This window comes from Vidua chalybeata, chromosome 2 (assembly GCF_026979565.1).
Source record: "Vidua chalybeata isolate OUT-0048 chromosome 2, bVidCha1 merged haplotype, whole genome shotgun sequence".
Taxonomy (NCBI): Eukaryota; Metazoa; Chordata; class Aves; order Passeriformes; family Viduidae; genus Vidua; species Vidua chalybeata.
This window is the reverse complement of record NC_071531.1, coordinates 51947141-52235498: the sequence shown is the minus strand read 5'-3', so window position 1 is coordinate 52235498 and position 288358 is coordinate 51947141. Positions and strand designations below refer to the sequence as shown.

The following is a 288358-nucleotide window of genomic DNA, read 5'->3' as shown; positions in this document are numbered from 1 at the left end:
AGAGACAGAAGGAAATTAAAAATGGTATAAAACATAAATGGACTCATTGAAGATATATCACATTAGAGTTTTTCAACAGCCCCAAATAGAATAATTTCCAATATAAAGTTAATTGAAAATACTTGCTATCTAAACAGAATGATACTATCATAAAAAAAGTTAAAGTTAGAAATCTTCCATCAGTTAATAAAAAATTTATAAAATGGATAAAGAGACAATTTTGGTGATTATTAAATGCAGGTTACTGAAAGGAAAGGGAGTTTGCAGTGTTTCTTGGGTTCAGTCTTGATATAAATATTTATTAGTCTCCTAATTGACTGTGTTTTCAAGTATAGGTCCTGAAGTCCATTCAAAACACAAAAGTTGGAAATTTTGACCAGCCCTCTGAAAGAAAAAAATTGCATTGAATATTGATATCACAGAAATTGTGTTGTTTTTGAAGTACATAAGATCTCTCTAAACTAGGGGTTGATTTTTTAGAGGCCATGGCAGATGAAGAGAAACTGTGATAACAATAATCTGCTAATTTCTCAATACAGTTTTAGAACTTCAAGAAAAATAAATAAATAAACGTCTGAAAATCTTGGTAATATTTTTAGAGAAGGCAATGTAGTCTACCTGTAGTTGCACTCATTTCTGGTCACGTGTGGTCAGGAAGTATAAGTTTGAACTTGAAGAAATGAAGATGAATGGAAAATATATTTTACAATATGAGAGTAAAAACCTATGGCTAGCTTAGTGTAGTAGGATAAGTGTTGAAAAACACAATTCATCTGTATGGAAAATACATTGGGAGGAGATCTAAGTATAGGATCTATGGACAAAACATTGCTCATAAACAAATTATAAGCAATTATTACAAAAGTACTGCTCACTGTAAAACTACTCAGTGACCTGTCAGCCATGATAGTTAGATGCAAGACACTCATTGCTTTACATGTCCTTAGATTCACTTCCTGTAAATGCTCTTGTTATTATTACTGCTCTTAATAGCCATTTTTGGGATTTCTTCTGGTTGCTGAGCAGGATTAAGACGTTCTACTCCTTACCTCTTGTAGCATAACTTTTCTTCTCTTTCATTGCACTTACATCGCCCGCTTCTACATTAACAAGAGGGAATGACCAATGCCTAGTTTCACATCACAGATTTTTGCCCTTGGACCATATATTCATGTGATAGTTTGCAAGTAGTCTGTGTCAGCTGTATGGTTCCCAGGAATGACAGATACATTCTAAAAAGCCAAGGTCTGGAGGACCTTTCATCTGCAGTACTGATGGTGTGCTGTAGGTGTGTCCCAGAAATTACTTTGATTATGATTCCACCAGGAAGGAAATCACTTGGGTGCACCACTGCTGTGCTCAAACACCTGCAGGAAGACTACAGAGAACAGGTGCAAGGCATATTCACACCTGAAAACAACCTGCCACAGATGCAGCTGTTGAGGATGGAAATGTCAGAGCCTGGCCATAGCTAAAAATTAATGAAGACAGAATGCATGGATGTTATTTAGAATTACTACAAGCATGTTTACACACATTTTGTAGGTAGGCAAGAGCTTGCTTGACTGGCACTCAGTGTTCTGAAAACAGCTTCTGCTGTAGCTGAAAAAGTACCTTGAAAGCAGGCACAAGAAAAGTAACTGGAAAAATAAACCAGACCTTCTATAACTGAATGTCTTCAGCATAAATTTTAGTAGTTACCATGGTTTAACCTGACTAGCTTGAAAGAATTTTAAGGCTCAATATTGGATCTATAAAATGCTTAGGCACATGTCAAGAAGCTTTAAGTAGATATTGCATTTCTGAAAAAGAAAGTTTATTTCCTTAATTAAAACCCAAATAATTTTTTTTTATATTGAGCATAAGGAAATATTAAAGTATTACAACATTTTCTGGGAAGAGAAAGGAACATAGATTTATATATGTAATATATATAAATATAATATATGTATAATGTAATATATATCTATGGAACATAGATTACATATATAACAAGGTATGTTCTATAAATACTTTTGATTAAATGTGTTTAATCAGAAGTATTTATGATATGTTGTGAGTTTGCGGGCCCCATGCTGGGCAACTCCCCGAGGGTTCTCCTGACAGGGGGAGACCCTCCTGAAGCAGTTCTTTGTCAGGAAAAGCAGATGCACAGGACTTTTTCGGTCTTCAGGTTCTTGTTTTATTGTTATCCTATCATGACTTCAGCACACTGTCTGCACCCAGACCTTGCATGCTGGAAAACAGCACAAAAATGGCTAACAACCTCATGTTACAAGGTCTTTTAAGTCTAATCAAAAACTAAACTACCCAGTTAAGAAGTGACACCTAGATTATTTCTCTTTCTAACCCAAAACCTGACCCCTAAAGACCCGCAATACAGATTTTTCTGCCCAATTACAAGATACCCCCCAAACCCAAGAAGAAGAAGGAAGAAGAAGAAAGAAGAAAGGAACTCGAGACAACACCCTGTATCCTCCATCTTGTACCCATCTACAACATGCTAAAAATCCTAAAACCTAAATTTCTCACCCATGTGACATACTAAACTACTCTCTACAATCTCTACAATCTATTTCACACTTTCGTGGTCTCTAGTTTACTTTGAAGTTTTGGAGGCCTTCTCCATGAATGAGGGTCAAAGTCAGTGTTTTTCTGGTAGTCAGAGCACCCCAGGGCAGACAGGGGGATATTCCCCCTGCCCTGGGTTCCAACAATATGTCTGTAGTTTATTCATGTCCGTAGTTACTGGGTATCATAAGACATGCAGTCTTGCCTTGTCTGATGATTCCATCTGCTACTCAGTATTAGTTATGGATTGAAGGGTTTTATTTCCAGGCTTAGAGTTTAGTGATCTGTACTTAGTGTGAAGTCTCTATTAGGAAAAATGAAGCGTCGTGATGTTTTATTTAAAAGGAAAAAAAAAATCTATTTTCTTTCCATTCAAATAATAAAGCCCAGAAAGCCAATGTATTGAACACAAGTGTAACTTTAAATACATTCACAATTACTGTGAAATTACATAATTAAGGAAAAACATCTGTTTAAGTACTTGGATGAACTGTGGCCACCTTGGTCCTAAAGGGAATGTTGACAATATCTGATCTGCAGATTAAAGGTGCAAAAGTCTTTTCTGTATTACATCAAATGACAAAAATTCTCCATCATTTCCATACAAAAGGGCAAACCTACAGATTCATTCCTGTCTAGACAGAAGAAATAATAGGTTTTTATTTAAATTGTCCTGGGCCACTGCTGGGATGTTCAAGGAAAAGCTCTACTACTAATGAATAAAAATACCATTTTTTTACAATTAATGAGTCATAGATATTTTAAGCGCTGCAATTTGAGGACAGAAAGCTATTAGAGTTAGAGAAAGAATGGATGAAAATAATGAGATCAGAGAGGTAAGCTATTTTGGTACCTGAGAAAGGTTTTTATTCTAATTTAATATTTATCATGCAGTAGCAACTTTAAAATGAAGAATCTAAAGTAAAGATGCTTGAATCTTGGATACCATCTGAAAAATTCAGCTGAAGAAAATCAGGCATAAGGAAAGTAATAACATTAGTAAGTGAAAATATGTCTGTAAAACACATTTTTTTAATTCAAAACAGGGTGGGGGGGGGAAAGCAGATGGTAGAATTTGGAAGGGAAGATTAGAAATTAACATATTAATGGCCAGATCCTGCAGTGACTGGAATAAACAGAGCTTTGCCATTGATTTTAATGAGAGTAGAATAAAGTGTGTCATCAGAAGTGGTGAGAAAAGGTTGTAAACATAAAAGACCATATTCTCCAGTTGAGGGAGTTTTCTGCTTTGTAAACACAAATCGAACTTCAAGGGGCTAAATATAACCACAGGCCAAGCCCTCTAGTCAGAGGAACATAGGAAACAATTAACAAAGGTAGCTTCACTCCTTTGGATTTAAATTATTTTTATGAAGGAAAGACGTGACACAAGCAGATACCCATTTGTAGATAAACTAGGGCAACCCCGTACTTAGATCTTCAACAAATCTGCGTAGCTGAAATCAAGAAGGAAGAACTAGCTTCCCGGTAATCCCGTGTTCTCTCTACAAAAGTCAGTTTGAACAAGATAAGGTATCTGTCACCAAGATATAATTACTGCTATATTGCAGAACTCCACTGGTTTACAACTATGTGTACCACACTCTATTCTGCATTTACAAACCACCCTCTTCTAGAACATGGAGAGATACGTCCTCCTAAAGTCCCCAAAGGCATAAGTTTGTATTTAAGCACCTAAAAAGGTGTAATTTAACCCACAAAGGGCATGAGGAAGATTTTCTCAGATGTAAACCTTATTCTGTAAAGCAAACACATTACTGTGAATGGAGCAGCATTTTCGTATTGAACTGATCTGTTTTACCTCTAAGGGTCATTGCACTGTGTAAGCAAAGAGCAAGGGATCAAATGTTAAAGAAAATATGATTGCATAACATAGTTTGTTATTTCAAAAAAAAAAAAAATGTAGCTATATACATTATTTGCTAGTTCTTGGCTTTAATTAAAAACAAATAAAAAGGTGAATATAAATGGAATTGGGAATACTGTGCTAATTGACATCATTGTTTAATTTCCTGAAATACAATAATTAAAGTAAACACTGATTACTAAAACTATTTTTCATTTTTAAAGTGCAAAATGTACTTATTTCTCAAGTAGCCTTATGTTTTTACAAGAGCTCTCTCTTGTGGCTATAACTGTTTCTGCAGTGTAACAAGTTTGGGTATTTTGAGGACTATTTTAAAAAGAATTTTTTATTACAATTTGAGGTAGTAGGAAAAACAATACCAGAACTCTGTCTGGCAGAGGGATAATACCAGAACTCTGTCTGGCAGCAGATAGGGATAATACAACTATAAATCTGGATAAATAATTCTTAGTAATGCAGAAAAAGTACTGTGATTGCTATCAAGGATTAGACACTTCATGTTTAATGCAGAATTTGGACATTTGACTAATGAAAGCTAAATCTCTGTTAAAGGGAGAAAATAGAAGTCTGGAGTTTAGTACTAATGCGAGTTACACTCACCAGTGTTTTGCAAGTAGATTAATTACTCTTTTCTAACCTGCTCTCATCAAATGGGGATGAAATGCATTTAGGTATGCTATGGGACTTTTGTTTGACATGTCTTTTCTGTTTCTCAGAGGTATGTACTGATATGTAGTTGCAATAATAATAAATGATAAACCCAGCTTGCAATTTTCCCTAGCTCACTGCTATGCTACAAGGTTTTACTGACTCACTTATTAATATTTAGAAATACTTTGAGATCCTCAGATGGAAGATGCCATATCAAAAAAAGTTATTGTCTCATGAAAGGTATCTGAAGAAATAAAGTTTAGAATATCTGCAAGCCCTTGCATGATTTTTGTATGCTTATAACTCTCCATACAGCTAATATATGTTTTCCTTAAAAAAGGAAAAAACTTACCCTTGAAATCAAAAAAGCTGTTCTTGCAAATTAGTCAAACTCTTTTTAAAGTACACCAACCTCTAGTTTGAACATGATGGATGAAAATCTTCAATCTCAAGAGCTAAAGCTATGCCAATAGCTATGTCAGATTAAACAGAAGTCAGAAACCTTTCTGGGCATGGGGTTAAATTGAATGACCCAAATCTATTAATAAATGCTTTTAGCAACAAAAAGAGAGTGGCTACACATAAAATGCCAGCTGGTATTAAGACACAGTATCTGGAATATTCAACTTTCTAAACCATATCTATGAATTAGTTAAGAGTTTGCTATTTAGCTCAGGTCAGAATTGTTCCTGAGAATGGTCTAAGAGCTTAAAAAGACAGACAATTGCATTGCCTGCCTGGTTCTGTTTAAGTTATCAACATAGATGCAGTCTAGAAAGTGATTGCGCATGACATAGATGTAAAAGGTGAGATGACTTAAGAGTGGAAGAAATTTATTGTGGGATTTAAATATTAAAGCTTTATCAGACTAACTTGAAAAAAACATGTCATTACATTCCTGGATTAAAGTAATTCCTTTATCAAAGTTGGATAAAGGATTTAAATATAATTTTAATAAATATAATTAATGGATTTAAATATAATTTTTGTTGAGTTTCCCAATATTAAAAAAAATGGCATGCAAAATAAATAAAATTAATGTCACAATCCTCAAAATACACTCTGATTCAACAATAAATAACAACAAAATGTCAATAGTTTTATTTGAATGAGTAGTTTAACTGACTTCAGAGGCTAAATTCTTAGGGATTTAACATGTTAAAAAAGTATGACTGACAAGTCTTCGTCCCAAGGCTATGTGAACTCAGCATAAAGCCATGGACTGGTGCTACCAGTGGCATGACTGTATTTACTGCACTACAGGACGATGCTCTCAGACTCTGCCCTCTGGCCCTGATCTATCATTCTACTGTACCTCCATGTGGCACCTCCTTGGTGTGGGGAGATCATTCAGGGGATGTCCTGATCTCTACAGGAGGGCAATGAATAGATCCAAGCCCCTCTCCTGGCACACACAGTTTTTCACTGATATTCTTTATTTCCAAAAGTGTTTCTGATTCAGTTTAGAACTGGACCATAAACCAGGGAATAAGAACTGGGAAAGAGCAGTTCTTGTGAAGAAATTACATACATTTTGAAGCTTGTTTTGATTGTTGCTAGTAGTGCTTACACTAAGCCAAGGACTTCCAGTTTCCCATACTCCATCAGTGACCACATGCACAATAAGCTGGGAGGGAGCACATCTGGAACAGCTGATCTGAACTGGACAACATGATAATCCATATACTAGGACATCATTCCCCATATGTAAACTGGAGAGAGTTAGCCAGAAGGGGCTATTCATTGCTGGGGAATGGCAGGGGAGTCAGAAGCTGATAAGCAATTGTATTGTTCATCTCCAGTGTTTCCTGGGTTTTATTCTTCTCTCACTTTTTTATTTTTCTTCTTTTTCTTGTTATTATTATTATTATTATTTTAATTATTAAATTGTTCCTATTTCAAGCCATGGGTTTTAGCTGTTTGCTGGTGTCTCCCACATCCCAGTGGGGGAGGTGGCAGAAGTGTGCCAGGAGCTGTGTGGTATTTAATTGCTGGCTGGAGTTAAACCACAAAAAGTCCCTTTTGAAACACAGAGTGGGGCATGAAGGGTTGATATAACAACAGATCTGTCAAGACCATGTTAAAACAATCTTTTAATAGGTATATATAATTTGAATAGTTGCTGGTTATAGTATTTATTTGCTCCCAGAGTTGTGCTTGTTCTCAGAGCTGCATTAAACTTTACTTGCAGTGTGTGTTCCTTATCACTCTATTGTGCTATTATCACCTCTGAGTGCTGGACTAAGGTTATCATGTTGCTGAACTTTGTAACACTGCCTTATGATATGATGGAATTACTGGTCCTGAAAATAATCTGGTGTTTGTACTCATCTTTGCCGTCAGCTCTGTACTTCGGGAGCCATCTATCGGAAATTATTAACAATTACTCCTTTTATGTGCTTGGAGAGACAGTCTGTAGAGGAGATAGCCTCCCACATCTTCTCCTTTTCCTGCAGGACAATTGCAATAGTGTTTAAGAATTTTGAAAATTTTGAATATCCTTGGGATGTTGAAGCCAAGATGGTCCTATTGCTAGGAACCATGAATGTGGTTCAGATCTTGTTTATGGTTAAGCAACATTTTGTGACTACTCCAACCTCTGTGACAAGCACTGCAACTACACAAAGCTTGGTGATGAGCACTGTGGTTATTCAAACCCTGCTCAGAGTGGGGCATTGCAGTTACTCAGACTCTGGTGATGAGTGGTGCAACTGAACCAGAGAATCAATCCATGCCAGCATCAGTCACCTCTCTCTATAAGCAGAAATGGACATGAAAGTTGGCTTGCTACTTACTAAAGGAGAGAAAAACTGGGTCAGTACAAGAACAGGGGAAGACGTAGAACAAGAGTTAAAAACAAAAATGTCTGTCTCTGAGTGTGTTATGGGATCTGTGAAAAAACTTTAGCATGTTATCACCTGGCTTGTCTGATACTGTGATAACAGGGCTGACAGCCTTCCATTAGAGGACAGAGAGGTCAAACAGATGTCATCACTTGCTCGGGAAAGAGGCTTTGATAAGGCAGTTGGAAAAGGGACACAAGTCCTGAGTCTCTGGAGGCAACTCCTATCAAGTGTGAAGGAAAGGAATCTCTTTCAAGGAAAATATTGTATGTCACACAGATAAATAGGCCACAATGGAGAGAGGTATCTAGCACCTGAGGGAATTAGCTGTGATAGAGATGATCTAACATGATTTAAACAACATGCAGTCACCTGCAGATCAAGAAGTCCAATGCAGATGAACCATGTGGTGGAAAATGGAACAGAGCACACAATTGTCATGTGCCAACCCAATGGCAGTAATGACCTGGAGAGACAAAGAGTTGCCATCAATACATGAATTGTCTCACCAGCTCTGGAAATACAAATAAACCCTTTATTTTCCCTGTAGGCTGGCACCTTGGCTATGGAAAAACTGTCCAAAAAGTGGGGAAAACTATCCCAGGGGATCCAGCAAATCAAAAGAGGATATGTCCCACTTGCCACCTGTATGCACTTGCATCTGGGCTTTGAAGAGTAAGTATTTTTTGCTCCACAGTGAGGCTATAGAAGGTACATGTCATACAGTCTCCTGCGTGGCCATAGAGACAACATGAGGAGGTGGGATTGAAAAACTACCTCTACCCTAGAAGCATAGGTGTGGGAATCACAGGGAAAAACAATCACAATTGGGAGTCCTTCCAGGGAAGTTGCTGCTCCAGTCTCCAGTGGGCAGCAACCCAGAGAGTGTAGAACTGCTGATATTACTCCTGATTCTATGGGAAAGAATTCTAAACAGTTTTTACGAGAGGTAAGTGGAGATTTCTATGATCAGTACTAGAGAGGCCTGGCCTCTAGCCAGGTGGAAGAGAGGGACAACCAGATTTGCTGGTATGTGTGAATTTGATGGCCTGGCACATCAGTCTCAGAGATAAAAGGTAAGATACTGGTGCACAGTATACCCTTATGCCTCAAAGCTATACAGGAATGGGACCCATTTGGATTTCCAGAGTGACAGGAGGATCTCAACAGGTAAATATATTGGAAGCTGAAATGAGCCAAACTAGGAATGAGTGGCAAAAGCATTACATTGTGTTGGCCCAGAGGTTTCATGCATCTTCGGCATAGACTAATTATCTCAGCAAAGGGTATTTCAAAGGCCCAAAAGTATACCATTGGGTTTTCAGTATAGTTGCCTTGAAGATGGAAGAAAATAAGTAGCTGTTCTACCTTGTCTGATCTCTCCCTTTTGTTTTGAGGTTGCTGAAAGCAAAAGGATGACAGATGCCTGTCACTGCCAGCACAGTGCACCAGTGACACTTTTGCACCAACTGAGACTTAACTGGAGAGCCAAGGAATGATCAGCAGGACCCACTCATACTATAAGAGTCCCACATGGATGGTGAAAAAGTCTTAACAGCATATGGAGTCTAATTTGTCAGTTCAGCTTCTGAAGCATTAATCACCTCCCTTCAAGCTTGACTTGAGCTTGATAGTTCATCCAGCTTTCCATTCATATTATGGTACATCTCTCCAGTCCTATTCTGCCAGTTTTCCCCAAAAGACTATATGGGATGTTGTCAAATAAGCAATTATTCACTCAATTTTAATTTTTAAAATTTTGTTCATCCTAGAAGTTATTCTGTTGTTTGCTTTTTCATTCTTTATTTCAGATGGATACTTGGGGACTGGACAAGTGTCCAGTCCCATGAGAACTGAGTCATAGAAGACTAGACACAGGATACCTCAGCCTTTTCTGTGTCATTTTGAACTATCTTGCCAGCCCTGTTCAGCAGAGGATCTACATCTTCCAAGTACTTCCACTGAATTTCTGACCATGAAAAATAGTAAATAAAAATGTAGAAATAAATGAAACTTACAGATTTTTGGCACTTCAGGTTTAAGAATTTGTGTGTGGGTTTTTTCCATCCATGGGCAAAATAAAGTTTTCTCATTGTTTATCTTCAAATCACCAGATGTTTATAATTTCATACTTTAAATATTACACATTTGGTTTTATTTTCAGCAGTAGTCATGTAATGAGATCATAGAACAATAAATAAAGACATGGCAAATCAAAAGGTTGTATTGTTAGACCAGAGTTTTTTTCTGCAATGTAATTATATATATTATTTCACTGAAATCTTCTGGTTTAGAAGACATATAACTACATTGAACTCCTTTTCATATCATGAAAAATCAAATAAAACAGAATAACAACAAAAAGAAACTCAAACAATAACCCCCTCTTAAATTATTCAGAATATTTGGATCAGAATTTAAAAGTAATATGCCTAAATCAAGATAATCAAAAGAAATAACATCTTTTGTAGTCAAAGATATATTTTCCTTGTAATTCTTATGCCACAAATGTCAGCTCTCTAAACTAACAGTATAATGGTATGCAAGGAACTGTAAAAAACAATCTCCCCTTACTGTGGAAATGGGACTTAGAATTTGCCAAAAAGGAAAGGCTTGTGAGTTGAAATTCTGTGGATGAAAATTCAGAATTTTTATAATTATATAAGCTACCTCTTAGTCTGAGCAGTATATGTCTTCAAGGATAAATAGTTTATTAGGTCCTAATAATTTTGCAGTCTTTGTAAGATAAAATTGTCTTTTAAATGTTGATTCTTATTGCTAAAAAAGTGAAAAAAAATCATAACAAGTTAAGCAGTTAAAAGTGATGGGATATTTTTTCCATGTTATGTAGATGAAAACAGGCTTTTTAATGTTGCATTAATATCTTGAAAGATAAAACATCATCAGAAGTTGAATGAAGGGCACACTGCAATAAAAATGTTAAATTAGCAACTCCTTTACTTCTTACATTTTCTTGTTTGTTTCCTAGCAAATATTCAGTAGATTTAAAAAGTTCTTAATAATTGTTTTTTGATTCTACATAATTTTTTAACATCCAGCCAGCTTATATAGTTTGTCTGTTCAAAGAGCAGTTTGTGATGACATATATCATCTGTCATCCTCTAATATGGAAACATTAATGACCTTTAAAATACATAGGCAGCAAGTAAGGTTTCTATGCTTCATCAGTGGTGGATGTTGCACTGTTTTTATCAGTGTGAAACAGAGCATAAGAGCAAAAAACATTGAAAATTAAGTCAGAACTTTGAAGGAACGGAGGTAGAAAATGAGAAACTCAGCAGTGATAAATGGAAGACCAAAAAGAAAAATTACTTTTGAGTAAGAAATGACACAACCTCTCCACATACAGACCAGACATTCAAGAACAGGTAAAATTATAGTTGCAAGAGTTTACTTTGTGGATTATCTGTTTGATCTGTTTCAAACTGAGTGGAAGAAAAAAGAGAAGAGGAGGGGAAGGGGAAGGGGAAGAGGAAGGGGAAGGGGAAGGGGAAGGGGAAGGGGAAGGGGAAGGGGAAGGGGAAGGGGAAGGGATGTACAGCAATCCTATAGTCCAGCCGCCTGACCTGTTCAGGGCTGACTAAAATTTGAAGTATGTTCTTAATAGAATTATCCAAACGCAATTGTTCGGGCATCAACCACTTCTCTAGGAAGCGTGTTACAGGGTTTGGCCACCCTCTTAGCAAATAAATATTTCCTAATATTCAGTCTGTTCCTCCCCTGGGACAGCTTTGAACCATTCTCATGCATTCTTGTGCTGGATACTAGGAAAAGGAGATCAGCACCTCCCTCTCCACTTTACCTCCTGAGGAAGCTGTAGAGAGCTGTAGGAGCTATGAGGTCAGCCCTCAGCCTCCTCTTCTAGAAAACCGCATAGGACATTCCTCAGCCACTCCTCACAGGACATTCCTTCCAGGTCTTTCCCTAGCTTTCTTGCCATCCCCTGGGCACATTCAAGTACCTTCACATCCATCTTAAATTGTGGGGTTCAGAACTGCACACAGCATTCCAGGTGAGGAGGCTGCACTGATGTTGAATCCAGCAGGATAATCACCTCTTTGGGCCAACTGATTATGATGTTTTTGATGCATCCCAGGATGTGGTTTTCCCTCCTGGCTTCCAAGTCACACTGCTGGTTCCTATTAAGCTGCTGTTGACCAGCATACTCATTTATTGTCAAACAATATCTGTTCCATAATCAGGTAGGTACTCATTCAGCACAGCTTCATGGACTAGCAGCCAGCAAGTGCCTTAATGTGGGGGTTTCTGAAGCAGACATGGGTTAAATCTGTCACATACTGCCAGATGGACATATGTGAATACAGTCATATGTGTCTAAATGTTTTGATCTGCTGTTGTATATATTTTAAAAGGTGCCTTTGTTTACAAATAAAAACAGAAAATAACTAGACTTTCTTTGGAAATATTTTCTTCCAGGTAGCATGGTAAAACCAGAAATCTTGATGTTGAATTCTTTTCTGGGGTTTTATTTTCTCCCACAGGTGCTGTTGGAAAGAGGACTCAGAACTAATGCAGGTACTCAGAAATCCACTCTAAGTACTTTCTTTGAATGAGCATTATGGAGTCACAGTGGTTTATTGAAGTGTTTGGTCAAACGTCCACCAGATGTCAGTACATACTTGCACAATCACATAGGTTGTGGAACAGAGATGTTTGACACAAATCTGGTCCAGATACATTGTCCAGAAGTGCAGTGTTGCATACCACTGATGCTGCTGCTGCAAAAAAGTGCAGATTAGACATCCTTATACTTTCCAAATGACAGATTAAAAAATAGAATTGTGATTCTGAATTTTTCTATATCAAGCACTGTGGCTGCTAGCTAGTTACAACTGCTCTGAGTTTTCATTTGTGAAAACAGAAACTATGTGGCAGAGAACTGCCCTGCAGATATTGTAGCCATTAATATTCTTAAATATGAGAGATTAGGAAAGAAAGAGCTAGATTTCTTCAATCATAACAAATGAAGACGTAAGGAATAATTTTATGGTTGCCTTCAAATATCTATACTGTCTTATAGTGTGGAAGAAGCCAGACTGTTCTTGGACAAGTTCAGCTATAAGGTATAGGACAATAGATACCAGTTGCAATAAGGAATATCGTGATTTGTCAGGAAAAAAAAAACACAACGCACATTGTGTGGGTAACACAATGCTTGTTGAATCTGTCTTCAGACATTCAAAGAAGATAATAAGCAACTTCATCAAACTTTGAAGTTAGATCCAGCTTCAAAGTTGGTGTGACAGGGTTTGGATCAGGTGAGCTCCAGAGGTCCTCTCCAATCTAAATTATTTTCTGGTTTTATTTCAGTGGTATTTCAAAAGCAGGAAACTTAAAGGTGCAAAAAAAATTCATTAGGCTCCACTATGTTGTCAGATTTTTTGTTTTTTTAATATAGTTTATGGAAATCAGGAAATCAGCCTCCTGACTACAACAGCTGTCTTTCCTATCAGACAGTTGGCAGCTGCACTGAGATGTCTCAGTGATTTTCTGCATTTTTTGCATGAAGCATCTCTACGAACAAAATTCATTATCATGAAAACTCTCCTCAATGAGAGTTTAGTTTTTGAATGTCATAATTTGATTTCATATCATTATTTTCTGACATAGTATTAAATACTCCACTTAAGTCCAGTGATTTTTGGTGACAACTTCAGTTAGGAAGTGTTTCAGGACATAGTTTGCATTGTTGGAAGAGTTTAATAGAATGCATCGCAACATCACCAAAATAGAAACAAAGGGGGCCTAAAGTTAACATCTAACTTTAAGAAACAGGCATTTTCTGAGTTCAATAAGAACAATTAAAAATAATCTTAATGAGAGTTACTATCATTAATCAAATATACTCTCAGTAATCAAATATATTTCCTTGTGAAAATCTATTAACCAATTACAGAATAATTGCATTCCCTTTCACTTTTTCTGCAAAGCTAGTCTTAAAAATTCTTCAGATAAAAATTGAAATTTTCGATCCATAATTATTTTCTCAGAATTTTCCAAATTTTTTGAATGATTGATCCCTGTCATCCTCAATAATCTTACAATATCTAACATACAAACTAAGACAAATTACTTATCATGGCTTTAAAAACCGTGGTGCATGTCCCAAGAAGTTTGATAACAACATTTACCTTGGTTACAGCATGGTACTACAAGTGCCAAGGTTGGGTGTTTGATCCCTGTCTGGACCATTCAATTAAGAGCTGGACTTGATCTTCCTGGGTCCCTTCCAACTCAGAATATTCTCTGATTGTAATGTTCTTATTGCTTTCAGTTTGCCTTTTGTTTATTTTTGTGAATGAATGTTTCATGCTGTACTTAAGATAATACTGCTATTTTACTCACAAGATTAATCAAAACCTTATACAACCTAAGACCTGATACACAACCCTTAACTGAAATGTAGAAGAAACCTAAAGTATTTTCTTCCAGAAGGAAATGGAAATTATGTTTCATATATTATTTCTGAAATAATAATGTAATTTGCTTGATTCCCTGTTTTCTGATAATGATCCCTAGAGCACAAAGCAATGTCCAGAGGTGTAAGGCTGCTCAGCACAACAGTTAAAATGTTTAATACTGGCTGACAACAGTGTTGTACTCCAGGGATGTATTGATATAGCATCTAAAGGCTTTTGTTGGCAAACCTTAGGCAAAAACTCAAGGTGTGAGGATAGCGTCCTGACAAAACCAGAATCTATTTCCCCACAGGGGTGGGTCTCCACTGGTGCTGTACAAGATGAGAACCATTTTATCTCATTTATCACGTTATTCTCTTTCTCAGGGTTCCAGCTCGTGCCTGTCTGCTGAATAGTCAGCAGTCAAAAGAAGCATGCTTGAGTATTCATATTTTATGGTTTGGAAATACAAAGTGTTTGGGAGTTTTTTTGTTTGATTTTCTGAATTTTTGGGGGGTTGTTTTATCTTTTGGTTGGTTTTGTTGTTTTGGTTTTTAACTACTCCACAGTTTTAATTGTTTTCAGCATCAGGATAATTGAAATCCCACATGATTACAGTTTGGGGCACTTCACCATTTCTGCTTATCTGCATAAACAATTCAGAGTTTACTTTCTTGTTTCACCCTGCAGATATAGCAGTTTATGTTTGAAATGCTTTTGTATTTTACTTCACCTTTTATGTCAGACTAGTTTGCTTTTACAGTTTCCAAGAGCATTCTGCCACATAATAATACTCTTATTTTATTATTTTATAAATACCATCACATCTACAATATATTTATTTTCTGCCATAAGCAAATTTCTCTGAAGAATTTTACAGTAATTACAAATACAAATGTCTAAAGAGTTAAGTACAGTTTAGGACACAGGAATATTACTTGTTTTTCAGGGATATCTTATACCACACAGGTATATTTTATGGGTCTTTACCAGTAATTAAAAAAAAAATGTACATTTCTTAGCATTCAAGTGAGCTGAATTAGACTCAATAAAATAGACAATCTGATAAAAATATTAAAATTTGGTAACTTCATTACGAGAGGTAGCATAAATAAGTCAAAGATAAATGAGCCTACACAGTTATTCTAGTAGATTGTAATATGAAGACTTCCAGAGCCACATTATGGTAACTCCCAGTTTTCTATCCTATAATGTAAGAATGGGAAAATGTGTCTGCATGCTGAAGTAAGAAAGAGGCATTTTTTATTTGCATTACATTTAATGTCATTTGGTGTAAAAATGAAACATATCACTGCTTTCTGACTGCTGAAACTGGTGACTATGTAATGGGAGAGATTGACAGCTCAAGTGAGAAAATATGCATACGCTTTGGACAGTATGGGGGAAAAATATATTGTTTCACAAACATTTTGTGCATTAGGATTCCAGCTGTATCACAGCCTATTAACAGGACTATTTGCTTGCAAATCAAAATATCATATTTCAGGTCCTCCGGGCAGAGAGACTATAACAGCAACCAAAGTTAAGGCCTTCCCAAACACCAGTGTGTCCTCCAAAGCATCCTTGTGTGGTTTAATTTGTTTATTCTGGTTTCCTTCAGACTACATAATATCAAGAATTAATCAAAACCTGGTAATCATTAAGCATAATGAGAGGTCACTTACTGATGCTAGTAACAACCCGTCAAAAGGACATTTTAACATTCACAGGTTTCATTTCCATTTCTAGATCAAGGGGAGCAGCTACAAGACAGTGCTCGTTTACTGTTTCTCCTTTAAATGATTTTATAGCCATTGTTGTATTTCACGTTTTGTGTTGAAAAAATTGCAGAGTGGAGAGGATTAAATAACAGAATTTGAACAATTATCATTCTGTATGAAAAAAGGAGAAAGAAAATCATGTCCAATTGCTGGAAATAAAAATATGATTTAATCCAGATTGGATATAACCATAAAAGGTTTAAAAAAATTAAGCAAAGAATGGAGAAAAAAAAAAGGCTAATATAAAACATATAAGATAAAAGAATATATTTCATTACAGATAAAATGCAACACAAATTCTAGTTTCAAAAGGACGTATGTACACAGAGACATCTGAGTCATCATGCGGAATTCTTAATTCAATTGGCACATTACACAAATGCAGGAGTACTTTTCACAGGAATCTGGGACCCCTTTAACCTGGGGGAAAAAAATCAGAAATATTATTGCAAAAGAATAATCAAAAGCTACAATCATTGAAAGGTTTTCATAGAATGCAAAAACTACCTGTGCTCCATAGTCCTTTACCACCATTCCTAAAACTCTGTAATCCTTCTTGATGAGGCTCATACTGCTCCTGACTGCATCTCTAGTGCCTACATGAAACTTTAGCAGTGAATAATAGTCAGAGGACTGTATGAAGCTTGGTATTCTCTCAATGAAATCCCTGAAACATGCCCTTGGTAAGCAGCACACCTCTCACACATCAGCTTGGCAAGTAGGTGTAGGCACACAGTTTGTGGTATTTGGGAGTGGGGCTGTGGCCAAGCCTCATCTCTAATGGGCCACAGCTGTGCAGGGCAGGTGAGCAGCATTGAAGGTAATGAGACATGGAGTGCCGAGGTGCACTGACCAATCACCAAAGGGAACAGAAGGCACACAGGTGTAAAGCATGTAAGATAAAGGATATAAAAGGTTAGGCCTAAGAACAAGGAGGGGTGCTGTTTGAAACCTTCTGGAGTGGTATGGTTGAAGCCTTTTGAATTTATATGGTGATACTCTGTGTATTGTGGCCATCTCAATTGTGACACATGCTGTGGCATATGCTCTGCACCTCTCAGAAGACAGTTCACTCTAATTATAAAACTAAAATAGAGGCATTTATATGTTTATACAACTCCACTGATTAGTGGTTTTATTGGTTATGAAACTCAGTGACAGTTCCCACACCACCAGTCCTCACACACTTATGTACTGAATATCTTGCCTACTAACACTTTTCATTTTTTTCTCTGCATGGAAACATCAGAAATTATTTTCACTTACCAAATTTTCATCTAACAAATCCTCTGCTTTCTTGGACTGTAAAAATATTTGATGTTGCGGAATAAGCAAAAGCTAATGAGAAATGAAACCCTAAAAGAAATAGCAATCACTTTGCAATGAATAATTACAAAAAGTTCTGAACGTAGTTTTTCACAGGTATCATTCTTCCTCTGAACAACTGTGTTGAGACAGATCTAAAGATAGTGATAATTGCATGAAGTTGGAGAGTTCACATACAGGGGCATTATTTCAAAATAATATATGTGTTAAAAGTAATATGCATTAAAAATGAAACAGTATTTTTGAATATCGGGTGAGAAGAGAGTAAAACTTAGGGTTATAACAACAATAGCATCAACACCAATAATAATAGTAATAATAACTCACAGTTATTTATAGAAACAGTGAGTATTAAACTGAACTTGAAAAAAATTCCTTGAAATGGGCTTTCACAGCCAATAGTCTCTTGTGGGAAATGAAGTGTGTTATTTCTCTTGAACATTTAAAACTAAATCAGGCAAAACTCTATTGAAAACTTGACAAGGGGTAATTATGAATCACCAGACTGATGAACCATTTGACATAATACATCTCGTCCTCTAGTTAAATTATATTATTCTGTTACTTAAATTATGTTCCTTTTCATTTCTAAGCAGAATTTTTTCTTGTAATGAGTGTTTTATTCACAATGAAGATGCCAATCATTTTTGTTTGAAACGGCAGCTTTTCTTATGAAGTCACATTTTTTAATTTATGTATTTGGACTTGACTGAAAATAGCTTTTATCAATCTATTCATTCTGTAAGGCTCGGCAGACATGAATTTACAGTACCTGTATCATGCCTGTATTTAATAGAAGTCACTGTTAAGTATACTATTTGACAGTCATACCTGCATTGGAAGCAAAGTATTAGGTATTTGTCAGTTTAAGGGAGAATTACAAAATAAATCTTTCTTTTTGTTTGTCCTTTTATACATTTTACTAAATCATGAAACAGGCATTAACTATTTGTATAATTTGGGGATAATACTAAGTCATAAAATCAAAATAACTGTAATCTGGTTTTGTTCTCACAAAATCTTTATAATATACTACTAATATTATTTTTAAGAAAGATTCAGATTTCAGTAGAGCAGCAAAAGTTCCTTAGAATTTTCAATATATTGAAAAAAAATAAATGACTGTTGGCTCACTGCAGCCAAAGACTGAGTTCAAATTTTTGATTTTTCATTGCATAGATAACTTCCATAACATGAAGTCAACTGAATTAATTAGGTCTTTCTGGATGGGCATTCATCTTCCTAGAGTTAAAATATTTTCAGTACATATTCTACATTTAAATCAGTGGCTCTTTGCCATTTTAGATTTGTCTAATCTACTTTAGGATGAGAGGACTGTTATTTAGTTTGTTTGACTATAAAAATCAAGTAAGGTAATAAGTTCAGGAATGTATATTGGAAGCAGCTGAAATTTAGTGAGAAAGCAGAAAACAAATGGTCATATAAAAATGTTCTCCCCATGTGTTTTCATAAATCTGGAACATGTATCAGGAGATTAGCCTTAGGATAACAGGCAAAAAGGGACTTAATGAGGTTTCTGATCTAATCTCTTGGTAACTACAGGTCAACTGTGTGGTTACATCAGGTTTCTCAGGCCTCTATTTAGTCAGACCTAGGAATCCTTCAAGACTGTGCATACTGCACAATATTTCTGGGCAATTTATTCCATTGGGAATGAGGAAAAAGATGCTTTTTATATCCAATGTAAACCTGTCTCATTCAGATTTATGCCCTTTATCCCAGATATTCTTCTCATACACCGCTGTGAAGAGCCTGGCTCCATCCTCTCAGTAACCTCCCTGTAGGCAATGTCAAGAATTCTGTGGGGTCCTGTCACAGAGTCTCTTCTCTGAGTTGAACCAGCTTCTCTCTCCCAGAATCTTCTCACAGGCAGGTGTTCCCACCCTGACCAACCTGCTCTCCATCTGATAAACTTGATTCACTGTGCCAATGTCTTCCCCAGAATGGGGCGGGGGGGGTGGGGGGGCGTCCAAAATTAGTTGTAATTTTCTAAATATGATCTGAGCGCTAAACACAGGAAATAAGCCCCTCTTCTTATCTGCTACCTAGGTTCCTGCTAATATGATCCTGGAGATTGTGGGCTACCTCTGCATCCAGGCCACATTGCTGGCTAACATTCAGTCACTGCCCGCCAAGGATTCCCAAAAGCCTTTTCCACAAGGTGGGCCACTAGCCTTTCCCCAGCCTGTATTGATGTCAGAGGATCTTTTTTCCCAGGGATGGGACTTTCTGTGCTTGTTGAATTTCATTAATTTCTCCCTCCTGTCTGTCCTGAAAGATAGCCATGCCCTGAAGCATATACATCCTCCAAGAGTCATGTCACATGCAGACTTGCTGATAGCACACTGTCATCCCCCCCAGGTCACTGGTAGAGATGCTGAACAGGACAGGCCCTAGTACAGGCTTCTGCAGCATCCTCTGATTATTGCATCCTAGGAGAGTGCAAACTGTTAATGATTATCTGCTCAGCCTAATCATCTAATCAGGTCTTTCTGAGGTTTTCCATCCATGCTATAACATCCTAAACATTGTGGGAGACTGTGTTGAAAGGCTTGATTTTCAAATTACACCTTCTCAACTCCCTTCACCCACAAATTCAGTCATTTTGTCATAAGACGCAATCAGGTCATTCAGACTTATCTTTGACAAATCCATACAAATTTCTCCCAGTCATTTCCTTCTTCGTTGCCACAAGGTATATTTGAAGAGGTTTCACTCCGAGATTCTTCCAGGAAACAAAGTGAAGCCACAGAGAGCTATGTAAGACTAAGCAAAAGAATGGTTTTACAGCTCTCTCTCTAAGATGTCCTATATGTACATCTGATCTAGTAACCTTTACAGCAAAGGCCTAGAAACAGAAACTCCAGGTGATTGTTTACTTTGCAATGCCTTAAAAGGAGACAAACTGCTCTCCAGAACTTTCTATTACTCTCCGTTGAATAGAAAAGGACATTATGTTGTCTGTGTAAGGCAGCTGGTGTGGGATGCAGTTCATAGACTGTCAAAAGTAAGACTGCATTTGTCTCCCTGATTATTCTAAATGAAAATTTAAGAAATCAGTATAGTTCTTCTCATGTAGGGGTATTGTGACATATAAGATGCTCTAGGGTGCATGGTTATTTGTCACCATGTATAAGGCAGGACTTTTTTTTGTATTTGTATCCCTCTCATGTGGCAGTTGATGGCCAAGATACCCCAAGGCATCTCAAATAATAATAAACAACAAAGAAATGTTCATTTTCATCTAGAAAATGAAAGGAGTCACTAATCAAGAATTAAAGAAAGGATCCAGAGAGCCATTAGTTTAATCTAAAATGGAGAATTCTGTATGCAGACATTGACATTTAAATTTTAAAATCTGAAGATGCTTTTCCACTCTAATTTGCTCATGTCAAAGTCAAAGCAGATGTATCTCAACTCTAGAAATCCTAAGGGCCATTAATGTCCTACATCAACCTTCAACACTTCTGACCATGAATTCTCACTGAAAATAATATACCATAAAATGTTCATCTTGAGATAAAAATCTTCCCCTTATTTCCGCCTCATGTGAAGGACCATACTGACAATTACCTGGATCCACTAGATGGGGAAAACCATAATTTTCTGAAATTCAAAAAAGGAAGATGTCACATAAAATCACAGTCATAGGATACCCTAAGTTGGAAGGGACTAAGAAGGATCATTTCTAACTCCTGGCCCTGGACAGCACCATCCCCATGTGCCCAAGAGTATTGCCCAGACATTTGAACACTGTCAGCCTTGGAGCTGTGACCACTTCCCTGGGGAGCCTGTTCCAACCACCCTCTGGGTAAAGAGCTTTCTCCTGCTATACAGCCTAAACCTACCGACACAACTTCAGGACATTACGAGTTCTGTCGCTGGTAAACAGAGAGAAGAGATCAGTGCCCGACCCTCCTCTTTGTCTCACGAGAAAGTTGCAGACTGCAATAAGGTCTCCCATCAATCTCCTTTTCTCCAGGTTGAACAGACCAAGTGATTTCAGCCGCTCCTCATATGGCTTCCCCTCAAGGCCCTTCACCATCTCTGTTCTATCTTGGATGCTCTCTAATAGCTTAATGTCTTATTCTGGAAGCCAAAACTGCCCCCAGCACTCGAGGTGAGCCCACTCCAATGCAGAGCAGAGTGGGACAATCCCCTCCCGTGCCTGGCTGGTGATGCTGTGCCTGATGCCCCCCAGGACACAGCTGCCCCTCCAGGCTTCGTAGCAGTTTATATTTGGTTACTAGAGAACTGGACAGGGGCTTAAGTATCACAGACAGGTAGAGCAACCTTCAGATCATTAACCAAGTAATGCTGCTCTTAAACTAAAAAATAATTTTCTTTTTCATTTTGATGGTTTACTGTAGGGCCTTTTTTGTTGTTGCTTTTGATTTTTTTTTCAAATAATGCTTTTGTGTAGTCTTAATTGTGGTGTCATTAAGAATTATTTGTAACAAGCAAAAAGTATTTCAGAAGATAGTGTGATTTAAAAAAATGTCATAAAATGTAGACATGAGTAGGTATGTTCCTGAGATGTTATTGCTCTCTTAGAGAAGGTGGATATGAGCATTTATTTTTTCTTTTTTTTTTTTTTTTTTCTTATATTTTTAAGATTTGGAAAAATTATTTAACAACATATTTTCCAGCTTATTGTAGACAGCAAAAATCAATTAATCATAAGACATTCTGAACAGAGGAGATTTATGGATCAGCATTTCTTGGGCTATAGTGGCCTAAAAAATCAGCTGATATGACTGATGTGGAAGAAAACTTGTTATCAGAACAGTATCAATCTTTATGAATTTAGCTCTACATCATGCAATATATCAGTTTATTCTGAATCTTACCTTGAGCAAGCCTAAGTCACACTTCATATCTATGACAGAAAGTATGGAAGGCTGCTCCTCTATATTCCAGATTTCCCTGAAGTAGTTAGTATGCATGCTGGATAGAGCCCATACCACAAGTCTTGAAGAGATCAAGGTATGATGGGGTGAAATAGAAAATTTTTCTATAATGACTAGTGAAAAGACTGTAGACAAAATTGTAGGTGTAGATAGGAAGCTTCATATGGAAAGAAATTCATCAATGGAATCCCATGAGGATGTCTGGGTGCTGAGTATGGGCATATCTAGCAAAATATGCAAAGTAATGATCTGGAAAAGGACTACTCAAGACAAAATTTATGTATTTTGTCAAAGGGTAAAGAGTTACTGAAGGATTTTATACTATGGATTTATCAGAAAATAAAATGGAGACAAAACATTGTGAATATAATTCACAAGAAATTTACATTAAAAAATATAATCCAGCTTTCTTGAAGTTACATTGAGCAGCTCTAAACAGGGTTTTGCAACTGAAAAAAAAATACTGTATCAAGGCAAAAAAAAAAGAAAATAAAATATATTAATATGTCTATGTTGGTACATAATAAAGTGTATGCAGTTTTGACCCCCTACCTTGATTAGAATCCAGAAGATATGAAAAAATATGAAAAAGTATAAAGACTAGCAAAGATGAAAATAGACTTGGAAATACTTCTGTGGAAACAACAACTAGAGTAGAACTCTTAATCCAGAACAGCGACAACAATTGTGGAATCCATAAAAGCCTAAACAAAATATTGCCATCCATTTTCATGTTGAAATAATAAAGATTAGTTTCTGCTGAGCAGAACAAAAATCCCTTGCTATAAATACTGTATGTCCTAATATTAATTTGGGATTTATTTTAGTACTATGGTAGAGCACAGTCACACCAAACATTTGTTATTTTCATAAAGTTGGTTTCTTAGGGAAAAAATAATTGCCTTCTATACTGCTGCACTGTCTAGTATGGAGATGTACTTACATACTACATAAAACTGATAAGAATTAAGTTGATAAGTGACAAAGGCTGAGGGAAAGGATGAGGGAGGTTCTTTATGCCTTCTTTGCCTCAGTCTTTACTAGCAAGACAGTTTTCTCTGGGCACCCAGCCCTCTGAGGTAGAAGATTGGGATGGGGGCAGAATGAAGCTCCTAACACAAATTTGGGTGGAGATGTTAATCTGGAGGGCAGAAGGACCTGGACAGATTGGATCTATGTGCTGAAGCAATGGTATGAGGCTGAACATGACAAAGCACAGGATCCTGCACTGGAATCCAAATAACTCAGTGTTATGGACCTAGGAATGTGTGGCTGGAGGTGGTTGAGTCACCATCCCTGGAGGTATTTAAAAGACTTGTAGATGTGGCACTTAGGGACATGCCTTAGTAGTAGTTTTGCATAATCGTTTCACTTGATCTTAAAGGTCTTTCCAACCTAAACAATTCTTTGATTCTATGTGGCAAAGTTAGCTGCAGATCTAAGAAAATCACAATAACACAGAAGGAACAAATTAATTACAGAATACTTCAAAATTATCTTCTATACAATTTTAGGCATGTATCTTATACACACTTCATTTCATATTTCTATCAGGTGTGATACACTACTGACATAGATATATTACATTGCACACAAGAGATTTATGAGGGGCACAAGAGAGCTGCTTTCTGACCCAAAAATAAGGGGAACATAAGTCTCTCCTATTAAAATGTCCTCCAAAGCTATTCTCATGCTGAAAACATAAAACAAAATTTGATATATTTTTTGTCACTGAAAGTACTTTTAGAAGCTATGAGTCACTATCCTTCACTTGGAAAAAAAATTGTCTTGAGTTCACATAGCTTTTATTTCATATGTTTCTTACAGAAAACTCATTATACAAATGAAATAATAATTTCAAAAAGTAGCACAAATTAATTTTCCTTTTTAAAAATCTCTTCAAAATTGGAAAAGGGAATTGGACTCAAACATTTTTAAAAACAGTATGTGTTTCTTTTTTTATAACCAATTGACTATTTTAATATAGATGTTTTTCTTTTAAATTCTTTACAAGACCTTTAACAGAAATATTACTACAAAGCAGACCTCACAAGTTATCTAAATAATGATAGCAAGACCAAATTCTGATAGAATTAATTCATGTATTACTTGTTTGACTGAGAAAAAAATATGTAGGAGCTGATTTCTCAGGGAGAACAATTATTAAATATTCTACTAATTTGTGATAGGTCTATATCTCTGTGTTCTTGCTGTAATTATTTTTGAAAACTTAATATATTTTTAATTTCCTTTAGAAAGTACATTCTTAAAAAGCTTACTGAAGAAAGAACCTCTAGTAGACCATACTATGACAACAAGAAATATTACTGTGACATTTGCTAATGACAGAAATGCAAATTAAGACATCTAAAAACTTGAAATTTTCTGGATGTCTCTATTAAATAAAACAAGACGCATGATCTTCTGGTAACTTCATATTTAAAAACATACTTGCATATTGTTTAATAATTTCACATTATTGTATTTTCCTATCTCTGATCTTGAAATTTACTTAATATTCTTTCAAAACCACACAAAAGCATACTGCAAGATGATGAATTCCACTTCAGCTAGGTAATCCTGCAATTTACATCAGCCAAGTTCTATCTGTTTATCGCTTTTGTTTGGTGGTGGTTTGGGGTTTTGTTTGTTTTTTCCCCCACTTTCTTGTTATTTGTCGTGGTTTGACATAGAAGTGAATTTTTTCTAGGAAGTTGGGTCAAACTAATCAGTGGTCAGGTTTAGATATTGGCACCTGGAGTGACTACTGAAAGTATAGACACGCCTCTGAGAACACAGGGGGTTAAAAGCAAGAACTCTCAAGAGAACTGTCTCTTTTAGTTCTGGTTGTCAGAGAGTGTAGACTCTCCCTTTGCCTAGCTTTAGGCTAGGTGGGGGAGGGGAAGCCACGCGGCCTTGTTCAGGTAGGCCGAGGGGGCTGAGAGTCTGGAACCCAGCCAGCTCCTGTGGACGGAAGGGTGGAAAGAAGCAGAGATGCCTTTGCCCCCCTCTATGTGGGAAAAAGAGACGGAGAGCCTGGCGGCACCTGGAAATCTGCCGGCAAAAGAGAAGGAGAAGGGGGGGGAAATGCCCAGCGTGGGAGGCGGAATGCCGGACTGAGATATCGGCTGTCTAGGGAGTCTGAACTTTTAACTTTTTCGAGGGAATGAGGGCTTTTTAAAAGTATTACTCTTCTTTAATTTGTAGTAGAAGAGAGATAGTCCGGGACTTAAGATGTTAGAAGAAGAAATATTTAGGTGGGAGGAGATGATAAAGTAGCTTTTTAGCTAGACTTTTCTTGTTAGCTATGGACTGAACTAAAATCTCTTGCAATAGAGACTGCATTTTAGAAGGATGCAGTGGTGACCCAGGGAGACCTGCTTCAGCTTCGACAGCACAAGAATAGCGAGAAACGAAGAGAGCTGAAGAGAGAATGGTGATACTCTCTGTCTTCGGGAAGAAGATGAGTCCTGTTTTTGGACCCCTCGGCCCCAGGGGAAAATAAGGGGGACTGTAGTCCCAGAATGAAAAACTAAACTGTTATATCTTTGGGTCCGTGGCAAAGCATCCTTAAAGGAGCCCTATGAGCAGTCTGTCCATGCACGGTGGTGAGAGCACTGTGACATAGAAAGGAGAGTGTCACACTGGCAGATTTTTCTTCTAGGCAGTTGCCATGTGTGACAGGGAAACACAGGGGGGCAGCTGTGTTTCCTGGGGGGCCTGTGGTACAAGAGAGACTTCTCTCTCCCTTGATAGTTTAAACATAGATTACCTGAAAGGTAGTAATTTGATCAAGAATCCCGAGTGATGTTTCATGTGTTTCCTAATTCTAAACACATAAATGTGTTTAGAATTAGGAAGAAGAGAGGTGGTTTTAAAAGGTCTTCATCCTAGATTTAGTTTATGTGTTTTCTATATTAGTAGTAGTTTAATAAAGTTTTTTTCCTCTGTTATTAAGCTTGTGCCTGCTCTGCTCTGTCCCTGATAACATCTCACAGCATTTATTTAAAGAAAGTGCATTTTCATAAGAGTGCTGGCATTGCGCCAGTGTCAAACCATGACATTTTTTGGTTCCCTGACCGGGAATCGAATTCTAGTCAAGATGAAATAAAGATAAGATAAGAGCTGTGAAATAAGATCAAAAAGAATAAGAGCAAAGCATGTATTAGGTTATAGTGCCAATATAAAGGTAGAGAGTTAGTGTAGGTTATTGTTTTATGTATAAGTGTGTTGAATGTAATTTTGATAATAATTTTAGAAATGTGTGTTCTCAGAAGCGAAGGGTGGAGTGTCGTGGTTTGACATAGAAGTGAATTTTTTCCAGGAAGTTGGGTCAAACCAATCAGTGGTCAGGTTTAGATATTGGCACCTGGAGTGACTACTGAAAGTATAGACACGCCTCTGAGAACACAGGGGGTTAAAAGCAAGAACTCCCAAGAGAACTGTCTCTTTTAGTTCCGGTCGTCAGAGAGTGCAGACTCCCCCCTGCCCAGCCTTAGGCTAGGTGGGGGAGGGGAAGCCACGCGGCCTTGTCCAGGTAGGCCGAGGGGGCTGAGAGTCTGGAACCCAGCCAGCTCCTGTGGACGGAAGGGTGGAAAGAAGCAGAGATGCCTTTGCCCCCCCCCATGTGGGAAAAAGAGACGGAGAGCCTGGCGGCACCTGGAAATCTGCCGGCAAAAGAGAAGGAGAAGGGGGGAGAAATGCCCAGCGTGGGAGGCGGAATGCCGGACTGAGATATCGGCCGTCCAGGGAGTCTGAACTTTTAACCCTTTCGAGGGAATGAGGGCTTTTTAAAAGTATTACTCCTCCTTAATTTGTAGTAGAAGAGAGATAGTCCGGGACCTAAGATGTTAGAAGAAGAAATATTTAGGTGGGAGGAGATGATAAAGTAGCTTTTTAGCTAGACTTTTCTTGTTAGCCATGGACTGAACCAAAATCTCCTGCAATAGAGACTGCATTTTAGAAGGATGCAGTGGTGACCCAGGGAGACCTGCTTCAGCTTCGACAGCACAAGAATAGCGAGAAACGAAGAGAGCTGAAGAGAGAATGGTGATACCCTCTGTCTTCGGGAAGAAGATGAGTCCTGTTTTTGGACCCCTCGGCCCCAGGGGAAAATAAGGGGGACTGTAGTCCCAGAATGAAAAACTAAACTGTTATATCTTTGGGTCCGTGGCAAAGCATCCTTAAAGGAGCCCTATGAGCAGTCTGTCCATGCACGGTGGTGAGAGCACTGTGACATAGAAAGGAGAGTGTCACACTGGCAGATTTTTCTTCCAGGCAGTTGCCATGTGTGACAGGGAAACACAGGGGGGCAGCTGTGTTTCCTGGGGGGCCTGTGGTACAAGAGAGACTTCTCTCTCCCTTGATAGTTTAAACATAGATTACCTGAAAGGTAGTAATTTGATCAAGAATCCCGAGTGATGTTTCATGGCTAGGTGTGTTTAGAATTAGGAAGAAGAGAGGTGGTTTTAAAAGGTCTTCATCCTAGATTTAGTTTATGTGTTTTCTATATTAGTAGTAGTTTAATAAAGTTTTTTTCCTCTGTTATTAAGCTTGTGCCTGCTCTGCTCTGTCCCTGATAACATCTCACAGCATTTATTTAAAGAAAGTGCATTTTCATAAGAGTGCTGGCATTGCGCCAGTGTCAAACCATGACATTATTTAAGACTACTGGGTTTTTTGGAATTAAAATTGGCTGTGCTGATACAGTGGGGAAAAAAAAAAGCTTATCCTTTCTCAAGAAATAACATAAATTGTTCAAGTAGTTATTAGTATTTCTATATTTCTGAGAAATCCAAGACACCCAAGGCTGTGAAAGCAATTAAATCATTTAATAGTAACATTTAATGTACTACTTTGTCTTTCTTTAAAATTAATCTATTTTCCACACAATCGCAAATTCTGATGGCTCTACAGATTGTTCAACAGTATCTGTAAAGAAAAAGCTGAATCTAAAGTAGCAGCTGCTATTTTGTAGCCCTTTGGATAATTACTAGGAAATGTACGAACTTTTCTCAAATATGGTAGTAGAGTTCACAAGATAATCTATGTCTTTGTAACTAAAGGCATGCTGGATAAATCCCTAGTCCTCCAGCTAGAAAGTAATAGAATTTCTTGTGTCTGCAGTTAAGGTCTGTCAGGGTGGATTGCCCATATTCAACTACAAAGAACTTTCCCAGAGAATCTCTGTACCCTCAGGAGCAATCATCACTTCTTTAGTACTTTTTCAGTTAAGTTCTATATCAAAACTCACTAGGACCACATACCAAAAAATGTACATTACATATCCTGAAATGACATTTGAGAGTATGTAGTGGTTTTAAGGGCACATAATTTGCTAATCTGCATGGTAAAGGGGATAATTTGGGGCTATTTTTTCCATTTTGTTTACATGGAGGGTGCCTGGGGAATGAACTTTTCTGAGATCTGCAGTTGTGTTGTGTCTTAAAGATAATGTGATTCTTCATTAAAAATGACAGCTTAAGAGTAAATAAGCATACACTGCAACTGACTGGGAAATGAGAGCCCAAGAGCAGACTCCAGGTACACATTATCTGATGGTATGGAAATCCTCAGAATATTTTAAATTTCTTTTTTGAAATATTCAAGTACTAAGAAATAAAAATGTTATTTTCTCTAAACACTATGAAATTATGTATAATTTCAATTAAATTATTTAGACTATTTTTATTATGTTGTAATTTCCTGTACTTTTCCAATCTTTAAGTTTCACCATACAGAAGTAGGATATCAATCATCCTGAGACTAACTGATAGATTTCATAATTTATGTTTGAAAATATTTGCATTTCTGGGATTAATATTCATGATTACAGAAAGCAAGATTAAATTTCTGAATTGTATTGAGAAAACTCAGCAAGAAAATCCCACAATGATATATTATGAAAGTATATTTTATTTTCTAAATATGATGTGTGAAATTTAGCAAACTTCTACATTACAAGATTAGACATTATTTAGTGTTTTAATTATGTCACCATTTCCTCTGGCAATACCATATTAAAATTTTAAATAACCAAAGGTTTTTTTTTCCGTTCTGTTTGCTTAAATAAATAGCCATCGGGAATTTTTGCAAGATTCATCATTATGACTTTAATTTTGCAAAGTAAAATTATTATTCAGCACAGCAGGAGATATAGAGCAGAAAAACTTCTGAAGGCTTCTCTTCAAAGAATGAAAAACATTCAACATGCCTTGCAATCACTTAATCAACTACAATGCTAGCTACATTGCCAAATGTATTTTGAAAATAGAGAAATAGGCACCTTAGACAGACGTGGCAGAAAAATTAGTGCTTAAACATGATCAGATTTTCTCTCCAACTGAAAAACCATACCTCAAACCGATAAATGTGAAAATTATAATGCTTATAGTTTTAGATCAGCCTGACTATTATAGATAAAACCTGCAAAACAAGCACAGCACATAAAAAACACCCAAGACAGCCCTCAGAATGACTGGAAAGTATACATGTATATTTACTTATCTGGAACTTTTGTGTATATTTTTTGATGAAAAGAACTCTAGATAAGGACTAGAAGTTATTGTGTATGCTAAATAATATGAAAGTATTAGGCTGTAGCAGTAAGATTATACAAATGAAATCAAAAAAGACAGTGTCAAATTCATGACAAATCTGAGTTATTCAAACTTCCTGGTGCAACCATGAGATCTTTCTGGATTTTCTTATTTTATGCTTAGATTATACATAGATTCAAGGATATTTTACATGCAGTGTGTCACATGTGTGTGTTTTTTTCCTAAGCACCATAGTGAAATGGACAGCATGAATTGACTTGCACTCAGGGAAGGAAAAAAAACCAAGCTGAAGTTCAAAATGCTCTGCAGCTCTTGACCATGTTGCTTGACACCTGCAGCTGCTTGGGATTCGCAGATCTGCAGGGAGCCTCTCAAAGATATAAGGATCTTCTTTAGTGCTTTTCATTTTATCATGACAAAAGAATCAGGCTGAACAAATATGGCCTGTGTATATTTAATAGACTCGACAGAAGCGCAGCTTACTTTAAATGTGGTGACAGAACATTGTCTCACCCAGCTGGGGTATGTGCATCCGAAGGGCAGATAACTTATTCCTCTCAAAGACTCTCATTTCTGTCTTCACTACTTTTATGGATAAAAGGTAGCAATCTATACATCTCTAAGGTAAACCTTTCTTTATTTCTTGAAATAATCTCTTCAAATGGTTTGGGATATTAATTAGTATCCCTATGCAATATTCACTATAGCTACATCTATTCTGATAAATAAAGTGAACCCAAGGGGCACACACTCCCCTCACAGTCTGGTAGATCAGAGTGGTTTTCAGACATATTTCTTAGGTAATCTCTAAAGTGAGATGATCAAACTACTGGACATTTGGCCCTGAGTCCTCTCAGCCTCATGGCATTCCTGGAACCCTAAGGCATAACTTCTTCAGTTTAAAATGTCTGAAATAATGTAACACATTTTCTCCCTTCCTTGCTGACTTCCTGCTTTGTCTCTGTCTGCTCATCTGCCTGTCTTTCTGTCCACCTGTCTTTCCTTCCATCTTTCTTGCTCTCCATCTGTTTTTCTTTCAATCTTTCTTTCTTGTCATTTTTTCCTTCTGTCTTCATCTGACTGTCTGTTACCGTTTCTTCTTCATTTTCTCTGGCCACTTGCTTTTCCTTGCCTTCTTTCTGCACAGCACTCTTACTTGAGAGGTAAATCATATATTTAGTATCCTGGGGCAGTTTCTTAATATAAGTCTATTTGTTTCTTTTCTCAATGACTTTTCTTAATTTATTTCTAGGAAATCATGGGTAATATTGTAGAGACAAAAGCACCTACACCAGGTTGAACTTCTTTTTACTGATTTTAGAGAATAATTTTTGGTGTGAACTGTGTCCTCAAAGTAATCTTTTTGTGATTTGCTTTGTCTTGAAGAAAACTACAAAGCATACAACATGGTTAGTGGATTGACATCATCAAGAAAGACAATTACAATGAAGAAATTTGACAGCGAGTATATGTCTAAGTTATCCCACTTTAGTTTCCTGTAAGCAGAGTGTGATGTTGTCAGCTGGGCCATGTTATTACACTGCAATTCTAGTTTTCTTTTTGTAGAATCTGGAACAGGGGAAAGAGAAATGGATAATGAAGATGTGAAGTCAGGACATTACCAGCCAGCGGTAACACGTAATCCCAAACACCTGGAATTCCTGTGTTGGTTTGGTATTTTTTTGTACTTCAAACTGAATTTAATGCACAAAACAGATTTACAAAAACTACACTTTCTTTTTTTCTTCCTCCCTACCAATAAAATCTTTGCTAGTAAATATCAAGCTGCTGCCTGAAGTAAGTATCTGAAATTTCTTCAAATATTAGAGGACCCAGAAGCAAGGGTAAACATTGTTCCAACATTTCTGGCTAAGCTGTGAGTTTTTCTGAATTATTTGATTTGTCTCCCAACATATCCCACAGGTAAAGTAGGGCTCAGGCAGCTCAGCAGGAAAGGTAGTGTAATATATTCACCCTGGATCATTAAAACTTTGAAACAGTGTATTCTTTTACCCACTCTTGGACAGGGATTAGAAAATGTATTATCACTTCTGCAGATTCCAAGCACTGTAGCTACTGTTCTATTCATACCTTGAAGCTTTCTGTCCCTGAGGATACCTTCTTTACGGAAACTATTGATTTTTTCCCTTCTGATGTACAGTCACTCACAAAGTATTCCAGTCTTCTGTTTGCCTGCATGACTTTTATGGAAGGAATCATTGATTTTATTTTTTTTTTTGTAACAGGTTTTTAAAATAGTTCTTTTAAAAGTTGCCTTTTTTTCCTCTTCTGTGTCCGTAAAAAGAAGAAAAGTAAAGAATATAGAAAGGAACTGTGTTGTCATTGAATTTATGATGCATGTGGGATCCATATATACAGACTTTATAAAGGTGTTACACAAATTGGCTGCAGTTCTCTGGAAAACAGCCTATTTTGTGAGGAAAATATTCTCTGTAAATAAAACTGAAGTTAATAATTTGCAGGCATTCTTTTAATTTTTTTATCTTGTAGGTTTTGTAATGATATAAATAAAAAATACTTTTGTGTAGTTAGGACTTTCTCACTATGAATTTCTGTAAGTGAAGTTTTACATCAAGATTCTTGTTAGATGCAAATCAGAACTGTAAGCTTGTGTTCAATTTTAAGTCAGTCAAACCAGAATAATTTTTTTATTGTGAGATTTTTCCCAATTCTAATGCCTCTTTAGAACCAGTGATAGTACATTTGTTGTATTGATTTTATTCTCTCTTGACACAGATTAGCGTCTTCTGAAAAGAGCTCACGTGTACACATAATTTTGTGTACCAAAATAAATATAAGCTTCTATGTAATGATTTATTAGTTTCTTTTTTACTTACATGTGTGTGTGTTTACATGGATGACTTATTGTATACTAATTACTTTTGTTGATATATACAGACCTGGTTGTTTAGTAATATTTTTGGTTATGAGTGAAGAGGAAGGATAAAAATTCAGCTGTGTCATGTTTCAGAATCAAACCCCAATGACTAATTAATTAGGCAGATCAAGCTCCTTTTATACTTATCTCTAGGAGTTTTTAAAAACAAAAAATAGAGGGTTTATATATACACATTTACAGTATTAAAAAATTGTTAGTTACACATTGTAAATCTTTGCCTAACCACTCCAAAATGCTATAATAAACTTTAAAATAAGTAAAAATATCACCACGAAGTAATATATTTTTAGAAGAATGCAATTTTAGTCAGATTATTTAGATTAATTATTGTGATGCAGCAGATTAATTTACATTACAAGGCACTGACACCTAATACAACATTGTAGCACTAGCTAATTCACATAAAGTTGCCATGAACAGTACTCTTATTTGGAATTGAATTCCTTATTCTTCTAATGACAATGGGAATTTTCATATAATTTGCAGAGATATAAGAGTTTTATTTGGCAGTTTGACCCACTGCTTGTTTATCCATTGGCTATGAATGTGATCTGAAAATTGTGTTGGAGAGATGCATATGACTCAGATAGTTTTCAAGTTTGTTTACAGAAACTGATAAATGTTAATATCTTCTGTCCATGTCATATTTTCAACTTTAACTGCAAAAAGGGAACTTACCTAGTCACACAGAATCGAGGAATTTCTTCATACTTACCTGACACTTTTATATGAGAATAGAAATACAGAAATAAATTAAGAAATCCTTTAAAGTTCCTCAAAAATAGAGTGAAATATTAATGAATGGGTAATTTAAGTACAGATCTTTAGTCTGTTAAAAAAGTGCTTAACTTGCAAATGTAGTCAAAGGAAAGAGGCAGGTGTCTTTGATGGCATTTAATGGAAAAACCTACCTTCCTGTTTGATTCTTACTTTTTTTTTTTTTTTTTTGTATCCTGGGTTAGACACTAAGGGTCAAGTGAAATGGATTTTTATAATGGAAATTGAGTTAATTACAAATTTTTAACCACATCAAGCACTATTTCAAGCCTTAAATGTTCTAACTGAAACATTTTTGAGATGCCATAGTAGAAGCAGTACAGTAAATGCTAGTTTTCTCTTGGGAGAAACAATTGGGTTGTTATGGGTATGCAGTATTTTCTTTTTATTCTTTTTTTTTTTTTTTTGTACTATTAATTCATCAAGGTTAAAATATACATTATTTGTCCTGTTTGTTTCAATGAAATTGTACACAGGCGTGAATCTACTGGAGACATTTCCGTATTTTTGGCAGTTTGTCATTGCTTTTCAAAAGATTTCAAAATAGGTTCATAATATCCTACAATGATATGAGTGAAAGAAGTGACTGAATTTGTTTTAAGAGCCATGAACTGTGGAAATTCATCTGGAAAAGACAGCTACCTGCACATTTTATAGAAGGAGGCTAAAGTAATTTACAAAAAGGCAATCAGAAACTCTTCAGTGAAATAAGCCCTACAGAGAATTCTTCAAGCCATTAAGACAACAGTAATTTAACACAATCCAGAGTAGAAAGGCCCTGCTGTTCAAGTTATTGTCTATCTAAAGTTATTTTAAATTGTAGCCTGTGTGGACTGTAGCCTTCTTAAAGATCCAGAGCCCTAACACACTGGGAGTTATTGGGAAAATGCACATTGCAAGACATGGAGAAATAGCTATGTTTAACAAAGTTGACAAATTAGAAAAGTTTATCATAAAAAAATGAAAGGAAAGAGAAAAAAAAAATCAGACCTCTGCTTCTACTTTATTTTATGCCTCAAAAGTCTCCAACTTCACCTTTTGTTAGGTATCTTTTGTAAGTGCTCTATCTGTGCTATAGGATTATTAATCTCTATTTTCACTAATGAGAATTGTTGAAGTCATTTGGCACAAAATCTTCACTGAACTGTAGAAAGGCTTTCTTTTCACAGAATATGTTGAATGTCCATGAAAATAAACAGGTGATGAACAATTTACTTGATGATTCAGGTTAGGTTAAAGACCTGTATGCCATTCACCTCCCATATAAATAGATGAAAAATAGGTAGATGGTTAGAACAGTAGGTCTTCTTACTTATAGTGAACATTGCGTGAAAGCAGAGTTCCATCCTGGAGTTTAGGACATGCTCATACAAATTGCTGTATGATTAGGGAATAATCACGCAAAACACTTAAATATTTGCTCAGCTTCCAGTGTGAAAATATTTACTACTGACTGGAAAAAGAAGGAGATATGTTAAATGATGAAAAGACCATAGTAAAACACACCTAAAAACTGAGCTTTAAAAATATTTTTTTTATCCTTGAAATTAAATTGTATTTAATCATAAAAATAGTATACACCCTTCACTATGAGAAAGACACATAATTTTTTTTTCTGTTAACTAGATAGGTGCACTAAGTGTTTTCCACTTAAAAAGAAAGGGACATGTCTCACAACAGTTTAACAGTTTTTGTCTCATTGAATAACACTAAAAAAAAAAGCATTAAATAGATTAGGTTTTTTTGTAGTTTGTTCCTTGTGTATTAATTTTATTTAGCATGGCTTATACCATGTCTTTGATTCTTCATGCCTTCTTTGGCTTCTTCTGCCTTGTGAGTTCAAACATATTTTTTCACACTATGCTCTGCATACTTAATATTTTATTTTAATTTCTCAATATTTTGCAGAAAAATTCCACTTTGTACAATTTCCTCTTTGATTCCTACTTTTCTGACTGCAAAATATGTGTGCACATGGAAGAGCTTCTTCCAGCAGACTTTGCAAAGATGGAACTAGGGCATCCTGAATGGAAATACAAGGGAATTTTTCTAGCATGATTTGTCTCTGCCAAGGAAAAAAACTGAAAATTACTCTGTTCTCATCTTAATGTAATCTTTTCCTAATGTTACATTCTTCAAATCAAATATATTGGAATTTTTAGTGTGGATATGGCCTTGCAAGATCTGGTAGATTTATCATTATATTTTTATAGAAGGAAGAAAAAGCTATTTACAAAAGGTAATCAGAAATTCTCCAATTAAATAAGCACTATGGAGAATTCTTCAAATCAATAAGACAAAGGTAATTTAACACAGCTCATGACAGAAAGACCCTAGTGAAGAAACTATTGTCTGTCAAAAGCAATTTTAAACTGTAGCCTGTATGTACTATAACCTTGTGAAAGATCTGGAGGCATAATACATTGGAAGTTCAGAGCATTTTCTAGTTTTTCCATGACTGAGGATTCACTGATGCTCCTTCGTGGCATGGTATGTTATTTGAGGCCTTATTGTGCCCAAGGGACATAAAAATCTGTTATTAAAACTCCCAGAGAAATGTTCACTTGAGGCAGTTTGAGGAGGCAGAAGGGTTGGTGCTATGACTTCAGCACAAACTACATAACCTATACAACCTCCTCCATATCCTAACCTTCAGTTGTTTTCTTCTCTAGAAAAATTTAATTTTCTGTTTTTTCACTGTGTTTCCATTTCTTCTGCAGTGCCATGGTAGAACCTGTGTTTTTCCTCCCAAAGTTAGAGAAATGGTAACAGTAACAGATTCACAGAAAGGAAACAACATGTAACACAACACACAGACATTAAATTAGTGCCCCATGCCTTATCTGAGAGTTGGATATAGGTCAGATGACATTTCTCTAGACTGCTGATAGATGAGAATTCTGTCCTTTTTCTAGACATATGGATGAAGATATGAAAAGTGATGCTTTTAAATAACGGAGTTGTATGGAAACTGGTTTGTACATGAGCGCTCCAAGTCCTTTTCCTTAGTGGCTATATCACTGGTGTTCTCATCAGTGGGGGTTGGACAAGAGGACTGAAGGGTCCTGAGGAGGTCACACTGGCCACCACAATCTTTCAAAGAAAGTTTGCCATGTAGTTTCGCTACAGTAAATTTTCTGTTTAGTCCTCGTGACAGCAACAAAGCAGTCTCGCACACACACACATACCCTGGCCCTTCCTGCCATCTCTAATGGGAAATGTGGTTCATCCTAAAATGAGAACACCCTGTGGGGATTGCACGAAAAACTCTCTGGCCATGGTCTTGCAGGTTACTAGCTGCTTGTCTTTAAAGAAGTACTGCTATGTCACCAAAACTTTAGACGTTTCTTGCATGTTCTCAAAAGGGATTTGTTTAGACACTTTTTAAAGGTTAGTGATCTATTTCAAATCTGCAAATACAAGGACTCTTTAATCAGGAACAGGAATCTTTAGCAGTTCTTTTTTTTTCCTTTTGAGAAAACTTTTTTTCCCTTTTCATTTAAATGAGTGAAATCCCATCTTTATCTAAGTAATTTTTCCTCTTGACTGCTGAAAAAATTCAAAGCTAATATACTCTAAGTGTTCTCCAGGTATAATTGAATTTTCTATTATCTTCCAAAGGTGAAGAATCAAGTGTCCATGAAGTATAATATATTTGATATAGCATTATTTCTATTTGATTTGATACTTAACATTATGAAGACCTTTCCCTTGTGTAGTAAAAAGCAGTGTTTGATTATAATTGCCATCCTACAGTGAATAATCCCTTCATTCATTCATAAATGCAATTAGAATATTCATATTTTATTAGATATTTGATAAGTAGCACTGGCTTAATTTCATATTCCTTAGGACAAAATCTGATAAATCACACAAAAAGAGTAAATTAAGCAAGTTGTATGCAAAATAGTCTAGTACAAATGTCAAAGTTCAAACATTAGATAGTATAGTCATAACCCACAATCTAGATACTATTTTTCATCAATTTTTACTGTGTCCATATCAAAAAAATGCCCCAAAGAAGGGGCAAATCTTTTTTTGAGAAATGAATATACATATAAATAAACCAAAAGACTAAATATTTAATATCTTTTTGTTATCTTTGTGTAATCTCTTATTTTGGGAAAAAATATGGAGGCAATATATAGACATATATAGACATATACATAGACATAAATATAGACGTATATATAGACATATATAGCCATAAATAGCCATATTGACAAATAGCAGTTCAAATACAACAATACTGTAGATTTCTCCAAAATGTGGTTAATTTCTGTAAATTTTAACATTTTATTACTTAAGTGAAGGACTTAAGTGAAGAAATCCCTTATTTCAAGGGATTTTTTTGTTTTTTTTAGGGAAAGAAAATAATGTGGTTTTCTGCATTTGGGGCTTTTTTTTGGTTGGATTGTTTCTTAAAGCCTGATTAAATCACTAATATTTTTCACAATCATATCAGCTGCAGTTAAGCTTTTTACTAAACTATGTTATTGTTGCTGATTAAAACCAGTTCTATAGAGAAACAGAAAGAACCAGTAGTACACAGTAACCAGTGCCATTCTGATATGGTAAACCCACCTTTAGATCCTGACACAGAGCTGTGACTTGAACATGAGTCTAAATGCCTAAATACAAGTCTATTGTTTCTGATACTTCAAAATACGTTGAGACTACCTAATTTTTCACTAAAAATAACTTTTTTTTTTTTCAAATTGCCAAAGTTCTCTGTTCATGGAAAACCAAGTTTTCTGTTCAAGTTTATTTATAATTGATTGATCTAAAAGCCATCACACTTCTGAGCTATCAAACTTAGAAAACAGCTGACATCCACCTCTTCTGACAGTGTTGTTTATGGAAGACCTACTAAGCTTCACTGCTGCTCTGGGCAAATCATCTTATTTTTTTGAAGATGGAGTCCACCATCTTTAAACAACTTCCAGTTTTCTGTTTAAGGATGTCAGCTGAGATAATACTTCACATTACATTTCTTATGCACAGCATTTCTCATAAGAATGTTGCACCTCTAAGAAAAAAGCAGTCTCTCAACTTGCTCCTGCAAAATTACTTTTGTTCAGGGAAAGATGTATTACATGGAATTCTGTAAGAGCTAAAATTTAACTTCAGAAGCTTGCTATCACTCTTCATTTCCCTTTTTGGTCATAATTGTTCCAGTCCAGAACAGCTGAGAACATTTTGTCTTCATCTTTTTCTTTAGATAAGGATAAAGAAATAATTATCCAAAGGATTAAAAGGATATATGTTTTGTGGTTTAATCCCACCTGGCAACTAAGTACCGATCAGCCACTTGCTGACTTCCCACCCCTTCCCAGCTAGGGGAGGAGGATCAGGAAAAAAATAAAACTCTTGGGCTGAGATAAGAACTGCTTAATAATTGAAAAAAAAACAACAGACAATAACAGTAATGATGATAATAACAACAGTAATAATAATAATAATAATAATAATTATAATAATAATAATAAAAAGGAATGAGAGAGGAATAAAACCCAAGAAGAACAAATAATGCACAAAGGAGTTGTTCACCTGCTGACCAATGCCTGTCCCCAGGCAGCTATTGGCAAACTTATGGAATATACCTTTGAGTTCTTCATCCAAGATATTTCTGAAAATGTTGAAAGACCATTGGACCTAAAATTACTTATATATAAAAACTCTATTCACTAAAATGAAAAAAAAATACAGAAAATTACTGCCTGACAAAATTTATGTGATCTAGTCTAGATCCTACATAGTGCTTTATATATCTGAAAATTAGAAAAAATATACAAATCTTTATTTTTAAGCATTTCTGTTAAGCTAGTTCTCTATTAATATCCCTTTAACTTTACTAATATTAAAGAGTTTAGTGTATAACTAGACTTTAGTAAAACATTTGATACTTCTTCCAATAGCATACTTCTGAAGGAACTGGTTTACCATGGTGTAGACAGATGTACTCTTCAATGGGTAAAAAATTGGATGGATGGCTAGGCTCAGAGTGGTGGTGACTGTATATACATCCAGTTGATGTCCAGTCACCAGTGGTGTAGCCCCAGGGCTCAGTCCAGCTTAGGCCAATCCTGTTTAACTTCTTTATTGACAACCTGAAGAGGGGATCAAGAGCACTCTCAGTCAATTTGCAGACAACACCAAGCTGGGTGGGACTGTTACTCTGCTGGAGGGTAGGAAGGCTCTGCAGAGGGATCTGGACAGGCTGGATTGATGGGTCAAGGCTGGTTGGTAGAATGACTATCCTGGGAAGCGTCCAAAAGTGTGGATGTGGAACTTGGTGAAATGACTTAGTGGTGAACATGGTAGCGCTAGGTTAAAGGTTTATCTCAATGATCTTAGAGGTTTCTTTCCAACCCTAAAGATTCAGAGTGCTATTTTCTTAGAATTCTTCATTCTGGAATTCCTGAGTGAGGCATGGCATTATACTCCCTGTGAGGCTTTAGGACTGCAACTTTAGGCTTCAATTATTTCTGCAATTATAGGTTACCAATTTCTGATGAATAAGTTTATTTTATAGATAAAAGCTAGTCCTGAACTAAATATTTCAGTTTTAAGTGACATATACTAACCTTCTTACTATTTCTGGCTTCTTCATTTTTGACCATCTTCCTAAATTTTCTGTCCCTTTTCTATAGACAATCTTTCTGCTTTTTACTATAAAACTCTCTACTTGGTTTTGTGATATTTATAGAATCATAGAATACCATATTCTTCATCTGTGTTCCACATATACATTTATAATGATGTTATGAGAGAGATATATTCTGTTGAAAGCCTCCAAAGGGTGATTTAATCCATCTAAATTAGCACTTCATCTGTTGGTAAGTTAAACATGCCCAGAATTTTTTTCTGGCACTCGAGCCAACAGCCCATATCTGTTCTATTAATCTATCTTCACCTTAGAAAAAAAATTGGCAACACCCAAACTGAATATGAAAGATGATCCTGGCTCATATCAGCTCCTGAGCTGTGCCCAGAAATTGTCAGGCAGAGTGTTACTTGTTTCAATTCAAAACTATGCTAGGGATTGTTCCACTTTCACCTAAAATATACATGAATAAATTACATTTCCCTAAAATGTTCCCCTCTTCTGTCAATGTACTAAAAGAGCAGATATAAACTGGAAAGAACAGTGTTTGTTTGCTTGCCTGGGAGGTGGTAATGATCAGAGTCCAGTTACTTCGATGGATAGCATATTTAGCAACTTGTAAAGGCTTGTTCACTGGCACCTAGATGGAGGGAAAAAGAGGAGAAAGATATTTCTCTTCAAATACAAGGATTGTCATCTATTTGGGATTAGTCCTTTAAAGGCAGAATCCGTAACTAATTTCTGTTTGTTATCTGATTATATTATATATCTATATATTATTTAGATACATATTATATATATTATATATTATATATTATATATTATATATTATATATTATATATTATTACATATCCATTATCTATATACGATACCAGAATTATATCACATTGTGGTGGGTTCACCTGGGATGAATGCCAGGGTTCCACCAGTCAGTATCTCCCACTCCCCTCCTCAGCTGCATAGGGGGAGAAAAAATGTAACAAAAGGCTCAAGGTTCAGGATAACAACAAGGAGAGATCACTCACCATTTAGTATCATGGGCAAAATTAAGCTGACTTGGGGAAATTAGTTTAATTTCTTACCAATTAAATCAGGGTAGGATAATGAGGAATAAAACAAAATATTAAAAATACTTTCCCCTCATCGCTCCTTTCTCCCAGGCTTAACTTCACTCCTTATTTTCTCTACCCCTTCCCCTCCAGTAGTGCAGGGGGATGAGAAATGGTGTTTGTGGTCCATTCATAACACATCTCTACTGCTCCTTCCTCTACAGGTAGAGGTCTCCTCTTTTGTTTTTTTTTCCTCACTTTTCCTCACTTTTCCTCACTTCTCCTCACGTTTCCTCACTCCTTTACCAATGTGTAGTCCCTCACACAGAAGAGTGTCATCCATTAACTGCTCCAATGTGAGTCCTTCCTGTCAGCTACACTTCTTTAAAAACTGTTCCATGGGGTGCGGCCCTACAGGAACAGAGTGCTTGAACAAGAGTCCCCCCACAGGGTCACAAGTCCTGCCAGAAAACCTGATCCAGAGAGGGTTCCTCTCTACATGGGACTACAGATTCTGTCAGGAGCCTGTTCCAATGCAGGCTTCCCACAGGGTCACAACCTCCATCAGGCAGTCTCTCCAGCCTATCGTCTACCATGGGTTGCAAATGGATCTCTGTTCCAACATGGACCTCCATGGGCTGCAGGGGGACAACCTCCCTCACCATGATCTTCACCATGGGCTGCAGGGGCATCTCTACTGCTGTGTTAGAGCACCTCCTCCCTCTACTTCACTGACCTTGGTGCCTGCAAGGCTATTTCTCTCATATATTTTCACTTCTCTCTCTGCTGCAATTGCATAGTTTTTTCCATGCTCTTAAATACTTCTTCCTAGAGGTGCTACCACCAATGCTGATGGGCTTGTCTTGCCCAGTGGCAGGTCCATCTTGGAGCCAGCTCTGTTAGATATCTCACAGAAGCCACTTCTATAGTCCCTCTCTACCTAAGCCACAGAAAACCAATACAACCATACAGTATTACCCTATAGGATCCCAGATTTTAAGTTTGTTCTGAAATCACTAGCTAAATAAAAGTTTTGTAATTCCTCCCTGTCTCTGAAAGCAGTGTTGTTCTTAATGCACAGAAGAGAGTGGTAAATGTCAACTTAGGATAGCTCATGTTTTGAGTGGCAGCAGAAACAGATAAGGCATTATTCACACTATCTGTTTTGGGTACTGAAAACATGTAACTGAGATGTGATTGAGACTTGGAAATTAGTTCTTAATTCCCTATGTCGTTAATAGAGTGAAAGAGAATTAGCAGCAAAGGTGTCAGTATAGTACAACTGGATAATTAAAATTAGATGGAATGAGCCTTATAATTTCTAATAAAAGTCAGTAGAAGTCACAACCTTCTAAACTCAGTGTGAAAGAAAAAAGATTTTCTACCAACTTTTAAACACATGAGTTATAGTCTATTAGTCATACTTCACTAAAAAGATGCTTACATTGTGTAAAACAGTTTTGCAACAGTTGCCACTTATGCAAAAAGTTTGAGTAAAAGAGACCTGAATGAGAAGAGGTATTAATTTGGACTGAAAGTACAGATGTCTGTTGCATGGGTATATTCCATGGAGAGACAGAAAATATTTTGGAGTAAGGGTAATGCAGGTGATTTTTTAGTGATGTTGGTTAAAGCTCTACAGTTTTTGTAAATTAGCTTTTTGCTGAGGAAAGAGGAAACTGTTTCCTCAGTAGGAAACACCATCTGAGAAAAATATAGTATTAAACTATAATTAAATGTATTTTATTGAATTGAAATAGACAGGATTTCTAGGTGCTTTTCCTTTCCTGGAACAGAACTGTGGGATAAGAAATGGCAACACTTTCATTATAGGTTTGTCAGTCAAGTTTTAGGAAAATATTAACTTTATCCTGGCAAAGACTAGAGTAAAGTATGATTGCGTCCCTTCCCAGCACTGGGAGGCAACCAACACATCTTTTCAATTTTTCAGCGGTTTAAATACATGTTTCAGAATTAGTCCTGAAACTCAGAAATAATTTGATGCATGTTCTCAGAGTTACCCAAAAGATTAAGCTATCCTTCGTATAATACCATAAAAACTCATGATCAGTGGAGAAGATTTCTAGGAGGGATTAGCTGATGAATCATCTGGGATTTATGAAGAAGTGAAACAAGAAACTTTTTAAATTTACTTTTTCAGTTATCAGAATTGTCTGTATGAAGTACAACTTCTCCAAATGTCATTTTCTTTAGTAAAGATGGTTTTTATATTTGTCTGTGCATATTCAAATTTCAGTGAAAATGAGAGAATTGAAACCTTTGCTCATATTCTAGGTTTAAATTTCTCAAATTTACTTCTTACAAGCATTACTGAAATATTGCTACTAAAAGTATTACTTCATATGAATCCTACCCATATTGTAGTGATCTTGTGGAAAAGACTTTCCAAAATATTAAATGACCTTTTAACAAGTCTGAGTAATATTTTTTTTATAAAATCTTATTTATATTACTTCAGTATAGGACAGAATTTCTAGGGAAGCTGACACAGCCCATGATTGGCAAAGCTGTTAAGGTAGAAATGATGGTAAAAAAAGGGGGATGACACAACCAAAACTCTCATGAGGGTGTCTGCCAAAGACAGGCTTCTACATGAGGGTGTCTGCTGAAGACAGGCTTTTACACATGAAAAAGAAAGATGACCAGTCCACTGCTTTAAACAGTAAGCAGTGAACTACCAAGTGACTTGTCAAACAAAGGATGAAACTTGAAGAAAAATCAGAGTTCAGAGACTTTGTAAGGGAAACAGCAGCAGTCAAACCCTTGGCAATGCTGGAAATCACCCTGCAGTGCCCCAGCCCTCCCCATGCAGGACAAAGCAGACATGGGGCAGTTTGAGCAGCTGCTCTCTGGCAAGTGTGGTTGCACTGGAGGGTACATCACTGAGGGCGATACTGCAGGAATCATACTTCAAGGGTGCAAGTGTGGGTGATTTCTCAGCAATATATCCATCATCGAGGTGATGATGCCAGCAGAGGTGCATTTAAAAAGAGATCATCCCTTATCTCCCACAGGAAGGGTGTGCACAGAGATAAGTTCATTTTAGCTAGCTTCATTCTTTCAACTGTATTCTTTTGTCTGAGTAAATTTGACACAAGATGATAAAGTAGCTGAAGCCTTAGGCAGGAAGCTCCCAGCCCCCTCCTACTTACCTTGAGCTGTTGTATAAATGGAGGTCCTGAAGGTAACGTAAATGGGGAGGTAAGAAAGCCATGATTGTGATCAGAAGCATAACCTGTCCAGAAAAGAAATGGATAATGATCTCATGATCACTAAGGCATAAAGATCACAGGCCAAAACTCACCACTGATCAAGAATCGCATGTAAGGCGCATGAAGAGTCTGTGAGGATCTGTAAGATTATAAAGGTCCAGGAATTTCTTTGTTCTCAGTCCCTCTCTAGAGGCACCCAGTTCAAGCTGTTCCTATTTCTGTAACACTAATTTTTTTTTTTTTTTTTTTTTTTTTTTTTTTTTTTTTTTTTTTTTTTTTTTTTTTCTGGAATCAGATATCTGAGAGTCTGCTTCGGGAAGCCCGGGGCAAAGAAATTTCTTTAACAAAAGGTAGTCCATGTTCTTCTAGTGATTTAAAAATGTGGTGCCAAAAAAAAAGAGCAAAACAAAAGTGCCTCCATTTCTAAATATCTATTGACACATTTTTAATGGATTTTTTTCCCCAATGACTGAAGACAAAAAATCATTAATTTTTCTAATTTTAGGGTTTATTATTATTATTATTATTATTATACATAGAATAATAAGATAATTTGTGTTGGAAAGGATCATAGAGATCATCTAATTCCAGTCTCCCTGCCATAGGCAGGTATGCCTTCAACTAGGTCAGGTTGCCCAAAACCAGTCTGGTACTGGACACTTCACAGAAGTCCAGATAGAAAATATTTGTAGTTCTTCCTTGTCCACAGATACAGTCACTCCATCATAGAAGGCCATTAGATGATTCAGACAAATTGCCCTTTGTGAAGCCATGTCACCTATCCCTAACCATCTCCTTGTCTTCCATATGTTTTGACATATCTTCCAGCAAGATCTGTACTGTGATCTTGCTGGATACAGAGGGGAGCTTGTCTTGTCAGTAGTTTCCAGGGGCCTTCTTTTTACCATTTTTGACATTGGGTGTACTGTTCCCTTTTTTCCCAGTTACTGGTGACTTTGTCTTACTGCCACAACTTTTCAAATATGATGGACAATGAATTAACAACTGCATGAGCCAATTTCCTCGGGACCCTGGGATGCATCTCATCAGTTCCCATGGACTTGTGCATGTTTAGATTCCTCAGGTGGTCTTGAACAGGATCTTCACTTATGGTGGGAGAGGCTTCCTTCCCACTATCCTTGCCTTGAGGTTCAGGGACTTTAGAGGTATGGGGAAATAAACTAACATTGAAAATTGATGGAAAAAAATGCCCCAGCCTTCTCCATGTTGGTTGCCACTTGTTGTCTTGTTGTATTTATGAGGGGGAGTATATTTTCTTTAATTTTCTATTTCTGACCAATGTATCTTTAGAAACCCTTATTATTCTTTGCATCCCTAATCAAGTTACACTTTAGCTTTCCTAATGCCATCCCTACCTATCTGGGAACTGTCCCTATATTCTTCCCAGAACAAATGTCCCTGTGTATTTCATTCTAATACTTTAGTTTGACTGAGATTTTCTTATTCAGCCATGTTAGTTTCCTGCTGTCCTTGTCCAGTTTCTTACATGTGGGAATTTAGAGCTTTTTCACTCCAAGAATAATGTTCTTAAAGACCTGCCAGCTCTCTTGAGCTCATATTTTGATGAACAGATGAAATAAGATATACTGTTAAAATAACACAAGCATAAGATGACAGGATTGTTCTATTTTCTTTCAAGGTTAAAATTTGCTATGTACAAATCCTGTTCTTTGTTCAGAAATCTATAAGTGTGTGGGGTTTTTTTGTGTTTTTTTTTTTTTTTTTTTTTTTTTTTTTAACAGAGGAGTACATAGGGATTAAACCTTTGACTTGCTTTCAAATCCAGTAGTAATACCAATAAATCCTCTTGAATTGCTTTGGAAATTTAGCACCTAACCTTATGATATTAAAAACTGAGCTGTGAAATAGCTAGCATCTGTATTCAAATACTCATACTTTACAGGTTTATGGTATTACAAGATATATGTCTCAGATCCTCAAATTACTCTAAGCTTGTCATTTCCCCTCTCAAAGTACAAAGGAGTGAATTTGAAGGAAACTGAAGTGCAAGATTTGGTGAGCAAGCCTGATCTTGTGACATCTGTTACTCCAAAACATGAAGTACGCTATTAAAGTGTGTTCTTAGAAGCAAGCAAGCAAACTAGAAAGCAAAATAAATTTTAGATAAAAGACTCTTGATATAAACTAGCTAATGCTAGTGATGAAAAAGTGTACTTAGCAGAGTTTTGGTAGGCATTGCCTAGTAGCTAAGGAATGTTTGATGCAGGTGCTAAGATTTTGAGCATCTGATTATGAGAAAAAAAATTATTTTATTTTATTTTTCTGACAATTTATTTAATAGCAATACTTATTAATGTTCTGTGCTTAAAACTATAACTTTTTCATTGCATTCTTTTATTTGAAAATAAGAAACATCTTTTACAATAAGTAAGATAAAAATTTGCACTTGTACCTTTGAAATTGGACCATTTATATACTTCACGTGGATTTGCCATTTTACCTCATAACCCACACGCCAGCATCAGCAACAGCTCTTTCATAATTTAGGAGTAATATCATAATGCTAAAATATACTACTCCCAAATACATTTTATCACAGGTGGATTTGGTCTGTTAAAATATTCTGCTATCATAATTTAAGAGACTTCTTGAAATATAAAGGATACTGAATTAAAATTATCTGAGTGCATTCTGCATGTGACACATATACAGATGCAGAAATAACTAATTATTTGTGTGAGTGAATTAATCAAGCTTGACAGAAACAACCAATAGCAATAAATTTTGTTTCCAAATTAATCTATTAAAGGAGGCTAATAATACCTGCCTTAGTAACAAAGCAAAGTATTTCATATGTTTGGCTTATGGTTAATCACTAGTAAGCCTACTCTAAAATAACTTCTACACTTGAAAACATGAAAAATAATTGTAGAAAATCTTGACTCATGATCCTACTAAAGCATTGAAAATATGAAAACTATGATGGCAATTAATTACACTATTTTCACAGAAAAATTTGATTTTTCATATTATATTTCTACATATTGCACTTCCATATTTTATCACTGTAAATGAAAAATTACCATGGCAACATTTATATTTACTACATTGTGTATCAAATTAAAGTGTTATTGTCACAAGATTTCATTTGCACTGCTACAGTTCGGGATTTAAGTGTGTTCACCTGTTAAAGGAAACACATTACTAACTCAAAACCCCCATTTTTATCTTTAATTTATGATTCTTTCACTCTACTTAAATGTTTTTTCTCACAGTATCTAAATTCCCTGCTTGTCTCTCTGGATTGCAGTAGTTGTAGATTGCTAACTAGCTTGGCATCACTTCTGACTCACAGGCCTAATCATAGAGATGCAGAGAACAATATTTGTGTAAATTCTTAACGTCAGACTGAATCTGATAGACTGCAGGACCCGTATGTGTGCTAGCACACATCTCAGCCCATGAATTGATAAATTGCAGTGCCTTTACTGGTAGCACATCACACTTGAACATCACTGACATAAGGGTGAGCAAAGGAAATGGTCTGATCTTGCTCTTATTTGCTGCCTGGTCAGATCTCACCACCCCCTGAGGCACATACACAATCATGGGTCCCATCAAGTCTAGCTGCGACCTCTGGTCTGTCCCTCCAGTACTCAGCCCTCAGACTCCTGCTCTCTGTGCAGCTCTGGCTTCTCAGATAACTCATTTTCAGGACAATTAGTCCTCTCTTGTACATTTATGCCAGCTAACAGGTGGCATCAGTTCATGCTTATGCTGTAATAAGGAGACAGTTGCTCATTTATCGATGTTAGAGAGAAATCAAATTCAAATACAGGAAGAATAATTTGTTCTCAGAAAAATTCCTCAAAAGGCTCCCAATTCTACTTGTTCTTTAAGTAGCCAGGGCCATAAATATAGCCAGGCCTATCAGCTGCTAGATGAATCTCACTGCAGACACAAGTATCTCAGTAGAAATCCTCTTGGCCACACTACTTACTACTCTTCAATATTGGTTATGACATACTCTTCCATCAGCATTACTTCAGATGGTGAAATTTGAGCATATTCTCTGAGCGGGTCAGCTACGGCCTGGCTTGTATGCAAAGTTGCAACAGGATCTTGGGCTGTAGAGTCCTTGTTTGTGGCAATATGCAATTTTATCCCATTTCAATCTTTCAAAATCTCACTTACAGAGCATGTTTTCATTTAACAGCTATGCATCATGCTGCCTCTGGCAATGTTATCTTCACCTGTCACATCCTTTTCCCTCCCCTTTCTGTTTCCCTTGCTACCTGCTATAATGATATGTCTCACTGGCAGAATGGGTAGCAGAAGAGGTTAAGTGCACATAGTACACTTGAGCTCCTTCTCTGCCTGCTCTGCAAACGTGATGGGGAAAATTGCAGTAAGGTTGACTACACAAATAATCCATGTCTATTTATTACAAACTTGAAATAATGCAACTTTTCCTATTTTGTACCTTGATTTTGAGTGGGCTTGTAAAAAAAAAAAAGGTTTTTAGTACAGGTGGTTTTCCTTCCTCTAACTGCTCTGTACTTCAGTCAATGTAACAGATCTCTGCTTGGGAGTGAGATATTTCTATCTCCTCTCAAGACTCAGGAAGATCACTTCTAAATACACATTGTTAATAAAAGCATGCTTTGCCTCCCCTCCTCCAGTAGCAGCTGAAGCATATTAAAGCCAGCTACCTAAATAAAATGATAGTTAAATCTTGGCTGTGTCATAGAGGATTGGCATTTCCAATGGAGATGTGTCTTCAAAAGTACTGTATATGAAAATTTCTCTTCAGGGGGTTTGAAACACACCAGATGCTTTCCAGAGATGACTCTTCCCATCACAAATAGTAGAGATCATACTACTTTAGATACAGCAAGGTTCCATAGGAATAAAGTATGATCAAAGACTTTTTTCCCCTAGCTTTTATAGTCCTTTTCTGTGGCAAATAAGGAGTAAAAGTGAACTGAACATTTGGATTGCCTAAGGCAAGCTTATGAACATATCTCGACTCTTTTGCAGCTTATATTTTCTTCTGTTTGGATTTGATAACTCTTCAACTAAGCCTTCCCTTCTCTAGTGCAACTGTGATCCTCCCTGAACTGATTCTTTTCAACAAAATAATGTAGCACAATTGCATAAAACTGGATGTTCTTGGAAGAAGAAACAAAAATAGTCAATTCAAACATAGAAAAAAATGTATTTTGCATTCAGTCTGTTAAATTTTAGCATCTAATAATCCCTACATTGCAGGAAAAAATCTTAATCTCCCATATTAATTATCATATGATTATGCAGTCTAAAATATTTCTATTTGGTACAGACTAGAATAAAAGATTGTCAGTTTCGTTTCGTATAGTAAATCCTCAGCCTTCTATGCAATACAAAATAAGGTGCAACCTGGCTATACTTTCAAGTTGAATTTAAATGCAAGTTGAGCTAAGAATGAAGTTTTAATTAACTGAAGTTGCTGAAGGAATGGACATTCGTCACAAGGGTTAGCTTTTTTGTTTAGTTTTGGGGTAATAACTTGCAAGGTGAAAAGTTGTCCAAGAGTGTTCACTTTAATAAAAGAAAATACAAAGGGGGAAATAGCTGAAAAAATATTAGTGAAGGAACATCCAATGTAAATTTCCTTTGCATTATTAAAATGCTGTATTTATACATATACTTATAGAGATATAGATGTACGTACAGTGCAATTTCTGTTCTTATATAACTGTTTCAGTCCAGAAGTGTTTACTTTAGGATATAAACAGAAATTTTTAGAATAAAAAATAATTCATAATATTAGAAACTGAAGAGAACTTTTTGTCACATACATTTCTATCTCAAAAGTTACATGAATCCACTTGCAAGTATTTGGCAGTTTGTTCTTTCCTAATACTACATCAAGTAAAGGTCTCATCCCAGAGAAATCTTTCATATTTTGCATTTTTTCAAAAGAATGTTTCACTATAGTTATTCTATGCTATGCCAAACATTTAATGTTCTCATTTCTTTGTGAATTAATTTTTATTTTCAGTTCATTTGCTTCCCAACATTTTGAATTTCTGCAGCATTACTTATGTTTAAATAGTGAAAAATACTAATTATGTTTTATGACAGCATTATATGGAGAAATCCAAAGTCCTCCACCTGTGGATGAACAACTAGTATATGTTGGGGGCCACCCATCAGGAAAGCAGCTCAGTAGAAAAAGACCTAGAGATCCTAGAGGCTACCAAGTCATACATAAATTAGGAAACCGATTTTGCTGCAAAGAAGGTTAATGATCTTCTGGGTCAAATTAGATGAAATATTGCCAGCAGGAGAAGGGAGGTTTTCCTTGTCCTCTATTCTGCCTTGGTGAGGTTTCACCTGAACTGCTGTGTCCATGTCTGAACTCTCCAGTGCAAGAGAGACATGGACATATTGTGAAGAATGCAACAAAGGGTGACAAAAATGATGAAGGCACTGGAGTGTTTCTCCTATCAGAAACGGATGAGATAAATGAACTGCTTGGCCTGGAGAAGAGAAGGCTCAAGGTAACCTCATCAATGTATATAAAAACCTGAAGGGAGAGTGGAAAGAGGGTGGAGCCAAGCTCTTTTCAGTGGTGTCCAGTGACAGGAGAAGTATTGTATGTTGGGTTGATTTAGTCAGGGATTTTATTAATGTTAGTTAGTTAATGTTAGTAATGTTAATGTATCCCCCTATTTTTCCCTCACGGTGGTTTGCTCCAAGTTGTTTACCTGGAAAGTTCCTGCCACTCAGACCTGTCAACCTTCTCACTTCTCCCGGTTTTCTCCTTACATGGTCCTGTCAATCAAGGTTTGTTCACTCCTTGTCGGGGTGTCAATCTTATAACCTCTCCCAGCTACTTCATGAAAGTTCTGCATCAATCACCCCACCTTAGCCCTTCTATTTGTCCCAGAACGCTGTACCCACCTCTGTTACGTTACCATTGGTTGTTATAATTTATGTCACTCCTCTATTGTTTGTCCCTATTGGGTGAGACAGGTTTCCACCCCTGTCCATCCACCCCCTATTTAATCTGTTGTTGTTCTTTGTCCATCAGCATTTGCATTGCATTGCGCTGAGAGCAATTTGTTCCGACCACGCATGGGGGAATAAAAGTTCTTAGGGCTCGCAAGCAAAAAGTTCTTAGGGCTCACCAGCAAAGTGTCCTTCTCTCATCCCTTCATCTCCTCTCAGCGTGTGAAGCAGCTAAAGCTGCATTACCCAGGCCACAGCACTCAGCATAACCAGGGAGGCAGACGCCATACCCCTGGAGTGCCTGCACACACGTGGCGGCCACTCGGCCTCTCATAGGCAGTGCTAGCTGGCGCTTCTCGACTGCTTGAGGTCGTAGCAGGTAGCCGCCGCAGAGAAGAATCAATGGATACCAAACCGAAACACGGAAGGTACTGTCTAAACCTCAGGAAACACTTTTTTCCTCTAAGCGTGACCAAGCATGGGTTTCCTGGGGATATTGTGTGGTCTCCCTCTTCCCAAGTTATTCAAAAGCCATCTGGACACAATCCTGGGCAACTGGGTCTAGGTGGCCCTGCTTGAAGGCAGATGGACCACATGACCAGAGCTCCGTTCCAACCTCAGCTGTTCTGTGATTTTGTGGTTCTGTGACATCTTTCCTCTACTGCACACTTTCTTTTTTGATTTGATTGTATTTTATTGATGTGTAAGTTAACACTGGGGGATAATCAGTGCAGCACTTCTGAGACTGTAGTTTACATGTTAAGTATGTGCCAAACAGAAGTTGTGAGTTACAAGAGTTCATGTTTTTAAGGATAAACTCAAAAGACTGCTAGGGCATTTATTTTAAATTATATGGCTTTCCATTAAGGTACACCAGGAAACAGCAGAGTTTATCCCTATTAGATATTTACACATGTGATTGAAAATAGAATCTATTCCTATATACTGCAAAAGTCCTTTATGTCACTGGGTCTCTATTTTAGCAACTGTTTAGTTAGTTTTGACATTGCAACTGTTTCAGATAATCTTCTATCACTGAAGATAGGTCTTCAGTTATGGCAACAGTTTTTGACAGTCAGTATAATGGGCCATAACTGATAAAACTATGAAGGAGATTCTTAAATTGATTTGATTTAAAAGATTAGTATTTCAAGGACTACTAAAGATGCACATTAATAGTAGTTTCTCATTTAAAATCTGATCCCTAAGTTGGTCTACAAAGTTACAAAGTACTAGATTTCAAAACTGTGATATTTATTAATTAAATAAATATTTTTTAACCTAAGGTAGCACTTTGCTGTGATGAATGCTTTCTCATTGGAGAGAATATTTTTCAGTATGAAAGCTAGAACAATAAACCACTCAAACAGTATTTAGAGTTGAGGAAGAATCAAACACAATATTCCTGAGGTAAGAAAAAGATTGTGACTAATGATAGCACTTGCTTATTCACTTCATCGGTGAATAAGGTGAATATAAGGCTTACAACCTAATAGCTTTCATTGTTGCACTCAAAACAAGCTGGTATGCCAAGAAACGTGACAGTAATAATTTTGGGTGCAAGACAATGGTTAACATTGCTATTGTCCTAAGACCATGAGGAAAGGATATTCTTGTTTAACCTGACTCTGCAGAGCAGTGTTCTCACTCTTAGGTGTTAGGGGATGCTGCACTTTTTGACTGCCTAAACTGTGCCTGGTTACCATTCTTTGTCTCTTGCTGTTTGTATCACAACCTTGTTTAACATGAAAAATCTTCATATGACAGGCTCTTTGACTTGGTATCTTCACCATTCTTTTTGTAGCCACTATTTCAGATATTTACTGCAGAATCCAATAATGATTTTATCAGCAGCTTTTGCCTTACTGGTGTGTGTGGTTTATCAGCTTTACTACAGGTCACTTGCAACATGTAAACTGAACTACATATATGCCAAAACAATAGGATTCAACTGGTGAATTAAAAATAATATTACAGCATATACAGGATGGGATGTTATATTCTGTTTTTGTTTACAGTGCTAGGAAGAAAGGATAATAGCTTGGAAAGGTATTACCTTATGAAATATATTTTAAACAAAATATTGTAAAACAATGCTGGGAAATGTACAATTTAATGGTAATATTTTACAGATTTTTTTTGCCTAGATATAGTAAGCTTAAATGATATAGGAAATAAAACACTAGCCATCTGAGACTCAGATTGCAATATATCTTGTTAAGATTGTTCAATCACTACTTTTACATGTAAATTTTTAGGAGGAGATGAAGAAGAAAACTTTCACTTATGACAGTGAAACCTGCTGAGCTTTATGGACTTCATTGTCTTAGAGATTATAAATTATAAGAGTCCAGAGAGATCATACATATTAGAAATATGCCAGATTCTTTACTTCAAGGTAATCTTATTTTACAAATCCATTAAAAAAAAACAGCACCAACTCAGGCCTTGCAGAATTTAAGCCTGCCTCTGGTGGACCAGCCTTTCTCAGTAATGTTCACTGGCCCTTTAGAAGTCATCGATAGCTCCCTGACAGGACACAACCCCAAGGTGAAAATGACTGCCACAAGTATGAAATGCAATAGCACATCCTTCCACACCAGGATTTAATATGGATAGTACAGTAAGTTTCCTCTATCGTCAGCCTTCCTTGCTGCATGTGGCACTGGATTTCTCTGAAAAACTGATGACTTCCACACAACAAATGAAAAAAGTACTGGAGCTTTACATTTTGGTAATCATTTCTAAAGCTGTGCTAGATATTTTTTTTTTCTTCTTTTTTTTTTGGGGGGGGGTGGGGGCAGGGGAGATACCTGCATCTCTATACATATATCAATAAGATTTATTGACAATTTCTATGGCTACTCTTTGTAATTCATGAACAATAATAATAACATCTATTATTACTGCTTTTTTGAAAAAGTAAGAATTTCATTTTGAAATGAAGATAAAATCCTGAGCACAATTTTATAGCCATGGAAATGAATTCTAACAATGGTAAAAAGAGATTTTGGTAAAATCGTTAAAAGAGCACATTTAAACACTAGATTGCCAAAATCATTCAATATTTAGTTCCAAAGTCATTAAATATTTACTTATTTAAAGAATTACTATTTAGTTTTTCCAGTTATTTTATTAAATTTGAAATATTCAAGAAAAGAAAACCTAATTTTTAGTTATATCCTGCTTATGTGCATTTCCAGCTTACTGCAGATGCAAAAATGTGTAGATTAGCCAAGAAGTATCCAGAGACAAACATAATGTATATTTTAGGGAAACAAAAAAGTAAACAAACAAAAAGAAATTACCTATCCAAAAAACCCAAAACAAAGCAAAAACCCAACTCTAAGGAAACAAGAGATTAAAAAGAAAAAAAATCCAGATAATAAATCCAGAAACAGAAACCCTCTCCTGTTCTGAAATCTTTAGAAAACACCCAAAGTAACATAGGAAAATAAGTTTGTTGATTATTGTATAAATATTTTAGAAACATCTTAAACAAACATTAAATTACTTAATACGGTCAAGAGCTTGATAGACTTGAAATACCAAAATTAATGTAACATGTGAAAGCTTGTGAAATTTTAATTCACTGTTTTAGTGAATTAAAACACTGCTTTTGCATTAAATACAGTCTTTCTTACTTAAATACAGTCTTACAGTCTTCTACTTTCTTCAGACAGATCTTAAGACAATCAGAGGACATGAAAGGACATGAAAGGTTATCATGGACACGAAAACACGAAAATGAACTGGTTTTTTTTTTTTTTTTCTTTTGGTAAAAAAAAATTTGTTAATGTTTAACATAATCTCAAATTATTTTTCCAGTCCAAATTGTCCATAGAAATTATTCTAAAAATAAATGGCAAATTTTATTCTGAATTTTTCTATCTGTCATCACTATGTAACCAGAATCTATTAATGTATATGAACTACAGTCATTTATTGTCTTGTAATAGCATTATTCCCATTTTTACAGAATTGCAAATGAGCTGTAGAAATATTTAATTAGTGTGTTTCCACTCAATTTGGGTGAGATTTGATAGAAGATGAACATTATTTTTTCAGCACATTTGTGATTAAGTGAATGAATCAATGCTGTGGCTTTCAGCAGTTTTACCTGGGATTGGTAAGAATTCAGACCTGAAAGACTCTACCAGAAAAGATCATTATGCTAGGGAAAATCTATTAAGAAGTGTCTGGAGGGGCTTGCTGCATATCTGGATAAAGGAAGAGAGAATACAAATCAGTTAGGCAGCAAAATATTGCCCATGAAAATCTGGGGACACACACAACTTCTCTGGGCTACCTGTTCCAATATTTGACCATCCTTTATTTGATTTTTTTTTTTTTAATGTTTGAGTGATATTTTTTATATTTCAATGTACGCCCCTTGTTTCTTGTCCTGTTGCAGAGCACCACTGAGCTTTTCTCTGCCTTCTTTAAACTCCCCTTTTAAACTCTCCCACTAACTATTTATGGATATTGATAAAACCTCCTGAGCCTTCTCTTCCCCAGGAGAAACAGTTTCAGCTTGCTCAGCCTCTTCTCAGGTGACAAATGCTCCAGTCCTTTAATAATCTTGGTGTCCCTTCACGGGATCTGCTCAAGTATGTCCATGTATCCCTTGCACTAGGGAGCCCAGACCTGGACCCAGTGCACCAGATGTGTCCCACTAATGCAGAAGGATCACCTCATTCATCCTTGCTGATAATGCTTCTCCTTATGCAGCCCAGGATTCTGTTGACCTTGTGTGTTTTTGGGGCATTGCTGATGACTTATGTCCCGGTATCATCTTAAAAAAATATCTGATTTCTTTTCAATTCAGTTGCTCCCTTTGAAGCATGGATAAAATGTGGGTGTATGGTTCTCAACCTCCTTCATCTTTGCTTCAAAAAATAGGTCTGGCATCTTACTGGATTCCCTATTTCCTCCAATCCCCACAGATGTTAAAATATGAATGATTAATAACATACTGAATGCTGCAGCAATTTTTTAATGTTGTAAGTGGATTTTGAACTTGTTAGAAATTGTCCTGAATTTTAATAATATAACATTGCTAGATAACAATGTGTATCATTCATGTACATAATCACATACTAATATAATTAGCTACTAAGATGTCATTGTGATGTGAGTGGTGGAGAGTGCTTACACAAATACATTTATCATTAATCAAATTTTCCAATTAAAAACCAGCAACAACAACAAACAAACAAAAAATCCCACCTGACATGAATACTCCTTTGATGTAAATAAATAATTTATTTTTAATATAGTGTCAGTCTATACATGGGGTCACTACCATCATATTGCTGCAAGTAAAGTAAAACTTTAACATTTTTCCTTACCTCTGTTAAAGTGGAGATGAAATTTCCCTGCCAAAAGGCATTTTCTGTCTTTTGGGACTTTAGTATTTGTGAAGATGTGATTGATATTAGAGAAACTTTGAAGTTGCAGAGCTGAAACGATCTTTTTCTTTAGTGTATGACTCTCAAAGTATCTCCTTCAAACAGACCTGAAGCATGGGTGTTGCATCCCAGGTTTGGGTTCAGATTAGGGGTTCGTATCTGTGTTAGCTAGCTGAGTGCTGTGTACCCCTGTGCACCCCCCGTGTTTCTCCCCCCACCCCATGGTGGTTCGCCCCGGGTCTCTTACTATTGGAGCTTCAGCCTGCCACTCCGGTAACCACTCCCCTGTCCACTCCTCAGAATTCTGTGTCAGTCACCCCATTCCCGTGACCCCATTTGCCCCAGAGCCCCGTGTCTGCCCCTGCCACATTACCATTGGTCGCCATGGTTCATGTCACCGCCACGGCACCTGTCCCCATTGGGCGGGAGGGCTCCTGCCCTCCCTGTCCCACCCCCTATATCATCCCGCGCCTCCCCGGTCTCGAGGCCATTTTCATCCACACGGAGTTGGGAGCGGTCCGCAGCTTCTCCACCGCAGCTTCCACGGCCATTAAAACCTTTCAGCCTCCCTCGTGGGCAAATTGGACAATTCCTTCCCTCTTTGCCTTTGTCCCTCGCACGCGGTGGTAGAAACTGCGGCCAGCCCCGCCCCAGTGCGCGGCAGCAGAAGCGCCCGAGAATCGCAATAAGCACTGGCCCCGCCGAGAAGCAGAGGCACCCAAGCCGGGCACTCGGGAGCTGACCGGGGCCGAGAAAAATAAACCCATTGTCACATGTGAGTGGGGGCGTATTCCTCTGTGATAAGAGGTTTCTTTTCCAGTTGCTATGTTTGAAAGCTTTGATGCACTGTCCATTGAGAAATCCTGAGACTAACCAAACTGCATTCTAGGATGATGATCTTTTGGTGACTGTAATTGATTAACAGGAGTTTGAATAACTTAGACAATGACAGAAAAGTTGATTTCCAGAAATATAATTAAGAAATTCTTACTCAGATAATCATTAAAATTTTCAAGATTCTTTAAAAAGGTTTTTAAATTCATATAATGCTATGAAGAAGACGAAAACCACTAATGTCTGAAAATCCATCAAAATATCTTTTTCTTAATAAGCGTCAGCCGCAAAACTATAGGAACATAAAATGAGAAAATTGTATGAAAATATTTATTTGTAATTCTGCTTGTAAATCAGCATGAATAGTTTGTTTCCAGCATGAGTCAGAGACAAACAATCATGGAATCATAGAATCATAGAATGGCTTGGTTTGAAAGGGACCTTAAAAATAATCTAGTCTTGACCCCTCTGCCATGGTCAGGGACATCTTTCACTTAATCAAGTTGCTCAAAGCCTCATCCAACCTGATCTTAAATCTTGCCAGGGATGGGACATTCATGCCTTCTCTGAGTGAACTCTTCCAGTGACTCACCACCATTATAATAGATTCTTACTTATATTATAATAGATTCTTACTTATGTCCAGTATAAATCTCCTTTAATTTAAAAACATTGCCCCTTGTCCTGTCACTAGAGGCCCTGGTAAAAAGTAAAACTAGAATTTTGTAGACAACTACTTTGTTTACTCTGCACATTTTTTTGAGAGACCAACATGCTTGCAGTTGGTCGTGCTTGCAGGTAATATCTTTATTTACTCTCCTTATGTTGTGTTCCTTGAAGGAAAGAATGAGAAGGTCAGGTGGAACTCCCCTGGCTGCTCAGGGAAACTCGATGAACTTCTTTATCTCTTTTAGCATGCTTTGGGAAAAGGTGTTTCCTGGGGCAGTGAAAGGAGAAATGGTGATCGTTTAGCATAGAAGAGTTTGCCCCTCATGCACAGACTAAGACATTGGTTAGGAGGAAGAGAGCAGACAGCGGTGCTTTGGACTAGAGCTCACAACAAACAGAAGGTGGTTTCAAAGGAACCAAGTGGAGCTGTCTAGAGTCAGTTTTCACTGAGGGAACCACTGAGAGACTAACCGTAACCCTAAAGCTGGAAAGCTAGTCTGAAAACAGTGATTTGCCTTTCTATAATATAATGAAATGAGAATCTGTCTTAGACTTTCTTCTCTGAATTTGTTTGGTTTTCTTTAATTTATGTTGGGTTTTTTTTTTTTAGTGAGGGGGAGGGGTGTTGAGGGGGAGGGACGTTGTTTGATTTTTTTTTTTGGTTGGTATTTTTGTTTGGATTTCTTTTTTTATTTTGTGGGGCTTTTTACTAGTTTTTTTTTCTTTGTTTGCTTCCTTTAGTTGGTTTTTTGTGGGTTTTTTTTTTTTTTTTTTTGTTGTTGGTTGGTTTGGGTTTTGGGTAAGGAGTAGGTTGGAGTGTTTTTAATTTTTATTTTGTTTTCCTTTGAGATTTGTTAATTTTGTTTTAAAGTATTTCTGGTAATCTTCGTACTCTGGTAATCTTCTCTAAGAAAGAACCTAGGCAGTTCTGTTTCAAATGTTTGTGTAAATAAGAATCCCATTGAAATCACTCAAGACAGACCACTGAAGGCAGTGTTATTATTCTGGAAGATATGAGTCTGGCCATCTGCAAAGGTTCAGAAGAAAAATTATAATTATGACCAGAAAAAGCTCTGCTTATATGTAGTTTGGCCAATCATCTACATGGAGTCTATAATGGATTTCAGACTTATATAGCAGGAAAAAAATGCCAACCTAAATTTCAGTTATCTGAGAATAATAGGCAGAAGAAGAGGTCACTCAGGATAAAAAGTAAAAATCTCTGACTTGTTGTAAGGTCAGATGAGATGACCAAATTCTGCTAGCAGTGGAGAGATCTGGATGACCTTTCATAAATTTACAGTGTATTTTGCTTGGAATAAAGATAAAGGTTTCTTCAGAGCACTTCATGCATCATTTTACTGCAAAAGAAAAAAAGCACCCAGAAAAAAAATTCATGAGGCAGACATAGTAGTAAAATCCTCTGCAGGAGTATTAATCCATCCCAGAAGTCATATGTTCTTGTCAAAGTACAATTATAATGTTTAATCCTTCTTTTGTCTCCTCAGTGAATGTCACTCCTGTGAAAATATATGTCCAGCAATGTCAAAGTCATCACAGTAGTCTATGTAGGGAACATTTATCTTTTCGGATGTTCACTGAACTGCAGCAGTATTAAATCCACATTTATATGTAGGGCTATGCCCAGGACAATCAGGAACTCATGGGGACTGTATTCAATTTTTACTCCTTATTAACAGAGAATGTGCTCCTCTACAGAGATAAAGGTTCTGAAGGACAAAGTAAAAATGTAAATTTTAGTAAATTTATTCAGCAGGAAATGAAGGGAGATGAGGACAGAGCTGCAAGCAGTCCTTTGGATGAGGTTGCACTCATTTCATTATTTTTTATTTTAAAAATATGATCTATTTGTGAACTATTCTCCTATGGAATTCCTTCTGAGCACTTACTAAGAATAATACATATAGAAGTGACAGAAAAATTCACAAATTAACAAAATCATAACTGAAGGTCAGGTATTAATGTTGAGAAGTATATTACTCTGGCAGTTGTCTTATTTCAATACAACTTTTGAAAGACTTGTACACACACTTCAGCGTAAGTATCACAATTTACTTTTCTCTGAGTCACAGAGAATTATAATATCCCTATCTGACATTAGCAAATTTTTCTTTTTTGTGTGTGTGCATTTCCTGAGTTCATTAATCTTCAGACCATGCCTGATATAGATTAAACTCTTACCTCAGCATGGTAGACAGGAAAAAGACAACAACCTCCCATCCCCCCACCCCTTCCTCAATTATTAAAAATTTTATTTATCTTATTAATTAGAAGTTCAGAAATTCTGAAACTTTCAAACTTTCACTGCTGTTGTCAAGTTAATCAAACTATTGTACGTTATGTGTATGTGAACCCAAAAGATTGAATGTGTGTCATTATGAAAATATGGCCAGGTATTAAGTGCCTGCTGAACAAGGTATTATTATTACCTGATGTATTTGACTTAAAGTAATTCCAAGATAATTCAAATCAATATAGCACTGTAAATATGTAGTCTTTTGCATAGTATATACTAATCCATCAGTTTATTTACCAAATCAAACACCAAGAAGAAAATGTCAATCTTCAGATGAAGCCTTGGAACATAGAATGAAATTAAATTATTTTTCCAGAAAAGCAAGATGTGGTGCTTATGGATGGTCATAGAATATATTCCAGCAAATTATGTTCATTTGTTTCTGAGATGAAAGACTATGAAAATGAAGATTTTCCTTAAAAAGTTCTTAGGACATTCTTAGGACATTCTGAATGTTGCATCCCGGGTTTGGGTTTAGATTAGGGGTTCTAATCTATGTTAGTTAGCCAAGTCCTGTGTACTCCCGTACAGTTCACCCCCCGTGTTCTCCCCCCCCTCCCCCCCACGGTTGTTAGCCCCAGGCTGCCCGCCATTGGAGTGTTCCCCCGTCACTCCTGTGACCACTCCCCCGTCCAGTCCTGGGAGTACAGTGTCTGTAGTGTCTGTCACCCTGATCCCGCAACCCTCTTCGCCCCAGGGCTCTGTGTCCGCCCCTGCCGTGTTCCCGTTGGTCACTGTAGTTCACGTCATTCCATGGCGCATGCCCATTGGCCAGGGGGTGTTCCTGCTCCCCTCGCCCCGCCCCTGATAAAACCCCGTGTCTCCCCAGCCCACATGGCGTGGGAAGCATGGGTCACAACTGCCCACTGCAGCTTTCCACGACAATAAAGCCTTCCCGCTTTCCTTCGTGTGTGATCTGGACAATTCCTTCCCTCTTTGCCTCGGACCCTCGCGTGGGAGACAGAACCCGGCAAGCCCCGACTGGCGCGCAGCACGTGGGAGAGAAGTGTCGAGCCCGAGTTCTGGAGGAATGCAGGGCCGAAAGGCGCCAGAGCTGCCCGGAGCCGGGAGAAACAGTGTAACGCCGCTCATAATGAAATTTATGTAAGAAATTTTTGTAAGAAAAGACACAGTCCATCCTTTTTAAAATACTTATGACATTCTGCTGCTAGATCTTTGTGGTAGATAGGGACAGGCGAATGGAAAATCTCGGGATGTGACGGAAAGCAAGACCCTTCCCCCCTCATCCTGCTATAGGTAATCAATCACCCCTGTAGCATGCAGCCCCTCCTAACTCCAGTAGTTTTCCACTCCTTACTAACCCTAGCCGGACCCACCGTCCCCCTTTGACGTAGTAAGACCCCCTTGACTATTTAACCTCACGAGATGAGATAATAAATGCCATTTGACCATCCACCACATTGGTGTCTGTGCATGTCTGTGGCCCGAGTGACCCGGGCGAGGCCGGGTCGCCGTGCTGTGTCTTGAAACCAGGTCGCCTGCCTTCTCCGCGGAAGGCAACAAAGTGGTGCCGAAACCCGGGAATGAAAAATTCTCTCGGGTAGCGGGTATCGCCTGGACAAGAGCAGCAGCCGGAGCGGCGGGACCGACTCTCGGCGGGGGAGATGTCCCTGGACCAGCGGTTGCCATGGAAGCCATTGCGAAGGTCGTGAGTTCAGTTCATAAGCAGTGGGGAATTAAGTGCAGGCTCAAGGATTTTTATCTCGCTATTGCGAGACTCTTAGAGCTTGGGGCGATTGAACGTCCCATGGAAATATTACACCCGGAGGTGTGGGAGAAATGCACAGCCGCGCTGGCCGAGGATACTAAATCCTCAGGCAGCGGCAAAAGCCTCAAGGCGTGGGGAAAAGTCAAACAAGCCCTACGCAGGGCGCTAGAGGAACAGGAAACATGAAGCGCCGCGCGCACATGTTTATTAGCTACACCCAAGCTGGGGGTAGGAGCGGCAACGCAAACCGCCCCTGAAAGCGGTTTGCCTGGGAGCGGGGATCTGGGGGGGCCGGGCGCGTTCCCCCCCTCCCCGAGCCAGAGCCCAAACCCCCCCGCGGAACCTCCCGAAAAATCCGCGGGTTCCCCATCCGTCCCTTCACCGCCGACCAGCGGTTCAGTGCTGGGAGCGCAGCAGCGCGCACAGTCCTTTTGGGAGGAACTGGTGAGGGAAGCCAGGAACGCAGAGAATGCGGCTCGGGAGGAGGCGCAGGCGGCGGCGCCGCCATACCCAATCGAACAGGGCGCCGGCGACCGAGGGGATGGGCGGAGCGTGGAGGCTCTCGGCAGGAAGAGCCTGGAGTCACGGGTTCTTGCTAATGCGCATCCGCGGGAAAAAGAGAAGGAGGAGAGCGGCAGAGAGCGCACGCCCAATCGGGAGCCGCGCTCAACGCTGCTACCATTTAAGGGAGAGACCTCCCCCTGCGGGCGACAGGGCAAGCCCAGGGGGCGGGAGCGGCACCACCCCCGAAGGGAGGGACGGGGCCGGAACCGCACAAAAAGGCACCGAAGCCCGGAAGTGCGCTGGCATTCGACTTCCAGCTCTGAGTCCGGCGACACCAGTTCCACCAGCTCGGGAGAGCTGACGGAAGCCGACTGGGACTCAGAAATGGAAAGAGCAGAGCTAACGCGGTTTAAAACAAAAACGAATAAAGCCTTAAGCCACATCGAAAGGCAATCACAACGCGAACCAGCCCAGTTCACAGACTGGGGAAAAATAAAAATAGCCTGTGCTGAATGGGCCCCCTCGGCTGCAGTTCAAGCCTTCCCGGTGAGAACCACCGGACCAGAGGGGAACCAACAAAGGATATATAATCTGGTAAACCCCAAAGACATACAGGCAATTGTCAAAGCGATCTCAGAAAAAGGGACCGGAACAGACGGTGGCAATCTACCCCTACATTCTACAAAGCTCTCCACCCTTGATAGGAAGGGATATCCTTGCTATGTTAGGAGTCAGGATCACAAATTTATCCTGAGGGCCACTGCCGTACACCCACCGCTGCCAATCAGACTGACTTGGAAATCATCAGACCCCATATGGGTCGAGCAGTGGCCCCTGTCAAAGCCTCGAATGGCAGCCTTGCTGGAACTGGTCAGCCGCGAGCTGCAGAAGGGTCACATAGAACCCTCCACCAGCCCGTGGAACACCCCTGTATTTGTAATCCCCAAAAAGTCTGGAGAGGGTTATCGCCTCATCCATGACCTGAGGGAAGTGAACAGGACAATCCAACCCATGGGTCCAGTTCAGACACTGCTGCCCACTAACTCAGCCATCCCCAAAGGGCAGCTATGCACAGTGCTGGACATCAAGGACTGCTTCTTTTCAATACCCCTGCACGGTGAGGACAAGGAACGGTTCGCCTTTTCCGTCGTGTTCCCAAATGGCGAGCAACCTAACCTCCACTTCCAATGGAAGGTGCTGCCGCAAGGTCTCGTGGACAGCCCGACCATATGCCAGATCACCGTGGACAGAGCACTGATGCCAGTCCGACAATCCTACCTCGCTGCGACCATCATTCAATACATGGACGACATCCTCATCGCCGCACCATCAGCGAGCCGAGTGGATCACTTGGTGACCACGATCACAGAAACTCTCCAGGCCAATGGCTTTGAGATCGCGAACACGAAGATCAAGAGAGGACCCTGCGTGACCTTCCTGGGAGTGGGGATCACAAACTCTTACATGACACCCCCCAAGGTGAAGGTCCGCCAAGACATCAAGACACTCCATGACATGCAGTGCCTTGTGGGATCTCTGCAGTGGCTCCGCAACCTCATCCTGATTCCCCCCGAGGTCATGGACCCCTTATATGACCTCCTGAAAGGAAAGCACCCCTGGGACCCCAAGGAGCTGACGCCGCAAGCAGCGAGCTCCCTTGACTTCATCGAGCATCAGATGTCTACCGGCACGCTTGCCAGGTGGAACCCAGATGCGCCACTCGACCTATACGTCCAGTTCACGCAGAAGGGAGGAGTGGGAGCACTGGCTCAAGGACCTTCCGAAAAGTCCCAGCCGATCAAATGGGTGGTCCTCGGAAGACCAACTCGTGCGTTTTCCCCGGGAGTTGAATGTGTCGCCAACCTCATCATGAAAGGCAGGAGACTCGCCCTGAGACACCTGGGAACCAAGCTGACAAGAATCCACCTCCCCTTTCGCAAGCGGCCGACCACGGAGTCAACCGCGATATTGGAGCACCTGGCCCCTGCTCTCACCGGCTTCGGAGGAGAAATCTCCTACGCCACCAGGCCACCTTGGACTCAGCTGCTGACCATTGTCGATATAGACATGCCGCCAAAGGTCATGGACCGACCGCAGCCGGGACCGACGGTCTTCACAGACGCTTCCTCCACGACCTCTACTGTGGCGGCAGTGTGGCAGGCAGGAGAGCAATGGCATTGCGTCAAAACATGTGACCCCACACTGTCAGTGCAACAACTGGAAGCAGCAGCAGTGGTCTTGGCGTGCGGACTCTTCCAAGACGAACACCTCAACATCGTAACCAACTCTATATTCGTGGCAAGGCTTTGCCTGGCCATGTCAGGACCAGGCGTGTCAACGTCAGCAGCGGCCTCAATGCTGGAAGAGGCGCTCTCCTCGCGATGAGGCACCGTGTCTGTCATTCACATCAACAGCCACAACCCAGTCAAAGGCTTCTTCCAGACTGGCAATGACAAAGCGGACGCCGCAGCAAAGGGAGTGTGGACACTGCAGGAAGCTCGGCAACTGCACGAGTCGCTCCACATCGGAGCCAAAGCACTGGTGAAGTGATGCGGGATCTCGACAGTGGACGCAAAACATGTAGTGGCCACTTGCCCTCACTGCCAAAAGTCACCCCTATGGACCAGTGGGGTCAACCCAAGAGGTCTCAAGGCCTCGGAAATCTGGCAGTCAGACTTCACCTTATGTCAACTGCTAAAGCCTCGAGCATGGCTTGCAGTGATGCTGGACACTTACAGCGGAGCGATCGTAGCCACACAGCACCCCAAAGCTTACTCTAAGGCCACAATTCAGCACTGGCTGACAGCTATGGCATGGCTTGGTATCCCCAAGCAAATTAAAACTGACAACGGTTCCAATTTCATCTCCAAACCAGTGCAAGAATTCACCTCGAAATGGGGCATCACCTTAGTACAAGGTATCCCGTATAACAGCACCAGGCAGGCCATTGTTGAGCAAGCAAACCAGACCCTGAAAACTAAGCTAGAAGTATTGGCAAAGGCAGAGGGTTTTGCCAATTCCATTCCCCCAGGAGACCAAGCGCGTATGCTGGCAACAGCTTTGCTAGCACTGAATCAATTCCCTAGGGAAGATGAGGCAGACAGTCCTGTTCAAAAGCACTGGGTCACCCGAACACTAGAGGAGGGCCCGCAGGTCGTAATCAAAAACGAGCTGGGTGAATGGGAATGGGGCTGGAGACTGGTGCTCATGGGACGAGGGTATGCAGCGGTTAAAAAAGAGGTCAAGATCAGGTGGTGCCCACTTAAGTCAATCAAGCCAGACCTTCAGAATGAGACTAACGAGAATTGCGAGTTTCTGTTTACAGGACATCCTCGTGGGCCGTCCCCGTAACGCGTACACCCCAGTTCCAGAGGAAAACGACGAACCACCAAAACGCCGGACAGCACCCAAGAGTCCTGCACCGGTGAGACCCAGACAGCAACGGTGGCTTTGTGTGATCTTGCTATTAGGGCTCATCGCCGGAGGGCGAGCCAACCCAGACTATTACCCCCATCAGCCATTCAGGTGGGTCATGCAACGTCTTTCAAGTGACAAGGTATTCAAAGAAATCACCACGGCAGGCACCCCATCCTTCGTGTTCCACATCGCCGACCTGTTTCCAGGACGACCAAAAATACGACCCCAGCACCCACACATCATGTACATGTACCTATCCTACTGGTGTCCAGCTTCCAACCCAGGGAAGAAGTACTGTAACTACCCGGGGTGGGGATATTGCGGACACTGGGGCTGTGAAACCATTGTCACAGATGCCAGACCATCAGGAGAAGGGTGGGAACTGCAGGAGCCCAATAGATTTTTACAGTTCACCTGGGCACCTACCGGCTGTAAAAAGCCCGCCATCGCGAAAGGGTTCTATAGCAACCATTATACACAGCCCAAATATCGGAAGTGCACAGACTATAACATGACGGTTCTGTAGCCGGAACACCCTAGTTGGGCCACAGGCAGAACGTGGACTGTAGTCCTCAAAGGGCCAAAAGAGTGGGTGAATGTGCGAATTATCAGGCTCCAACCACCGGCACCCCGACCAGTAGGAGCCAATAAGGTTATTAAGGACGTGCTGAAAGAGAGAAACATAACCCATCCCAAAACCTTACCCACAAAGGCCACTGATATCCCGACCGGCCATGCAGATGCCTTCCAAATAGGCCGCTTAGCCGAGTCAGACTCAGACCCAATCTTCCGCATGCTAGAGGCTACCTTTCTATCCTTGAACGAATCCAACCCAAACCTAACCAATTCCTGCTGGCTTTGCTACGATGTTAAACCTCCTTTCTACGAAGGAGTTGCTCTAAACACCCCCTTCAGTTACTCCACAGCCGATGCCCCCCACCAGTGCAGATGGGACACTCCCCGTAGAGGAATCACCCTGAGTCAAGTCACAGGCCAGGGCAAATGCTTTGGCAATGCAGCCTTGGCAAAGCAGAAAGGCAACTTCTGCACCGAAGTCGTCAAGCCCAACAGAAAGATCAACAAGTGGGCGGTCCCATCCGCATCTGGGATGTGGGTTTGTCTGCGATCTGGGGTGAGTCCTTGCGTGTTCCTTGCCAAATTCAATGACTCTATCGACTTCTGTGTCCAAGTTCTGATTGTTCCTAGGGTCCTGTACCACTCAGACGAAGAGGTATACCACCTTTTTGAGGAACCCAGCCGACTTCACAAAAGAGAAATAATAAGAGGAGTGACTATTGCAATGCTGCTCGGCCTGGGAGCAGCTGGCACAGCCACAGGTGTCTCAGCCCTCGCGACCCGACACCAAGGGCTTGCTCAGCTGCAAATGACCACCGATGAGGACCTGCAGAGGATCGAGAAATCCATCTCCTTTCTAGAGAAATCAGTCTCCTCGCTTTCGGAAGTGGTCTTGCAGAACAGGCGAGGACTGGACCTCTTGTTCATGCAACAAGGAGGTCTGTGTGCCGCCTTGAAGGAGGAATGCTGCTTCTATGCGGACCACACAGGAGTCGTTAAAGACTCCATGGCAGAACTCCGAGGTAGACTGGCTCAAAGAAAGAAAGACAAGGAAACCCAACAGAGCTGGTTCGAATCCTGGCTCAATCAATCGCCATGGCTCACCACTCTAATTTCCACCCTAATAGGTCCGCTAGCGATACTGCTTTTAGCCCTTACATTCGGACCATGCCTGCTAAACAAGCTGGTCTCATTTATTCAGGTTCGCCTAGAACGGGCCAACATTCTGTTTATAGGCCAGCAACAAATGCTGTGAACCAAAAACTGAGGACACTGCCAGTCGCAAAGGTTTTCTAAACTTCCCTTGCGAAGATTACTCAGGTTTACCAAAACCCCTTTTCCCTTATCAAATTATAACTTTGTACCGCACCTTACTGCCTATGTTTATAACTACCTCATTCATTAGTAAAAAAGGGGGGGGGACACGTGGTAGATAGGGACAGGCGAATGGAAAATCTCGGGATGTGACGGAAAGCAAGACCCTTCCCCCCTCATCCTGCTATAGGTAATCAATCACCCCTGTAGCATGCAGCCCCTCCTAACTCCAGTAGTTTTCCACTCCTTACTAACCCTAGCCGGACCCACCGTCCCCCTTTGACGTAGTAAGACCCCCTTGACTATTTAACCTCACGAGATGAGATAATAAATGCCATTTGACCATCCACCACATTGGTGTCTGTGCATGTCTGTGGCCCGAGTGACCCAGGTGAGGCCGGGTCGCCGTGCTGTGTCTTGAAACCAGGTCACCTGCCTTCTCCGCGGAAGGCAACAGATCTTATAGGCTTAGGTGTCGTGGCAAATTAGTCAGGACAGTTTTATTTTCAGACTTATCACATGGTGTATATTAGTGCATGGTCATCTCCAAAAGTGAGGTAAGTAGTCACGTGAGACTACCCTGGAAGTACAGATACATCTGTTCCAATTTCAGCCAGCAACTTGGAACTAGTATCATTCATGTTTGTATTTATATATGTGTATAAAGAGTAGTTCTATACAATACAAACAAACAAACATAAATATTTTCTAAATCTATAAAATAAAAGTGAGTCTCATCTCACCAAGATATAGCTATGGAAAAATGTTTATGAAATCTGAAATACTTGGCATTGATTGAAGGTGTATATATATGCTTTTTTCTTACCAACCCCTACATTACTCTTAGAAAATTATTTCTATGACCTGTGTTTGAATTCTGGAAACAAATTGCTTATTTACTTATTTTAACATTTTGCTCCTACAGGTTGTTTCAGGAATGTTAGCAAACCAAAAATAATCCCAAATAATATTTGTTCATATTTGTTCTGACCTTTCAGGATTTTCAGAGGGTGGCTACCTGCCACAACCTCAAGCAGTCGAGATGCGCCGGCTTGCACAACCTGTGTAAGGCCGGGTGGCTGCTACGTGTCTGTGGTTACTCGGGGGGTATGGCATCTTCCTCTGTGGTAATGCTGAGCGCTGCGGTGTGGGTAAAGCAGCTTTGGTAGCTTCACACGCTGAGAGGAGGCAAAGGGATGAGAGAAGGACACTTTGTTTGTGAGCCCTAAGAACTTTTACTCCCCCATATGTGGTTGGAACAAAATGCAGTGCAAAATGCCAGACAACAAAGAACGTCAACAGATTAAATAGGGGGTGGGGGAAAGGGGTGGAAACCTGGCTTGCCCAATGGGGACAAACGATACAGGGATGACATAGATTATAACAACCAATAGTAACATAACAGAGATGGGTACAGAGTCCTGGGACGAATAGAAAGACTAAGGTGGGGTGATTGATGCAGAACTTTCATGAAGAAGCTGGGAGTGGTTACAAGGTTGACACTCAACAGGGAGTGACAACCCCTGACTGACAGAACCAAACAAGGAGAAAACAGGGAGAGGTGAGGAGATTGACAGATAACTGTGGATCTGAGTGGCAGGAACTTTTAGGGTAAACAACTTGGAGCAAACCACTGTGAAGGGAAAAATAAGAAAGTGCAAGGAACAAACCTAACTAACATTAATAAAACTCCTGACTAAATCAAACCAACCTACAACAGTCATCTGACCAGTATTTCAAGCTCCTACTGAAGAAACATCCAGGAGAGGCTCCTGTATTATGTTGCACAAAATTTTCAGGGCTCTAGTCTTATGTGACTCCATGATATTACAGCAACAGGAAGAATGCCTGAGACTATTACAGTACCATTATAGAAGTTTTGTCTCTGCTTTTCAGACAGCTTCACATAAAGACATTCTCATCTCTCTTTTAAGGAGGAGTAGCCTTGCTTTAAATCCTCCCCCGCTGGTTGTCATCTTAATTCTCAATGTGAAAACTCAAACTGTGGTAACTATAGTCTAAACAAAAATTTCAAAGAGGACCAAAGCTATCAAACTGAAAACTTTCAGTTTCCAATAAGTGTCTTCTTCCTTGAGTGAAACAGAGTGTCATGATTCTTCAGAACCTATGTGGATCTCATGCATCTGCAACTTTTATGTTTACACTTGAAAATCCTAAACATAATAATTTCCTTCCTCTTTCTTCCCAGTGGGATTCAGTTGTGTTCTTTGCATGGACGTCTCTATGAATTCAGATTTTCCATGTTGTGGAGTCTGACTTTTAATGTCTGTCTTGCAACAAGAAAAAAGAAACTTTTTCCTCCCTTCTCTAACAAAGAGATACAGGACAATGTTCCTATTTTGGAAGGTAATAATATTATATTCTAGTTTTATTTTTAAGGTATAGGTGTACTATTTTAAATACTCCATTGTCATATATTTTGTTGTTATGGAAAAATTTTCATCAGGAACATTTGTTGTCCAAGTGCAGAAAATGAGCCATTCATTACTTGGAAGAGGAAGCAATATCAAGGCATATTGGGTATAAATCATGGAGAAATGAGTTTACAAATCACCGCATGGAAATTTCCAGTAGTTGTTATCTTACTGTATGAACATTTCTAGAGACTAATCGTATGACTGTCAATTTTCATGACCATAAATGACTGAAATCAAAAGCTGCTCTGAGTCAAGAGATCTGCTGTCAAATGTCACAAATTTAATGATTAAAGATCGCTACTACATTGTTTTTGAATCTGAACCTTAGGATAAAAGTTGACATTTATGCAGTATCAAGTTTAGTTGTATGCATCAAACCTCTGTTTCTGAGCTATTTAATTAGACTCCCCTTATGAACAGTAAAGAGAATGAGAAAATTCTAGTATCATTTCTCTTTCCCTAACTATCTAAACAAGTTTACCTTATGCAAAAATTCAGACAACCTTGAGGCATGGCTAGATCCTATGAAATATTCTTATTACTTCCTTTTCAGCCTAAAAAAGCCATTTGCTTTGAAGAATAGTTTCCCTCCATGCCTTAACATCAATAAATTAAAATATGGCCGAAGAGAGTTAAAGTGAAACACTACAGAATGGAATAGGAAGAGAAGGGAGGATTATTGTGGAACATGAAGTTTCAGAGGAGAATATAAGTAACAAGGAATTTGAATACAGTAACTTTTCCTTCAGTGTTAAGGAGGGACTGTAGAAATGGAAGACTAAAGAAATAGGAGACGAAAGGAGAAATCATGAAAACAAGACTGAGAAGGACTGTGAAAAGGAGTGATTTGCTCAGGAATGTTTAAGGAGTAGAGAGAAAAACAGTCATTGAATAAAATAATTTAATTTAATTTTTTACTATACTAATTTTTCTTTTTCAATAAGACTCTCACCATAGAATTTTATAAGCGGCAAGCACACATACTAATGCAAATTTAATTTACATTTAAAGTACTTTATTATATTTATTTTTTAAACGTTCTTTTTTCTGGTCTATAAAAAAAACAGTGTCCCATGGCTGACATATCTAAAAGGTCTTAAAAAGGATTTTATTACATATTTCAAATAATCACATTTCCTGATAGCCCAATGTCACTTTTACACTTCTTTAATGATTTCTTTACTCTCTGTACTTAACACAAAGTTGCAAGGAGGACTCAGATAGTCTTAAGGAAGCACCATGCAAAAAAAATTCTGGTTTTCCTAGATCTACTATGCTTTCCACAACAAGATATAGTAACTGTTCTAATGCTAAGACTTCTCTTTTATCCCACTCTCTGAACAAAATGTGAGACATTTAATTTTTCTTTGTTGTAGTAGCACCAGATATATCCCTGTCTGATATCTTATTATTCATTTTAAGAAACTGGTCTTGAAGTTTTAAAAATACAAGCTCATCTTTATGGCTTATGAGTTTTTATGTAAGCATACTTATTGAAAAGATTATGATCAACCTTAACCACATCCAGCTCATTTTCATTCACAGAATAAGTAGTGAGCTTGTCTTACTCAATTTACATTTTTCATTTCTTAGTTCAAGTCAACTGACTAAAATGAGATGAAAATTTCATATATTGTGTATTTCGTGTATCAGAAGCCTGTTCAATATTCATTATTAACTTTGATAGCAAAGGTTGTCATGCCACAATATTTATCTTGTATTAGGCCTTAAAAGCCTTCAGCCATGTATCTTACATTGTTGGCATATTTTTAATAATTTCTGGTTAAATTAAACAAAATTCTTCCAGCTTTTTGATACAGTGGTTTATGAAACCATTTTGGCCATTACAATGTTCTATCATTTGAAAGCAACATATCTGCTACTGAAAATTTTCCTATGAAATTGTAATTCTTATCGCAAGGATTAATGTCATTAGATAGACACGTAAGTTTTACATTATACAGTTTTACATTCCTGAAAGTAAAGCTTAAAAGTGAAAGATTAAATACTTGAAGCTATACAATATTTTCAAATGTTTATTATACCAACTTGAAGCAAGCAGTATCTTCCTAGTGCTACTGGAGAATTTCACACAATTGAAAAAGAAAAGAGTAACATGGACATAAAGACTCTATTATATGACTTATATATAATTTACATCCTACTGAGCATTGGCACCTCAATGAAAATATTTTGCACTTACCAAAACCAACTCCAAAAATTTAAATTGTTGGGAATAAAAAGGAGATATGTGTGTAAAGTAAAAGAAATCTTCAATTGGTAAAAAATATCATGAAACAAAGAAAACAAAAGAAACACATATAAATCCTTAATGAAAATGGCCAAAAGAAAATTTGAGAAAATACTTCCTCTAATTTATTAACAGAAACAAATTTAAACTTCTCAGATTCGGAAGAACGACAAAAGAATTTACCATGTGCACAGATGATCGTGATATAAAAGAACATGCAAGAATTGTGAAGAAACTCGAACATTTGTAGAAAATGGAACTATTTTAATAGTTTACATTTCTTATGGAGGAGTTCTGGAAATTTGCCATTTTGAATTTTTCCTTTACTGAGACAGAACTTTCATTAAAGACAGGTGTCACCAGAATAGACCCAATGCTAATCAATAAAGTAAAATACTCAGATTTCCAGTAACAAATAGTATTCACCCCAGAGTGTTAAAGGAAGCCAGATACAAAATTGTTAAATAATAAGACTGGCTTTAACTTACCTTTGGGAATGACATATGAAAAGTAATACATGAGTTAATATGAAGATTTGGGGGCATATGAATATCTACATACAATTAGTTCTGAGTTTTACATAACTGTGAATGTTAGAAATTGTGGTAAAGAATAAAATTATTAGTTTAAAAAATATCAGGAAAAGTCAGTATCTTTTATTTTAAAGGAAGTCACACTGGAAAAATAGATTAGAAATCTTTGAAAGACTTTTTTCAATAAAGTGCACCTTGATTTCCAAAACCTTTTAAGATGATGTTGTAAATCTTTTTAAATAAACTAAGCCATCATGGGATGAAACCAAGATCACAACAAGGATAAAAAAGAAAATGGGTGGAAGATTATTACATTTGCAACTGATAAAAAATTATGCTTGACTATAAGACCAAATCCTGAATTGAGTGTTCTAATAACTTAGCAAAAAGATAAAATTAAAGGTCAATATATATAATCCCGTGTGGAAAATGGTCTTCATTAAAACAAATGATAAACATTTATAAATTATCTATTCTTAGGGATCTTACAAATAAATTTAATGATCGTAATAAAAAAAGATTATATAATCTTTAAAAATAAATCTACAGTATCATCATCATAATGTGCAGCCATGTGAAAGGTAAATATCTCACAACTTTCTAGTAAAATAAAAGAAAAAACAGGAAACATATTGATGCCACTGAACCTCCAGGACATACTTAAATTTTACATATAGGATCTGGTTCAGGAACCATGATATCTAGCATGATATAATAAAATTTCCTTTAAAAAAGCAGCAACAAGTTGACAAGGATAACTAAAGCTACATAGTAAGTACTGTAAAATGAAAAGAAAATGAGTCTCTTTAGGTAGAAAAAAAGATGCCATGTATGAAAGATAGTGAATTATATAAAATAATGAGTAAAGTAAAATGGAAAGAGATTGTGAAAACAAGGAAAGAGAAGTCATTCTTTCTTTGTTACAACACAGGAATTCTTTCTTTTTGAGAACACAAAAATTTTTGTTGCCTACACCAGTTTTCAGGCAGTGAGAGAAGTTAGGCAGGAGTAGGTGACAAAATAACCCCATAATTTTTTTTTTCCGAAGCTCCTGGTGGTGGTCACTACTCAAATATAAAATTAGAAGGTCAATGGATCTTTCACCAGAAATAATGCAGCCATTTCTATGTTCTTATGGGCAGGTTTTCTTGTTCTTTTTCAAACATTCAAAATAACTGAAAGTCTGTCACTAATTTCCATCAGGTAACCTATGTTTTTCTTTCTGATACAACAGAAAGCCCTTCATTTGATTCTTCCTTATACACTGAAGACACCGTAAAGGAATTTTTGTTATTACTTTTTTACCAATATCAGCCACAGAAGCCCCTTGATGTGTAGGGGCTGTTTGTTCAACACAGGCCTCAGTGACCTAATGACATTCTAGATATTTCTCTACTGTCATACTAGGGCAATCCTGAGATATTTTAATGATCACTATTGTGTTTATCTTATTCAACCGTGGGATTTATCAAACTCTTCAAAGGCAGTTTCAGGCAGGCTGAGCTTTGTATTTGTTTTTGTTATTTATCCCCCAAATGTATCTTGGTGTAATGGTACCAGGCATCAGAGGAAGGCATCTGTCAAACGCTGAAGAACTCTGCCTGTGGTCAGACAGCCTCTCTTTTATGTCTGCCTGTTTGATGAATATCTTTGACTTGCAATATCATACCATCAAAAAGAAAAAAAAAAAGAGAGAAGGAAAAAAACACCAATTTTGTGTTCTTTAATGTTCTGAATTAAGCTAATTTTCTATATTTTAAAACCAACACCAATAAAACCTGCATGAGTGAGGTAGGTAACATAGGTAGTTAGACTATATAAAACACAGTAAAAATGAAAAATAAGCCCTACAGCTGCTTGATTCTTTGACTCACTACAGGTCACAGGCTGCCATTATAGACAAGTGCCATCATAGATTTTGATAAAAATAAATTAATAATCTCCATTTTGATTTTTTTTAAACCTACTAACCAGGTTTTATAATTGAAACAATTTTTCTTTGTTTTAGAGATTTACCAGTTTCCTGATATTAGTAGTGTAGGTTAGATGATGCAAGAAAGCATACTCACTACAATACATTCTTATCTTCTAGCTTGGATAAAGTCAAGGAAATTTATTTCCATTGCTTCAAAGATAGCATATTTGTCTTCAGAGATTTACCCACAGTTTTATTTCTTTGGACCTTTAAAATTCTGGGAATTCCTTTAGATTCATAGTAGGACTTCTTGTTGTTAAGCTGCCATTTTTTTTGCTGTGCTTCCAAATACTATATGAACTTTAAACTTCACATCTATAGTGAAAATGTAGGGGAAGAGGGAGGGGCTTTGTCATTTTTTAAGAATAAATTTATAAAATATGTGTTGGTTATAAGTGAACTTCGTCTGATGAAATGCAGGTCTGTGGGACTGTATTAAAATGACTTAGAACTTATATTAGTAAATCTCCTGGAAGTTAAATATCTGGGTTTATCTTCATGAACTTGCCGTAAGTAATTTAAAGAGGTAAAGTAGGAATATAACTGTACAGAGAGTGTAAATATAAGCTCATATAGCCAAAACTGTCCAGGATCAGGAATCTAACCTAATCTAAGAAGGGTACATAGCCAATCAGCATATAAGTGATTAGATGAGAGGAAATTCTGAAAATGAGAAGATCCAAGACTACATTTCATTGATGATTATTTTGCCTAATATCTTTTTAATGTTAAAGGATCATAAACTACAAGATGTAATATATGAAACATTTTATGCAGAGCTAAACCCCAGAAATTTTGTATGATGAATGCCCAGATTAATAGATTAGAACGTCATATTCCTTCTCACACTGGTGCTCATGCTCTCTCTCCGGCTCAATGAACCTTTCATCCTTTGCTGCTTAATGACACATTCGCAACAATGTGGAGATTGTGTTCTGTGAAATCCCCTCATCATAGCTGGGGCACCAGCTGCAAGGCTGATGAGTATAGCAAATGTAAAAGTTAAACATGAGGCTACAGAGAGAGTGTAGCATTGTGAATTCACAGAGTAGCAATTTTTACAGTCCTTGGGCCAAACAAACTTGCGGATCAAGATACCAGCATGATTTATTTCTGCACTTTTTTCCCAGTAGAAATAACATGTTGTTGCAGAAAGAGGATAAGAGAACTTTGTGGATGGTATTAAAAAAGCTGCTATAATATTGAGAATCTTCATTTACATTTACAATTTACAAGGAATGGCATCAGCTTTAGGTACCTCCTATTTCCAGACTTCCAAAATTTAATTTTTGAGGTTGCAGAGTCCTTTCAGGACAATTGGGGACCTGACCAAAATGTGATAAAATGATGTGATATAGGAATAATGTAGGATTTATGTCCTTTGGAGTTTATTAATCAATTTTCCAGTTAACTTCTAAGCACTTTTATTAAAAGGTAGTTCTATAAATTTAGTCTTCTCCTACTTAAACACATTTTTTATTTTCTGTCTACATTTTTTTCTTAACTCCTCTAAATGTATTTTTTCCCTGACCAGAATGGCCCTGTAAATAATTATTTTCTCTTTGTTGTTTACCAATTTTTCTTGACTTTGCTTTGCAGCTAGTGGTTGCAGTTCTTAATTTCACTGTGCTAACAAGAACCTCTTGTAGAGTTCAAATCCCCCTGTTCAACACCTCCCAGTTTTATGGAACACAATTATCAGAGGATAATGAAGAGAAATAGCTTGTTTTTACACATATGAAATCTTTCTGACAGGGAAATTATGCAATGTGTTGTGCAGCATGAGTATATGAAGTTATAGGATGGTACGAAGAAAAACAAAGCTTTTATGACTGTATAATTAGCAATTATTTTCATTTTTGTAGGTCAATATTGCTAATAATTCATCCGCATAAAAATAATTTCCCAATGCTTATAATAGGACAAAAGGAAAGAATTTTAAAGGATGGATGGCTGTAATATATAAATTTTCAAGACAATGCAAGGAGGACTTCTTGATTATGTATATGTACATCCATACAAAAATAGAGAAATTTGAAGGAAAAGTACTGAGAAGAGAACAAATCTATGAGGTCGAACTAAAAGTGACATAGGAGATATTGCAACCCATGATAATAAGAATCAGTAAGAAAAATTAACTTCCCAGAGATTAGGTAGAATGCTACAATAAGAAGAAAATTGAGAAAAGAAGGGAAACACAAAACAGTAGCATTTATTAAAAGGAAGAAAATTATCATATGAATGGAACAGAAAGCTGGAATTTAGAGTAGGATGAAACATGGGTAAAAAAAAAGGAGAAAAGTATGCATAAAAGAGTAAGTAGTAAGAAAGCATAGATATAATTTCTTCACAGGCCTGACATTTTCATATGAGGATTCAAAACTGAATATTGCACCATAAAGTATTAAATAATTCAATGTCTCTGTTTAATAAATAAAGCCTCTCCTCTTATTAGAGAATGTTTTTTGATCTTTAGAACCTTTTTATATTACCTAGTTTATGATCTGAAATACAGTGATCAGGGCTCTAGCGCTCTCTGTATTTCTTTTGGAAAGTTATGTTAACAGGTCAGACGGGTTTGGCCATGTTCTGTCTTGGTAGATCAAAAGTTCCACAAATAAATATGATGTAGAATGTATGGCTGCTTTTGACAACCTCCTTTTCATTAATTTGAATCATAAAAAATTACCCATTGTTTGACTGTATATTACTCTAGAGAAATGTTGAGACCACGAGAAAAGTAAATTATATGTCAAAAGTTCATTGTATCCAAAGTTAAACTATGCTGAACACAAGAAGAATTTCTTGCTTAAATATTTTCTGGCATCTCTTATAAAAAAGAATTTTGACACTTCAGCCTTCATCCAAATTAGGTTAAGATAAATGTTAAAGAGAAATACATTCTCAGCAAAGTTTCTGCATTTAAACTGTCCACCACAGAAAGCCTGGTATCAGTTATTCAAAATTCATGCTTATTGGTGCACTCATGTCTAGAGTATTTGTCTCTCCAAGGAGTTTGAAATTACTTAATGAAAATGCTAGCACATGCATTCTTTATGCTTCAGGAATCTCTATTCAAACTTGACTTTGGCAGAATTTTCAGCCTATCTGTCATGCATCCCTCTCATATCTTCTTCAACATATTTTAGTGTATCTTCTCATAAATCCTGTGTATTTCAAAGATATGATGATCCATCTTTCACAGAGTCAGGGAATGGATTTAAAAAACAGAGAATACATGATTCTCCAAAATTACACATGAAAACTGGGAAAACAAATTGATTGAATCTCAGTCAATCTGAAATGTCTACCCAGACAGTAGAGTGCAGCTGGACCTCACTCTAAGAGAAATTCAAAAGAAATCTAGAGTCTGAAGGTAGATTGAAGAAATATGAATTATGCCAAGGTCCTATAACAGATTTATTTTATACCCCAGGTTAACATTTTGGACACTAAACCATTCCAGATATGTCTGATTCAAGAAAACTCAAACACTGGGCGTTCAAACACATGTGACTCAAGACAGCTGTTTTGCCTGAACAGGTATATTTCTTTCCACTGAAAATTTATTTTCTTATTGATCATATTGAACAGCATATAAGACTCACTTGCAGTTAATGATCTTACTCTACTTAAATCACATAGCTCTGCATGTGCACTTCTTTTTTTTTTTTTTTTTTTTTTTTTTTTTTTTTTTTTTTAGGGAAAGAAGTTCATTCATTGTTTCCAATAAAAGATGGTAAAAAAACTTGAAAGTCTGAATTTTTAGTGATGTTATTTGCCATGCCATTATATTCTTGATAGTCTGACTTCAGACAAGGATAAACAACAAATAATAATATTTATCAGAGTCTTAAGATTCTTGCCCTTTGGTTCTAAACTGTGTATGGGCAAGTTTAAAATATGCAAGCTGAACCCCTAATTGTGTTATCATATTCACTTAAAAGAATCACCTCTGCAACACATAAAAACAGACATGTTTATTTTTGCACAGTGACATTTTCAATATTAAATTTGTTAGAAACAGTTTGTGTCAAACAAAATCAGGTTAAGAGTTTAACATTGTGCTCTATTGTCTTCACTTGCATTCTATACATACATGTATGTCCAAGATATAACAGAACCATGGTAAAAGCATAATATTCAGTAAACTGCTCTGCAAATATTGCAAAACTTAGGACAGCTTAATTGAATGTATTTACAACAATATTTATACATTTTCTTAATGTATTTTTTTTTTTGTCTTACATTCCAAAACATTGTACACTTATTTTGCTTTGTTCTGTCTTTCCTCTTCCATACTAAGTAAACTCATATGTCAACATCCCAAGATATTTCTTCAATACTGGTTTTGATTTTGACTAAAGCTTCAAAACTTCTGACTGGATCATTTTGATGTAAAAATCCTATAATACATCTGCAAAATGTTGCATGGTCATATGACAGCACTGGAAAGTTTATATTTGTGACATGATGTTAACCATATAATTACTGCTTTAACAGTGTTCCTCTTGCATTAAAGACACAGGCCTCATTTTCCAGTCTCTTCCTCAAAGCAAGAAGCCATAATCTGATACAAGCTCTTTTGGTATGCAAGGTGAAGGCAGAAGCATTTTAGTTAAAGAATGAGTCATCCATTAGCATAAGTCTGCTGACTTTGTGTTTACTAGACCATTCTAGAAAAATGAGGTTTTATTTCCCCAATTAATGATGACCTTTAATCTGTGTATAACAGTTACTTCTATGTCAGCTTGGTAGCAGCTCTTCCTCTAATTCTAATTTTAAAAATAATCACAATGTATGACAATATAAATTATTGAACGTACACTGAAATTAAAAAGGACTTACAACTTATCCGGGGTTTTTTTTTGGTTGTTTATTTTTGTTGTTGCTTTTTAGGAGGGAAGAGGGGAATGATAGCAGTCAAGCAAGTAAAGTTTATTCTTTAAATTCTTTAAACCAAAATCTTGGTTTCATTTTCTTAATATATTTTTTTAAGAACTCTGAGTCAGTTCCCTAAAGTCAACTAAACAGAACCAAAGATACGCTAAGTACGTGACATAGAAAATACATTTGTAAAGCTTATGTGTTTTGTAATCTCATTCCAGCAGAATCCTGGCATATTTCAGACACATAAACATATGTTTCATAAAAGTGTCTTATGTAAAATATAGCCACAATTTTGAAAAATGGGATAAAAATAAGCATCTGATTTTAAAGAGCAAAGAATATGGTCTGTGATTTTAGAAGGTGGTAAACATTCGCAGTTTATAATGAAATGAACAATAAATCCAGTGCTTTTGCACTCTGTGCAGAACTGCACAAAACTGTGAACTTTCATAAAAACAAGAAACTCACCTACATTAGCTGAACAATGGGTGTTATTCCAAAAGTTGAATTTGATCACATAAAATATATCTCTTTAATTGTCTATATACATAGAGATGTCAAAGAATATGTCATATGACATAAACTACTTGTGAGATAAATGATAATGTAGATAAATTTATAAACAAGTCAAGCAGATTTACAGTTTCAGACAGATCATACTATTGGCATTTTTCTACACTTCATTTTTTGCATTTCTACTAATTGAGGTGCCTAAATCTGTTTATTCTCATTGGTACCTTTATAAATTAAAGAGGAAAACAGGTGATTTTTCTGTATGCCTACATTTGGCTGAGATGACCCATCTGGTGGGATGTGTCTGTATTTCTCTAGTTTTTTTCTTCCCACACAAGGGCCTGGGATAATGATGCCCACTGATTATAGCAATCCTGTTTTTAAATAATCCTATTTCATGTTTTGAAAATTTGTGAACTTTAATTATATAGATATGTTTTGCAGGTTACTGTATAAAATTTTCCCTTATCCCTCAAATATAAGATATCTAAAAATGTAGGTAACCAGGAGCTGCAGTTGCAATTTTCTGAACACTTTTTCTCCTTCTAGGTAAACAAAGAGATAACTTCTGCTTCTTTTGCATGTCATTTGAAAGCTCCAAATTATCCACTCTCTGAATATCATAAGAGTGTTTGATTTCAGAACAGGGAAATTGTTTTTGTTCAATGCTTATTTGAGTCTTGGAGTTATATTCCAAATTAAATTCCTGTCATATTTATTGGAAATAAACCTTTATGGGGACAGTTCCTTCTAGGCATTTATCAAAGGATAGAGATGCATCTTATCCAACTTAAGTAATTCTGTCTGAACTAGTCATTTTAGGCACTTTTGCTGTCAATTGAGAGAAACACATTTTCAAAGTGTGATTTATCTCACCTATTAATGAGATGAATCATGTCCTGGAAGTAGTGATTTTTCTACTCTGACTATAAGAAAATCCTTTGGATGTATAATTCTGATATGGACATTTACACAGTAGAACCCTCTTTATTACAAGATGGATATTTATTCATTCAGCCTGCTATAGCAAGTCTTCTTTCTCTTTTACCTTTCAAGTGGAACAAATTACCATTTAAAATTACCTGATATAATGGAAAATATATAGATGTACAAACAAGAAAAATAAAGCACCCAAAAACCTAAGCCAAATAGTCTGTTTTCACAGTATGTCTATATGTGAGATTTTCCACTATATGACTGAAATGTGCCACCCAAACCTTTACAGAATTGCACTCAGAAACATTTTACTGTTAAAAACAACCCCAAAAAGTCTACATTAGGTAATACCAACTAATGTAGGTGATTTTTTTCAATAACTGCTGAGTAAGGGTGATTTACTCCTGACTGGCTTACAGAGCACATTTTTGACTGAAGTGATTCAAAAAAAGATCATTTTCCTTATAAAGAGGATCTCTACAAGTTAGCATTTCCCATACTCCCCAACATTAATGAGTATTAATGGATATCACATCTATGTTTACTATTGTATCATTCATTGGACAATCGAGGTTAATATTTTGAAGTTTAAGCTACCTGAGGTAAAATATTTTTAAATTCAGGCTGTCCCATCACACAGGTGGGTTGTTAGATAATAACTTCAAATAGTGGCACTGGGTGCATATGCATGCATACATACATATATATGTATATATATATGGGATCATGGATTCTATTCGCCTACAAAACAGTATCTAATATCATCTCGGATACTTTACAGCCCATTCAAACTTCTGCCACCACTCCATAACTTCATCTGTGTCATATGTGCCAGCCCAGTGTGGATGACTTAGATAGTTTTTGGCATCTCACATGGTATCAGACACTTATGTGGGGGTGACTAAACTGAATGTTCATCTATTTAATGGAAACATTTCACCTTTGGAATATTATTTCTTCCTGGAGGCCATCAAAGGCAGCCCTGTTCTGATACATTTGTTGGGGACATTAGAAAGAGTTCACCAGACTTAACACACAACCTGGGCCACCTAAGTGAAGAACACTGAACATGAACCTGGTTCACAGACCTAATTCTGAGCAATACTAGACTTCTGCAAGGGAGGATTTATTATAATCATTATTTTAATTTTTGTGCATTTTTTTAATCATCATGGGAAATCTGGGAAAGTATGGGGTGATAGAAGTGAAAGTTGATTATACCTCAGCTTTGACTACTTTTGCAGTGCTTAGTGGGTGATGAATTTGGCAGCTGCATAGATTCCCCAAGGTGAAGCTGTGAAGAGCCAATGACGCGAAGCTGTATTGTTCCCTGTCACTACAATTCTTACCTGTGCTAGTAATTTTCTTTATGGTTTAATGTCTGACAGCTGTAGTCCTGCACGTAGAAATCAAACTTATGCTGATTTAATGATTTTCAGTGGTTTCCCTTCCTGAAGTGTACCCAGTCCCCATGAACTATGAAGCAGAACTATAATGAGGGAATTTGCAATGAATTGCAAGGTTTTGCCAATTTGAGGAGCTTTACACTGGATTTAGAATAATGCTGAAGAATAATTATTCTGCCGAATATTTTATGCATTCTCATTTAAGTTAGAACAGATATACTGAATGGATAATCTGTTTTTGAAGAAATGTATCTGAAGTTACTTTAACATATTGAGATTCTGAGCTGGCACTGAGCCTGCATTACCCAGTGTATGCACATTTTCTTGGTACAGTAAATGCAAAAAATCCAATAATTTGATATTTTAGGAATTTACATGATGCAATCTATTACTGCTATTTGATAAAAGTTACAAGAAATTTTATGAAGCCTTTGTGGAAATGCCTTCTCTGTTTATTCCTGATGAAATAACTAATGCAAATTCATAGATAACATTGGTCATAGGTCACACTTTTTTTCCCCAGCTTATTGTGGGCAAAATAAAAAGGAAAGTTTTCCAGAATGTAAATTCTGTTGCAGAAAAAGTGTATTTCATTCATAATTGCAATGATCAGTGTTTCTGATGTTTGCTCATGGACATCAAGGTTTGAGCCATTAAAACTTGCATAACCTGAAATTTATTTTGTGAGTTACTTTTATTGAAATAATAGAAAATATTTAAGACTTAAACATTTAAGGGAATTTATATGGGCCTTCTAAACATATTGAGTCTCTGAATAAAATATAGAGATAAGATTATAGATATAATAAATATCTATTTCTAGACATATTTTAACTTAAGTATTTTTAAAATAATGTTCATCTGACCTGACAGCAGGTTTCTGTAGAAGAGAATGGTATCCAAAGAAATGATCCTTGCTAAATGCTAAAATGCTTCCCTTACATCAATTAATGTTAGCTTAACAGAAGCTAATTTTTAATGAGGCAGGCAACTCCCTGAAAGCATCCTAATATTGTCTTAATAATTGGACAAGTTTCATATGAATAAAAAGTCTGTTTTATATGTAGAAGGATTTTTTTAAATTACCTCTGATTTTTAAACAATATCAGTATTTTGACTGCAAGAACATATATTAAAATAGTTATTGAACAATTGCAACTAAAGCCAATGCAACAATATTCGTAGCTTATTTGTGACTTTGATAATAATGAAAACTTTTCTATAAAATTGGATCATATAATGTCAATACTAAAGAGCTCCACTAAGAATAGCTATTAATTGACATTTTTATATGCAGATATACAAGGGTTCCAACATATTAGGAAATATCTACACTACAAGGAATTTAGTCATTGATTTCAGTAAAATTAATGTTTGTTGCAGCTCTGATTTCACTGTGATTTTTATACTTTGAAATCAAAGAGATTATGTGAAAGAAAAGAAATCATGGTAGATTAACAAGGTCACCTGTTTTTTTGAAAAGACAGCAGCTTTCTAAATAAGTAAACTTAATATTGTTTAGCACAATTTAGTGCGTCAGAAGTGATTTTAACTATTATATATAAAAAATGTGTCTTAATGAGCTACAGAAATTAAGACTACAATTACATAGTATTTGGATTTAAATATATTCCCTTTGAGAAAAAGGTAAAACTATAATTATTTTTAGTAAAAGTAAACGTAATGGTAAAGAAAAAAAATTTGAATTTTTCATAAATTCTTTTTAGAAGAAACTTGTAGCACTTGTAGAAATATGAAAGGCAATTTTGGTTCTTATGGTGGCTAGATTTTACATAATCAAAATAAAACAAATACTAATTTTATTGTTTTAGAATAAGAGAAGTGGAATAGACTGAAAAATTAACATGAGAATAAATTTGGTAAAATAAAAGCAAATTGAAAAAGTAGAAAAGGAAATTGAGAATCAAAAGTGAAATGAGGATAAATGGAAGAAAATAATGATCAAGGCACTTAAAACAAATTTGGCACAGAACGAAATCAATAGGAATAATCCAACTTTGAAGATCTGTGTAGAGGGAGAGCAATAATATTTCTATTATGTATTAATATAATGAAATCAGAAGAAAGTTCTGGGAATAGAATTAAAATTCAATTTCTAAGTCCTTTAGCTATCTCTGTAGGAGTTCCAAATGCCAATATCTATATTTAATTACAGTTATAATTCTAGAATCGTCTTCATTTGGTCTCCAAAACTTGTGTTTATGTGAAGCAAATTCTTTAGAGAGGTAACATTTTTTATTCAACAACTTGTTGTAGTTGGAAAAAAAATCACGTGCTTGTGTGTGAAAGACTAATTGCAATTCAAAAGGCAACTGGCTGTGGAAAATTAATATTGAATTTTTTTCAACGGATTCCAAATTAGGTTGGAGAAATATTTAAAAGATTTAAATCCATATACTTAGGCTTCAGAATTGCAGTTCATCTTACATCACTAAACAAAGACCTCCATGCATACTGATGTAGTTTGAAGGAAAGACACATCTTCAAATCAAATGTCCCAAGATGAAAGCTCTATGTATTTTTCAATCTCCAATGATTGCAGAGGTTTCCACTAAGAAAACTCATTTATGTGCAACCAGAATTCCTTCTCAAAATTGCTAGTGACAGAGGATTGTGAAGTTTCTGCTTTTGGCCCATGAAATGTTTCCTATAGGATCAGCAAGGCTTTAGAGAAGTATATTTAGTGCCCTGTTCCCAGAAGCTGTACATCCCTGAATAGCAGAATTTCATATTCCAGTAGTGGCCTTAGCTTCTAACTTATTCAGCTGAGCAGATAGAAAGCATTAGCATCAAATCTACTGCCAAATCAAAGGCTCAAACTATCATTACTGGCAGAAATTATCAACCCTAAAGGGAAGCATAGGTGACACTATTTACCATATGAAAATTATTAGATTAAATGGTCTTATTTTCCTTATTCCACTTGCATTTATTCTGATTTCCTGACTTGCAGTTATTCTCAGTCATAAGTGGAAAGTCATAAATTTGCAGCTCTGAGTAGGCAAAATTGTGTATGTACAAGCACCAGAAAAAATAAAATGTAGGATTTTTCTCCCTCTTGAAATGTTAGAAGAGTCTCTATAGAGTGTTCTTGTCACGGTACATCCATTAACATGATGCAGTGAAATAAGGGGTTCAATTTTCCAGCTTGTCATGAGCTTCCAACATGCAGTAGATGCATTAAACAATGAGGTTAGAGCCCACATGCTTAAATTGAGTATAAGATTAAGAAAGAATTAGGTAACTGTTTCTTTGACTCCCATATTTGCAACAAAGCCCCAGTGCAGCCACAGGACTGCTTTATATTACTTGATTAAACACACAGGCTTCCCCCTCAGTAGACTCATTTATAAGATGCATTAACACGGGTGAGGAGGCACAATCTGAAGTTACAAAAAAAGTCTACTTTTAGTTTTGTGTTTCTTCCTGCTCTAGAGTCACAGCTCAGTCGCTATGAATATCCAGACCATTTGACCTCTTCCTTTCAGTAAAGTCAAACTGCTCATTTAAATGAGTAGACCATAACCCATTTGAAGACAAGACTTGAACAGCAAAAAAAAATTATATTACTATCCACTTTTCTCTTTTAAAAAACACAGTTTAAAATTGATTAAATATACTTTCATGTTTCTGCAGTTCTCTTGCAGCCATGAAAACTGTTCTCATACTCCTTTCCACTCTTTGTTTAGATTTTCCATGATTATCCAGTTCTCCAGGACACATTCATGAGAACAATACCTGAACTTACTACTCTACATTCACATATTTACGCCTACAATACTCCAGGGGCTTTTTCAGTGTTCACTGACTGAACGGTTTTATGATTTTATAGGGCATAAACACTTAATCTTTGTCACTTCCAAACTTCTTCAAGTGTAGATCCTTGTTCTTGTGAAGTTATCATTCTCTTTGTTTCATAGAAAAATAATCATTTCACAGTCAGTAAAATCCTAAGCAGTGCTGACAACGTCATGGTTGTTTGATGACTACAACACAGGCACCAGCCCTTCCAATATTTAAGGAAGCCATCTGCAGAAAAACAGACACAAATTAACTGAATAGGAAAAACCATGCAAAAGATTGCCAAACAGGAACAAGCCATGCAAAGATTGTCAAAGTGCTGTGTCAAAATTATTTTAAAATGGTCAAAACTAATGGGAGTATAAATTGCTAAAAATAAACAAAATCCACATTATGCTACTATTGTAATTTAAAATTGCTTACTCACACCTGACATCTTTCATTTGAAAGTGTGAGAACAGAAAGCAGGAATTAATTTTAGAGTTGTCATCAATTTTGTGAACCATTGATACGCAAGGGGTTTCTCTATTCTGCAGACTGTGGCTGATGCTTTAACTTTAGTCCTTGAGGCAAGGTGAAAACTACCAATACAGAAATGTATGGTTCCATTATTCCTAAACAGGTTCAAGAGTCCTTTAGAATAAGTTTGGAAATTTTAAACAGTATTCAAGACAACACAAGGATTAAAACCTTTAGGGAACTAAATCTTGCTGAAACTATCACAGTAGAGTCAGTTTATATGTATGGAACAACAGACTGTAATTGGTGCAACTGTATAAATCACAATGTTTCAATTGTATAAATCACAACATTGTTTACATGTCTCCAAACTACCTGTCCAAGCATGTTTATTAATGGTTTTTAATGTGAACTGGTGGTTTTGCAAAAAGATAATCTTCCCAAATTAATTTAATATCTCCTACAGAACATCATAAAAATGCTCATCTCAGTAATTAACAGTAGATTAAAAAAGATGGCCTTCTGCACTAACTTTAAAGTATTTGTGTCTACATTTAAGCTTGTCAACAGAAGTTCCCCCTTGCAATCATAAAAAGAAATAGGGACTCTTGAGTATAATACATCTCACCTATTTTAAATGCTTATTTTAATGTAAGATCATGATTCAGAAGTATGCACCTTTCTTGTCCTAGGTTTAAAGAAAGCTAAGAATGACTAATTCATACACATATGTGTGTAAATCTGTGTGGTTCACATGTGTATATATAAAATAAACTTTATAATTTTTTATAATTACCTGTGTCCACTCATTAGTTTGTGGGTCATATGCTTCCATAGTGTTCAGGTATGATTGACCATCATAGCCACCTACTACATATAATTTGTCACCAAGGAGACAAACACCAACAGCATCTCGAGGCATACTCAGTGGAGCCACCATTGTCCATGTATCAGTTTTTGGGTCATACCTGAGCAAAGAAAAATGAAACTGGGTATGTGGAGAGAAGACAAGCATCAATTCATGTTGATTTTCATCTGAATACAGGTTTTTTTTTTTTTTTTTTCCTGAGGGGGAAAAACTAAATCTTTAGTAGCCTATCCAAAAAAATTCTTTCTAACATCAAAAAGAAAAGATACAGATTTATTGTGTTCCAAATTCAACCCTCTAGATGTTGATTAGAAACTTTTGCTCAGCTGAACTTCTAGAATAAACTAAGATATTTGTAGGATAGTGTATCATCAAGAGGTCTGAGAAAGATATATGAGCAATATCTGAATGGATGGGTGTAAAATTTGTTTATATGTTATGTATACATTTAAAGTGGGGTATTTCCTGCAGCACATCAAAAATATTAGAAATATTATTTCTAAAATTAATTTTCACTATATTTTAATTTCTGAATTTATACTAAACAGTAAAAACCTTCCTATGTATTCTAATGCTTAACTGCATTAGAGTTAGTATCTCCTCCTGATATTTGCTCAAGTAGATAAAGTAATACTGGTTTTAAAACATAATCACCACTGAATTTTTAAAACTGAGTGTAAAAATCCTTCTGTATAGTGATGGTTATTTAAAATTTAAATATTAAACCTTTAAATATTTAACATAGGTTTTCATTGAGATATTCTTTAAAAAGGTAAAATTGTTTAATTTCAGAGTCATTCCATTGTAACTCTTTCGGACATGCATAAACCAGAAATTAATTATCTTTTGATAGTTTGTTACCAAGGATGACTGGAGTATTAGGTTACACTAGATACCTCATTTTTAGATGGCAAATATTACTAAAACAGAATAGTGTATCACAGTATAATAAAATTAATTTCATCTGTCCTTAAGCAAGTCTACTTTGTAATAGAATTAGGTGATCAGTGGAGAAAATAAGCAGTTCCAGTCTCCAAATCCTTTAAACAGTCTGACTTTATTAATTTGCTTAAATGTGTAATTATTTTAGTAAGTCATATTATCAATAAGCAACTTGGAGGGATTCTGTTAGAAGTCCTACATATTTGAACAATATTTGAACAACGAAATTATATATATATATATATAGTATACTGCATACTGTATACAAAAGCAATACTGTAGCATTGCTGTTTCAGTGCTTATATTAGTATGTATATATATATATATACACTAATATATATATATATATATACTAACATACATAATAATAATATATACTAATACAAGCACTGAAACAGCAATGCTACAGGGTTTTGCTTGTAACAGCCTTTTGGTTCATAAATAGAACTTTTAAATTGGACAATAAAAGAAGTGTCGGTAACCTTGTTCATATTGTTCTTGAGAGGTAAATACATTTTAAGAAAACAATCTACTTGTGTGCTAGCTGCTAATCCTGGCATTTGGGGGACTTCTCAGAAAATAAAATGTCAAATATCTAGATATATGGTATATTCCTAACTTTAGAGGAGAATAATGCAAAATATTGCTTGAGTATGTGGAAGGAAAATGAACATGTAACAAGCCAAAAAAAAAAAAAAAAAAAAGGATTTTTTTCAAAGACTGTGTGAGTTTTTCAATGATAGCATCATGTGTCTCTAGCTGAAACAGTTTCCCATCCAGTGAAATGCACCAGTGTGCATTGTATCTTTGCCTACCTAAAGCTAATCTATGTTTAATAGACTCCTCCATACACTGCTCTTAAACTGCAAGGGTCAAGGTGAGGAGGTGCAAAAGTTAAAGCTGGAAAATAATGCAACTGACATCATCATTTGACCATTTTTTTCTTCTTCTTCTTCCAATAAACAGGTATGTAAGGCTAAAATGAATCCTTATAACTCAATTCTGTCAGCAAAATAGAACTGCAAGAGAACTTGTTGGCTTTGTAACTGCCAGGAAAATATCTGAGATTTCTTACATCCTTTTTGCTGCTAAAAAGCAACTGTATATGCCATCTTTATAATAACTAGTATGCCCTAGGCTGAGCAGGGTTATGATAAAAGCTTCTGAATGTGCAAAGAAATCAATTTTGAAATCAAGGTGAAATGAAGGGGAAAAAAACCATAGGTCAAATGACTATATTTTTAGCATCTGTCAAATTTTGAGTAACATTTGAAAAACTGCTTTTATGAAATCTGACAAAATACCTTGAAAATTTTATAATTCTTATGAAGAAAGTAGTTGTTTTGCCTTTTAAAAGGAATAGAAGATGGCACTTTATCAACTTGTGAAGATGAGTGAGATGTAACTATTATTTTATTTCAGAATGCTTGAATCCAGAGGAAATCCTTTAAAATTTTATCACCCTTAGAAGAAAGTAAACTGGAATGCCTAACTACTATTGAGCAGTAGCATTAAGAAAACACGTATCTGCTGCCTCCACTATATTTTCATAATCTCAAAAGTAAATTTTAAAATATTATGTCTGGTTTGACAGTCTTCCAGGAACAAACTGGTACTGGAATAAGCACATCCTACCAGGTTGCATCAGAATGACAATTGAAGCAGACTCATTCCTGAAGAAGAAGAGACTTAGTTAAAAAGCAGGCCTTCAATAGTTACGGAAAGAAAAACTTTCAGAGAGATATAAAATTACTCAGACTAATAGACCTCCTCATCACTTACTATTCTTTTTTTTTTCCTAAGATATTGAGGGGCTTTTAGTTTTTGAAAATGATGCATTATTTTGCAATAAAAAACCAGACACACTAAAAAACATTCCAGTCGTCTTATAAATTAATCAATCACTGGGAGGGCCATGAGAGTTTTTTCACATTTCAGTGGAATCCACCAGCTAATTCACATCCTCTCAATGTAAGTTAATACTCCTACAAGTTTTTGTTTGTTAGGCCCAACTTTTAGTCTCAAAGCTAACTATTGATGAAGTATGTCATCCACACCTTTTGATACCATGGAAAAAATATCTAGATGAGGGATACTATATATTGTCACTCTAATACTAGTACATAAAACAGCATAAGGATAGGTTTAGCTCACTTTTGCAGTCTCTCCTGAGAAGGACAAATGCGATAGAGTATGGTTCGTCATCAACACCAGAAGGGTTTTCTTCTCAGAAAATGAAAAATGAAATAAAAGATCCCTTCTGAGTACCAATAAGCAGAAGCAGTTGAAAATATCTCATTAAGTCTGTCACTAGTACTCTTAATATAAATTTATTTAATTGAAAATTCTTGTTATTGTTCCTTATAAATAGAGATCCACAAGCAAAGGCCCTGTAAGTACAGGCATCGTGGGATTTCCCTGATTAACTGTCCCTCTGTTGGAGATGAGAAGAATTTGGCAATGATCTTTGCTAACATACAGTAGAGATGGCAATGAGTCTAAGATTGAGCAAAATCATATGGATAACATAAGAAATTTTAACTTAAAAGTTTTCAATTAAATATTGAATACTAAGCTGGATTTAGAAGAAGAAATAACTGACATTTAATTAAGCCCTTCTGAAAAGAAATGACGAGATAAATCTTTCCCAGCTTATATGTTAAGATTAACCAATTACTTAAAAATACCTACTTTAACTTTTGCAATCTCTACACATTTGGAGTGAATATTTTCTTTATTCTATTTTATTGCATTCAGAAACAGAAACAAAAAGTCAAACATTCATGGAAAAATTTGAAGAATGCCTTTAAATTGAGTGCTTTAATCACTTCATCTGTGCTGTACTGCCCTACTAGATATTCTTGGATTTGTAGAAAATCTAGTTGCAGAATTTGGGGTACTGTAATACAGTGTATCAGGCTTACAGCACCACATTAGAAAGTGGCATTTTATTAAAGGAAGGAATCCATTGTCCTGTGAATATTCATCCCTTAAACAGTTCTTTATTTCTTCTTTGCTTAACTATGTTTTTGGAGTTAGAAAACATTCTAAACACAATTCAATTTTGTGTTATAAAATTATTTCAAGGAAAAATTTTTATCTCTATAATTTTTAGTTTGTGACACTGCAATGCATAATATAGTTTCCTAAAATTACTTAAATGGGATGTGAAAAGAGTGGATTTTTGTGTTTGTGGTAATATATAATAGTACTGTGAATAAAAAGGGATTACAATAAGTTTCAAAGAGATTGTCTTTCACACACCTTTATAGAATTTTTCAAGTAAGTACTAATTAGACATTTCTTGGGTTAAGAACACCTGCTTAAATTTACCATTACTAAGCTAATAAAATAATGTTATCAGATATTATTTTGTATTTAAAAAAATGCATGTATAATATGATACCTTTCCACATAGTCCAGCAGTCGCGAACAGTGATTAGAAGCAGGAGCATCATGACCTCCAACTGCATAAAGAAAGCCATCACAGGTAGCCACTCCTACACCTCCTCTTCTCTTACACATAGGAGCACACATATTCCATTTATTTGTGTGAGGATCATAATATTCCATTGAACTCAAACATGAACTTCCATCCCGACCTCCAACCGAATATAACCTAAGAAAGTCCATGAAAATAAAAATGTTGATAAAACAAGAGCAGAAATAAAAACAAGTATCTGTTTTTTTATCTGACATCAGAAAATAGAAAAAAAGAATACATAATATTTGAAATCATGTGAATTTCATATTGTGAAAAAACACAGACGTTTTTAATATTATTGCCAAACTCACGTGTTATTTAGTGCTTTGTCTAGCTGAAGAGAAAGGAAGATATTTCTTTCTGCTAGTGAATATTTTCATTCTTTCATTACTGTATATTCAGTCAAGAGCACCACAAATGCCATACAGGTTTGTCTCTATAGGTTTAAAAATCATGTAAGCAGGGTTGCTGCCTAAGCTCACCATCTATGAGATGGAAGTGGAAGTGCAAACATATAACTGGTAATCCAGACAAGGAAGAAATATTCAATCCATTTATTATAGTTCCTCTTTGTTTTCACTGTGCATCAAAGTATTAAGAAGTACAAACAATATGGAAAACAAGATCTGATATTCAACAAATTCCACAAAAAGATCTATCAATGGGAACACATTTTCAGCATGAATGTTACACTTAGAATATAGTAGAGTTAAAATATGAAATGTGTTGCAGATAGGACTATCACGTTCTGTTTTAAACATGGATTTTTAAAAATTAATACCTTAGTTTCAAGGCTCTTGCTTTCGCTGAAGAAAATTTTTACCCAAACTAACAGCAACATATCTACTTTGCCAGAAAATTATAACCCCCAAGCATGGTTTGTTGTTTTTCTTCATCAGAATGTTTTATGAGGATAGAGTTATGTTGGAAAGTCATGGACAACTTCTGAAGAGTATTTTAAACTTGAAATTATAAAAATGTGGTTTAACACAAAAGATGTTGTGTTTGCAAGTATCTGCAGGCGCAAGAAACTTGTTTCATTCTACTGTTTATAATGGGTCCCAGAAGGAAATAGTTCTGATTGTTCTTTCCCCCTAATACCATGCTGCATTCATTCCATATGAATCTTTTCGCAGTCTGTTGCCTTTTATATTGTGCCTGGAGATTAACTAATAGAAACACAGGCTATTTTAAAGTCCATCCACTAGGCAATTTTGAATGTGAAAGCTGTCTCTGTAAAGCAATTACTCGTTTGGAAGCTTTTACTGTCCTAAGCACTCCATGAATTCAGAGCCATTTAAATGTGCATTTGCCATTACATTTCATTGGTATGGATGCTGACGAATAAGGAAGTGCTGTACAACCACTAAATATGTCACTGAAGCCTGAGAACATTTTGGTAGTGCCTGACAGATATACCTGTGCTCTGATTAAAGCACCCTGGAGAATCCAGACTCCTCTGTGAGAGATATTAAAGCAAATACACTTTTTTACAACTATTTCTTTGGATCCAGACCTAACACATTTAACCTTATTTATGATTATCAGATATCTACAGATAAAATCAATATTAAAGCATCCAATTCTGTTAATCTGTGGATATCTACAGTGTCCAACTTGCTTTTACACTCAGAGAAGTCATCTGAGCCTAAAGAACAGCACTAAAATATTTAAACATGTGGCCAAAAACATTTACAGTAATATAAATGTAAATATAAACATTTACATATAGGTGTCTGCAAGGATCTTATCTTCATTTTCAAAGATGCAACTTGCTTCAGCTACCCATAGACAGTGATAAAACATTTTTTGTGACATTTCAGGTATGTTGACATTTTTTCCAGGCTGAGAGATATGGAAAATAGTACAGTACAAAAAACAGTAGAAAAAAAACATGACTGCTGGCACCCTGAAGCCATTTAAATGTCAGTAGACAACTACATGTCAGTAAGTGAATTGATCCCCAAAAATACAAACCATTATTAAGATTTCTGAGATTATCAAATGTATTTCTAAGTAGATATTTGGACATGTAAACACTGAACACCATTTTAAAAATGCAAAGAAGCAGCACTTCTGCAGACTTCAATGCAAATAATCTTGTGTACCCCTAGACAAAATCCCCACCACTTTGATATTTCTTCTGGCATGAAAAGTTCTTATTTATTCCATTGTCTTTCAACTGAAATAAATCAATAAGATGATATTTGCAAACGGAAAGTAAAACATACATTCTCATTCCTCTATTCCAACTAAGACAGCTAATAAAATATAGCTGAAGGTACTCTTGAGTTGCTGATAAAAAGATAGCAAATGCTGTTCATAAGTAGCCGATAACGTGGGACCACCTAATCTGTTGCTAAAATGCTCTCAGCTATTCAGAACAAAATTCATTTTCAAAACCATATTTTGGAAATAACATTTTAGAGTTTGATTGTGTTTCTATCTTTTTTCTCTAACAAATCATTAATAATTTTTTTTTAATTTCACAAGGGTAAAATAAAAATAGTTCAGACAAGAAAAAGTTGGAAATGAAGTAATTGCTTTAAAGGTCTGGTTGTAGCTGAGCTTGAACAATTCAGTCCGAAATTGCTTTCAGTCTTCAGTCAAATTTTCAAATCCATGTTCACAAAGGCCATAAATGAATGGGGAGCAGCTCTGCAACAAGCACTGAATATTCAGGATACTGTACAGCTATCTGAAACTTTTGAAATACTTAAAATTAAAGCTATTTAGTAGTCTTTCTTCCTTTTTAGAGCTTAGGGTGTTATTTTATTAGATGACTTTAAAGTAAACATTTTTTCAGCTTTGTCTAGCTTGTCAAAAATTTGTAATAAAATTTCTATAGTGAAAAATATAATGTATTTCTCTGAATTAGCTGAATTACTCTCCATGGTGTATCCCATAAAAATTGGAATTATTATAAAAACAATAATCATATATCCCTGCTTAGAGAGTGAGACCAGCAAGGAAAAGAAAACATCCAGTACTGAGCACTTTTATCACAGTGAAAGTTCTGCCTGTGGAGATATAGATTTCTTTTCCTAAATAGTCTACATTTCAGCTGATTCAGACACAGATATGAAATTAGGCCAAGCTCAGCCTCTTCTGTTTTTTCAGGGTTTTGTCACTTCTTTTACTAAGATGGAGAGAGATTCCTGAACATTTCTATATATATAACTATATGTATAATTGGCTAGAAAAATGAAGTAGAGGTTTCAAAGTAGGAAACATTAGGAGAAATCATGACCAGATGGATCAAAAGCATTTATCTCAGTTCTGTCATTACAACCTTTGATAACTACTCAGAAAAGCCAGTTTTAAATTCAGTTTGACAAGCCAACCTCAAAAGACCAGACTGCCTTTGATGTGAGGTGGGTATGGCTTGTGAAACCAGTTGAATCATGCCCTTGATGCATTTCTTAATGAGGTTTTCCCTTTCAAAATTCTTTCACTATGAATATCAAAGACCTTATCCAGTCTTTTGCTTAGGCCCTTTTGTACCCTTTCTGGCCTTTCAGTGTGTCTGAAAGAGCAGCAAAGAATTACTCTGACACAAAAGATATCTGCTTGGTAGAACTGAGGGACAGTAGTAATTTTCATTGGTGCTGGGCTACTGTATTGCTGAATCAGTCCATACCTGGCCTAGGAATCAAGACTATATAGAGAGATATTTAACCATGCTGCCTTGATTATGCCAATGTAGTTCACTAGAAAAAGTTGAAAATACAAAAATTTTGTGAATGGAAAGCATTAATGAAGTCTTATTTCTGTGTGTTCATTTGGAAGGGCATTTCATATATTTGTAATGCAGTAGGGAAATAAATTAAAAGTAGAATTTGACTCCCCAAAAATGGAAAAAAAATATAGTCATAGAGTCAGTTCCTGGAATTAAATCAGTAGTAACTACTGTTAAGTTAGATGGGGGTCCTGAGAACTTCATCTAATGGCTGGTGTTTCTGCCCATGAAAGGGGAGTTGGAACTAGATGATCTTTGAGATGCCTTCCAACCCAAGCCATTTGATGATTCTGTGGCATAAAATACTGATAGAAAAACACCTTTTGCATGGATAATATTGTTATAAAAAAGTTTGACTTCTACACCGGAAATTTTAGTTTTCTAATAGAAAAAACTTGTTTCAAGCAATTTTAATTGTAATCAGAATTATATGGGTTACGTTCTCTATACAAGACCCTTGACTCAATGCAGATTCCACCAGTTAAAAAACATTCTTGACTTTATCAGGCTATAAAGTAGCTAAGGCAAAATTGTCTTTGTAAATTAATCATTTACTACAGCATGTACATGAGGCCCTTTATTTGCTCCATTATTAAGACACATAGTGAATCTGCCATTAAATAAAATTTTTAGTGAATCCATAGAATTACTTTGTGCTAGACTGAGATAATGTTTATGATACTAATTTTCTTTGTGAGTTTAATAATTTTAGACCATACAGTTGTTCCATTTTTTTGCCTCAGTATCCATTTATTTATTGATTTTGACTAAAATATTTAAAAATATCTACACCTTTTTGTAGTTTCCACAGTTGAGGAAGAATAATTTCAATATGTGTTTCATTTTCCCTATAGTGGGATACAGAATAATTGTTTTTCTGAAAAAAAAGTTTGATTTAAACCAGAAGTTATTAAACATTATATTTATAAAAGAGCAGCAGCATAAAAAATGTCGTAAAAGGGGGAATTAAAATTAAGTTATAAAACTATTTATAGGTCAACATCCATTTAGAATAAAACATAGTAAGAACAGAGACAAAATTTTCAACAAAAAAAATCTAAGGCTGGTAACTGGTGAGCTAGCCTTTGAAGTATGTTTGTTATTCTTCCCATTGCAAAACAGTTTCACAAAAATTGTTAATAATAGCTAATGCCTTCCTAAGACAAATTTGAGATACTGTCTGGTTAGGTAGATGATGTAGATGGAAGCAGACAAGTGACAGCATGAATTTTTTTGACAAGAAAAAGCACTGCTTTTAGCAGTAGGTATTTTAGCAGCATGCAAAATACCTACATCATACTTAATATACTGATTTGCTTGAGTTAGTGAGAACAATGTGGGCAGAAAGCATGCTGTTTGAAACATTTCCTTTTCTCCTTACATGACAGTAACTATGCATGCCAATCAAGGCATTTTTCTTAGTTTGAATGGATTAGTAAAAGAACAAGTGAATCACCAATAAGGCATAAGAGCAAAGAAAACCTCAAGCAACAAAAGCTATGAGAAAAAAAATGGCACTGATGGGAAATATAGTAGTTTTGGTCATACTTTCTTGTCTTATTAGTTTGGCATGAAATTTTAAAGTGTTACAGCAGCCTTAAAAAACACAATTCAAGCATATTAATACTTCCTTTATTTAATACTTTTGAGCAGTTCCCTAGTCTTTGCTGAAGTATGAAAATTATCCATGCATTGCAATTATATGGCTGACTTGCAAAAAAGACTTAGTTCATTTAGCTTGTGATCTTCACAATGAACAAACCCTTCTCTTTTCAACAAACTCAACCAATAATGTGAGATTTATCAGAAGCTGGTCTACTGAGTCAAAAGAAATTTCATCTTACCCGAATATTAGCTATTAAGAAGTTAATCACGTTTCAAATTGGAAAAATAGGAAGTTAAGAGTGGAGATGGCTTGGCATTCTATTCTGCTGAATATAGTAGATATTTGGGAGCTGTTGTAAGGGCTGTTGCCCATAAAGATATTTAGTTGAGTATTAAATTAATATTTAGTTTTCTTTAATTTCAGTCAGATGTGCATATTTAAATATCATTCCAGATTACACATATATGGAAATAAGAAAGTATGTGAGTACACATGATAACACACAGGAATGCACATGTGTACACATGCTGTGTGTAGTCTAAGTTGAAGTCTACATTTGGTGTGGGGAGGATCTCCAGACTGCTCCAACTGCACTACACAAGGGCTTCCTTCCTGTCCCAGCATATAGGCACCAAGAACCATGTGAGACTGATTCGGATTCTCATAATTCATCACCCACTAAAGATAATAATGAAAAGCCAGACTTTAGTAATAATGAGAAATATGGGATATTAATGCCTTTTGCAGTCTTGACCACAAGAGAGAAAACAGTGATTGCTGACTATTTTTTTTAAAAAATCTCTGCTTAACTGTGGAAGCTGCGCATTTGAAAAATAGGCAGTGAAATTTCCTAAGCATTATCCACACTGCTTCCTGCTGTCTAAACTGGTGTATATGTTACATTTAAAAGCTTTACTTAGATGCAGTGACACTACTGCATTTTTCTGCTACATATTAGGACTAAGTTAACGCACTATGTCTGTTTGGCCTGAAGTACCCATACATGTCCAAATGAATTCATACCATACTAGATCATATGCATATCTATGCAGAATTTATCATTCATTACAAAACTTACAGAATAAAAAATAATTATTTCTTATTACTTATTACTTATTTCTTATTGTTTCTTATTAAAAAACCTGAATGGCAGAACTTATCACAAATTACAGTCATTCCAGCTGTACAACAGTCAACAGCCAGCTAGTCTGAAGATTTTGCTGTGTGGGTGATGGATGAAGAAAAGGGAATAGTAGGGGCATACACACTAAAAATCGTAGATGTGCAGTAAACATTCAAAATAGAAATGTGGTCCAAGCATCTAGGACTGGGTCCACAGTATAGCCAGACAAAATAGGCTCATCAAGTTCCCACCCTGAAGATAAGCAAAGTTTTTAGCATCTGTTGTGTCTCCTACCAATCACTTAGTTTCTAAAGAGGAAGGCTTTCTAACTGCATATGCATCTGCTTTGGACCATAGGAAAAAGAGTGGCTTTACATTAAAGATTCATGATTTCACTTTTCTCTTATAAGAGTGACATATATTTATCTAGTTTGTATCTTTTTAAGGCTAGCCTAGCCCCACAGATAGAAAAGTAGACCTGTGCAGAGTCTCTCTCTTTACAGGCTGGATGTAAAATAACAAGTTAAATCTTGCTTGAGAAAGGGAGAATATAAGGCATTTTGAATTAAATGGTACATTCAGTGAGCTGCATGAGACCCCCATGTAGGAAATATGGATTTATGTGCAAAAGCACAAAAGATCAGACCAGGGCACTGAATTAGTAATAAGCCTTAATGATTCTGCTAAGAGAAAATGCCACAGATAGTTTATTATATGATGCATGAAAGCCAAAGGAGCAGAACTCCTGGAGGAGGCTGTAATCAGCCATACAATCAAGTTCTGTAGGTAGTTATATGAATGTAATACATTCCTAATTCTCTCATGCCAAACACTGAACTACTATTAAGGACTTTGTGGAATTATTAACCTTTTTCTCTCCAAGGTCAGTTCAAAGCAATTATATTCCTAGTGAGTGACTAACTATAAGATGATTTTAAGAACCTTTCTTCTGCTCACACTAATTTGGTTTGAATTTTGCTATTTTTCTTAAAAATTAAGGTTCAACAGGCTAAACTTTCTGATAGTTACTTTATAATAGTACATTATAATCGTAAGGGGAATATTAAATTAAAGTAACTGCTATTTACAGCAGACATAATATTGATCTAAATAACACAGGTTTCTTTCCAGTTTTTCTCATTAAATGACCTGAAAACAAAACATTCCACTGTACATATGCCAACATCTCTATTGGGTAGCTTTCTGTGTTTCCCATTTAAAATGAAACAGAGAATAGCTGGGAAAGCACTGCCAAAACAATAACCCAATTTATGAAAATCCATTACTAAACAAATCCAATTATTGCAAAAGTGGTGGAACTGAATGAATACAACTGAATATAAATAGATAAATAATGATTAAAAAAATCCCAAAGCTACATAGTTATGAGTCTCTCTACCTAACTAGTAAAATTGAAAATGTAACAAATTAATTTGCATGGATGTGAAGGGAAAAATAATACATATGAATATACAAATGCATTTTTTTAAAATAACAATTAGTATATTCTATCGGTACTTAAGCAGAATTAATAGAATGTGAAATCTGATCTAAATTCTATCTGCTGCAGTTAAGAGACAAAATTACCAATTGATAATAAATAATTACTTAAAGGACACAACCAGAAAAGCAGTGGTTTTCTTATGTTGGACTGTCCTTCAACAAAAACATGAAAAAAATATCAGTGTTTAAGGCAAACAGGAAAAAGGACAGAAACATAATTAATGGAGAGAGATGGGGCCTACCAAACAACTTCAATTTTAAATATGTTGGATTTGATTAAGAGGATATATTCTTAGGGGTTTGTTCCTGTAAAGGAAAATATCTCTGGGTCAGCTTATGCATCTTGCCTGTAGTATTGGCATTGCATTTTCCTGGTTAAGATAATCACCAGTGACAGGCACAGCAGCCTATGGAGGACACCACACTTCAGTAGGAGGTTATCTCTCAAAGGACTGTAGCCCGTGGAGAGCACATGATGGAGCAAGGGAAATGTGTGAGGAAGGAGTGACAGAGAGAAACAATTATGATCTGACCACAACTCCCATTTCCCATCCCCCTGTACCAGCCAGGAGTGGGGCTGTAACGTTATACAAGACATAAACTGAGCCTGGGAAAGGGGGGAAGAAAGGTGGCATTTTAAAATTTGGGGTTGTTTCTTACTAGGCAGAATCTATTTTTATTACTAATAAATTGCATTAATTTTCCCCTAGTCAAGCCTATTTTGCCTGTGACAGCAAATGGTAAGTGGTCAGATGGATATGATTCGGGAATAATATTTTCTTGCAGCTTTTCCCCTTGCTCTTTTACTTTCCTTCAGAGACAACAAACACTCACAAAACTTTTTCTTAAATAGAAGTAAAATATCATTTAAAAGAATACTTACCCCGTTGCATTTCTAAAAGTTAAGATTAAACAATTCCTCGCTTTTTGTCATCTATCATATACCAACAGTGTTGTGTGGTATTTAATAAAAACAACAGCAGCAGGGGGAAATATCAAGTTCACTATAGCACATATTTGAGGATGTGGCAATCAATAAAGTGCAGGACTCCTTTTCCTTGACTCCACAAGATGTTAGCATGAGATTGAACTGCTTGCCAGTGTGTGTCAAAGTCATGATTTTCGACACTTTAGGCACTGCTGTGATGTTCTACCATTCAAAGTCAGCCCGTGGGTCCTATCAACAGCTGAGTATTTTATCCTTTTGTAATACAGATTTACTGATATTCGCTAAAGGGATCAAGACTAAAGGGTCAGACTTTCTGCCATGAAAACTACAGTTGCTTCAAAAAATATTGATAATTTTGAACATACCCATAGAAACTAAGGAATATTTTTTGTAATGGAGTCTTCGTGGACATATAATAGAGCAATATAGAAAAACATCAGTTAGGGTAGTGACACAAAAATGTTTAGAATAACATAAATCTCTGTGATACAGAGAATGTCTTTGAGGAGTATGTATTCCTGATGAAAGTGCATAAAGTAAATTTCATTTTCACTTAGAGCTACACCATTAGCATAAAATATGTTCTGAAATTAAATTTAATTAGTGGAATGAGCAGTTCATGTATTAGAGTTTTTTAATAGAAGGATAATAAATAGTTATGGTATTAGCTATAAATTTGGAGGCATTTACATTTTAAGTTAATGAAAGTATTAGTATTTATTGGATTGAAGGTGTCAACCAGATTTTTTTGTTCTTCTTGAGTTTAAAATTAAGAAATTGAGAAAAGCTTGAAATACTTGAGTGGCAATTTTTAAAAGTTTCTGGAAAATATAGACTTTTTCACACTTCTGGTTCCTTGGTGCTTCAAACTCATACTGTAGAAAAGTTCTATTGCTTCAGCGCTATCTGCTGAAACTCTAGAAGGTTGGTCTTATATAGTATAATTTGCACACTAGTTACACACCACTTATGTGAGCCCCAAAGAAGATTCAAATAAGTCATCCCAACTTCTGATTCACTATCTGCATATAAAATGACCATCCTCTACCAGTTATTTCAAATTGTAGATCGTCATCCCACATTTACCCATATCTATTGCTGATCTGAGGAAGTTCATGCACTCTTTCTTTTCCAGTCTCTGCAAAGGGGTTGTTAACAGTAACAAGGCAGAAAGGATGATGCTGTTACCATATCAGAATTATTGACCATATTTCATCCCAACAAATTCTTCAGTCATGGCAAGTCTTAGAACACCTACCAAAATATGTTGAAAATTGATAAATACATCAAGTTAAACATAAATAATTTTTTATATAGTAAGGATAACACACTCCACTCTTGTGTTACTGTTTGACTATGAGAAACACATGAAGATGAAGGAGATGGACTCTCCACAGCCTCAGCATACATTGTTAGTGGTACCTAGAACCTATTGTTTACTTGGGAAAACAAAAATATTACTGAAAAGGAAAATTCTCAGATTCCAGCTTTTGGTGTTACATAAAAACACATAACATTGCCCTTTATATGAACCAATAAACAGGCATTTAGAATGTGATGAAAAGTTTGTGGACAAGATCTTATTGTCTCCGTATTACTTTTATTTCATCTCTACTTTCCCAGCTGAATTGCAGCTATTTTGTGCATTTGTTTCTTTGACAACTGTATCAGTTTTGTTTCTTTTCTTTGGTATGACATGCATTCTTGATAGTCATGGTACACATTATATGGCCTTTGCAATTTCACTTGAACTTCCTTCGATATGGATGACAAGGATTCCACACAATAATACAAAATAAATATTTCCAATATTAATAAAACTTTATGTATTCTTCAGTAGCACTTCCTTTTTTCCCCTCAGATTTCTTCTTCTGTTCTTTCTTCTGTGCTGACAACATACAAAGCTTTTTTCACCTCTTCTTTTACTTCTTAGCATTAATTTTGTTCAAACACAAGGCTTGTTAATTCACATATAAACTACTAAATATTCTATTTGTGTTGCTTCTTAAGGTCATCCAAATACTTCTGTATTCATGTGCCCAACATGAACCATATGATATTATTCCTTTTGGTGCCACTTTGAATGGTCTGGTAATTTAACTACCTTGCTCTTGTTATAATCTTTTAACTCAGGACAGATCTGTAAAGAATTCCAGGGGTAATTGTGACGTCCTAGTTATTGCATAGAGTCCTTTTCTTCTTCAAATCCCTGTACTATTCACCTGTTTTTCATCTTAAGTATTTATTTCATATGTAGCACCACATAATTTCTGTTGAAATTCTAGTAAAATTAATTTGTCAGGTGTCTTTCTTTTATCTCAAAAAACACCTTTATCTTTTATTAGTTGTTCTAGCTTACAACTAAGAAGACATTTAAGAAAATGAATATTGCCTGTGTTCTTCATTGAAGCATAGTAACTATTGTATCCTATTACTCTGGGAAATCTGGAGGTAACAACCAGGTGACCTTTCTGTGGGGAGGGGAAGATACTGCATTAAGCCCTCCTGGGTGAAACAGTACTGCAACTTTGAAATGTCATAAGGCAATATGATTATAGAAAAGAACCCTGGCAAATGGACTAAGTCTAAAATTAAAAAAAAAAAAAAAACCAAACAAAAACAAACAAAAAAAAACCAACAAAACTTCAGGTATTTTTCTGAATTTCCAAGAAAATCAGTAGGATCTTATTGCTTTAATAATTAAATATTTTTCAAATTAGATTATGATGTACATATTGACATAATCTTTTTCATGTTTTAGGAAATATGTTGATATAAGAATTTCAGTTTAAATTTTAAAATGTATTTCAGTGAAATAACATTCATTTCTGTGCACCCTGTTGTGCCAAATTCAGATAGTATTGTTTTCAATTTGTTTGAGCAGCAAAATAATTGATAATTTACTTGCATGGTCTACACAAGTGAGCTTCTGAAACACTTTAATACATCAGGAACTAATAAGAGGTTACTTACAAATCAATCTCTTCACTCAGAGCGTGATGAGATCAGAATATGAAAGCTTTAAGTTTTTTATTTATTTCCATCTTAAGCTGATAGAAAAATACAATTTTCATTTTTCTGCTTAAAATTAATTTAAATGGAAAACAAATTCAGCCAACCATAGGGCAATGGAAGATCATAAATGGAATAGTTTCTCACTTTAAAACACAAAAGAAGTGGCTATACTTTTTCAAGTCTTTTAAGAAGCTCATATTATAAATATTTTTATGTAGAGTGCCCAAAGCAATGTGAGAGATACACACACAGAATAGTTTGTAACTCTCTTACTTCAACAAGCACTTCACTTGTTTATTTATATAATTCACTGCAGAAGAAAGAAATAATAATGAATAACCAAGAAAAAACTCCTCAGAACTTCCATACTGAAATAATTTTTCCTTTGCTGAATGTTAAATCCAACATTTTATTTCTCAATGAGATATCCATTTCCAATATCCTGAGGAATGCAGCACGTGTCAGTTGTGTGGAACAGCAATGTAGCAAGAATAGCACCGGAAAGTTGAAAGGTTCTTACATATGGTTTCAAGTTGCAGTTCTTGGCATATTGGATATTTTTTAAAGATGGGTACTCAGATAAAAAAAATAAAAATCAATGGCATACTTTTACTTTTTGCAGTGAGACCACTGCTTTTTTGTTTTCAATGGCGTCCTTCCTACCTTTCTGGGACACAGATAACATCCCTTTTAATTAAAAAGTGTTTGATATAAGTAATGCAAAATTCAGTTGAGTATCTACTAACTGGGAAGGATTGAATATATGGTCAGCTGTGCAAAAGAAACAAAGATGGAATATAGATGCATAATCATATGCTGCTCTTCATGACTTTAGACCAGTATTTCCAGGGTTATTTGTCTAGATGTTGCTTCTGCTAGTCTGCAGCATGGCTTGTCCACCATTGAAACCAGTTTCTTGTAGAGTAACAGGCCTATTAAAGCAGCTTTGACCATTTGATCTACTCCAGAACATTTCAATGCCACTGCAACTTAATAAGGGAAAGCAATGACAATTAAGCTTCATTGGTTTTCCAAAGAAGTGTTTCAACTGTGTAAGCACACCCTACTCACTTGCCATTTAATGCTGCTACTCCAACAGTGCTTCTGGCAATTGACATACTTGCCACAAATGTCCACTGCTGACTTTGAGGGTCCCACCTCTCAACTGTGTTCAAATAACTCCAACCATCATGTCCTCCCACTGCATAAATAGGCCCTTCAAGCACTGTAACTCCTAAAATGGAGAAGAAAGTGAGAAAAGATAAAAGTATCTATCTACTACTCTATCAGTAGTAAAAAATAAAAAAGTTTTCCAAAACACAACCAACAAATGAACTTATATATTCAAAATGAAAATGGAAGTACCAATTTGAGATTTGATTAATTAAGAATCAACAAACAGGCATAAAATTAATGCCATTCCACATGGCTGTATGAAAAACAGGTCTTGTCAAACCAACTTAATTTCATTTCTTGAGAAGTGTGTTTGCTTCAGAGAATAACCTGTCAATGATGTGATCCTCTTAGATTTCTGTATTCCCTTTAGTTTCTCATAATCTGATAATGAATTAACTCTTTAGAACAGCAGTAAAGCACATAGCAAAGTAGGGACTGGATACCTGATAGGTCTCTGATTATTGTCAGCCTAAGGGGGATTTCATTGAATGGAATTGCTTCTAAAGGGGTCAAAGTCTGTTTGCACCATTTTTGTCAATTATGTAGAAGAAAATAAACAATTCTTCACTAGCAGGAAGATTGATGGACTGGTACGGAATCAAAAAACACACTTGAAGGCTTAAGCAAGTAATTAGACTGAGAAATTTAAGCTGCTTCCTCAGTTCCACTCTATCAAAAAAGAAAAAAACAAACAAACACACACCTTTACAGAAAAATAATGTTGGATATATGAGCACTCTTATCTACTGAAAAAAAAAATGTAACATGTGAAAACTGAAGTTGAACATATTTCAATAAGAAACAATTTTTTGACTGTGAACGGTTTGAATCATCCAGTCAAAGGAATTGATGAATTCTCTATCTCACAGTCTCTTCAGTTAAGCTTAAAAGGCTCTGGAAGATAAGTTATAAGCTAAGCACCAGTTGTTACAAGACAGTGAGCTCAGTAATTCCATTCTATGATCCCAAATGACCATCTCTTTGAAAAATCTCAGGCTAAATCCAGTCCTGTTTCTAAGTCAATGTCTTTTTTTTTTCCTCACTCCATTTCACACGATTTGAACTCATCAAAAAGTCAGAAAACAATAGATCATTAAAATTTCATAGGATGACTTGTTTTTTTTTTTTGCAGAAAAGTCTAGCTTTAATTTTAAACAGTGTGACATTTCCACTTTCTGTGTAATAATGTTTTGTTCCATTTCAGAAAAGTAATTCATTAAAAGCTTATTTTACTTTAAAACTATATTTATCAATGAGTTTGAATATGTTTCATCTAAGAATTCATAGAAAATATTTCTGCACTTTGAGTGTTTATTTTCATTTGTCAATATTTTTTAACTTAAAAAAGAAAATAATTCAAAAACCCTACTAACCCTTAGAAAAATTTTCCTCCAAATGAAGGTTGAATCTTTTATTTTTCTATAGAACTCCTTCTCCAATTGTTTTAAATGCCTTGCCTAGAAATTCTTTCTATTCAATCACATGTTCCAGTTATAATTTCTCCAGAATATTAAAGTGGATATTAAACTGAAGTCATGATCCATATAGCTCAATATCTTATCTCATATAATAGCAATATGTGGGAAGATGTGTCAGTGGTCACATAAAAATTGTGGGATCATATGGTAATAGATGTAGTTTGGAGGTGATGTTTTGTTTATTCTAATGTTTAATATTTTAAAATATTCTTAAATCCTGAACAAAGTTGTTTACATTATTAAAAAAATTATGGTTCTCCTTAGCTTTTTCATCTATATACTCTTCATTAAATGGAAAGTTAAATAGAAAATCAAGTTCTTTTCTGGATAAAAACTGAATCATATTCAAAGGAAGCTCAGAGAGGTAAACGTTTTTATACACATACATGTACACATAATTGCTGTTGAGACAAACATGCAAATCCTCTCTAACCTTCACACATAAACAGTGTTGTATTGTTATAAAGTGAATTTCACAAGGAATCTATGATGCGTATAAAAAACACATCAGTTTTGCAATTTCCAGGTTTTGCTTCCTCAGATAACTTATTTGCACTTTCACTAGGATATAGAGGCTTTTCCTCAATTACTCTTTTTATCTTATTCAGTATTTACATTTTTTTCAAGTCCTTCATAGTTGTGCTTTATTCTCATCTATTTCCTGCTGGAAATTAAGCCAGTACAATTATTTAATTCACTTTTTGTAGGAAATTTGATTTCCCCTTAATCAAAATACCATTCTTCCTGCATTTTCATGGATTTTTACTTTTTCTAAATGACAATGAAAATGGATAAGCTCATTGCAGTAATATAATGTTACTTTCTCTCTGCATTTCTTGTTACAAAGAGAGAAAAGTAACATTAAGTAACTCAGCTTTATACAGAAAATAGTCTTCAATGGCTTCTCTGTTCTTCTCATCAGAACTTTTCTGAGTTTATACAATGCAGATAGAAACCTGTGAGATGCACAGTTCCCTCTGATTTTTTTCCCCATTGCAGAAACGAATATACTGCCCTCAGTAGTTTCTGGTGCCCTTTTGTGGAAGTTGCTGCACAAACTGTTGCATCTACTGGGTTGCATCTCTGTTACCTGTGTTTAGACCCATTCTATCTATGAAACCCCACATTTGACTCTTATGTTTTCTACGAAGCCAGGTTGGCAATGTTCTAAGCTACACAGAAGTATTTTCTTTCCACATTAGGCAGTGCTTGAATCATATGTTTCAAAATATTCTAATGAGTAGTAATGATAATGTAATCACCTTATATACTTATTTATATCAGTAAGTATATAAATGCACATTTTATATTAGAGAGACTGTGTCCTATATGAAGAATTCAATATTGAAGCATTGAATTCAAGCTTTTGAATTCATTCTAAGCTTAGATGCCAGAATGTCTGTGTGATTTTTATATCACACAAATGGACTAAAGGGTACTCCCAAAGGTATTGCTTGTAGCCTCCTTATCACACAAGATGGATTGCAGTACAACTCTTCTCTGACTGAAATTACTGAACAGTCCATGATAACAGCAAATGGCAACACCATAATCAAAATCTTAAGGGACACATTCCCCAAGATCACAAAGCAAAATATTTTCCAGTAAAATTGATGAAGCAAGACTATTCACTTTTCTGAATGTTCCAGGTCATTTGTTTTAACAGAAGAAAATAATTAAATTCATTGTAAGTACTCTGTGTTGAAATGTCAGAGTTCTAATACTATTAGCACACTGTAGAAGTCCTCCTCCTTAAAGAGCAAAGGTACTGAACTCTATATACCTTTTATTTTTTAAATGGTGCAGCCAATTTCTGCTTGGTCTCTTGAGATAAGATTTTTTATATTTTTGTAGTTAATATACTGAACAGTGTGTTAAAAGATCAGAGTTCATTTCAACTTCATGAGACAGGTTTTCGTGTTCATTGTGTATCCTAGAGTATACTGATGTCAGAGTACATAATTTTGTTCCCTGTCATCTCTGTCCACAAGATAACAAAGATCCACCTAGATTTACACTCAGAACGTAGATATTGAAAAAGCCCATGAATGGGCTTTTCCTGTTTCTAAATGAGAAAATAACTATTTCCAGCTGACACTTGAACTCTTATTTGTCATTAAGCAAATTGCACAGGCGAATAACACTGTTTGCTCCTTCATGAGAATTTGCTAAGAGAAGGGAAAGGACAGAAGGCCCTCATATATTTTCTTCCTGTACATCATCTTCAACAATTTGGCAAAACCAGTTTAAGGCACAAGAAAAGAAAAAAATCCTCTTGAATTTAATTTTTCACATGATACTAGTGCTTTGTTGTTTTCTGACAAAAGTAATAATACATTCAGAAAGGGAGTATTTTACTATAAGAGAATTACATTGAATAACAAAAATTATTTATCTGAACAAAGAAACTGAAAATTGGTGGAATCAGATCTTACTTTTTTAATTTGTAGAAAATAATGATTCTGGCACTGAGGGAGTAATTTGTTCTACCATCTTTTGATGGATTACTTTCATTTACCTGATACTGTGAATAGTTTGGCTTTCCTAGTTCTCATATAGTTGCAGAGCTGAACCAGCTATGAGCATCCCTTTTAAGAAAGGAAGCAACTTGTTTTCTTAAGAGGAGATATATTTTCAGCAATTTCTTGAGTAGTTAAGTGCAGTAAGTACAGTGCAGAGACAACTTAATGTTTTCCTGAAAAAAAAAAGTACTTCGAAAATAACTCTTCTAAGCATTTTTACGTAGGAATTTATAAAAGCAAACAGTATTCTTTCTAAACTAAACGAGATCTAAAAAATTAATTGTCTAGTTTGCAATGGCAGGCATTTTCCTTTTGATTGTCTTCACAAAGCTATGCAGCAAAAACCCTATTATGCCTAATTAGGTGCTCAATCGGTACAGTTCCAATTATTTATACTTGAAGACTGGAATGGGATTTTAAATTGCTTTTCTGTAATGTTACAAAATAAAGGAGCACTGCCTATAATATTTTTAATTCTACAGTTCCTTATCTGCCTGATGGACCTAATTTTTCAGAGTAAAATTTTTAAAAGTACAATTTTTTATAAAAAAAAATTGTAAATATAGTTTTATACTGACATTTGGATACAAAATGTCAATGAAAAAATATCTGTGGTGCTAGATTTATTGTAGTCTCTTCATTTTGATATTTGTAGTGATGTGAAATTTTAACTGGCAAGGAAATACTTGTATCCAACAACTTTAAATAAGGACATTACCTTTCAAGAAGATAACAGACATACACTATATCATGACATTGAAGGTGAGAAGACAAATCAGTGTTTTGCTATCCAAGTATGAAATTTGATCAAATAACATCCAGACTTTATTCTACATTTATTTAATGTCCAGGTAGAAGCACATTTTTAACAATCTCCTTTCTCACCCATACCCACAGAAGCATATTTATACAATTTTGTATTAATTGTAACTAATATTGCTGCTTTTCCTTACTCTGTTATTTCCGTCTTTAAGTCTTAAACTACTTTTCTTCCATAGTAGTGGTATCAAAGAAAGTAAAGTCCAATTTGATTTAAATTATGCATCATTAATTAAATGATGAATTAAATCTTATATTTAGTTCTTAAAGCCATACTATTAACTGAGTGGGAAATATAAATACTGTTCTTTGGATGCTGCATATACTACTGCCATAGGCCAATCTTGGAATTTAGAGTGTCCTTAATTGGAGAATTGGACCTGACCTACCTTCCTTAGAGAATATTCAGTGACTTAATGTTAAAATATCTATTCCTATGTAAATTCACAAGTATCAAGGCTCATTTAAAGAATTATAGCAATATCACTGTCCTCTTGGGCCAGAAGATATAACACTAACTTGCTAATATAATGCAAATTTATAGAAGCAAAGATCTGCCTGTAGACCCTTTATTTACATTCTGTTTTGTAGATAAGACACTAGGTTCTCAACTCTGCCACACTATTGTCCTGAGAACATGACTCAGAAATTATTATAATTGTTGCCGTTATGATTTGTAACTCTTTAGTGAATTGGGTCACGATCTACTTAGTAAATGTGCAAAGTACAAAAGGTACTTAATAATTCAGAAAAAAAGATCCCTCTAATGTTCCCCATGATAAGGAGGAAAATCCAAAGCAGAAATCTAATATACGTGCAAATCAATATTCCAGAGAAAATACTGTAAAACGTTAAGCCCTTATTGTAACCCACAGTGAAAGCAGTCATTTTTCCTGAGATTTCACATGGAAAAAATAACAATAATTTAACTACATAGAGGCACATAGTACTGGTCAATATTGCCTAAAAGAAAGATTCTAAAACTAATCTCTTAACTGCTTGCTTCTGGGGTAAAAAATACAAGTATATCAGAAGATTGCTGTGATTTGGTAAGCCAGTCTGTTGTGGAACTCTTCCACTCAATGTTTATGTGGAGATAGGTTTTGGCTTTTTTGTTTGTTGGGTTTTTTGGGTTTTAGGGTTTTCTGTGCATAGGAATCACCACATAAAGATGGAGAACACACATCTTAACTATAGCATTGCTTTTACGACGTGTTGATGTACCCAGAAAGATTTACCATTGCAGAAAAACTCAAGTTCAACTTTCATGGGACATGAATCCTTCTCAGCTGACCACAGCTGATCAAAATGATATTCCATAGTGTATGGCATCATACTCTGGAAATCTGGAGTATCACTGCCCAGCTCATTAGAATTTGGTCAGTATCATATATGTGACAGCATGAAGTGCTAGAATATTTTCAGTTGTCTGCATGCTCTAAGAAACTAGTATCTGGAAAATTTCCTTTACCCAGCTGTTTGGCACTGTAACAAGCATTATGCAAAATATTATTATATCATTCAAAATTATTTTATTTATAAATAATTGCTCCATAATATTGGGAAATTAATTAGTCACAAATAATTACAGTTTTATCATCTTAATAGGGTATGACCTAATCTGTTGGTTTTGATGCTAATTCAGTTCTCTTCATTTTACTGACATTTCTTTTTTCCTGCCTTTTGTCTCCGGTCTCCAGGCTCATATATGCCCTGACATCCAGAATGGAATCTCAGATTCTCATGCATGTGTCTCTGCAGCTCTGTGCTTTTTAATCTCCATAGAGTGGTTTCTTTTGCATATAGACAACATACAAAAAATCTGGATTCATTACACTGTAAAATTAAAAAAAAAAAAAAAAACAGACCTAGAACAAATTCCTACTTATTTTTTGTGTTATGTTAATGGAATATGTAAATTTGCCATTTTTGGTTCCTTAGTAGCCCAAGAATGGTGATACATAAAAAGGAGAAGCTATCATGCAAGATAGCAGAGAAAGAAGAACAAAGATCCCTTTTATCTTCTATATTTTTATAGTTTATTTTACAGTTACCATGGATGGGAGTGTTAAGACTATATCAAGCTTTTATTTATATTCCTAGTTTATTTTAATGGTTTCTACTCTTCTGGAATGCTTTCTGACAGATTGTAACTCCACAGACAAACATGTATTTATTAGGGCTTAAGCACTTTCTAAAATAATACCATTGCTTAACTGCCACAGCAAAAGTTTTTTAAATGGTAGATTAAAGTTCAGCTCTCACTGACTTCTAAATTATCTTTCAAACTAGGTCTAAAGAGGGGTATCATTCATCATTATATTTTTGGTATTGAGTAAGCAATAATCTATGCTATATTATGCTTCATGAAAAAGGTAAAACTGAGATGGTCTGTACAGTTAATAGGTTTGGTACTTCGCTGTGTATCTGTTCTACTCTGCTCATTAATCCTTTCTTCTACATAGACAATTAAGTTCAGAACAGAAATCAAAAAAGTGTATACAGAGTTGCTTCATAAAACTGCTGAATTTATAAACCAGAATCTGTTTTACATTTTTCACATTTTTGCTCTTTCAGTCTCTTTCTTCATTTCCTATATGGATTTTGATTTGGTCTTCCTGTTTGTCAGGTTTCACCTTTCCCATATTTAATTTTTCCCTTTCACCACCTTTCTGGTGTCTTATTGCTCTGTCATATTCCATTCTGTTTTATGGACTACTCAACAGGGATATTAGAATCACTACTACTTTAAATAATAGCTTTGGATCCCACAGTCTGCCCGTTCATTTTTGTATTTTAGCACCACTTATTTCAAACACTGCCATTAAAAGAGCTTTCACTCATCTTCAATTGGCAGCTTTGAAATTGCCTGACATATGACTTCCTATACTATGGATTTTCACTACAAGGCCTGTCAATTTTATTTCCTCACTTCTACATGTATCAACTTCTATACATATGCTTCTATTGAAGATTATATGAATACAGGATAAAGTGAATTGTATTAGCTGGTTGTGGCCTTAGTTACAATGGGGTACATCTGATAATTTTTTTGCTGTGTCAACAAAAAGACATTATGTAAAGGATGGGTGCTTATTTCTATCCTGTATACAAAACCCAATTCAAACTGCTCTAGAATTATTACTACATGGATATAACATAACATAGTTTAGAAAACAAATAATAAAAAAAGTTGTATTACTTCAGATTACCTTTCATTACAAAAGACATTTGCTAAAATAACTTCATGGGGTATTAGAAAAAAATTAAAATTAAAAAAGCAATTAAATTCTATTAACTAAGATTCTCAGGTATTAATGTGATTGGTACATAATTACAGATAAAGAACACCTTTCTAATGCCTTTAATTATCCCAATTTAGACTTCTTTTCTCATTTTACTTGTTGTTCACAAAAAGCCTGAATTACTTCAATACAAAAATTTAAAAATTATTTTATAGTAAGAAAAGACCCCCTCAAATGGTCAAATGCCTAGTTTGTTTCTTTCTTCCTAGTATAGAAAGCATACCAGTTTTTCTCTAGTCAACATTCCTCAATTTAAACTATAATGGTATTTTTTAAATCTGTTGACCAAAATAATCTGTAAAATTATAGTCCAGAATTATTTTTTAACTGATTACCAAAGGTTTTCAATTAGAGATTCATCTCTTTTGTCACTGAGACAAATACTTTTTCTATTCAGCATACTCTAATGTTGTATTACTACTTTCCTGTAGTTATAGCTGAAGTCATTGCATTTTTACCACCCTGGGGAACAGCACTGATTCTGTAAAATTCTCAAACACTGGTAGATGAGACATGATGTATTTTTGCATGTAATTCATGTATTTTCTCATGTAATTTCTAATTTACAATTAAATTTAAACTTAGGAAACAATTTTAAATCAGTGATATATTCAGTGCCATAATGCCATCTGATATAGATTCCCATTGCTATTTTCTATTGTAAGACTTGTTTAACAGCAACAGTACATATGCATATTGCTAGTGCCCAATGACATGAGTGAAGGGTAGGAAAGCATGGTCATTTTGTGAGGTATTGATGCAATAGCACAGCAAAGGACTTGCTGATTGCGGCTCAGAGGAATGGACAGGATAACATTGTGTGTTGCATGAGTCAACCCAGGCAGGTAGTGGGAGTAACCACAAAACCACTGCTGAAATGCAAAGAGTAGATTTATTTCCTATTTATTACCTTCCTAACCAGAGGATGCCAAAGCAACACCCAGGCAGAAACACACAAGCAGGAACACAATCCCAGCAGGTGGCTGGGCTGCTCTTTGCAACCATTTGTCAAGCACCCACTCATGCATAGTTTACCTATGTACTGGGATCTCCTCTGGGCTTTTTATGACCTCTCTCAAAACAGGGAGCTCAAACATGTCCATAAGCCTCTCCAAACACCTATGTTACACAGAAATTTTACTTCTCAAAACAGACATAAACAGCAGTAGGCATTTTTAATTTATATACATATATATATATGGGGTTCCCACACTGTTATTCTCCAGGCCTTGGCATCTTGGCATTCCAGGCTGCAAAGTCACTTGAGCAAATCTGCCATCCTCCTCGCCATTCTCCACACACGTCTGTAAGAGTCTGAGATGTTAATGGTTAATTGCCCATTCATAGAGGTGCTAGGGTGCTTTGCTAGACCAGGGTTTGCACCCTACAAGGTACACCCTCCCAAGGGAGAAGAGGTGAATTTTTGGGTGGATGATGGTGAAGCCTCTGGTCCACATAAATCAGAGGGGGTGACCACTCACCACTGGAGGCCAATAAGAAGCAGACCTCGTGGAATCAGGATAGCTCTTTTTATCATGTTGCAAAGCCCAGTTATGGTTACTGGTCAGAATGCTGCCAGAGCTTAAAAGTACTGAGTTTTCCATTAAAAGTTACAAAACAAAAGAAATGTGGCATATTTAAAAAAAACCTTTTTCTTACCTAAGCCATGTCTATGTGTTGACATAGGTGGTAACACAGTCCAAGCCTTGGTCTTTGGATTGTAACATTCAACAGTGTTTAATGTCTTTAAACCATCCCGGCCTCCAATGACAAACAGCTTGTCATCGATGACAGCAACACCAAACTGAAGCCTCCTGCCATTCATTACTCCAGCCTGAATCCATATGTTTGTTCTGAGATCATACTTTTCAATAGTTGTAGCTCCTGATGAGACATAAAAGCAGAATTACAAATATCAAAATTATAGATGCATTTAAATGAATGCTTAAGAGAATAACCTAATAATTCATCCGAAATATAACCAGCACTTTATTTTAACATACACATAACAGTGCTTCACTTTCAAAGTTTAAATATCCTACAGAAAAAAATCAACATAATTATGAAGCTTGACTGTTTGGAACTAACCCTTTGGATTATAATAAAATGTTATAATTCCATGGAAAATAAATCCGTTAGGATTCATTAATTATGTGGAACCAATAAGCAATGAACAAAGTTCAAACAAACATGAAAGCAATAGTTTTGTTAATTGGACTAAAAAAGGCATAATTAAAATTCAATTTGTATATAAGTGTAGCAGAGGAGCAATAACTTACCTACAACTGGAGGTATTAAATTCCCTTCCAGTTTTATTAAGCCACAAGATATATGAACCAAATTTTGCACTCAATTTAGCGACATCTTTTTGATCCTAGTTGAAAGTAAACAGCTGTAAAATCATTAATACTTAGGTTTGAAAGAACAAAATATACAGTTTATTTGATACTGTTTCTTGGAGGTGCTGCAAGGAATATCATAATGATGCATATTCATAAAGTTGTAATGTTTTATATGTTGGATCTATTTGTGTTAAAAGCTAGAACTGTAGCACATGAATTCTGTAAAGCTGTTTACTTCAATGGTGAAATGTACAGTTAAAAATTTTCTCATTCTGATTTCAAAAAAATTGTACTTGCATAACAGTCTGAATCATGCTCAGCTACATATGTTCTACTATGGGCTAAGTCTGAGTTGCTACAATATTTTATTATATTACATACTGAGAACCTAATCCAGGAGGTCCTGGACTGCTTAAATTCTGTTTCTCCAATAAGGTGCCTCGCTAATTTCTAATGACGAGGATGATAGAATTATATAATACTAACAATAAAAAATGGGAATGAGAATAATAACAAAAATCTACAATACAAAGTGAAATAGGTGTCGTTCTATAAAGTCATTGTTATCAGGAACATGAATATAATACATTCTAGACTGCAATTCAGACAAGAAAAGAAGACCTCTTAAATAACAGTAATTATTTTGATTGCAATGACTCTGCAATAGCAACATTTAAAATAGAAAAATCTTTAAACGAAAAGGTGGTGAAATGACTGAAAGGTATCATCAGCAGAGACTTTAGGATACCTTTAATTGCAGATCACTGAGAATTTATTTTTCTAATATTTAGACTTTTCTTCATTCCCATACATATGGTCAAATATTCACACAGCTTAGACACTAAAAGAGAATAAATTTCTACCTTTCCTAGGAAGAAAACTGGGTATTTCTGACAAAGGAATAGGTTTCTTTCCTTTAGCTCAAATGTTTTGGTCTTGAAAGTAAAAAGATATTCTGCACCTAGGAGAGGAGGCAAAATCTTGATACCAATAGGATTTTACTAGACAAATTAGTTTAGCTATTGGAGAGTAAGGTGCCTGGTGTATATAAAATCAATATCATATTGGAATATTGATTTTTCATCTATCATATATTTTATGGCTTGATTATATTTGCATATAATACTCTTAGAAGAAAAGTATTCTTACAATGCCAAATGTTGACATCACAAATTTCTTCTGAAACAGAATAAAAGCAGAAGATCTAAAGTATCCAGGGATGCATCAAACACAGCACAAACAACAATGCTATTGCTTTATCTTGATGACAACACCTTTGAGCTACTTTTGCTAAAATCTCCTGTCACTAAGTGGACTACAAAACATCTGTTTTCACATTTTTTAGGAGTCTTAATTAATATGACAGAAATGTCATTTTTAGATTCTCTCACAGTATTTTCTGCTAATTCTATATTGACCTTAAAGATTTGACTTATGGTAAGGCTACTGGAGCTAAGAAATTCATAAACATTAAGGTTTTGGGGAAGTTTCTTGGAAATCTGCTTTAGCATTTAAGCAACTGATTATATATTATGACTTTGTGTGGTAGTTCTGACTTTGCTAGAAGTCTAAGTGAATCATAGAATTGTAGAATTGCAGAATCATTTCAGTTGGAAAAGACCTTTAAAATCATTCATCCTTTAACCCAGCACTGTCAAATCCTGTACTAAACCCCAAGTGCCACATTTACATAACTTTTAAATACCTCCAGGGATGAGGAATCCATCACTTCCCTGGACAATTCCAATAATACTTGATAACACTTCCAGTGAAGCAATTTTTCCTCATATCCAATCTAAACCTCCTCTGGTGCAATTTGAGGCCATTTCCTATTGTCCTATCACTTGTTACTTGGGATAAGAGACTGATGCCCACCTTGCTACAACCTCCTTTCAGGATGTTGTAAAGAGTGATAAGCTCTTCCTTGAGCCTTCTATTTTTCCATGCTAAAGCATCTCAGCTCTGTCAGCCACTCCTTGCAAGACTTATAGTCCATACCCTTACCCTCCACTGCCCTTCTCTGGACACACTCTGGGAGCTCAATCCTTCTTGCAGTGAGGGGCCCAGAACTGGACACAGGATTTGAGGTGCAGGCTCACCAGTGCTGAGCAAGTGAATTGATAATCAATAATTACATTCCAGGATGATGAGTCAGTCTTTGCTGCCAGTTCTGGAAGGAACATAGAGTACCCCATATGGAATGACCAGATCCTATCCCCACTCACTTTCATCACTTCTAAGGTGACATCAGTATCTAGGTTTTCAAACCAGCATGCTGTGGCGCAGTGGAGGAACAGTCACTCACCCAGATGCTGGCTCCAGCGACTAGCAAAAATTGGTAGCATTACATGACAGCTGAGATAAGAAAGTCATCTCCTCTCTGCCATAACTAGTGGATGGCAGTCAGCAGAGCCAACTCCTAACTGAAGCAACTTTCAAACTGTGCAAACTCAACAAAATGAGCTGTGTTGGTTAATACTGCCTGCCCTAGTCTGTACAGGCTGTGAAAGGATGTCTTAACAATGTCAGAAATCTGTAGACAAGGACTTCTGTCTAATTCCCATGAGCAAACCATAGTAATTCTGATTACATGTTTCAGAAAACCAGAAAATCCAATTTCCCAAGAACATGATGATGGAAGGAAGCATTTGGGAAGTGACTGGTATATATATTTATGGAATTTGTAGATACAGGCTTAATGTGAAGATATGAATAAAATAAATAAAGGAAAAAATCATTATTCATTTTGAGCTGAAGCATATCTGCTGATTATGCAGAGATAGACACATTTTCCAACAAAACAAAACAGATGGAATACTACAGAATAAATAACACACACAGAGATCCAAATAAAAATACTGACTGTATTAGAAAGTGCATGGAATTATATTTTAAAATTTATTCTACTATTGTTTCCTTCACTGACGTATTGCTAGTGATTTTTGAGTGGTCTAATTGAGTGGTCTAATGGTAAAGAGGAAATAAATTACTTACTAGACTGTCTTTAAGATAGTGGTTATGAAACTGTAAAGATGAAAGAAAAACAAATACACAGAATATTGAAGATCTTAAAATAAAAGTACTACACACCCAGACAATTCCTCTATACACACATGCATGCACAAACTCCTATTTTTCAGATGGACACAGCTCTAGAATTGACTAATTTCAGGATGTAGCACTGAAGAGAGACTATATGAAAAAGACATAGTGAGGTGAAGCAGAATTAATTAGGTGCTATTTGCATGATAAAAAAAAAAGTGTGTAGTAAATTAAAAAGCTATTCCATGACTGTGGGAGCACAAATAATTTCTGGGAAGAACATATCAATGTTTCTTGATGTTCTGGGTACATGTCAACTTTTTTTTTTTTATCCTAACTTAAATTCTACTTAGGATCCAGCTGGGCATTGGATGAAATTAGTTCTGTGTATTGTGCATATGGGCATTATAAACCCTTATTAATCAAGGTCTATGAAGTAATGAGAGACCTACAGAGAAAGAAAACTTCAGAAATGAAATGCCGTAGATGATCAGGGGAATTCTGCATTAATGTCCAACTGCTGCTGACAATTCCTCTGTGTATGAAGCAGGGATGAAAATGATCCTACCTCCCCATGTTTCTGATGAAACATTAAGGTACTAGCTCTCACAATTTCACCTTTATCTACAGAGCAGTACACCATTGCACTAAATACCAATTTCTATTTCTTTGTTTTTGTTGCCATTTTTAAGCACATGAGTTTGTGAAATTGTTTTGGTGAAACCCTTGAAATGATTCTATAAATATCTTCTCTTAAACTTTGTCTATTTCTAAAATTAAGCATATTTCAGTTCCTTGCTAATGACTTATAAATCAAGATTTTTGTAGAAACCTGATTGACATTCTCACTTTTTTTGCATTGTTGGTGACTGAAGACTAATAATACAGCAAGGTCATTGAATGAAAAAGAATATTTGGATATCAATATTATTTGCAACCCAATATTTTAACTCAAACTAGAAACCTGTCCTGCAAATTTTTGAACAAGCTGACACTGGCTACATGAAGTAATGAAGATTGTCTGAGACTATGAATGCAACATATTTATCTTAGCTAGGTATAATGTCGTACTTTTCATAGAAACAAAATGAAAATTGCTTCAGAAGCAGATGAAAATCCCAAACATATCCCCCTTGCCCAACTATCTTTGTATTCGGTGTAAACATTTCCACATAAAATACCATTTTTTTCCCCTTATTGTAGAATGATTCAGTATTTAAACCCATGGAGAAGGCTACGAGTTCTACATTTATCATCAGAAAATTTCTACATTTTTTCCCCTGTAAGACTTTCTGCTGATTTTGCTATTACTAAAGCTGTTGCTGACATGTACTCTGATCATTTTGTTCAAGATTTAGAGATGCTGCTGTGAGTAGGTGCAAAATGATGACCTTGATCTAGTGATCTGCAACATTACATTTTGAACAGAAAAGATGGTGACTCAAGTGGAACGAATGTGACCTAAGGAGGTTACTGATGCAGATACCAAGGAGATTATTTTGGTAAAGAAACATCTATACAGAAAATGGTAGCATAGGGTAGCAGTTCATTACTCTATAATAAGACTGCTATAAATTCCTTTAAGCACTCCAAAAATGTATAACACATACACAAAAAAAATCTTACTTTTTTTTTTTTTTTTTAGTGAAAACATGTATTAAAATGTCAGAAGGTTTTTCCATATAGTGATATAAAATAAAAATCAGAGAACCTCTGGGAATTTTTAATTATTCCATATGAGCAGAATTCTCTAAAACCAATACAAGTTCTTCCCACAAATCCTTCTATTTCTGAGTGTATCAGAACTGATAGCTTTTCAACAGTGATTTTAGTAAATGTCTTTGATGTTGTGCACTTTGTTTTACAATATAGTGTTATGTTATTACATAAAACATTCATGGTTTATTTATATTTTTATGTAGTCTAAAACTTACAAAAGTTCCTTGTATTAATGATTTATGTCATGCAGTATTGATAGTCTACCTTTGCTCAGCAATAAACTCATGCCTCTTCTTTTAAAACAGTTCTGTTCCCACTGAAAATTGTGCAAATAATGTATTAACAATAAAAATAAAAGTTCCACATGTGGACAAATGCAAATTCTAGGGGAACTACATATTCTGTACCCACTGGAGCTCCCACCAGTGGGAAGTAGGTGATGGTGACCTACACAAGCTGTGTATCTGTGTTTGTTTATGTGTATGTGTGTCTGCAACTAGAACCTTGAGGGATTTGGTCAAGAAGAACATTAAGAAATTTAAAGATGTAAATTCATATTTTGCAAGTGTCTACTACTTCAGTTTATGTACTGCATGATTGATATTGATTCTAAGCACATGGTTCATCTGAGTGGGAGTTCATTATGCACCATAATAAATCAATAGGCTTCTTTGATCATTATTTGGTTAAATAATGTGAACTGAGTAGTTTGGTGCTGCAACAGTAACAGTTTCCCAGAACTCCTAGCCTTCTTCATTATTTTTCATTACAGATGTAGAGATGCTCATCTATACTGCTTAGCCCTTAGCTCACTTCCTGGGAGATTCTGTTTTGCTGCAATTACTTCCCTCTAAGATAAACCTGCTGCATAGTGTGCTATTCCTAACCTTTACAGATGTGACCCAGATAATGCTGATTGGATTCTATATGGTGCCATCTGTAGTTTAAAAAGATAATTGTGTTTATTTTGTTCTCCAGTTCAGAGTATTAAAAATAAGGTGAAAGCTCTACTGAAGATTACTTGGATTTTCTTGTGCTTGACAATAGAGACTTTCGGAGCATTTCCTAGAATTCGGCAAGGCGACTTGTGAGGTGGCTGAAGGTGTAAGATAGAGCTGGAGAAGTGAACTAGGTGATGCCACCATTTTTCAAGCCTTATCCACACTGGCCATTGAGAGTGGTCCTAGATCTGAACTATTTACAGAACAAGATTCAGAATTTGTGCTGATTTACTCTAAAGCCAACACCAGTAGTGACAACCATTAATGAAACTTCAGTGATCAGGGTACAGAAATTGGCTAGTGTATAGAAAAAGATAAGGTTGCTGGTAGTATAGAAATTCTTTAAGTTATCCATTTGCCAGGCATGTGTCTTCTCTAGCTTACACACAAGGATGTTTTTTTTTGTGGGGGTTTTTGGAGGGTTTTTTTGGTTGGTTGGTTGAGGATTTTTGGTTTTTCTGTTTGTTGGGGTTTTTGGGTTGTTTTTTTTTTTTTTTTTTTTTTTTTTTTGTATTTTAATAAGTGATAAGATATCTGCACTGTAAACATCAGACAATAGAGTAAGTTGCAGGGAAGTAATTAGAGACAGAGGGTTGTTCTTGGGATAATAATCCCCCTTACAAACCCATGACACACGACCCTCTTGCACTGTCTGCATAACCCCATAGTTTGTACCAACTGGTGTGAATTCCAGGGCAACAGATTGACAAGGTAAGAAGTTTGTGGGATTATAAAATTTATCTTGTGTGTGATAACTTTGGCTCTTCTGTCACACTTGAAGCCATGGAGGCTTCAGAATAGGTCACCTCAGGATCTTCTTTTCGTTTCCAACTATAACTGAATCAGCAGTTTCAGAAGATAATTACACTGAAAAAAAGCCAGAAATTTAGTGATATAAAATTAGTACTGAAAAAATACCAGATGGTGTTAAAATATGGTGTTTTTTGGTTTTTTTTTTTGTTTTTGTTTTTGGTTTTTTTTTTTTTTTTCCTATTCTGAAATGCACTGCTAAATCAAAGTACTTAAACTGCTAATTAGCCTTTGAAACTGAACATACTGGAAATCATAGGAGTGAAAAGAAGGAAATAATCATGTTCATACTTATAAGAATTGGACGAGAAGAGAATTTTAGTGTGATTTATACCTTTAATTATCTCATTAGTGATTAGACAGTGTATTTCATATTCCTCTGGTGAAGTAATTAGCCAGGCTTTACTTTTACTCTACAATTACATTAACATGTTGCAGAGTCACAGAACAGTTGAGGCTGGAAGGGACCTCTGGAGGTCATCTCTTCTCTAGGCTGAGCAGTCCCAAATCTCTCAGCCTTTCTTCACAGAAGAGAGGCTCCAGTCCTTTCATCACCTGTCTGAGATGCTCTTAAAGGACTGACCAATATTTCCAGTGAGATCTGACCAGAGTGAGGAAAATATAAGCAATTTGATGACTGAAAAGAGAAGGGATAGAGGGGTATTTAAACCTCAAATAGTGGTATTTTGCCTATCTTTTTTTCTGATAACTACCTAGGAAAAGGCTGTTTCCTTATTCTTCATGAGCCCCAGTTCTCAAAGAGATGCACTGCATTGTCTTAGTAGTGAGGTATGTAAAATGACCTCTCATGGTACTACCTGCCAGGGAGGAAATCCACTGGAACATCTCTCACCTCTACAGTGAGTATTGAGGCCAATCTTTCTTGGTGCCTTAAAGAGAAACCAAAAGCAAATGAAAACGGGAAAATACTCCCCTCATATCTTCCCCTATGGTAGCAGCACATGCTTTAAAATACTCATGCAAGTCTGCCAGGGAGTCGATAGTGGATGGAGAGGGTGGCTGCGCTGTACAGCTTCCTCTGCTCCCTAGATCTGTAGCAAAAGATTATATCTGCATGTGCAATTTTGTTGTTTCCAAATACCTGAACAATTGTTAGGCAGATGTTTCGGGCAAAATTATCCCAGGCACTTTTCTGCCAAGCTGCATCTAGGTGGCCCTCATTCCTATGAGGAAAAGGAACAGGGACAGGACTTTGTGCTTCCCAATGTTGAACTTCATGATTGATTCATGAACTTACTTCCTGTTGTTTCATTAATTATGGTTTCTCTCTCCAGAATATTTTATTGCTAGCTAAATATAAGATATATATATTTTTTAGAACAGTTCATTTTGTTTTCTGGTTTTTATTGTGTGAATCAAACTAAAAATCAGACTCTCTTTATATCAATATATGCTTGATTTATTCAACATATATTCAATATTCAACATATTGAATATATGTTGAATATATCAAACATATATTAAATAATGAACTCTCAGGCTATATTAAAAAGTATGAATTTCTGCAAAAGATAAATTAATTCTCCCAAAAGACATTGTCTGGTTTTCTGTTTAAAAAAGTAGTGGATTTTTTTTTTCACAGCTAAATTATATATTTTCTGTTTAAGGAATCTGTAAGGAAAAGTAAATTTCAATGCATATTTTCAATACAGACACTGAAAATGTTACTTATTCATTCTGCATAGCCTGCCTGCCACTTATTCTGGTATTCTAATTTTCTCAAGAAAACCCACCATGATGACATTACTATGCTATCTTGATTACTCCAACAAGAGTATATTCTCTGTGGTGTTGTTTCTGTTTATATATTCCATTATTTTTCTGTTGAGTCTTCTAGAAAGCATGAAAAAGGAAAACAGAATTGGTCATTGGTACAATGTTGACCTAAAGCTAATGGAATGTTACTTGTTTATTAGTGCACTTTAGATTAAGGTAAATTGTTTTCCCTTTCCAATGTCTTCCATATCTAGCTAGAGAATGTCTGGGAAAACACTGGATTATGCCAACACACATTTTTATGTTTAAAAAAAGGCCTTTAAATGGTTCTGTTTTTTGAAAAATGAATTCCAGAAAGTATAAGGAAGAACAGTGAGACATATTACATGCAACTGAGCAGACACAAAATCATAGACTCATTTTGGCTGGAAAAGATTGCCAACCCTCAACCCAGCACTGCTGAGTCAACCACAAAACCTTGTCCCTCTGTGCTGCATCTACATAACTTTCAAATACCTCCAGGGATGGAGATTCAATCACTTCCCTAGGCAGCTTGTTCCAATGCTTGACAACTCTTTCACTGGAAAACCTTTTTCCTAATATCCAATCAAAGCATCCCCTGGACAAAGTTGGTGTCATTTTCTTTCTTTGTATTGCTTGTTATTAGGGAAAAGACACCAACTCCCACCTTGCACAAACTCTTTTCAGGTAGTAGTACAGAATGATAATACTGTTCCAGAGCCTCCTTTTCTGCAGCCTAAACAAACCCAGTACCCTTCACTGCTCCTTCACATCTATCTCAGTAAAATTACTCACTTCTGATACTTGAAAATGCTGCAGTTGTTTGGCTGACATAGAACTGCTACTTAAATTGAGTAGACAAGTTTTCAGAGAAAAACTGTAGGTGTCTAAATAAAAAGTGGTATACTGACAGCTGCTTGCAATGTCAGAGGCACAATTTATTGTGTTTATTGTCCTCCTGAGGTATTTTAACGCTATGACTACATGATTCTTTAAGATAACAAATATCCTCATGGAAAACACAGGTGAAAAAAAATTAGCACCAAAGGCAGAAGATACTCATACAGAGGAGTGGTAATGACATATATGTCATGCTATCAATAAAAACAGTAGGATTGCAAGAAGGACGATCAAATTCTCACTTCTCAGTTCTTTTGTGAACATCTATTTATGCAATAGGGACCAATAGCATATTTGTGCTCCTGCTTGACAGGGGCTGCTCCTGGAGTCAGACCAGGGCTGAAACAGGCACATCCATAAGTATACTTACAAAGTATGCATATTTATACAAAACTTTTCAAGAAGCACATCAGAGAGAAATATTTAGTAATAAACACTTTGGACTTCTCTTTCTTTTAAAGGAAAATATCTTCATAAGTAGATTTTGCTGTTTGTGTATTATACAAATACAGGATTTTAAGCACACACATTCTTAAACACAATTACTGTACATTGTATATTTAGAATGAAAATGCGAGTAAGATTAAGATGTTTACTCAAGATGGTTTTGTGCATCAAATGGATAGATAATGAATGCTGTCAAACCTTTTATGTATGTGTCATGGTTTGACACTGGCACAATGCTAGAGCCCCCATGAAAATACACTTTCCCAAATAAATGCTGTGAGATGTTATCAGGAATAGAGTAGAGCAGGACTAAGCTTAATAACAAAGGAAAAAACTTTATTAAACTACTACTACTACTAAAAGACACACACACTAAATCTAGAATGAAGACTCTCTAAAACACCCCTCCTCTTCTTAATTTCTAAAACAACCACCATGAAACATCACCCGGGATTCCTGATCAAATTACCAGATAATCAATACTCAGTCTATCAAGGGAGAGAGAAGTCTCTCTTGTACCACAGGCCCCCCAGGAAACACAGCTGCCACCTCCTGTGTTTCCATGTCACACATGGCACCGCCTGGAGAAAATCTGCCAGTGTGACACTCTCCTTTCCATGTCACAGTGCTCTCACCACCGTGCATGGACAGACTGCTCATAGGGCTCCTTTAAGGATGCTTTGCCACAGGCTAAATGAGGTAACAGTTCAGCTTCTCATCTTGGGACTACAGTCCCCCCCATTTTCCCCTGGGGCAAAGGGTCTAGGAACAAAGATAATCTTCTTCCTGAAGACAGAGGGCATCACTATTCCTTCCTCAGCTTTCTTCTGTTCCTGCCATTTCTGTGCTGGTGGTTACTGAGCAGGTCTCCTTGGGTCACCACTGCATTCCCCTAAAATGCAGTCTCTGTTGCAGGAGATTTTGGTTCAGTCCATGGCTAACAAGAGAAGTCCAGCCAAAAGCTACTCTATCATCTCCTCCCACCTAAAAATTTCTTCTTCTAACATCTCAGGTCCCAGACTGTCTCTCTTCTACTACAAATTGAAGATGAGTAATATTTTACAAAGCCCTCATTTCCCAGGAAAGGGTTAAAAGTTCAGACTCCCTGGACAGCTGAAATCTCTGCCTAGCATTCTCAACTCCCACACTGGGCATCATGCCCCCACCCGTTCTCTTTCTCTTCTGCCAGCAAATTTTCAGGTGCCATCAGGCTCTCTGTCTCTTTCCCTCTGATGGGGGGACAAAGGCATCTCCGTTTCTTTCCACCCTTCCGTTCACAGGAGCTGGCTCGGTTCCAGACCTTCAGCCTTTCAGCCCCTCGGCCTACCTGGACAAGGCCGCATGGCTTCCCCTCCCCCGCCCAGCCTGAGGCTGGGCAGGGGAGAGTCTGTACTCTCTGATGACCGGAACTAAAGAGAAGTTCCTCTGGGAGTTCTTGCTTTTAACCTCCTGTGTTCTCAGAGGCATGTCCATACTTTAAGTGGTCACTCTAGGTGCCAATATCTAAACCTGACCGCTGATTGGTTTGACCCAACTTCCTGAAAAAAAAATTCACTTCCATGTCAAACCACAACACTATGTGAAGACAGAGCAGTTTGCAAAAATTTTTACAACTTGCAAAATGCCATATAACAATCTTTATAGATTTCACTTTCTTATTTTTAATTTTTTTTAAATTTTTTAACAAATTCCTACTAAACTGAAGAGGAAGGAGGCAGATTCAAGTCACAGACAACTCAAACATATATCTCAAGAAGCTAGAAGAACTACTTAAGAGGAAAAAGATTATCTTTCCCTATTTTTTGCCTTTTTTTTTTACAGTATTTACAATAGGTTTTTGAATATGTCTTTCAGTATTTAAAAATATATGCCTATATGAGAATGAAAAATATAAATTTAAAATAAAGTTTAAATGAAATCTGCTTTAAGAAATGTCTTGCTAGAAACAAAATGAAATAAAACAAAAAACAAAATCAAAATTAAAAAAACCCAGAAAAACAAGGACATCTCCAAAATTCACTAGAACAAGAGTAACTTCATGTAGCTATGCTAGATGGCATTCCTGTGAAATAATTATATATATATGTAATAAACCACATTTGATAAACTGTATTTGTGAAGCAAAGAGGATTATTGCAATGATTTAAAATGCATTAAAGAAAAGGAAAAATATGCAACATGAATGTATAATGAAGAATGACTGGAGGACTCAACTGCATATTTCAAAAGGTTAATTTTTTTAATATTTCTGTGGCAATAGAAGAGATCTTTCTAAAAGTATCTATACAACAATAAACAAACTTTTAATATTGCATGATACAGCTTAATCATGAACATTACCTGTTTACCACCAGAGTACTTTTGGCAGCAGGTTTTATATTTAGTCATAAGATTAATGAAAAGCACATATATAATATCGGTGCTTCAGTAAATTGATGATTCCATCTCTTTGTAAAATGACCTGCCACATTTTTATGGAAGAGTTTCTTGTTCATGCAACTTTTCATTTCTTTTTTTCCTTTGTATTTACTTAAAGACTGGGATTCAGTAAACAACTAATCTAGGACTTTGAGGAACTAGTCTAGGGCTATTCTAGAAGTAATATACACCAGTGGTTTTGGATCATGGTTACTGTAACACCTTTTGTTTTCTTTTTCTGCAAGTTCTCATTTTCCTTTATTATTCTAACTGCTACCTAGTGAGACAGGCTAGAAAACCTCAGGAGAAATTAATCAGCATTCTGACATCATTACAACACTGCTTGATTACTGATACCAATCTCCACTTGCTGCATATTTTCCTGCTCATAATCCATAGCACCATCTAACATAGACCATATATACATCATGTTCTACCACTTGGCTTCTGCTCTATATTTGGGATTCCAGGATGGCTGCAGGAAGTCAGAGCTTAATAATTCCTAAAAATTGCTGTATGTCCAATTCTTGCAATTACTAATTTATTTCAGTTAATCATCCTCCTCTATGTGTGGACTTCTGTAAACTATTAGATGGTTAAATACTGATAATCCAAATTAGAGAAGTTATTGTGATGATATTAATGGGTAAAGTGAATGGAACATTGTCAGCAGCACATACCCGCAATCTATTAATGCATCCCAGTCCATTAATGCACACATGCTGAGAAAATGTGTTTCTTATATGTGCATTTAAAATAAAATTAAATCAATAAATAAGCAAAGGTGTGTGGAAACAGAGATTTAAATTCTTTTAGTTTGTCTAGGAAATTAAAATTACAGATTCATCTAACTTTGATACTTTCCTCTCTATCCATTTAGTACTATGCTGCATTAATTTCTCACATCAGGCAAAATTCCAGTTGCTGTTTGCTGGAGTTTAATTATCACTTCATTTTTATGGAAAGGAAGATACTTATAGAAGTGACTTCAAAACAAACCTAGCGTGCTACGCTACTCTTTATGTGATGAGCCATACAACCTTCAAATGCTTTCATAATATTTGCACTTAGCCAGTATTTTATATGCTAGTTAATAAACTGCTAATTTGTCTAGTTCATCCAATTATTTGCAACGGTTTCACATTTGGTAGCAAACATCAGGAAGTATTAAAAATACATCATTGTGAATTTCAACCACCCATAACAGTCATTCAGTGAAGAAAGTTGTGGAGGATAAAATAAATTACTAATTCTTTAGGAGCGATAATACAGTATCAGCATCATCTCCCAGCCCAGGCTTTCTTCATGAACTCAGTGACTCTTCAAAGCAGGCAAACTACACTCAGGTCTCCTGAATGGACATGTGGAAACAAGACTCACTGCGCATAAAAGCTAGTCAAGAACACAGCAGGATCACAAGAGGGATGAGTTGAACAGATGCAAGCTGAGACGGCACAGCTACAGAGCCTGGGTTACTGGGAATATATATTGCATCAGCTGTAACACAGGCTCCTGCTATGCATATGCTTCTCTGCCATACCAGCCCATTCTCAAAGCAGTTTTTATCTGCTGAAAATGTGTGAAAGTCCTGCTAGTTTCCAGTCAGAGAGTGCATCAACAGAGGGCTGAACCTCCTGTTGCTCTGTGTTTTCTCCTGCTGCTACCGAAATGAACTGCTTCTGCCTGACCTGAATCTGCAAAATAGGCTGTGTGTTGATGTGGTAATGGTGCTATGCTCGTGCTGTCATCCTAAATATTTCTGTATTTTTATTGAGGAACAGATATTAATAGTAAATAAGAACAAGTACAGCTGCACCCAAATTGGGTTTATTTTTGAGGATTATTGGCTCATTTCCTAACTGAATGCTTGTGTTTACTGTAATTTGTCCTAAGAGAAAATTTTTTTATCATCCAAAGACAATGTTCTGCAATGTTCTGTGCACATCCATGACTAACATTTAGCTACACAATTGTTTTTTGGGATTGAAACGACCTTCAAACCCAAAAGATCATCTAGTTCCAACCCCTGAGCCATGATATGGATACCTTTTACTGGACCACATTGCTCAAAGCCTTATCCAGCCTGGCCTTGAACACTTCCAGGCATGGGACAACTTCTCTGGGCAATATGTGCCAGTGTCTCACCACCATCCTCAGTAACCAATTACTTCCTAATATCTGATCTGAACCTACGACCTCAGTTTAAAGTCATTGCCACTTGTCCTGTGACTACATGCCCTTGTAAAAATAGTCTCCAGCTTTCTTGTTGGCCCCTTTAGGTATTGGAAGGTGGATTATTATAAAGTCTCCCTGGAACCCCTTTTTTCTCTGTGCTGAACAGTCCCAGCTCTCTCAGCCTGCCTTCACAGGAGAGGTGCTCCAGCACTCTGATCAACTTTGTGGTCCTCCTCTAGACTCGCTCCTGAAGTTCAGTATCATTATGGGATCCCAGAGGTGGATTCAATACTCCATGTGGGGCCTCAAGAAAGTGGAGTTGAAGGGCAGAATCACAGTCACAGAGTTACAGAATAAGCTGATTTGGAAGGGACCATTCAGTCCAACTCCTGGCCCTGCACAGCACCATCCCCAGGAGTCACACCATGTGCCTGAGAGCATTTTCCAAACACTTTTTGAGCTCAGACAGACTTTGTGATGTAACCACTTCCTTGGGGAGCCTCTTCCAGTGCCCAATCACCCTTTGGGTGAAAAAACTTTTCCTGATATCTGATCTAAACCTCCTCTGACACAGCTTAATTCTAAAAGCATGAAGCTGCATCGACTTGCTTGTCATATTTCTCTTGATACCACCCATTTATTTTCACACAGGCACAGATGTCATACATTCTAATCACTGGTGCAACTTGATGGGATAAACATGCCATGGCATTTTGCAAACCATATTGCCACAGCTATTTAGTGAAACAACTTCAATAACAGCACCTAGGCAAAGAGTTGTGAAATACTAAAGATATAATTTTATATGATACTTTTTAAAAGTGCAGTTTATTTTATATTAGAACTAGTGTTTCTGAAGGTATAGTCTTCAGTCTAAATATGGACATGAAAATTTAAATGCTGTGGAATTGTTTGTGAATATCACAAAAAAAATTATAATGCCTTTTTGAGTTTATAAACTTGTAATATAGCTAGCTTTTAGTTCAAATATTTTGTTTCACTTCATTCAAGAAATCAGTGGTTTAAATTTACCAGAAATGAAAGCACAACCTATCATAATAACTCTTATTCCAAACAAATAAAAAAAAAATGCTTTGATAAATTTTGCAGGGTAATTTGGGGAAAATTTTACATTCCTTTATCTGTTGAAAAACTAGCAATCTAGTTGAAGCTAGTTATCTTTCTTTTCTAAAAGACTTAAAATTTCTGCATTGGAAGACCCATGAATCGTCATTAATATTTTAGACAATTGCTTAAGAATCAAATACATTGCATAGCTAACTGCCATTTATCAAAGGCTAAAAAAACTGAGAGAAGTATTTGACTTATAATGGGAAAACAAATTCTAGAAATCTGTAACTAAGGTATATTACTACCATTCTAGTTTTTTTCTTAAATTTCTCTCTGAAAATTGTAATAATTTTGAACAAAGAATGAACTCAAAACTCAGTTTCTTTTCTCTAACTGTATTATGCTTTTACTTAAATATCAGTAGATTTTCATTGGACCAAAATCTTGGCAACATTTCTTGACTGATTTAAACATCCCTCCACCAATCTTGGAATAGAAAGTTATTTCACCATTTGCTGAGAAAGAAAATATGAAGGATAACTCATAAAGGAACCAATATCCCATAATACCTTTGTTGTTATCCATTCCTCCAACAGCATATAGTGTTCCAACTGTAGATTTTCTAGGCTTAGTTCTTGGACTTTGCATGAGAGTTCTTCTTTCTGGTAAAAGATGATATTTCATGGCTTCCAGAATAAGCTTCTGGCATTCTAGGTCATCCTTAAAAAGTGCATGGTTTTCCAGGTCAGCCAATATCTGTGAATGGCAATAAGTGAATAAAACATCCTAGAAATTCTTAGAAAAGCAATACCATGCAATAACAGACAAATACAAATGGATGTCACAAGTATATTTCATCATTCTAGAACACACAGATAGCTTTGCATGGCTATTTTTTCTTGGAACACAGAGAGAGAATTAATCAGTTAGTTGATTTTTAAAGGATTTTGAGGCCAGTGTTTCACCAGCCCTTAAGACTACAATCTTACTAATCTTTTACTGAAGGCTTTGAAGAAAACTAAATATTCTCTTGTGGGCTGATTTATTTTTAATGGTTTCCAACATAACACTGAAAGAACCCAGAAGGCATCTCTTTGCAGGAACATTCCTTATTTTTAAAACCAAATAGAAACAATGTTCCCACCCAATAACCAATGGTGCTCAGTGCATACAGGTAAAAGAATATTCTATTGTGATTCCAAAGAAGGAGGCTGCAAGTTGTAAATGTGTTTGATTCACTTGCCTGTATATATGTATCTACCAGCTTTTGAGATGTTCTAAATTACCATGTAAATTTTCAGGACACCATTGAATTATATAATCTGGGTTAACCTCACAAGTGACCTAGCTCTGAGCAGGAGTTGGACTGTAGAACTCCTGAGGCCTGCTCCCACCTGAATGATTCTCTGATTCTGTGATCTCACTGATGTCAGGCCAGAAGAGTGCAACGCTCATGCAGATTTTGTGTCATATCTGCCATACCCATATAGGTATCTCAGATAGCCTAAGGTATCCAAATTAGAGCAAGATTTAATTGCATATAACAGCATATCTGTACAGTACAGTAAATTTCTAGATATTATAGAATATCTATCTGGAAGATAAAATAATATTCAGAGAAGCAGCTAAAGACCAGCAAGCAGGAGAATTTCATTCCTGGAGTCTGAGGATGTCTTCCCACAGACATATATATGCAAAAATATGCAAATTGTTTTGCAGTTGCCTAAAGACAGGAAGCTAGATTCCTTTTACGAACTCTCAGCTTTTTTCATCTGGACTTCAATGGCTGCAGAAGAATTTTGAATGTCCTTTGTCAATCTGTCAGCCTTTGGCAGATAACATGTTTTCTGTGACATCTGAAATATTAACAGCTGGCACATGACAGCTGTTGTCTTCTTCTGATTTTAGGCATTAGTCATGAAATGAATCTATGGTTGAAAGAAAGGCATGTTACAGCCCCCAGTACCAACACAGGCTGGGAGATGAACAGCTCAAGACCAGCCCTGCCCAGAAGGGCTTGGGAGTGCTGGTGGATGAGAGGCCAGACATGATTCAGCAATGTGCACTCACAGCCCAGAATGTGTCCTGGATTGCATCCAAAGCGTGGGCAGAAGGCACAGGGAGGGGATTCTGCCCCTCTGCTCTGTTCTGATGAGACCCCACCTGCAGGGCTGCATCCAGCTCTGGGACACCAGCACAGGAAGGACATGGACCTGTTGGAGCAAGTCCAGGGAAGGGCCACCAAGATGCTTAGAGGGATGGAACAGCTCTACTATGAGGAAAGACTGAGAAAATTGGGATTGTTCAGCTTAGAAAAGAGAAGGCTTCGAAGTGACCTAATTGCAGCCTTCCAGTGTCTCAAGGGAATTTACAGGAACAACGGGGCAAGACTATTTATAAGAGCAGGCAGTGGCATGACTAGGGGGAATTGTTTCAAATTAAGATAGTAGGTTTAAATTAAATGTAAGGAGAAGTATTTTTACTGTGAGGGTGGTGAGGCACTGGAACAGGTTGTCCAGAGAAATTGTGGATGCTCCACCCCTGGAGGTGTTCAAGGCCAGGCTGAATGGGGCTTTGAGCTACCTTATCTAGTGGAAGGTGCACCTGCCTTTGGTAAAGAGGCTGGAACGAGATGATCTTCAAGGTTCCTGACAGCCCAAACCACTCTATGATTCTATGATTCTATGATAAAGGTTTCTGTGTGGGAGGATGGATTGTGAGAGAATAGAGATAGTGCTGAAGGCAATCTCACCCCTGAGGAGTTGCAGCTGTACTAATTACCAAAGAGTAGGAGCAGCCTTGCCCTTAATAGAGCACAGCTGTGTCCAATAAGGGTGGGTAAGGATGGGTGTTATAAGAGTGGATTAGCTGAGGTTGAGAAGAGAGTTGGAGTCAGTTGGCTGTGCTGCTGTGTGGGATAAGGGTCAGGCAGTTGTGCTAGGGACAGTAAGGGTTAGTTTGTGCTGCAAGGGACAGGAAGGAGTTGGCCAACTGTGCAGAAGGAAGAGAAAAGGAGTCAGTTCTGTGAGGAGCTGCCTGTGAAAATTCACAGAGAGAAGGTATGAAAGCTTTATGGTAGGATGATAAACTGATGGTGACAGTGAGTTCCCATCCACCGTTGAGTGATATCAATCACCAATGCCAACATTTCTGTGTATTGTGTGTACCTGTTCTGGTTATTATTCAATTAATATTACTAAGTAAGGATATTAAAAGTATGCTTAGAAACAGGGGTAATAAGTGTATTTCATAACACTAGGTTAACTTTTATCTCATAATCTTAAGATTTTTTCATAAATTCATATATTCATTTTTTCATATATTCTCCAGGTTTTTTTTTTCCTTTATAGTGTTCAGCACAATGCTCAGTAGACTAAAAAATCAAAGATCTGAAGGCAAATTGTGTCCAGATTTTAGGTAGGATGATTGCAAAATGATTTAACACATGTTTAGGACTACAGAACCAAATGGAATACTCTGTCAATATTAACTAAACAGAACACAGGCACAAGAGCACTAAGAAATAGAATTACCAGTTTTCTCTGCACAAATTTGAGGCAATATTAAGTTATGTAGACTTTCTAATGCTTAATGTCATTAATAAAATTGGTGACAAAGGTTTTTATGGCAAGCTTATTATATAAATAAGGATCACAATCCAATAATAATATTGGTGATTTCTTTTTAGACCATTACTCCTTTACCCAGAAATGCTTAGGCTCTTAAAGCAAATAGTTATCTTTGAAATATTTTAATGGTGTTGCCAGGTGTTTCAAATAAAGAAGAAATAATAATCTGTGAACACCATTCTGTCCCAAAATTCTGAGACTTAATCAACCACAAATAAAAGCTGAATCTCTCTTTCTCTGAAGTTAGAAATTCACCTTAAAAATGAATAAAAAATGGAAAAAACCCCAAAAAATACAAATAAAAATTTTAAAGTGGACTGAAATATTTGTTCATGTCCCTTAAAAAAAAAAAAATCATTCCTCCTATTAACTTTTCTGGAACATGGGCTAACTTGTGATAAACACTGTATTTCTGAATTTCCTAAAGGCTAAAGTTGTGAATAACAAAAAAACAATTGAAGCTACTACTAATTTGAAGACAGAAGTTATATAAAGCTGTTTCATGTTGTTTAAATTTCAGTAATCTGCTTCAAATTTTTCTACTCCATAGTTATCTTTCCTGATTATGTCACAGCAATCAATATATTTTTATTAAATCAGGATGCATTTGATCAGGAAATTCAGTTAATAAGGATGTTTCCTTGGAAACCATATTATGTTCAGCTTGCTCTTCCATGTTTATGACATAATTCATTAAGAGAGAATTGTATCTAATACTAACTGAATATTGCTGGGCTTTGTAACGTGGAAAATCACAGAGCTGTAGCTTCTCAAAAGACTACAATATCAGTGCCAGGATAGTTAACTTTACCATTGCTAGGACTTCTCAGAATAGCAATATCCTGAGAATTTTTTGTCACTTTGTCATCATGTTTCTCATTTTTCCCAATTAAAACCTCCAAAAAGTCCTTTCTTAGATATACTTCCAAATGACTTCCAGCACCATGCTGCAGAGAGCAGGCATGTTTCAACTCAATGAAGCACACTCAATTTGAGATCTGGAGTGTAAAGCACTCAAGTAGTGCCAAAAGGAAAGTCAAGTCTAACAAGAAAAAAGGAGTAGTTTGGTACAGGTTCAGTGACCAACAGTGGGTGTACCACAGGAATGCACCAATTGCTGCCTGCCTTGCTCTTATTCTCAGCTCCCTCCTTCCTTCCTTGATGAGCAGCTCTGCATTTGTTGCTTCCTGACAGATCTCTCCCAGCCTCTCTGTTATCCCAGTGATTTGCAGCTAGGATTGTGGAGATCTGAATACTTGATTTGAGTGACATTAAGCAAAGTCCCACATATTCTACATAAATGATCATCTGAGAGATGGAACTGGTTCCTTTCTACCCTGTGCCATCTAGGATAAAATTCAGCCATTACTAGGGAAAAGTTTCCACCTACCTGGAAAGAAAAAGACCACTTTTTTCCTTTACTCCACTCTTGGAAGAGACTACAAGGCAATGGAAGAAGCAAAGACCTGCCCTCACCAAAGATCTCAAAGTGACCTTATGCTTCTGAAGAGGCACAGAACACTCCTTGGTTATTTAGATAGAGCTTTCTATCTTGTGAAAAGTGCAAGGTGTGACAATATTCACTCAGTCAGGATAAACTAACCTCAGATTCCACCTTGATACATGCCTCAGACACAGTAATTATCCAAATGGGGAGATGATGAAACACTGTTGGATTCCTACCACTAAAAAAGAAAAAATGTGGGTATTTCCTCAAGGTGAGATATCAGGGCTATAAAAGTGAAGAAAGTGAGAAGTACTCCCTGCATGCCAAAATTAAATACTAAGCACAAGCAAAAGTTTTAACCTGTAATCCAAGAGATGGGTGTTTACAAAAGAGGGAAAGCATCATTCCAAATTATGTTTTATGTGATCTGTATCTGATTTAGAATCTTGAATAGTCCTTAAAAACATATAATTATTCTGAACACCACTGATGAGGATTAAATTTCATACCCAAACACATTAATTTTTTCACAGGCAGAAAGCAACTTCCAGTTCTCTAAAAATTATATCAGTATCTAGATGCATTCTCCCTCTGAAGAGCCCTAAAGAGTTCTGTGCCCTTAGAAACTTATATGCCAATGTCTCACAGAACAGGGGATTAGAATTATGTTAATAGCATTAATAATTATAAAAGAAGAACAAAATGTTAAAAGTCCTTTAAATTCATTGAGAATAAATGAAATGTGGATTTTCATAGCACGCTTCACTTAAAAAAATCCACAAGTCTCTTCCTTGATCAAAAATATATCCCAAGTCACTTGACAACCTTGAGTCAGAGAATCACATTACCATATGAAACAAAAATCTGAAGAATTAATGGCCTAAAGTTTGCATTTTGAATGTTTTTCAAGAGAGAAGTTTGATTAGCCATCATAGTCTTTTTATGAGTCTTCTTCCATGCACAGATTTGATATGGCTGCTTATTGTTAATGATCACAGTAATGCTGCTACTAGGAAAGAATAGACTTCTGAAATGTAAGGTCATGATTCTTCTTTGTACAGATTAAAATGAAAAGCAAATAAAGGGTTTATATGAGTTTCTGGACAGAATATAAGTACTGCTTTGAAACTTTCTACAAAAATAGTTCTCAGACTATACTTTCAAACTATACTTAGCATGCTCAAGCTGCTCTAGAAATTAGGAAATGCTGTGTTTCTATGGACAAAGCTCCAATTTGAAGAATTTTTTATCTGTCTAAAGCTCGTAGAGGTCCTGATTCTTACATCAAAATATTGCCATATGAGTACAAGCATTTCTAATGATTAATGTAGTGAAAGGAATACATTTTTGACATTTTGTATTTTCTGACTATAAGACAGTTGAAGAAAATGCTTGTAATACTATTGAACTGCAAATTTCAAATTAATTGCTATTCTGATTAAAACTTTTTATAAATATACCCATTTTAAGAAATATCAGTCCGGCTATTTATGTTTCACTGCAAATATGAAAGAAAAAAAAATCCCCCAAGAAGTGCTAATTCTTTTTTTACAAAAGGAATAAACTCTGAGCTACTTCTGTTGGATAGCACTTCTCTTGGTATAAAGACTATTGTTTGATGTATTTAAACTTCTTTGTTAAAATCCTTTGAACTTATGGGGTAGGCATAAAAGTGACCTAAGTAATTTCAGGTGAAAATTTCAGTTGAAAATTTACAGCTCATTTTCTTACCAGCTGGCTGATCATGGCTGGGAGGAGGTTATGAAAATTAATCACAGGTACTGGGGAATAGAATTAAAGTATGGTTTGCTTCTTTCAATATCACTTTAATTTCTGCTATTTCACTGTTAACTAAATATTTTGCTTAACATTTATTCTTGAAAAGAACAGATTTTAGTAAGAGATCATTATGGCTGTCTTGACAATGCAAGGTATTAATTTAGATGTTTACATTAGAAATTTAAGTGGTGTCCAGTAGCAATATTATTAACTATTCAGAAAAATAAAGTAAAAAAAAGTAAAGTAAAATCAGTAAGATATTTCAATCATCAGTAATACTTTCAAATAAGAAAAAATATACAGCAAATCTTATTTTTATACATACCAAATTAAGCATTCATGAAAAAATCCTAAGAGAACAGGAGTGAGAAGAGCAGCATGTTTGCACTGTTTATGTGAGGAAATATTTGGGACTATTTATTAAGCATACATTATTACAATGTTTAAGAATTATCCTCAGAGAACAAGAATAAATTTAAAAAACCTTTAAAAGTTTAGACTAAAATTTTGAATAGTCATCACAAAAAGACATCAAAAATTATCAATTAATTTAAAAATTGGGAAAGTTTTGTACACAAACAATGCCTTAGGTTTTCATAACAGAAGGTACAGCATCAAGAATTGTATAATTGTGAATTTACTGCAAATATATATCTCACTTAACTCTTTTAAAGTACTGTATCTTGAAAGTAAAATATATTGCAGTCATAAAATTATTTTCTGCCAATTTTGCATTCTGAGGTATTATCAATAGCATCATTTATTATACATATCCTGATTTGCAAGTATATTTTATATAAAAACAATTAAAACATTTAAACATTCCCTCACTCTCCCCTTTAGGTTTTAAACAATGAAAAAACTATAAAAGTTGCTAACATTTTTGGGACTTCTAAACATAGAGAACACAAGGTCTCAAACTGATCCTGTCTGTAGCTGAAGTTTCAACTCCATTCCTAAATTCTATTTTATCCATATGAACCTTTGCAATATTACTAAACAACCTTTTTTTGTTGCTAGGAATTGAATGTATTGAGCAAAATCTAACATAACCATCTGCTTTACTCACTTCACTTGTAAACAGGAGCCTTATATTTAATTTTTTTAAAAAAGCTAATTTCTAATTTATTGTTTGAGGTTTTGCTAGCTTTTAAAACAATAGTTTCAATATTTTGTCTTAGAAATAAAATAATGAAAAATATCTGCAAGTAATAATACCTCAAATTTAGCACATCTCATTTTGTTTTCTACCATCTTTTTTCAGCTCATTGAGAATTCTGGATCTCTTTTAAATTCTGTTTTTCTTATTCATGTTTAATTAATGATTTCAGTAAAGTTTTTTGTTTTTTTTTTTTTTTTTTTTTTTTTTAGCACAGAGATTTCCAGGCATTTTTCTGTAGTATGACAAATATTCAGTATGTAAAATTCAATATTTGTGTTGCTTATGGACTAAATTATTCATTATGTGTTAGTCAAGCCAGCTGCTCAACCAACTCAGGAAGAAAGACTACACTAAATCCCTCAGATTTCTATATTCTCAGACAAAGGTTATTTTCTCCTCAGCAATAAGATGCAGCAGACTAAGGATCTTTAAGAAACACTAGACCAGTTCTTCCTACAAACCTGTGGCTAATAGTTTCTATTATAAATAATCTACATCAGGATTTACTGCTTAGACACCACAGACCTTCGTTAGTGTGATCTCTATATGCATGCAGGTGATAATATATTGCAAAGAGATCAGTCACATAGCAGTAATAATTATTAGTCTCAGACTCCATTTTTGGAAAAAAAAATCTAGTTGTGTTTTCTGTCAGAAATCCAAATTCTGGCATCTACTAAGCTTGCATTTTTGATGACCATAGTCATTGGCAGAGGAAATGTGTTCAGTATTTGATTTGTAATTCCTTTTTCCCAACACATTAAATATTATTTCATATTTAGAAGAAATTTTAAACTGGTTTTCTACCCTTCAGTTATAACCAAGTCCTCCCTATTCCTCCTCCACATCAGGGTACAAAATCCAAACCAAAAATATGAATATAGCATAGTTGAAGTTTATTTTCCTTAACTTAGTATTCGATTACACTAAAGAATTTACTAAAGAAACAATCAGCCATGTACATACACATTTATGAGGCTGTACATTTGCTATGGAAATAAAGAAATTGATTTTCCCCCGCCCCTTCCTCTCAAATAAACTAAGTAATGGAATTGGAACATTCATTGGTAACATCTGTGGCAAGTAATTAAACTGTGGTATTGAAATCACTTTCACAGCATTAACTCTTCTCCAAAGTGTATGATTTAACAGACTTATTTATTATAATCTTCAGTGTTATTTTCTATAAGTAAACCCATGTTATCCTTTATGACACTGTTAAAATTTTAACTAATTTATAGGTATGCCCACACTTTTTTGGCACACATACTGACTTTTGTTGAACTCCTTGTACATCCAGGTCTGTCTTTGGTGCTAATTTGACCAATTGACTTATCAACCAGATGTATTATTGATTCAAGTGTTATTCAGTTTAGGAAAAGAGAAATTGTTTTAAACTCTCCCACCCCAGCTTCTGCCTCCAGTGACATCTTTTCACGACAATTTTATCAGTCTATGTATTTTACAGAGAGGATAAAAAAAGGAGGGCAAAATCTAAGATGCAAATTTACTACACAATTCTACTGATGCTCAGATCTACATTTTACTTCATTATGGTATGCTTATTCTCCAGAAAATGAAGAAAAATATCTTTATTTCAAAATAAATTGCTTCTTAAAGTAAATATTAAGTTTCTAGATAAAGTTAGGTAAGATTAATGTCATGTAGAGTACCTTGCACATTTTCTTCTCTACTCCTTGAGGAAAAAATTAAGTTCATAATTCCAAGAACTATGCATATTTTGCCATAGCATTAAAATACTACATAAGAAATAAGAAATTGTCAAATTGTATTCAAAAGGTCAAATTTAATTCAAAAGAAAGTGAAACAAAAACTTAATAAAACCCCAATCACATTTAAAATAAGAGAAAATATAAAAAATACCCAAACACTAGAAGCAAAAATAGGTTGGCCTTTGACAAAATGTTGCATGGTCTCCTTTTGAAGACAGATGTCTTTATTTGAAGTTCTTCTGAATTAAATTTTTTTTTTTCTTCTAAAGTGATAAATAGGAGATTAGGTAAAAGCATGACAGATGCTAACAAATGGAATATAAACATTACTCAGCCAATAACAACTAACAGCCCATATTTGAAAATTACTGGCTTTTTATTTTTTACTGTAGTTACCTCTTAACTGCAGTAAGCTGTAGTCTACCAGAATTGATGTAATTTTCAGAAAATTCTTATATAGGAATAAGTACAAAGAAATGGAACATAAATGAAGCATTTTTTTCCCCACAAATAATGTTCTGATTCAAATATGATCTTCAGTCTTAGAAGTAGGAAAAAAGATGGATAAGAATACATCACAGAAGGGGGACTGTATTTAAGCACCTTTTCCAGACAGTATATTTAATGTTTAAATGTTACAAATGTTGACTAGGAAGAATTCTTTTAAGACATTCACAATCTCTGAAATGTTGATGACTCAACTAAAAAAAACTAGAAAAGAAAATGTGTCTTATTTTGTGCTTGTCTATTACGCTGAATCAATCTAAGAGACAAGGAAGAATGCAGAAAAGAGCACTACACTACAAAAAATAGGGACTTAACATTATGGAGGGTAAGTCCAAGCCATTTCTTAGCCCTCCCTTTTTCCTTCCTTCTCTACTTAAGAGTGACAGATTTCGATGACATCAACAGCAATAATGTTTTTTACTTCTAAAACTACCTGTTGTTAACAACTGCTGAAAGCAGTGACTGATCTTTGTCCTAACTATGATCAATAAGCTATATTTGCATGATCTCAGGAGGCATGATTTACTGAACACCAATAGCTAGCAGCAAAACTTGTCTCAATTAATGAGCTTTGCATAGTAGTTCCTCTCCCCTGTCCAGTTGTGGAGGGGAGGGTAGAGTGGCATCCAGACAGGGGCAACCCACAACAATATGACTGTCAATTTGATAGTCAGTAAGAGAGAAAAATATATAAACCTGCCAAAAAATGACTACAGATCATATGACCTTGTAAAAATATAAGCAACAGGCAAAACATGTCTTCTCAAAACAGAAGACATAATTTTATGTGACTGTAACTGTATTTTGAATGTAACTCATTTAAGAAGGGTGCTATTTCAAAGGTCAAGAAAATATATCCTCTTATTTATGTGAACAGAGCTTCTAATTGATTATTTAGTTAATATAATCTAATTTATTCATAAATATGTGTTTTCACATGGACACAGCCTATACATTCTAGTGGGGATATGTATGAAACATACATTCTCCTAAAAGTTTCACATAAAATGAAGAGAATAAGCAACAGAAATATAGTATTTTTATAAAACTATTCTATATATTTCACAACACAGAATAAATTTAAGTGGCATAAGTTTTTATTTTATAGCCATGTAAAAATTTGATTTAATGAGTGGAAATTCTGTCTTCCATTAAATAAATTTACCCCAAAATATTTAGTAGTAAACCATATGCTCAGTATATAATGAGAAACTGAATAAAAAACTGAAAAAAAAGTCAGGTAAGTTGCCTATGTGTTGGATAAAGAAATAGTATTACAGAATCATGTTGTCACACTCTTTATTTGAACAGCACCTTGTGACTGCTTCAAGGCATTTACTGAAACTTTACTGAAATTTCAAGCCCAAATTTTTATTGCATTGATAACTTAAGAGAAGAATATGGTGATCATCCTAGAAGCTTGCCAATAATTCTTTTTTTTGTGGACTGGGAAGTTATTAATTCTCAAGGTAATTAATTAATCATTGTTTGCTTGAAATTAACATAAATATTTCTTTAAAAATATTGCTTAGTTTAATTGGTTTAAGCCACTTGCACAAAACCAAGCATTTAGCACCATTTGAGAGGCCACTGGGTGTCTAAGAATCCACACAGAGCCAGTAAATACAGCACCAGATTTAGAAGGAAATGTTTCTAGAAAAATTGCTTGGAGCCAGGCAGGGTGATAATCCATGGAACTTCTCAAATCAGCACACAGGTTTGCTCCTGCGTGTTGGGAAATGCACCAGATCTTCATTGCCTATAGTGCGAGGTTAGGAATCTAGCTGATGTAGAGAAGCCTGCACACACAGGTGAATAAGAAACTGAATCATACCTTCAGACTTTTCAGATTCAAGTTATAATCTCCTGCTATGCAACCATTTAGAAGTGATTGAAAGAATTCACAAAATGTTGCAGAGGCTGACAGAGTTTACACACACCCTTAGGATTTACTCCAGACCAGTAGGTAGGAACCAATCTTAAAAGCCTAGAACTCTACTCAGGTGTGAGTTCTTATCAGCTGCACTTGTTTAGTGACACTGGAGACTGAGAACCCAGGAAGCTTCTCGTTTCTTATTATCAATCACACTGCTGTCACAGACAAATTTAAAGATTGACTGACATAGAATGATACCTTCCATTTTTGCTAAGCAAAGGAAACTTCAGTTGCTTCCTCTAGCTCAATATATGCTGAAAAGGTCAAAACTTAATGAACCTGTCTGACAACTGCCTGGTTAATTGGGTTTTTTTAGTAACACAAAGAAATACTTCTTTTCCAAATGCCAGCTGAGCTGTGGAAGGAATTTACAAGTTTACATGATCATATCAGTTATCTAAGCTAAGATTTAAAGGGTTTCTACTCAATTATTACATGCAAATTCATATACATGTTTAAGATCATGTACAGTCATGTAATGTGTGAATTCTAAGGGAATTTAGAGGCTCAGTGCTTCCTACAGTTTACCTACAGCATCTCTGTAGAAATAAAAAGAGAACTCATGTGGATCTGTTCATTTTCTCTCCAGTGGCTTACATGGTATTTAAGTACTTCATTTTATAAGTGAAAATAAGTGTTTCTGCTCCTGGGCAAGAAATCTAATTTAGATGCCTATAACAGATTCAGTGGATCTGAGCCACATAGTCAAAGACTATGCATTATCCTACTGATATGGTTTGCAAGCTTCTGAAAGTGATATTATTAAAAGTGTTATAGAGGAAAAGGCAGTAATATCTGTGCTTGGTGCTATTTTTTAACTTTCCTAGCTAAACCAGTGATCTGCTGTTATAGGCAGATGCAAATAACAGTCTTTATAAACCCAGCATACCAGTGGAATACAAGTTAGCTTTAACTCAAGCATTTCTATGAGAAAATATTTGTGCTCTTTTGATCACGCACATCTTCACTTAAAATCACTAAACATCTTCATCTTTATTGTCATTCTATTCCAGGTACTCAGTATTGTATTAACTTCTCTTGCTTGCAAATTCCTTCAGCAGCCCAGGTATCATTAGTAACTTCTCACACTCTTAAAAACACCATAAAAATAATGTTTTGCCCAAGAGAAGCTGCACACATTCTTGACTTATGCTGCAGCATCAACATTAACAGCTACATTACACTGTGTACCAACAAATAGCAGAAACCAGCTTTTCATCTTGGTAAACGAGATTACATCATTAGTAATCAAAATAGGCAGAAGCTCAACTATGCTGCTGCATTGCATTGAATGTTTCACGGTACAGCTTGAGTCAGGGAACAGGAGATACAAACATGGAATAAATGATTGTCTTTTGGGAAAGGTAGAAAGAAAGAAAAGGAGAATTCAGTGGTGTCGCAGAGACATTCTTCTTCCTTTTGGGATTTTTCATAGAGCAGCACAGAGGAAAGAAAGAGAAAACAATTTCTATTTCTGCTCCTTGTTTTTTGCATGTGGAATGTGTTTGGAAAATTGTTTACCTGGGGTGATTGCTTGATTGGAGTCTGGTGAGGATTGTTTGGGCCTGATGGCCAATCAGATCCACCTGTGTCTGGACTCTCGCAAAGAGGGTCAAGAATTTTGAGTTAGTTAGATATCATAGTTAGAACAAGTAGGTTTGTTGCTTTAGTATCTTCCTTTAAATAGTATATTAATGAATTATAATATAGTTCTAATAAAGAAATTATTCAGCCTTCTGAACTGGCGTCAAACATCATCCTTTCTTCCCACCGGGTTTGCCTGTATTTACAATACAGTTGCATAGATATAATCTCTTTTATTCCGTTTTCCTTCATGGCCAGAAGTTAATGTTTCAGCTTCAGCTGCAGACGAGGCTAGACTTTTGTCTCTACAAAATTAGTGAGGAATTAGATTAACTGCTTTGCTCCATGAGGGGTGGGAATGGCAATCACTATATCACATGTCATCAGGGAACTATGTATGAACACCTTCAACTGTTCTGGTCATACTTTATTGGATATATCTTTCCACAACTATATTTTTTCACTTCTAAGAAAAGGGTTCTTAACTACGTTCTACCATAAAAGAATTAAATTAATTCCTATATATAATTGTATGGCCATGCATATGTGTATGTGTAATGTACATTCATGGACTAATAGATGCTGTGGGCCACCCAATCAGAAAGCAGCTTGGCAGAACAGGAGCCAGCACTGTGCCCTTGCCTCAAAGAAGGCAGGGGATACCTGGAGCTGCATTAGACAAAGTATTGTCAGTAAGTCCAGGAGAGTGATTCTTCCCCTTGTGTCAGCACTGGAGAGGTCAAACCAGGAGAGCTGTGTCCAATTCTAGACTCCTCAGTTCAAGAGAGATATGAACATACTGTAGAGAATACAATGAAGGCTCACAAAGATGATGAAGGGACTGGAGCACCTCTCCTCTGAGGGAAGTCTGAGAGAGCTGGGTCAGCTTATCCCAGAAAAGAGGAGCCTTTGGGAAATCTTACTAATGTTCATAAATACCTGAAGAGAAGGTGCATAAAGGAGAGATCCAGGCTTTTTTCAGTGGTGCCCACAGGACAAGAGTCAATGGGCACAAACTGAAACACAGGAGGTTTCCTCTGTACATCAGGAAACATTTTAATACTGTTAGGGTGACTAAGCACTGCAGAATCCTTGGAATTATTTAAAACTGTTTAGACAGAGTCCTGTGCAAATGGCTCTAGGTTATCTCTGCTTGAGCAGAAGTGTTGGACCAGAGGTTATTCAGAGGTCCCTTCCAACCTCAGGCATTCTGTAATTTGGATTCTGTGATTATGTATATGTTTATCATATCATGTAAAAAAAATACATACAAAGACACACACATACACCTGTATATAAAATATCGGTAGTGTTTCTGTATTGTTTTACATGTACTAATTTTGTTAGGTTTTTTAAACATTGAAAGGGATTTATTTAAAATGCAATCAAAAATTGGAAATTGAGGACAACAGTGGCACCATTCAGCGACAAAAGTAGTTTCTTATAGTTTTTGAAAAACTGACAAAAGGTCCTCTTAAATACAGTTTTTGCTTATTTCTTAGCTAGCTTGTTAACTTACTCTCTGTAAAGAATTCTATCAAAAGTCAGAAAATATTTCATAAATAAGCAATTAACAATTGTAAATTAACAATTCAAATAAATAATCTGAAATACTTCAGCATTAACAAGGTTTAAGGATACCACCAAATTTTTACTCTCCCCAAATCCCTTAAGAAATAAAATGAACATAAATTATGTTTTCTGTATGGATCAACATAAAATATCTGGAACACCTACAGAAAGCTATTCTTTTTATTTTATTCTATTATATAATATTGCCTATTACCTATTTTATTACCTACTATAATATGAAATAAGTTCTTATGTTGGCCAAGCCGCCAGTCCTTCTTTTTTGACTTGAATGAAGAAATATGAACCGTTTTAGTTTAGAAGATGGTTCCAGGCAAATCAAAGAAGCAAAAATGTTTCTATGGCAACATTGCAGGTTCTATTATTTAATTTTCAGCTTTATGATAGTTTCCTTTTAACAGGTTAATACTGGCTTGCCTTCTCCTAAATTTATCTACTGGATTGTGAATCACATTTTTTGATATTGTACTACTTAAGTCTGACAACATTGCCAATATAATTAGTGTACCTTGAGAGAGAAATGAGGTATCATGGAAACTCAGAATTTAAACCTTCATTTTAAGTGGATCTCAGTAGAATCTTTCCAGTCTGTTAATAAATTCTGTAGTCTTTGACTTCCTCTTTTTAAGGTGAATTTAAAAGTAAGGAAAGTAAATAGTTGGGTTTTTTTTTCAAAGGTCCAATGATGAGCGGCTAATTTTGACCTGGCTTCTTTCCAGAGAGCTCTTCAGTTAATTTGCAGTGCAAGGAAAATGACAGAGAGTTTTATTTGATACATATTTAAGTATAAACCACAGCAGGAAAAAAAAACAAAAACCCCTTTTGGTAATAAAAAGTAAAATTTCATTTTCAGTTCTCAATATTTTTGTTGAAATTCTGTTACATCTTAATTCTAATTTTGAAAAAGGCCTTGCTTTTTTAGCATTATAGTTGATACATTTATGATGCAGTTCTCAATTACAGACCAGCACCAGTGTATAGGACTTAATTTCCAAATTAAATAAAACAGAACGTTCAAGAGAATTGCTAGTATATCACTATAAAACATTTCTTTCTAAACTTCTTTATAAACAGTTTTTAAACATTTTTCTTTTCATGTACCCAATTCCCTAGTCATCTACCTCCTTGCTATATAAATGCAGCTCAGCAATAGCCAAAACATGTGTTACCAGCATTGTGTAAGAGACTGAAACGGTTAATGGCTTAAACATTGCTAAAATCATCAGAGGACTTTTGCCCACTGTAGAAAACTGCAAATATCCAGCTGTTCATCTGCAACCATCAAAACCCACATCTCCCTAAATATGCCTGCTAACCAGAATTTGGACTGTGAGGGGAACTTGAGATAAGATAAAGGGGGCATCCCAGAAGTGACACTGGAAGAGAGATTGGAATGCTGTGGCTCAAACAATCAAGGACAAGCTGCTGAAATGCAAAGTAACCTCCTAAGTGCAGTGGGAGAGCACACCTGACACCTCAGGCTACAGCTGGTGTTGAACCAGGTAAGGACAGAGGTAAATCCTTCAAGGCACAGTACTGTCTCTTTGTCCTTACTCAAGTGACTCAGCTGTGATAACTCTCCTTCAGAGAAGTACTGGGACAATCACACATAGCCTGAAGGTATCAATCTCTGCTAATGGGCCATAATGGGTCTCAAGGGACTCAAATTCATTGATGCAATAGGCAGCTGTATCTTAGAAGGTGTCAAAGACTCCCAAAGTGTCCCATGATCCACATTACATTGTCCAGTTGAAATTCCCCACTCCAAGGGAGGTACCTGGGCTTTCCTACCTGAAGGAATATAAACCAAATAGCTTTTGTGTGCTGTGGATTTCACTGGGATTTCCTCCATCACCTGGTGATAGTCTGAAACTGTAACTTCGACCAAGATGGTGACCATCACTTCAACAGACACCAAAATTGCCCTGAACAAGTCTTGTCTTGAGGCCTATGGGTGTTAAGGTCTTTTGCGGCATTGCATTGTTTTCCCCGATCCGGGGCAGCTCAGGAGCCCGGCTAAAGGTGCTGCTTCTCGGCCAGACCAGGGTGCCGCTTGGCCCAGGCGCTCTGGCGTTCAGCATACTGGAGTGGGCCTGGCTGCGCTCTGTAACCGGCGCTGGGATGAGGCAAAGAGGCAAAAGAATGTCCACTCTGTCTTGCGTGGCTGGAGAGCTTTTATTGTCGCGTGGTGCTGCGATGGAGAACAGTGTCTGCCCCCAGCATCTGCATGGACAAAATGTCAACGGGACCGAGGGCGCATGGGGTTTTATAGGGAGCGGGCAGACACAGGCGGAAGCCCTCCCGCCCAATGGAGACAGGCAACGTGGCGGTGACATGGGCCATGGTAACCAACAGGAACACGACGGGGGTGGATACAGAGCTCCGGGATGAACAGGGACACGGGGATGGAGTAACTGACAAGGAAGTTTCAGGAATGAACAGGGGGTGGTTACAGGAGTGATGTGGGGAATCTCCTATGGCAGGCAGCCTGGAGCGAACCATCGCGGGGGGGTGAAAGGTACGGCAGCTACCTGCTACGACCTCAAGCAGTTGAGAAGCACTGGCTAGCACTGCCTATGAGAGGCCAAGTGGCCGCCACGTGAGTATGGGCACTCCAGGGTTATGGCGTCTGCCTCCTTGGTTATGCTGAGTGCTGTGGCGTGGGTAATGCAGCTTTGGTAGCTTCACGCTGAGAGGAGGTGAAGGGATGAGAGAAGGACACTTTGCTTGCAAGCCCTAAGAACTTTTATTCCCCCATGCATGGTTGGAACAAAATGCTCTCAGCACAATGCAGAACAAATGCCGCCAGACAAAGGGTTGCAGCAGATTTAGCAGGGGGTGGGCAGACAGGGGTGGAAATCTGGCTCGCCCAATAGGGAGAAACGATAGAGGAGTGACATAGATTATAACCAATGGTAACATAACCGAGGTGGGTACAGCATTCTGGGACAAATAGAAAGGCTGAGGTGGGGTGATTGATACAGAACTTTCATGAAGAAGCAGGGAGTGGTTACAAGATTGACACTCATCAGGGAGTGATCAACCCTTGACTGACAGATCCAAACAAGGAGAAACCTGGGAGAGGTGAGAAGATTGACAGGTCTGAGTGGCAGGAACTTTCAGGGTAAACAACTTGGAGCAAACCACTGTGAGGGGAAAAATAGGGGAGTACAAGGAACAAACCTAACTAACATTAATAAAATCCCTGACTAAACCAACCCAATCTACAATAGAAACGTTACCATGCATTTTTTATGGTTCTGAACAGGTTTGCTTTTAAACACACAGAGTATTCAGAAATTGCAGGTCATAAACTAATGACAGTTTTCACAAGGACACAATAACAATGACGTTCTTGTTATGATGATGATTACATAATTTTAAAAATACCTGAGGTGGAAGGAGTGGTAATCTGATATAAGCAAGCAGCATACTTAGGTCACTGCATCGCCTCTGCATATCATATTTCACCCACATCATTAAGGCATGGAAAATGGTCTCTTCATCAGGAACATTCACATCATCACTGGCAAGAAGTTTATGGAGTTCTTCGGCAGGTAGAAGTAAAAATTCTTGATTTCTTATAACTTCCATTATATTCTCCTGGGAAGAGAAAATTATTTCAGATTCAGTAATACTGCAAGAAAATTTAAAAAAGACACTACAGCTAATAAGCCATAAGATTAGTCAATATCTGCCATACCCAGATATGGGTATGCTCTGCCATATCCTTGCAGCTCATAAGAAAAACAAAACATAAATTTTTAGAGTTCAACAGCTATAGTTGCAATTCATATATAAATATATTTCAAAAACAATATGAGGATTATATGATAATATCATAATTAAAAATTGTCAGAATTAGTAAAGGCTATTGTTTGAAATTTTTATAAACTCAGTTGTAATTGAGTAATTTTATATATTAATAATTAATTAAAAGTAATTAAATATATTGTAAATCTTTACAGGCTCATACTACATTTTCCTGGATATTTTCACTGTCTTTCTTTCACTATTTCTTAAATAACTTGTCAGTCATATAGTTTTATTATGAATATCTAGATTTCCATCTACACATATGACAAGGCTGAGGGAAAGATCAACAACATGAATTAAGGATTATTTTTTGACCTTGTTCAGAACAGGTTTTTAATATCCAGTTATCATGCAAATAGTTTACAGCAATTAAGATCTCACAGTATTGAAAACTCTTGTGCTGTTGGGGTTTAGGAACAGTACTCCCCAGTTCAGTGCCCCCACTCTCCAAACCACTGACACTCTCTTGCTCTCCTGCTTTTCCCCTCACCCTTCCACATTGCAGTGGGCTGGAGAGGAAAATTGGAGGTACAAAAAGTAAAGGTTACTGGTTAAGATAGGAACACTTTACATGAAACAGCAATGAGGTAAGGAAAAAAAGAGTAACAGTAACCATAATAATGACAGAGACAAGAAAGGAAGCGATTCACACAGCCCCCACACCCATCCCCAACAGACAACACCAGATGGATCCCTCTGCCACATTTACTAGACCAGAAAGAACCCCTTCCCCTTGGAAGAGACCTTTCTCCCCCATCCAAGCAATGACTTAAAGTTCTACAGACTAACTTCAGTGTCCTAGTTATGCCCCAATCCTGGCTACTGCAAGAAAAATTAACCTTGTCCTGGACAGAACCAGGACAAATAAAAATAGGAACAACTAAAAAATCCTAAAAAAAACTCCCCTATAAACTACATAAAACATATAGACAAAACAAAAGAAAATGAAAACCAAACAAAAAACAACAATAAAATAAAGTGTTGCATTTAGTTGTCTGAATCCTAAGGACTGAATTAAGCACTCCCTGAACTACCTACTCTACAACAACAGGACACAGTAGAATCACAATTCTACAGATATTTTTCTCCAAATATTTTTTTTAGGGTGCTTTATTTCTGTGGAGAAATTGTAAATGTGTTTTCATATTCTTGATTTATAGACAGATATAAAATGAAGTAATTGAAGACTGGAGGCACAAAAAAAAAAGGAACTAAGTTTTTATGTAAACTGAGAATGTAAAAAGCAATATTGGGAACAATAAGTTCCAACATCTAATTTATGAAAAATAATAATGAATTTTGTTATGCTGTTTTGAATAGACTTTTTAAGACGCAAAGTGGGAAAGAATGACAAAACATCAGTCAAGGACTTAAATGTAAGAACATTAAAACTGAGGGAAGTGGATAATTCCACTGTTATACCGTCTAAATTCAGTTTTCAGCATATCAAAATCCAATCAGCGCTGCCTATAATTGCTTGATTGTGTCTGAACCACGGGAAAGACTGACTGGTCATCAAAACTGAAATAGAAGACATTATAACAAATACAAGAAAATAATGTGCAAGACTTACAACAATAGAATTATACTCTGGCTCTAGCATGTCACATGCTGTCCTTCCCTGACTTATTCAATAGAAGGAAACTCTTATTTTAATTCTCCAAATTCATACTTTTTGAAATGTACTGTTTAAACTTATTTATTAAAAATATTATTATTAATTTATAATTATTATATTATTTTATATAAGGCTGCAGAGATGCATATTGCAGACATAGGCATGACAAACTCATGAGACAGAAGCTCCTTGAAATGTGTAATTACAGATAAAATATATAAGTGCAGATAGAATAAATTTGACAAAGTTGAAAATAATGCTTAATATTATAAATGTGAATGCTTTGATATGTACAACTTAACTTTCAATGAGTTGCTTTTTAACTCCACATATATAGGATGCTGATGCAACAAAAAATCAAAGATGTATATGTGGTCATGACCTATATTAACCGTGCTGTTAAGCTACCTTAAAATAATTGATAATTGGATCAAAAAATGACTCAGCTTTTTTTAAAATTACTACATTAAATGTCAATAGGTCCCTAAAAATGTAGATTTTTCTGGAATGAGGTTTTAAACCATTACCTCCTGATAAAGTTTAAACTGTGCATCTAGAACGTTTTCGAATAACTTGGAAATATAAGGGAACTAGTTTGTAGGGAAGCGCTTAACCACAAGCTGGCTTAATTCATTTTAATTAAAAAGTCGTAAAACTCACAAGATTTCATTTCACTTCTCAATAAAATAATTTATAAGACAAAGTTTAATTAAGCCTGGTTCAACTGACATTAAATCCCATTATGAAAAAAAAATATAACTCTACTTAATAGGAACCAACATTGCACTTTGCAATAGCATATTAATCCAAAGACCTAATACTATAGAGTAGCATTGTGATGGTGGAACACATTTCATGAACTCACAGAACTTAATTTATTAAGAATAACATTCCAAGCAGGAGCTTTAACTTCAGAACAATAATTTTAGATTTGATTAAGGTTTATTTGGTCATCTTAAATTGTTTTTTCTGCATACATGCTTAAAGGGAACTTATTCCAGCCTCTGTACTGATTGTAGAATCAAAGAAAGTTTTCAGACAAAACCTATAAGCTCAAATCTCTTTTTCTAAACATCTGGACTTACATAAATTTCATTTAATTTGGGCATGAGCATTGCAGAAAGTAACAAATATATATTATGTTTTATATATGTAACATGCCATATATATTATAAATATACCATATATATTCTTATATATAATATAAATGTAATATATATAATCCTGATTTATATATAGAATCCAGGTTTTTGATCTCCTGAGGTAAAAACTCTCTCCTTCAACTTACTAGCATTTCCTGAACCGACTAATGAATGTCAAATCTTCCTAGATAACATTTTAATTTCTTGAAATTCATTTCATTTGGAGCAGCAAAGCATATTTCAATGGCTAGCTGTTCTACCACAACAGACATAATTTTTCATATGCTAATTGTGGAAAAAATAAAAAATATTCTCCCTTTTTTTTTTTTTTTTTTTCTAATGTGACTGGTATTCATTTATGCACTTTAGGGAACAGGATACAACAGATGTCTGTGACATCTTTTCAGGTTACATAAAATAAATTTTAAATTCTTCTGAGATTATGATGCAAGGTAGAAATTCAGATACACAGCCATAGAATCACAGATTCATTATGACTGGAAAAGACTTAAGATCAACCATTAACTTAACACTGTCAACTTTGCCACTAAACCATGTCCCAGGCACCAAATCTAGATGTTTTTTGAATATTTTCAGGGATAGTGATTCCATATTATGATCACCCTTTCAGTGAAGATATTTTTCCTAATATCCAATGGCATTTTCCCTTGGCACAAGTGGAGGCCATTTCCTCTCATCTTGTTCTTGTGAAGTGCTTTCAAGAATGCCTAGGTCTTCACGGGCAGATAAATCTTTATTATGAGAACAAGGGTACTGAACTTTTTAGCATGCCGAAGATCATGTAACAGAGTTGGATGAGTCTCCAGGACCTGTAATTTTTGACTCTAATACTTTAAGAGGCTTTGTAGGTCAATCTTCACCATCTCATAAGTCTCATAAGATGCACTGGATCTGCTCTGCATGCATCATTTACATAGCCTTTCCATGTTTTAATTAAGTGGAATGGTAGATTTTTGCTTTTAATTCAGAAAATGTAACTTACAGTAGAAAGTATGACAGTGTCTGAACCCGCTTGGACAAAGCTGTGTCACTTGATTGCTCTTTCACTTTCTAAAAATGACCATGCATAACCCCCCATTGCTGTGGGGTTATAGCATTTCAGTGATAGAGCTGTTTCACTTTTAAACCTTTTTAACAGTACACAAGGTTAGCATTAAATAAGCATGAAGTATTAGAACAGCAGAGCCATGTAAACAAAGCATATCTATGTTAAAGGTATATAAGCAATCACCCAAGTATCTAATAGATTGTTCATCATAGGAATATAAAGGCATTAATAAAATTAAACTATTGCCAAATTGAATTTAATATCATATATCTTTATAATGATGTCACCAGCACAATTAAATTTTATTTTTTTAAATCTTAACTTGTAATCATTATTATTCCACATGGAATCAAATTATCTTGCAAAAACTAGTTTTCATTGACGGTTATGTCATTGATTTCACTAATCAGCATGTATCAGTTATAATGAAGAACCTGAAAAATATTAAATAATTTCATATGTTGACAAAGAATGTCATATTCTGAGAGTGCTATTCAGAACCTGCTACACCAGAGTTAGCAGGTTTTTTTGTTTTGGATGTAGGGGTCTTATTTAAAATGTTTTATATTTTTGTGATTTGGATGTTGTGACCTTAACAATTAAAAAATTAAAACCACATAAACTAAAGCCAAAAACCAGATATCCATATACTAGGCTTTCACTCAGTACATCACTTATGTCTAAAATATTTGAAGCTCATACTGCTTTCAATTTAGAACCTAAGTTTTCATGAGAATATTGAAAGAAATGAATAAATAATGCATCTGATTTTCATATTAAATCATATTGGTAGCATACTTTCTGAAGTGATAAGACATAAAAGAAAATTTTGATTTTGGTCAATTCCCAAGATATTTCAGTCTGGAATTATTGCTGCTGTGCTACACTGAATTCACACCTCTTGTTTTTATGCCCCATTTTGTGTATCAGCTGTGTATAATATAAGACTACACCTCCTTTATAATACTGTGTAACTTCTTTCCTAAGGAGAATAGACTCTTCAGCCCATTATGAACTCCCATTAGACAAAGGACCACTATTTATTAATATGCTTATGGTCTGATTCTCTAGCCAAATCCCAAATTCCATCTGGAAACCTGAACCTGGGATCCTGAATCTCTAACCAAATCTCAGACTTTTTCTAAGAGTGGGCTCCCTCTGACCTATGTAATCCAAAGAGTTATGTTTCTTCCAGCACCAGATGTCAGCCTGGTATCATCATTACAAAAGGGGTATTGAGGCTGGGGGTGTTCAAAGGACAGTGGAAAGAGATGTTATGTATCTCTATATCCTCCTCCTTCAACTTTGTCAGTGGGAAGAGAGATAAGAAAGTGCTGCTTTTTGGGGAGAGGAGATAGCAGGTTAAGGATAGAAGACACTGTGACTATGGGTACAATCTCATACAGCATACTGAAATCTTAGTATGAGACTTCCAGATAACTAATTTAGACTTTCACAATCTAAAAAAATTCTTTTTTTACTTGCACATTTTAATTTAATTAAAAAAATAATAAAATAAAGGATATGAGGCTGCAGAATTAGCCATATTTTAGTCTAATTCATTGTGAATATGATGTGGCATTCTGGGATTTCACACTCTAAGGACAGCTTACAACCAGTTGCTCATAGACATTTGCTGGTATGCCAGTTTATTATGATAAACTGTTTAAACTTTCAAGGTATGTCAGAATGATTAAATTTTTTTTCTTGTATTGGTAAAGGATCTTGTCTCACACCTTGCATATATTCTTTTTCACATCCAAGAAGATTCAAGAAGCCTAAACTTGTACATAAAAATTTTGTACAGGCACAATTTACTAGATAGATGAGGACATGTACACATCTTGCTCCCCCTGACTTAAAAAAGTTTCCAATACTGTCCTGGAAAGTCCTGCATCCTACAAACCCTGGAACTTCTTGGCATTAGGCCTCAATATATGCATAATATTTTCTTCTTATCATGGTATCTAGGAAAACCAAAACTCTAGCAGCCTGTAAAACAATTCATTATTAATTACTTCATCTTTCTTTCTTTTTTTTTTTTTTTTTTTTTTTTCTTCTTTCCCTTTTTTGGGAGTCTTTATTAATGATTGTTTACCTTTCCAAAATAAAGTTGGAATAAATAAAGTCTCATCTTTGACATGAGACTGATGACCTGTTTCTAGTAGACGTTCACATGGTTTCATCTTAGGCCTTGTGCTCTTTCACTTCTTCAGAAATGACCCGGACACTGGACTGGAAGGGACACTAAGCAAGTTCACAGATGATACAAAACTGGGAGGAGCTGTTGACTCCCTCAAAGGCAGTGAAGCCCTGCAGAGAGACCTTGACAAATCAGAGGACTGGGCAACCACCAATTGCATGAAACGCAACAAGAGGAAGTGCCTGTACTTGGGATGGGGTAACTCTGAATGTACAGACAGACAGGGGAATTAGATGCTGGCAGTGCCATGGAAAGGACCTGGGCGTCCTAGTCAATGGCAAGTTGAATGTCAGCAGTGCCCTGGCAGCCATGAGGGCCAACCCTGGGGTGCATCGGGCACAGCATCACCAGCCAGGCAAGGGAGGGGATTGTCCCGCTCTGCTCTGCACTGCGGTGGCCTCACCTCAAGTGCTGAGGACAGTTTTGGGCACCACAATATATGATATTAAGCTTTTAGAGAGCATCCAGAGGAAGATAATAAGGATGGTGAGTGAGGGAAAGGCCATATGAAGAGTGGCTGAGCTCACTTGGTCTGTTTAGCCTGGAGGAGACTGAGAGGAGACATCACTGCAGTTACAACTTCCTCATGAGGGGAAGAGGAGGGGCTGGCACTGATGTGGTGCCAGTGACAGGACCCGAAGGAACAGCCAGAAATTGCATTGGGGAGGTTTAGGTTGGAGAGTAGGAAATGGTTCTCCACCCAGATGGTGTTTGGGCAGTGGAACAGGCTCCCCAGGGTAGTGGTCAAAACACTAAATCTGACAGAGTTCAAGAAGCTCTTAGGTATATGGTGTGACTCTTGGGGACTGTCCTGTGCAGTTGTACTAAATGATCCCTGAGACCCCCTTTCAACTTGACAGATGCTATGATTCTGTTCTCTCACTTGAATTGGCCCAGATTGATTTATTTGTCATTGGAAAGGTTCACAGCACAATTTCAAGTAAATAGCAGCAGAGATCAGTCTGTGAATCATCCAGAGGCATTTTGGATTTAAAAGGCTGCAAGAAGCAAAAATACAGAATCACAGTGCAAATTGTCACAATGGTGCAGAATTGTATAGTCTGGATACATACTGGTACTGACTCTGGTGATTGTCTGCTTTTGCTGTTACTTGTCTAAGACTTACCCCTAGCACTTCCCAAGTATGGAAAATATGAGCTGCCCCAGCTGTTTAAATTGTGCTGTTTCCACAGCAGGAATGCAAGCCTTCTAATGTAGATAACAGAATTACAATTTTCTGGGTTTAAATTATAACACTTCAGGAAAGTATTCACCATGACAATCTCAGTTTCTTCCTCTCCTAGCACAACATTTTGTTCTTTCCTACTGTACTGCTTTTGGCTGTGATGAAGCTCATTTTCTTAGCTGATGCAGTGCTGCTTTTTGCACTTAGTATGAGAATAATGTTGATAACGTTGATTTATGATAATGTTGATTTATGTAAAGGTGAGCATATTTGTATCCTAATAGAGCCCCTGTCTTGTTTATACTGATTACAGGCACAGAAGAGGAAAATAAGGAAAATGGAGGAACAGAAACTAACTAAAACTAACAGAAAACTCACGTAAATTAAATCTAATTAAAAGAAAACTGGAAATAAGGGGAAAAAAGTATGCCTTGCTGTTAAGGCATTCAGCTCTGGAACAGATTTCCAGTGGGAACATGTCTGTTAGAACCATTGTAATAATATAGTATACAGTTTACAAAAGGGAAGGTTGGAAAGGTCACCCAGTCCAACCTCTCTGCTCAAGCAGGGTTATCCTAGAGCACATTGCACATGATTGCAATATGTTTGTCCTTATGGTTCTTAAATAACTCCAATGAGGGAGACTCCACAAGTTCTCTGGACAACCTGCTCGAATGTGTGGTCACGTGCACAGTAAGGAAGTTCTTTCTCATATTTGGGGGACTTTTTGCTAATCATTTTCTGTCCATTGCCTCTTGTCCTATTGTTTGACACCATTTCATTGACTCTCCCTTATCATATTTATATACATTGATGGGGTCTCTCTCAGCTGTCTTTTCCCCACAGCTGAACAGGCCCAACTCCTTTAGCCTTTCCTTATAACAGAGATGTTCATCATCTTCAGAGCCTCCGCTGGACTTACTCCTGGAGCTCCATGTTTCTCTTGTAATGAGAAGCCCAGAAGCACTCCAGGTGTGGCTTCACCAGGGCTGAGCAGAGGGGAAGCATCATTTCCCTTGACCTGCTGGCAATGCTTTTCCTAATGTATCCCAGGATTCTGTTGGCCTTCTTGGCCACAAGAGCTCACTCCCAGCTCATGGACAGCTTGTTGTCCATCAGGACCCCCAGGTCCTTTTCATAGCCTGAGAGCTGTTTTCCAGCAGGTCAGTCCCCAGCCTATACTGGTGCACAGAGTTATTACTCCACAGGTGCAGGACCCTGTTTGGCCCTTGATGAATTTCATACAGTTCCTCCCTCCAACCTGTCCAGGTCCTTCTGAAGGGCTGCACAGCTCTCAAGTGGATCAGCAGTTCCTTTCATCTTTGTGTTATAACAGTTTCTCAAAGCAGGAAGCTGCCTTGGAACCACTTTCAGTTTTTGTTTCAACCCAGTTACTCTTCTGTTGAGCCTAATAATATCTGATTCACTGAAGGGGGTAAGTGGTTGTGGCCTTGCTTTTACAATTCATTCACAGTCCTGTAACTGTTTTAAATTTTCATTTATATAAATAACTGTTGTTATTTTCAAGACTGAAAATAAGATACTTAATCATTAGCACTTTTCTTTGTGGCAGCACCTAAAAATACATTTGTAATCTCATAATCATCCATTGACCTATTCTGACCCTACTTAGCCTTGAAATGTGATGGAATACAGCACAAAGCAAGGTCTGAAGGCATGTGCAAGATCATGTCCATAAAAAAAGCCTCTACTTTAATAAAAGATTAATAAATACTGTGATTAAGATAGTATTTCAAAAGGTAGCTTATGTGTTTTGTGTCATGTCATGTATGTGGTTTTTGGAGAATGTTTCAGTTAAAGTTTTGTTTGAGGAGTGAAATATTAGCAAATAGTAGTTTACGTTAGTATTTCTTATAGTAGTCATTTTAACTGAAACCATATATTTAAAATATCATATCAGAGACATATGAAAATGTTAGTATTTCTGATTAATTTATAATAAAAAACTGTATTGAAAATGTATATACTGGCCAAGAGCCTTCTAGTAAACAAAAAAACCCATTGCAAGGAAAAGACAAAGTTCAGGAAAGGCCTGAGTTGTGTGCCTAAATCATTCTCTGATATGCTTTCGTTTCTGTTGTTGAACTCTGATTCACCTTTCAACTAGCATCCAGCATAAACTGAATCATTCCTGAGAATTTTAGTATGGAACAAGAGAATATATTTCAAATTAGACAAACATCAAAACACAAACATGATTCTGGGAAAGAACCACCTTTCAACTGAAAGGGAACTTCCAAAGATTTTCACACTATGAGCAAGTTTGAAGAAACTCATATGGTAATCACTTTCTGACAGCACTTACAACTTTTAAGCACATTATTAAATCTAGGATTATACTCAAGAATCAGTATCATGATACAAATTCAGTTAAGATAGGACCTCTTTTAGATGACTGAAATTTTTGTACTTCACAATATTTCACAAAATAGAATGATTCACATGAAGATGTCTGACCATTAACAATGGAATTTCCACACTCATTCAAAAAAAAATGTATATAATGTAAAACAAGTGATTGTGATTGTCAGATATAAGGCTGCTGAAAACTTGTCACATTATGTTGCTTGATAAACCCCTTTAAAAACTATTAAATGAATGCTGAAAATATATTAATCTACTGTGTATCCCAAAAGATAAATTTCAGACTGAAATGAAATTGTAAAACATTTGTCATCCTGCACATATTGATTATACTAACAGTTATTCTTGTTTTATTGCTGCTTTGAAAATTATGAATTTGGAGGGAACAGACATTATGTTTCACTCTTTCCAAGAGTCTAAGTTAACATCAAATAATCTCATGCTGTCAACTAACTGTAATGCACATTAATTTCTTAGTGTAAATTCTTTATTTAGAAAGGGAAGGAGGCAAAGTGAACTTTATAGCTGTGGCTTGCTGTTGATTTTTTAGTTTTTTCATTAGCCTGTGTTCAAGTTCATTGAAATACAGACTCACTAAGGTTGGAAAAGTTCTCTAAAATTATTTAATCCAATCCAGCACCATTGTGTTCACCACTAAACCAAATCCCCAAGAGCCGTATCCATACACCTTTTAAACACTTCCAGGGTTGATGATTCCACCGCTTATCTGGGTAGCTTATTTCAATGCTTAAGCACTCTTTCAGTAAAGAATGTTTTCCTAATACTTGATGCAAACCTCCCCTCGTGCAACCTGAGGCCACTTCCTCTTGTCCTGTCATTTGTTACTTTGGAAAGAGATGAATCCCTTCCTCACAGCAACCTCTTTTTAGGTGAGCCGTAGAGTGTGATAAGGTATCCCCGAGCCTCCTTTATTCCAGGAATCCCAGATCTCTCAGACACTACTCATAAAACTTGTGCTCCAGACCTTTTACCATCTCCTTCTCTGGACATCAGGTCCTCCATGTCCTTCTTGTAACGAGGGGCCCAAAATTGAAGTACAGTGGGGCAATCTCTGCCCTGGTCCTGCTGGAAAAACTGTTGCTGATAGAAGCCAGGATGGCACTGGCCTTCTCAGATACCTGTACAGACACTGGATCATGTTCAGCTGGCTGTTGACCAGCAGGCCCAGGTTTTTTTCTGCTGAGCAGCTTTCCAGACACTCTTCCTCAAGATGGTCGTGATGAATGTGAGATTGTTGTGACCCAAGTGCAGGACCCAATACAGATAGATATATAATTTTTTTTCTGGAAATGAACAGAAACTACTACATGATATTTACACCTGAAATTATGCTACCTAACACAGTAGAATAGAAACAGAAACATTCTTTAAAATTAAGAATTTGAAATGACATGAGGACTTGTTAAATTTTTAGTAGTGGATCTTCTGATTCTCTTATGCTTTAGAAGCTACCCATTATAGTTAAAATTGTATTTATTCAGATAAACTTATTGATAGCTGATAAAGTCTTGGACAGAATTTAGGTATCTAGGTGATACACAGTATGTTTAAATGCTCATGGAACACAAAAATGGCTGCATGGGGTTAGAGCAAGAGATACATTTGTGACCAGTGACCAAATATAATTTTGCAAATGATTAGAAGGAGGTTAAATGGTGAATATTCTGTCTTCTCCATGTATCACAGATTTTGAAAAATTGTGATTTTAGTGATTTCCTGTATGAGATACTTAGAAGATCTTTGGGATGGTCTCTTCAATTTATTTAGACAGCAGGTTGAATCTATTTAGGTTTTGCTTTCATAGAATCCCTTGCAACCAGCTATACAATTTAAGTACATGCCCATAAAAGGCAAATATTCCTTTTTTGTTGTTGTTGTTTTACTATTAAACCTTTGGCTGAAATAGATTTGATGAAATCTCCATTCTTCACTTGAGGGAAATAATATCCTATTCTCTGTTTCAAGATTACTTGTGTCTTAAGATTCTTAAAAGCCTCTCCAGTAAGTTTTTTCTTCTTACTAAGAAAGATACTGCAAAGCAAATACAAGCTTATTTAAAATAAGCAAATTTTCAGCTAACTTTGAATTTTACTGAAAATTTGGAAGTGTTGATAAACTTTGGAAGTTCTTATCTCTTCTCAATTTTAGTTAAATATAAAACCAGACCGCAATAGATACTATTCTGCAGTTCTGCTTCATTGTACAGCAACATTCTGAATGAAAATGAATCAAACTATCTGTATTTTCATATATATACACTTTCTCCAGCAGGTGCTTGACAAAAGTTTTTAATAAGAAGTATTGAATTATGTAATCTATTTCCAAAATATATTCTGGATTTCACTTCTTAAAAGGAAGAGGTTTTCACCAAGCATACAATAAATAAGGCAGTTGCAGTACATCTCAGCATGTCCTGATGCATATAACAGATTAGGAATGTTAAGGCTTTTGAACATATGTTTAGAACATATGTTATTCAAATGTAATTTAGCTACCAAAATGTTAAAAAAAGTGGATTTTAATTCAGGAATTTATTCTACAGAATTCATTAATCTATGCTGATATGTATAAAATTTGTAATGAGAAAAACACAAGTGTTTAAAAACCAGATTGCAAAATCCTTTCTGTGAATGTACATTGTGATAACTTTCATTAGGAAGCCATAGCAATACATTTCTAAGATTCAATGCAAGTAGCTAAACTATCAGGTGTACTTCTGAATAAATTCTTAAGATAATATATTTCTAAAATTGTTACCAAATCCTAATTAACATAAAGTTTATTTATTCCCCTACTAATTTCACATCTCTAGCTCAGATATTGTCTAAACCTATGCCAAGCTGTTAACAAACATCATACTCTGAAGTCTGTATAGGTTTTACAGCTGAATCAAACTGGTTTAAGGAAAAAGTTTGGATGTCTCCACAACACGGATCCTCAGAAGAGTAGCAGAGAAGTTTTAGCAATACTTTTATCTCTTGCTCTCTGTGTCAGTACCTGGCTCATGTCTTCAGAATCAGAATAATCAGTGTGTTCAGTCTTATGAAAAGCACAAGACCGATGGAAAATTGATTGGATTTGGATACAATCTTGTCACAGGTCCAATTCCAAGTAGAAGGAAATATTTCATAACAGCTAGTGATTTCCACAGTTTTGACAGTTTTCCCTTATGTGAAGAGATTTCATGTACTGGTTGTTATTTTCTAAATATATAGCATAATTTCTATGTGAAACACTAATTATTAACTCCACAGTAAGCTCATTACAGGATGCAATAGAATTTACAGTTACACTCCTAGGCCGATAGCTTTGGCTTTTTGAGCCACAGATACAGTTTTTATTACTCTGACCACAAATTTGTCTTCAGAATGTGCTTAGTTTATAATGCCACCTGCCTAGAGGCTATTATTTAGTAATATTTACAAGAATTACCATATTTCTTTTAAATTATCTTCATTTCAATTATATGAGTAGTATGTCCATAATTATAGGTATTATCAATTAAATGTATTTTTCATAATTGGAACTTGGTCAGTAATGCCCCAAATATATAAATACATGTAAAAATGCATGTGTATATGGGCATGTACATGTATAAATGTACACTTATATAAGACATTCCACCACAGGCTTTTGAATCTGATCTGAATCATAGGTCTAATCTCATGAAATTTCTACTGATAATTGAAAATTGCATAATGCCACAAATAAATGCATCTGAGAATATAATGTGAATATGATATTTTCCCTTGATTGTACAGCAATGGAATGTAGGAAATTCAGACTTAATTGCATCAGGTTGACTGATGAAACAGAATGCTCATAGCCTTGTTGAGTCTAGCTTGGAATATTTCCAAGTACAGAGATTCCACAGCCTCTCAGAGAAAACAGCTCCAATGACTACTATTCTCCCTTTGAAGATGTGGTTTTCACTTGGAAACTGCAACTTAGGACTGGTGCCTAATGTCCCCTCATTGTGCACCTTCAAGAAAATAATGATTTCATACCATAACCCTTGATTGGCAGCTGAAAATATCATCTCTCTCAGCTTTCTTCATGAATGCCCTCTCAGGTTCTCTTCATATATTTTGTGCTTCCTGTTTCAGCTTCATAGCTGGTTCAATTTCCTCATCAATTGAAATGCCACCAGTGGGAAATGCATTCCATTCTGGCATCATGAGTAGAGGGGAGTAATAATTTCTTTCAATCCTCTGGCTAATGCAACTGAGTATATGCTTGGTCTTCATACAGATGCAGCACACACCTTTATCAGAAGAGAACATTTTCATAATTTCAGTAGAGAGTCCACACATTAAAAACTGATAATGTTGACTTCAGTGCATGTCATTCAGAAGGTCTGTAGACTGTATGTTGCTCTCCATTCAGCAATCCAAAGACTTGTATAATAACTTTTTAAAGATAAAATCTTAGAAAAAAATGTTCATGTAAGAAATAGACCAAGATAAATCCAAAACATTCTGGTACATTTTGGAGGAACACTGATTAACCTTTAGGAGCATTCCAAAACCACAAAGCACCCTGGATGAAAGCAAAAAAGGAACAAACTTCCCCCACCCCTGCAAACAACAGCAAAACCAACAATAAACAACATAAAGCATCTGAGATATAAGAAAACAGCTTTGACTCAGCTTGAATTTATTAATAGCAAGTTATAATATTATTACACGCCCAACTAAGAGGCCTTCTGTATAAATTACACATGTGGGGAGATGAGGTATCAGCGCTTCCTTGGCACATACTGAAAGTTTAAGAAAATGGAAATTATATAACTGTCTGAGAAACAGCCTTTAACTTTAAACTAAAAGTCTTTAAAACCTAGTTCAGTGTAGGATACAGAAGAAGGGAATTAGACTATACTACCTTTAGGAAGGTTTTTAATGAAGCACAAGTGAAGCTATTAATTCTCATTAACCTTTGTATTTTGAGGAAAAGCAATTTCCTTTCCTGCCTGGCTGTGATAGCAGCGTCCTCAGGCTTTACTGTATTTTGTTGAACCCTACTGCAAACAGCCGCTACTCTGGCTAGATATAACCCGCTGAAATGGTTTGAAGGGAGGGATGTTTCTTTAGGTAATGTTAATAGTACACAACACTTCATCTCCTGAAAAATTATATTACTGTAAAGTACAAAACATTGCTCTTACAACAATAAAAAAATCGGACCGGTCTAGACCTATTTAAAACTTTACACTAGGATATACTGAACTACCTGTGCCACTGGCAAAATTTGGTTTTGTGAAACTGCAAATTTAAACAAACACATTTTGCCAATTAACATAATTTCTTTTAAAAAAAAATTAAATAGCATAAGCAGAATCACAATTCAACTCCTTAATTGTAATAGGAAGTGAGACATAAACAGCCCAGATGTAGCTTAGTTTTACAAATGGACAAGATTCTCTGCAATTCTATTAATCATCAGTACACAAGAACAACAGTATTTACGCCAAAGGGTACAGTATGCCTGTCAAACTTTGTATTTAGAAAGATCAATTTAGATCATAAGAAGTTTAAAATAACATCTCAGAACTGACAGGACATCAAAATAATATAATGAGAATAGGTGAAAAATATTGTTATTTTTAATATCATGTCTTTTCAGTAGGATATATTTTATAAATCACATCAGATTAATTTCCTGAGGAGCCTTGTGTAGGCAACTCACTGCCAGCAGGGGAGACAATGGAATTCTAACCCAGATGTAAAAAAAAAAAAAAAAGAAACATAACAGACATTGATGGAAATGTGCTGATAAGAGAAGTTTCAGAAAGATGAGTTTCATAGACATTTCATGATTAATTTATCAAAATATACAAGCCTAATTAGCTAATTGCTGAGCTGAAATAAAAAAATATTAATAAAAAGAAATTTTGTGACCTTCCAAAGAGTAGTTTTTATAATTAATAATTTAATTAAGGTGTAGTCACAGAATAAGTTGGTGAACTTAAGAGTCCTTTTTCATTATTGACTCTAATTATGGCAAAATATTTCAGGGGACACATAAGCTTAAGCTTTGCTTGAAGACTGCAGATTGTTTTCATAATATAATTAGTTAAATAAAAAAAAAAAATTGAACAGCATTCCTTTACTTACAAATAACCACCCTTAATCTTGCAGAGAATACTCCACATATCTGATTAAATTAAAATTTCATTTGGTGTCAATTCAGAAATGAAAATTAAACACTGGGAAAAGTAAAAATAAAATGTTTTTAGTGCCATCACATTAAAGCAGCACCATCTAGAACAGATCACAATCTAAAAGATAAGAAAGAAAGTTATGAAGCACTAGGAAATAAGTTCTTGTTCACATTTATCTATTAAATCTACACTAACATGAACTAATGTTAATGTAGAACTAATGAACTTATGTGTTTTGTCTCTTGCATTCAGTAGCTAAATAAACCTGTAAGTCTCCTTAAAGCTTTCCCAACCTAGGGACCTCTAATCTCAGCAAGCTAGAAACCTGTCAGATAAAATTTGCATAATTATAAAGCATGTAACATTTGTCATACTGAAAAGAGAAGATATAGGCTAAATAAATACAAATGTTAGCCAATGCCTAGAATAAAACAAATCTGAAAAATGTGCAATTATTTTTGTTTCTTTTATTCTTATTAACAAGAGTGTGTTGCGTAAAGATATATAAGGGTTATATAATGGAAATTAAATGGAAATGAAAAGGATATTTTTTATTCTAAGCTTAATCAATGAGGAAAATTTATTATACATGACAATGTTTATATCTCATTTTTCTTAAATCAATCCATGGTAGTTTTCCTATTATGAAAGGAATGGATGAATAAAATTACAACCTGCTCCCTAACAAAACAAATAAATGTGCTGAATAAATATTAAATCACTATAGCAAATAAGAAATCACTGCTTACTCAACTAATGAAAATGGAGTAACTATTCTTGTTTATGTGGAACTGTACGCACCATTAGAACTTAATGTCTTTGTTTGAAAGGATGACCTTGTCCACTGAAATCTGAAAGCAACAAAAATTATCTAAATACTTTGACAACTTCTTAAGTATCTGGTCTCTGGAGCACAATTCAGGGACCTGTATTTGATGTTTAGGATTTCTAAATTTACAAAATAATCTAAACAATGAAATTTGTATAGTTGTAGCAATGGGGTGGTGACTGGTCACATTTCCCTGATCTGGATGCAGGAATTTAATGGACCATGAGCAAGAGAATTACTCTTTGAAAGGAACAAGTGGTTCTCACTCATCTCCATAAATGAGGATGTGAAAGCCAAATTTTATATAATCATTACAAAGAATTGTTTCAAATTTGTAGGCACTGTTACTGTAAGATTGAAAACAGATGACATTTAAATATCCTTTGGAAAACCTTCTATTTCTCTGCTGATGACAGAAGAGCCCTGGAAACCAAGCTTAGACCAGGTAACTAACAGTAACATGACCAAGCATGCAAGCTAACTCTGGCTTTTCATTTATATTCTGAATTTTAAAAGGTGAATAATAAGTGTGCACTGGTGTAAGTATGAATTCATGGATGAACTATTATTTTTTTTTAATTGGAATACGGCTATTCACTACTGACAATTATATTTGCAAGGAAAACTGAAAACTAGATGTGGGCTTTTTTTAATGCCATGTCTTTTATTTAAATATATTAGAAGTATCAGGACATTTTCGTGGTCTAATGTTGTCTCATTTTATACAGTGCTTTTCAGCTCCAGATACAAGAATTTAAGGACATTAATAGAAGAAAAAAAAATTTAAAAAAACCCCATTGTTTCTATTAGTTTAATAATAAGCCAAATTTATCATCTGAATTCTGTAAAAGGATTGATGTTCAGTTTAAATGATGCTGCATATTGTACTGTATTTTTATCTCTGTATTTTCAGATGTAAAGATAAATTCCCAAGTGTGCAAGAAAAAAAAGAAGTTTTAGGTATTCTTAGAGCAAATCACCTGGATACACTGTCTTTTATAAATTCTCCCTAGAAACATTTTACTGTAAACAAATCTTGTTATTCTTTCTTAAATGGAAAGGAAACTGTTCTTTATTATCACTGGGATATAACAGCAGCAGTTAGAAGTATTGCATCTCATGTAAACTACTAATCATCTGAATTTAAACTTGGATATTTTCTAATGTGTAACATGTAAGTAGCTCATTTCTCCAGTATCAGAAATACTGTCATTTTACTTATATAAATCAATCCTTCACTCCTTGGATAGCCAGCATCCCTATGGGAATTTACATGCATTTGCATATTTCTGTTCAGTTTTTCTTATTCCATATATTAAAGTATTTTTTCAAACTAAGTAAGATATTTTGTCTATTTAAGTTTACATAAGACTACATGAGTTATGTGTGCATTCATACCCTCATGAGGCTTGACAATGAAGGTTTCAAAAGAATAGTTAGATATTAGGATAGGCTCCAGAATGACTGAAGCACTGAGGTAAATTCCTTGCATCTTTCCCATAGTGGGCACACTGCAACCAGCTATTACTCATGTAGACTGAACTACAACATATTTCTCTACTGCAACAAATTCTATGTATCTCCTGCAAGAAGTCTCTTCTCTGTGGTGACCAATGACAGGACTCAGGGAATGTCCTGTAAGGGTGTCAGGGGAGGTTTATGTTGGATATCAGGAAAAGGTTCTTTACCCAGCAGGTGGTTGGGCACTGGAACAGCTCCCCAGGGAAGTGGTCACAGCACCAAGCCTGACAGAGTTCAAGGGCCTTTGGACAATGCTCTCAAGGACATGGTGTGACTCTTGGGAATGGTGCTGTGAAGGGATGGGAGCTGGACTTAATGATTCTTCTGGGTCCCTTCCAACTCAGAATATTCTGGGATGCCCTGAAAAAAAGTCCACTGTCTCTAAGTTTATCTTTCACCTGATCTAAGGAATTTCCTATCTTCTCTCTAGATTCCTTGCTTAGCAAAATTTCTCTAATTGTATCCTAAACTTCTAAAATGTTCCCCCTGCTGAGCAACCTGTTAAAGAGAGCTTGGCCTTTGTCCCACACAATTCCCCTTCACTCAGTTTTCAGTATTCATGACTTAACAAAATGGCAGCCTGCTTTCCTGTTGCACCTTTTTAGCAGGAAATATCAAGCACTAACAAAAGAAAGTATTAACATGACACAGATATTTAGAATTAAAGGCAGGAAAATTAGTTAGGTCATTAGGTCAAATTGATATTTGTATATCAAATATATTCTGCATATACAGTCCACCAATTACTCTGTGTCTAAGAATAATTTCTGCTTCATCTCAATTTTATTCAAACATATTCAATCTTGAGATGAAAATACCTAGAGATGGAGAATTCAATGCTTTTCTCTGCAGTTATCCCAGTTTGTTCCAGTGTTTAAGCAATCTTGTTGATGGAAAAGTACTTTATTTCCAATCCATCTCAACTGAATTGGCTCTTGCTAAGATTTCTCAACTAGATTAAAGAGCTCTTTAGTTCTCACTAGTTTTTCCCTGTGGAGATACACTGTCATCAAGAACCTTGTCTTCCTCTCTTTTTAATAAGCTGAAACATCCTGAGCACGCTAATATATTTATTGCAAGACATTTTCTCTTGTCCTGTAATCCTATGTGTCTCCCATCTTCACACCCTCCAAATGTCAAGTGCTATTTAAAAATGGTGATATGAAAAGTATACAAAATATTCCAAAATCCACCATTGCATCCAGAGATTACCTTTTTTGCCTTTTTTTTTTTCCCACAGCACCAGACTGACAGACTGACACAGAAGGGAGTTCTTTATCTTTATATCTTTATATATATATCTTTATCTTTATATATATATATATATATACACACATATATATTTATATATATGACATTTGAGTATCTATTTATCTATATATATAGATATATATAAATATATGTATGTACAAAGACACATACATATACTTGCATCACAAGCATATATTTTGAACTCCAAGTTTTACCTTCATTTTTATTGTGGTAAATTTCCCTTCAAGGGAAATTTGAAGTACATCCTGCTCTGGTCTACATGTGGGAAGCTAGTGTAATTATTATAAAAAAATTCCTGTTTCTGTTTCATGACATTTATACAATTAGTGGTAGATAATTACACTGTTATTTTCTTGATTTAGCAATTAAAATCCTATGTTTTTTTCTTGCATTTGTTGAAATGAAATAATTAAAATCTGTTCTTGGCACTTTCTACTGTATATCTGTATTTATGATTTTTATTTTTTCTGGATTGATTTTTTCATTACTTATATTTTCTTAGCTCATTTTTAAGTTATTTTTGTGGGTTTGTGTTTGAGGAAATTATTTATTTGGTTAGAATCGTTTGTGCAAGCATTTTCCCTTTTTCTGGTAATGCAAAATCTAAGTAGTTTTATACTAAATTTTATGTTATACCTTTGATTTTAAAGATCTAGATCTCCTCACTATCTTGGTTTTTAATAACTATTTGATCAAGTTGACTAATTTATTATAATAACTTTTTACTTTTGCAGTCAAGACTGTTAAATGCTACCCATCGTTTGTTTATCCTTCTTTTTATGTAAAGTCATCACATGAATCAATTTTATCCTTGAGAACCAATGTTTCAATGATGGTCTCAAACCATGAGGTCATGAGGTCATGAATTTGCTTTGGCTTAGTAATTATTTGGTAAAGAAACCTGGCAACTACTATCTCCAGAAATCACTGGCCCCTACTTTTATTAGCAATATTTACTTTTTGCATTTTTTACGTCTTCAGATCTTCCATAATGACAATCCCTCATAAAATCTCTCACTTCTACAACTTGAAAGACAACAGCATTTATTTAAAAGTCTAGTTCTACAGGTCTCCAACAGACACTTTTCACTATTTTAATATTTTTCCAGTTTCCATTTATCAGAATTTCTTTGATAAGTACTAATTCTTATTATTTACTTGCCTGCCATTCCATTTACCACTACTACTTTTCACTTTCTTCCTTAAATGAATGAGCCATATGATTTCATACTTGTGGAAGATATTCACAATAATCAACTTGTTGCTATCTGTATAAAATCCAGTTTCACACATTAAATAAAGACTTCTCCAGTTAGCTGCTCTCTCTTAACCTCAGTACATAAGTAATTACATATCACTATGATATTTCTCATCCCTTACAGATTCCTGTGCTCTAGCATTCTTCTCTTAGTCCTTCTTATTTAGAGTATCATTTTCAAATTCAGAGCCTTCATCTTTTTTTCCCCAGGGTATGTAACTAACTCTCTTGTGGGCACATTAAAAATAATGTTAGTGTTAAGTAACCAGCCCAGGAAATCCTTTATGGTAAGTATTTCTCATTAATGCCCTGACAATCCTTTTATCTTTGACAGACTTTAGACTGTTCAATTTAGATTGTTCAATTTATTAGAACTGGGTTTTGTTTGGAGGTTTTTTTTTTTTATAAACTCTTCTTTTCATGGTAGTGGACACCTACATTATAGAGAAGCAAAAAAACCTCAGAAATTCTCTGAGAGTTAATATCAACTTAAGTAATATATAGCTACTATCAAGATAAATAATACATATATTTATAAAATGGTAACTGAAATATTCTTAGTACAGAAAATTGTAAAATTAGCCTCTAGAGGCATAGTCTTTAGAGTTTGTCTGTTTATATTTTAAATAATCCACCAGGGGGAGTTCTAAGAATGAAATAGAAATATTGACAACAAACATGAACTCTTGGAAAAAAAGAATTTAAAGGCACAACTGCCATGACTTACAATTTCTGTTGAGCACTAAAATTTTCAGTCAAGCCTGTGACAAGTAATGAGAGTTCAGTAACTACGGATTCATATTGAAGTTGAAAATTCTAGTGTTCCAAAACAATGACATAGAGGAGAATGAAACACAGCTACTTGATATTAAGTCTAATCTTCAGTGGCTTGAGTATTTTTGAGTAATTATTGAAGTAAATTATATTTAACCTTGAGTCAATTGTCAATCTTTTATTATGGCCACTTCAGTCATACAGAATATCCTTTTCAGTTCTGTTTCTTAGCAACATCAGTGTTAAGTGATAGATTGTCTAAATTTTTATCTCATAGAAAAGCCCCAAGAAATATTCACACAATTCTCTACATCTTGCTCTCACCAATGTTTCCCTTGTGGAAGACACTTGGATTATACCATATTATTATATGCTCAACCCTGTAAAACACACTGGCTAAACAGGTTAACATCAGGTATGATGTTAATATGGCACCATTTTGAACAAATAATTCCAGGGGTTTCAAACAAAGAAAAGAAATAAAATAAGGAGAGTCATAAAGGAATATGCAATACCCTTAAAAAAAAAGTTGAAACAATCTTAATAGGGTGATTCTAGAAGTATATACTAGTGTTTGCCAGCTGGTATAAACAGGCATTAAATTTAATGACTCTAATGAAATTTCGTCCATTTAAATTACATTATTTTTTGCTACTCAAGATACTTTTTAAAGTACTAGATGTGATAATGATCTCGAAATCAAGTAAGGCTATTGCCTTCTAAGAAGCAACTGATTAATCTTCTTTTGAAGCATGTTTTAATTTTTGAAGTAATCCAGAAGCAGTCATCTTCAGACAGGCTTTTGGAACTGCAGTTCCCAAAGATTAGAAGTTATTTAAAGGAATCACTCAAACCAAAAGGATTTTTTTTTTTCTTCCCATCTTTCTTCCCTTCTTTCCTTTAATTTTTGAGCCATTCATCTTGTTCTATGGAACAGTTGTTCTTTGCTGCTAGGCTGCAAGTACACTGAATGCCACAAAAGTGGGGTTACATACAATGGGGATCATAAAGTAGTAAGACAAGACTGATCATGTAAAAAGAAAAAGAATCTCCAGATTCCAAATCCTCATGGGAGTGAGGATCAGCTATAATTGTTAATTGAAAAAAAGTCTTCTCTACCTAGGGGAATGCTGAATTGATAGAAGCGTCCCATTCCCTAGAAAATTTCAATACTTGCAACAATAATTACTGCTTTCAATCCACGTCAGCATTGGTTACATTTTCAGAAAATTTGGGAAACATTTTTATGATTTTTGCATTTATACTGAATGCAACATTGATAACACAGGGATGTTTTTGCTATTGCTGAGAAGTCCTTACACAGCATCAAGGCCTTTATAATTATAATTAATTACATTGAAGCTGACAACCATAATTATATATAATATAGCTTATGTGTTATATATGTACATAATTATATATATATATATACACTTATGAATAAACAGCATACCTGAACAGTGAATCTAACATACATTGTCATTTCCAGTAATCTTTTTGGATTTCTCAATATTTGCTGCCTTTCCAGTTTAATTTCTAAGGTTTCCATTATGTATTCTCTGTGTGAAACAGAATTACTACTGACAAGTATTAAGTATTTAAGTGACCAAGAGGTGGAACCCATCATGGATGGAAAGAGAGTAAAGCATGGAAATCAAAGAGGAGGGAAGGAGGAAGGAAAGAAGGAAGGAAAGCAAGCAGCAAGCAGAGAGGACATGAAGGCAGGAAAGCAGGAAGAGAAAGAGGGAGGAGAGGAATGGGGCATAGCTCCCTATGTGGAAGGTGGAAGGAGAAAGGAGAGAGAGTAGAAGGAACAGAGGAAGGAAGGAGAGGAGAAGGACACAGGCAAGGTGAAAAAATTAATGATATTGCGAAAGACAGGGAGAGGCAAAAAAGGAAATGATGTAATTCATTATGGATAGCTATATTTCCAGGCCTAGCCTCCTGCATTTTACATGTTGGTCATATAAAAATCACACCTTATTGTTCCTGTATAGTTTTGACGTTTATTTTTCAGAACAGGTTGTAAGGGAAAAAAAAGCAGATCCAGTGTGGCTGATGAACTTTTTTATAAAGATTTAATTACACTTTTCATTATTTTTAGATAAAAGTAGATAAATATTTGGTTTTGACTATTTTTATATATATATAGTGTTCTTTTGTAGCTTTCATGTATTACAATGTCTTTAAAACCTCTAAGTCTAAATGAGTTACAAAAATGTAACAGTTTTTAAATTATATTTTTTCATGAATTTAAAAAAAAAAAAGTCTTTCTGGTAAGAATGTTTCCTAATCAATATGAGATGATCTGTTATTTCTTGGTGCCAAGAAAAAAATTCACCATGAACAGTTGTCAAGGAGGAGGGGGCAGGGAGAGAGACCACCAGACAGTGTGATGCTGCAAAGTTCTATTTAATAATTGAACCAAAGCAGCAGGTAAGCTGTGTCAGGAAAAACTTCACACTCCCACACGTACAGCCCACACAGTTCCAGCTACCAATGCCAGCCCTAAATGTGAGTTGACACAGTGGAGCCTGGGGAAATGCAGTAATTTCTACGGCTCAGTGTTGGATGCCTGCATCACAATATGCCCCCTCCCCTGCCCTTCTGGTCCCAATCCCTGTTACTGAGGAGGTGTCACACAGGCCACAAATAAAATCAGCCCATGATGGTATGATGTAACTTTCTGGCAGCTTCAGGTTTTGCTCTTCTCTTGCTTGCTGACCCACAGCCTGCAACAAGGCTTATCATACTCTGTCTCTGTTACAGTGAGTTGTATTGTCATTGTATTGTCAGCTACGGCTCATTGTATCCAGTCATCCAAGTCTTTATTGAGACAAGGTTGTGATGTTTCACCACAGAAAAAAACTTTCTGAAAGTTTGCAATACCACAAGAAGTTTTCTGAATATGAATAGAATTAAATATTTTATGAAGCAGCATATAAAATGTCTCAGGATGGGGTAACATGACAATGAAATGGAAAGACCAAAGTCTTGTCTATTAATAAGATTTTTTTTCTTTAAATATCATTGGTGTTAAGTGAGAACATACACTCTTTTGTTCCCCTGCCTCCAGTCTATGAAGAAATACTTGCAGGTGATGTTTTTCTCTCAGTACCACTGTATTAAGGTTCTCTAACATCTGTCATTATTGTATTGAATGGTTTCTCTACATTGACAGAATATTGTAAAGACTCGGTTTCTTATATTGCTTCAGGAAAGACTAGGGCTAACCCCTACTCTGAAGTGTTATCTTTTTTTTTTTTTTTTCTTTTTCCCAGTACTGGAAGTATCAAAAACCATACCATTCCTTGAGATTTCATTATCCTTTTTTTGTATGATTGTAAATTCTTTCTTAGTCAACAGAGAAGTTACAGATCTGCCCTGCATTGTACTGAACACATCATTGCCGGATAAGATCAGGCTGAATATTTTCAAGCCATTTTAACAACAGGCAATACTGATGATTTCAGAAAGCAGAGCAATGAATAGGGAAAAGAATCTTGGTGATGGATTTTCTAAGAAGTAAAATTTCTACTGGTCATATACTGTTCTGTTTGCTTCAACCATAGTCCAAAGACTAAGATTCATTTTTCTATCATGTCTCATTCCTGTATCTTTCCTTCTTCTGTTTTTCCTACCAGAGTTCCCCATACTAGTATCAGTTGAATCACCCTGTCCAATATTACCTCTTTTTCACCTCCCACCAGCTACATATTCCAATTAGACTTTGTTGTATTCCAATTATTCTTTGTTGTCTGAGATGCCCACAGAAAGCAATAGTGAGTCTTCTTTCTACCCTAAAGGACCAGTTCTCAATGTTAAAGTGTTGGGAATAGCAGAGAGAAAATGCACTTAAAGCTTATGTCATGCTTTCTTGGTACCCCTGAACTGGAAATTCAATACATACTACATTTTCAGAGAATATAGCCATCAACTAATTTTCTACACTCAGTCTAAGAACTCATGTGGGGCTTTTATTTACCCACCCTTGAATACTTTAATGAAAACAAAGAAAGAATGCTTATCCCCAGTACTGGGACACATCCTTTAACCTTACCAAAGACATGCAAAAATGCCAGGTATTTGATTTTACACTGGCATGCAGACTCAAAGGTTTGAATTGACAGCTATAAAATTCAGCTGCCTTGTTTCTCATCTTCATTTTTTTCCATGAATGACAAGAAAATCCTCCAAGATTCACTGTCTTTGGAGTGCTTTTTTAGTTTGATGTTCTGTACATACTGAAACAGATTCACGCTGATTTTAGGCACTCACCAATGCTTGTTAGGTTAAGTTTGCTTGGCCTGAGATACCTCTAAGAAGAGTAGTTTATTGCTGCCTACAGTTCAGTCAGATAAAGCAGGATTTATAAATGATATATTCTTCACTTGAGAGATTGAGATGTAGATCTGCTGACCCCACAGACAATTACCATATGAAGAAGAGACCTATCAGAGTACCCTTAGTATGCAAATATATGCCTAAAGCATAGAAGGTATTAGTTCAATGGGACATTAACATTGCTGCTGAATATTCAGTTTTCTGGAACTAGAATAAACTTGAAAAACAAATTAAAGCTATAGGAAGAGTTGAGACTCGTGTATAATGTAAAAATGTTATTCAGCTGAGAGCACTGCTTTTCAGAGGAGTCCTCTCTAGGAATAATACAGAATTCTGCCATAGTAACCTTTATAATATAGCATCTAGGCAACCGAATTGAAGTTCCTGATGATTGTGAAGCCATCAAATTATGATTAAAGCACTATAAGTTATTTCCTTAATTATTTTCCTGTAGATTTCACAGTATTTTTCTACCAGCAGTCTTTTCTATTTTCTGTTAATTATCTTGCTGTCCATATGCTAGTTCTTGAAATGCTCTTACCTTCCTCTTCTCCAACTGTGTCTTGATGGAGTGGTACTGTAATGTGCTATGTCACAGCTCTGCTAAGGAGAACTTAAAATGAAAGTGGCACACTGTGCTAAGTGCTGATTATTGCTTTCAAACAAGAATCTTAAAAAATATTCCAAGTGTGAAAGGTGATCTATAAAGTAAAATTTTTTTCTCAAAAAACAAAAGAAAAAATAAATTGGGAGTAGGAGTCATAATAGCAATTAGAGTTTATATAAAAAAAAACTACTGAAATATTTTAAGAAAGTCATCCTAACAAGAGAAATAAAAGATCAAATTTTGTGGTTTAATTTAAAGTGGCAAGGATTTTGTCACTATTGGTTGTGTTTGCACGGTTGAAATCGTTCACTTTTGTGAACACTAACATGGCTTTAAAGGGGAAAAATAGAGAAAATTCTGAACCTCAAAAAATAAACTTCCCAGTCAGGCAAAATTTATACTGGATTAAAAGTTCCAAATTGTTTTTCACTTTAAGTTCTGCGTCTCTGGTAATATTATTTATTTCAATTATACTTGTGTCTTTGAAGTATTTTGAACTTAATTTTTCTTGTTCAAGGGAAGAGGAAGAGGGATATAATATCCTCCCTCTTATAAAAAAGCAACCTTTAAACAGAGTATCAGAATAACAGTTTTAAAAATCAGAATTTAACTAGTCAAGTGAAGGGACCTGTTTTCTTTAAAATTAGCATTCTATGTAGATCAAGGAAGCATTTTAAATAAAGACATAATTAAACATTTTACTCCAAGCTAGTACTCTGAGCATAAGAAACAGAAAATTGCAGAATGTTTTAAAATTTCAGTGTGTTACTGCTAACTTGTTGCTAACATGCTACCAACAGATTACTGCTAATAAAAGTCAATTAAATGCTAGCTACGGGAAACTCATCTGTTGTGCATTGCTTGAAAAGTAAAATTAAAAAAAACAATCTGAACTTTTGCTTCATGTCATCCCTGGATACATAGCTCAGACTTAACACCACTGAAAACATACAGGAGATATCTTTAATAGCCTTACAGAATAATTTTCCTTTAAAGTGACCTCAGGTAGTCACAGTCCCTGCTCAGAGCATGTCTTAACTGGGTCAGGTTACTTAGCAACATTTTCAGTCATGTCTTGGATACCTCCAAGAACAGACCCCAAAAATCCAGTGGTTGTTACTTTCCTAGTATTTAACTACTCCCAATGTTCTAAAACAATAACATCCAATTAGGATTTTCCATCTCCTAATTTATGTCTGTTACCTATTAATCTGCACCCTCAACAAAATCTGGACCCTTGTCTGCATCCCCCCAATCATGTAGATGCAGAAAGCAGTAAAATCTCCCTCAGTACACCAGGTTCATCAAGCCCAGCTTCCTTAGACTTCCTTTCCAGCATCCAATCAGCACAGTGACTTCCTCTGGACTAACTCCATTATATCCATCTCTCTCTTGTACTGAGGAATACAAAAGGAGACATGACACTTTGTGTTTGGTCTCATGGCTGCCAAATACGGAATGATCACCTTCTTCAACTTTCTCACTCTCACTGATACACCCCAGGATGCTGATGGCCTTCTTGCAGAAAGGGTACATTGCTGGTTTACTCTCAACTTGGTGTCCTTTTTTGCAGGGCTGTTTCCTAGACAGTTGCTCCCCAGCCTGTAGCAGTGCATGGGGTTATTTGTCCCTAGATTGCAGGAGTTTGCATTTCCCTTTGCTGAATTTCATGATGTTTCTCACTTTTGGGACCAGGCCTTTTTAATACCTTTATTAGTGAGGATGAGGAAATCAAATGCATCCTGAGTAAGTATGCAGGAAACAAAATGTTGGGCAGGATTGTCATCTGCTGAAGGGTAGAAAAGCTCTGAAGAGGGTTTGGAAAGGCTGGATTGATGGACCAAGGCCAGTGGTGTGAGGTTCAACATAGCAAAGTGCAGGTGCTGCACTTGGGTCACAACAACCCCATGCAACACTGTAGGCTTGGGGATGAGTGGCCAAAAAGCAAAAAAAGCTAGTGAAGGGTCTGGAACATAAATCCTCTTGGAGTGGCTGAGGTTACTGGAGTGGTTTAGCCTGGTGAAAAGGTTCAGGAGAGACTTTATTGCTCTCTGCAACTGCTTGAATGGAGCTTGTGTTGAAGTGGGGTTTGGCATCTTCCCCCAAGCAATGAGAGACAGGACAAGGGGAGAGCAACTACCTCAAGCAGCACGGAGGGAGGTTCAGGTTGGATATCAAGAAAAATTTCTTCACTGAAAGAGTGTTGAAGCATTGGCTCTCCAATGAACTAGTGAAGTCACTATCCCTGGAGGTATTAAAAAAATAAGTAGAAGCTGCATTTTGTGGTTTAGTGGATATGGTGGCATTTATGCAAAGGCAGGACTTGATACAGGAGGTCATTTCCAACCTTAATGATTCTGTGATGCTGTGCTTTCAGGCCATTTCATCAGCATACCCTCTAAATAGTAGCCTTGTTCTCAAACACCTCCTCCTACCAGTTTGATGACATCTGCAAACTTGCTGAGAGAGCAATCCTATTAGCTAATAATTATTGAAGTTGCTAGACAGATTATCCCTGAGGAACATCACTATTTGCTGGTCACCAGCTGGACTTTGTACTACACATTACAGGTCTCTGAACCCCTCTGTCCAGTCAGCTTTCCATCCATCTCATTGTTTGTTTATCCATATGTCACCAGTGTGGTGGTAAAGAGGTCAAAGTGGTCAAAACAAAGTACAATTTGAAGTTAAAATTACTGTTATCTGATCAGTATCTACTGAGCAGCATGTGGTCAGCTATATTAGAAAGCAACCTTATGACCCTGTACATATATGATGTTAATCAGCCGGGGTTAAGGGCTAATTGTTGCAGCAGCCAAGAAAAGGGGTAGCTAGGACCTGGAAGTTATTCTATATCACCTCATACCATTTCCCAGGGACTTGGGAAAAGCTCCCTTCCAGGTCAGCCAGTGTGGTAGATGAAGCAGTTGAGTATTGTTGTGGGGTTTCCTCATGGTGAACATGTGAATCACTTGCCTTCTTCTTGTACACTTTGTCATTTGTATACTATTGTTGCTGCTACTGTTCCTTTTCCTATCTCATTGCTGTTTCCTGTAAATTGTTCTTATCTCAACCAATGATCTTTACCTTTTGTGCCTCCAGTTCTCCTCTCCAGTCCTGCTGCAGGGGGAGGGGGAGAGAAAAGGGGGAAGGAGTGAGCAGTGCATGGTTTGGAGTAATTTAGTTGGAACACTAAATTGAGGAATACTACTCCTTACTATGATTCTAAAGAACTGTTAAATTTAAATTATAATACCAGAGAGTTTTCTTGCCTCACTTGTTATCTGACTTTAGTTAAAGCTATACTAAAACTAACACTGAAGTCTGAATGTAAAACTACAACTCATTAATGACTGTTGTGACCATTTATCAATATATTAATAATATTTTTCTTAATTTGAATATGAAGTAACAATATTTCAATATGCTTCAGGATAAACTGTTGTAAATGGAAAGAAAAGGTTTTACATATCACTCCTCCCCCACTCCAGTCCAACAGGTTTTAACCTGTTGTGAAATTTTGTAACCTAGATAATAAACATAACTAATAAAATGATCACTGAAGCTCTTCACTATAAAAGATCATTAAAAATCTGCATAAGGCATGCACTTCAACTAAATGAAACGGCTTCTCCATCTGCAGTACAATCAGAATTCTCAGTAAATTAAAGAGCCCATATAGAGTCAGCACATGTCACTGAGATACTTACGTACTCATAATTAAGATTGAATAATGTTTTGTTGTGCTGGGACTAATGACCCTTGCAGTGCAAAGCACAGAACTGCATCTCTGAGAAGCTATACACCTCTTACCACTTCATTCAAAGCACTTGCAAACATTCTGCATCTCCCAGGCTTGGAACTGTAACATATGTTAGGGTCCTTTATGTTGCTAACATTATGAGTGGGTTACAGATACATCAATCACTTTATTTATTCATGTTCTTCTGGTCAAGGAATTTTTACTTATGTCCATTCTTCTGCTCACTGCATCAAAGTAATTTGAAAATTTTACAAGTTTATGTTTAGCAATTCATTTTGAAATATGGTGAAATAAAAATAAGGAACAAGATCTATCATTTCAACTCTCAAACAGCAGTTTCAAGATTCAAAATGATCACTGAGGCTTAACTGAAGTTTCCTAAGAGGTGAAGCACTGAGAGATTAAATAGCTATATCTATGAGGTATTTCATTTTTCTGCTTGAAGCAATTAGGTTTAAGTAAAATGACATGATAATGAGATGAAGTATCTGGTACTATATCTTGGAAGGTAACGCTCTCAATTTCTAAACATTACCTATACATTGTAACACAAGCAGAACCATGGCCTGTACTGGGAGAAAGAAAGCATTTGTATTGAAAACCATACCAAGTATGAGTATTTTTTAAAATAATTTTTCAGGCTTTAAAGCCAAATTACAATTATCTTTTTAAGGAAAAATATGACATATTTATCCTCTTTCAATATTTACCAGTGCACCAAAATAGTTGTTGTAAGAAGGGTTAATGGTACATTAAAACCACAAAGTCTATTAATATAGTAGGGTCTATTACAAACCTTCGCCAATAAATACACAGTTGTTCAAATTAGAGCATATTTAAAAACATCTTCTACTGTAAAAATAATTGCATCCCAACGAGGTGGCCATTACAATTTCAAATTACATTTAACTCTGTTTTCTAAAGAGACAGATAAGTCCATACAGTATGACCGAAATTTCTGACAACTATGACAAGCTGATAAATTGCAGACTTTAGAGGCTAGCTTCCCTATATATGAAGCCCCTTATACCTAGAATAAAGAACTGTCACTAAAAATGCTTGCATGAAGAAATAATTTGCTTCAGTTTATTAATATGCTTCATTTTGCTGTTTTTATGGATTTTTTTAAAGACATCACACATGCATTTCATTCTACAATCATCTAACTTAACTCTGGCAATAAACTTGGAATTTGAACTTATCAGACATATGCTTCTGCAGATTGAAAGCTTTCAGAAACTGACAAGCTAGTTACAACCCAGATTGCAATTAAGAAGTACAGAAGTCTTAAATCAAGAGACATAGATATATGTGCTGCCAATTAAATTAGCAGATTCATTAAAAATAATTAAAAAAATAAAAAATCACATCATAAAACACTGGTAGGGCATCTTCATACCTCAGAAATAAAACAAATTACGTTAAATCTAATGTGCCTAAAAAAGAAACCAATGAGAATTTACATTTTTTTCTCTTATTAACTTCTTCATTGCAAAGCTTTCATTTAAAATGTTGCCATCCAAGTTTCATTTCTAAAAAGTACAGGGAACACAAAGCCAGAAATCTCCAACATTCTTTGTTCACCAAATTTTTATGAAATCTACCTTCCTCTTTTCTTCCAATCTCATATTTTGCTATATGGCAAATGTATTTTCTAGGATTTTTCAAATGTTATTTGGTTTTCCTTCATTGCTTTTCTTATCTTCATTTCTTCACTTCCCTCTTCTATGAACACATTTTCTCTTCCTTGCTTAGATTTTTCATTTCAAATCAATAATTTGATATTTGGCACTTTAAACTATCCCAGTAAACACCAGGGATATTATACTTCTGTTCATGGAAAGATATATATAACTTTATAGTTAATAAATTTTATTTATAGTAGATAGGACATACCTGCAAGCACTATGCAAATAAAAATTTATATTCTTTGTTTCCACAGATTTCCTGGTTAGGGAAATAGAAGTCATTCAATGTGACAGAAAACATGTCTGAAATTACAAATCTCCTATCAAGAGGATTCTTAAACTAATTGTTCTGCTCTTCAGAAGCTTTTTCTTCTTCAGTATAAAGAAGTTTACAACCTCAAATGTCTTGCGCTCATAACATGTTATGTGAAAGCACAGAGTGACTTATGTAACAACAGTGTAATTTAGAACTTTTATCAAGTCTGAGACTAGACAAGATTTCTTTGAAAAATGAAGACTAAAACATTTATGGAGACTCAATGAAGCAAAATATTTCTTGAAAATATATTGATTTTCATTAGAATGCTATCGTGAAGAAAATTGTGACTTTCTACTTCAAAGTAATTGGTGGAGAAAAGCTTTATAACATTTGCCAGGTATAATGCAGGCAGAGAGCTATTGTTTTATTACTTGTTTTCTTCAGATGAATAAATGAATATTTAATTTCAACTATGTAATTAGCTAGGAAGCAAAATTATTCAAATATTAGATTTAACTTGAGTCATATCTCAAAATTATTACACAATCATATAAGCCATGCCTATAAATCTCTTTTTGCAAGATTATTTAAAAAACTATGTCTTGCTCCCCATTCCTACACCACTATAGAACTATTGTTTCTTTGAGGTTTTTATCTCAAGCAAACAACTGCACAAGATTCCAGAGTTAAGGGAGTACTTTTACTTCCTATTCACAACAAGCTTTCACAATAACACTATGGAAGAAGATTCACAGAGCTAGAATTTGAGATACACCACTTTGAACTCTTAAAAAAAAGCACCCTGAAAAGCTTTAAAGATAGGACCTTGAAGTTCTCTGGAAAGCAAGAGAACTGTTTTTAAGGAAATAGTGAATTTTCCATCCTTTTTTTAGCCAGCACTTCTCCTCAAGTCCTCTGCATAAGACTGCAGAAGTTTATTAACAAACTCCCTCTTGGCCTACTTTATGTTTCTCATCACAGCCCATACTACTGTCCTGAAGTCTGAAGGAAAAAATAATGCATTCTGTCACCTCAGAAACTATGCATCTGCTCTTTGCCTGTGCTCCTCACTTTCCTCCCCTCTCTTCATATTCCCAGGTCTCTGGTGTTCCTCTATCAAACTCCTCAGGGTATCTTCCTTGAACTGTGTAAGTTTTCCCTGGTTATGTATCCATGTAGAAGAACTAATCATTTTTCCCTTATGTAGATTCTCTTTGTCTGTAAATGCTGTACTGAAGATAGGCAATAAGGCACTCCTTCCCCATTCACAACTGGTTTTCCACACACGTTAACAAAAAACAGTAAGTCAAATAGATGTGAGATGACTCACATCTAAATGAAGTAGCACAAAGCCTGTGAAAATATCACACACTATGAAGCTTATCCTTTAGGGTTATGTTTTCACTGGGTCAGAAAGAAACACTGTCATTTCATGGTGATTGTGTCTTTTTCTTGCGAAGAGAAAACACTACTTGTGCATGCTTGCAAGTGCCCTTGAAGATAAATAAGAGCTTGTTTATTAATTACAACTGACTTCCTTTATGATCTGCCACCTTTTGTCGGTGATTTTTCCATTACACATAATTGAGATTTTAGATCTCAGCATTAAAAGAATAATAAATTATATACCAAATATCTGAGACATGGCACAGATCTTTGTGAACTTTGATACATTAGATATGTATGAGTCACAAGTCTTCAAATGTACTATAATGAGTAATTTGACTCACCCAAAAATATTTCAATAAGTTCTTTTAAAGAATCATAAGCAGTTTTAATTTTTTTTGAAGTCAATGTTTTTCTCTATTTTTTTCATGTTCATACAACAAAACAAACTGAAAATATGAAAGTAATATATAAATCTAAGAAATATATTGATAAAAAGGTTGGATTTTTTCAAAACACATCTAATTCACTCCTAATACAATTTCATTCAAAAGAAGATCATATGAATGCTGCTCTGACAGCTTATTTCTCTCTACTAACAGACCAAGGTTTACCTGACTAGCTTGGATCTGTAATACAGAGAAATCACAGAACTCACTCCAGAAGTGTAACATGGGTATAACTACCTGAACTATAGTGGTAAAAACCACAGTTAAACCCGTGATTTGTAATGTGTTATTAGTTACAGGAAAGAATAAATAAAATAAAGACATAAATGCTGAACAAGAGAATGAGATTCATTGAAATGTGCTCTATTACTTCAATAATAATTTCAGTAGAAACCTAAAGGGATCATTATTTCTCATAAATTATATATAATCTACTCCTTATGTAAGTTTAATTTCATGAGTCAGATGTTTTTAATTTGGTCAAACTTTAAAAAGTCAAATGGCTACCAATATGATTTAATTTCTGAATAAGTAGCATATTTCTTCTTCATTGATTCTGGTTAAATTTTGACATAAATTCCATACCTATTTGGTCACATAAAAGTAGAAAAATATTAAATATTACTAGATAAAATTCTTTATTTCTAGAACTTCCTGTCTTAATCTATTTCACAGATGGCTAAAAGGATGTCCAAATTCTTGACAAAAAATCCCAAATCAACTACACAACAAAATTTTCCTTCATAGTGTTCCCATGCAGAACAATCACAATTACAAAGCTTCCTTAAAGCTAAACTAAAGTGATTAAAAGAGTATTATAATGATTGACATACACATACTATTATCATCTGTATGAGATCATGCATCTAAATAAGTTATATACAGTTCTGACCCAGCAAACAGTGCATCCATCATAGAAGGCCAATTTTCGTAACTTCACTGAAGTTCTTAGGAATTACCACTTCAAGTGGTAATTTTTAAGTTTTCACTTAACAAATAAAGTTTCATAGAAATACCAAAAATAATACAGAAAAATTTCAATCCAAAAACTAACAAGGTATTTTTACCTGTAGAGGATATATAGGACTCACAAGATTAGAATTTAGATAATCCAAAACTGCCTTACCATGGTGTAGTTGTGAGCCACCTTCATAAGCTCTGTGCACCCTTGTGCATCAGCAAATGCTCGTATTCCCAAGCAGTTGGATGGGTGCAAAAGCTTCATTAGAAAATGGCAGCAAACCTCTACTACTTGGGGAAGCTGAAGAAGGCAGGCAGCTGCTAGGAGGTTTTCAATGGTGTCTTCTTTTAATTCCAGGCAGCCTAAAAAAAAAGTATTGATAACAAGTGTAAATTTATTTACTTAGTATTTACAAAAAAAAAAAAAAAAAAAAAAAAAAAAAAAAAAAAAAAAGTTTTTATAAATAATCATAGCTCTATATAAATAACTCTACAGAAAAAGTAAAGAAAAAAGGATTAATCTCCCTGACTGAACACTCCAGTGTCCTGGAAATTACAGTATTAGAAATATTTCTTTTTAAACTACTATTATTTCAACTTTATAACAAATGTAAAAAGAGATGCTGTACTGTATCAAATGGAAGAGAAGACTTGGAATATCTCGATATCAACCAGGCTGTGGATGGTTTTTTTGTTGGGTTTCTTTTCTTTTTCTCATTGAAATTTGTGATAAAACTTGTATTATCTTCAGTGGCACAGAGCAAACCTCACAGCCGTTTACTTCCGTGAAAAGAATTAAATAACTGCCTAGTATAGTATGAATAAACCCATAAACACATCTTCAAAACAAGGCTTAACAGTCTTCAAACATAGTGTTGCTTTATTTGTAATGTGACTTTAGGATTAATGTTATCTGAGGCAGGCTTCTCATAATACATAGGTCCTCTAAAATAATTTATATTAGGAAAAAGAACCATTAATTAACACTTGTATTGCACTTAATTCTGTAATTATCTTTACCTTGCACTGACACACTTTTTAATAAATAAAAGGTAAAATAGAATAAAATAAACTTTAAAAATTTTTTTTTTTGGCTGGTGTGGATTCTCTGCTTGCTTTTTCTACCTCTGTCAGTGTCAGGATTGAAGGCACGTGAGACTATAGTTCACGTTCAGACTCAGGTGTTTATTGTTTCTTACCAATGTCACAGTCTCACAGCCATGGGTTCTGCAGTCTTTCATAAGCAAGTCACAAACTGGCTAACTATCTCTTGTTACAAGGTGTTTTAAAGCTAAATTATCCAATTAAGAAATTAAACCTAAATTATTTTCCCTTTTCACCCAATAACTGATCATTTGAAGCCCACAATGCGGGCGTTTCTGTCCAATTACAAAATACCACCCAAACCCATGAAGAAGAAAGAAAAAGAAGTTAAAGAAGAACAACTTGCCTCCACCCTAAAACCTCCATCTTGCTTCATATTTATTTCTATATTCGAAAACCACAAACTCTAAATTTTCCACCATGTGTTATTATAGACTTCTAACCAACTGCACACCTGTAATCCCAGGGTTATTAATCAATTTTGGAAGCCTTCTTCACAGCCTCCACAGCCTCCACAGGTCAAATGCAGTGGTCTCTTGTGGATCTGTGCCTTTCAGCACTAAAACGTTTAAAATTCTCAACATCCAGAATTCCACCAGCTGGAATATGTAATTCTTGTTATAATGCTCCTCCCAACCATAATATTAAATTTGATTTTTACATTAGAATCTTAACAATCTCTTCCTTAAAATAACTTAAAAAACTACAAACAAAATATTAGAAGGATGTTTTGGAGAAATGAAAACAAAAGAATAGGAAAATAAAATGTGCAAATTTAATACAAATTGTTAAAAAATACTTCTGATTTTATTGTACTGTGCTTGGAAAAATAATTTCCAACTATAAAAGGATTAAGTGTATATTGATCTTTCTCTTAAAAGTATTATAGTTCAACACCTAGATAAACTGACTCTTTTCCCCACACAAGATTTGTATTTGTTGTCACATTAAGAAAAATCTAAAAATTTTAATAATTCTATTGCACAACGCTAAGGAGTTCTAAAATCCTCAATTTCACAACAGCATGCCATTGAAAAGATGCTTTATATTGCAATACCAAACTCAAACTACAGTAACATTAACACTTCACATCTGATCTTTTATCCTTTCAGTACATCTGGAGCTTTTAATACAAGAGGGAAATTGTGAAGTTATACTTTACTAGATCTAGTTATAATACATCCTTTTGCAAAGGTCAGAGCATCAGATCAAGCACACAGCCTAATTTCAGTAAGTTTTTGCTCCTTATGTTTATTCCTTTATTAATTATTATTATTATATTATTTATAATTATAATAATATTTATATTATTATTATTTTTTTATTCCTTTATTAATGTTACATGAGTCTTTCTTTATCTTATCTAACCTTTTCTCACAATTTCTGTACACTATATGGTCACTATATACAATGTGGGCAGAAGGCACACTTAGCAGCAGATTCTTGGCTGATCCATATATTCATCAATGACACTCCCACATTTGCTGTATGCCTGCAAGTAATGACTGGCTCAACATACAATTCTGGAAGAATTACGCTGTGCAAAGTGGAAGCATTCAAAAGATAGTTGTTTTCAGGTTAAAACTGACCATCCTGTTAACAGAAGTAAAAAAATTTAAAATGTGCAAAACACCTTTGAAAATTGGATGAATGGAGAAATGAAAAAAAAAAAGATTCTAAATCTCCTTTTCTTACAGGCTATTTATTCTTTTCAACAATGAGCTCAAAAAGTCTCTAGCCCTACAAAACTCATCCAGGTAGCATTTGCAAAGTGATATTAAGGATAGAAAGAATCACTTTCAAAATCCTAACTTTATAAGGAAAGGTAACAGTCTTATGGTTTGGCCTTTTTATGGCTAAAGGTAGCTACCCTTAAGAGAAGAACCCAAAGGAATCATTTGAAACTGCATCAATCTATTTGTTTTCAAATGGAGATATTTTCTGTTCACTTTAAGGTACACTAGTCCTGGTACAGTATTAGTTGGAAAATAGTAGGATTAAAGTAAGTTTAAATCAATAAAAATATTATCTGTTTTATGAATCATTTATTTCTTTATGTAACTAACATGGACATTTTGAAGAAGATGCTTCACACTTTTATAGAAGAGTGTGAACACATTTCTGCTTTACATTTTAATAGAGGAAGTAAACATACAATGGCTTCTGGGATATCTAGGGATATGAATATATTATAGCTTGACTTATTTTTAGCTAAACTCATAAATACTAATTTACTACTTAATATATCTATGATAAAAGTTAGAAAAGTACACTCCATATGAGTTAAAGAGTTATTACTTGTTCTTCATTCTTTTAACTTCAGATAGATAGGTTTTTAATCCATCTAAATGTCTTCTAAGTCTTACTTATCTTCTTTTCTAAACATCAAGACTCCTTCATAAATTTGTTCACAAGGTCTCTATTCCCTTTTTCAGAAGAGTGACATTTTTAGTCAAATTCCTCTGGGATATCAAGTATTTAGCATGGTCAGAGTTTGATAAAAGAAAGCTGTAAAGGGGCTCTGTATATAAAACATGAAATCTTCAGACAGTTTCATATTGGCAATTAGAAGATCCAAGCATCTATTTAAAAATGTTTAATGGGATATTCAAGGGGCATTAATATTACTGCTTCTTCAAATCACCTCCCCCTCACATTTTTATGCAATAAAAGCTTGCAGAAGTGCCTTAGTCTGAGAAAAACAAATTAACTAGAGCTTAAAATCTCCTTTTGTATTACATTAATTAAGATGAAAAAATATAAGGAAAAAACAATCAGAAGATCTTTAATTAATTCTAATTGTTATTCTAAATTATAGCTGTATTTGTGAAAAATTTTATGTTCATTGCTTATGCAGAAATTAAAATGCCTGTTTTTAGCATGCATTCTCATAATGACTACATAAATTTTATTGCCTCATTACCAAATGTGAAGCAGAGATAAATATTCTTGTTCTGTTGCTAAACCTTTTCCCAAGTTCAGGGACAGTTTTGTCTTGGGGTTGGTTTGTGGATTTTTTGTTTTGGGTTGGGTTTTTGTTTTTTGTTTTTTTTTTTTTTTTATTATTATTCTCTGTTCTACACTATTAACTATACTTTAGAGCTATTTTTATTTCTAGAGAATTGCTGCACCTTTGCCCACCTTTGTATGATGTTAAATAAGGTCAGTGTGTATCACAGGAACAGCCTCCCACACCTATTGACCAACAGATTGGACCTGTGGTGGGACAACTCAGTAGGTACAGATCATTTCCTCTTTGTATAAACAATGAATTTTAATTTGTAACACATCATAATATCATTTTACATCATGTGCACAGTAGTTTTTGTTTTTTTTTTTCTTTTGTAATTACACACACATTCATAGCAAGACTCTTCAACATTCCTAAGAGTTCTGTGTGTACAAGGGAAATCATAGGAAGTGTAAAGGAATTAGAAACAAATGCTAAAACTAATACCTTTTAATCAGGTATTTATCTTTTTAACCTTTCTATTTCATGCATCTTGATCAGTTGTGTGGCAGTTTTGATACATTGCTGAATGGAATTACTTCTGTAGGCTAATCAGTTTTAGGAGGTCTAATTTATTTTTTTTAAAGGCAGTAAATGGTATCAAGATAATATTTATTCATCTTATGCATAGTAGATTGACTACAATAAAAAATTGCTTTCTTGAGACAGCATCTAATTCCATTGAAGACTTGAAAAAGTTTATTAGACAGGTGCTATGCCTCACACTGCTATAATAAACCCTTTTGCCATTGCTTATCTTAATCATTCCAAATCTTAGGTACTTTTAGGTAACCACTTGACCTAATCACCCAAGATATCCTTTTACAGTTCACGGAGAGAAATAGGAGGTCTTAGAGCAGTTTTCATCTGCTCTGTTTCAGTCATGTATTACAGAATGAGACTAATCACTCCCTGAATGGCTATTTCTTGATTTCAGCTACAAAAGGAGCACCTTCATTTGACTTACTGAGACACTACTGATATTCATATTTGTTGATATGAATTCAGTTCCTCTGCTCCCAAACACAGCACTGGAATCATTAGAGCCATCAGGTTTCAGGTGATGAAATACTCTGGGTTCAATTCTGATGATCAGCTCTCTCTGTTATGGTCAATTCCTGACAGTGACATATTGTTTAAAATCGCCTCTTATGAGTCTATCCCTGAACACCAGTCAATGAAGAATGCTATAAAAAATATCTTTTGTGTAGCAGAACATCTTTTAGTCTCCAGTTTGACCTATGCCTTAAAAGATAACTTCTACATTGTATTGTCTTCCATACTTATTATAAAGGTGAAGATGTTTTCAGAAAAGAAAATAGGACACAATATATTCACTTAGCAGAGGTTTCTTCTGATCAAACTGTGTTTTATTTTCAATTAATTATTTGCTGCAAACCACATTCATCAGTTGTACTTGAGGAAGAAACCTTTCTATGGCTAACTGTGTTTATTTAGAATCATAGAATGGTTTGGGTTGGAAGGGACTGTAAAGATCATATATGGGAGAACAAATGGGGGACAGAACAGAGAGCACAGTGGAGCTTATGGAACGTGATGCTCTGGCTTTGGTGGGATACAGATCCTGGGAAAAGTGACTACAGATATGAAAAAGAACTGGGAAAAGAACTGTGTATGTAACTATCAAGGTCTTTGAAATGATGTAGTTTTGTACGGCTGCCAAGTAATGCAGACAATAGGCTATCTGTAGCTAGTAGGAAATTTTTGCTAAAAGCTGTGGCTGCCTGAAGTAACAGTATAAAACTGCACTGTGAGAACAATACTGTGACTTCAATAAATTACTTCAATGACTTCAACTTCTTTTTGCTCAGGCTTTAGCTTCTTGCTTGGACTACTTTTTGCACCCCTCCTTTGAAGTCCCATCCCTCAGCTGCACGGCAATCATCTACTTCCAACCCTCTTGCCAGGGGCAGGGACACATCCCACTAGACCAGATTTCCTCCACCCAGTCTGGCCTTGTACACTTCCAGGGTGGGGCATCTCCAGCTTCTCTGGGCAACCTGCTGCAGTACCACACCACCCTCACAGTAAAGAATTTCTTCCTATTATCCAATCAAAACCTACTGTACTTCAGTTTGAAGCCTTTGTTCTGTCTCTATGTTCTCTTGTATATATTCCCACTCCACCTCTCTTGTAGGCTCCCTTAATTTAAGTATTATAATGTATAAAATAATTTCATAAATGATTCCAGAGACATAAATATGCAGCTTGTAAAAAATGAAAAAACCACCATCACAGTAATGAGAATGAGAATGAGAATTCTTATAAATTAACTAGATTCACTCTTTTAAAATACTGTATAATTATTTGCACTGTAATGACATATCTTTTGAGTAAGTGAACTAAACTGGTGTAATCACGTGACCTTCGTCAGTACTGCCAGTCCCCTTGATTTAAATAGCTTGGAAAATTACAATATTGCAGAGTGATAAGAAAATGTTATTAACAAATTAAAATCTCCCTGAGTAGGAAACTTCTCACAAATGTCTGGCTAAAGATCAGAAAACTATATTAACCAAAATAATCCACAACGTGTTACATTTTCATCTCCTGTTCTGAAAATAAACCCCTCAAAGCTACAAACCAAAGTACCTCTGTTGCAAAACTGAAATGTCAAGTTTTAAAGAAAATTTGTTTACTGACTCATACACATCAGCTTTTTAGAGAGAGACATTAAAATGTTATTTTCTCCTTATGCCATTCATATGCCTCATAGCTCATTTTATACACTTGAACTTAGTCACCTGTAAGATGTACATACAAATAACAGGACTAAAAGCAGTAAATCATTTTAGCTATGAGCCTCATCTTAATAAAACCTTTTTATCAACTGTGAAGAAAGATATGTTAGCACTCTGAGATAGAAGATATGTTTTAGTTAGAGAAAAATTGTTAAAATATGAACATCATTCTTGGGATTATTTGCTAAATATTGCTGGTTTGTACTTGCACAGATGACCATTATGTTAGCAATTTTGTCATTGATTAATTCAGCTAATATATAGGCATTGCATTTGAAAATTCTAAGCTTAATTATGTATATAAATAGGGGAATAAAAACTCACAGGTTAAAACAAGGGAAAAAAAAGCCAAGATAAAGGTTACCTCAAAAAATACATAAATATAAACAGCAGTTACTAATTAAATTTCAAACAGCACAAATCTTGCACTCTTTCACAAAATAAGCTGGGACATGACAAGAATTATTCCAAAAAGCTCATTTCATCTATAAGGCCTTGGTTTCTCTTGACTGCTTTTAGTCAATCCACTTCAATACTTATGTTTGCTTCCAGACTGTATGTTCTGCTCATCATGCTGCACACATCAAAAAGCACTCCAGGAATTTACGTTTGTAAAAAAAAGCAAATTTCAGCTTGAGAGCGGGTGGGGGTGGGGGGGGAAGTTTCATTCCACAAGACTTGTACCAAATATTGAGTACATCTTGGAGAGATACAACCTTTCTATTACACTGAACACAGTCAAGCTTTGGCCTCTGGTGTGAAAAAAAAAATTAAAAAAAGGAAAATAATGTCTCAAGGACAAAGGAGCTCAGCTTTCAGGTTTGAAGAGCAGTATTTTATTCTCCACATCTGAAGCTAGCTCAGAAGCAGGAGCACTCACCTCTGCCAGATAAGCTTCTTAACTTCTGAGGTAATGATTTGGCAGCTTGTGTTACAGTAGCACTGAACAGTTCAAATCCATGTTTAGAGAACAAAAAGTTACAGAAATGGAGGCATCAATTGCCAAGAAAAGATTTTTGCTAATGAGTCCACCTTACAGTCTAATGAAATCTACTTTTCTTTGGGCTGGATTGCACTGCTGGGAGAAGTGAGTACACCAGTCACATCCTGTTCTGAGGGTACAATTCATCACAGCTGCTGTTAGATGGTCACAGAGCAGAAAGGCAGTGAAGGTGTTTTACAGTGCAGGAGCAGGAGTAAACACCTGAAAGGTGAGGACCTCTTTCACAGAGACTTTGCAATTACCATTACAATTTTAATGATTCTTTTGCTTTTGTTTTTAGGAACTGGAGATACAGCCAGGCAGCTGAGTTCAAGAGAGTGGATATGGGTACACAACTCCAGCGTAGGAGCTCCAGAAAGAAACACATAAAAGAGGCAGACCATCCTACAGCAGCCTGTCTAATCACTTCCCTGATGCCATTTCAGCAACAGTCTGGCATGTGCCTGTTGGCAACATAGAGGGATGGTACTCCATTCACAGGAAAACTCACTTTCCAACCATGTCCTGTATTAATGTTCAGTACCTGTTTTAATCTATCTTTGGAGATGAAGAACTTTGAGCCTAGCAAGGGACAACTTTAAAAATACACCCTGCAGTGCACCCTGCTCTTCTTCTCCATACTCATTGCTTCCCTGTGTCTGTCTGAATTTATATTTATTGACTTCTCCAGAATAGCAGATTGCATCATAGTACAAGGAAACAGTCACTATCTATTTCTCCATAATATTCTAGATCATTCTGAATGCTCAAAATTTATGGATATCCAATTCAGAGCTCTTTCCTAAGCAATTCTCATATATTTTGCCAAAAGAATGAGACAACAACTGGTTCCTGGTACATAATTGCCAATTCCGTTCCTTAATGAAGTATCCTGGTTAAAAGGAAAAATAACAATTCATTGGAGTCTAGTGTAGAACTCCAGGAATGAGCAAGGACTTTATGTTTCAGTGACAGGAATGGAAAACATCTGCTCCAGATGGAAACAAGATCTGCAGAGACTGGCTAAAAAAAACCAAAAAAATTAAGGAGGGAGTCAGTCTCTGAAGTTCTTTCCTACAGACCTGAATTATGTGAAAGCCCACAGTTTGTTTTAGGATCAGAAAAATATTCAGTGAAGGAAGGTATTTTTATCTAAGCAGGTTGACATTCAAAGAGGACAGAAGGCAACAATCTGATCCTACAGTTACATTGAGGAATTTTGTAAGATTTTTGCACTGTACACATGGGCAGTATAGCTGAGAATTTAATCCAAGTGCATAAATAAGAATATTATGAGGAACACTATATATGAAAATGTCAATCTGAAATGCAACTGGAGCAAAGGTACATATGAACTTTGACGTGTAGTCAATGTGGAACATTCATGGACAAATAATCTGAATTATGGCTCCACAGATGGTGCCATCAATACCACTTCCTACTTCCTAAACTGGAGCAACCCTGATAAAGGCAGCTTCTTTGGATAACTCTCTTTGCAACACTCTCTTTATTGACTCCTGAAAAGTATGACATGTATCATGACAAGTATCTGCTTCTAAAAGAAAGTTTCACAGGGGATCCTCCACATCCAGAAGTTAAGTTTATTCAAAGTCTAGTACCTTGAGCACCTAGTATGATATATAACCATTTTTTCTGTACTCTCCATTACACAACAGCTGACAAAGTCTTTCAGATCAATTCACTTACCTTAATTTGTCCTTTTATCACCCATCCCAGAGTTCCTGGAACAAATGAATTCCCATCTGAAATGAAATTTAAGGACCTATTCTCTGCAAGTGCAAAGTCAACAATCAAATACATGGCAGAGAAAATGTAGTGGGACAGCAACAGGTAATAGTCTCCTTCAAAAAGTGCTACTTAAACATGGTCCACTTTCACAGGGATCTCTAACATGATAGTACAGAACAAATAACTCTTGAACAAACTCAACATATCAGAGGTAGAGGTAATGACCTTTCTAATATCAGGATAACTCCACTTCTCAATGTGATCAATATATACTAGAGAGGAGTAGTCTGAAACACTGTAAAAATGCCACCAGTACCTAAAATCCAGGCATTATTTGTCTGAGCACAAGTTTTTAATAAAATACCTTATGTTGTACCCATTGAGTTAAGCTTGTCTGGGACTTCCCTCTAGCACTGAGGAAAAGGGGAATGAAAGGGCCCTAGCTTTACTCCAAACACTATCATCCTCCAAACAATGGCAGTCACATTCAAACAGCGTGTTGTAGCATAATCCAGTGGCTATGATAACTCCAGGACTCTGACACTAATAACTGGAACAAGCCAAAAGTATGCTGAGTTGTCCTCAATGTTTGTTCACATAAACAACTGACTTTCACAAATTAAAAAAAAAAAAAGTCCCCAAATCAAAACCAAGAAAGAAATCTCCTCGAGATATTTAATTAATATTGTTTCTGTGCTGCAAAAACCTAAGGGTCCTTGTGCATGTTCCTACTTGCTACATCCCTGCTGTCTGCCCTGTGTGTGTTATTAGCTATAACACTGACAAAGGCACTTGACAGTACTTTAATTAAAGAATCTCTCAAATAAAGTTTAATTAAAAGTTATACAGCAGGGCTTGAACTTCCTCCATGTATGAAATAGTCTCAATTTTTTTTTCCAGATATGTATAAATAAATAAAGGATTTTTAGTGTTCTATTGCTTAAATGGGTTTTGCTTTTCCAGTTTCATTAACAGTATGAAAGCACCAACCTACTCTTCTGATCATTGTCAGGAATGCATGCTAATTAGATTTCCCAGTGCTAATTAGATTTCCCAATATAGGAAATCTATAGTAACTTCACAGCTCTTTTGTATCTTCAAAGGAGGGCTCCCACAGTCACCAACAGCAGAAAAACAACAGAATATCAATCTATAGTTTCGGTCTTCTCTGAACTATCAAGGCAAAATTGAAAATAATGAAAACTCCAGTTTTAAGATCAAGAAAGAAGCACTATCTAAGAAAATAAGGTGAAGAAACACTCATCTGTATAACTTCTTATACTGAATTCTTAAAAGATCAAAGATTACACATCCATCTATCCCAGGGCACTAAGATCTCAATCATAGATTTTTTTGCTATCAATCACCTTGCTGCTTGAAAAATGAAACATACTTTCTGCATAGTTGCAGCTAAGTTGGCTTCTGATTTCCTCAGTTGGCTCACAAGGAGCAGATATGCAAATGAGGAGGTTTTGTTTCCTATTTAGTTATAGTTCTGCTCTATCACAGACAAAACATACTTTGTCTATTTGAATAAACCAAAAATTGCAGCAAAGTGTGGACAGATTAATGAAGTTGCATATTTTTTACTGGTCAAATATATCCTTTACAAAAACCAGTGGTTAAGCTGTTCTAATTTATCCTTGTGAGCCTATGTATAGAACAAGACTGACCTAACACAGAGTTTATAGTACATATTTTAACACATGCCAATTTTTTCAGCTTTAATCAAATTCTGGTTTACAGGTACATTGATCACATAACTTTAAAATTACATAATAATTCACATTGAATCTTCACAGAAACTTCAACACCCTTTATTATCTTTAAATCAGTATTTTTAGTTGTCCAATTTTCTGTCTTCCTGTTACTACTCTTAGACTGGTAGGTGCCTTCACTCAGGAGCTGCTCTAAACAAGGTTGTAAAAGACTCAATGCTCTGCTGGGTCACCATGTAATTCTACCTCGTCAATTATTTAGAAATCTATTTGCGTACAGAACCATAGAATAACAGAATAAGCTGAGTTGGAAGGGACCCTCAGGGATCACTGAGTTCAGCTCTAAGCCCTGCACAAGACCACCCCAAGAGCTACACCATGTGTCTGAGTGCACTGTCCAAATGCTTCTTGAACTCTCTCAGTCTTGATGCTGTCTTAATAGTGTGGTGCCCAAAACCACACACAGAACTCAAGGTGAGGCCACCCCTGTGCAGAGCAGAGCAGGACAATCCCCTCCCATGCTCAGCTGGTGATGCTGTGCCAGATGCACCCCAAGACTATTTTTCCTTATGTGTCTGGAGTACAAAATCTCCCCTTTGATGAACTTTAATTCTGATATTTTGTAATTGTATTAGATTATATTGGTGAAGTGTCTGGTATCATTTTATGATATTTTCACCTATAACAATGCTTTTCATAGACATATATATTTTATCCTTCTTAAACTCCTACTTAGTATGTATAATTCACAGTAAAATGAAATAATTTTACCGGATTATAAAAAAATATAAACCTGACTGAATTACAGGTAATAAGATGTAGAAATGGTTCTATCTTTTTAATCACATCTAAACATATTTGCACTGTAATACTTTTAACTTCTACATTATTCCAAAAAAGTCCATATTCAGCTGTATTTTTTCTGATTTGTTCAGTTGTCCCCAGGGAAAACCTTTTCCATAACAGTAGCAATTATAGGTGATTTTTTTTATCAAGCTCCTTGAGTTAAGAAGGTAGTGACAGGAAAAAGAAAATAGGAGTAAATAACTGCCCATTTGTCAAAATTGTTTTCTATTACTGAGGTAAAACAATAAAGAGGTCACAGATCAGGTAAAACTGGTCACAGACATGAGTTGCTGAAAACTCTTTCACACATTGTGCAATCAGTAATTGGAATTTGGCAGCCAGATTCTCCAGATATTCTAAGTCTAGACAGATGTATGCTCCAGATTAGAGATCGATAGTCTGAAAGGAAATTTCTGTTGGCTTCTGTGCTTCTGGGTATCCAAACAGTGGCTACTTTCTTAAATTTCCACTTGTCCACATCCATGCAGCACAAGGGAAGTGAACTGACTCAGAGGGAAAGGGGACATGAGCTAGACTGGTGGTAAATAAGGAATCAGAGTGCAAGAAAGGAGATAAGAATCTATGAATCTAGATAAATCATATGAGATGATGGAAAAAAAATAGGAAAAAAATTAAGGTTTTGCTCTGGCAAGGTCAAGAGAAAACAGAGTGATTAACTGAAAAGCCCAGATTGTATTTAATTTCAATAAACTGAATAATTTTGGGACTATTTTCTAGGAATTCATGAATCACGTGAGATTCATGAATCACTGAATTCTACATAGCACTTTTGAAGGCCTTACCCTCTGTGCAAGGTTGGCCACATTAATGATGAGTTATGTATCCAAAATATACCCACCATCTGTTAGAGAGATTGCTATTTGGATTTGGCTAAAACTTCCAGGATCAGTAGAGACAACTGTGTTCCAGTGCCTGCAAACCTTCCCCGGCATTGTTTAATTTATTAGCATAATTGTAGCTAGGAAATTTAGGTGTCTGCTAAGATATCTGATGCAGAGAAAAGGAATAGAGAAATAAATAATCCCACATGAACTCCAGGAAATAAGGACACAAGCTAAGAATAAATAAGGATAAATAAGAATAAATCAAGATAAAGAATCTGATGGTAGAGAAATGCAAGACAGAGTAATCAAAGCCAGAATGATCTATGGCATCCAATATATTTAATATTTTAGCATGTAAAATTGTCTCAAGTTTCCCAACCCTCATCACTCTTCTGTTGTCATTAAGTATTTGTGAAACTTGCAAGTGCAAACTTAAGAGATTTTAAACTTTTATTTGGTCTCCAAAATTAGTTAGAAAAAAAGAATAATGGTGTATTACCAGTGCAAGTGAAAGGGGATCGTGGTTATCATCTTAAGTTTTTAATTCTTTAAGGTGATGTTACAACAGTACATAACGTTGCCATTTCTAAGGCAGTTTGGACTGTGTGACTGTTTAAATGAATGAATATTACAGATGGAAATTCATATGAGGCAAATTAGAAAACATGCAAATTATAACAGCTGTGGAGTTCTCTTTTCATCCATTTGTGAAGTCTGGCCCTTATTTACCTTACATCAAAAAGAAATTTTCAAGTTTTACATCTCATATAATGAAGAGAGTACATTACATGGCATAGAGAATCAAGGAGCATAAAGGAGCCAAAAACTTTAAATGTTTTTGGTAAGCAGAGGTTTACTTCTATTTTTTCATTGCCTCATCCAGTCTCCAAAGTTTTCAGAGATAACCATAAAGTTCTTAGATAGCTTCATTCATCTTGAAAATGTTTATCTCTTTCCCCACTTTCTTCTGAATCTCCTTCTTTCCTTAATCTACACTTACATGATATCTCTTGCTGTCAATAACAACTATTTATATCTTTCCAGGTGATATTTTCATGAAAACTGAGACAAAAGAACAATACAGTACTTTAGGATTTCTGCAGTTTTCTTTCCAGTGGAACAACACTGTCTCTTATCTTACCTCCTCTATCTTTAACCTTCCTCCTACAAAATAATTTAACATTACCCATAGTCTTTTTGCTGTTCTGAGCCAAGGTATTCTTGATTTTGCCCCAGTATTCCTGTGCCATTCATTCACCAAGGAATCAGATTGTATCCTTCTTATGTGAACTATTTAATTTCATGGATCCCTAGCTTGAAACCCTCCAGATGATGCGCATTCCTGAGTGGCAAAACCACAGCTAAAGGGAGTAGGCATTATACTTTTAACATGTAAAGTACTACCCAAATAACAGTCTTATATTCCTAGAACATTTATTTCTCAAACATTATTCTCAAAAAGAGTATTTTTAGCTTAAATTATGCTTATTTGCCGTTTCTGTTTTCTATTAAGATGGTAAAGCTATTATGTCATAAAAAACCCAGAACATATCCTGATTAAATACATCAAAGTGAACAGCAACTTGTGATTAAATTATTTTATGTGTATTTAGAGCAGATTAAAACTGCAGGATTTGAGGTATCCATTTAAAATTCAATCTAAATAAAATATATGATAGAATCATTATGATAAAATATGGTTAATTTAAACAATATAAGGATGTCTCTTAGGAAACAAATAGAAAACAGTATATATTTTATACTTATGTGATTCGAGGCAAATTTTATAGGCAGTTCCACTCTTTTAATTACTTTATTTTGTAACATTAGCATTCTTTCTTTCAGATTAAAGCAGTTCAGTTACAATATTCCTAATAAGTTGCTTAAGAAGGATAAATCCCAAATTTATAATGCATTACAATGTAAAAAAACAAATCAGAAGAGAGCTTTGACTTTTTAACTCTGAATTGTGAGTTATTCGTAAGTTTACACTTCAAAACAGAGTACCAGCATATGAAACGTTGGAAATGAAAGTGAAAACATCCAGCTCAAAATAAAACTCTTAAAAACTTTTCTTATATAAACTTCGGGGTTTTTTTTTCAAATTTTTAAAGATTTATGCTATTATTTAAACTAAAATTTGATTAAGACAGCAACATAGGATTATTCTTCAAAAAATACAACTGTTCCTTCAGTGATCTTATTTAATTTGAATCATGTGGGTATGAGGCACTCTTTTTAAGTATTTGAAAACCAAGAAAAATATATCATTTTCTTGACTGTCCAATTGAACTTGAAAAGTCTGAAATATTGAACAGTTTGGAGATAAGAGATAACAATTTGAATTCATCCCTAGAAATGGTAACTAACCATTTTGGATGATTAAGATTAAAAAGAAAAATATTTAAGCAAAAAGTACAATTAAGTGGAATGTAGCAAACGAAAATATCAACATCTGCCTCTATAGGAAGTATGTAATGTATGCACCACAATACCTGTATATGCAAACTGAACAAGGTCCCACAGCGCATTGGGGTCTATGCCTTCCATTTTGATCTCTTCTTGTTTGGCTTCACAAACATCACTTGTAAACATGGCAGCAAAGTAGTCAGAGACAGAACTGAGGACAAGTCTGAAAAAAAGTAAGAAACTGGTTTAATTTGCTTGAATATATATATTAGAAATGTCATGTATTTATAAACGTCTTTAAAAATTATTTTCATAACAATTAAAAATTATTAGGAGGAATATATTATTTATTTTCATAACAACTAAAAATTTTACAAGGAATATATTATTAATGCACATTGGCAGCAAAACACAGAATGACATTTAATTCTAATTTCGTTTTGCCTCCTGTGATACAAACCAAATGGTACTTTAGCATATGACTATAAAACAAATATAGAAATTAGCACTCAGTCTTTCTGATAATCTTCCGGTCATGCAGATATGCCAGCTGTTAATAAGATAATCTTTCAATATCAAATAATCAACTTAATAATGACAGGCATTTCATAATCCAGAAGTACTCTTCTTTGTTCTTAAAAGCTTATTTGTTATAAACTTTAATAACAACATGTGTCTTAGACAATCTATCAACCTTCCACTAAACTGTTAGTAGCTTAACATGATACTCACTAAAAATATATAATAAAATCACGGTGCAATACAATGTTTTTGTTAATAAACATGTCCAAGGAAAATAATTTGAAAATACATAGCTTGCTGTTTAGGAATCAGATATAGATAAATCAATACCACAGCAAGTATCAGGTATGACTCTAATTACTGGGGCTTTAAGTTAAGGCATTCCTCCAAATACCATCCACAGTGAAATTTTGATCTTGTTAGGACTGAAAATTCACAGATGATCTTGAGATAGAAATGTGGTACAGCTATAAATCATGTTCTTCCATAAAGATGGTCACATTTCTGGATTAATTTGAAAATATGATATACAAATATATTAATAAAAGGCAGAACAATCACAACTAGAGAACTTGGAAATGCAGAGAAAAACAATTAGCCTATTGTATATTGTTAGCTAGTTTGTCCAGGGCAAAGTATTGTTAAAAAAATAGCGAAGATAAGTAAGCTAATTCTTATCAGCCACCATGGTAATTGATTGCCTTTGCTCTCTTAGCTCACCCCAATAGCTAAGTAAAATGTGACAGCTTGAATTGGCTTCATAATTTTACAGTCCTTTAAGCTGCTATATTTTACCAGCAAGTAGGGCAGATTGAAAACATATGATAGGAACTGACTAATGATAGGACAACTAATGATAGGAATAGCAACTAATGATAGGAAATGACTAAATAGTTATAATACTTTATCACTTTTCATGTTATGCTCAACTCTAGCAATCATGAATTTTAGAAGTAAACGTCCTAGTTCATAAACAGTCCACATTTATATTTATGTAATGACTAAAATCAATGGATGACTACAAAAAAGGTGAACTTAGAAAGAGACTTTGGTGCTGCCACCAGAAACTCCTAATTTACTATATTTTCATCATTGAGGAACATTTACTTCTACATTTATTTTTTTCTATCTTATTTATATATTATTATTATATTTGTAAATCTTCTTCTAGCACTTTTTCTGACCACTTATGAATAAATGACTAATGTTCATAGATGCTTTAATAAAAGCATCAAAAAATCACAGAAAAGAAAAACATGATGATTTTCTATGAGATAAAAAATACTCACAGATAGAAGAGATGTAATTTAGGTATGTAGATTTAGGTATGTAATTTAGGAGATTTTCATTTGAGACCATTTCATTCATGGAGATTTAATTTAATTTCATTTTGCATTAGCTATTGCTTCAGATTTACTAGTCATCATTTAAATTCAGCTATGGATATTCAATTTGATCACTTGCCTAAACCAAGGCCAAAACCCTTGGCTACATCAAAACAAAAAAAAAAAAAAAAGGACAAATGAATGAACAGAAATTTTAATACACCAGTTAATGATCAGTGGAAATATTTTCAAACAGTAATATCTTGTATTTTATATAGACATTATTTATGTTCAGCAGTTACTTTTTATATAATCTTACTATGTATATATGGTCAAATGTAAAACAAACGAACAAAAAACAACAGAGGGAGGGCAGAAAATAAATAACAGAAGGATGAAATCTCTTTCACAAACTTCTATAAAAATATGTGATTTTCCACAGTTTGTGTGAGGAAAGTCAAAGATGCTGTCTAATGGATTTCAGCTGCAAAGGAGCATTCAGTCTACAGGAATACACAAGAGCCAGTCCAAAGTAGGGAAAAAAAAAGAAAAATAAATAAGACACATGTCAGGTACTCAGTATTACCCATTTTTCTTAGAGGTTTATCCCTACTGGTTTGTACTATCTATCAAAGAAGATGGCTTAAATGAGCAGAAAGGTGTAGCTGACCTACAGAATGTAGCAGCTGACCTACAGAAGCAAGACAAGCTTTTGAACATAGTGATAAAAAAAAAGGATTGTTTTTTTAAAGTGTCTTATGTTAATCAATAGTTAACAGAAATATTGAATCAGCTATTTCATCAACTTACTATAACCAAAAGACTAAGTTTCAAGACACTGACTTTTACCTTGGGAAGTGTTCTGCAAGTTGAACTGAAGTGAGAAGAACTTGCTAATTACACTTAATTCTGAAAGGTGACACCTTTTGTAAATCTTTATTGTATTCCAGAGTTGAGATGGAAGATCAAAAGTGAGAAATCAAAGAGATCAATTAATTTGTAATGATCTGCTGCTTTTTGTAGATCAGAAGACTCCAAACAGTCCTAAATCTTGGTTTAAAGGCATGTTGACCTATTAATCAAGAAAGGTCAGGTGGCTGAGGATGTCACCTTTTCAACTTTGTATCTGGCAGTGAGAATACATAATAAACTCTTTCATCCTTGAGACTCATAGCAGGTAAATCATGGCTTAAAACGAGTTTGTGAACCCAGAAAGATTTTCTCCAGATTAAGGGACTTCTTTCTCTTTACAACTAATTTCAGCCTGACCAATTTCTGGTTTCTTTTATAAGTAACCCATATGACTGCTTAGGGTTGTGACCTTTTTCCCCAGGATATCAGATTTTATTTTAGTTTATTATAGAATATTTCTTTGTACTTTCACAACTTTTTTCATATACACTTTTGATAGAGAATTGCCTCAACACTGATGGGGCATTTATTAATTAAAAGAAGCAAACAAACCTTGATCACTTAAAATCTTTAAGAAAACTCTTAAAATATTTTACTGCCACCTGAGTAGAATATCAGATGTTACTTGGACTAAAAAACATAAGCAAGACACTATTTTTTGTCCATGTATATTATGCTAGAACACATAGAAGCTGAATATTCTCGAGAAATGGGTCCATGAGAATCTCATGAGGTTTAACTAGACCAAGTGCAAGGTGCTGCACTTGGCTTAGGGCAACCCCCAGTATCAGTCCAGGATGAGGGATGAATGGACAGAGAGCAGCCCTGCTGAGATGGTCTTGGTGATGCTTCTGGATGAAAGGCTGGGCATGACCCAGCCATGGGCGCTCACAGCTCAGAAAGCCAAACGTGTCCTGGGCTGCATCAAAACAGTGGTGACCAGCAGGGTGAGGGAGGGGATTCTGCCCCTCTACTCTGCTATGGTGAGACCCCACCTGGAGTACTGCATAAGAACAGCTTTCATTTACAGAGATTCTAGGGGGGAAATGGTATTATTTAGATTTTTTTCCACACTACATTTTAATTTTCATTTACCTTTTGACAGATGGCATTGTGAAAGTATTCATATATATATATATATATATATATATATATATATATATATATATATATATCTGTAGACTCAAATATATGCTCATAAGCATTATTTCTTTTAAAAAGCTGCAATTTTAAGCTCTGATTACTGAAAGGAATAAAATCTCACATTCAGGGAATAGTGGTATAATTCACAGCACAGGAAGTACATCAACTTCTTAGAGCAAGTCCTGGGCCACTAAAATGATGAGAGGGGTGGAGTACCTTTCCCATAGGGAAAGATTGAGGGAATTTGGCTTTTTCAGCCTAGAAAAGAGAAGACTTAGGGATGACTTAATTGCTGCCTTCTAGTACATGAAGGAGCCTTTAAGAAAGGTGGAGAGGGACTTTTTATGGTCATGTAGTGATAGGACAAGGGAGAATGGTTTCATACTAAAAGAATAGGTTCCTTCACCCTTCGAAGTCCATTTCAGTCCTGCACCTTTTTTCAATCCATAAAGTAATAGCATTAGCATTCTGGTTTAATACAGTAATAAAATATCTCTAGCTGGAAAAGGACCCTTAAGGCTCCTAAAACAAAAATAAACCATGTGATTAAGCGCATGATCAGATGCTCCTTGAACTTATACCACTTCCCTGGGAAGCCTGTTGGAGTGACTTACCACCCTTCTGTTGCATCCTGGGATTGGGTTTTAGGGGTTCTTATTTGTGTTAGCTAGCCGAGTCCTGTGTACCCCCGCGCACCCCCTGTGTAGTTTCCTCCCCCCCGCGGTTTCTGGCCCCACGCTGCCTGCTGCCGGATCTTCCCCTTCTGCCGCTCCTGTAACCACCCCACCGTCCGGCCCTGGGAAGCCCCGTGCTGGCCACCCCAAGCCACACGATCCCACTCAGCCCGAGGCTTGGTGCCCGCCCCTGCGGGGTTCTCTAGTTGGTCGCTGTTGCTGGCGTCACCGCCACGGCAGCTGCCTCTATTGGATGGGAGACCGTGGATCCTCTCGCCCCACCCCTCCATAAAATCCTACCCCGCCAGCACCCAGGGGCCATTTTCTCCCATGCGAGTGCTGGGAGCGGTCGCGTCCTTCCATCGAACCGCGCCACGTGACCAATAAACCGTTCCTGCCAAGCACAGAGTAAATGGACAAATTCCTTACCTCTTTACCGGATCCCTAGCGCACAGTAACAGAGGCTGGCCAGCCCATGCGCCTGAGACACAGAGCTGTGTCCAGGAACCTGCAGCAGAAAAACCCCGGCAGCACGTGGAAACTATGCCACAGCCGGGCTCCCAAGAGCCGCGTGCAGCCGGGGAGAGCGAAAACCCACGCCGCACCCTTCTGCTGAAGAACCTCTTTCTAACATCCAATCTGAACTTCCCCTGACTTGATTCCATTTCCTTGGGTCCTGTCACTGGTCACCAGACAGATGAGATCATCACTTCCCCCCTCTGCTGCTCCCCTTGAGAAAGCTGTAGACGTAATGAGGTCATCCCTCAGCCTTCTTTTCTGTAGGATGAACAAGCCCAGTGATCTCAGCTGCCCTCCTTGTCCATTTTTCCTTCAAAACCTTTCACCACCTTGGATGCCCTCCTCTGGGCATGTTCCAACAGTGTGATGTCCTTATATTGTGGCTTCCAGAACTGCACACAATACTCAAGGTGAGGCTGTACCAGCCCAGAGCAGAGAGGAGCAATCAGCCCTTGATGGGCTGGTGATGTGCCTGGTGCTTCCCAGGGCATGGTTGGCCCTTTGCTGACTCTCATTCAACTTGCCAGCCACCCAAACCCCCATATTAAGATTATGAATCAAGGTTAATATCAAAAGCTTATCTATATTGTCTTGCTGCTCCCCTGATAGCAGGATTTTTTGCTGTTGTTCTTCTTCTTTTGCAACCATATTACTTGAATGAATTGTTTTTAAACTAAGGGACAGTGGGTTGTGTTAAACAACTCTTTTCAAATGCAATGTTTGATATGGGAAGTTCATCAAACCTTACAGATATCTGGGAATAACATAGGGGCGCTGTACTGCTTTTACTCTGTGTTTTCTATGCATTTTTCTTCTTTCACTCCCTGCTTCTAGACTTTCCTTCCTTCTCTGCCTGGTTCTACTTTCTTTTCTGCCTGGTTCTTTATTCTTTCATCTTGCCTTTCAGCTAAACTTTCTCCATTAATTTTTCCTCATTTTACCAATACTATTTTTTTTAACTTTATCTGTCTATAGTAGCACTCAAAATGCATTGAAAAAGATATTACCACCCAGAGCACTGAACCAGACAATGCTAACTGCATTTTGTTGAAGGAGTTTTATTAAATTTATCTTCACATGTCATTCAAATACTAGTAGAAAGATTTGGGTAACCTTACTAACTATTTCTTTGTTTTATATGTTATTGGTAATTTTCCAATAGTTCTGTACTACCTTTTCTGCCATGGTAAGATTTCCCCATGATCCTTTTCTTGAGTATTGGAAAGAATAAAAAAACTTACTGTTTTTTTGATATTAAGAGAAAACAGAAAATAAAAACTTGGATTTCTCATTACACACTCAGCTATACCTGACTATATTATAACAACAACAAAATTAGATTTCTTGGTTTCTCAACAAGTGCAATGGAAGTCAGAACTGTAAGCTGAGGATGTAACTCCCCTTCTACACCTTCTTTGCATTTTCTGGTTTTATTGAATTTTCTGCTTTTTTTTATTCCAATCTCTGTTATATGGGAGTGTTTTAATTGGATAGCATTACTAATCAAAATGTCTTAAACTTCAGTCTGAGTTTAGAGATGCTCTAACATTTATGCAGTCCTAGATGGAAGTTTTAATGAACTCTCCAGCACAAATATTATGGTCTGTCTATCATTTGCAGTGACTTGAGCTCTTTTCTTCCCAGAATTTTTCATGTTTCTTCAGCAGCTGTAGAATACAGCATTTCAAGTACGGTATCTAAAACCAATGTAATTCATGTAAACTGCTTTCATTCAAAACAACCAAATCATTGACAACAAACACATATTCTTAATTTTATGTTAACCCACATAATTATTGCTTGATTAACAATTTTCATTTACTCTGATCACGCCGCTAGTTCTGAACAATATTTACTTCCCAAGTGCACAAGAGTACATGGAAAATGAAAGCAGAGATGAATGATGTGGGAGAAAGACAGAAACATTGTGTCAACATAAAAAAAAATTGAATTAGAGACACCCAAAGCTCAGGTACAGATGAAGACAGCAAGGGATTTGATAGTAAAGAAGGGTTTCTGTAAATACCTTGGAAGCAAATGCAAAACTTTTGAAAGATTTTGTGCACTGCTCAAAAAGCTTTATTTGGCTCAGCTTTTTTTTTTTTTTTTTTTTTTTTTTTTTTTTTTTTTTTTTATTATGTTGTGTTCTGAGGACAAGTTTAAGGTGTAATACTGGAGGAAGCTCCACAATGGAACTGAAGGGCCATTCTCTATCTGTAATGGATCATGATAATTGGAGGAGGTTTCTAAAGACTGTAAAAATCAATTTCCATGTCAATCCCTAAGAAGAAGGATGTAGGCACCTATAGACTTATTTGCCTCACCAAGATCATGGAGCAAATTTGCCTGGATGACATGTCCTGCATCACTAAAAACAGTGAGGATAATAAAAACTGGAACCGGCTAACAAGAGAGGAACATCCACAAGACATGATATTTAAAAATTAACTGCGTATGATCTCAATGGTCTAACCTTGCAGTTGACCCTGCTTTGAGCAGGGAGAGTTGAATTTGTAATTTCTAGGATTGTAATGACTACAGTAAAATAAGCAGCTCACTGTGCTTGTCTAGACACACCTGTCTAAACAAACATAGAATAAACACTATTAAAACTTTTCCAGTTATTTGAGATTTGGACTTTTGACTGCAGACCACAAAGAAGAAGAAAATTAAATGTAAAGGTGTCCAAAGGTTTATTAGAAAATCTAAATAAGATTATGGGTATTATTTCATGGTTAGTCTTCTTACTAGGGCATGTTTTCAGCTCAGGAAGCATTTATATATACTGTAGAATTGAAATGACAAATGTGAAATTAAATTTACTACTAAAAAGTGTGCATCCAAATATGAACAGCTGTATTAGAAACAGTAGGGGAACTGAAATTAACTAATTAAAAATACCCCATTATTTAAATATTTTAATTAAGGTTCTGTCTGGCTTTACTTCTTAGCATCTGGACAATAACTTTGGCTCTGCAATCTTGTATATTGCATCTTTTTTTATTTTACTTACTGTTATAGGAGTTGGAATACAGACTATCCAGCTTATTTGTTTAACAGCAATATTCTCTCTGTCCATGCTCACTCAGGGCAAAAGGAACTTTCTAAAGTCCAAGTTGCCAGGATGCCCTTAGAGTATTCCTCTAAGTTAATTTATGAGTTCAGAAATGCACTGGCTGTTTTTCTTACTTCCTGCTGGGGAACCATAATCCTGCTCTGAATTTAGTATCTCACCAGAGAAATCAGGACACAAGCAGGGAATAGATTACTCTTGGTTTGCAGCCTTATGCAAAGTTCAGGTGCAAAAATACTTGCTCACCAGGAAATTCTGAATTATTCTCTGTATTTTAATCTAAACTTTAGGATCATATTTTTATTGTCATGCATTAAATGAAAACCTATTTCTGAGACCAAAATCTCAATGAAGAATAACTATTTTAAGCTCTAATTGTTATCCAAAACCAAGTATAGTTTCATAAGTACCCGCTGCTTTAATACTGGACAATCTTACAGAATTTTAGAAATTGTAATGTAATTATAATTTTTATTCCAATAATTATAATTAAAAGTAAATAAGATTTTTTTTTTTAGTTCATTGAAAGGCACAGCTCATAGGAAGAAAGTGTTCAGTATTCTACTATGTGTCTGAGAGACTGTACAACAGACTTATCAGATGATCAGGATCTTAAGCTAGAAATGTTGCTGTGTTCAGTGTAGCTATGCAGCATCCCTTTTCAGAAATTTCCATTCTCTTCACATAAGAATAGCATCACAGCAGGGAGAATTGTTAGTCACACTCACCATAGGTCTGCTAGTTGAGTGCTACTTGAACTTTCAAAATCTGTACAAAAAACCCTCACTTTCAAAGCCCCAACCTTCAAACCCACCTTTTTCAGCCACTCACACTTGCATTTAAAGAAAGTGGAGAGAATGAGGGGCAACAAGAGACACTGTTCTAAGAAATACACATACGCAACATTGTAATTTCGATGTTTTATGCCTGTGTCCTACCTGTGTGCAGGTATCTTGCGATCCCCGGCAATCAGGATAACATCACAGAGCTGCTGCTGCTTCAGGTAGCTCTCCATTTTCCTGAAGGTTTGCTCTGCGTGGTGAACAGCCTGGTAGAACTCCTCAGAGCTACATGAATCCATGTCACAGTGGGGTGGCAAGGGGTGGCTGGCTCCTGACAGTCTGTAAACAAGAGAAACTCCAGGTTGGTTAAGATATGACCAAATGTTGACTCCATCACAAAGTGATACAAGTAAATCAATGCATCCTTTCCCTGTTCTCATCACTGTAAGTTCAAGATAGAAAAATCTTACTGCATTTGGAGAGAAATGGAAAAAGCAATCCTATGTTTCCACTGATTCTGAGCACCTACTCTAGCTCACTTTCTCAAATTCACATTCATTTTGCACCCCTTGAGAAATAAAAATAAAACCCTATTTTGACTTAATTTGTAATGAATTCTGATAATTTTCACAATGAAATATTAAATATCTACTTTTTATCCAAAATACTTATTAATAAAAACTGAATTTAGCCTGCAAAGATAATGATGTCTATATTTAAAAGGAAAAAAAAAAGGAGAAAAATTTTGTTGGTTTTTTTTTTTTGCATTATCTAGCCATCTATTCCTAGTTTGAAGTTTCTCAGTTCAGTGTTGCAGTGGAAAACCAAAGTGTCAGGAAGCACTAGTTCTTGAGGAAACTAGGATCTGCTGGAATTTCTAAATAGTTCTCAACACAGATGATACCCTCTTCTTTTACAAATATGTAATGAGATGGATTCAAATTAAAGCCTTAAGGTTATATATATGACTTGCAGTGCTGAAAATGAAGTATTTCACAGATTAAGCTAATTTTTTTTCTTCAATAGATATATACAAAAGAGTTTACATAATCACTAGAAGAGCAATAGACCTATCTTAGTCCAGCATATGAAACAATATTATAAATTAATTCAAACCAATCTCATTTTATATATTCTGTTGAAATGTAAATATTAAGGAGCACATAAAAATATTTTTTATTTACAGCAATAATACAACAGTATCCTTACTCAAGGTTTGAATTCAGTAGGTATTACATTAAAAAAAATTATATTGAAAGATATGTAAGAAAATGCAGTCTACATTCCTGGTGCAGGGGGAAAAATGAAAAGTTCATAAACATAATAATTCTTAAAAATCAGAATGAAATGCAGTTATAAAATAAAAATAATAAAACCCCCCAAATTCTTGAGACATGCTAGTGATTTCCTTTTGAATTATGTTTTGTGTAAAAGTGTTCCAGATAGTGTCCTATAGACATTGTACAGGGCTCAGCAGGTTTAAGGAAGAAGGGCTGGTCCATCTTTCTGTCACAGGAATCACTAGGTTTCACAGCACTCCTTTAAAGTAGCTGGAATCCTGCAGAATTGAAGGTGACGTGCAGGTAATTTCACAGAGAACCAACGCAGCTACTTCTGCATCTGCTACATTTGCTTAACTCTGTTGCAGGTAATACTGTTAAATTGTCAAGTACTTTATGCCAGATATTTCCTCCTGGATAAAACAAACACATTCATTCTGTGAGTGACCTAATTTGCTTATGTGTTCCTATCTAATCTGGACCCCAACCATGTTGATCAGAAATCCAAGTTTATTTTCACATCCTTGGTTGATTAGCTGATGCTTTCTCACAAAACTCTACTGACAGAGCTAAGCTCATTGGAATGGGCAGTGGGCAGATATTTCAGCTCTTTTTTTTTTTCTTTTTATTTTCCATTTTACGTTTGTAGCCATACACAGATTTCTTTACTTTTATTGCCAGAGAATTAGAATGTCAAGTAATTTACAAGAAATAAATTAATGCCTAATAAATGAGGTTGATAGGTTTAAACAGACATGTTTCTTCCTCTCCTCTGGGGAATTTAGAAGTGACAACAGCAGTTCTGAGAAAGGAAAGTAACAGGAATGAGCAGATCTTAATGGGTTCATACTGTTTGTTAGTTCAGAAGGTAGGTCTAGGTCAGCTTAAATTTGAGCAGATAGGATACTAGTCTTGAATCTTTTTGGCTATTCAAAATGCTGTCTTTTCCAGGTCAGAAAAAGAGAACTATCCTGATTTATGCCGGTCCTGTGAAGTAAGATTGCACTGTAATAAGCTTAGTCTATTTTGTTCTTGAATTGCTAGGCAGTGTTTGCCACAAATTTTTCTCTCTTTCCTGCTAGCCATTTATAAGTAACAGTTTCTACCCACTAGCTCTGTGTATCTGTCACTTAGCAAGTCAATAAATGACTGCTCAAAAGCAAGCCACCAATGACCAAAAATATTTTAAATACTATAATGAAAAATAACAAGCAATAAGTTTGGTAGAAGACAGTACAGTAATCTTTTATTTATTTTCTAAGAAAGCTCTGATAAAAAGCTTGCTACTTATCCTATTCAGGAGCTATCTCTGTTTTATTACAAATGCTCTGTCTGCATAATCAATGCTTTAAATTCAGATAACAATTTGTTAAAGTAGGAATTAATTAAAGCAATTGTCATTTATTACCAATTACCAGTTTGTGAAAGGTATATATAGGTACTCAGGGCCAATTAGCAATATTAAAATCACATTTTCTCTTTGTGTATATTGCTCTTGTTTAGGTGCAAGCAAATAAAACCACAAACGGAGTAAGAGGCTTTGTAATTGCATTCAGCAGCAACTCCAAAACAAATTTGACTGAAAATTCCCTAAGTCTTTCAAAACCTTTTTAACATTAGTGTACCTCAAAATCCTGTAATCAGTGAACTGGACAGACTCCAGGTGGACTTTTTCAATAATCCTCAGCTGGCAAATGCAAAACCTGAACTCAGTGTGGAAATTTTAAACATTTGGGAGTTGTCCAGCCAAAAACACTTTAAATGACTTAGTTAATAGCACAGAAAAAAGGAAATCAAACCTTTCTCAAGATTACAGCAGTGCTACTGAAGGGTGACTGCAGCATGAGAATACTAAAAGGCTCACAAAAATTATCAACATTGCAAATAACCAATAATCTTATAAGTCTTTTTTTTTTATTAAATGGCAAACCAGAGTGCATATTGCATAATAATTAAAAAAAAAAGAAAAAAAAAAAAAGGAAAAACTCCACCTTAGCAAATTTGTACAGACTATTTTCAGTGCTAAGAACAGCATCCTGCTTTTAAAAGAGAAATTATTAGAGCCTGAAGGTGTAGAGAAAAATCCAGTCTTTGAGCCATCACAGATATTAAAACAGTGTAAACAGAAATAAAAACATCTGACTCCAAAATGGTCCTCTTCTACAAGAAAAAAACCCACTGATTTGAAGAATAGAGAAATGAAAACCTTTAAGCCAAAGTAATGTTGTGAAGGATTTAAAGAGAAAATGCCAGGGGAAAAGGGGCTTTACACACAGATTTAGCTACCTACACCTTTCTTGTTAAGTAATTAGTAAAACCAGTCATTAATCCATATCCTGAACAAAAGAATAACAAGAAGTACTTTGAAATAGAGAATTTACATTAGTTGAAATTATACAACCTTTCTCTGTGCAAACAGAGGCCTAGATTTAGAAATGTTTCCATTCTAGAAATTATATTCATAGATGTGCAGAAAACAGAGTCATATCACTATTTATAGCAGAAAACTTTACAGAGTACTTAGGTATTTTAAATACTCAATTTGATAACTTTTTTCTTCATTCCACTAAAGGCCCTGGCCCCAAATAAAGAACTCTTTAACCAGAAAATGTCATACTTTCATCATTACTGGAAAATTAAATCCTGTTGTGCTTAACGGGTTTTTTTCAGTTTTCACTTATGCAGGATTGATCACACAAACTTATCCAGAACCTGTTCAATTTAATTCAGTGTATATTATTGGGTACATATCTAAAACAAAAGATATCCAGTTCTTCAGTGAAAGAAACATTGTTTTGCTATTTATAACTTGCAAAACCAGAAGTATTCTATATGTAAGAGTGAAAAGAAAAAACTTCACACATTTCGTTCTCTAAAATTACTTATTGAATGCTTAGAAATCAATATCCTGTGGAATTGCACCATATAAGATGGACTGTCAGAAGTCATGGCTCTCATTAGTGATCACTTGCAAAATGGCAAGAGGGAGATTTATAAAGACTTTAAGAAGTTTTCTTATTGCAACAGCAAGGCTAAAGTTCTGTTTGTGAACAAAAGCTATGCTTTACCTTCTGCTACCAGCAATCATATCTGCAATTACAGGCTCTGCCCAGAGTTACAGCAGGTAGAATTGCCAGATAAAAAAATAATCAGAATATCAAATAGGACTTTTTAATTTTACCAGATTTGCTCAGAGATGTATTGATGCTGTCTCCTTTCCCATGTAAAGTAAAAAAAATTTAAAGAATCCAGTGCATATTATAAACTCATTCTATAGATAAACCTGCATAATGTATACTTTACAATGGTGTCTCTTCCTAAAGGCAATTTGTGAATCAAGATACTTGTAACTCATTCTTTGAATACTGTAAGGCAAAATACAGTCATAGGATATCTGTGTGCCCACCAAAAGTACAGCTGACTCCTCTACTGTTCTGTATTTCTGTACATCTTAAGAGTATTACCGGACACAAGAAACAAAATACTAGCTACCAGTTTATTGTGTGATCCTGGACAAATTGTTTGAGGAGCTCTTCAGAAACACTGGAAGGACAATGAGAAGGGACTACTGTACCACACCAAACTGCTTCTATAGAGAAGAAATAATTCCCTTGTTTGGGAGCTGTATTGGGTTTGTGTGACCAGGTTTTGTTAGTATGGGTGGGGGTGGGGTACAGGGGTGGCTTCTGTGAGAAGCTGCTAGAATTTCCTCCAAAGCCAGTTCCAGGCAGCTTTAAGATGGACCTGCTGCTAGCCAAGGCTGGGCACATCAGAAACAGTAGTAACACCCGTGGTCAGTGGAGAAGGAGGGGGAGAAGGGGCCCCAGTTGCTGGAGCTGAGATTCCCCTCCAGCCTGTGGTGCAGACCATGACGAGGCAGCTGTGACCCTGCAGCCCATGGAGGATCACGAGGATGTGGAGATTCACCTGCTGCCCATGGAGGAGCCCCACACCAGAGCAGGTGGATGCCTGAGAGGAGGCTGTGAACTTGTGTGAGCCCCATGCTGCACCAGGACACAGGCAGGGACCTGCAGGCCTGTGGAGAGATGTGCCAATGCTGGTGCAGATTTTCTTTCATAGGACTTGTGACGTTCTGGGGGACCCATGCTGGAGCAGCCTGTGCTTGAAGGACTGCAGCCTGTGGAAGAGTGACCTGCTTGCAGCTACTCTTGGAGAACTGCTGCTAGTGGGAGGGACTTATAATGGAGAATTTCATGGAGAACTCTCTCCTGGGAAAGGGAAAATCAGCTCAAAACCCTCTCATTAGATTTTTTCTTATCTATGATCCTTCACCAGATAATGACCTAACCTAAGCTACAAGCATAGATGTCTCTACTGCTAGTGGTGATAAACCAACACATAAGAATTTCTACAGCCTCCTGAAATACCGGTTTTTTTTGGATTTCAGTTCTTTTTAAAATGTCTCATTTTTACCTTGTCGTAAAAATAAAATGTAAAATAAGATTAATTTAATTAATGAACAATTACTAAAAGATCTCATTGTTCTGAAAGCAATTACTTACAGAATTCAGTAATATTGATGACAAATGCTTTAACTTCCCTCAGTCTTCCCCCATTTTTTCCAGATTTTATTACTTTTATTGATGAAATGAGTTTGTTCCGTGTCCTATGCTCTAAGAACCACTTAAACTGTTAGGATGTTTGGTTCATTCTTTAAGTGTTCAATTGATCCTTTATCTCTTCATATTTTTTCACCTTTTATCCTCCACAGTCTTCTAAACAACTACTTCAAGCTTCCTATTTCCTCTCCTCTTTCTCCACAGTCCAGTACCCAGTGTTAAAAATAGCCTAAGCTTTTGCTCACCTCTACTAGTATTCCTACCAATATTGTGCTCTACTTTCTGTCAATATTAGTTTCAGCATCTCTCTCCAATACTTACAGCTCCCAGCAATTTAGATTCCATGGATGAACAACTAAATGGGCTCAGCAGTCCAACACATCTTAGAGGGATATTAAAAAAATGGAATTTCCAAATAAAGACTAAGAGTAAGCATCAACAATTATCAATAAAATTATTTCAAACTTAAAAAAAAATATCATAATACTTGAAGAAAAAATAAGTATATAAAAAATTTGAAGTTTGTTGGTTTGGTGGTTTTAAATTAAGTCAAAGTTTGGGAGGTTGGGATGATGGTGCTTTTTTCCTCGACAGATAGAAAAATGACACACTGTAATGCTTTTATTTGACAAGGTTAAGAAAGTTTCATTTTGATATTGTTTTACATTACAACTATAAACTGTCTTCAAAGACATACCAAAATACTTATCTCATAAGGATAGCTTTTATCAATTTATTCACTTATGAATTCTCAGGAAGAAATATTACATAAAAGTATTCTGATACAGAAGTTTCCAACTGAAAATTTACAGGTCTGTGCTACTAATGGAGATATTTACTTTCCAATTTATACATCCTGAGAGATAAAATGAAAGATAGCCCAGACAGAAATGGTGCCATTACTGAGAAAATATCCATTTTATATAACCATCCCAGTCTTTTTTAGCTCAAGTTATGTAAAATTCCCCAAAGCGTGCTTTTAGTAAAGAGCAAGTTTGTGGAACTGACTTCATTTAGTTTCACATATGATAATTGAGTCAATTTGGTCTTTTAAGATTAGTTTTGTATTTTGGAGGGGGGTTTTGTTTGCTTTGTGTGTGTGTGTGTGTGTTTGCTTTAATTCAGAATTGCAGATCTCATTTTAACAGCTTTTGAGACACCTCAAAATGTTACTCAAGAGATCATTCAAAAATCACCATCACGGGCAAAAAACAGTCAACTTGGTGAAATTAATTTAATTTACTAACAATCAGAAGAGGCAGATAATGAGAAATAAAACACATATCTTAAAACACCTTCTCCAATAACTGCCTTTTTCTGGGCTCAACTTTACTCACAATTTCTCCACCTTCTCCTCCTCAGAAGCACAGAGAGATGGGGAATGGGGGTTGTAGTAAGTTCATCCCATTTTGCTACTCCTTCCTCCTGAGGGGGAGGACTCCTTACAGAGACTCACAGAATGACTAGTTTTGGAAGACCTTCAAGATCATCGAGTCCAACCCATTCTCTGACACCTCAACTAAACCATGGCACTGAGTGCTACATCCAGTCTTTTTTTAAACACATCCACAGATGGTGACTCCACCACCTCCCCGTACAGACCATTCCAGAATTTTATCACCCTTTTTGTAATAAACTTTCTCCTAATATCCAACCTATATTTCCCTTGACACAGCTTGAGACTGTGTCCTCTTGTTCTGTCAACTACTGCCTGGTTAAAGAGACCAACTCCCACCTGACTACAGCCATCTTTCAGGAAGTTGTAGGGAGCGATGAGGTCACACTCTTGCCCTGCTCCAGTGTGGCTCCATTCCATTGGGTGCAGACCTTTGAGAACTTTCAGTCTGGGACCCCCAGGGCCACAAATCCTACCAGGAAATCTGCTCCAGTGTGGGTTCCTCTCTCCATGGGTCCACACGTCCTGCCAGGAGCCTGCTCCAGCAGGCTTCCCATAGAATCAGGCTCCTACAGGCATCCACCTGCTCTGGCCTGAGATTCTCCACCAGCAGCAGGTGGATCTCTGCTGCATCATGAACCTCCATGGGCTGCAGGGGCACAGCTGCCTCATCATGGTCTGCATGGGAATCTCAACTCCAGTGCCTGGAGCACATCCTCCCACACCTGCACTGACCCTGGCATCTTCAGGGCTGTTTCTCTCACATGTTCTCACTTTTTATTTTCCCCTGAAAGTCCAAAATCTCTAAGTCATGACTAAAAGATGATAAATACAAATAAACACTAAACTATTTTTTTTTCCTGACTGATAGCTGAATTGCCTGATAGGATCTAAGACATTGAATATTTTGCTCTGTTTTCTTCTGTTCTGCACAATATCCACCAATAAAAGGAATATTTTATTTTTTTAATACATTTTCAAATCTACTCATTGATTCTTATAGTGTCTTTGAAAAGTAACTAAGATCTCATAGTGTTTCTCTCGCCATGTAAAAATACAATTTACTGTAGTGTAGCACAGCAGAAAATTCATATCTGAAATAATTCTTACTCTTTCTGAAACTCATTTCAACACAAAGATGATAATTTTATAAACCCTATTGCAAGTTCCAAGCACTTCCTAAAATCCAGAGAAAACTGTTGACGGAAAGCTGATTTTTTAAGGTTCATCATACTGGTTGTGCTAGGCACCTGACAGCTATAGTAATAATGGTACCACTAGAAACCTCTATCACAAGTTAGCAACCATCACCCTTCCTTGACAAATTGCACTTTCTGCATTCCACCCCATATCCCTATTCTGCCTCTAAATAATCTTGCTATTCATCAGAGAAAGATGCTGGTTGGACTGCTCTCTCCCACTCCCTGCTAATGCTGCATCTACTGCTTTTTCAGCTTTACATGCCCAAATAGAGGGAGCAGTTTGTTCCAGCTGTTCTTGGAAAACCGATGATTAACTCAAACAGAGTTCTCCTAGCTACACACAGTCACATTTTAATGATTTGAACACATACTTGTTGCATGCCAGGTTGGTTCAGTTAGGGGTTTTAATAAATGTTAGTTAGTCGGCTCTATGTACCCCCATTTTCACCTCACAATGGTTCACTCTGAGTCACTTACCATTGGAGCTTTCCTATGTCAGTCTTGTCAATCCCTGTTCATTCCTGAAAGTTCTGTGATAGTCACCCCATCCTTGTATTTCTATTTGTCCCGGAACCCTGTTCCCACCCCAGTTATGTTCCCATTGGCTGCCGTGATCCACATCACTCCCCTGTTGCCTGTCCCCATTGGGTGAGGGGCGCTTCTGCCCCTATCTGCCTACCCCCTATTTAACCACATGCCTCCTTTGTCCCAGCACCATCTTGACCATGCATGCACTAGGAGACGGCTGCCCCAGCCATCGTGGCGGCCACGCGGGAAATAAACATTCTCCAGCCACGCAGGACAAGGTGTGCCTCCCTCGACCCTTTGTCTCTTCTCAGCATTCGACTACTAAACCGGCAAACCCACGCGGAGGCTCAGCCTTAGAGCGCTGCACACGCGGCAGTCCCGGTCTCCCCAAAGGGTATCTCTAGCCGGGCTTCCGAGCTGCCTGAGACCAGGGAGAAAAACTGAAGCTGCACATACTGACATATTCTACATATTCACATTGCTGACAGAACTTTCTATTATATTTGATCTTGCTGTATGCATTTATTTTTTCTATCATGGAGAATATAGGAAACAAAGAGCCTACAAATATAAAAAACCTGCAAACAGATACTAGGTGCATGTAAACCTACACTATTGAAAATTTACAGGTCTGTACTACTAATGGGGACATTTACTTTCCAATTTATGTATTCTGAGTGGGGAAAATGAAAGCTAACCAAGGCAGAAATTGTGCTATTACTGAGAAAATATCCATTTTATATAACCCTTCCAGTTGAAAAAGTTTTTAGCAACTGTTTTGCTCATGCTATACAAAATTCCCCAAAGCATGCTTTTAGTAAAATGCAAGTTTAGTAACAGGCAAGTTGCTTCCTGAAAGGAGGCAACCCGTTCTTCCTGAAAATACAATACCGAAAAAACTACACAGGAAACCTCAATTTTTAAATACATATGCTGTTGGAGAACAATCAAGAAGCACAACCACCTTAAGTTGCTGACATTAATATTTCTCTATTTCTAGCTCAAGACTCAACCAAGCCTGTTTCATCAGAGTACCACCCAGCTGCTCTGCTTTCTTTCCCTCTTTCTTTTTACTATCATAGCAGTAGACAAAATTCTTGCTGAAAGGAAACAACTTTGCTTTAGACCAGGAATAAGCTTCTTTTAGAAGTAAGTAAGGCTCCCTCTTCAGATAGGCATTCTTTCTCCATTCTTCCCCAATCCCATCAAAATCTTTGCCTTCATTCACCATGTTCAGTTAATGAAGATTTTGACTCTGAGTTGAAATAATAAATAAATAAAACCACACCACTGCAAAAATGAAATGTCTTATGTTTGTGAAACTGTTTGCTTCTCATTAGAAAAAAAAAACCAAAACAACCCAAACCCAAAAGTGTTGTAGGCTGGGTTGATTTAGTCAAGGATTTTATTAATGTTAGGTTTGATCCCTGTACTCCTCTATTCTTTCCCTCACAGTGGTTTGCTCCAAATTGTTTACCCAGAAAGTTCCTGCCACTCAGACCTGTCAATCTTCTCACCTCTCCCAGTTTTCTCCTTGTTTGGTTCTGTCAGTCAGGGGTTGTCACTCCCTGTTGAGTGTCAATCTTGTAACCACTCCCTGCTTCTTCATGAAAGTTCTGCATCAATCACCCCACCTTAGCCCTTCTATTCGTCCCAGAACACTGTACCCACCTCTGTTATATTACCATTGGTTGTTATAATCCACGTCACTCCTCTATCGTTTGTCCCCATTGGGCAAGCCAGGTTTCCACCCCTGTCCGCCCACCCCCTACTTAATCTGTTGTCGTTCTTTGTTCTCCGGCATTTGCATTGCATTGCGCTGAGAGTATTTTGTTCCGACCATGCATGGAGGAATAAAAGTTCTTAGGGCTCACAAGCAAAGTGTCCTTCTCTCGTACCCTTGTCTCCTCTCATCGTGTGAAGCAGCTAAAGCTGCATTACCCACGACGCAGCACTCAGAATTACCACGGAGGCAGACACCATACCCCTGGAGTGCCTGCACACACGTGGCAGCCACTCGGCCTCTCATAGGCAGTGCTAGCTGGCGCTTCTCGACCGCTTGAGGTCGTGGCAGGTAGCCACTGCATGAAAGTTGATTTATTGTCTTCCAAGCCTCTTATGCTCTTATGGCAAATAAATACATAAAACAGGAAGGTGTCCTGTATTCATCACAGGCATCAAGTAGCTACAATTCACAGTCCATTCATATTTTAATTACCAGTTGGAAATACAATGGGGATACACCAGCTCCATTATGAAGATGGACTGACACCGTAAAATGTTTTTAATACTCTGGTTAAGTATTTTCTAGCATTTTATCATTCCTCATTTCTACCAACCAAAAGTTGAATGAAAAAGATTATTAGGACTCAGAAATTCAAAACTTAATTTAACTTAACCTCAAATTCCCTACAGTCCTCCCAGTGGGAGTTATCATCTGGGAAGTTTGAGAGAAAGGGTAAAGACTGTTATACAGGAGGCTAATATTACTGGCCTGAGCAGTTAAATGCCTGACAAGCAGAGGAAGAAAACCAAGCAGTCATTGTGAGAATGAGAAAATTTCCTTTTCTTTTCTTAATAGCTCAATAAATTAATGGAAATGTATTGCGTATCAGGATGCACTATCAGCTGAGCAGTGCTAGAAAAACCACAGACTTCATGCTCTCAGAAAGCACAGACTTTGTTTCCTTGATGCCCAGTTGTTAATACATCTTATTCCAGATGACAAACTGCACTGAGCCTTTGTGGTTTACTTAAGTGGTCAAACATAACACAACAAAGTAGTAAGAATGGCTGTTGCATCCTGGAGTTCAGGTTTAGATTAGGGTTTTTAATTTATGTTAAAATAAGTCAAGTTCTGTAATCCCACGCACCCCGCGTATCGTTCCCCCCCCCCCCGCGGTTTCTGGCCCCATGCTGCCTGCTGCCAGATTTTCCCCATCTGCCGCTCCTGTAACCACCCCCCTGTCTGGCCCTGGGAAACCCTGTGCCTGCCACCCCAATCCACACAATCCTGCTCAGCCCGAGGCTCGGTGCCCGCCCCTGCGGGGTTCTCTAGTTGGTCGCTGTTGCTGGCGTCATCGCCACGGCAGCTGCCCCTATTGGACGGCAGGCCATGGATCCTCTCGCCCCACCCCTCCATAAAATCCTACCCCGCTGGCACCCAGGGGCCATTTTTTCCCATGCGAGTGCTAGGAGTGGTTGCGTCTTTCCATTGAACCGCGCCACGTGACCAATAAACCGTTCCTGCCAAGCACGGAGTAAATGGACAAATTCCTTACCTCTTTACCGGATCCCTAGCGCACAGTAACAGAGGCTGGCCAGCCCACGCGCCCGAGACACGGAGCCGTGTCTGGGAACCCGCGGCAGAAATTCCCGGCAGGACGTGGAAACTATGCCACAGCTGGGCTCCCAAGAGCCGCGTGCAGCTGGGGAGAGTGAAAATCAATGCCGCACTCCTATATCATTTTAGTATCACCACCAACATTTATGCATATACTTCCAAAGAGAATGAGATTTTTACAAACAGACACACTAAAGATTGTACATTCAGAAACTGATGAAGCCAACATTACACTCAGGAGAGTTTTCTAACATACTATGGAGGAAAACTCCCATATCTTTCAGGCAGCTCTGGCTATAATTCCGTTAGCAGCTGCTATCAGTAGTGCGTAAGTCTCCAAGAACTGCCACTGCCACTTTAAAACTTCATAAAATCAGTGCCAGTGCCACTGACATAGAAGCTCTCTCAGAATAATGCAACTTCAGATTATAAAAGAGCAGTGCTGGATTTACTAGTGAGACACCTAAGATAAAACTGCTTTTGCTTCCTTCTGCAATAATGCCCTATTTTCTGAATGGATGGCCTGCATTATGCCTGAGAGAGATGCTTGTGTCATGTGTTAACTATCTAGTCATGATGAATGGCCATATCTATATGCATAAACTAAGTAAATTAGCTGACATAGTTACTCATTCAGAGTGGGCACAAATACATACAAGGATGCAGATCTCTTTTTTTATTGAGACATTTTCTTCTAACATTTAATTGGTGACATAGGGGCTTTATATAAACAGAAGTTATATATGTGAGTGATGGCAATGACATTCAAAAAAGGATAAACAAGTATTTTATGAATAGTGAGCTCAGGATATATTTCAATAAAATTTCATTATGCTACTATATTATGTGCTGATATTCCACAGCATAGGTAGCATGTCAGAGCTTAAAACACATTATGACTGAAATCACATCAAAGACCACTGGAACCTGAATGTTTAAAATTCCCAGATTAAAATTCTAGTTCAGTTAATTACTGCATTCAGTGAGGTGGGAGATCACAACAAACATGCGTGCACACACTGCCCTTCAGTAAACTATATGAATGATTCAGCCCATGTCCTGTTGCAAGAAAAGCTTTTATAGAGCTTGCAGCATTCAGTGGAAAGCAGCATACAGACTCTTCCTGCTATTTGTTACAGATCTATCAAGTGTCGTATGTCTTTTGGTGACTCTCACAAATTTCACAGCACCTGTAAATCAGTGAGAAAGATATGTCTGAAATATAGAAATAAATTGTAGGTGATTTTGCCCCACTGTTTTGAAGTGTCAGTACATTTTTTTGCTAATCCTGAAAACAGCAATTAAAATTGACAATTTGGTGAATTCCGTCTAAGATGAATTTGATGGTTTCAGTTTCTACGCTGCAGGATCACTACAACAATGTGAATTTAACTTGCAAGCAATTAAATTCTACATATTCCATAATAGCTACCACTCATTAACCCAGCACAAACCCAAGCTCTGTTCTTCATCCTGTGATCAATATGAAAAAGGTCTAATGAATTCTTCATATGCATGCATGGTATCACAAACACCTAACCATTAATACTGCTTTTGTCTGCTTCAGTATTTGTAAAATTACTATCCAGAGAGGCTGAAATCAGGAATAAGAGTGATATGCTAGACTGAACCAAATAAAAATACACATACATTCACATTAAACATTGCCCTTAATTTGCAAACTTGTAGGTATGAAACCTCCAGTCAAAGCCTCAATATTATGTACAGTTACAGAGTTCTACAGAGCAGCCTGTGGCATAATTAATGATTACCTCAAAGAACTAAAAAAAAAAAAATGTTATTTTCTTTCCACATTACTGATTGTGATTTAATTTTTTTTAATTTTTTAATTTTTTTTAAATCCAAAGTGTGACACAAACATAAACATAAAAACAAAACTTAGAATTCTGTTGTTTTGTTTTGTTTTTTTTCCATTAAAGCAAAGGTATTTCTTTGTACTCCTCTGCCTTTTGCTTAATTTTTCTTGGAAGATGAAGTAGCTGAAATACTTTTACTCTCTCCTTCACAGATCAGTCTGTAAAACCCAAAGTAAGACCATTCCCTGGAGAAGGAACCAGGAGCAGAGTATTAGTGCTCCGACCACAGAATCAATTGCAAACAGCACAAACAAGCCAGACCTTAGTGATCAGGTATTTTGTGCATTTTTTCTCGTATCTTTAGAGAGATACAGATATGAGACAGTCCTGTCTGCTAGTCTGACACAGGTGGAGGTACTTCTAGCCATACACATGGGAAAAAAAGCAAGATATAAAGAAAGGTATATATATTTTTTTTTTTTCACCTGCCCTAAATTAGCTAGTTTATGAGGGCTCTAAGTGTGATGGCTTTTATGGATCTCCATTCTGTGCTATCTAGCCTTTTGCATTAAACATTTAATGAACCCAAGAATCTTTTTTCATAATGAGTACTCATCCTTAGGCCTTTCAGTACTTAACACTGCAGCAACAGCTTCCTTTGGAAGTTGAGCTCCAATGATGACAAAAGGAATGTCTAGATTTCCAAATGACTACATTTCTACCTACATTCTATATAATACAACACTGCTGTAAGTGAAAAGGAGTGACCAGGAGTATTTTGTAACAACACTTATTGCTCCATATGCTTCCCATTTTTTCCTTAGGCTATTACATCACAACAATTGTTTTGATGCCATTCTCTTTCTTTTTCTTTCCCACTTTATATTTAGATAGAGAACAAGAGAAACAAACTGCAGGTCATATACATAGAGATAAAACCTATTCACATCTTCTGTCTCAGGACAGCTTTAAAGCATGGTAGCAATGATTATTTGGCTATATTTTTCCTTTAATCCATATGGAATATTCATGAACTTGTCAAGTGTTTTAAAAATACCCACTTGTATTACAAAATATGTAATCGTCTAATTTCTCAGGTCTACAGAATTGTAAGCATTCACTCACAACAAGCTTCAGTGAACCCCACACCATTTCAAAATTAAGACTAGAATAAGATTGATTTTAATCAGGCTCATTATAAACTGGGCTAATTTGTACTGCAACTGTTTGCATCTCAAAAAGTGCCTGCCTAGTCAAGTCTCAAGTCTACTTGTTTGGTTTTTTTTTCTTGCATGTACTCACTTTTGCTTTCTAATATTTCAAATATTATGCTCTTTTCAGTGCATATGGACTAATTTGCAGAGCCTTCCATTCCCTGACTATCTGAATCAAACTTCGTCTATGTAGAACAGTGTAGCTGTGAATTATAGTACTATTCAAATACTAGTTAAGACCTGTAACTGATAGGCTTTTTTATATTTTATACTTTAATTTTGGGATAAAATAAAATTCTAGCTCAAGTATACTTGAAAAGACAAAAAATTAAACTTCATACCATTTATTAAGAAAATAATTCAAAATATTATATCTTTAAGAACCCCTGCAACCTTTATAAAGCTATCAAACCGCATCAAGATATGAATGACAAAGTCAAATTTGGAATAATTTCTCAAACTTCTGAGATCATTCTTGAATCAATTAAATGGTTTCATTATGGGATATTAATTCAACATAATTAATGTGATATCCATCAGATTCAACACAATTAATGTGATATCCATCAAATCCAGTATCTCTGGAAACACACTTAAAAATGACCACTGGTTCTAGAATATAACTTTACTTAGTTCTGTAATTATACAACTTATTAAAAGAAAAATATCTGAAATTGTGCAAAAATATTTTCGAATTATAACTCATGAATATTCTCTTTGTCACAATACTAGGTATTAAAATACATTGCATTGATAATACTCTATTTTAAAAATATTATAATATTATAAATATTAAAATGTTACAAAATATAGCAGTACATTTGAATATTATAACTTATTAGTCTTTTTGAGCAATCTAATCAGCAGAAATGGGAAGATTAATATAAAAACAGAGAACAGAAATGTACTTCTAATCAACCCATTTTAAAAATGTCTGTAACACTGTTCATGTCTGTACTCAAGATTATAAAGAAAGATAGATTTTCACTGATTTGTCATTCTTTGGATGAAATGCAAATGCAAAAGAACACATATCAGTGCCTTAAAAATAAATAAATAAATAAATAAATAAATAAATAAATAAATGCAAACTTAAATTATTTTTTTAAACTAGAAAGAATCTAGACATTACCCAAAGTCATAATAAATGATATTTTAAAGCCTATTTAGATAAAAGTAGTCCTACTTAGACAAAAAAAAAGCTCTAAGAATATATTTTGTGCTGTTCCTTCACACAACTCAGAAACTATAGAAAATCCTGCCTACTGCAAAAAGCATGTTTCTTATGCCTCAGACTTGAGCAAGCTACTTCCAATATCCCTCTGGGATTAAATAGCCAAAGATCAAGAAGAATGTAATCAAGTAGGTACCACAGTCTTTTAGATTCATATTTAGCATGCTGGTTTTTTTTCACTGCATTAGTTCAAATGGAAGTTATGTATATATGTATATATATGTATATATATATATATGTGTGTGTGTGTGTGTGTGTGTGTGTGTATGTATAAAGTCTTCACCTGTGCTTTCTAGTACACTTTCAAAATGGTCACATTAAATGAAATCAAAACAAATTTTAAACATTAAAACAAATTAAATATCCAAAAAGTGAAGAGCTGTTGTTTTACAAAGATATATAGATTTACTTAAAAATTGTTTTTTCAACAAATCAAATCCAGTAATCTATAGAACAACAATATAGGGACTCTACTAACATTCTTCAACCACTTTAAATCCAGTCAAGCTACAGACATACTAGAATAATAACACTGAATTTATTACAATTAATTCACATTTTGTTGTACATTGGTGCAACAAAAACAGTCTTATTTCATGTCTGACTTCACCATGTTTCATACAGAACCAAAATGAATATGCTAACATAGGGTATCTCTGAGAAACCTTTTTGTCTGTAAAGTTATTGGGACTGTTCACTTCTGTCCTCAAATTTGAATAGCTCTAGGGCAATCTCATGTCAGCAAAAGGGACGTGGTGGGTTTATCCCCTCAGGGTTTGTTGCTGTGTGCCAAAATTCTTGCTACCAGAGTATTCCTCCATATCAGAAGTCTGAGGGGGAGGAAGAAGTAAATGAATAGGAAATTCTGCCCTTAGTTTAAAAAACTAAATAAAGTTTAAAAAAGAAAATTAAAGAGCCAGACCAAAATCCCCAACTATAAGTAATTGATTGCATCTGAAACATTTTAAATAGCTCTATGATTTGTACAGACTGTCTAGTCCTGTGCACTGCCCTGGTAGGTTCATTACTTATTCAGTTCAACAGCTAATATTCATTGGCTATAGAAAGCATTATCTGCTACCATATCCATTTATTTGCTTGAGATTATTTTGCTGAAAAGCCATTTCCAGTCATGACTGAACATTGCCATATTTTTGGCAGCTGTAAGACAAAAGAGAAGGCATTAATGCTGTAATTAGCCTACCTCTAAGAATTATTATAGATATGACAATTTTTCATTATTGAAACTGATGCCTGGGATGAGTAGTTTACAAAATGCATAGTTAAAGAGCCCTAATTGTGGAATTCATTTCATTTAGTTGTCACTTAAAAACCCAACTTGTATGAAAAGGTTTTATAAGCGGAACACATCAAACTATCGTACACACGCTTAAGGGCAGAATGTGACAACTTGGCAATGTTATAGCTTAGTCTCTTGGCCAGAGATGTCTGTAGGCTATGAGAGCTTTGCAGAGAGCTTTCTTCCTGTACTTGAGCAACCTGCATTCACAACCTTAGCAGACAAATCAATCCCTGTAAGCATGACCCATGTTTCATTAGGAGTGCTGGAAAACACAAAGGTTTCTGCCAATCAGAAGATAATTGTAATAAGAATATTCATAATAAGAATATTACCAACCAAAGATAAATTAACTACTACTTTACACCATGCAATATTTTCTTTGAACAGGGAGTAATGTTACCTATAATTACTTCAACTATATTACTTTAATTAATCAATTGCTGGATTATGCATTTCCTTCACGGCTATCAAAAAAGACACTGTCAGTTCCAATTAAAACTCAAGAAACTTTACTCCACATTAGTAAATTCTCAAGTAGACACAGGGTTGCTTTTTGTTTGTTTGTTTGTTTGTTTTTAGTAGAGAGGATGTTTAATTTCTCACTAATGAAAGATTAAGGCAGCAGACCTTATACATATGCATACACATGTATTTTTTACGCATGTTATGGTGGAGTACAATTTCTTTATTTCCAAATTATTTTGACAATCCTAATATTCATTATCATCACATTTTAATAGCCAGAAACTAAAACAAGTGTTGCTATTAAACAGAGCAACAAACCAGTATATCTTCTCTGTAGACTGTGTGGCCATAATATAGCAGTTACTAATAAATGTTCATTGGATAATTGCAATCATTGCATACTATATATCATGAAATTAGGTAAAATTGTGTATGAGACTGGCTCTTATTAATGAAATACACATGCTAATGATTTTGATGTCTGCCAAGATTTGCTGTCATGGAGAATTCAACTTAAAATATTGATGTGTGCAAGCCCGCTAATTTTTGGGCTTCTCAGCTGTTGCATTTGGGCATCTGTCAAGGATGCATTATGCTATTGGCAGGCACAGATTTCCAAGATTCATATTTCATTGAAACTTTTCCAGTGTGCTTGACATGATCTTTTTTTCTCACTGTCAAAAAGAGCGATTAATTCATCCTATAATGATATGAAATCTCTCAATCATAACATGAAACTGCGACAGATTGCAAAATACTAGTCATTCTTTCCGGACAGACCTTTCTGATTTAAAACACCACCACTGACAAGGCATCAACAGAAGTTATTTCAAAGATATAATGCTGGAGGAAAAAAACCCACAAAACAGAACAAATAAGCCAACACTGTGATTTTTCTTCCAAAACTGTGCTTATTCAAGATTATTCTACTTGTGCATGTATGGAAGAATCTCATCCCTAAAACATCACTGGAACATCTAAACACTCAAAAAAGCCTAACTTCCAATCATTACGTTTGCCATTATATGCTGCCTCTATAAAAAAATTCTTGAAATGACATTTCATTATCACTTTTCTTGCTTTCAGAATAGTATGCTCACCTTCCTTCAGCAATTAATGATGACTTTATCATTATGGGTTTAAATTAATGCAAATGTATTGCTAAATGATATATGCACATGGCTAGCACAAGTACATAATTAAAGAATTTCATGCACAATATCATTCTGTTTACAATAAAAGACAGTAAAATGTTATTGGTTTGCATTTTATTTTTCACTTTTTTCCTTGTCAGTGTCTTTTCTGATTATTTAAAACCCAGCTATAATAGAAATTAAGAAAAATCAATTTAATACATAATTTTGCAAGCATCTCAGATTATAAAAATATTTAGGAAATCATTAAACATGTTAGTTTATTTAGCAAGTTGATTATACATGACAGAACTCCTAATTCTGTGGAAAACCTTCTGCATCATTGCTGAAAGCAAAATAAGTTTAAACTAACATTGAACTCAAAGGTGCATCCATTCCATGTTCTTGTGTTACAAATCACACATCACAAATTTACCTTAATACTTAAATGCTTTCATTGAAGTGCTTGTCAATTCCAATGCTGTGTTGTTACATTTAGGATACAACTGCAATATCTGAAAATGCTTTGGATCTAATAGAAATTCTAAATGCTGGAATGCACACTGCTGTGTCACCTTGAGCTCACTTCTCACCCCACCCTACTCCCCACTGGGATGGGGAGGAGGATCAGAAAAAGGTAAAACATGGGTTGAGATAAGAACAGTTTAATAATTGAAATTAAATTATTATTATCAATAATTATAACATAATCATTAAAAGAAAAGAGAGAGCATAACAAAACCCAAGAGAAAGAAGTTATGCACAATGCAGCTTCTGGATGTCTCCAGCAACCGAATTCTGCCCAGTTTCTGGTACCTGCGTATACCATGGTCAAAGACCACTCTGCTTGCTGGCACAGCCCCCTCATTCTTTCTCTCACACCACAAAGAACCTTGATTTTGTTCACCAATTCAAAGTGTTTTAATGTAAGACACATGAAAAAGTTATGGAAAAAATATGTCAACAGCAATTAGTAGAAAAATGACCACAAGAGTGCTTCTCCCTCAGGTAAAAATGCAGTAATCCTCAGGCTATGCAAGATTTCCTCACATGAGCATCATATAAAGCTCCTCAAGCAGTGGAGGAAAAGATATACAAATACAGCATTACCACATTTCTTACAGTCCTTCAGTGGTATCTTGAGACACAGAAACTGGAGGGTACATTTTCTTAAAAGAAAAGTAAAAACCTAGCCTTTTACCTTTCATTTTCCACACTCCATAAAGACTGTTGAATGGAGAGAGGAAACAGACCATTCAGGCAGCTGATGTGCCAGGACATTTTCTCTTCTGGGTTTTCCTTTGACTTTAATCTATTAGACATTTATATATTTATATATTTTTGTGCATAATAAATTTTGTATGTATGAGTTTTCATATTTATATATATATGTGCATGTATGTATATATGAACAAACATACACACAGACATATACAATTCACTCACAAAGAGTTTGGGCATATGACATTTAGTTTTTAGTTTAACACAAAAAATAATCAGTGCAATTCAAAAGAAGGAGTGAAAGCAAAATCTTATCAAGCACTGTTAGTAGTATTAGTGAGCTACACATGTAGGAGGAATTCAATAAGGTTAGTGATCGTCTGTGAAGTTTCAATTGGTTCACTGTGAAGTTCATCTATTTCACATGCATTTTGCACAATAACTATGACCGTAGCTGTCAGATCAGAGCATGGCTTTTTGACCTTCTCTAGCCTGGATAGTTGTAATTAGTTATTCTTAACCATGCTTTGAAAGGAAAAAAAACAGACTCCCAAGGATGCATTGTGATCTGACTGCATTGTAAGCTGCATCATCTGCCTATTAAATTCCAGGTACAGTTCAAGATGGTATTATGGGTCTCAAGGATTGTATGGTTAAGACATTAGTTCTCAGAAGATACCAGTAATGCACTGTACATCAGTTCAGCCAAGTTCAATGAACTCATGGCAGCATTATCTTGATTAGATTTTATGTCAAACTATTCTCAACCAGAGATTTTTGCTCACCTAATTTTGAAAAATGAAAAAAAATCAATTTCATACAATGCCTTTTCATATGTGATGCATATAAGAAAGGCATAAATATGCAAGCAACTGACTGCTTTAGTTTTCTTACATTCAAAATGAAAACGGATTAAAAGGTTAACACTAATGTAGCATATTATGACTTTATATGACCCTTCATATTAATTTACTCTTACCAACCTAATATTTCTATTGAACTGAAATATTATCTAGATAATGTCTGGACATTCAACATCATTGTTCTTTAAAAAAATGCTACCATTATTAACTACATTTTAGTATTGGAGAAGCTGTGTCATCAACACATGAAGGGGTATTTAAAAGTATCCACTACCTGGCCAATAAAAAACTAAACAATAAATGTCAGAATTAACCAGATCATGTTCGTAGCTTAGCAAAATGATGTATTTTCTGTAAATAATGTAATGTGGGCAACCAAATGTAATAAATTTCAATCCCTGGCTGCACAAATATTAGTAAACAAAACATCAGAAACTGTGCCTTGCAATGGTTGAGACAGAGAGTCATAAAATTACTTAGGTTAAAAAAGAGACTCAGGATCATTGAGTACATTTCTTCTTTGTGTTCCATCACGGCTTGAGGTGAGAAGCAACAGGGTTTAGTATTTTGACAGTGGGATGGATTATATTTTGAAAGTTCTTGGACGATTTTTTACAGAAAGAAAAACAATTTGTCTCAATTGTCATGTCATGCATTATTGAAAGCCTGTGTGTTCAAACATACCAGCAGATTATTCTGAGCTACAGACAAACTAGTTTCAAAGCCCAAAAGCAAACAGCTTAAGTACATTAAACCAAGGAGCCAATTTAAAGAACAATAATATAAATAATGTATGGAAAATAACATTTAAAAAATCAAAGCTTTAAATCACATTAAAAGACATAGAATAATGTATTTTGGTAAAAATAGTCATACACTTGAATGTTCACACTTCTTTACAAGCACACCGTCATTCTTCACCCAGAGAGCTTCTCCAAGAAGGAAAGGAGAAAAGAGAATGCTAATTATTAGCAAAGGGAAAGGAAGGACTCCAAACTTCTCAAAGCTTGCAATATTAATCCACCTAGTAAGGTTTTCCTTTACAGTCCAATATGCGCTTTCCACTGTCAGTGCTTACTCCATAGCACATGTGTACTTTACATCTAGATTTGTTGAATAATTTAAAATGGGCAGACTAATAATAGATTTTTGCATAACTGTAATATCAACACACAAGAAAAATGGCTATGTGTAAGAGCTGCAAATCTAGTAGGACAACTTCTGAGATACATAAAATTTTATACTAGTATGAAGTAAATTTTACTTTTAAAATTAATTTACTTTGTATCCTTGGAAAAAGATTTTACTTGATTTTAAAAGTATGATACAGTTACTTAATCTATTTAAATATTTTGGCATGAAAGAAGAATTATACACCAAACATTTCTACTCTCAGATGAAATGGATATGCATTTAAATGCTGGTAGATCTTATAATAAAAATTTAATTGAAAATACAAGCTACTGTTGTTAAGGAAAAAAGAGGCAATTAAAAAAACTCAACTGAAATCTCATCCTTATCCTTCCCAATTAAAAATAAACCCCAAATATGCCTATCATTAAAAGGTTCTTATTGTCCTAATGATGTTTTGATAACATACACATATCAATCATGGTATAGTACTTATCCTTACATACCTAACCGTCAGCTATTCCACTCTTGGAACCAAATGAAACAGAAGAACATATTTATATTATGTTTTAAAATGACCTTTGCACCTTAATTTAATTCCAGCTCTCACTGATAAACTACTAACTCCAAATTATTACATTCTAGAGTTTTAAGCCCTTTAAACCTAAGAAACACAAAACCAGAGCCAATACAGACTTCCCATCAAACTCTATTATGCTGCTAAAAGGATACTAATTCACAGATGAAATGTGTTATATGAAATGACCCCAATGAACTTAACAGCTGTTTGTTGCCATGCTCTGTCAATGGCTGAAAAAAACATAAATCTACCCTTTCTCTTTACTTCTGGAAATAGTGTCTCAGCAGTGACCTGCCTCTTATATAAATTTTGCAAATGTGTGCCACTGAAAGGCTGGCTGATTGACCTGTAAAACCAGAGATCTAGCAGATTTTAAGAACCAAGATAGCAGATTCTTTAACCTTGCATCAGTTCACCCTTGATTGAACAAAGAGAGCTAGGCTGATAAGAAAATAATGCCAGGTAAAATCTGCTGCAGGGTGAACAAAATCCGAAGGATACAAGTCTAAATTAGAGTTCTTTACACTCATGGATATAATGAGATGCCTAACAGTATGCCTATTACTTCCAGAAATGAAACTAGTAAGTGCACCTACAGGTAGAGTTGTAGAAGACAGAAAAACTTGTTTGTTTTGTAACAGTTAAGATAACCAGAGGTTGGAGCATCTAATTGAGCCAGAAGGGAATACCAGGGAAAGAACTGAGACTGAATTTCTTTATGCTGTAGGATTGGAAAAGACAGTCATAGAGCATAAGAGATTCCCTCATGACTCCAGACAAGCATAAATATAAAACAGAGATCAAGAGACACATACCCATTCTGGACTTACTGATCACAGAATCACTTAGTTTGGAAAAGACCTTTAACATCGAGTCCACCTGTAAAGAGTAACAGTCTGTAATGGGTCAGGGTAAGAGGAATCTCCTCAGACAGTGGGAGATATGGGTCTTTTGCCCAAAATCCTGGGTTCTGTGGCTGCCAGCCCAGGAAAGCTTCTTGTTCATGTGATTAGGATAAGTACTATACCATGATTAATATGTGTATGTTATCAAAACATCATTAGGACAATAAGAACCTTTTAATGATAGGCATGTTTGGGGTTTATTTTTAATTGGGAAGGATAAGGATGAGATTTCAGTTGAGTTTTTTTAATTGCCTCTTTTTTTCCTTAACAACAGTAGCTTGTATGTTCAATTAAATTTTTATTATAAGAATCTACCAGCATTTAAATGCATATCCATATATTCTGTACTGGAAGCCCTCTCTAGACAACACAGACCACTGACATTGACTATGTTACATCATGTAACTGAAACATGTTATTTACGGCTCTAGAGAAGATCATGTAGAAGGAATTTCATTTAGGAACTTCATATGTTTTTAAGCTTGAAATACAGTTTTACACATAAGTGATATTACACCTCTCTGAACAAAAATTCAACAGCATCTCTTCTGTGGAATGATAACATACTGCTGTCCATTCATAGTTCTCCAACTTTATACATGGACAAAAAGTCAAAAGCCTATTTCAGTGCACTTCACACTACTTTTGCTCACTATACATTTCCAAACCATAGTCACTTGGAATTGAGCCACCACAAATTCTGCTTCTTAAACATGAAATTGTTACTACACTGCATTTTCATAACTCTGCCTTTACAATTTGTCTTGAGATTTTAATATATACAATGCCAAGTTGGCTAAGGAAAAAAAAAATTAATTGCAATAACATGTCATTTTGGGATGCTTCATTTCAAGACCAAGGACCAGAAACAGTGTGCTTTCTCCAGCCTCCCCACACTACTTTTAAGTTTTGTATAAATAATGACTTAGCCATCAATTGACTGAGTTATTCCCCCAAGCTTTTAATGTGTTTTTACAAGATTTTTCCTTACCACATACATTTTATATATATTGATAAGATATATATTCTAAAGGATTCAAACTGGCATTCATAATTAATCTCTGAAAGCTCTTTAAGCTGTTCTGTACCATCTTGTCAATAGCAAACACGGAAACAATTAATCCAACTCCTTTTACAAATGTTGGTAAGACACATTTATTGTTTAATATACTGCACATATTTAAATATACTTTAATCCCTCTAATCATAATAATTTTTTTCCAATTATTTTTCTTCAAAGCTATCTGCCCTTCCATAGATATGCCTTTAGTATTCACTTTTCAGCTCAACTGAATCAACTCATTATTTTTCTCTTTCTTTAAAACCACTTCATATTACCTGCTTACTACTTAGAATTAACCATTTCAAAACCTTAAGATTCCTTGGCAGAATGCAACTAATTTAAAGTTTTTCTTTTCATACATAAGTGGATACTTGGCATAAATGTTGAATGACATGGCTTAAAATAACTGTATCTCCTCTCTTCATGATCTTTATGCATGTCTGATTTTATGCCTTTATAAAGCACTCTTATTTAGATCAAGAAATACTGCTCTTTGAAAAAAGTGAGGTTTGAGCAGTGTTCCCCATTTATTGAAACGTGTCTTCTTAGATTAAAAATCAGTTTTGTAAACCAAAACCATAAACCAAAAATACTTTTTTTTTTTAAGAAAATCCCTTAACAAAAGAAGTAAAAATGTAGATGATGTACAAGAGTTATAAATAGTCTACACTTGCAAGCATTGATCTTAATCCAAGTGCATTACTTTAATCCTCAAGAATCTGCCCCACTGCCAATATCTTTCCAGCATCTTTTCGTGGATCTCTTATTGCTCTCTCTTGTTTCTCCAGTATGAGTAAAGAAGCAGTTTACGTGTCATCAGTTTTTTTCTTTTCTTTTGTTTAGGGCAAACATTAATTAGACAAATGCATGTAATACACAGCCAAAAAGCAGGTCAATGTACAGCAGTTAAAAATTATGACAATGTATTCTTCAGTTATATTTAACCACAGACTTCATTTTCACTTGTATAACTTTTATTCTGTCATATTTGAAGATTTTAGTTTGCTGTTTTGTTTATATGTTGGAAAGACTAATGAAAAGAATATATGTTGAAAAGAATAATAAAAAAAATCAAATATTTAAAAGATTACCAATTATAATTTAAACATAAGTTTATGGTGAGAAGATACCTCTGGCTGCACAATTACTTAATATACTCAGTGTTAAATCTTTTATCAGAATAATTAATATTTTCACTGGTAGTGCATACAAATCACAATTCTACCATTTCCATTCACCCCTGGAAATGTCCCAGGCCAGGCTGAATGGGGCTCTGAGCAACCCGGAAGGTGGAAGGTGCCCTTGCTTATGGCAGGGCGGTTGGAACTAAAGGATCTTTAAGGTCTCATTCATTCCAAACCATTCTATGATCCTATGATCCTATGAATTCAGGTTCTCCCTGTCTTTAAAACAAGTTTTAATAGATCAGCTGTACAAGAAACAAGAATACCTAAATGTGTCTACACATCAGCATTCATAGCTGTATCCTAAGAAAATCCTCTCATATTAAAAGAAGGATCTATCAGTTTTCTTCTAATTCTTAAAAAAATATTCTTTCAAAATAATTTTTTTGCCTCTCTTATTTTTTTTAAGTTATAGGGCAGCTTACCAAAATGTAAAAATTTACAAAGATGTAGAATTATATCTTTTGCAGTATTTGGCAAAAAAAAAATATTTTCAAGGAGCTTAATATCACATGTTGTTAGAATAATACTACCCTTCAAGAAAAATAAAAAGGGAAATGAGAATATCTTTATATTACAGATCATGTGGAATTTGAGATTAAGTGACTTGTCTGCAAGATTGAAAGCTTGAAGTAAAGCCAAAACCTGAACTTAAATCTCCTGTACGTTAATACAATGTTTCAACAACAATCCTTTAAATATTCTATTTCATGAATTTAATGAAAATCAAATAAGAACAAAAAACCCTAGCTAAATATTTTTCTAGAATCACTGTAGTAAAACCCTTTACAATGGCTTGACACCCATTCTTTTCATTAGAAAAATGGTCTCTCAGTAAAGGTACTATGAGAATCAGAGATAAGTATAAATTGTGCTCTATTTTTCATTTTGTCCCTTTCTACATTCCACTGTTTCTCTGGAGACAAGGCAGAACTGGATAATATTAATAAACCTCAGAGCCCATACCTCTACCAGTCAGTGTAATTATGTTATTTAAGGGATTCTATGTAGGAAATTCCTGTCTTCCTCTAAAAAAGACTATCTCAACAGTGACAACACAAATATGGGGCAGGGGGAGTTGGAAGGGAAAAAAAAAAAAGTGTTCTTTTCACACTTAATACATTTTATTGGATTAGAGATACTATTTCCTTCCAATATACATGGAATTTGTTGGCATTAGAAACATAAAGCCAAAACAAGAGAATTGTTGCCACAATATACAAAGAAAATAAATGGGAAAAAAAAACTATTATCTCCAAATATATATTAATCTACAGCTTCTTTATGTATTGTGCACATTTGTCAGGAGCTTCCAAGATGATTCAAACCAGCCTCCGTGATCATGCCTCCTTGAATGTTTTCTAGAGTCCAATCTGTTACTAATATCCCTGGAAGAAATATTTTATTAAGTCAAAGGTACAGTAAACTGTTGTTAAATGCATATTTACCAATATGCTTGAGAGCAACAGAGAGCAAGAGCCCCAGCATACATGAAGATGAGTGCAGCCATACACATGGGAACACATTACATGATGCAAAAGGGAATGATGCAGCAGCTTAGTACTGAATTCCCCACAGTCATCTGGAAAAACAGATGAGAACTCAATTGAGTTCAGTAGAAATACACACATGCTTCAAGTGAGTAATATTCCTACTTATTTTGCTTGCTCAAAAAGGATTCAGGATTTACAAGATAACTCAAATATCAGCTCTGAAATCCAGAAAGTCACAAATCACATGGTGATGCTTTTGCTTTACAAAGACTAGGGTACACAAGAAATGCTTTCCTGTGTGCAAATACTTGGGTCATGATCAAATTCTTTGTAAATCCTCTCTTCCAGTCAAGAAAATATTACCCTGCTTATTAATTTTCTCTAATGAATAACTATTAGATCATTCTTCTTTTTTTCTCTAAAGTTTTTTGCTTTGTTTTTTTTTGGTTTTCAGACCCACAATCTCCTCAAAATGCATACCAGCATAGCATGTGTAGCTCTTGTGATGCCATTATCATTGCCATGTATTTTCTTACTTAATCTTTTTTTCTTTTTGCATTCAAATTTTGTTGATCCTCTCTTTAAATTATTTTTGTCATCCAGGATGCTATTTCCTATCATAGGAATATATTTTTATATTCTTAGCAGATGTACATTGGTACCTTGAAATAGCTTGTATTCAGAAGATTCCCTTTGCATTATTTTATTACTAGCATGGATGCTGACTATACTATTTTGTAATTATTATGTAAGATTCTATAATTTCAGAATCATCTGCAGGTTGCATCAATAAATTTATATATTATATTATAAATAATTATGTATTCATGCATGTTGACAGCATAAAGTCTAGAGCAGAGAAAATTAATGAACTCAATGCAAGTCACACTTCATTTATCTGGTAAAAAAACCCCATACCCAACTATTTTCTTTTAAATTAGAATCTTATGAAAGACTAACATAAAACCTTACAGGTGTCAAAATGTATTATGAATATGTTACAAAACTGTATCCATTCTTCCTTTGAAGAAAGATAATTAATTGAATTGATAAAACTTATATTTCATGAAGCTCTTTTGTTTTGAATTACTTAATTCACAGTGCATGCAATATCAATTTCTCTAATATTTTCTTAGGATTAAAATGAGACTAATTTGTCTATAACACATAGCTGGCCTTTTGAACTATTTGAAGAAACAAACTTTTCCTTAGACATATGCTCCAACATTGTTTGTTTTTTTAAAAGATTAATTCAAGGATTTGATCAAGAATTTCACTTTTAATAAACATATTGTCATTATGTGTGCTATCTATTATATTCTCTTAATAGTTCAATATTAACATCTCACAAATTAACACAGATCATATAGTATTTAAATGAAAGAAAGCCTACAAATGCACCATGTGAGGCGTACGATTGCTGTATTTTCAGTATGCCCTGCCTGACAGGTTCTGATGTTAGCAAAGTACATTTCTTCCTAATATATAAAATATTGTTTTCTATGTTTCTTAGTCCTGCTCAGAATCTCTCATGGATACATTTAACCTCCTTAGCCTGTAGTCTTGACTGCATATTTCTAATGTCTCAAACTAGATCTAAATTGAAGGACCCACAAGCACCTTAAGACTGTTTCCATGGGGGAATAAAAACTGGAAGGCAGCACTATTCCTTCTAATGTCTACAGAAACTGGTGGTCAAATAGGCTTGATTCAAGTTTTCTGAGTTATTGCTGATTTTGCAGGCATGCAGGAATATAGTTCATATTTTAAATAATGAAAGAGGAAATTGAATAATTTTAAAGTAAAATTCCACTGCTGTCTACACTGTAGCTTGGTCTCCAGGTCTTTCTCTAGCCTTGTCTCCTTATAGCCTTGATCCCTCTGAAGCACCCTGGCTGTGGTTCCTTGTTTGCTGTATCGGGGCTAACAACAGACCCAGTGACAAGCCCTGGCCTCTGTCTGTTGTGTTCAGATACTTTAGGGCTGTACCCCATCAGCATCCATGTTATGGTCACCCTCTGCTCACTGCTCCCCTTCCCTTGGGCAGCAGTCCCTGATCTCCGTTCTCCTAAAAATATGAGATACACTTTTGCAGTAAAACCATTTTTGAAGACCCAGTCTTGAAATTAAGGAAGGTAAAAATTTTAATGTAACCCATTGGTTGTTTTCTGTTTGAATTAAAAGGCAGTTCTACAAAAATGTTCTGTAAAGTTTGGTTTTTTCTTCCCATTCTAATCCCTCCCATTCTCTACTGTTTTTTCACAATGAACTCCACGCACTTAAATTATGCTTTGACCATAAGAAATTCCTGCTTTTAATAAAATGGCAACTGAAAGCTGGCACTTGTTTTCCAGAGCTTGTTCACCTCATGTTCTATGAGCATGTTCTCATTACTTCTCTATATGAAAATTTCAGTTGTGGGGGTTGGAAAAAAAATAGATATGAAGAGGGTCTTTTGGGAGAATTTTTCATATTTCTGATTAGGAAGAGGGATGAAAGACTCTGCAGTAATGAGTCTGATGAGGACAAGCAGTAGCATAAATTACTTATTACTATCTACATTTGTTAATATGAGCTAGCTATAAAATTATAATCTCTTTTAAAACAAAACTGCATTTATGCTACATGAAACTCAGCTTCTGGTTGGCATGTGCATTCTTAACTTGTGGCAATCATTCAGCATAGATCTAACAACAGCAGCAGCAAAAATACAGGATTGCTTAGCTGCAATTGATTTTTTTCAGAAAAAAAACCTTTAAGCTTCTGCGAAATTCATTGCTGACTACATAAAACTATATGGACTGTCATTTCCTTCTGATAGATTTGGCCACAGTTAAGCACTAGCTGCAATAGCCTACTTACCAGTGGCCAAAATAACAACAAATAGAAGGGCTTTGAAATACTGGTTCATGAAGTACTGTTATGGCAGGAATCATGCTGATTCCTGGAAAAATATGCTGAACTGAGAAAACAGATGATCCGCAGATTGGTTGTTTACTTTGCTATCTAGCTGTATCTTAAAAAGTAGAAACCTATATGCTTATTAAAGGATTGTGTCTTGCAAAGAATTCAGAAATCTGGATTTAAAAAACCCCACAAATAAGAACATTTTAATAAAGCTTAAAAATATAAATAAAAAATAAAAGAAAAGCACAAAAATTGTTTACTCTTGGAAAATAAGTTCTATCATCACTGTCTGTATGGAATGAGAGAGCAGATGAGCAGAGGAATTTAGTCACAATTGCAGCAAAGGTTTTTCACTGTGTGGTAAATAGCTTTGTCAAAGTGCTCTGAACTCCTAAAGAAAAAAATATCTAATTCCAGGTTTCCTTTTTCCTTCTTTATAAAAAATTCATAAGAGTGCAGACCACATCCAGATGTAGACAGTGACTTTTGCCAAGAGAGTTTGCACTGCACTTGCACTCCACAAATATCTCTTGCGTTTACATAGACACACATGTATATGTGCAGAAGTGCACCCTAAATTGGAAGAGAGCATAGTCTTACAATAGCACAAATTCTGAGAGAGAATTAATTTTCTTTTCTTGAGCTTCTAGATGGAAGTATCTTAGCTTGACAATAACAATGCCACTTTTTTTTTTTTTACCACTTCTTTTTACATCTGGTTCCAGTGTCTGGCATCCTGCTCAGCAAGGTGAGCTCTTGCTTCTTTTCCTGCAGTTTATGGCAAGTGCACATAGAAACCCAGAGTTACTGAAGAGGACAACTGAGTGGCTACTTGAAATCCTTAGAAGCAGACAGGCAGGGAGAAAAGTAAGCCTCCAGGACAGATGCTGACTTATCAGAAGGGATGATGGCTCATAAAAATAATGACAGCTGTGAGTTTGACACCTGTGGATAAGTTCTTGTGAAATGTTCACAGCACCAAATTACTGAACTAGCACGTAGTGTGACTTGGGATATAGAGATGAGAAAGAAACATGCATCAGCGGGAGACTGCTATCGTGGTCTCAAAAGAAGCTACAGTAAGATACTAATTTGTTTTTGCCAATCTCCTTTCCTTATTTTCTCACCTGCACTATTGCTGCAGCACATTTCTTTGTGCAATGATACTGTCAGTAAGCAGAACAATTCTAAATTGACCTGAGATAACTCATAAGACATATATACACATTAGCTGCACACCAGGAGGTGCCATTTCAGAGGTACACCACTCACAGTGTCCTTTGACAGCAGGTCGTGAAGGCTTATGGAAAGCACAGGAAGAGTAAACAAGTCATAGCAAGTTGCTTAGGAGACCTGGCATCAGCTTGCTGGGGAAGGCTGAGGACTTTGTGTCTCTCAAACAGTACTGGTATCCAGACAGCATTTGTGCACACATGTCACTTAGGAACACAAGGCAGATTAGTTCAACTGTACAGTAAATAGTCCAATAAATTCAGAACATGGGTGGTAGGAGTAACTCTTGTTCCTGGTCTTCCTGGTGCACTCTGTAAATTACATGAGGGTGCATTCCTCAGGGTGAATCAGAGGGTTTCTGATGAACAGTACAAGTGCTCATCATTTGGATGCATTTGGCCAAGCAAGAGACAAAAGAAATGCTCTTTATAAACTGTACTGGGAAGATATATGATTCTGATATAGCAGACAAAGAGCTAAAATAAAAGTGATTTAATTATTAAAATAAAATAATTTTTTAAAAAATAGCCATCTGCCTAGTTAAGAATTTAGCAAACTGAGAAAATTCCTGACAGATATATGGATAATTCTCAAAAACCAAAACTGTTTAGTGAATGAGATTTAGAGATATCTGTAATAATCATTTTCAGTGTTTATATCTCAGACTATACATGTTCCCAAAAGACAGTATATATCAGCTGACTAAAATTTCAATTCTTAGCCATACACACGACAAATGTGGAATAGCTTATCATCATTGCAAGAGCAATCTGTTAATACAAATTACCTTGCATTTGTTATGGGATAGACACATCTGTGATTAGTAAAATAGTATCCATGGCTAATTTGCTTGTGTGTGTGAGACTTGTGTTTCAAAATCTAGATTTTTCCTTTTTCCTTCCAAATGGTTCAAAATCAATGGGAGATCAGACTTTTATATTTGAAATAATTTTTTAATATATTTTATCTTTCTCCTGCAGATTGTATTAATTTTTATTTTATTATTCAAGCTATTAAAATAATGGATGAAACTAGATTCCGAACATAACTGTAATAAATGTCCTTTTACCTAACAAGAAGTCTTTAATAACTATCCTGTGATTGATTTTTAAGCAGTTGAACACTTACCAAAGGCAGATTACATCTATATAATATATCAATAGTTCATTTATCAGTTAAAGTGACAAAATCTTCCCTGGGTTTTAGTTAATTGAGAAAGTCAATCTAACAAAGAGATTGGTTAGACATGATTTATTCTTCAAATACAGGTTATAGGAGGATAGCTTTTACCTCTTGATCACAATCTTATAAGATCACTGTTTATTTTTTGAGAATAAAGGTACCTCAGTGAAATTCTGTGTATGTGCTCCATGTGTTTAAACATACATAATGATCTCTTCTTGATTTAATTGTTATAAATCCCTCAGTTCTTCACTGCTTTCAAACTCCTGAAGTAAGAGACAGTATTTCTTTCAAGCAACATAGCCAATGAGTATCCCATTAAAAGGACCTTTGTAGTAGAGTGTCTCTTGAAAGTGAAATAATCTACAAAAATCGTTCCCTAGATTTAAAATTTCATGGCATCTGAAGTGAATATATAGCATAAATAACTTCAGGATGGAGAGACCAATTTAAGTGAAGAACTTATAACATGTAAAGAAACACAGCAAAAATTAAATAATGTGTCTGTTCTTTATTTTAGAATAGAGGTGAGAAAAAATAAATGGAAAGAGATGTGATATATGAATATTAAATATTTTCAGGAAGTTTGTTTTTTTTTTTTTTTCTTTTCATGATCACAATTGACAACTTTTATTCCTCTATTGGAACACTGTTTATTCAATGCTATAGTTCAGCTATGTCATCATAAATCACAGTATGATATGGCTCATAACTGTGGGGTTTTTTGTCCAGAAAAGAAATTACAATAGTCAAAACCAAATTACAGTACAGTCTATCTCCTCTTTGATACATTGGGGGTCTTTTGTTTGTTTGTTTTTTTAATATTAGAAACAAAGGCTGTTGTATGTGTATATTAAGTAAGAAATGAGTATTTTCTAACATGTTAATTATCACCCTATTATGCTGTTTTAAATTAGAGAAATTAGTAAAATGTGTAATGTTACATGTAGGATTATGAAATTATCTTTTCTGTAGTACATTTGTTCACCAAGTAAACACAAGACAAATCTGTATATTTAAAATTATTATTTCTTACTGACAAAAATCTTTATGCCTTGAGCATAAAGGTGTCACTGTGGCACTCTTTATGCTACATCAGTACACTGCCCACATTCCAGCGTCTTGAAGCAATCTAAGATGCTCTCACACATCTTGTCTGGTCTTCAGATAGCATCACATAAAGAATGGTCTCCTCTAGATCCAGTGTAGTACCTGTCAACCCCATGGAACATATCTCAGACATCTTAAGGCATGTCAAATGGCACTAGATATCTACACAGGGGAAACTGAACTTAGCTGTTAGTGGAATTAGTGGAACTTAGAGCAGTATTTATCTAGACGTTTACTGATATTTCCTTTAGCAGGGATATTAGGAGGTCTCTGAATGTATTATTTGGCTTTTCTTTTAACAATGTGTGCTTAACTGCTCAACCACATTCAAATGTCTACATCACAGGAACTGAAGTAAAGTGACTGGCTTTTCCAATTCTGTTTGGTTCAGTGGTCAGAAGCTGTAAGTAAAATTTTATGGCTTCTGAAAAGACAGTAAAAAGATTTAAAATTACATAAAGAAGGAACTTCATTGTTTTGACCATTAAATGCAAACCAAAACATATTATTTTTTATATTTCTTGAATTTAATAGTTACATTGCTACTGCTCATTCTTAGTAATATATTTAATAAAATTAGAAAAATCTAACAGCATTTATGTGGATGAGTATCTGCATCCAGCTATGCAAGACGAATTATAAATAATGAAATATAGCTCTGAGCCTTGGATTTGTGTAAAGCCTGCAAAAAGGAATTCCTCATTTCATTAACTACTGACACTGATTAGGACTCAAAGAGCCATATAAATGATAGTCAATGGACAAATATTCTCCTAACTGCTCACACGTCATGAATGTTCTTTAAGACATTTTGTTGAAGCTGAGAGGGTCCCACCAAAGCTGCTAAGTGGGAGTACCTCAACTGTCATCCTCAGCAGTTATTTGTATATAGCTGGTAGACAGTGGCACACAACCCATCAGCTGTCTTGTATAACAAGCACATGACAATATTATGATTTCCCATGCGTCACTTCATGAGAGTGATAAACAAATAAGTATTTCTAAAGTATATTCTCTGTATATGAATCACAAAGTACACTCTCTTGACCTAAAAAAATCACATGAAATAAAAGAATAGCAAAAAAATTCTCTTGAGTGAAACATTAGCAATGCTATTTCAGAAGTGTCTTAGTAGAGATGTTTGAAGAGACTCAGACGGATCAATGTCTGACTGACATGTTGACATTTAGCTGCCCAAGTACATCTGTGTGCAATCCTAGCTTAATGCTTAAGGATAACAAGCGTAGCTACAAATTTTAATCTAAGGGGCTATCTGCAATACTTGTTGATTGATAGATTGATCAACAATCCTTAAGGCAAACAAAACAGTAAAAGGGAAGGGAGAGTTCATTCGCTTCAATCTATGCATAGAAAATGTTAAGACATTAATGGACAGCCCTAATTCAAGGATTTCCAATATTTGGCAGTTTAGATTTACTTTAGATTTATTAACGCAGTGACATTTAAGTGTTCACAGGCCTGCTGTTCAGTTTAGAAATATTTTTTTTTTTGCCAGTCCATTGTTAAACAAGAAATAACCATTGCAACATTGCATCTCCAAAGAGTGCCTTTTTAGAGTGTTGTTCCTTGGAATGCTTTACTTTTGCTTGTGCATGAGGACATCAGTTTGCTTTTATATTTTTATTCCTGTTTACGTTGGGCTCCCTGACTCAGTTTATCCTGGTAATATGCTACGAAAAAGCATCTTAATGGATGACAGCTTTGCAGTATTGAACCCATATGCATGCAGAACACCCTCAATTAAATGTGGCTGACACACCAAATTTGTTCAGTTTAATTAGTAGAAAAATACATGATTGTTTCTGAGTTTCTAAAAACATTTTTCAAAATGGTATTTGAAATCGCAACAATCAGTGACAGTAACAGTCTCATTAAAGGGCAGAAGATTTACGGTCTTAAATTAGAATGTAAAAATCTAAACCTATTTGGATTTTTGTCTGTAATAAAAACACAGATGTTTCTAAATGTCACTTCATCAGCCTGATACTGAATTCTACTTGCATCTTCCTTTAATGTTCATGTCATAGGCTCATGTGAAGGTAGAACATAGGAAAGATGGTAAGAGAAGACTACAAGAAATGTAATACCTCAACAAATCTAATTTTCTGGAATAATTTTAGACTCACTGAAGTATGCAACTATGTTTCCTTCAAGCAGGATTCCACATTTCATGGCCTAACACTGACCTGAGAGCAATTGCTTAAAGTGAATAGACTAGGAGGTGTCTGCTGGGAGCAACTTCTCAGTCTCCCCTGACCTCCACAGAGACTGATTCCATACCTATTACAGCACTACCATATGTTCCCTTATTTTTCTCTTGCCTCCCTTTGAAGGAGTCACAAAGCTGAAGGTGATAATGAGGAGAGGCTCCACTTATCACACTGAGTTAGCTGCTGTAATGGACCAAAAATGTGCTAGATTACCTGGAAATACTTTTCTTTTTTCTAGTACCATTATGACACGTTCTTGTATTCCTCACTTTTATGACTCAACTAGATATGTAAAGCCAGGCATGTGTTTAGGCAGGGCTAAGGGCCATTATGGGCTTTTGTGAACATAGTGGGGAGATACATAGGAAGGAAAGATCTTTTGCTCTCACTTACCTATGTAGCAGTATAAAGAAAACCGACAATGCTTTTGGTCCTTGAACACACATACATTTTACCTTACTTATTGACAACACTGATAACTTTAAACAGCTCATCATACTTTATAGAATAAGGACTCACTCATATCTTTATGAGGCCTTTCTGGTGAATCCTTATTCTGGTTTTGCTTACAGACCATTCTGAATATTAGTAACTATTTAAAAATTTAAACTCTCAATTATTTGTTCCCTTTTTTAACTCTACTGTTGTGTAAAGCTTCTATGAAGGAAGAGGACTGGCTTCTTCAATTCTGTTTGGTTCAGTAGTCAAAAGTTGCAAATTAAATTTTCAAGAATGAAAGCAGTATCACTGTTTTGTACGAATCTTACTTAGAAGGATTCATAGATTCTTCAGTGTTAGTTTTTTCCTATGTATTGAAGAGCAACTGTAATGAAGATACTGTTCATGTAAGCTCTCATTAAAGAAATTATTTAAATTTATCCAGTTAATATAGAATCAATAATATAATTAAGAACAATTTTAAAATTTGAACTATCATAGAGGTAATATAATAATTCTTAGATTGAAGTCAAGAAGGTACTTTCAATAGCATTGCAGGGCTCGCATAAATTCATAAAATAGTATCTTTCTGAGAGTCAAAACAATTGGCATGTTATTTACAAATATTTTGATTTATTATTTAATTTAAAACACAATTATTAAAAAGGTAATAAATTCTTAATGATATAAATATTTTAAAGCACTATAATATATTCAGTAAAACATATCAAGTACTGCACAACAACAAATAACCCCATATTTTCTAATATTTTTATATATATATATATCTTATTCTTAAAATAAAATTTTAACACATTGAATTTATTTTGAAATAACAACACATGCTCTATTTTCAAGTAAGTAAGGCTTTCTAGAGATGAGTTCTTCATTCAAAACTCTGTGAGGCTCATGGGAATTTTTGCATTGAATGTCATAGTCTTTTTATCAATTATAGAAATAATTTACAGTACTATTTTACTGCATAGTTTTAAAAAATATTTTTTACTAAAACTGATTTGTTTTGTTTTTTTTTCTAGTTATGCATCATGGGATATGCTTGAACTTGCTGGTATTCTTTACCAGACAGCATGGAGTTATTTAATCTCCTCTTCCCCAGTCATTCAGCCCTCTATGGCAGGGAGGAACAACTGTTAGTGTGCAGAACTGAATGGTAACTGTAAGAACATCCAAGCTTATTTCCCATACAGAGTTTTCACTAAACAAAAAAGGTATATTTTGATCATATAGACACATATGTGTATATATATGCATACATATATGTATATAACTAACCCAAAAATATATTTATGTTAACGAGATTTGCCTGTGCTTCATGTTAGTTGTCTGCTGTAAGTTACTTTGAATTTTTCCTAGTAGGTGCATTTAAAAGTGAGCAGGAAATGGGGTGCAATTACATGATTCCCTAATTATGTTTTTAATCTAGCCTATTAAGTATTTGAAGACCTTTATAATCCTTTTGTCAACACAAATAAATTTAAAAAAAACCTTTAAAGAATAAAGATAGTCTTTCACAAGTGATTCAGAGATATGCTCAAACTTTCCTAAAAAAGGAAATAAAATTACAATATAGGTGACTGCATTTTATTGAAGCATTATTTTTGACTTCTATTTGCCTAAAATTTTCACAGGAAAATTTTGAGCACAGAATTGATTAGCAGCATTATTCACCATCCTATTTCAAGTTCTTGTAATTTTGCAATTTTATTTATCAGTTACAGTACTGTACAAACATAGACATGGAAAGTTTAATAAACAAACTACTTGAACTGATTTCTTCAAAATGGAGAAAGTCTTTCTCATATTATTTTTATGCATTATCAGAAGCTTCCAGAATACTCAAGAGGTGATATGGTTATATAGTAGTATTTATCAGAATTCCAGCATTAAAACAGATTACTTTCTGCTAAGTAACTTAGAAGTTAAATAAATAAAAACCAACCAGCCAAAAGTCCCAGAACCCAGAGAGTTTAGACACCCAACCTAGTCAGGAACAGGCATGTTTATGTTCTGATGTATGTCCTGGGCTTGGACTGACTCCTGAACTTTGACCTTTATCTTAGGCAATAGTATAGTTCAGTAGACCTTTCATGTGGAGAATAACCAAATGCTGAGGACATTTAAATGGCATTTAAATGACTCCTTTTTTCCTTCCTTCTGCTCTTCCTTCCCAAAGATGCTTTGTTATATATGAGAAATGTAATGAGGAAGTTAATCCTTTTCCCAAATAAATGGTGAAAGTTAAGTAGCTCAAATGAGCTTCGTTGAGCATCAAATGATCTATGTGTGAGATGTCACATTATCTCCTTGTACTAACAAAGCCAGAAGGCTTTTTGCTGAGCTTTAAACAGTCATTACTAAACATCTGATAATAGAAATTAAATATAATTAATTACATAATTATGCATTTCTACAAAAAATTAATCTTTGGATTAACTTTTACTAAAAATTAAGTCTTTATCATATCTTTAACTTTGCCTTGTATACTGAAAAATGATAGAAAATGATAGAAAAAAAAGAGGAAATAAATTATTCCTTCCCATTCTATTTTTCTGTTATAATGAACTCATATTTTTTGATGCATTTTTCAAAAAGCTTGACAGAGTGACAGCTCTAAAATTGATCAATCTTTTAGTTTCATATTCTTAGATGCCTATTGCTTTTTTTTTTTTTTTTGATCCTCTCTTAAATGAAGATGATAGTTGTAGCAAAGAACAAGAAATGGCTAGCAGAAATATTGCAGTATCACATACTGAAAGAGTGAATCATACCTGGAAGGAAGCTGCATAAAAATAAGCAATTTGCAAGGTTTTAAAAATATGAAAAGTCCTATGCTTCATTCAGTTTTGTTTCGGTTTTTTCATGTATCTTTTCTAATTTGCTATTTACAATAGAGTTCAGTCACAGAGGGACACATGTAGGTTTTCTGACCAGATGTCTTCTTTTTACTGGAAACAAAATTTGACAAGTAGTCACAAAATGAGATTGCTAAAGAAAAGGATTTATGAAATAGAAAACAAATTGTCTGGGTAATTCGCTATTCATCCACTAGTTTTCTGGGAAATACACAGCAATCTGCTGTGGTTTAAGCCATTTCTTAAATCACCTTTGGTATCAGGATAATGGGCAGAACCTATTAGTGTGACATCAACTGTAAGAAAATGTCTAGTCATTGCCTTACCTCCATTGCAAGGAAATTACAAGTATAAAAGTAAAATAAGAATCATGATTTATATACACATGAATACATAAGTTACAGTTTCAAACTAGGTTACAAGGAAGAAACCCTGAGCTTACAAGTTTTAGTATGTAAAGGGATCAGCAATTATATGAATATGATATGAACAATATATTCTTTTTTTTTCCAATAAAACTTTGGTTAATTCCTCCCTTCAGCACCTTTGAAAGAACCTATCCTGTTTTAAAGGAAGAAGAAGATCTTTAATGAATTAATTATCAGCTAAAAGATTGGAATTGAGAAGAATTTAAATGAATGGTCATTTTTCATACTGAACATATCTCCACAGAAACATCCCTGAACAATCTGTGTACTGGGTTTGTTGCTAATTATTTACCCAAGAAAAATGAGTATATCAAATATTTGATTTAAACTTTAAAGATAATCACATCTAACCTGATCATAGAGGCATAAGAAAGATCTCATGCTTCTAAATGACTGAGTAATACATTTGAATGATAACAAAAGTAGATTAAATTCAGTGTTGATAACTGCAGAATCAAGAAGGCTGGGGAACAATCACCACATATGGGAAACAATAGACTCTAAATTGGCTAAAAATTTGCTATTACCACTTAGACAATAACTTTGGATACACTGTGGATAATTTTATTTTCTTAATGTAGTATACCATTTGATCCTCTTTCCTTATGTTAATCTATGTTTAGCAGCCACTTACTAAGTCAGGTGTTGGAATCTTTGATCTGGTTTTGTCTTTAACTTCTCAAAAAGGTAATATGACAGTAATTTAATTTTAATCCTCTTTTAGCTTTCTCATAATAAAGACCTTTTTTTTTAATATTTTGAAATACAGGCACAGTTTCATTTCGAGAGATTTTCACTATCTTTATTCTGTGGGAATGGAAAATTCATCTGTTTGTGTATGTGTCTAGATGTAATCTAGAATGCATAATATTCCACCACAGTCATATTATTTAAAAGAAATCTTTCTTATAACCACATCTTGAATCAGATACCATACATTTAAGACGATAGGGCACAGGCACCTTGGTGAGCATCTTATACCTGTCAGTTATTGGTAATGTCACTAAAGACCACACTTTCCAGATGTAAAATGAAGAGTCAATTTTATATCATTTTATTGAACCAAACCTTCTCAAAGTCCCAATGGAAGTTTGTATGCAATGAAGTTAGAAACAAAATCTGATAAAAGAAAAACTAGTACACAGAAGCTGCACAAGGTTCCAGAAATCTGGGAAACTTTTGCCTCCACAGAAAATGCACAGTAGACACTTTATGAATACTCTTAAAGAAGAAGACAATTCATCGTTGTCTGATTTACTTCTGGTTAAGAATTGGTAGGTTAGCTCCTGCAGAGGCTATACTCCAATTCCTCAGTACAGCACAGTACATACTGCAGCTATTACATGGACTTAATAGGAAAGACTGACTTGAGTCATTTGTCATGACCAGCAATTTTATTATGTTTGCAGTTTACAAAGTAGTATTTTCACAGGGCTGACAGCAATACAGCTCAATGCTGCGGAATGAGAAGAAAAAACAGGAGAAAAAAGGGTGAGAGAAAAGAAGAAGAAAAGATAATTTGAGAAGCTGTTTCCTTTATTCTGAATAAAACTCTCCTTCACATTAATGCCTGTCACAACTTGCGTAGTCAGTGATAAGGTGACCCATATTTGACAGTGCTGTAAACTACAGAGCAACTGGGGCATGGAAAGGAAGCAAAGAAATGACAGCTCGAAACAAAATGTCCGTCATTTCAGTCCTTGAAGCTATTTCTCGGTTGAGGATAGGAAACACAAAAACATTGGATACCCATCCATCATACTAGTTAGACAATAATTTATTAATATAGTGCTACCACATAAAGCTTTAAGCAACCTACTTATGGCTGGAAGAACTTGGCATAAATGGACTACCCCATCCAACTGTGACCAAATACTCTTGATCTCAGGCATTATTCTTTAGGTGGAGTTTCTTAAATTCCATTGTTGTCATTCATTATTTTGGTTTCTAATTTTAGAGGAACCAATGAAGCCAAGAAAAATGGTATAGTCAGTCAGAACTGAAAACTCAAATGTTACAGTTTAACTCTCAAAAAATGGGGCTTGCAGACTTCAATATGAAATACATATCAATCATTTACCCCTTATTTGTTTTCCTTTAATATACTTTTTGGAGGATAAAGCTTTTGCCAACATTTATTTCAAAATGCACTTTTCCCTGAATGATGATATTTTTAATTGACATCAGAAAAACGCTTAATAAAAACACAAAGGCTTGCAAACATTCATATGCTTACCTGCTTGGTATTACTAAAGTAACCTTTTCCAAAGGTTATAAGTAACCTTCCAGTGGAATTTTTTTCTCAAAAAAATGAAAGTTGACAATGAAGCCAGTTCTTACAACATGAAATATTCACAATTACTTCAGTAATTTAGCCCTTTTTTCTTTGTGCTAAAGAACCCCTTTCAAAACATTCTTATTCAGCATCTTCTGCTATCTATTAAAATTTTATATCAGAGTTAAAGTTTTATAAGGCTTAAGGTTATGAAATATTAAGACAAGAGCTGAACTTGTGATAATTTCTGTTTAAAAGACAGCAAATGTATCTACCAGAAAGTAAAAAAATACAGATTTTATTGTATTGCTGCTTTATGGATATGCTTTTCTGATACTCCTTTCTCATGGGATATTTATTTTTGGTCAGTGCATAACAGAAAAAAAGAAAAAGGAAAATAACCATTGATATCCAATATAATGAAATTGTTCCAAACTTTCTTTCAAAACTTTCAATTAGTTTGTCTTTGGCTAATCTCAAAAATTGATCAGGAACTACTGGTCACCAGACATCAAAAGTATTTTAGTCGATACCAGTAGCCCTGTCAATAGCTAAGGGGCTTGGTAAAGTTGAGCCTCAATCTGAATAAATTCTGTTTGAATTCAAAAATGTTCATCCAGTACTACTCAACAGTATCTCTGTATGAAATTCTTATATGCAGCTCTTAAGCACATTTTTATCCTAATATCTTATTTTATAGTGTATTAGATGTAATTTGAAGTAAATCTATCTATATATGAAAGAGAACAGCTAAAAATTATTCTTTATTTCTACCTTTAAAGGAATATTTATTCTCTTTTAATTCATTCTTTGTTGCATCCCGGAGTTTGGGTTTAGATTAGGGTTTTTAATTTATGTTAAAATAAGTCAAGTTCTGTAATCCTGCGTTTCCCCTGTGTTGTTCCCCCCCTGCAGTTTCTGGCCCCATGTTGCCTGCTGCCGGATCTTACCCCTGTGCCGCTCCTGTAACCACCCCCCTGTCTGGCCCCGGGAAACCCCGTGCTGGCCACCCCAAGCCACACGATCCCGCTCAGCCCAAGGCTCGGTGCCCGCCCCTGCAGGGTTCTCTGGTTGGTCGCTGTTGCTGACATCACCGCCACGGCAGCCACCCCTATTGGGCAGCAGGCCGTGGATCCTCTCGCCCCGCCCCTCCATGAAACCCTATCCCGCCAGCACCCAGGCGCCATTTTCTCCCATACGAGTGACAGGAACGGTCGCGTCCTTCCATTGAACCGCGCCACGTGTTCAATAAACCGTTCCTGCCAAGCACGGAGTAAATGGACAAATTCCTTACCTCTTTGCCAGATCCCTAGCGCACGGTAACAGAGGCTGGCCAGCCCACGCGCCCGAGACACGGAGCTGTGTCCGGGAACCTGCGGCAGCAAACCCCGGCAGCACGTGGAAGCTACGCCACAGCCGGGCTCCCAAGAGCTGCGTGCAGCCGGGGAGAGCGAAAACCCACGCCACAATTCTTTTTATCATTTTAGGTTAAGATGATGAGGCTTGGGCTGCCTTTCCAGAAATTTAAGCTCATTAGAAGAGTAAAATTCAGATTCTGACTTGCCCCAGTTTATTCTTCATGATTCTATTCATGGACAATCTTTATGGAAACATAGAATGGGCAGTACAGAAATCTAAGCACTTCTTAAGCATAATCCAATCCATACTACTGTAGACATCTGATGTATGTCAGCTGAACCATGGCTTAAAGTATGTATTTTTCTCCACTTACTACAGAATATAGAAAGATACACCAAAATGTGTAATCTAAATGTAAATAGCTAAAATGCATTGAAATACTCTACCTCAATAATGATCTCAGTCAAGAACTGTAATCCTGCTTCCCCCTCATCACATAGAGGACCCATCTCATGCAGTATATGCACATCTTCCTTTTTAAGACAAGCTATATTCAAATACCAAGTACATTATGTTGACTAGATGACTATGGAACAAGGTGTCTTTCGGTTAGATGAGTAAAATTAAATTGAAGAAACTAATGTATCACCTGAAAAACAAGGCTGAAAGAGGTTCACCAAAGCTTACTGCCTGCAGGTTTAGCAAAGAAAATTTGGAAAAGTTGTTACATTTTTTTGACAATACACAAAAGTAATAATAAAAAAAGTTAAGGTAGTCAGAGAAGAGTTACTAAAACTCTAGTTCCTCTGGTTTGTATGTCATTTCTCCAAAATTTTCTAATTATAAAACCTAAGTAATGCTGCTTTAATCTCAGAAATTAGTTCCTAATACAATGTGGAGATTTAAAAGGAAATGCCATTTGTAAAGGTCATAAAGCAGGAATGATACATAGCATGTGACAAAAGGTTTAGCAGAAGAATAACACTGTTTTTTTTGCCCGTATTATGCTTTTAGCAAATATATTATTTCCTATCTATAAGATCGCTATGGCTCATTTCCTTTTGACACTACATCTTACTGAGTAGCTATCAGCAGTAATGGAAAATAGGACTGAACTATTATGCTGAGAGTAAATTATAAACTTTAATATAAAACTAATTTAGCATATTAGACTATTTAGCATATTTTCTTCAAAAGGCATGGAATACTGTGAAGTTCATCCATCTAAAACTTATTACTGTTATTGAAATCTTTATCTGTTCTCAATCATATAGCAAGTCTATATAAACATAGGAGACTCTAAAACCCAAAAGATTACTTAAGCCAGATAACTGTTCACAGGAAAGAACTTATGTGCTCAGAAAAAGTATGCAATTTAAAACCATTCATGTGGTGGCCAAACTCCCCAAAATATGATCTATGATCTGAGAATTAATAATAAAATATATTTTCCTTCTTCTTCCATTAGATTTAAAATCATCTCTTGAACCATTTGATGAGATTTTGAGATAAATATTTTTCCATAATTCTAACAATGCAATCAGAACCTTGGTGGTTTCATGATTTCAGAATGCAAAAATTACAAAATAAAAAGTCCTTATCAGCTCAATCCAACATATAATTTTAATAATTTAGTACCAACTCTTGTCATACTCTTTAGGTTTTTAACTATCTAATTATGATCTGTAAAAAAAACTTTTCTTTTTTTAAAGACTGGGATTTTTTTTTTTCATATGCCATACAGGAAGTTTCAGTAATTCTGAAAATCTTAATTATTAATTTTAATCAATAAATGGTAGCAGTGGAACAACACCTTCCCACTATTTTTTATAAAACAGTATTTTATCTCAAAAATATTTCCATGGAAAATTCATGTTAATCCCTGCTTTGTGTACAGAAAAGAAGCATCAGATCTTTTTTGATTGACCCTTCCATGCACAGTGAATTGAAATAGAATAGAATGATCAAATTGTACACACAAGGACTATTTGTTCCTACTTTCAACACATTTTGGTTTCCAAACAAGCCTAAAGAAATTTGCTACATGGACTAATTTAGAGTAATAATTTGCTACGTGAACTCATCAGACATTCTTATATGAATTAGCATGAGATAAAGGAAATTAGGGTTTGGAAGACAAAGGTTATGGCAAAAATATGCATAACCTTACAAGATTTTCTGAAATACCACACAGCAAAGACAAGGCATGCAATATATTTACATGAATAGTCATTAGGAATACCTGGTTTTGATAGATAATTTATCTTTAAATTATGTCAGCTTTAGATTGAGTTTTGATATTCTTAAAATTGTCTACTGTACATGACATAAAGTTTGTGTTTGTTTGGTGCATTTTTTTAGATGTTTTTAGAGAAAGCTCTGTTCCTGAGGAGAAAAACCTTTAGAAAAGTGGAAAGAGTAATTGCAACTGCTGCTTACTTTGATATGATACTAGATTTTGTTTTCTAACAGAATGATTGCCTTTTATGGTACTGGTAAGGAATCTTAGATAAATTACATTTCACGTGCACACAAAAGGGAATTGTATTTTTCTGTGTTCCATCACACTCTCCTCCAATGTAGTGGATTTTTTTTTTTTTAAGATAAAAATGCCAATATTACTATCTGTGTATTCTCCAGAAAATTTTGGACTGAATAATGAAAAATATATATTAAAAATCAATACAAATCAGTGAGGAAAGTGAGACCCATCTACTTGGTATTTCAATATGCTCAAACATACAGAGAGAAAAATTTCATTACAGTGTTGTGGCCCTGACAGCAAAGTTTGCAACAGATAGTCAAAACATAACATTTGCAAAGAGAGGCAGCAATACTTCCAGAAATTAGCATTTTTCTGATTTGTCTTACTATATCTAGATATCAAATATCTATATTCGGTATATCACAGAAGCATACAACTGTACATCTGTTGAAATATGTAGACGCCTCACCATTTAAGATAAATTTTTAAAAAAGACATTGATATTTTTCTGAGCAATTTAGACCACAATCATATTTTCTTGGGAACTTTTAGCAGACAATACATACACTAGAGAGAGATTCTATCATCTGCTTGCAGCAGAATGCACAAACTGTCTGTTGGATTGGGTTGGCTTTTTTTCCAACTTCTGTTTTCATATGCTAACATAAAGAGTCAAGCTAAGTAAAGATCCTGAAGTACACTGAGCTTTTCCTACAGTACAATAATCATGGGTGGCTCTGTTTAGACTACACAAAAAGCCAAGAGAGAAAAACAAGCCCCTGAAGAGAGATGTTATCTGACTTCACCTTGCAAAATAACATATGTCTAGACACATCTCTGTTGTAAAAGAACACTTAGATTGCAATGAAAAAAGAAAAAAAGAAAAAAGGTACTTTCCAAATTTCATTTGAGATTAATTAATCTCACATTTTTTTTAGGTTTTTGTATTTTTTTTTCACTGATCTTTTCAAATTGTTTTTGTGTCATGCATAAAGGAATTAATCGTAACAGCAGACTAAAGATTTAAGAAACATCTGTATCACTTCTTAGTCATCAAAATTTGGAAAGAAACCTTCCAATGAATTTCTCCTTCTGAAGTAAGCCTCTTATGTTAGAGTTCATAAGATAACTCACATTCCTTCCTTTCCTAATTACTCACTGCCTCTTTTGTGCTATGTTTCCAGTCACCACTACAAAGGAAACAGGGCACTTCAGACAGAAATCTCCCTTATTAGACAACCATGTTTCATTCTATCCATTATACTCTTAATGATGTGTACTCTTTTGCTATGAGAGGATTAAGAGTCTTACACATAAAAAGATCTTATTTCAACTCTCAATTTTATTAATATTTGAAGCCTGTCATGAAAACAGTGTCAACTAAAGAAAAATCAACCTTTCAACTTTCATGGTGGTGAGAGAGATGGCACTAGCCATTACTTAGGGAACCATATAAAATTGCTTTTAAGTTTTTATTTTGTATCTAATTCACTATCTGGAAACAATAAACCTCATTATATTTTCCATAATATTTTTAAGAAAATGTAATAAGAAATATGACATAGATCGGGATAATTAGGGAGCATAACAACAAAGCTTGTGCACAAAAAGGAACACACTAAATTTCACATAATTAAAGAGTTACAGTTTGATTAACTTAATACACAAGTTTTCATTATGTAGTTAAGCTTCTTTTTTATGAGTACTGCAGATAAATTTATTTTACTGTAACACTTACTTGATGGAGAATTAGGATCTTGCCTTTAAGGACTCAGACTCAAAACAGCTAGTTTCAGTTTATAAATTTCCCCACACAATTAATTTGGTTTTGCTTCAGTCTTAAAAAACAAACAAACAAACAAAAATCCCAGAAAATAAATAAAGAAAACAAACCCCCTACAAATAATAGTACTGGCATTCACTTTCATTAAGTGGAATTTATTTAAACATTAAGCTTTTTAAGATATCAGCCTGTGCATTATGTTCAATGTCTAAATGAGGGGGGCTGATTTTGGTTATGCATAGTCATGAAATTTGGCATACCACAGTACTCCAACGGAAGAGCAATTCAGATGAACTTAAAGAGAGGATGTACTTAAAAAGATATATTCAATGACTTATGTAAAAACGGAATGATAAAAAACTTTTAGTCCTCATACAAAAGGTTCGATTTTTTTAAAATCTTTGTCAGCATCTGCAGGCAACCTTTTCATAGAAAGATACTTAGGGACAGTTTATGAGATATTATTGAATGTGCTTCTTTCTTCAAGGCAAAAAGATTGTCATGTCTAAGCATGTCATGATTATGGAAGTTTACCTAGTTTATTATAATCTTAAATTCCAGATATTAAAGAGTCCACACCACGACCAATAAACCTTTTTGGTATTTAAAAATACAATAATATTTCTTTCCTGTTATAATCTTTTCATGGTACAACATGTTTTCTAAAATGATAGTAACTTTTTTTTACCTAGAATTTCTTCAAACAATCCATGCATTTCTTGATTGTTCTGGACAATACAGTAGAGCTGAGGCTCTACCCAAACAGATCAGAGAATAGAAATTCCTTTTTTCACAGGCTATGTGTCTGTTCATCTACTCCTATGATTAAATTTTAGCAGCAGTATGGAATACTTGATTCATATTTTATTTGCTTTTTTTATTTGCTTTGCTAAGTGCAACACTTCTGCAGAATGCTATCTAGACATTTGATCCTACTTCACATCTCTGCTGATTATTGTTGTGACACGATAGGAAGCTGCACTATTCCATATTCATTTTTTCAAAGGTCTCTTACTTTTTTTAAGATTATTGTATTTTAATTATCTCCTATAACATATGGGTGAATGATTTAAGAATATTTTAATTTTTATTTTTAAAAAGCATATGCTTTATTTCATTATTTAGTCCTTATTGACTAAAATGAAAGTACTGGGTGTAAAAGAAACATCTGAATTCCTACTGATACAACTACTGTTCCTAATTTTGCATGTCAAGGCTTTCCTCTTCAATCCCTTTTATAGGAGTTTTCATAAATTCCATTTACATCTCCACTGAACAGTTTATAGAGGCATTCACTTTCATCTGAATTTCTATCCTTTCAAAGACTATTACTTTCAAACAAAAGTCATTAATCTTCTAAATTAAAATACCAGAGTCATGATACGCAATAACTTAACACAGGAGGATTAATTATCATCAAATATGATAGGGAAGGCATTGTTGATTAACAAACAATTATTAATTGAAGCTTTTGCTATTAAAAAACAACTTCTGAGATGTGACAGTAGTTTGAAGTCCTTATGTTTATCAATATAAGACTAAAAATAGTTTAAAAAACTGTTCCCACTAACTGAAAATATGGAGCAGTTTATTTTATATTGTTTATTTTCTCTCTTTCCTTCTTTCTCCTCTTTCCTTCCCTATTTTTAATGTCTCATTTACTTTGGAGTTACTCTTACTATTGCTACTTTGAAGGGGTATTTTTGTTTTGAACTTCAGATAATTGATATAAAAAGTGGTTATCTTTGTGGATAAGTTAATAGTAAAATTATGATGAAACAACTGACAGAAGAGAATTCAATAAATAAATAGAGCATAAATAGAGCCACCAGACATTACACACAGAAGGTTTGCATTTAGCATGATGATTAGCGTTACAAAACTCTATAACAGAAATAATTTTACAAATTCAATCTTTTGGACATTCATAAACTATTATCATTTGACTGCATGAATAAAAATATAGCAATGCATATGGAAATTAGTAGTGACTAGAGGTACACTAAAATTACATATTCCAATTTATAAGTAGAGAAATAACAAAGAATATGAGAAAAAAAGCAGTGAACCAGATTGGCCTGAAGGCTTGAACTGGTGATGCATCTGACTGGTCTAGAACATGAAAAGAAGTTATATCTCTGTAGGTAATCAGAAGTCCATCCAAGAACTAAAAGTTGAATATCTGAAGTGCCATATATTCCTGAAAGTACAGATGCAGTGGTTTTTATAATGTATTCTCCATAGTTGCTGAAGGCAAAACAACTTTTACACTCTGAAAGAACCTATTCCCAGCTAGAATATAAAATAATCTCAGAAACTATAGTTTCAAACAAAATCACAGAGCACAACAGAATTTGGCATGAGGTATGCATCCTGTACTTTTTTCTCCTTACATAATTCAACACAATTTTTAGGTATGGATCACTTAAACCATTGAAGAATCTCTAGAAAGAAGTAGGAGGCTAAATAGGATTCAGTCCTAGGACTATATTCAGCAAAGATGCTGCATGTGGTTATACCCATTCAGATTCAAGGATCTTTTGTGATTATTTGATTTGGTTTTGTTTTCCTTCATGAGTTTTGCACAAAGCAAACCTACATAGCAGCAAAAAGACAGCAAGGTCAAAACAGAGCTGTTTTTTCCATATGGTAAGAGTAGGAAGAAGGATGAAAACAGATGACAGGAAAATACAAATGTTACAAAAGGTTGAATATTTTAATATTGATGAAACATAGTCAAACAGAAAACTTGACTGATACGGTTAAAAAAAGAATGAACTGCAGATGATATGTTCCATTAATTAGACCTAGCTACTTTTTAAAGGATAAGAAAATCATTGACTTATTAAATTCATAAAATCAATCCTGTGTGATAAAGATTGTTGGTTTAGATTCAATAAATAAGTTTTAAGTTTTGAAAAAGATATTTTCATCTCTCAAATACATTTTGAGATAGTGACAAACACTAAAATATGAAACGTCTTCTTTTCAATTTTACATAATCTTAAATATTTTATTGCTAACATTCCATTTTAGTATAATAAGTTGAAGTCCAAACTTTGGAATACACACCACATTGAACCAAGTCTTAATTCTCTCTATGTTTTTCTGTTGGCTCATTTCTGAGAATTAAATACCCATCATTTATTTTCCATTTTATCCCATGAGTCAATATTTTTCATGAGTCAAGTAGAACAGATGAAATTCCACATCATGTAGTGAAAATGGAAATCAAGAGATAAGATGTGCCTAAGTAAGTGAAAGAATGGATTCAGGATCCTAACTGGTAGGAAAGGTCTGTTTGACAGCCAAAATGTGGCAGGCAGATATGCAGTAAAGGACTGAAGAGTGAAGAAATAGGAGATATGATTACAAATGTGGTTTGGAAAACCAGGCTACTCATGACAATCACCTCTGATGCCTTGAATATATATAATTAGCACTACAAAACTGTAACACTGGCCTAAACTAACAGTAATCCTCAGCATAGCCAGTATAAATATTTAAGACTTCAGCTCAAATAAGAAGATATGGAAAGAACAATGTGACATAAACTTGATGTATGTAATGATACTTCTAGCTAAATTTTAAGATAAATTTTGGAGAAATTTACTTTCTTTTATTTTGCAGAAAAATGTTTTCACTTAAAAGACTATTTTTAAAGTTTAAATGATGATAATGTTTCAACCTGATATTACAGTTAAAAGTAACATTTTCAAAAATTTAGAAATAAGAGATTTAAATTACTAATGGAAAAACATCTAAACAAAGTTATAACCTTTACTTAAACTCTTACCAAAAAGTAATAATATTTTAGTATTTTGGATCTATGTTCATCTTAGATTATTGGTAAGTTATGACTTTTTGAAATAAAAATCAGAAATTTTAGATACTGATGAAATTAAATTTTTGGTAAAGTTAAGGGATTTGGAGGATTTATTTTTTCAGTATTATTAGGGAAGATTACACAGTTACTTGTCTTTCTGAGGAAGTTGCAGCAGTTCTCAACTTTTTACAGGATAAATTTCCTTTCTGAAACTTTTAATAACATCTAGTTCTTTCCCTAGTGTAAATAGTTTGCTTTAGATCATCAATTCTGTATTTTAAAAAATTGTTCTAACAACACCAGGAAATTTGTATGCTAGGAAATTCTGCCAAAACATCATAGCATAACATTTAAGGAGCAATTTTCACCTAAAAAAATGCAAGCTCGAGATATAAAAAGAAAGAGCAAATTCTTAAACTGCTTCCAACAGGGTATAAAGAAAATGTGTCACAAGGATAAGAAGCAGCTGCTAGAAAGCAATGATCATGTGTTAAGAGTATGGTTATCCGTATGCATCAGCAGCGTTCTTACGAATTTAACAGATTCCAACAATATGCTTTAATTTTTTTCCATGCACAATATTTAAATGAACTTCATAGGAATCAACTCTAATTTATTTATTAAGAACTATATAAATTATATACATATATGCACTATTAATATATGTAAATCTTATGATGTTTATATTAAGAGAGAAATGCAGATGATACATATTTATTTGAGCATATATAGACATATATAGGTCCCTACTATTATTATTCCAGAAATGGTTTTATCAAGGAAAAAATATTATATTCAAGCCAACAGTATTTCTGCAGACTTCTCTATAAAGATTGACCATCAATTGGATTTTCAAGATGGCTATTCTCTGTTCTTTATTTACTTTGACTGTGAAAACGTTGAAAAGCCTTTCCCTATTGTAATGTTCTTTGATGTTACCCTTAAGAGGTAGTTAGTTTTAGAGGTCTTTCACTGATTCAGTCAGTCCCTGTGCAACTGATATTTTAACTGCCTAATGTTTTCTTAATGTTATATATTTTTTAAAATATTCCTGCAAAACAGTGCAACTTAGTCCAGAGAAAAAAAGAATGGTTGGTTTTGTCAATGTTGAAAATACATCGGTAACAGCAACCAAGAAACTGGTCAAGTCCTTTGCTTCCTAGTGTGTTTAATGGGCTCATGCTTTCTAGCAGCATCTATACTTTTATTGAGATGAGTGATATGCTTTTTACTAACATTGTAAAAATATATTAGATTCAATTAATTCTATCATTTTATTCCATCTTCTTAGAACGGTTTGAATTTGCAATGCAGACTTCAAATGGTGTTCTTTTTACCAAATTTAATTGAACATTAAACATTTAAATCAAACATTTGAACCTGAACTAGCTACTTTAGACTATTGTTACACTCAATGAAGAGAAATAGGGACATCTGAAAGATAATTCACCGTATTCAAAAATGTGCATCTAAGATAAAGATGAGATGAGATAAGATAAATCCTCATCTTAGACTGAATGATTTACTCAAACTAAAGTGGCTTGCTGACCCATTAAACATAGCAAATACTACCATCATCTTGGCAGATGGTGATAAAACAAATCAAGAGAAAAAAGTAAAATGGGAAGCTCAGGTAAAAACATAGGAATGGGAATTCTATTAGGATTTTATTAAAAATGACAAAGAAGATAAGGGAATATTTAAATGATACTGAAATTCAAAGATTACAAAATATTTAGGGAGAAACAGAAGAATGAGAGGTCCAAGAATGTTAATGAACTAGGGGAAATTTGACTTTATTTTTAGAACCATCTAGGACAAGGTATAAGCAAGACTGGACAGAAAGTAACCTGATAAGTAAATCAATGAGGCAGATGGTAAAAGAATTTGGTAAAACCAAGTAATGATTTCTGGGTAAGGAACCTAGGATTTGAAGAAGACAGTTGGGATTCCTTTGAGACTATGGAAAGAAATAAAAAAAAAAAAAACAAGAATAAGGTCCAGGAGAATTCATATTCAATTAAAAAAATGTAAAGAGAATGTAACAAAAGCAAGGGAACACCAAGAAGAAACTTATATGAATCTGCTTGTCACTAGAATTCCAAATGCAGTGGAAGACTCTAAAGACTTGCCATATCTTCAACTGTTGAAGTCCTCAACATTTTTGCAGAGAAAGCACACAATCACTGTTGTAATTACCAATGTAAAAATTAAGAACTTTCTTTTATGTCATTTGTTCCATCGGTTCAAGTGGCAATGGGATATGCAGGGAACCCTCAACTTTCAGTTCTGCATTCAAGCGATGGACAAAAGAAGTGGCAGTACATGAAGTGACTTGTGTGTTCTTCTGCTTTTTTTTTAATTAAAAAACAAACCAAAACAAACAGCCAAGCTTTAGAAATGCTGTTCTACAAGTACGAAAGCCAGTTTTTAAAGTTAGGAAATTCTAGACCTAGATTCTCTTTGTAACTTATCTAATTCCATACACATATATATATATAGTCTTCAGCTATGTGATCTTGCACTATTTTTATCACCTGATTCTTCTGCATCCCATGCACAGAGCATAGATCCTCTGAGAATGAATAAGAGCTTTGAAGGAGAAAGGTCTGTGGCCTGTGTTGCATAGGAACTCTGATTCTTTTGTTGTGAAAGTTAAAAGTATAAACATAAAAGCTTACAAGTTATATAACCATTTTTAGTAGTTTCATAATAAAGTTGAAAAACTGGCTCATGACAAAAACAAATGGATTATCCCCTTTTGATTCCATAACCTAGAAATGCAGAATTGTGTGATCTAGATTCCACCCTAAGCACTAAATTACTATCTTAATAAAGTAGTCTATATGAGATAATATAAAAACATAAGCAGCTATTAATTTGAGTTCTTTAGTAGCCCATCTTAGGACCTGGTTATCACAGGAGAAGGAAGCTATGTTTCAAATATAGATAGCACCTCAGAAAGGCAACAGCCATGATCAGTTGTGAAAATATTTGAAGTTTAGAGAGCTCACAGGGTAGACTAAGACATAGGAAGGTATCTTGATTCTCCTTTTCTTGTAAGTTCAGGTACCAAGATGAAAGCTGTAAACAGGAAACTCCATTTACTTAGAAAGCAGAGACCAGAATCCTCTCCTAAGACTAGATAAAATTACAGCAGTACATGAAGCAGTCAAGTACCAGATTTTTATGACAGTTTTATCTACATTTTCTAAAATGGTCAAAATATTTTCCCATTAAATTAGAAAGCTGCATTGAGAATGTTGCTCATCCTGATAGGTTTCAAATTCATACCTTTCTATAGCATCATGCCAACCACAAGGTTGTAGGTTGCTAGGAGAAAAGGAAGAAGACTTGGAAGCAGGAGAGACTAATGGGCAAAAGCATCAAAATGCAGGATTTGTGAGCTCAGAACAGAAAAACACAAAAGAAATGCTTATACAAAAGCTTTGATCATATAGTTTAACCATGTACATTTTTATGTTCCTGATTCTACAGTGATCATAATTATTTAATTTAAATAAATAGTTTTGACCACAGAGACTTGCAAATTAAACTTCTCAGTTAATGTTTGAATTAGAAAATCATTCTCTCACTAATTAACCTTTTGGATTCCCATTAATACTGATTTTTTTACTTCCCATTGACAAACTTAGAAACACAGTAAAATGCCTAGCTCATTACTTTTCTAGTGACTCAACATTTGAGCATGAAACTCTGTTGTGTGAGGAAGGCACAGTCCTTTTGCTTCTTTCTTTACAGTACACTATTAGACAGTATCTAATGGCTGGGAGGATTTGCCATCTTCTTTCATAAACTGTATTTTCAAATTCTTATATGTTTTATGAAAGACTTCTGCATTGTCAGTGCTTGCTTTATGTGGGTTAGGCATATCTGGCATAATCTTCTTGGAATTGTCTCTTAAACAAAATGTTAATTGAATCCTGTGTTCTCCACTCTTGCACACAACCAGAGGAGTCTGGGATTGGTTTGCAGATGGGCTCATCATTTATGGGTGCAACTGAGAACAGAGAAAGTAGTGGGAGAAAAGTGCTATGTGCTCTGAAACCAATCAATTCAATGGTTTTTGTTTTTTGTTTTTTTTTTTTTTTCTTTTATATCTCTTTCTGGCTTACCCCTCTACTGTAAAATAGGGCTGTTGTAAAAATAAACCTGTTACTAGTTTGCGAAGCACGTACTGAGTGTAGTGGTGAACAGTGCCAAGGACTCATGAGGAATTACATCTTCATAGGATTTGAACAGTGTGAGGCAAGCAAAACATGCTACCACCCACTCAGGAGGGAGGGATTAAAATATTAACTCTTTGCCTATTGAGTGAATCTCATTCATGTTGGGGGTTGATTAACAAGCCACCTGAAAAGAGCGTGATTGTGTAAAATCTCCATTATAAACTTCGAGGCTCTGATGGATGTATCACAAATCTTTGCACTGGTATTTTCCAAGCATTTTGTGGCTGATTTGTAAATCTTAATTATAAATTCATATTATAGATTTTTTTTCCTAACAGTTTTGTCTTAGGAAATTAAGATTAAAAACAAAAACAAAAACAAAAACAAAAACACCAAAAAAAAAAAAAAAAAAAAAAAAAACAACCAAAAAAAACCCCTTTAAATATCCACTGCATCTACTGGCAATTTTGTTATGCCAGCTCTAAATCCATTTGATATGTATGTTTCCAAGCAATTTCAAGCAATCAGACCATGTTTTAACACTAATTATTAATAGTAAAACATTTTTTTTTCTTTTTACAATGGAAATATGGAAATAGAATAATTAGGTAAGTACTTTATAACATGCCCTATCTAACCCTTCAGTCTTCTTAACGCCAGTAGGACTATCCACATAACCTTATTTATGCATAGATATACTGTACAACTGACATGACAGGATGTTTTTCAGATACATGCAAAAAACTAGAATTAGTAAAGTAGAATGTATTTATTATTACACAACCACAATCTCTCATTAAATAAATCCCACAATATCTAACATTACATTAAAACCAAGAATTCAAGATCCAGGTTTATGTTTAGCTTAGATGTAGAAACAGTAACTAAAACTCCACTGAAAAACAAATCCAGCTGAGCTGACAAAGGATACCAGTACAAAAATCACATACCAAGCTGAGGAGACCAGCTGGGAAAAAACATTAATAAAAAGAAACTAACAAACAAACAAAAACCCCAAACAAGAATCCAACCAAAACTCTTTTGGAGATACAAGGATACCAAGTAGACACTAAAAATAAAAATAAAAAAAAGCCCACAAAGCAATTTTCACTTCTACATATATGTCAATAGCAGAAAAAAACATTTATAAAAAGACTTGTGTCTACAGAATGAGTGAGAGATAACTTTCCAGGGCATTAGAAGATTATTGGATAATAGAACTTTCAAGCACAGAACTGCCATTTTTGCTCCACTTGACCACTTGACCACCTCTTCACATAACATACAAAGTTCATAGAGGTAAATGAAAGGTTCTTTGATAAGAAACAGAAGATCAAGTCTTATGTTGGATCCCGGGTTTGGGTTCAGATTAGGGGTTCTGATATGAGTTAGTTAGCCGGTTCTGTGTACCCCTTTTTTCACCCCTGTTCCCCCCGTGATGGTTCGCTCCAGGCTGCCTGTAATTGGAACTTCTCCACATCACTCCAGTAACCACCCCCCATCCCTTCCTGAAACTTCCCTGTCCCCGCGTTACCCCATTCGCCCCAGAGCCCCATGTCCGCCCCCTGCCGTGTTCCCATTGGTCGCCGTGGTCCACGTCACCGCCACGGTGCCTGTCCCCATTGGGCAGGAGGGCTTCTGCCCTCCTCATACCGCCCCCTATAAAATCCCACGCCTCCCTGGTCCTGGGGCCATTTTCATCCACACGGCGCTGGAAGCGAGTCGCGGCTTCTCCACCGCAGCTCCCTGTGACCATTAAAGCTCTCCAGCCAACCACGCAGACAGAGTGGGCAATTCTTTCACCTCTTTGTCGTGCCCCTTGTGCCAACAGCAGAACGTGGCCAGCCCCACCCCATCACACGGAAAGCAGAAGCGCCCAGGACTCACAGCAGCCCCAGTCCTGCCGAGAAGCAGTGCCTTTGCCAGGCTCTCCAGAGCTGCCCAGGACCGAGGAAAAACAAACAACGCCACAGTCTTAGACTCTAAAGCTATTTTAAACATTTTCATTCCTCAAAAGGTGTCATTTTCATTAATAATGAAATCACATCTCCTGAAGCAGTTATTTTAAATCTGAACAAATCTGAGCATATTTCTTCAACAGGATTATGAACTACTGATGACTAGATGTGTTGTTTCAGTAGCAATGAATGAAGAACATGAAATAAATGGATTATGAAAATCAAGAGCAGTAAGAGCAGTAATCAGATACATAATGTCACAGAGTACATACATATCAAGTCAACTCTTATGCACAAATCAAGTGGTGCTACTCAGTAATTTTCTGTTAGCATGTAGATCTCTATAGAATCTACAAATTCTACAGAATCTACAGATCAGCGACACACCTAAATGAAAAGTCCATAGAATGAAACTATATTTGTAATAGTTTTTAACCTCTCCCATTCCTTCTTTAAAAACCTTGAAGATATAATTTTAGGGTTGGTATTTTGCCTGTCTTTGTAGTGTATCTGATAATTTGAATTGAATCCTAGAATAAGCACCTTCTTGTTGCTCAGAACAACTTCCAGTGTTCGTAAAAACTTCAGTATTGCTTTTGCTTTAAAAATATATTCTAAGTCACTTACCAGCTATTCCATGTGTCTAAATTATGTAACTCCTATGAAATCAACTATACTAACTGAGAAAACAATAAGAGAGTCAAGGAGACAATATATGCTTTAGGGCTCTCTGAAAATGTGTAACATACTCAAAGATACACACCCATATCTACAACTGTAGTAATCAAAACATATGCACAGTGCTGTCCCTTCATGTAATAAAATATTTAATGCTATATGCATTACTTTCAATATGAAAAAAAAAACCCAAATAATTTCTTTCTTTTTTTTCTTGTTTAGAAACAGAACAGTACATTTCTTTCCCTAGGAAAAAAACCAAAACAAACAAACAACAACAACAACAAAAAAAAATAAACCACCAAAAAACAAGGGAAATGAAAATGAAGTCATCTTAACTGTGGGGAGGTGGAGGCAAGCAGAGTAAAAGTAATGAATCATTTTACCCTTAAGACTATCTGTGTCAGAGTTTTTCTGAAAGCTCTCTCTTAGCTACATTTCCTTCTTCAAATTATTTTAATTTGTGTTTCAGCTGGGCATGAGGAGGGCAGGGAATGGGAAAGAAAAGTAATTCAACATTAACACATTTGTATGAAACACAAGAATCTGGATATGTCTTTCTTGTTCTTACATAGGATGTAAGATGTGTGACTCGGTTGATGGCTCATAAAATTCTTATAAGTCTTATTTTTCTGTGAGGTAGGCTGTAACACCGAGTTTCAGGAAAGCGGACACTTTTACTTTCGAGCTTTCACCTGTCATCCCAGTATCCAGAACAACACCACCTCCCGCTAGTGTTTTAATAAACTTCTGAGAAAGTTGGGTAGCGACGATCCCCAGCGCAGAGCGCCGGCTTTGAGAGGCGCCTGTTCTCAAGCCAGCCCCACGGCCAAGGGTAGCCCAGGAGCGAGGACGGAGATGGGGACAGGGACGGTACAGGGACAGGGACAGGGACAGGTCGGGATAGGCACAGGTCAGGGGCAACCGCAGGCCAGGAGCAGGGGCAAGGCCAGGGGCAGACCAAGGGCAGTATCCCTGGTCCGCCGCACCTTGACCATGAGGCTGGCCGGTCTCTCCCGGGACTCTCTGCAGCCCTCCAGCTGCCCTCCCTCCGCCTCCAAACCCTGCCAGTTCAAACTGGAGGAATCGTCTCGCCTCCAGACTCACCCTCCCGCAACGCCAGCACACCGGCCCGGCTGCGCCCCCGCCCCGCCACTGCTCCCCGGGGCCGCAAAGCCCCGCAATGACCCCCGCGGACACGACCGCTCCCGCCGCGCAGGTGGCGCCGGAGCGGCCGCGCTCCCCTACCTGTGCCCGCCTCCGTCACCTGTTGCCCGGCTGCCTCCATCGGCGCAGCCCCCTGGCGCATCCTCCCGCTCCGGCGGCGCTAGGGGCTTCTCGGGCTCGCGGGCCACCTCCATCCCGCCGGGCACCGCCTCCTCCTCCTCCTCCTCCAGGGACTCCACGTAGAAGACGGTGCGGGGCGGCGGCGGTCCCGGGCCGTGCCCCGTGGCCGGCCGGCCGCCGGCAGACAGCAGCGTCCCGTTGAGCGGGCTGGCCGTGGTGGCCGCCGAGGAGGAGGAGGAGGAGGCGGATTTCTTCCAGAAGACGCCGTTGCCTCTCTCCTGGTTCTTCAGCAGGCGGCTCTGGCTCGGTCCCCAGTGCTCGAAGCTGCTGTCGGGCGGCAGGCAGCCTCCACCCGCCGGGCCGCCCGCCGGCGAGGGGTGGCTGAACAGTTTCCAGCGGAGGCGCAGGATGTGCTTCACGTCGAAGTCTTTCCTGCTGGAGCCGGACATGGTGCCGCGGCGGGCGGAGGACAGGCGCGGGCTGAGGCGGGACTCACAGCAGCCAGGCAAGGCCAAGCGGCGGCGGTGGCGGCAGCAGCGCGGGGCGGCCCCGCTCCGGCAGCGGCGGCGGCAGCGGCGGCTCCTCCAGGCAGTGCTGGGCTTGTAGGGCGAGGAGTGGCAGCCGCCGGGCGGAGAGAGATGCGCACACACACCAGCGCGGAGAGAGAGGGAGGATGGATAGAGCGATGCACAGAGCCAAGAGGAGGTAGAGACACCCAGCAGGAAAGGGAGAAAGAGAGAGGGAGAGATGCTCAGAGCTGACGAGAACTGCACGGTGATGAGTGGAAAGGGGAGGAGAGAGAGGCAGAATTGGGAGACATCTCTCAGGGGAGACGGACACTTGCGAGGGAAGAACGAGTGAGGGATGCTGCGACGACGCGCTAATCTGATTAACGGGGGAGCGAGCTACAGCCCGTAGAGGAGCGGCGGCGGCAGCGGGAGGCAGGTGGCACCTCCTCAGTCTCTTAGAGCTCCGTGACCGAGTGCAGACAGAGAAGAAAAAGTCACCTGGAAACCTCTCTCCACCTCCCGCCTTCCCATCCCGTTTCTCTGGGGAGTCCCATGCCTGCCATTATCTGGGATGGCAAAGCCTGAGAGCTGGCACAGAATGAAATCGGGGCTCCTTTATATGCACTGTACGTAGGAGGGGGAAAAAATCCCGCCCGTGAGGCTGTCAAGGTCCTCAGTATACAATTTTCTGTCTATCTCGGCGCCTCTCACCAAGCCACCCCCTCCCTTGCATGTGACGCAGATGTGCTCTGGGGCCGTCAGTGTGAAGAGACAGAGGGAAAAGGAGATGCTTCAAGCTTCATCATGCAAGTAAGTCGGCAGGTCACTCCTCTTCTCCCTCCAGTGCAGGTCTCCTCACCTTGGTATTTCGGTTCTGAGACAGCTGTATATTACTGGGAGCAAAATAAAGTACAACAACAAATATATCAGCAGCAGTAAACACAAAAATGTGAATAATAGGAGTACAGACTTAATAGACTGCATGCAGACTGGATAAGGTTGCAGGTTAACGATGTATTCTGCAGGCTCCATTCATTAGCCTGTTGGCTCAGTGCTGCTGTACCACTAAAAAACATTTGGCTAGAGATACAGTGTGTCAAACAGAAATAGCATGACACATCTACTTCTTACCTTTCATACCTGCTCTTAATGCAGTCTGACAGTGCTAAACCCAAGGGAGGTTCCTTTCACAACATAAGAGATCTGCTTAGGAACATCTGCCCACTTGGGAGACATGTCACAGAGTACACTGCATCGGGGACATAATTACAGAATTAAAAGCTTTATGGTGAAATGTAGAAGGGGGATATGGCAGCAAAATTTCATATCACCACCTGGCTCATGAACCCCAAGCATGGGAAGTTGGGGGCAATAAGATGATACACAGAATACCTGCAATTCATCTGTGCCTTACTAAGTAATGTTTTAGAAGATTTATCCCTAAGAAAATGATGAAACAGATTGTATTCTCAACCAAGAATCTTTGCATTGGCCAGCTTTACCAATGCTGATATTGGTACCAGCTCATGAGTGGTACCATGAGCTCATGAGTTCTCAAAAGTTTGTTGTTCTAACTATGTGAAATCAAGAAATAAGGTTGAAGGACTTATTTCCCTCAAGCTGGAATGTTTTAACTCCTCATTCATAAAGTATCATAGCTTGAAAATTCCTCCAGGAAAGCACACAAATCAAATACAAATTAAAAATTTTATTACCGTTATATTTACTGAATGACTGAAGTATAATACTGTTTTGTTTAGTTTGTCATTAGAGTAGTGCTTCTGGATAAAAACCAATATTAGGGTTTGTGTTTAACACTGATAAAGTCTTGGATTTAACAGTACAAGAATTCAGGGCACCAAGTCCTACTTTCAAAGGAAGAAAAATTGCCACAGTGCATTTTAAATATTGATTTATGTGAGAACAGCTGGACTGAAAACTCCCTGGTGCCTCAACTTTTTTTCTCAGTATTTAGTGATAAAAAAGAGACAAAAACCATTCTAAATAAAACAGAGGATACTGTTCATCTATATCCAGGAACTGATCTGAGTATGTGCTGCTTAGGAGAGCAGCCGGAAGAAATGCCTAGAAATCTTCATCTAGAATAGGACAGATGAAACGTCAGTATTTTCTGAGAGTCTAGAAATGCATCTGTTATGATGAAATATATGAAATCATCTATAGTGAAGACTGGCTACTTAGTGTCTAGTTACATGCTCTAAAAGATGGGGGTATCTTCATATAAAATAGTTTTAATCAATTAATATATAGATAGACAGAATGCTATCTCTGCTGTGTTTAATACCTCTTAACTGATGAGGCTTATTCAGATATTCTGATTTGAGGAGAATTGCATCATTTCTTGCCATGTTAGAAATCCTAGTAATTTTTAAATCTGCATTAATATTTAAATTGATAATTTGATGTGAACCATTGATAAGTTAGACATTTATTTCACCTAAATAGATAAATATAAATGACAATACATTCCAACAAAGTACATTTTCTAAATATACTTGGGAGGTCACTCAATGAATATATATTATAGTGTAACCCAAGAAAGTGATTTAGATTTTTTATCACCTGTCCATGCTGTACAAGCTATCAAGCAATTATAATGAAAAAAGGTAGAAAATACTTTAGGTTATTTGTTATTCATATGTTTTTATTTCAGTTATGTCAGTAACTGAAATAAAGTCTTGGATTTTTCTTAATAACTAAAATCTCAGCTTTTCAATATATCATCTATAGGCATTGACATACTTCTTAACATTACTTGATCCTTTCATATTTAGTACATAAATAATTTTTTGCAGTAAGAGATGCATTAATTTGGCATGTATGCCTGCTTTTTCTAGCATGAAGATGTATGAACACTTGAGTATCATAAAATGAAATCTGGAAAATTGTCTTGATTATCTTAGTTCATAACACAATCAGAATTATTTTGTCAATATACATAAAACAAGAGCTACCTCCAAAAAAAGCTATATTGAAGAAGCAGTCATTGTCATTACGTATAGTTAATTAATAAATTGGTTTTCTGAGCATGAAGTAAAAGAATTAAACAGGTTGGTTTAGTTAGGTTTTCACAGGATCTTATCTTCATATTTCACAGTGAATGCTTTTGACATATGCCAGGGAGGCAAAGAACATATTCTAGATTATCACATGAGAGAAACACAAAATGTGTTTGAGTTTCAGTTGAAACTTCTGGTACATAAAAATATTAACTTAACTCTGTAATCTGTCTATGTTTACTTCTTTATTCAGAAGAAGAAAAAATAGTTCCCCCACTGGAGTTCTAGGGACCTTACTCGTAGGAATTAGACTAAAATAATTAGCTTACTAGTCAAATATGCCTTTGTCTACTCATATGGGATTGACATAGACATATGAACAGAACTATGAAATTACACTTGTTTTTTAGGTTGTCAAAGAGAAACATTTAGATGCCTTGCAGCCTTCTGTGCGTATTTTATGTGTTCCATGAAGTATAGCCAAAATAATAATGATCACAGGTAAACTTTCCTGTCTGTTGGTTGCACACTGTGTATCAAATTGTATTTTTGTTTATTAAACAGCATTTTGCACCTTCCACCTCCAATGTAGTTTTCCTGGATTATTCATTGCCACTCAAATCTTGAATAACTTTACAGACTTTACTTGAAAGTATTCACAATTCTTTTTTCTTTATCTATTAGTCAGACAAACAGATGAAAGTGGTTAATCTTTATGTTCCTGTTATGAGTCAGATTCCTGACACTTTCTCTTTGTGTTTTTGCCTTTCTAAGGCTCTTCAAATGAAATAAATTCACATAGTCATGTCCCTAAGGAAGTCTCATGCTCATGTTTTATAGGAAAAATGGCCTAGGGATATATATGCTTTTAATAAATCTTTCAAGTAGTAAAAAGCACTTCCAAAGAAAAAAAGCTTGAAGTAGGTATCCAAAAAAGTAAGATTTTGTTAACTGTCTTTTTTCATTCTTTCCATTGCAAAGGTTTGGGGTACTGTTCATTTTTAGGCACATGATTTATGTCAAGTTATTTGCATGTTGTACCCCAGGGAGAACTAGTGGATTAGGACCAAAATTGAGTTTTAGTTGGTTATTGATTGATAAAACAAGCAACAGAGGAGTCATCATGCAAACAAACACCTTCGGGTTAAGAGTAGTCTTAGTTCATGTGACTCTCTACATCACATACAGCCAAAAGATACAGCAAGTCTGAGAGTGATGAGTTTATATGTGTACTGGGGAATGGTAGTTACTAATAAAGAGAAGGTATGTACATCTCAGCAAACTATAAGAATAAGGCATAATTTTGTTACTGAATTTTATCCTGTCACATAATTTAATCCAGAAGACACTAAATTTTGATAAGAATAAGAACAAAAAAACCAAACAAACAAAAAAGAGAGCACTGTGCTTTGGGTAAGGATGATACTAGAATGAATAGTTTTACAACAATTCTCACTTCAGTGTGGGAGTTCTCACACGAATGAATGAACATGCACTTCAGCTATAAAAATGCTTATTTTGTGGGTGGTTAATTATACATTCAGAAGCTAGAGAGTGTTAAAAAATGCTGTGAAACAGAACTATAGAATACTCAAGCTAAAGAAAGTGGAGAAAGAAATTGATGGAATGGGAGATCCATTGAGGGATCAAAACTCAGAGAAGAAAATGTTAGTGTGCTAAGTGATTCAAGCAGATAAGTAATGCTTTAGAATTATTATTTAAACTTTTGGTGTGTACAAAGCCTTTGAACAATTTTTATGATATGTAGATATATTCTGGGTCTATTTTGATAAGTAAACTGAGAAACACTGGGAATAGATGGTAGTAGGGAGAAATTAAATTCTTATGTTGTTTATAAGGTATACGCATAATGCTGTAGTATGCCTCTGAGTCAAGTGGTTGAGTTGATTTTCCTCTCATAATAGTATGCAAAGTCATATTTAAAATACTATAGATATGCCTACACTTATTTACTATGATTGTTTTCTAATGGCAAGAAAAGGATAACAAAACCAGACAAAAAGTAAACCAGAGCTGATTCACTAATCAATAGTTGTGTATGTTTTTTTGTAGGGAGTTTTCAACTGGCATTGAACTTTTGAGAATGATTTTGCCTTCAATAAGTTAAACAGTTAAATAGTGTGATTTCTCAGAATTAAAAGTGAGCTAGCACAGCACAGGCTAGGTTTCTGAAAGTCTGGTGACATGACCAACTGTTGCATCCTGGGATTGGGTTTTAGGGGTTCTTATTTGTGTTAGCTAGCTGAGTCCTGTGTACCCCCATGCTTCCCCCGTGTCATTCCCGCCCCCCCCCCCCCCGCTGTGTCTGGCCCCATGCTGCCTGCTGTTGGCCTTCCCCCCCTGCCACTCCTGTGACCACTCCCCTGTCCGGCCCTGGGAACCTCCGTGTCTGCCGCCCCATCCCCACGATCCCACTCATCCCGAGGCTCGGTGCCTGCCCTTGTGGTTCCCTGGTTGGTCACTGTCTTACATCATCATTGTGGCACCCCCACGGATTGGGGGGGGGCGTCTGCCCTCCCTATCACATCCCCTATATCATCCTGCTCCCTCCCAGGTCCCGGCACCATTTCCCCCATGTGGTGTGGGAAGCGCGGGTCGCTACCCCCCCAACTGCAGCTCTCAGCGACAATAAAGCCTTCCTGCCTTCCTTTGTGGGTGATCTGGACATTCCTTCCCTCTTTGCCTCGGACCCTCACACGGGTGACAGAACCCGGCAGATCCCAACTGGCATGCCGGCAGCAGCGGCGCGTGGGAGAGAAGTGGCGGACCAGGAAGTCCGGGGGGGGGGGTGGCGCTGAAGGGCGCGGAACTGTCCTGGACCTGGGAGAAAGAGTGCGACGCTGCAACCAACTGCATTTATTTCAGGTGGTAAAAAAAATGCTTCTCCACAGTTGTTGATGAGTGTCTTCTTAGTAATGCTGGATTAAAAAATGAAATATTAATTACCTTTAGTGGTGACTTGAAGAGATACATTTTATTCGGCATTGCAGGAGCCTTGAAGAGCAGTTGCTTATTTTGTATAAGCTTGAGGGGTAGACATTTCTTAATCCATTTCATCAGGATCACAAGTAGTTGTATAAACACACCCTGAAGAAGTTTTTAAATGGTCAGAGAACTTCACTTAAGAAATGCAAATGCAAATGCTAGATATGTTGTGGGTAAAGATTCACAAGTAAACTAAGGCTAGAGAAAATGAAATTATGACACTAATTATTTGGAAACAGTAGGGAAGTTAAAGATTGTTAAGGTTCTTGAATTCTTAAATAATTTCCCACAATTTATCTGGTCGTAACATCAGTTCTCTTGTGAAATACATCGTTTTTACCCACAGTTCCCAAGCTGCGTATAATTCACCCTTATTTGAAGAAAATGCCATGCCTTCTCTCCTAAGTTATGGTCAAGAGAAACAGCTGAACTCCATCTACTACAGGTTTGGCTGAGCATATGCCTTTCTGCTCCTATGCCATACTCCACCTAATATCCTTAGACCTTAGCATTTGGAGGCCAGTCATCCCTACCACTTGCTGATTCACATAGACACTATTATTATATATTTTAAGTGCTAGAATATCTTATAAAAATCACTATGCTGTTTTGTTTTGATCTAAAACTAACACTTCTAGTGGTGTTTTTATGAATGACATCAATCTCTGGTGATGCAAAGAAAATAGGGTGTTTTTTCTTCTCTAGATTCAATAATAGTTGCTGTCATTATTCTATGATTCAAAATCTTCTTAGAAACGGTTTGCTTTCATTTTCTGTTCAAAAAATATGCAGTTTCCTGCTGATCTTTTATTCAATGTTTATTTTTAATCTGGATTGAAAACTTTCAAATATATGTTGGCAAATCACAGTAATAGAGACACCGATGCTTTGCAAAATACTCTCTATAAAAAGGGAATTGCTAGAATTTTGCAACTACACATGTAGTAGTAAATTATATTACACTTAATTAAATTAAACAGAGCCAATGTAACTGGCATAAGATGGTAAATACTGATCAGGCATCACAGTCTTAAAATGGTTTTTGGTTGTACAAACCAGCATCTTTCAACCTCATTCAGAAGTTAGCATAATTCAGGGAACATACTCAATAGGCACTTTGAATGAAGCCAGCATTTTGGAGGAAAAGAGCATTTAGCCATATGGAGGTAAATGATGCCATGCCATTTGGCCTGGGTCCAGCGGCTGAACAGAGCAGAGAACAGGCACAGGGACATTTTGTTTACTGTTCTAGACATGACTTTACAGTGCTTATATTTCAGCTTACAGGTTCTTTTGAAGTTAAAAAAAAAAAAAAATATGATTTTGGGAGAATTTTGCCATTGAAAACTTTTTATGAGATATTTTGTAATGATCCTCTGTGAACAGATTGCTTTAAAAGAAACTTTGGAGTTTTTTAAAATGAATTTGACTTATGATTTTCTTTGTTGTTTTATTTTATAGGAAAATTTTATATACACACAGTAACAGGAGAAGCATTTCCCTATTTTCCCCATCTCTCATGGTATGTAAGACCCCTCACAGAAGTATATTCTTTCACCTGACTTATTATTTTTTGTCAAACTTTTACTACCTTATATGTCCTGTATTTCCTAGTCTCAGTAGACAGATTCCCAGACTCTGAAAATTTGTATACTTCCAGATTAGGAAGCTACTACCTTTTGCTCCATGATATTAAACTTTCTAGTTGCAGTCAAGATATTTGTTGCTTGTATCAAGTGCCTTGTTGTCACATGAGTAAGAGTAGTTTAAAATTTTATATCACCTAGTTACAGATTTTTTTCTGTTGTTTTCAAGGAATGTTGGATGTCTGGACAACTTCTTACTTCATGCTCTTTCTGGGAATCCTAACAAGAAAATACACATGTAGTTATGCTCCTGGGGATCTCTGACTGCCATTTTAATTTTAAAGTAACTTTAATGAGAATGAAGTCTTTATTTACAATGCATTTCACTCTTTCACGTCTCCTATCACAATCAGATAATGCATTAAAAAGAAGCAAGCAACAAGTTGCAGGGTTTTTTTTCAGAAATATATTATTTCTTTAAAAGAATTCTTCAGCACTGAACGTAAGACAATAAAATAAGCTCTTGTCACTTCTCCTGTCCTTCCTTTTGAAAAGGAAAGATGGGGTTTTGTCTACGATTATTTGTACAAATGGTCTTTTGATTGTTTACATTCAGTGTCTGACCACATTTAAAAATCAAATATTTGAGAATGTTTTTTTTAATCTGCCTATTCACACTTTCATTTGAACTGAGTGTCCCAAAGTGTATACTGTTGGGACTTTTTCCATTGGAAAAAACCGCTATGTAATTCAGATTAGAGTATTGTAATTGTTTGAACAACTTGATAGTTTTCCATCCAAATGTCATGACACATAGAGTAATAACTGTTAACATAACAATTTAAGATCAAAAATTACTTGAAATTTCTAGGCTTCAGGTTCATAGTACAAAAGCAGAAAGATTTGATTCTATGGTTATTGACACTCTAAAACATTTTTTACATTAGTTTATATCTGAAGTTTCACATAATTATAATTATTTCTGTTTGCAGAATTGTCTTCCTACTGCATTTTCTCTGATTTTACCTGACAAACTATGCCATATATTTAATCCCTTGCTCACAGGTTTTTTTAGAGGTAGAATGTTGTGAGAACTTAAAGAATGCAGTTGCATTTCTCAAAACACTACTAAAGAAGAACGTTCCCATAAGATAACACATCAGGAACTTGAGATAAGCATAGGTGGCAAAACAGGAAGGCCTTAATTCCATGTCTAACAAAGGTGAAGACTTGCAAGTAGCACACCAGAGTGTGCAGACTATGGGAACTTGAGATAAGACTTATCCAGACAAAGAAAAAATTATACGGTTGCAAAATGTGGGGAAGGATACACCTGCCAACTCAGGTTGTGGGAACAGCGTCTCTGCCCTGTGGATACCTGGGACTTGGACTGTACAGAAGTGTTTTTGTACAGAAGAATGACTCTAGGACCCCACCACAGAAGACGGGGGTAAAGAAGGACCAGCAGGATGCCAAAAAAATCTATGTGGCGATGATATCTTTCTACTTAATCTCTCTCTTACTCTCCTTTTCTCCCCTTCTTCCTTCAAATTTCTCCTCAAAACTGAGTGAATTATAACTGACAGATATTTTTCTGGTTTTTAAAAAATACTTTTAATGCAAAGTCAGTATTTTTTTTCCCATTTTATTCCAGTAGCATTTAGCAGTTCCACAAGATTACATATAAATTAAATTTAAATGTAAAATCGAGACAAAACTTTGTAGCTGCAAGCATGTAAATAAGGACTGAAATATTTTTCTTTATTTTGTTATAACCTGAGCTTGGCAGTTTGCTACAGCATATAACTAATAAGAAGGCATAATTAACAAAGAAGGTTAGTAATTAGGATACTATGATGATCAGAACATGTGTTACCTGTCCAGTAGATGTTATATGGGCAGTCCAAAGCACTGCTACCCAGAAAACCTAAAATGAGAAGGCTTATTATTTCTGATAATCTAAAGAAGGGGACTGAAGAAAATACCAAGTAATAGAATCATTATGGTAAACTTTTGGGCAATTTTCTTATTTGCCCCAAATATTCATATGTGCAGTTTGACTATCAGAATGTAGTTTTTAAGCGAGGACAATGGCTATCTTTCATATTCTTTTAAGCTAAAAATGCATTATTGTCAGCAAACATTCAGTTTGCAGTTGTTTTTGGAAGACAAAACTTCAGTTTCTCAAGTCTCTTTGAATTTTAGTATGGTCTCCAAAGCTTAGTCCAGTCTGAAGTCTGCAAATTGAATAATGTTCTCTATTTTCTGTTATGAAATGATAAATATATTAAACAGTAGTACAGGAAAGACAAATACATATGTAAACGTGCACAACATTTTTTCTTGTACAACTGTGTGCAATGAATATCAGCCAACTACATTTTTCCAACCATTTATATTCTTACCTTGTGGCAGACTTTTCTTTACAGTAATTTTCTAGGTCATTTAAGAAAATAGTAAAAGGCACTCTCTGAAATACCCTAATACTTCAAACATACTAATGATATGAGGTATCTTGGTGAATGAATTGTTAGGGCATAATGTACTGGTTGACAGTAAGCACCTTTTGATATTCCATATTTTTATACTAACATATTCTTTGTCAATGGGACACAGTTTGCCAGGGAAGTTTTCCTTACTTTTTTTTTTTTTTTAATATTGTTTTTGCTATTTTCTAATATATTGGAAGGTCATTTATTCTCTTTCCTTAGCCACTTTTCTAAATCCCCTGCAGAAAAGTTCACCAACTAGACGAAATTTCATCTGACCTATACCTAAGCAACTTTTTTTCCTTATTTTGTTTAGTGTGATGTCCATTAATCCCTAACCTCCTTAATGAAAGCTGAAGCAGAAGTGTAGACACTTCATCCTTCCCAGCATCAATGTTTGGTGCCCCTTAAGTAATGAGTCGGCTCTTTCTTGCTTATCCTTTTACTTCTGATAAACTGACAGTATGTATTCCCTCCCTTGCCCTTCTTTTGATCCTATCTTGGCTACTGTTAACTTACAGAAGACAGGGAAATTATCAGTAGCCCAGTGACCAAAGGCTTCTAAAACTTAGCCATTTTAATGACAAATCATTCTTGAAGATGACTAGTGACAGATTTGCAAAAAGGAGGTAATTTAGCAGTTAAGCATTGCAGATGAGCAGGAGTGAAAATCATTCCCTTATTGTCTAAATTGGGGAGAGATGGATTTGATGGGTGGACTGTTAGGTGAATGAGGAGTCAGTTGGAAAGTTGCATCCAAACAGAAGTGGTCAATGACTCAGAGTCCCTGTGGATATGAGAGATGAATGGTATCCCTCAAGAGTCCATACTGGAACCAGTGTTATTTAATACTTTCATCACTGATGTAGGCATTGAGATCAGGTTCACCCTCAGCAAATTTGCAGGTGACACTAAGCTGAGGGGTGCTGTTGACAAACCTGAAGGAGGGGATGCCATCCAGAGGAACCAGGACAAGTTTGACAAGGGGGCCTATAGGAAAGTCATAAAGTTCAATAAGATCAGTATCAGTGAGGGTTGGGGTGAACTAATGGAGAGCAGCCCTACTGAGAAGGACTTGGGGGTGGTGGTGGTGGATGAGAGATGAGAAATGAACCAACAATATCCACTTAGACCAGAAAGCTTTGTTCTGCATCAAAAGCAAGTCAAGAGAGGTGATTCTGCCTTCTACTTGCGGCGTGGGTTTTCGCTCTCCCCGGCTGCACGCGGGGAATACGCCCGGCTGTGGCGTAGCTTCCACGTGCTGCCGAGGTTTGCTGCCGCGGGTTCCCGGACATGGCTCCGTGTCTCGGGCGCGTGGGCTGGCCAGCCTCTGTTACCGTGCGCTAGGGATCCGGTAAAGAGGTAAGGAATTTGTCCATTTACTCCGTGCTTGGCAGGAACGGTTTATTGGTCATGTGGCGTGGTTTGATGGAAAGACGTGACCGCTCCCGGCACTCACATGGGAGAAAATGGCGCCTGGGTGCCGGCGGGATAGGGTTTTATGGAGGGGAGGGGCGAGAGGATCCACGGCCTGCCGTCCAACAGGGGTGGCTGCAGTGGCGGTGATGCCAGCAACAGCAACCAACTAGAGAACCCCACAGGGGCGAGCACCGAGCCTCGGGCTGAGGGGGATCGTGTGGCTTGGGGTGGCTGGCACGGGGTTTCCCAGGGCCGGACGGCAGGGTGGTTACAGGAGCAGCACAGGGGTAAGATCTGGCAGCAGGCAGCATGGGGCCAGAAACCGCGGGGGGGGAACAACACGGGGGAAACGTGGGATTACAGAACTTGACTTATTTTAACATAAATTAAAAACCCTAATCTAAACCCAAACCCAAAATTTATTTTAACATAAATTAAAAACCCTAATCTAAACCCAAACTCTCTGGTGAGACCCCACCTGGATTGCTGCATCCAGCTCTGCAGTCCCCAGTACTGGAAAGACTTTGACCCATCAGAGCGAATCCAGAGAGCCACCTCTGGATGCAAGAGGCGAGCCAAGATGATTAGAGGGATGGAGCATCTCTCCTACAAGGAAGGGCTGAGAGAACTTAGTTTGCTCAGTCTGGAAGAGAGAAGAATTCGGGGTGACCTAATTGTGGTCTTCCAATACCAGAACTGAGCCTACAAGAAAGATGGAGGGAGACTTTTTGCAAGGGCATGTAGTGACATGACATGGAGGGAATGGGTTCAAACTGAAATAGGTAAGGTTTAATTAGATATTCAAAATTTTTTTTTTTGCTGAGAGGGTGGCAAAGCACTAGAGCAGATTGGCCAGAGATGTTCTTGGAAGTGTGGATGGAGCTTTGAGCAACCTAGTGTAATGAAATATTCCCTGCCCATGACAAGGGGATTAGAAAAAGATCATCATCCATTCCAACCAAAACCATTCTATGGTTCTATGTGGATTTCAAGTTCAATAGTTATCTGAAATTTGTCTTCAGATTATTAATATTGGTATACTTTATAATTTTTAAAGGAATAACTCATCCCCTAAAAAAAAAATTGAAATAATTTTTTCAGTGTTAAATATGTTTTTTTTTTATTAGTAAATATATATCTTTGTACCTTTAACGATAGCTGTTCACTGATATCTGACTCTCAAAGCACCTTACATTTAATCATAAATTAAATCTCTTTGTTAAGTAGATGGTATGCAATTCTCAAATAAACTAGCTTTTATACCTTTTGATATGTATTTAGTAAAATGTGTATCAAAATCAAAATTGAATTTTAGATATTTTTAAACTTTGTTGAACACCACTTATCTCTTGGCAATAGAAGAACACATTCCTTTTAATTGGAAATTTATGTGAAATACTGTCCTGATTAAATTTAAATTAGTATTTATTAACATTTGTCAGTAAACAATTCTTGGAAAATATCCCAATATAGCATCCATTTTTATTAACCTAAATTGTACGGGAAGTAATAGTATGTTGTATTTGCCTCATGTTTTCCATCTTGATACAATTGATAAGCAAAGCACTGAGGACACAAAAAAGAAATTTTATAAGCCTTAGTACTGCAGCTACATCAGATGTGCAGATCCAGCAAGTTTTAAGGTTAAATTACCATCTTAGTTATATCTACAGTATATATAGTTATCATATGGTTTAAAATATGAAGAATCCTGATAACCAGGAAACCTAAAGACAATAGAAATATAAAATAACAGCTAAAAAAAGGATTTAACTGAAAGTGTTGTCTCCAAGTGAAAATGTTGTATTTGAGGTAGATCTAGATGGGTATGAGTTAGTCATCTTCATGAAAGAATTACAGAGCTGAAAGTCCCGCCATAAGTGTTTGAACAAATTACAGTAGACTTAATGGTACAGCATCTTTTTTAAACAGGGTCATAAACTGTCTAGGATATTTCTTTTGGTAAGAATAAAAATGCAAACCACAAAATTTGATGAAATATACTGAAAAAAAAGTCAATATTTACATTTAAGCCTATGTCTTTTTTGATTGATTTCTGTGTTTTCCCACATAATTTTTTTTTCCTTTCCAGAAATGTAAGCTAGAGTGTTGTACCAGGCACTTCTGCAGGGAGAAGAAATAATTTGTGAAGCATTGCCTGCTTCTGAGTTCCAAAGTCACTGCCACCATTCCTACGCTCATCCATGTCTCCACCAGCTGACTGTAGAGTGCTGTTGAGGCTGTAATTTCCAAGGCATCTTAACAGCAGAAGGGACTATTTCAAAGATACATTTGAAAACTGTGTCTGAATGTCAGAGTTGCTGGAATATGACAATTTTAATGAATATGACTCATGCCAACTTGGAAAAAGAAACCAATAATGGACAGCTAAGTGAGAGCTTTGCGTACGTATTTAAAACTGAAACCATACCATATTATACTGTTTTCTTTTTTAAATCTGTCTGCATATAAACTCTTCCTTCTTCATCTCTTAAAATAATTAAATAGCATCCTATAATTTGGTCACATAGTAATCCTTTTTTCATCTGGCCTGTACCGTATAAAATTTGAAATACTTCATGGTTTGATAAGCTTGCTTTTTTATTGAATACACTAAAGTGCTCTAGAAAAAGATCCTTATTGGAATTCATAATGTTGCAAATGAAGGATGAATCTATAGAAAGTGAGATGGGAGCCTTCATTTCTTTAGATCCATATTTAATTGCTTCTGATCAAGAAAAGAAATTATCATTACTGGCCTAGACTTCTGCTGATTCTTACTGAAAGTTTATGGTTTTCCTGCTTGGAGTTCATCATCCGTTGCTCCTTATATGAAGAAAGAGGTATAAATCTAAGATAAATGAAGTGAAAATTATTTTAGTTTAATAAAAAATTATGAAAAAATCATTTTGCAAAGAAAGTATAAGATTTAGAGATGGATGAGCAGAAGGACTACACAATTAGATTCTGTTGAAATTTACTTGATAATAAAGGCAATACATATTTAGTCTTCTTGAAGCAATGGATTCTCTAACATGTAGCACTTGATTCTCAGCTCAGTAAATTACATGTTTTTCCGTTTATTCTGTATTTTGTTAAAAGCAGTGAATTTTTTTAAAAGGCAGTGAATATTTAGAGTTCTCCATTTGATCATAAAAGCTTCATGGAAAAAAGCAAACTGCATAAGGAATTTAACAAATACTTCTGAAAAGAATTTTCTTTCTTCTCCCTAGTGCGTGTTTTATGTACTTAAGTTTTATAGCTCTCTCACTGACACCGTTTAAGAGAGTTGCAGTCCAGCAACGTATATGTGCATGCATGCATTGCCAAATATTAAGGTGAGTAGGTGCCATTTAATCACAACAAATTCAAGATACTAATTCAAGTTCTTCCTCAGGTACAGGAAACCAAATGTCTCAGATCTCAGGAAAAATTTCCCTAGCACTTTAATCTATCCCATGTGTGTGCACAGTCTTTGTTGTCTACTTTTTGCTTTTTTCCCATATCCATCTTTTTCTAAGTCAAAAAGAGAAGCATTCTGGTACTACTAAAAGTAAAAATTATTAATTGTGTTTGGACAAATCCTAAACTATGAATACCAGCAATTAAAAAGAAAGTTTAAGAAAAGTATCACTTTGACCTTTCCAAATTAATAAATGTTGACATCATATTTCCAGTGGATCTAGTATTCTTATTTCAAATTATATCTGCAGCTGAAAGATCCAAAGTATGAATTGTATGAATTGTGTGGAAATGTTTGTGTCAAAATTTTGTTCTTGGTAGAAGTGATGGGCAGATGTGGAGGCTGTCAGGAACAAGACCTCATGAGGAGACTGTTGATTTTGTTTTCCAGGTGTGCTCCTCTGAAGTGTTTTTCCTGCAGGGCTGACTCCTGTGTTTTGCTCAGAGGAGCAGGGGTTTTGTCTACAGTCCTGATTTAGGCTACAATGATCAAGTGCAGAACTGCCCAGAAGGTACACTCAGGCAGCACGAATTTCAATATTAACATACCTTATTACTGCTTTTCCTTTATTTGACTCTCTTTTTGCCACCTCATTTTCTATGCCCCAATCTCCTCCTAACTGACGTCAATTACTCCTTCCCTGTTGAACCCTGTTTTGCTGTATCCTTATCCCAATTGTTTATTTCTGTGACCATTTCTTATGTTACCTCAGACTCAGTGTAGGTCACTGCTGACGGGGTTACCTTGTCACTGCTTGCCTATGACAAACTGCCATCCTGAAGGTCCCAAGTTACCCCTCCAATTAAATCCAATGAAGTTTGGCCATTCCTTGGATAATTCTGCCTTAACCACCTCTGCACCCCATGCCATGCCTCATGATACTCTCTAATTTATTTCAGCTTCTCATATTGTTATCTCTCATATCTAGCCATTTCCCATGCCATGCCGTGTCCAGCTCACTTAACTTTATCTCAGGGCACGGTCATAGCCAACAGCATAGTCATGGGCTTGCAGCCCTAACAAGACTCCACCCTTTATGTAAGTTCACAGCTGTTTAAAGGCAATCTTCATGTCTATGGACACTTAAGTACAGACTTACTATACTATTAACACAGGCAACTAAGGGGACTAAAATGCCTGTGTTAATAGTACAAATTTTTATGGCACAGATAGAGATAAATGCCCATCACTTTTGTGCCCCTCTTCCTAACATACCTGTGGTTAGTTAACTTTTCCAGTAACACCACTAAAAGTATTTGACATTGAGAGATGTCAGATAACTATTAGAACCATCTGGCTTTGATTTCTTTTCTCAAACAGTCTAGCCTTCCATAAAAGTTTACTTCTATGCTATTACCATATTTATGGATCATCATTTTACATCATGTTTTACTTGTTGCTTGTTTCTTTATCAACTTTGACATCATCTTCTCACTGAAATGATCCATACTGTAAAAACATAGTTTAACATCTCTTATTAGAAAAAAAAATCTCTTCTAGACTTCTAGGTTTTATTTAAATGATCCTTACAAAGTTTGAACAAGGAAAAAAAGTTACAAAGTTGTGGCTGAGAATTTTGCAGTCCATTGTATTCATGTTTTCTGAATGAAGATTTGTCATCAGGTATGAGAATGAAAGATTTTAGCTATTAAAAAATAGTCTACATTTGTGAACACTGCAAAAACAATATAATATTTCAGTATGTTAAAATGTTATTAAAAGAAAACTGTGATTTAAGAAGTTAATTAAAAATGCACTCAAAGTCAATTCTGCTTTCAGAGGTATTGATTGTTCCTTCAGTGCTCTTCATTTTAGCTATAAAGAAAATTGCCACCAATTACTGGAGTTTTACTTTGAAAACTTAAAATTATTATCTCTATTTTAGATATCTAGTGCATTTTATTTTTTATTTATGGAAGAAAATGTAGTTGAAGCATACCTATTAGTTATTACAATTTTGTACACTAAACTCCACAAGGTATTTGCATATTTTCCTAGTGTGGAAATAGACCATCAGACACATATTGTCTGGAACTTGACCCTTCTCTGAATGTTTCTCACAATTAAAGTGTTTTTGATAGAGATCAAAATAGAGAAAATGCAAAGTTTATAATCTCTAGTTCCCCTGTACTGTCTTCAGGTCCTTTTTCAAATGATAGTTCTGTGGCTAGAAGACAGAAATTGATAAGAACATAGGATAGAGTAAGTGTAAGGTCATGCAAGTTGTAAATGAGTTCCAGACTTCATGCACTAAAAATCTATTGTGCTCAGATATCACATATGGTTTTGAAAGTTAAATCTGTGCTTTGCGTTACAGTCAATGGTAAGATTTGGCACCATCAGTTGCCTTGCCATTCAAAGTGACATGACAGGTATAACACAGTCCCTGTGTCCTCCTCTTTCCCCCCTTCAAATTACAGCTGTGTGAGGCACCTAAAGACACATCTTATACTGCCAATATTTTTTTTTTTTAAT

The 288358-nt window shown here is 35.8% G+C and overlaps 1 protein-coding gene across 2 annotated transcripts; it reads right to left on the bottom strand.

The window, feature by feature from the left end:
* Positions 1–87258: 87258 nt before the first annotated feature.
* On the bottom strand, positions 87259–270840 carry KLHL1 (kelch like family member 1). Of its 2 annotated transcripts, XM_053935143.1 has the most exons (11): positions 270353–270840; positions 210370–210552; positions 201350–201486; positions 186005–186201; positions 150519–150731; positions 132331–132517; positions 115738–115962; positions 105850–106012; positions 92766–92978; positions 88346–88517; positions 87259–87318 (listed from the first exon to the last, which is right to left on the bottom strand). In XM_053935143.1, the coding sequence occupies exons 1-11, from the start codon at positions 270838–270840 to the stop codon at positions 87259–87261; spliced, it is 2238 nt and encodes a 745-aa protein (XP_053791118.1). The 2 variants fall into 2 exon arrangements, with proteins under 2 accessions (XP_053791118.1, XP_053791119.1); XM_053935144.1 differs by lacking the exon at positions 210370–210552.
* Between the last annotated feature and the right edge of the window lie 17518 nt (positions 270841–288358).

Bases quoted from the DNA above. Each gene is read 5' to 3' on its own strand.
- KLHL1 (XM_053935143.1), bottom strand. From the start codon at position 270,840: ATGTCCGGCTCCAGCAGGAAAGACTTCGACGTGAAGCACATCCTGCGC. The intron at 186,202-201,349 runs GTATTGTGGTGC...CTTTTTTTTTAG, and splicing joins TGTTCAGTTTGCATATACAG to GCTGCCTGGAATTAAAAGAA. The intron at 115,963-132,330 runs GTATTATGGGAT...ATGTCTCATCAG, and splicing joins AGGAATGGATAACAACAAAG to GAGCTACAACTATTGAAAAG.